This window comes from Chlorocebus sabaeus, chromosome 4 (assembly GCF_047675955.1).
Source record: "Chlorocebus sabaeus isolate Y175 chromosome 4, mChlSab1.0.hap1, whole genome shotgun sequence".
Lineage (NCBI taxonomy): Eukaryota > Metazoa > Chordata > Mammalia > Primates > Cercopithecidae > Chlorocebus > Chlorocebus sabaeus.
In genome coordinates this window covers 85,762,204-86,050,561 of record NC_132907.1, presented here as the reverse complement: position 1 = coordinate 86,050,561, position 288,358 = coordinate 85,762,204, and the positions used below count along the sequence as shown (strand labels likewise).

The following is a 288,358-nucleotide window of genomic DNA, read 5'->3' as shown; positions in this document are numbered from 1 at the left end:
AGGACCGCAGGAACCTCAGGTCGTATCGGAACAGCATAATGAGGTCGGTGAGCAGAGCAGTTTAGGTGGTCTGTGGGTTCCCTGAAGTGCCAAAGAGGCATAGTGATGTGAGAAAAGTGCTGAGGGCAGTCTTAAGAAGAAAAGAATTTACTGTAGTGCACAGATTGTGTTGGATATACCACAACTAAATACAATAAAACCTGTAAGAACAATTCACGATGCCTGTAAATATGTATTATAAATGGTTTAACCGCAATTATAATTCAATTATTTTAAATAATAAAATTTAACAAACAAATCTATGTGAACTACAAAGTACCTACTTATGTTCATTATGTATATCTTTCCAAAGATACTCAATGATTCATATTACACACAAAGATATATAGATGATGCTCATAATAGTGTTTTAATTACTGACTTGTCTTTACATACTAAAAACTCTTTACTATTGACTTATTAAATTACACCCATTAAAATGTAATAATACTTTTTCATATTTTAATGTGATTTTAATAACAAATTTCATTCATTGATATGGACAGCCATTAACACTAAGCAAATTATTTTTAGTTAAAATATTAATAGGTGATGATAGCACTCTGACTTTCCTAAAGAATGTGTTTTAAAACTGAGTCTGATACCAGGTTTACAGTGATATCTTTGGAAAGAAAACAGTAGTCAGATACAGGCAGTAAAAGAATACAAATCTTTGAAACAACCAGTCCAAATGGGCTTTCTGGAACCTAGTCATTGCTGTCAGTTGGTAACAGCTTTGGTTTCTGACCTGACATAGCCCACTTTATTTCTCACTATACTCAGAGCCCTGTACTGTTTATCTTGGCTTTCCTGTGGGCTTCATGAATCTCAGCCATAATCATGGTCATCTCATCCTGAAGTTTTGTCTAGAAGAAATACAAAAGCTTTCTGGAAAGGTCAACTCTGCCTGCAGGAGACAGTTTTCCAAGGAAGACAGCCTCAGCTATGTCAAGGGACGAAAAACAGGATACGGGGCACACAATGGGCTTATGTGAGCCCTTCACAAGTCAGAGACATGAAAGCACTCACCAGGAGTGGTGAACAGAAAAAGCTGTGCCCGTGAGCCAGAGAAGGAAAGAAGTATCACTGGTCATTTTATTCAGAGAAGAGCTCACATTTGAGGTATCCTATCTACTCTACTCTGTAATACAGGGGATTATAGGAACTTCTGAAGCTCAGCTTTCCACAGGTTCGTCTCCACAGCAATCAAGGATAACAATGAAGATACAGTCCCTTTTTAACCCCATTTTCTGTTTCTCTAAGGGAAACTTACCTGTTAAAGAGGATTTCATTGGCAGAATTAGAAAAAATACAAGAAGAGTCAACAGCTACTCCTGAGAAACCCACAAGGTGAGAGTATCGAGTTATGTATTTTGTAAATTCTTACATAAAGGTGTCTTACGTGCAAACAAACATTGCTGTATCAGCAAGACTTGATTGAATTCTGAAAGTCAAAAACAGGAAAATGCACAAATACCCCAACTGATGCATTTCTGCGCGTATTCAACTTCCATAAATGTAATGTTCATTACTCAGAAAAAAATGGTTTTCTATTTTTTTTTTTAGAAATCTCTGTACTCAATAACAACTGCATCTCACGTGGCAACTAGTAAACCTACATTAACAAAGAGAAACAAAATTTTTTTTCTTTTTTTTTTTTTTTTTTGAGACAGGGTCTCACTCTTTCACCTCAGGCTGAAGTGCAGTGGTGTGATTTCCAAAGTCACATGTTACCTTCCATATGTACAATTTACCATCATATTTTCTATCCTGTTTATTCTCTTGCATTTTATTCTATTATGTTATATTACATTATGTTTTAAAAGTTTCTTCCAACTCATTACATTAACGATTGATTATGAATGTCATCTCTTTTTCTGAAAATTACTGCATTAAAATATCTCTGCAATATAGAAATAATTTAGTTGAACTGTGTCATGTATGGATAAGACTTTAGAAATAACCTGCCATTCTGGGTCACTCTTCAGAGTCTGAACCTGCATCCACAGAATTTGGAGAATATCCCCACGAGCTCCCGTGAGGTAGTCAAGATGGTTGGACTTTAAGACTGGCTGCAGGCGTCTGCTTTCACTTTCCCTTGTTTATTTTGTGTGACTATTTGCTTCAATTACATAATAGCTTGGTAGAATCAAAAAGTGTTTTTATATGTGTTTTTGTGTTTAAATGTGTGGGTGAGTGTGTGCACGGGAGTGACTGACCAAAGGTAGGGGGAGAGGTGCTTTTGGAAGTGACAGTACAGGCTCTTTCCATAATATGTTGCAAATATATTTTCTTTATTTTTATGGAGCAAACCTAGCTTCAGTGTCAGGAACTTTATGAGTCCTTGTAAATCCCTGGGAGCATACCTAAACGATTTGTATTCATAATTCAGTATATTTTTTCATTAAGAAACTAACTGATACAATACCAAAGACATGATCCATGAAAATAAATAATCAACGAGTTGGACTTCATTAAAATTAAAGTGTCTGCTCTGCAAAAAAAAAAAAAAAAAAAAAGCACTGTCTAGGAAATGAGTTTCAAGGCACAGACTTATGGAGAAAATATTTGCGAAAGACACATTAATAAGCGACTGCTGACGAAAATATACAAAGGACATTTAAAATTCAACAATAAAAGAATAAACAACCTGATTAAAAAATGGGCAAAAGAACTGAACAGATACCTCACCAAAGAAAATACACAGATAGCAAATTAACATATGAAAAACTGCTTGACTTTGTATGTCACAAAGGAATTGTAAGTTAAAACAATAAAATACCATTATGCACCTATTAGAGTGGCCAAAATCCAAAGCACTGACCACACCAAAAATGAGAATGTGCAATAACAGAAATGCTCATCCTTTTCTGGTGGGAATGCAAAATGGTTCAGCCATTGGAAGACAGTTTGGTGATTTAAAAAAAATGTGTAAATTTAAGGGGTACACGTGCAATTTCCTTAGATGCGTCTATTGTGTAGTTATTAAGTCTTAGATTTTACTGTATCAGTTTCTCAAATAATGTAGATTTTACTCAGTAATTTCTCATCAGCCTTCCCATTTTGTTCCCCCACACTTCTTAGTTTTTAATGACTGTCTTTCCACAGTCTGTGTCCATGAGTACACATTATTTAGCTCCCACTTACAAGTAAGAACATCTGGTATTTGACTCTGCTTCTAATTTGTTTTACTTAAGACAACGGCCTCCATTTCCATCTATGTTGCTAAGATAGACATGATTTCTTTCCTTTCTACGGCTATAATATTCCATTGCATGTATATACTACTTTCTAAATCCAATCATCCTTTGATGGACACAAATTGATTCCATATATTTGCTATTGTGAATAACGCTGTGATAAGCATACAAGTTCAGGTATCTTTTTGACATAATGATTTATTTTCCTTGGCATAGGTACCCAGCAATGGGGTTGCTGGATCAAATTGTGTTTCTATTCCAAGCTCTGTGAAAAATATCCATACTGTTTTCCATAGGGGTTGTACTAATTTGTATTCCCACCAGCAGTGTGTAAGCATTCCCTTTTCTCTGCATCCTCACTAGTATCTGTGACCTTTTTGACTTTTTAAAAACAGCCCTTCTGAGTGGTGTTAGATGACATCTCATTGTAGTTTTAATTTGTGTTTCTCTGTTGATTGGTGATGTTGAACTATTTTCCATGTGCTTGTTGGCTATCATATGTGTTCTTTTAAAACGTTTGTTTTCATTTTCTTTGCCTACTTTTTATTGAGGTTATTCGTGTGTGTGTGTTTTGTTATTGTTGTTGTTGTTGTTGTTGTTGTTGAGTTCCTTGTAAATTCTGGGCATTAGTTCCCTGCAAATATTTTCTCGTATTCTGCAGGTCATCTATTCATGTTGTTGATTGCTTCCTTTGCTGTGCAGCATCACTTTAGTTAAAAATCCCATTTGCCCATTTTGGTTTTTTTTTTTTTTTTGGCTTGTGCTATTCTTTTTTTTTTTCTTTTTTTGAGACGGAGTTTTACTCTGTCCCCCAGGCTGGAATGCAGTGGTGCGAACTCTGCTCACTGTAACCTCTGCCTCCCGGGTTCAAGCGATTCTCCTGCCTCAGCCTCCTGAGTAGCTAGTATTACAGGCACGCACCATCACTCCTGGCTTATTTTTGTATTTTCAGTAGAGACGGGCTTTCACCATGTTGGCCAGGCTGTTCTCGAACTCCTGAGCTCAACTGATTCACCCACTTCAGCCTCTCAAAGTGCTGGGATGACAGGTGTGAGCCACTGTGCCTGGCCTGGCTTGTGCTTTTGAAGTCTTAATAATTAATTCTTTGCTTAGACCAATGACCAGAAGAGTTTTTCCTAGGTTTGCTTGTAATATATTTATAGTTTCAGGTTTTAAATTTAAGTTTTCATCTATCTGCAGTTGGTTTTGGTATATAGTGAGAGATAGGGGTCCCTTTTCATTCTTTTGCACATGGCAATTCAATTTTCTCAGCACCATTTGTTGAAAAGAGTGTCAATTCCCCATTATGTTTTTGCTGACTCTGTCAAAGATCAGTTACTTCTAGATATGTGACTTTATTTCTGGATTCTCTATTCTGTTTCATTTATTTTTGTTTATATATTTATAGCAGATACCATGCTGTTTTGATGACTATATCCTAATTTGAGGTCACATAATGTGATGCCTGCAGCTTTCTTTTTTTTGCTTAAGATTGCTATGGCATCTGGGCTTCCTTCGGTTTTCATAAATATTTTATGTTCTTCTAATTCTCTGGAAAATGATGGTATTTTGATAGGGATTGCACTGAATTTGTAGATTGCTTTGGGAGGTGTGACCATTTTAACAATATTAATTCTTCCAATCACTGAGCATGGGTTTTTTTTTTAATTTAATTGTGTCATTTACAGTTTCTTTCATTGGTGTTTTGTAGTTTTCCTTATGGATATCTTTCACTTCCTTGTTTAAACATACCCCTTAGTTAAATATCTAAAAAGATATTTTCTTTTCAGTTATTAAAAATAGGATTATCTTCTTGATTTAGTTTTCAGCTTAAGTTTTTGCTGTGTAGAATTGCTACTGATTTGTGTATGTTGATTTTGTTTCCCAGAACTTTACTGAACTCATCTATCAAATCTAAGAGTGTTTTACAGAGTCTTTAGAGTTTTCTAGATATAAGATTATATTATCAGCAAACAGATAATTTGACTTCCTCTTTTTCAATCAGGATGCCTTTTATTTCTTTCTCATGAATGATTGCTCTAGCTAGGACTTACAGCATTATGTTGAATAAGAAGTGGTGAAAGTAGGCATCCTTGTCTTGTTCCAGTTATTAGGAGAAATGTTTTCAACCTTTCTCCATTCAGTAGGATGTTGGCTGTGGGTTTTGCATATATGGCCTTTATTATTTTGAGGTATGTTCTTAGTTTGTTGAACTTTTTTTTATATATCATGAAGGGGTGCTGAATTTTATCAGATGCTTTTTTCTGTATCTATTGAGTTGATAATATGGTTTTTGTCTTTCCTTCTCTTTATGTGATAAATTAAATTTTTTGAGTTCTTTTCATGTTTGGTAGAAGTTGTCTGTGAATCCATCTGACTCTGGGATGGATTCAGTCTCATCATGACTCATTATTGGTCTGTTCAGAACTTTCATTTGTCTGTAATTCAATTTTCGGAGATTGTACGTTTCCAGGAATTTATCCATTTCCTCTAAGTTTTCTAGGTTGTGAGTATATATTCTTCATAGTAGTCTCTGATGATTTTTAGTATTTCTGTGATATCAGTTGTAATGTCTCCTTTTTCATTTCTGATTGTGTTTATTTGAATCTTCTCTCATCTTTTCTTGATTAGTCCAGCTAGTTTTTTATCAACTTTATCTTTTCAAAAAACTCACTTTTATTTCTTTGATGTTTTGTATCATTTTTGGTCTCTGTTTCATTTAGTTCTGCTCTGATTTTTTATTTTTTATTTTGATGTTTTATTTCTTTTCTTTTGCTAGCTGAGGATTTGGCTTGTCCTTGTTTCTCTAGTTCTTTGAAGAGGTGCAACATTAGGATATTAATTTGTGATCTTTCTAACTATTTTGATGTAGGCACTTAATGTTATGAACATCCCTCTTAACATGGCTTTAGCTGTATTCCAGAAATTTTGGTATGTTGTGTTTGTGTTTTCATTTGTTTCATTTTTTTAAATTTCTTTCTTAATTTTGAAATTGACTCAGAGCTCATTCAGAAGTATATTGTTTGATTTCCATGTATTTTTATAGTTTACAGGGTTCCTTTCTGTGCTGTTTCCTAGTGTTATTCCACTGTGGTCTAAAACACTTGATATGATTTTGACTTTTTCTATTTGAAATTATGAGACTTATTTTTTAGCCTAACATAAAACTGAATATCTTTTTACCATATAATTCAGCAAGCACATTCCTTGTTATATACCCAAATTAGTTGAAAACGTATGTCCACAGAAACACCTGCACACAAATGTTTACAGAGGCTATATTGATAAATTCCATAACTTGGAATCAACCAATATGTATTCTATAAGTAAATGGGTAAATATCCTGTATATATTCAGATAACGTAATAGTATTCAGTGCTAAAAAGACATGAGCTACCAAGCTGTGGAAAGACATGGAGGAACCTTAATTGCATAAGTTCTAAGTGAAAGACACCAATATGAAATTGCTGCATACTGTGGAACTGCAACTATATGACATTTTGGCAAAACCATGGAGATAATAAGTAGATTGCTGTTTGTGAGTGGTTAGAGGAGAAGACAGTATAAATAAGCGTAGCACAGAGGAATGTAGAGCAGTGAAACTACTCTGTATGATACTATAATGGTGAACACATGTCATTGTATATTTGTCTAAACCCTTAGAATGCACAACACCAAGAGTGAACCCTAAGGCAAACTATGGACTTTGAGTGACAATGATGTGTCAATGTAGGTTCATCAGTTACAAAAAATGTATCACTCAGGTAGGGAATGTTGATCATTGGGGAGGTTGTTCAGCTACAGAGGGCAGAGTTTATGGGGAAATATCTTTACCTTTCTTTCAATGCTGCTGTTTTGTTATGAATGTAAAACTTGTTCCAAAAAAGTAATGACTTAAAAAAATTATTAACAGGAGTTTTAGACTAGTAGATTACATTTGAATCTATTCCAGAATCTGACTTAAATAACGAATCTATTTGGAAATACATTTAACACTAAGTTAATCCCTTTAACTGAAATCCACAATACATATTAAGCACATGTTACATATGCCAAAATTTCACATTAAACTGTTGGCCCAATGAGAGCAGGGCCAGGCCTGCATCACCCTTTTCTGCACAGCCGGGGCCAGCTCAACACTTTACATGTATTGAGTTCAAGAAATACGTGATGAATACGTTAACGAAAGAAAGGCCGTAGTCTTCACAGGCTAAATCATAGCCAATAGGAGCAAAATTCAAAATATTGAGATTTCGAAAACATTATATTCATTTTGAAAGCAGACAATATGTCCTATAAACTGAATGCATGTAAAAATATCATTCTGAATGCTGTGTGTGATTCCTGCTGAATGACTAGTGTGTTTCTGGGCAAAGAAATATCTAGTAGGATCCTGAAACTTCTCTCTATTACAATGTGTGCTTTTTAGATCATGCAGATGCTATCTTTAGAAAATATATAATTAATGAAGGTGCCAACCTATTAACTCCACCCTTTAAAACTTTGTCCTTTCAGGCAATAATTGCTCTACATTTACCAATTTTTTATACTAATTTTCTTAAGGAGGTGTCAATTTTGTGGTCTAGATGAAATTATTAGAAGCTGACTGAAAAACATTGTCTACACACACTCACCTAAATGGAGGAAAAGTAACTTTTTAATATTCTCATTTTTTCTTCCAGGTTTATAAAGAAAAATTGCAATTCTATTACTTTCTAATTTGTATACAGTTTAAGGTTCTTCCCATTGTCTGTTTTATTCTCCCCCTAACTAGCTAATAAAACAAAATAAAGTAAGCACCTGAAGCCCAAAAGGGTTCAATCCATTTGCTGCTGTTTTATATCAACACATTTTTCAGTATGGGAGAGTTTCACCACCTCATAAAGATTTAGATACGTTATGAAATAACATAGTAGTGATATGAGGGGCACAGGGTTCATTTATTTATTCAACAAGTATTTATGGAGCCTATCTTAAGACAGCCACCATGCTGGAAGACTAATAGAACTTGGAAATGGATAAGCCTCAGCTATACAGAGCTCTTGTTCCCATGGGCTGAATAAAGCCTAAACGGATGAAAGTGCTCAGAACTCTAGTTTTTGTTTTACAATGGACTGAGAAGCTCTTAAAGTCCCCCTCCACTTGACCAACTCTAGACAGGCTTCTTTCTGAGTCTAGAACCTGACTTCCATTTTCTTTAGAAATCTTGCAACTAAAAATTCTTTCTCTACCCTTTGAGATGTAATGTTTTAAAAAGTCTTTTGCCAATTTTACAATTCAAAGATTAGAAGTAATCCTTTTGATATGTAATCATCAAGGAAGATAGTGCCCCTATCTCTGAGTCTCTGTGGGAGAATAGAAGCCTAATTTCAAAAGATACCAATTAGCAAATGTAGATGGCCTAATCACAAAGGAAAACACTTGCAAACTCAGGGAAAACTCAATGTGTTGGACACATTCCATAGATCATTAGCTCCCCGGATGTCCTCTCATGTCCTTTCCACCAGCTCATCACAGCTGTTATAAATGCCACCACTCTGTTTTGACAGAATTTAGTTCAGACTCAATTCTGCCCTCTCTCCTTTATTGCAATAGTCTTCAATAAAGTCTTCTTTGCCTGCTTCACGTTGTCCATTGCAGTTCTTGCTTTGACACAACTGATGATCCTTTGTACAAGTTGCTTATGCTCTCCAACTCAGATTCCACATCATTAAAATGTTGATCCTACAGCCTGACCTATTTATCTAATTTTACAAATTTTGATTGTAAATTTGATTAGTAAATTTGATTAGTAAACAGGATGAAAATCAAATATATGTGTAAGTATTTGAAAAGTGTAAAGCAGTAACTGTTGGGGAGCAGAGCATGATGGCAGAATAGAAGTTTCCACTGATTGTCCTCCCAAAAAGAACACTAATTTAACAACTATCTACACACACACACACACACAAACTGCACCTTTTTAAGAACTAAAAACTAGGTGAGCACTCACAGTACCTGGTTTTAACTTTATGTTGCTGAAAGAGGCACTGAAAGGTGGAAAACACAGTCTTGAATTGCTCATGCCATCCTTGCCCCGTCTCCTGGTAGCAGTAGCGTGGTACAGAGAGCATTTTTATGTTTTGGGGAGAGGAAGAACTCAGCAACCATGAGGCCTTAATTCAGTGCCTTCCTATTACAGCAGAAAGAAAAAGTGGACCAAACTCAGCTGATGCCCAGCCGTGGAGGGAGCATTGAAACCACCCCTAGCCAGAGGAGAATTGCCAATCTCAGCAGTCAGAATTTTAGTTTCTGCAAGCCTTGTCACCGTGGGCTAAAGAGCTCTTGAGTCTGAAATGAACTTGAAAGGCAGCCTAGGCCTCAAGAAAGGCAATCTTGACTTCTGGCCAAGGTGGAATAAAAAACTCAGTTACCTCCTTTTAGAAACGTCTACAAAACTGGGGAAAGTAGAAAAACCAAAATTGTCACGATATATGTATTATCATCACTGTTGCAGTAGTTGCATGAGTGCATGAGTGTAGACATATTTTAAAGCATATCAAATTGCACAATATAAACATGCATAGTTGCACATAGGTCAGTGTGGGCAAATGATCCCAGAGAAAAGAGAAAGAAATGAGATGAATCTTGTGATTGCATCAGCTTCCTGCCTGCAGACAGTCTGCAGGCTCTTGCTCTGGGAATTAGAACTCACACGGAGTCCTGTGGCTTCCCTTAGCTGCGGAGGCAGAAGTAGTAGTTCAGGCAGGTTATAATATGGCCAGAGTTCATAGGCAGAGTACCTGAAAGGAGAGCACAACAGAAAGAAGGAGCTCTGGACATATGAGGGTGCTCTTTGTTAAGTCTTCACTTGAGTACCAACCAGCACATGCAGATAAGGAAAATACCCAGGGCCAGGGAAAGAATGCTTTAATCCTTAAAGGGTTAGAGAAAACCATATTCAGGACTCATATAGGCCAGAAGATGTTATTATTCCTACCAGCCAAAATAATAATTTAGAAGTCATCAGGTAGAGGGATTCAGTCCAGTAATAGGAAAGTTTAGCCTTGGACTAAATAATGTTCTGGTCCAAATTCAAGATAAAAAGCAAGACCTTAAAGAATCAAACTACTTCTAAGTAACTATGCTGCAGTTCATGATAAATATGAAGATCATTTGTAAGAATACAAAAATATCCAGTGTCCAAAAACATAAAATATGCAATGTCTAGCATATACATTTATATATTATCTATATTTATTATCCAATAAACCCATATTTATTTTATAATAAATAATATTCCATATTTATTGCCCTGAAATAATAAAGTTTCAGGCTTTCAAAGAAGCAGGATACATGATTTAAAGAGAAAGTCAATAATTAAAGCTGACCTAAATAAGTTCTAGTGTTTCAATAGCACAGTAGAGTGACTGTGATTCAGAGTAATTTATTGTATGTTTCAAAATAGGTAGAAGACATATTTGAAATGCCCTCAATACAAAGAAATTATAAATGTTTGAGGTGATGGATATCTTAATTACCCTGATCTGATTATTATACTTTTAATACATGCATTGAAATATCACATGTACCCCAGAGATAAATGTAATCGTTATGTGCCAATGAACAGCTTAAAAAATTAAAAACTGATCTAGAAATGTCACACTGATTGCATTAGATGATCATGTCATTTAAAACATTATCATAATCTTAATTTATATGTTCAAAAAGCTAAAAAACAGATAAAGCACATTAGGTATAGATATGCAAAATATTAACCACACATTCACAAATCAAACTTCTAGAGATGAAGCTACAATAGCTGAAATGAAAAATACGCTTGATGAGAATAACAGCATATTAGACACTACAGTATAAGAGATCAGTGAACGTGACCACAGTAATAATGATTGTTCAAAATAAAGCTGGCAGAAGAAAAAAAGAGACTGAAAAATAATACAGAGTATCAGTGAGAAGTAGGGGAGAATTCAAAGCACTTATTTTTGTATGTATTGGTGTCAGCAAAGGAAAAATGGGCGTGAGATGTAAAGATGAAAACTTTTGAAAGAAATCAGAGCCAAAACTTTTCCTAAAACTTTTTCAAATTTATTGTGAACTATAGGCTCACAGATGTGGCAAGTTCAACAAATCCCAATCACAAGAAATATGAAAAAAAATTGCACCAAGGCACTTTATGATCAAATTGCACAAATCCAATAACATGGATCAAATCTTAAAAGCTGTAAGATAAAAAGGCATTTTATACATAGGAAAACAAAGATGAGAATAACAAAGTCAAAAGGCAGTGGAACAATATTTTTAAAGTACTGTAGAGGAAAGAAGGTCAATTTAGTATTCTATTCCCCCCCAAAAAATCTTTCTAAAATGTAGATGAATGAAGATATTTCAGAATATCTTTTCTTCCAAGAGAGTTTATCCCCACAGACCTGTATTATCAAAGAAAAAAAAATTAAATGGACATCTTGAAGAAGTAGGAAGATGAAACCCATCAGAAATCAAGATATATACAAAGAAATGGAAAGCACTAGAAATAGTAAGAATGTTGGTGAACATAAAATACATTTCTTATAAATTCAATATTTTAAGGATATTTTTACATGTTTAGAACAAAAGCAATGATAATAAATCCCGTGGTTTATAACAGAAAGATAAGTAAAATGAATGACAAAAATAGTACAAATACTGAGAATGTGGAAATGGAAGTATGCTGCCATAGGATTCAACACACAAAGTAGCTATGTTAATTAAGTTAGAACAGTTAAAAAGGAAGTCTATAAACCCTAAAGCAAGCATGAAAACACACACACACACACACACACACACACACACACACACACACACAGAGAGAGAGAGAGAGAGAGAGAGAATATGCCAAGAAATATTGTAAAATAAAATTATCTAAAATGATTAATCTAAAATCTGATAGAAAATTTAAGAAAAACATGAAATGAGAAAAAATGAGACAAATAGAAAACAAAATGTAAGATAATATATTTATACTCAACCAAGTCAAAAATTACATTAGCATAAATGGGTTAAAAAGCAATTAAAAAGACATAAACTGCAGGGTCATATTAACAAAAAAAAACCTAAATACAAGATGCTTACCAAAACAAGACACAAATTACTTAAAATAAAATGATGGGAAAAGATATATTAAGCTAACATGGATTAAAACATTGCTACAATGGCTCAATTAATACCAAAATACATTTCAAGGCAAAGACTATTAGCAGAAATTGAAAGGGTCATTTTATAACGATAAGAAGTCAATACATTGAGGACATAGCAATCCTAAACACTTATGCAATTAATTACAAAATTTTAAAATGCATGAGCCAAAACTGATAGAACTGCAAAGACAGACAAAAACACACTTATGGTCAAATGTTTTAACACCCTAATAAAATAATTTCACAGAGATATGTGTTACAATGTTAAAAAATACCAATAAAGTTACATAAAAAACTTAAAAAGCATTATCAACCAAATGTATCTAAATGAGATCTATAAAATCCTCCAACCTATGACTATAGAATACACATTATTTTCAAGTGCATATGATACCTTTACCAGGTTAGACCATTGGTTTGGCTTTGTGTCCCCACCCAAATCTCATCCTGAATTTTAATCCCCTGTGTTGAGGGAGGGACCTTATTTTATTCAGGGTTCTCTAGAGGGACAGAACTAATAGGACACATGTGTATATAAAGGGGAGTTTATTAAGGAGTATTGACTCACACAATCACAAGGTGAAGTTTCACAGTAGGCCTTCTGCAAGCTGGAGAGCAACGAAGTCAGTCCAATTTCCAAAATCTCAAAAGGAGGGAAACCGGCAGTGCAGTCTTCAGTCAGGGACCAACGACCCACGAACCCTGGTGGAAGTCCAAGAGTCCACAAGCTGAAGGACTTGGAGTCCAATGTTTGTGGGCAGGAAGCACTCAGCATGGGAGAAAGACGAAGGCCAGAAGACTCAGCCAGTCTCCTCTTTCCATCTTCTTCTGCCTGCTTTATTCTGGCTGACCGCCTAGATTGAGGGGAAGTCTGCCTCTCCCAATCCACTGACTCAAATGTTAATCTCCTTTGGCGACACCCTCACAGAAAAACTCAGAAACAATAGTTTGCATCCCTCAATCGAATCAGGTTGACACTCAATGCTAACCATTACAGACCTGGTGGGAGGAGATTAGATCATGGGGACAGTTTCCCTCATCCTGTTCTTGTGATAGAGAGTGAGTTCTCATGAGATCTGATGGCTTAAATGTGTAACACTTTCCCTTTTCCTCTCTCTCCTGCCATTAGGTAAGACATGTCTTGCTTCCCCTTCACCTTCTGCCATGATTATAAGTTTCCTGAGGCCTTAGAAGCCATGCAGAACTGTGAGTTAATGAAACCTCTTTTCTTTACAAATTACCCAGTCTCAGATAGTTCTTTACAGCCATGTGAAAATTGACTAATACAGAAAATTGGTACTGGGACAATGATGCAATGCTATAAAGATAACCTGAAAATGTGGAAGTGACTTTGGAACTAACAGGGCAATGGGCAGATGTTGAAATGGTTTGGCGGATTCAGAAGACAGGAAGATGTAGGAAAGTTTGGAAATTCCTAGAGACTTGTTGAATGGTTCTGATCAAAGTGCTGATATGGACAATGAAGTCCAGACTGGGGTGGTCTCAGATGGAGATGCAAAACTATTGGGAACTGGAGCAAAGGTCACTCTTTCTATGTTTTTGCAAAGAGACTGGTGGCATTTTTTCCTGCCCTGGAGATTTGTGGAACTTTGAACTTGTGAGAGATGGTTTAGGGTATCCGGCAGAAGAAATTTTTAAACAGCAAAGCATTCAAGAGGTGACCTGGCTTTTCCTGAAAGCATATAGTTATATGCACTCATAAACAGATAGTTTGAAATTGGAACTTATGTTTAAAGAGGAAGCAGAGCTTAACAGTTTGGAAAATTTGTAGCCTGACCATGTGGTAAAAATTTTTTTTAAATCCCATTTTCTGGGGAGAAACTCAAGCCTACTGCATAAGCAACAAGGAGGCAAATGGTAATATTCAAGACAATGGGAAAAATATTTCTGGGGCATTTCAGAAATCTTCAAGGCAGCCCCTCTCATCACAGGCCCTAAGACCAAGGAGGGGAAAATGGTTTCTTGGGCCAGGTCCAGGGCCAGATGCTCTGTGAAACCAGGGACATGGCACCCTGCATCCCTCCTGCTCCAACTCCAGCAGTGGCTGAAAAGGGCCAAGTTATAGCTCAAGTTCTGGCTTCAGTGGATGCAAGCCCCAAGCTTGGGTGGCTTCCACATGGTGTTGGGCCTATGGGTGCGCAAAAGACAAGAGTTGAGCTTTGGGAGCCTCCACCTAGATTTCAGAGGATGTATGGAAACACCTAGATGTCCAGGCAGAAGTCTGCTGCAGGGGTGAAGCCCTCATGAAGAATCCTTTACTAGAGCAATGCAGAGGGAATATGTGGGGTTGAGGCCACCATACAGAGTCCCTACTGTGGCACTGCCTAGCAGAGCTGTGAGAAGAGGGCCACCATCCTCCAGATCCCAGAATGGTATATGAATGGACAGCTTGCACGGTACACTTGAAAAAGCACTCAACACCAGTCCTTGAAAGGAGTCACAGGGGCTGTACCCTGCAAAGCAACAAGGGCAGAGCTGCCCAAGACCATGGGAGCCAACCTCTTACATCAGCATGACCTGGATGTGATACATGGAGTCAAAGGAGATCATTTTGGAGGTTTAAGATGTGACTGCCCTGCTGGATTTCAGACTTAAATGGGGCCTGTAGCCCCTTTGTTTTGACCAATTTCTCCCATTTGGAAAGGGAAGAGTTACCCAACACCTGTAACCCTATTGTATCTTGGAAGTTAACTAGTTTTTAATTTTGCAGGCTTATAGGTGGAAGGGACTTGCCTTGTCTCAGATGAGACTTAGACTTTGAACTTGAACATTTGAGTTAATGCTGGAAAGAGTTAAGAATTTGGGGGGCTGTTGGGAAAACGTAATTGTTTTTGAAATGTGAAAAAGTCCTAAGATTTGGGAGGGACCAGAAGTAGAATGATATGGTTTGGCTCTGTGTCCTCACCTCAATCTCATCTAATATTTTAAACCCTACATACTGAGGGAGGGACCTCGGAGGAAGTGACTGGGTCATGGGGACAGTTTCCCCCATGCTGTTCTCATGATAGTGAGTTCTCATGAGATCTAATGGTTTGAAGATGTTATACTTTCCCATTCACTTTCTCTTCTGCTGTCACACACATGTCTTGCTTCCCTTTGGCCTTTTGCTACAATTGTATGATTCTCAAGGCTTCTCCAGCCATGAGGAACTGTGAGTCAATTAAACCTCTTTTTTTCTTATAAAGTACCCTGTCTCAGGTAATTCTTTACAGCAGTGTGAAAACAGACTAATACAACTATATTCTAGGCCATTAAAAATTATCAATAAACTTTAAAAATTTCAAGTCACACAATGTATGTCCCCTGAGAACAAGGGAATGAATCAGAAAGATGTGGAAAATCACCACCAATTTGGAAATTAACACCTTTCCTAACAAACCACTTATCATACTAAGTGCTGGCAAGGATGAAGTGCAATTGAAATGCTCATACAATTCTAGTGTGAATTTTTTTAAAAAAAGGTACAGCCGTTTTGGAAAACTATATGGTAGTTCTGAAATTTTACAGATAGATGGACCATTTGACTCAAATGTTACACATCTAGGTATTTACTCAAGATTAATGAAAGCATATGTCCACATAAAATGTGTAGATGAATGTTTATATCAGGTTTATTTATTATAGCACAAAAATTGAAACAACCCAAATATTCATGAGTGTGTGACTGGATAAATTACAGTATAGTCATAAAATCAAATAACATTCAACATTAAAAATAAAAAATTATTAATAAATCAAAATATTGATAGAGAACAAAATACTTTGTTAGTGAAAAACATCAGAAAAAGAGGGTACATGTTACAAAATTTTGTTTATATAAAATGCAAACTGTCTAACGTGTCAGAAAGCTGACCAGTTGTTGCTTGGGAACAAGGGGAAGGGTTGATGAAGGAGAAGGAGGAAAGCATTACAACTGAGGATTTCAAACATAAATTAACATATTAATTGTTGCAATTGTATTGATGCTCTCAGTGTGTAAACATACCAAGACATAAAAGTGTCTACTTTTAAAACATGCAGTATATTGTAGGACTTTTATACCTTTATAAAACTGTTTAAAAAACATATTTAAAATGTACAAAACCAACTTACAATGTTTAAGGATGCACAATTACATAGCAAACTATGACGAAAAGTAAAGAAGTAAGGATGTTTGACCTATAATAATTCATAGTTACATGAGTTTTATGTAATTTTCTGTATCTCTATTATACTTCACAATAGAGTGTTAAAGCCATATTACAGCCCATTTTCTAATTCACTGTTTCCAAACAAGAAAATAGGTCTAGGAGGCAAAAACTTGACTTTTTAAACTGTCATATCCAGCCCAATGATTAAAACCTTTATATTTGTCATCATTAAGTAAACCAATTTATAATGTTTTTTATAAAATGTACTTATTTAGGCTGGGCGTAGTGGCTCACCCCCATAATCCCAGCACTTTGGGAGGCCAAGGCGGGTGGATCACAAGGTCTGGAGATCAAGACCATCCTGGCTAACACAGTGAAACCCCGTCTCTACTAAAAATACAAAAAATTAGCCTGGTGTGGTGGCAGGCACCTGTAGTCCCATTTACTCAGGAGCCTGAGGCAGGAAAATAGCATGAACCTGGGAGGCGGAGTTTGTAGTTAGCCAAGATCGCGCCACTGCACTCCAGCCTGGGTGACAGAGTGAGACTCCATCTCAAATATGTGTGTGTGTGTGTGTGTGTGTGTGTATCAAACAATACAGAAAAGTTCACAGAAGTAAACCAACAAAAAGAAAGAAAGAAAAGAAAGAAAAAAAGAAAGAAAGAAAGAAAGAAAGAAAGAAAGAAAGAAAGAAAGAAAGAAAGAAAGAAAGAAAGAAAGACAACACACACACACACAAAGCAAGTAATATCTCTAGAAGAGGGACAACTGCCCAAAGAAACCAGAACCATGCCATACACCATCACTAGACCAGACGTTGAACAAGTAAGAGGTTTCACTGATGTGCTTGCCCGTGATCTGAGAACCCTTCTGGGCACAGACCACTAGATTGTACGTCCAAACCATTCCTTATAATGGTTTTTGCTGGTGACCAATGAAGTCACGGAAGACCAGAAGTAAATGTGATGACAGGTAGAAGAAGTAGAGGTAAAATTAGATGACCATAATAAAAAGAGGCTGCCATTTCAAACTCAACAATCTGAGCCCTTAGAAAAATGACCGAAGGAAAAAGCCAAAGGGCATCCCTGAAAATGGCTTACAAAGGTAAAGTTTACACAATGTCACATAAAACAGTAGTAAATTCCAGTTTAAATGTGGTTTCTGGGGGAGAAATATTTACACAACACTCATCAAAAGACTGGAGTGTAACCGTATCAGGACAAGAAGAAATTCCCCTAAAGAATTCCAGCTACAAGAAATGACCTATAAAACACAGAATCTTGTTTTACTAAACTCTAACCCATAGAAAAATACGTTCATGTCCTGAAACAAATGAGTTCCTAAGCACACTACGGGTAGAGTAACTCAAAAGAAAAATGTGCTCTTCATCAGAAAATAAAAAAAGCATTTGGGGTTAAATGAAATGATGTTCTTAGGGCACAGTGCAGTCCTAAGTAAAACTGCCAAGGCAAATTTGTAATGTAGCATCTGGGAACAGAGCAGCCTGCATTTGGGACCTGTGGAAGCTGTATCAATGATTAAAATCCCCAAAACCTTCAAGTACTGGTGTGAGGAGGTGGGAACTGACAGGATTTACCTAGACCAGCACCATCCAGTGGAGATATTTCACAATCCACATAAGTAATTTTTGAATTTCCCAGTAGCCTCATTTATAAATATAAAAAAGAAACAGTTGAAATTTAATTATAAATTTTATATGACTGAATAAGTACAAAATATTAACATTTGAACATATAAACAATATTAAAAAATAATTAATGAGATAGGGTCAATTCATTGTTTTCATATTAAGTCTTTGAAATTTGATGAACTTTTGACTTACAGAGCAGCTCAGTTCAAACTAGTCACATTTCATGTATCCAGTAGCCTTGTGGTCTGTGGGTATGGTTTTGGGCAGCGGAGATCTAGACCTTGGTGCACAGAGGTGTCCCAGTGTTACCCTGAAAAGCCAACTATTCAGTCTCACACAAAAATGCAATATTCACAATCTACAAGTTTCATTAACTGCATGCCACATATTGAAATTTGTCATACAACTTCATTTGAATAAAGGGTTCCATCTCCACAAATATTTGAAAATCCCATAGCACGAACTCCATACAGAAACGTATGGGCCACTTTTAATTTCCTAATGTAACAAATACAGTCCACTTATTAAATCAAACAAGAAATATATGTGAAGGCAAATGAATGTCTTCATTTGGCGAAGGCTCTCTGCCAATAAGCTGCTTATCTGCAGTGCAATGCAACACCAGTGGAAGAGCCCTGGGCTCCACAGACAGTACTGTCTGCATGGAGACCCAGGCTGAGAGAAGAGGAAGCTGAGTTCTCATCACTGTCTACCTCTCAGCAAGCAGCATTGGAAGGGTTCTTTCTCTTCCTTCCCCTCTGAAAAATGATGACAGTTTTCAGAGAGTTTTGTGGATTCATTTGCAAAAGAGAAAGAGCCAAAAATCTGTCATGGTCAGAAGGCAGATGCCTAGAAATGCACATGATATGTCCATAGAATAGGATTCAAGTAAGGATGAAAGACTCAGTGAGGCCGACAAGAGGTCCATTGAATGAGCAGCTCCAGGATGACCAGCTGCTGACAAGAGGAGGAAAGGTGTGTGGTCTCTGACCAACATGAGAGGCAGCGCAACCCTTCCAAATGAGTGACACAGTTAGATGAGCTCCAGAATCAGGATTGGCTGGCTTTTAATCAAACTCCCAGATGCAAACCATCTCTGATCGCTACGTTTTCTAAATTGAAATTTCAACGAATCTCAAATCATTTCAGTTAGGAGAGTCCTAAAGCACATCAATACACACACTGTATTTTACTGACAAGGAAACAGAAATGGAGGAAGTTCAATACATGTTTCCGAGGATGTCTTAGTTGGCTACAACTTAGACCTTCTTCATTTCCAATCGAGTGCTGTTTCAGAAATCTCAAAGGTGTTTCTGTCTTGAAAGTCTGAAAGGATAACATGCAATCCCCTAAAAATGAATCAGTGATAGGATGACTTGTAAATTCCAAGAGGGTCACTGGGCTAATAAAACAGTTTATTGAGTTTTATTCAAAATAAGAATTAAGCAATCATTCATACACATGCAATTATCCCATCAGAGAATTCACTATACAGATAACCAGTATATGTCTGCAACTGACACCAGGATAGATCTGACTTCTTTATCAGGCTTTGGGGTCTTTCTTCTGTGAGATCAAAAAACAAACAAGAGAATAAACTAATAAATGAGTGCTTATTTCAGTTTTACTATAATAAGGCGAAGACCATTTATGAGGACACAAGATTGATTTAAGCAAAACTAAAAACTGAAAACTGAGATGATAAAAGACTCTGACATCCCCTTAGGCAAGTGATCATAGATGGGAAAATCAGTCACTAGTGGCTGGAATTGACTTCATTTTGGCTTTTAAAGGAGATAGCTGATATCTTTCTACTTTGTTATCTTTAACTTGCTTGCAGATATTTAATAACTTAAATAAAATTCCATTTTGCAATCTTCTTTTGCTTATTCAATTGAAATCAATGCAAGTATAAAAATTGTCCATTTGAGGGTGGAGTTGCTTTATATCAAGAGTAAGGAATATAAAGAATATGTTTTGTTACTGAGATATTTTGTTCAGACCAAGATAATGACTATAGTAGAAAGTAATTTGTTTTCTGTTTTATACCCTAACTATCATGCAACTTCTAAACAATGACAATTTAAATTGTCTGTTATATTTAATATTTTTTCTTTTCTGTGATTACAATATTAGATGAATCTTATTTAAATATCTATTATTTTAAAATACTTTAATATACCTTATTTAATTCTATATTTATATAATTCTGGTTTTTAAAATTGCAAGAATATTCATTTGAGGCATGTACTATTTTATGAAATTTATCCATTTTGGAAGAGATTATAAATTAATTCCTGTAGAGGCTGCTGCTGCTGACAACCTTTATGAAATGCCTCTGGTGCTCTTTGGGGGGTAAAATTAGAACTAAATAGGCACTGGAGAATGAGCTTTCCAGCATCAGAAGAAATGGTCTCTGATTAATTACAGTGAGTATTTGTTTCACAGACTCCTAAAATTTTCAGCCCCTGCAAAGTTTCGAGAGGGCATAAAAATAATTCTGTCAGAAAGTAAGAAATAAAAAAAAAAAAAGAGGAAAAAGAAATGTGGCTAGTTTCAACATTTACCATAGTTACAATTAAAAATAATTTTAAATGATAGTTTTAGACTTTTCATGATTATAGGTAACTGTGCAGCCTGTTATACACTTCCTTACACCTCCAACAATGAAATAGCTAATGTTTATGCAATATCTAAAGTGAAAATCACAACCTCCTGTGTGTGTTCTGGCTTAAATCCAGATAAACCCTAAAACCTTGGAAAAACAAAGAATTCCCAAGTTAAATTAATTATTCTAAATTACAGAAGTTAAAAGCATTTCCAGAAAACAGAAACAGTGCATATTTCCTCTAGGCTTCAAAACAAAATGCACAGGGTGGGGCTTGTAAACATTCACGTTCAGTGTATACAAAATTCATTGATTTATTTTTATCTATTCTCTTGTTTTTCTAATAGCTTAAAGAAACATTTGTACTTTTTTCTTACTTGTGCAGAAATTATATCTGCATATGAAATAAACGGCCCCATTGACAATGGTTACCTATGGCAAGGCATAGAAGTTCATTGTGGACGTTGAGGCTACTCACCCAGAAAGCTAAATTGCTTTATTTCAAATTGTGTAGAACCTAGATAGGTATTATTTTTGTTTCTATTTGACTCCTCACTGGTGTATCTCAGATACATTTCTAGTGTTTGTCTCATCAACCCAGAGTCACTGCAGAGTAAAAGAAAAGGTTTCGTATTTGTATCTGTTACAGTTCCAAGATTATCAGGGAGGTAATGATGAAACACCCGCTTTCACTCACGGGGAAGCTCGTCACCATGGCAACAGATCATTATATAAAGTTCATCAATTCAGCTGGTCGTTATCCCAAAGCAGCAGACAGCTAATATGTTAACGAAAGTTCTTTCTCTTAACTTGTAAATGAGAAAATGAATTAAATTGGTCTTGGCACTGGGAGTTCAGCATTACATTTATATAGCAAAGAGGAATTCAAAGAAGAAAATAGGTCTTTTCGGCTAGCATATGCTTGAAAAGGAGATTTTAATTAGCTCAGTTATCAGTTTTGACTAAAGCTTATTTTTCCCCAAAAATTATGCTAGCCATTTCAAACATTCTTCGTCATAAATTTCATACAGCATTCTTTCATGTCAAAGCATTATTCCAAACCACATTCCCCCATGCCGCATCTTTGACGTATAAGTTCCAGAGAATCAGGTGCTGGGCGACATAGAATGCCTTATTCGCTGTGACCTTACTGGCTTCCAGAACAGAGCCAGGCACACAGTAGGTTGTTAAGCAGAGCACCTGGTACAGTGTGTGGACCCTGGGACCCAAGAGCCCAAGTTCGACTCCTGGCTTCCACACTTACAGGCTGTGTGGCCAAGAGCAGGTCATTAACGTCTCTCTGTCTCCTTCTCCCCAGTGGCCAGTTCACAGGGTTGGGGGCCACTAAGTGAGTTTATCTGTGTGTTTGCTTGAATGGTGCCTAGCACACAGAACACATTGCATAAGAATTTTCTATTATTATTTTACTGCTACTGTTTAGCGTGCAGATGATAAGTCTTATTCAAGTTTTGTCTAAAATCAACAAGCTCCCTGCCTCTATGAATAGTCAACACATATAAACTAGGAGGGGAAGTGATATCTCGTTTACAGAGGCTCTTATAGCCTTACTGAAACACAAAACAAAATACTCCTTTAAGTACTCAAAATCTTAAGTTGATAGCGTAAAAGACATTTCACTACATTTCCTGTGAATGGAAACCCAATTGTATTTAAAACAAGAGTGCAATCAATAGTCCTCTGGGTATGCTTTCTAAAAGCTCTTCCAGCACCATAGCTTAAACTAACTTCAGCCAGACTGAACATCATTCTGTTAAGGAGGCAATTCAAGGTTCTAAAAGGAAATTACTTGCCTTAGATTTATTGTATCTAAATTACAAAGCAACCACCCCATTGGTGATATTGGCCACCCTTCTCTGACAGTCACCAGGCAGGCATCCAGAGTCTAAATTACCCTCTCACCCCCAGCGGTGAAATTTATACTGTGTCTGGTCCCATTAGTGTGGGTTGGGATGGTTGAGAAAAATCTACGCAAAGCACTTTTACACATCGTTAATGTGAAAGAAAAAAGAGAACTGTGTACTCTACGGAATAAGAAAGTTAATTTGTCATTTTTCTCAGTTGCTATATTATACCAATTGTAAACTCGAAATGATGACATTCCAAGCTATTTGGTAGCTAGAGTTTTCTCACGCTTTCTTCAGACATGATCTTATCTGTTTCTATGGCTTCAAAGACAACCCGAGGCTCCTATTACTGATCCAAACCTTCTCAGGTTTCAAAGGATTTCCAGGTGACTCTTAGACCTACCACATGCAATTGGAACTCAGTGTATCCAAAACGGAGATCAGTGTCTCCCTTTGCATCAAATCTGTCCATGCATCTAAAATCCTGAATTCGTTTGCTAGGATGAAATATTCAAACTGACTATCCTACCTTTCAGTTTCATCTTCTGTCTCTTCACCCACAACTGCAGGTCATTTCAATGTCTCCCCCTTTCCAGAACACCCCAGGACTTTCTAGAGCTGCATGCTTTGCATATTCTGTGCCCTCTCCGCCAGCCAGCCATCTCCCCATCCCCCAAGAGCCAGCTCCCAGGCCACTGCTCAGGGTGGAGGGGGAACATTTTCTCACCTCCCAGGCAAGCTCAGTGCTCCCAAAGTCTGTGTGCTCATGGGAGGTATTCTTCCTTCAATTAAGAGGTCAATCTGCAGGATAAATGTCTGTCTTTTGTGTGATGTAAGCTTTTCTTTGCATGACTTGCTGAGTCAAATCGTCATCCATGACACCTTCATACTCTACGGACACTCTAGGTTGTTGATCAAGCCTTAATGAATGAACACACAAGGATTTCACAATGTAGAGTCATGCTGGGAAAGTCAATCTTTGAGCTCAGGGTTGAAATTTATCTTTCAATTTTCCTGGTTATCACCAAGGAACAGCAGAATAATCGTGTTTAAGAATTCTACTGTGTATAGGTGTCCAGAGCAAACAGGTCACCCCTAACTTTCTATGCACCACTCTTGCTGTCCACTCCATGAAAGTTGCCCGAGAGGTGAGAAACTGAAGTGAGGTGGGGTGGGGTGGGGATGTGAAAAGGAAGGCATGACAGGAGAAGAACCCTAAATACAGCAGAGTGATTCCCAAGCTTTATGACTAGAGAAGCTACTCAGGGAGATGGCTGAGATGAACCTTTCAGGTGCAGCCCCAGAGACTGGGATTTGGGAGGTCTGCAGTGGGCCTGGGGACCATCATCAACAAGAATTCTGGGTAAATCTAACTCAAAGTTCTAGAACGATCCTTTGACCAACAATTAGGTGCTGTTGATTTTAGTCCACATCACCAAAGTTGCCAAGAGTGAGGTCCATGATGAAGGAGCTTTGAGTCTTGGTGACTATTCCTTAACTTCCTAAAGCCTTTATGTAAAGTCTGTAAAGTGCTTAGCACAGTGCCTAGGCAAGGGAAGCATTTTTGTGTCTTCATCATTGTTACCATGCTGGTGAGGAGGATGAGGATGCCATGGCCAAGAGCCCTTCCTTCATCCTGGAAGCTCTTCTTTCCATGCATTGAAAAGTCACCCCTAATAGGTCATAATCTTAAGTAGATGCAGTGGACCTTCTGCCTGGCTGCAGCTTAGACTCATCTTGGGGGCTATAAAACATTATAAATGCCTGGATCCTGTCTTCATGTGCAGAGACCCAAATTAATTGTTCCTGGGAGATGGTAGGAACAAGTGGTTGTTAAAAGTTCTTGAGATCAATGAAATATAAATATAATAGTTGAAAACTACTCATGTCTAAAGCATGAGAGGAAATTGAGAGAATTATAGGTGATTAGATAATTCATCTGATTTTCCCCATCATCTAATTCAGTCCCACATACTAAGCCAGATACTTTAGGAGATTGAAACTCTTACCCCAAACATTTAGGAGGAGATGTGAAGACATATTATACAGGCTCAACTTTGGCCAGCTACAGGGCCTCTAGTTAGCTGACAGCCTCCAGCTACTAACTCCTTAAGCCTTCTAACTGGGTCATATATTCTTGGGAGTGGCCCTCAACCTGAGGTGGTGATAGTTGCCAGGGAATGTTCTTATAGATACCCACAGCCAGTAGCTGGGCAAAATAGTTGGTCTAGCTCCTAGCCATGTTTTTGTTCAAATCTTCCAACAGAATCACTTTGCATAAAGTTCCACACAGGGCTGGGAGAACCTTTTGACAGATCTGTGCCACATTCTGATGGCTCCTTCTGCCCATTTCTGCTTCTTCCTTACCTTTTCCTTCCACAGGTATTATTCATCCAAAGTTTCTTGTGCTTCTAGATCCATCTCTGTCTTCTTCCTGGAGAACCCAACCTATAATGAGGACATCTGGATGAGCAGATCCACTGAAACACAGAAGAAATATAATGCACTTACAAATCAGAAAAAGCCAGTGGGGTAAGGGAGGGAAGATACTAGAACTCAAAATAGTGAGTGACAGGCCATGGAGATATATCTTCTCTTTTTATTCACATTGACAGTTTTGCAGAATAGATATTGTGAATTCTACTTGGTAGATACTAAACCTGGGAACTTCAGTGGTCTAGAAATGCACTGTGTCACATAACTTATCATAGGTGAGTAAGAACATGATCTCAGACATGTCCAAACTACGCTCATATTTTGCCCTCTACACTATACTGTTTCTAGGTCTTCCATTTCATAGCCATTTAATCCTTGTCTGAACTCCTACTGCAGTAACCATAATCTGAAGAGTTCCCTTTGAACAAATTTGCATCATCCTTAATGACTTCCTCTGGTCAGATATAAACACACCCTGGACTATAATTGTAAATACTTTAAAGTTAAGGACTACCCTTTACGTTTCTTGCGTAGCCTGAACTTAACCTAGTAAACAATGTGCCCTCTGTCCATGCTTATTAACCACATGAATAACTTATACAGAATGTGGATGGCCTTGTTTAGAGATTTGGATGATGTCAATGGCGTGCAAACATGCTGAATACACTGGGTAGCATCCTATTGTTTAGCATTCATTAATGGATTTTCCCTCCAGAAGCAAGAGTGTGTAGTATGCGTCGTATGCGAATGACATACCTGGCCAAGTTTGGCTTACTCACCTGACATCACTCTTCTGTTGTTTCTGGTCTTTCCCTGAACAAATAAAACCTTCATGTTATCAGAAGTCCCCCACCCTCCCCTCCCTTCAACACAGTAGAGCAGCTTTGATATGGCTTCTGATCAGGACTTATGTCCTCCTTCTTGTTTCCCCAAGCACAAAGACATGGCTGCCTCATGACAGGGCAGGGACCCACGAGCTGTTCAGGTCTGCAGGTGGACCACTCAGATGACCCTGTCCTTCTATTTATTTCTGACTCAGAACTGCCAACCAATTGCCCTTGGACACAAATACTAATTAGTTCATTTATTCATTTAGTGAAAATTGAGGGCATAATTTGGGTCATGTTCCTATTTAACTGCTGTTGCTGTGAAAATATCAGACTCAGGAGCTTTTTAATATTTGGGGCCGGACTCAATATCCACAAATTTCCTCTGATTTTAAAAAATGAGTTACCTGGAAGAATTTCTTTTCACCGGCCCATGTCTGTCTGGGATGTTGTTCACAGTAAGTGATGTGCTTCCATTTACACGTCCAGAATTACAAAAGTTCCATTCTTCTAGCCCAAGCATGAACAGGATCTGGGGCATTCTAAGTACTGAGGGGTTCTAAGTACTGAGCCATTCTGAGGGGTTCTAAGTACTTCAGTGTCCTGCCTCCCACCAGGATGTAACTTAGAAGGAAGAAAGGGAGGGTCACACAAACTACTTAGGAAAATGGGCTAGAGGCAGAGCTTCCAGGATCTGAAAATGCATAACCTGTCTCTGGGGAGATGATGGAGAGATAAAGCCTACACTTTTTATTTAACTTTCACTTTAGGTTCAGGGGTATATTTGAAAGTCTGTTACATAGGTAAACTCATGTTACTGGGTTTGTTTTTTTCATCACCTAGGAATTAAGTCCAATACCCGATAGTTATCTTTTCTGCTCTTCTCCCTCCTCCCACCCTCCAGTCTCAAGTCACCCCCAGTGTCTGTTGTTCCCTTCTTTGTGTTTATAAGTTCTCATCAGTTAACTCCCACTTAGAAGTGAGAACATGTGGTATTTGGTCTTCTGTTGCTGTGTTTGCTGAGATTAATAGCCTCTAGCTCCATCCATTTTCTCACAAAAGACATGATCTCATTCTTTTTTATAAGCCTACACTTTTCAACTGTACCTTGAAGAATAAGCAAGTATTTGCCAAGCAGAGAAGAAAATGAGGGCATGTGAGGGAGGGAGGTTGGCTTGACCAAAGTATTAGAGACCATGGCTTATGGACGCGTAGGGTTCAGTATCACTTAAAAGGGTGGTGCATTGCACTGGAGTCAGTGATTTATCCTATCTCTCCCAGCCTGCCTCTTCAATAGAGGCAGAAATGCTTTGCGGTGGGCAACTGCAAATGTTATATTTGGAATACAGAGAAGTGTTCTGCATACATGTTCTTTCATAATATAATTAATTGGTTCAAATGTAATTGAACTACTGAGGTCTGCAAAAAGAGTTTGGACACGATTTAGAAAGCTATAGCAGAGTTAAGACTCAGAACCCTGATGGACCAGTCTTTCCACACCTGGCGCTCCCCTGCTCAGCCCTTAGGTCCAGAAAGTGTTACAGGTACACCAAGATATTGATGCCTTCCGCCTTGGAGAAGGCTTCTACTTCTGCAGCCATCACAAAGAGTTTTATTTGTTTCCCAATGAACCATACAAACAATATTATTTCCTGTGATTGCCATGATTGAGAATCCCTGATTTAGGAAAATCCCTGCACCAGGAGACTTGGACAGAAATAGCCATAGCAGTACTGTTGGTGCTAGCAAAAATCTGGAAACACCACATATGGCAATCAATGGAATAACATGAAATTCAGGATTATAAAGGGACATTGAATAGTGGTGAAGACTAAGAAATCTTGGTTACCTGCATGACAAAATGAAAATGAAAAATAGCAAGTCACAGAAGAATGCATATCTTTCCATTTGCCTCCAGGTCGAACCACACAACGCTAAGTGACACTGCAACCATGTCTTTATGTGGCAAAATCATAAAAGAAAGGGGAGTGATAATCATTACCCAAAGCAGAGGACAATGGGTTGGAAGAGTGTTCAGAGTAGACATCAAAGATGCTGATAAGGTTGTGGGGTAAATTTGGGTGAGAGGTAACATAATGTTTTCATTTTACTACTTTACATTCAGTATGTATGTTTAATACCATATTATTTATGTATTTATTATTTATTAATAAAACGGATAACTTTTGTTGAACTCAAAAGACACAAACAAATACAAATAAGAGTAAATTATTGGCCTTTCTAGACTACATTTTAACATAGCTGGGTGGGTCACTTGGGCCATGTTGTGCATATGCACAGACACCTGCAGATACACACATACACAGTAACAAGGTAGGCTGCTATGTTTAGATGCTAATATGTTAAAATATGTGTTGGTAACAGGTGAGAAGATGAAGGGGACACACTGTGATTCACAGCAGAACTCAGGAAGTGTGCAGACTTTCTTGGGCAATGCCTGGAGCCAAATTTGAAATGGTACCTCTACAACCGGGGTTTGAACATTGGATTGGCGGTCAGACAAAAGAGGAGCCTCTGCATAAGACCAAGGAATAGTTTTGGTGCCTTCCTGGTATAGGGAACAGAAAGAGGGAAGAAAAGAGTGAGTGGGAGAGAATGGAGGCCAGGGAGGTGGCAGAAAGCTGCTGACTGCTCTGTAAACACTTCCCCGCCTCCATTGAACCTTCAATAGGAGCTTCCAAATTCATGTGATGCTTGATGTAACTTGTTTGTTTTTGTTTGTTTGTTTGTTTGAGTACAGGAAGAAGGGAAAAGACTGAGATTGCATTTGTTCTACAGTGAGAGAAGCACATCCCACCTCACGTAGAGAGAACTTGGGGAGTCTAACCCCAGGGATTGGTAAGAGAAATAATGGGGAGAGCTGTGGACATCCTAGGCATAAAAGAAATAAGGAGCCAAATATCTGGGAAGCAAGAAAGCCTTAACTGGCATCTGAAGGTCAGGCATGACATACGTTCTTAAACATTCATGCGGAGAAACAATAGGTTTAAGTTCTGACCCACTGCTGAGATGTGAAGCTGAAGAATCCACACTAATGGTATGAAGTCCAGGACCCTCATCTCTCTGGCTTCTGTTGACTTTCCTGTGTGACTCCCCAAATCTTTTCATGGGTGCAGATTTGTTTATGATCTATGAGGCATCCCAGCCCAGTTCATACTGGGCAGAAGGCAAATTATGAGTCTAATATGGTCTGGCTGTGTCCCCAGCCAAATCTCATCTTGAATTGTAGCTCCCATAATTCCAAGGTGCTTTGGGAGGGACCTGGTTGTATCATGGGGCTGGGTCTTTCCCGAGTTATTCTTGTGATAGTGAGTAAGTCTCATGAGATCCGATGGTTTTATAAATGGGAGTCCCCCTGCACAAGCTCTCTTGCCTGCCGCCATGTAAGACATGACTTTGCTTCTCATTCACCTTCCACCATGATTGTGAGGCCTCCCCAGCAATGTGAATTGTGACTCAATTAAACCTCTTTCCTTTATAAATTACCCAGTCTCAGCTATGTCTTCATTAGCAGTGTGAGAACAGACTAATACAGAGTCTTAACCAAATTCACCGCTTTCCCTAACTGGGATGTAGGTGGCTGAGGGGCAGCCCATTCTCAATACTGGTTATATATCCTTCAGCCAACCCCATAGACTGTCACCATGGGTCCCCAGTCAGAAAGCAGGAGGCAGAGGACCAGGGGAAAGAGAGGTCTGTACCTGAAGATGAGGCAGGAGGGAGTAGGCACCAACCACAGGGCACAGGAGTGGCTCTTATTCCTTAGATGGGGATGTGTCTTAGGACACAGGACAAAGCTCAGGCACTAGAGCAAAAGACTGATCACAAGAGAAGATGTCAAAGGCCAGGTCACTCAAATTGGGTGAGAGGTGAAGCAAGGAATGCCCCAGAATTGGAGGACCTAGAGGTGCGGGTGAAGGGGCTCCAACTCTGAGAGTTAGAAAGTCCCAAAGACAAGCTTCCAGGTGAACCACTGCAGGTCAGCAACTCAACAAATCCCAAGACAACTGGCTTGTATCCAACTCATGCAGAGAGAAATGGATGCTGCCCAGAGACATTGAAAAATGCCGACACTGTGTAATTAATATAATTTCTAATTGAAGAAAAAATTATAGTTTAACTCAAAGAGCAGCAGCTCATTATGAAAACTGCCTTTTAAAGACCCAATTTACCAAGGACAAGTGAAGGTCTCTGTGGTTGAAACTATTTTTCACTTTGAACCAGTGTTCTTTTGCCGAGGACAAAGTCAGATTTTAAAAATTAATTAAATGTTCATATTGAATCTTTAAATGAAACTCTAAATTCCACTAATTAAGCTTAGAGAACACTTACAATATGAAGGGTCGGATGTTTCCCCTAAAATTCCAGAAAGATGTTCAGGCATTCAAATAATTAACCACTGGAGGTTTTATTCCTAGCAAAAATACATGAAAAATACTGTCGATAAAAGCCTTTACATTAATTTGTGACAATTAAAATCAACTTCTACTGGGCTCAGACCTTTGTAACTTTACATGCCACCTGTTAATCGTAGACAACACTCAATGTTTTATCACTCCTGGTCCCTTCACAAGTGAACCCTGCAGCTCACCCATTCATTCACCCAACTTCCTTCATTTAGCAGGAGGTCTTATTCCCCTCTGCAGATGCCACTGCCAGAGCTGGATTCCTATAAAGGAGTCCAGGCTAAAGCCCCAGGGACTGTTGCAGAAGTGAGTCTGGCTGTAGTTGGAGAACAGAGTGATTGGACCCTTCGTATTTGTTTGTCCTGGGCTGATTGGTGGGTGATCTCGGCCGCATCCAACATGGGAGCAGAGAGAAACTGGCAGGCAGAGGGGGAACATGGTGAAAACTGGTGCTCACTTTTCCCATTCCTCCTAACACAGTTCTGCTATGTTAGAAGTGACAGGCAGTGGCCACAACTAGAAAACAATCTGCAGTGTGACTTAACTCGTGTCTGACATTCCAGCAGACCACCGAACCCGATAGTTGAAGCCAAGATCACTGCTCCACTTTGTGTTTACTACTGTGTGAAGTTGATTCCACTTCAGGTCTCTGCTTAAATTCCTGTCATTAAATGAAAATGTGTTTGGTTTTAAACTTAAAAAAAAAAAAAAAGACAATGCAGAAATGTTCACGCATATTTTCTAGTTCAGGAAAAACATCCTCTTCCTTATCCAAACTTTCCTTTCATCTTTCTCAACTTCATTTTAAGTATGAAAGGGTTGCACATTTAGTTACTTTTATTATATTTTTCTGGGGCTCAGTACCTGAACTAAAAGCAGGAAATGGGGTCTACAATGTCAACATTGGTTTAATCTCAAAATTGTTCTCAAATGTTAAACATATTTTAGGGCTTTGCTGGCTTCAGAAATCCAGAATGTGCATAGGATACACTAAAACATCAAGATTTTTGATACTTGGGTTTAGCTAACATAATGTCAATGAGGCTGATAATGATGAATGGATGGATAACAATCATATACCATGGACAAGTAGGATTCATCCTAGGAATACAGGAAAGGTTTAACCTCAAAATTAATTAATGCAATACACTTTCCCAGTAGAAAAAGATACTGGTTCATAGATGAACAAGCAGCTGCTTTCCATTCATTCCAACGATTTAGCACTTACTAACGTCAACCGAGATAGGAAAATGAAAAAAAAATTACTTTTCTGTTGTTCATATTGATTTTTATTTAGTCTCCAAGGATCAGTTTCTTCATAATTATAATTTCAGATATTCTTGTCTCAGGAAGTTAGTAAAGACTGCATTGATTCTTCATAAATGTCTCATTAGCAAAGCCTCGTGTCCTCAGCATCTCTGAGAAGGCATTTTCTTATCTAAAGGGTAAGGCAGAGAGAATCATAAGAACATTGCTTCTCATCATACAACTGCTATCAGAGATGTTAGCTCTACCCATCCTGAGCATTATTCCAATTTATTATCAATGTTCATGATTATTATGGTGTTACCTAAAAACATCCTTAGGAATGCCCCTTAGTAAAATAATTCCATTTAAAAATCATAAGAGAAATTGTAAGAAGTATATTTTGTCTAATTACATGTTTCAAAAAGGGAATGAAAATATTATAAACCAAGATAAAAATAATCTGATTAGTCTCTAATTGTGGGATTATGCAGCTGCTGCTTTTGGAAGGAAGGAAGGAAGGAAGGAAGGAAGGAAGGAAGGAAGGAAGGAAGGAAGGAAGGAAGGAAGGAGGGAAGGGAGGGAGGGAGGGAGATATGGAGGGAGGGAGGGAGGAAGGAAGGGAAAGTATAAAAAAGAGAAAAGGAAAGATGATAAGAAAACATATGACTTTCTATGCTGAAATACATTCAAGAGATAAACATTGTTTTCCATATGCCCAGGAAATGTTTATTTTTAGATTTGACTGGTGTTAATCACTGCAGCCTTATAAAGCTGTTTTTCCAATTTCCATCCTGGTGGAAAGGAGAATGGAAGTGTCCTAAGTAATGCATGATGATTTGGAAATAGTCCATTTACTATAATAGATTCAAAGTGGGAGCTACAATATTAACAGTTACACATCACTCTTTTATTTCTATGCCTGTCAAATCTCTTTGTTTTATTATTTAAGGGAACCATTAACTCCCTTCTTCCCTGTGAAAGTTTATTTTATAAGCAGTGATAGCTGATATCAAAACCAGACAAAGACATCCAAAGAAAACTAGAGACAAATATCTCTTTTGAATACAGACACTAAATCTTTAACAAAATACTAGTGAACCCAAAACAGCGACATATGAAAACATTCATATACCATGGACAAGTAGGATTCACCCTAGGAATACAGGGAAGGTTTAACATCAAAATTAATTAATGCAATACACTTTACCAATAGAAATAAAGACAAGAGAAACATGATCATATTAACCGATACATAAAAATTATTTGACAAAATCTGAGATCCCTTCATGATAAAAGCACTCAGCAAACAAGGAATAGAGGGAAGCTTCCTCAATTTCAGAGCATCTGTTTTTTAAAAATGTTAATATCAGACTTAAAGGTGAGAGCATCAGGCCTCTGAGCCCAAGCCAAGCCATTGCATCCCCTATGATTTGCACATATACGCCCAGATGGCCTGAAGTATCTGAAGAATCACGAAAGAAGTAAAAATGCCCTGCCCCGCCTTAACTGATGACATTCCACCACAAAAGAAGTGAAAATGGCCGGTCCTTGCCTTAAGTGATGACATTACCTTGTGAAAGTCCTTTTTCTGGCTCATCCTGGCTCAAAAATCTCCCCCACTGAGCACCTTGCGACCCTCACTTCTGTCCACCAGAGAACAAACCCCCCTTTGACTGTAATTTTCCTTTACCTCCCCAAATCCTATAAAACGGCCCCACCCTTATCTCCCTTTGCTGACTCTCTTTTTGGACTCAGCCCGCTGCCTGCAACCAGGTGATTAAAAAGCTTTATTGCTCGCACAAAGCCTGTTTGGTGGTCTCTTCACATGGACGCGCATGACAGAAAGATTGGAGGCTTTCTCCGTAAGATCAGCAACTAAACAAGGCTGTCCATGTTTATTACTTCTATTGAGCATTGTACTGGAGGTTTTAGCAGTGCAATTAGTCAAGAGAATAAAATTAAAGTTATCCAAATTATAAAGAAAGAAGTAAAGCTATCTCTATTTGCAAATATCAGGATTTTGTATATAAAAAAACCTTAAGGTATTCACCAAAAATCTATTAGAACTAATAAAAGAGGTTAGCATGGTCACTGGATGCAAGCTCAACATGTAAAAGTCAACTGTACTTCTAGACATTCGTAATGGACAATCTAAAAATGAAATTAAGAAGTAAATTCCATTTATAATAACATCAAAAAGAATAAAATTACCAGAAACAAATTTAACAAAATAAGCATAAAACTTATATTCTTATATTAGAAAAGATTTTTGAAAGAAAACAAAGAGTATCTAACTAAATGTAAAAACACCCCATGTTTATGGATCAGAAGACTTAATAATGTTAAGATGAAAACACTCTCCAAATTGGCATACATATTAAACACAAGCCCTGTCAAAATTCCAGCTGGCATTTTTGAATTGACAAAGTGATCTTGAAATTCATGTGGAAATACAAAGGACTTTGAATAAGCAAACAATCCTGAAAAAACAAAGTTGAAGGACTCATATTTCCCAATATAAAAATATAAAACAATAGAAATCTAGACAGCACGGTATTGACATAATAATAGACATATAGAGTAATGGATAAAATTGAGAGTCCAGAAAAAAACCCTCTCATATTTATAGTCAATTGATTTGTGACAAAGTTGCTGAGACAATTCAATGGGGAAAGAAAATTGTTTTTAACAAATAATGCTGGGACTACTGGCAATCCACATGCAAAAGAATGGAGTTGGATCATTACCTCACATCATATTCAATAATTAACTCAAATGGACCATCCACCTAAATGTGAGAGCAAAAACTATGAAACTCCCCCTAGTAGTCCTAAATAACTGGGAGTCAGAGATGCAGTGTCTTGTGTGGGAGAGATGCATTCACTTTGCCACCTGTAGGTGAATTCAGAAAGATTCCTTCTGAAGGATTCACCTAACAGGGTATGTGTTAAATCCCTAAGGACTGCAAACAGACATGGCAACGACCCTTATCTTTTACTTACTTATTTTTTAAGACAGAGTCTCACTCTGTGGGCCAGGCTGGAGTGCAGTGGTGCCATCTTGGCTCACTGCAGCCTTTTCCTCCCAGATTCAAGCAATTCTCCCACCTCAGCCTCCTGAGTAGCTGAAATTACATTGTGCACCACTATGCCTGGCTAATTTTTGTATTTTTAGTAGAGAGGAGAGTTTCACCACGTTGACCAGGCTAGTCTCAAACTGCTGACCTCAAGTGATCTGTCTGCCTCAGCCTCCCAACGTACTGGGATTACAGGCATGAGCCACTGCACCTGGCCTATGGCCCTTACATTTTTAATGTTGTCAAGTAGGGATAATGTTTGTTTATTTGTTTTCAGTTCATGGAGAGAATTACCTATTGAATACCATAAAATATGCAGCATTTTTCCTTTGCTCCCCTCTACTACGTTACTTTTTTTTCAGTACAGACATTTGCTTATGGAGCACTGGAGCAAATGGAAAATAAATTCAGGCAGGTCTGAATAACCAGACATAAAGCAAATAATCAATGCAATTACTTGTGCAGCTCAACCAGAGAAAAATATCCCCCTCCGCATTAACATGTAAACAGTCATAATGATTGCAGCAGTAGGAGATATATTTTATTTTTAAACCATTAACATTGAAACTTATTTTCAGAGTTTTGCAGGGGGGAGTATAAGTGTCAGGTTGAGGTCGGGGAGGGGCCTCCAATAGACCTTCAGGTGTTTTCATCTAAAACCTTGCTAAACTGAATGCCAGGTCCATGGCCCTCTTCTGAGGTTATCTTCCCTGCTCCTGTTGAAGAACCAAGTGCCTGATTTTGTTCTGTGTAACCTTACTCCTGTTCCCACAGTCAATGTTTGACCCCTTACCCAAGAATGGCCATAAGCTGACCAGCAGCTTTCCACCTGACCTCCACTGGAAGGCTCTGCAGAACTAGAATGACAGCGATGAGGTGGACCAATGAGATTCTCTTTCAGAAGAGGAAACTAAGAAACAGAGACAAGTAAGCATCAACTATGGGAGCAGAAACATATTTCTTTGCATTATGCCTAGTACTTTATGCAACCAAAGTAAGTGTCATTCTCTCACAACCGAACGAATATAATCAAAACTAAACAGATGATCAAGTAAAGGCTCTGGAAAGGATCTTGCTTAATTATTGGATGGGAAATGATTTCATTGACTGTTTCAGTGACAGTGAAATAAGTCACATAGCAGGAGTAATGTTTTGAAGTTGAATCATTAGACTACAATATTCAAACCATATAAACAGATATTCAGAAATATGAGGAGCTATAATTCTTTTTTCTTTTTTTTTTCATGGAGTCTCGTTCTGTCACGCAGGTTGCAGTGCAGTGTCACGATCTCAGCTCACTGCAAGCTCTGCCTCCCAGGTTCACACCATTCTCCTGCCTCAGCCTCCCAAGTAGCTGGGACTACAGGTGCCTGACACCACACCTGGCTAATTTTTTTTTTTTGTATTTATTTTTAGAGAGATGGGTTTTCACCGTGTTAGTCAGGATGGTCTCGATCTCCTGAGCTCGTGATCCGCCCGCTTCGGCCTTTCAAAGTGCTGGGATTATAGGCGTGAGCCACCGCGCCCCGCATGAGGAACTATAATTCTAAGAGACAGTTACAGAACTACCAAACTTCCTTTGGATTCTAGTTATTACATCCAAAGTGAATGAGAAATACAGGTTACAAAGGACAAAGTCAAAGAGCAAGAAAAGCAAGATGACTTAGCCAGTGAGTTTAAAATCTTCTACTTGGTATCAGTAAGTTGAAACTGTGGGAAAATGTGACAGATGACTTCCCAGCTTGCTCTAGGTCGTCACACGAGTTGAGTTTTCTTTCTGATATTCCTCGCCCGAACATTTGGAAGAGTCTTTTCTGAGAGACGTCGTGTCCTTGTGTTTTCACTCAGTTTGTATTTTCTGAAGTAGGTTTCTTGACTTGACCTTCACTGGTGACTAAGTGTTGCGGAGTTGTTGCACTTCGGTTTGGTAACCACAATGAGATCCAACAGCATTCCCAAGTGTAGAGGGTCCTGTCCCACACACGCTTATCTCCTGGTTCTTCATGTGGTTCATGGCACCCACCCTGCCTGTCCTCAGTCATTGACTCTTTAAGACAGGTAGCCCTGGGCCTACCTTTCTCCTTGGTTACTAAGGGTCATAAAAATTCTGATTTTTAACACTAACACAAGCACTTTATCAGGACAGATACACAGATACCAATCTTCTGGCAGATGGAATTTATTTGGTCACTGAATACATTCAAGTATAATAATTAGAATTTTAGTTCTAGCTTTAATATTGGTACGGATGCAGAAAAGTATGTTAAATTTGAGTTTATATGAAGGCAAAAGAGATAAGATTGAAAATCTCATATTGACATGACCAAAGTTTGTTTCTAATTTTACTGTATGAGTAAATGCATGACCATTATATATAAAAAATTGAGACATAGGCTCACCACCTAAATCCAAGCACTAGTGGTTACCAGAAGCTAGGAAGGGTAGAGGGAAGGGGGAGATCAAGAGAGACTGATTAATGGGTACCAAAATACAGTGAGAAGAAATTAGACCTAGTAGTTAATAAATCAATGGTAGCCTTTTCTCTCCTGAGTTTTATTTAAAAAATTATCATCCAACCTCATAATGTGTATTAGAAAATAGAATTACATTCAATTTTACAGTAGAATCTTACTACACCACCTCCTTCAGTGACACAAATAGAATTGGATAAAACTCCTTTGAAGACACACCCAGCATTTTCTATGGAAAAAAAATAACACACAAGCATTGTCAATAATTGTAAAGCGTGTCTAATCACAGTAAATGAAATGCAAGGAGATGGAGAACAGTTTATTTAATTAGACATCTTTATTACCAATGTATTGACTGAAAATATCCTTTTATAACACTTGCAAATTCATCTTCCAATTAGAAGATAAGTAGATCTTCTCATAAGTGAATGATCCTAGAAAAAAAAACAACTGCTGGAGATTCTTAAGTCTGTTTCTAAATTATTAATTTCAGCAAACACATACCTACATTAGACTTGCCTTATAAATGTTCTATGAGGAGCAAGATCCCACAGTTCTCCCATAAAAGTGAAAACTTTGATTTACACTTAGAGCTTTAGGAATATATTTGCGTAAACTCATTAAAATTTCTTTGGAAAACAACATCATTATCTAGAACAGAGACAATAATATACTGTTTTCTGTATAAGCAAGAAGTTGGTAGGTTTGATGAGAGGTATGCTTAAACTCCAGCAGCTTCCATTAAACCTAAAGGATTTATATGAGACCAGCAGGATTTATATACAAGATGAGACAGTTTTTTTTTTTTTTCTTTTTGGTCCGCAGACCACACTGCTTTAGTATCTGGGCAACTTTCAATCAATACTGATCATGACAGACACTAGAGAGTAAGGTTGGGAGTCTATAGATCTCAAATAAAGACAGGCAAAGAGGTAGAAAGCCGACCCAAACAGAAAACAATATGGTTGGTTACTCCATAAAGACAGAAACTGATTACATCCCCTTTAGAATGAATTAGGCTAATGACACACTTATAGAGTATAGCCTCATAGGTATTGTGGATTTGGAACTAGGCTTATACAGCTACTAAAATTATCAAGAAATCATATTTAAATACAAAGCATAATCAGCATAATCTAATTCAATAATTAATTGTTCTTATTTAATCAAACTACATAGTTATTTAATACAACTGAAGTAGTATGGCATATATAAGTTGTTTTTTAATAGCATGTTTTTAAAATTTTTGCCTGAAAAAAATAATAAAAAACTAACTTTACTCTTTAAATTCAGGTTACTTAGGAGTTCAGAGGAGGCAGAAGAAAGCCAGATTTTATTTTAAATTTGTCAATGAGATGATTTAAAGGCAGAAAAATTGTAACAAATTATTAAGAGTTGGCTCCATTGTTATTACTCACTGGAATTATTAACTGAAAATGTATTACATTATTAAACTAAAAATCAACTAAATTTTATATAACTTATAAAGTTCACTCTACCTTTTCCCTTTTCTTTTATGCATAACCCGTTACCTGTATGAAAACATTTAGAACAAGTTTTAAATTAAGTTTAGGTTTATAAATTCCCATGAAAGTAAATCATTTCAATACTATAAAGCATTTTAATGTGAGAATTTTCACAATTCACTGTTTGTTCATGACACTGGGGTAGTTGCAAATTGCATATAAATGTCGAGAAAGAGAATTGTTGGTAGTGAGATAAATCCATTACTTAATTTTCAGTGTCTGAAAGGACCTCATTGGGGTCTGCAAAATCCTATTATCCTCTCAAGTCTCATTCATCTTAGTCAAGGAAAATGCTACAGCCTGCTATGAGAAGAATTTGGGACTGTGACATTCCCCCCAAACTGGGAAGGAGCTGAGAGACCAAAGAATGACATGGACCAGCACAGCTTAGTGAGTAGCTGAGCTTATTAGGACTTACAGAGCACTCCTAGAGGGTAGCAGGACAGCTCGAGAAATCTGTGCCACCTTCCATCTTTGAACTGCTTTTAAGTGAATTTTCTGGTTCTTTGCCTACTGTGTTTGAACAATGAGATCGTGTTTCTTGGTAGGTTTTCAAATACTTTCCAGAATATTTGGTTTCTCACAGACACCTGCTCCTCAGCTGGGCACCATATCCTTGGCTCACCGCCTGGCCTTCCAGGTTCGGGCAGCAGACATACACGCTTAAGTAACCTGGTGGGTGACCTGTCACACTACACAGCCTGTCCCTCACTTAGCAGTCTAGTCTTCCTCTTTGAGAACTGGAGTTAAATGGCTTGAATCAGGAGCTGTAAGAAACTACACAGAGAGAAAAAGTAAGGAATGGGATTTCAGCATTTGTTGAGTTAGTTGTTGAGCCAGTTGTCAGTCTATACCAACATTTCTAGAGTATGTAGAACATTTTTATTACAAAATCATTGTGGAAGTCATACTGACTTCTGAATTAATAATGATTGGTAGTAAGTAACTATAAAACGGCCATGAGAACATGGGGAAGGTCCCTGGTCATGTTTCCTTCCTGGTGTTCATGAAAAGGTTAAGTGAAGATGATAGGTGTGGGGTCAGGGTCCCTGTCCACATCAGAGGGTCTCCTTTCTCTCCCTTGAGGTTACGTCAATTCCACCCGCTGTGTCCCTCAGAGCCTCCCCTACTTGGGGACACCTCTCTCTAGCTCACTCATTCTTTCTTCACAGTGAAACGATGCCCATCTGTAGTTGTAAACTTTATAAAAGCCAGATTCATAGGTCATGGAGTCTAATCTGTACTCAAAATAGTAACATTCCAAAAAGTCAAAGTTCTCTTTTTTTTTTCCTTTGAGACAGAGTCTCATTCTGTCGCCCAGGCTGGAGTGCAGTGGCATGATCTTGGCTCACTGCCACCTCCGCCTCCCAGGCTCAAGTAGTTCTCTGCCTCAGCCTACAAAGTAGCTGGGACTACAGGTGCGTGCCACCACTCCCAACTAATTTTTTTTTTTTTTTTTTGTATTTTTAGTAGAGACAGGGTTTTACCATGTTAGTCAGGATGGTCTTGATCTCCTGACCTCATAATCTGCCTGCCTCAGCCTCCCAAAGTGCTGGGATTACAGGCATGAGCCACTGCACCTGGCCAAAGTCAAAGTTCTTAAAAATGGAATTTCGTCTTCACCTTACGCCTCTTGAAACCCACTAGACACAATGGATCTCAGGTGTGGGCCTTGAAAACACTTCTGTCTGTCATTGCTTCTCTCACCTCTCTGGTGGTTGTTTCTTCTCAATTGACAGCCCCCTTGCACCCCATCAACAATGAGATGCTGTCACCGCCTTCTTCGCTAGCTTGCACCTTCTCTCCATTTCCTTTGGTACTTTATTCCAGGGACCAACTCAGCCCTTCAGCCAAGTCTTCCCCTTTGCCTCAGCCTCTTGGCCCAGGCTTTATGTCTGAATCTCAGAGGATCAGGGATGGGCTTGATAGAAACAGGGGCTCCTCCAAGACCCAGGGAGGAGTGTGATCCTGAGCAGATGAAGATGGAGGGTGAGGAGGGTTGAGGGAGGCTAGAAATTTCACAGGTGCATTTCCCTGTGGCAAATGCAAAAAAAAAAAAAAAAAAAAAAAATACAAGCTAAAGTCCACAGTAAGGTGTCCTTGCCGACCTTGCATCCTCATCTGTTCTGCTGCATCTCTCCCCAACTCCCGCCCCCACAGAGTTCATCATCTGGAAGGGGTTCCCCAGGTTGGTTACCATTTCCTGAGCTCAGTGCCTCCTCAACTCACTTCAGTCTGTCTCCACCCCAGACGTTCCATGAAAAATACCTTCCCTGGGTATTTTCCTCACAACATTCAAATTTACTGAAACCTCTACTGTCTTCCTCTTGCGTGAGTTTCTAACACTAAAGTCCTTGCCCTCCATTCTTTCTTTCTTTCTGCTTTATTTTTCCACATCTAACATTTCAATTAACTTTATTTTGTGTTATTTGTCTCTGTTTGAAATAAGCTCCATAAGGGCAGAGATTTTGTTTATTTTGTTCACTTCTGAATCCCAAGCACATCATAGGAGCTCAGTCAATTTCTTGGGAAGGTGCGTGTTGAGTGAATCTTTTCAGGGATACTGCTCTCTGTTTTCCTTGCCACCATATTGTCTTAAATTCCCCTCGACCTCACTGGTTGTTTAACTAGATTTCCTTTGCTGACTTGTCATTCTCAATAAAGTTATAAATGATGGTGTTGCTATGGGTTCAGTCCTTGGTTGCCTTCTTTCTCTACTTTCTTTCCCTAGTTTCATGACTTTGAACACTATTTAAAGCCATTGACTGTCTAAATTATATATCCTCCCCAAGGCAAAGATGCTTGTAAGAGGAAAGGAAATATAGCCCTTGCAATTTTACAATACTAATGCTAAGAATGGAGTATTTGGTGTATTAAGGTTGTAACCTTTAATACATGTGCTCAATCTAGAGATGACGATAATAATAATGCTACATTTTCTCCCAGACTCACTGTTATACCTCTGTTTGAAGTTACCAACCACGGTTCATTCTCTATTCCTTTCAACATCTAAGGGATGATCTATAAAAACAGGCTTTCTCTGATTCAAAGCACTTAGTCTTTTATTTTTTAATTCAATATCTGACAAAACTTGCTGCTTGGATACCAGCTACAGGCTGTGACGACAGTCATGGTCAGTGCCTACATGGCCCATTTCATAGGCAAATCGCCACTCTGTACTAGCTGAGTGGTTATGAGAAGGAACACTTATGTACCTATGGATTCCAGTTTTAGAAGCAGCAAGAGGTTTTTTAAAATTCATGAATCATTAGGTTTTTTCCTTCACTTCCTTGTTTCAACTGGAGAGCAGCTGACTTGCAGCACTAAGTGTGTGCATTGATACGTTGGCTGCCATTTGGCCAAATGTCTAGACACAGATTAAACAGATCAGAGGGCTCCTGGGTGCTGCTGCACTATCAAAACCCTGTGGACACCACAGTGTTGGTTGTAGAAACTCTGGGAGAAGCCAAATGGTTTCTAGGAAAGAAATCGTTGATGAGATCCTGTCATGGTTGACTGGCAAAACTCTGAGACTCAGATTAGCATGTATGTTATTTCTAAAACTGTTTCCCTTCTCAGAAAATGTTCATCAGGGTTCCCAACATGCAGAGTCAATAAATTAGGCTTTAAAGTACTCACACCATCTGAAAAGAAATTAAATGTGGAGAGAAATATTACCTAACAAGAAAACACGCAATAGTCAGTTAAATTTACGCATCTCATTTGAAAGTTGTCCACATCATTCATGAGTAAGTTTTCCATCTTCAGAACCGCCTTTGTGGTGTTTTCTAAATCATCAAAATAATGTTAAGAGGGCTCTTTCCAAAATCAAATAGATGGTACTCGGAGAAAATGAAATTTCAGAGTAGTTTGATAAAAGGGAAAATAATTTTCTTTTTTATGTCAGAGTTGTGTTGTTAGGACAATAACAGAGAAGATGATTAGGACAATTCAGATTGAAGAATAAGATAAGGAGTGATTCTTTCCTCCACCAAACTACCCTTCATCAACTACTTCTGAGCTTGGGAGAGAAGAGGGCGAGTGAAGAGAAGAGGCATCAGAAGCTTGGCATTTTGCACATACATCCAATTAGTCTTGCCTCCCTCTCCAAATTAAAGTTCAAGTAACCTCACCCTGCTGCTTTCCCCTGATTGCAGACATGTAGCACAAACAGTCAAGATAGGAGAGGAAGTCCTCGGCCACTGAGCAGTGGGAAGAGCGTCCCTTCTGTCCTCCGATAACAGGCATTGATAATGCCAGCTTGTCTTCCTCAGCAGCATCTCCGCTGGTTGTCATGACTGGCTCCCGATGCAGAGAAGTTGTCACAGAATGATCAAAGGAGCTGTGCCATCCACTGCCTGGCCGTGAGACTTGTCTCTGCCACTGACGGGCTGAGTGACATTTGCAGGTCACTTACTCCCTTCTGACCTCAGTGTCCTCATTGGTAAATTGGAGATTATAGTAGTGTCTAACCTGGAAGGTTGCTGAAAAACTACATGAGATACTGCATGTGTAGCTTCTGGTACAGTTAAAATGTCACCTATCATTTAATTGTCTTGTTTGTCACATCCATCAACAAACTCTACAACCTGGAGAAGAATAATATCCAAAATACAGACTACACTGACCACACTGGCCAGTGAGGTTCTTCCTTAATGAGTAAGGACCTCCCAGTCCATTTCTCTTCAGTGTCCAAGTCTCTGTTCAGAGGTAAGCTAGTGCTTTTCCTGAAGTGTTAAATAATATATTTGACTAATCTTTTAATACAATTACATATGAGAATTTACAAAACAATTGATCATATATATGTAAGTTAATATTTTTAATTTAAGAGGGAAAAGCACAACAATGTTCTTCTATTCCTGCGTCTGTGTCTGGGGTTCCCCAGATAACCCCTGGGTTAGGTGATTTGCTAAAGAGAACTCACAGGACTGAGCATATACTTGTGTCCTAAGACTTATTATAGTAAAGGGTACACTTATGTCCTTAATCCATTTTCAGGTGACGTTTGTACATAGTGTAAGATGTGAGTGCATTTTTATTCTTCTCCATGCGATGAGCCAGTTTTCCCAACACAATTTATTAGAGACTATTCTTGCCCAATTGTGTATTCTTGGTACCCTTGTCAAGACTTAGTTGACTCTATAACATTGTGTGTACTTCTGGGCTCTTTATTCTGTTCCACTGGTCTATGTGTCCATACTATATGGTTTTGTTTACTATAGGTTTGTAATATAATTTGAAATCAGGAAATATGATTCCTCCAACTTTGTTCTTCTATCTGAAGACTGCTTTGGCTGTTTTGGATCTTTTGTAGTTCCATAAATTTTAGAATTATCTTTTATTCTATTTCTGTAAAAAATGTCATTCAATTTTTAATAAATATTACATTGAGTTTGTAGATTGCTTCAGATGGTATGTATATTTTAATAATATTAATTATTTCCATTAATCAACATGGGATATCTTTTCATTTATTTGCATCTTCTTCAAATTCCATCATCAATGTTTTATAGTTTTCAGTATAGAGCTCTTTCATCTCCTTGGTTAAATTTATTGCTAAATATTTTTTGCTCTTTCTGATGCTATTTTAAGTGTAATTAATGTTTTTTATTTCTTTTTCAGAGAGATTGCTATGGCATAAAAATGCAAATGACTTTTGTGTGTTGATTTTTATATCCTTGAACTTACTGAATTCATTTATTAGTTCTAATATGTTTTTATTGGGTCTTTAGTGTTTTCTACATATAGAATCGTGTCATCTGCAAAAAAAAAAAAAAAAAATTACTGCTTCTCTTCAAATGTGGTTGCTTTTTATTTATTTTTCTTGTCTTATAGCTCTAGATAATACTTCCAGTACTATGTTGAATAAAAGTGGTTAGAGGGGCATCCTTACCCTGCAGTGGATCTTTGAGAAAAAGCTTTCAGCTTTTCACCATTGATTATGTTAACTGCAGGTTTTTCATAAATAGCCTTTATCATATTGAAAAAAATTTCCTTCTGTACCTATTTTATTGAGGGTTTTTGTTATGAAATAATGTTAAACTTCATCAAATGCTTTTTCTGCATCTATTGAAATGATCATGTGGTTTTTATCTTTTATTCTGTTAATGCAATGTATCATATTGATGGATTTGCAAATGCTTAGTTAACCTTGTATCCCAGGGATAAATCTCACTTTGTCATAGTGTGTAATCTTTTTGATAAGTTGTTGAATTTGATTTGCTAGTATTTTATTAAGAATTTTTGTGTCTATATTTATCAGAGACATTGGCTTATAGCTTTGTTTTTGGGGTGCCTTTTTCGGGTTTTGGTATCAGGGTGATGCTAACCTTATAGCATAAATTTGAAAATATTACCTCTACTTCAATTTTTTGGAAGACACTAAGAACTGGTATTAATTCTTCCTTGAATGTTTCGTATATTCAGCCAGGAAGCCATCTGGTTATGGGCTCTTTGTTGGGAGGCTTGTAATTAGTATTCAGTCTCTTCTATCCTTTCATTATCTCAACTGTGAAAAATCATTACTTTTGTATTTAATATCACAGAATCCCATTAAGTGTTTATCTTTCAAGTTATATTCTATTCCAAATTGTGTCAGCTATTTGCATACATTTAGTAAACAGAAGGGGCTATCTATATTTTTAAGGTCTGTGAAAAAATATAGATGTATAGTTATTAATATATCCAACTTTGACACTTTTTAACATTCCAAATTTAGTAATAAGCCATCCAAAATCATGGTGGGAGGGTTGGTAGGGGAAGTAAATCATGGAACACACTACAGTGAATAAACACTAATTTCATCTTTATTGAACAGTGAAGATATGCATTTCCTTAAGTTCTTTCCACAGATTTCTCCAATTCCTTAGATTTGAGTACTCCCAAAACCCATTTAATCTTAACACCACAAAGTTCTAAATAGAAGAGAGATTAATAAAATGACAAGGAACAACTGTGTTCTTATTTCCAAGAATTTCTAAGAGTCAGGCTTTGATGCTCATGGTCAACACGCACTTCCACTGAGGCACCTTATTTAAGCCATGAATGGATGCCACTCCCACCCCCACTTCATGGTCTTTTTTTTTATTGCTTTGTCTTATTTCCATATGCCATAATCAGCCTTCTGCATCAAATCATTGTTGATTAACACAATAGTGACTTCCTCTCAACAGTTAACACAAAACCTTTAAGGGTAGAGAACAGCCAGAGCTTACAAGTGCAGCACAACTTTATTTTAAATATTTATTTAATTTATAAATTATCCTGTAATGACACAGAAATCTGTATTCAGAGTCGCTGCATAACTGTGACCCTTTTTTTTCTAGATTATTTAAGCTCTCTGTCTGGAGTTCAAGAAAACTACATCTTAGGCTAAACTCTACTGCAGACTAAGTAGTATTAGAGCAATGAGCCCTCAGCCACAGTGTGCGATGATATAGTTAAGAAGCCTTATTCTGTTCTATATCAAGATGAAGAACTTAACGTATCAAAGTAAAATATAACTGCGTTGTTATTACCACTTTTTCACAAAGCAAAATCTACCATAATTCATATCCTTTTTGATTGGATGCAATTAAGATTTTAAAAAAGAAAAAAGACAAAAATGTCTGTCCCTTTACTGGAAGCCATCTATCACAGAACAATCACTTAATTGCATTTATATGGTTAGTACGGACGAGATGGCAACACACGGTGAGTGAGGATCAATGGCACTCACTATCACATATTGACAACTGGTCAACCAACAAAGCTGAAGTGGCTCTTTTGGTTTCCAGGCATTATCCTTCTACATTGACCTGACAAGCTCCCCATAACTCTCCATGGGCAGAGCCCAGAGAAACAGCAACATGTGAGGGGAAGGCAGTGGAAGTGGAGTCAGGAAAAGAATAATCACGGAGTCAGGAGAAGAGGCAGAAGAGACGGGGTTCTTTCTATAAGGCAAGTAAGGAAAAGATTCTCAGAATACACAAATGGCACATATAACTTTAATGTTATCTTTATAGAGAGGAACAGAGCCACCATTTGCATAGAAGACACTGTCACTTACAGGACTCCAGTCACCGACATTCCATTTGCCATTGTGCCTTCTTCTCTAAGAAGACCTTCCAATAAATTGCCAAAATATCTGCACAGTCAGGACCCAGATGATTTGCTTGGCCCTGGTTGGATTTCCAGCAAGAGAGACACATAGATGCAGCAAGAAAGCTGACCCAGAATGTGTCTGGGGAGGCTGTTGCCCAGCTAGGGGGTGGCAGCGGAGAAACGTCACAGGAGCAGCAAGATGCAGGTTAGCTGCACCAGCCACAGGGGTCTAGTTCACTTTAGAGTTTATATAACAGCGAAAAGTAATATAAACCAACTTTTTCCACGGCCATTGGCAAATTTTCTCCAATTTATGTTTGTTCAAGTCAAATCAAAGTGTGAGAAAGTACATATATTTCCAAACCTGGTTTCTTTTTGTAAATTCCAAGCCTGAGATTCCAAACTGATTCTTGCAAAAGATGACATCCAACTCAAAATTCATTAAGATGGCTATAATAGCTAAAATGGAAAAATCTAAAAATTAGTTAAAACATGAAACTTGTTTATAGAAGTGATGAAGTTAGAATTGTCAAACAGGTCTAAACAAACTTAAATGCTATCTCAGAATCCTGCTTCCCACAAAACTTTTTAGGGGTCTGTCCTGAGTTACCATATTGGCTTCCTGTAGGATTGTTCATATCCGTGGTTGTTTTCTGCAGGAAGGTAACTCTTCCCACTGCAAACTTCCCCTCCCTTTGAGTTAAGAAACAAACTGACTAGTGAGAAATGGAAACTGCAGTAGCATTCTATGTGGGGCATCTTCATCCATAATCCCAGCCTGATTTGAATCCCAGCCTGTGGTTTGAATTAGCAACATCTTGACATTGTGTGCTACATAATTTCAATTTGTAAACAGTTAAGGATTTAAAATTAACACACAAACAAGCTCTGGAAGAGTCCACTGCAACCCTGAGTATGATCAGACAGTCTGGAATGCTTCCTGCTGCTAAGGCCCGGGAGCTTCTCACTATAGTGCTCAGGAGGACAGCAGTCCAGTCATGAGACCATTCAAAATGAACTCTGTAACCAAGCTTCTAGATGGTTGCATTATATAAAAAGCAACTGATATTGACTCTAATTTTATGTAGAAGTATCTAATTTATGTAAGATCTTTTGTTTGACTACATTCACATTCTGTTCACATATATTGTTTGGAATAAGAATCTTCGCATATAGTACCACCTGTATAGGAATATTTTCAATAGTGTGAGAAAATAAGTGTATTGAAACAAGTGCTCTGTTCTTAGAAATAAATGCTCCATTCTTCATAAATAGAAAGAGTCAACTCTTCTAAAATTAATGAATTCCAATTTCATGAGAAATCATCAGAAACCTCCAAAACCAAGTCATTACAAACATCATGGACACGCACATCACCTTCTCATGGCCACTGTTATGGAAAGAGTCAGAAGCCTATGGATGTCAGAAATCTTACTGAGTTGAAGTTCTGCAGCGACTCATTCAGGCCTGCTCAGGAGCAGCCCCGACCCCCAACACCATCTCTCCTCACTCCCCAGCCTATTTAAGTATTGATGAAGACATCCACCGCCTCCTAGAATTATAAGGATATGGTTCTAATCTCTGTCGCATTAGCCTAAACATTTGTGATGACAAAATAGGAACACTTGTGGAAAGGTCTAGTTTATTCACTCTGCAAACCTGTTCCATGCCAGGCACTCTGGGGGACATTCAACATAAAAATGATAGAAAAGAGATAGAACTCCTGCCTGCAGAAGTGAGCAAGATAGACAAGGAAATGGTAATTCCTTTTCTCCTCTTAAAACAAACAAAAAGCAAACAAAAATTTCTTGCTCGACCTCCCACGCCCTCCAGATGTGGCATCCATCCTCCACATCCCTTACCTGAATCACTTCTGGAGGAGCTGCTCCTAACAGCTGTGTCCACCTGACTTTGACCCACGTCCCTCCTCCTCCTCCCACAGGCTGGCCCTGAGAGGCAGCTGTGGCCTCTATCTGCCCCATCCAGTGTTCACATCTGTCCTCCTCTTACTTGACTGCTCAATGGCACTGCCCTCAGCTGGCTAGTCCCACATCTAGTGTGTTGGCCACTTCCCTCATGGATGCAAGGCTGACCCCTCCTGCTCAGTCTGCACTCAGCTTAATCATCACCTCCTGGCAGAGACTGATGCTGATCAGTGAGTACAGAAGCTTGCCTGGTACCTGCAGCCACGTCTGTCTCTGCTTCCACTGTGTCTGTTCGTCATCGATTTTCTGGCATCTCACTGGCTGATCTGTTTATTATCTGCTGTCCCCACTAGAATGTAAGACCCAAGAGGCCAGGAGATGCCTGCATGCTCACCAGTTTACTCCCCAGTGCTTCAAATGAACTCCACAAATAGTAAAGTTTCAGTAGATAGCAGCAAGTTTATGAATAGAACAAACGAAGTAATAAATGTACACCTACAAAGTGAGTTTTTTCAAAGAAACATACTATTAGGATAAAAATGATTTTTTTTTTTTGTTTGCTGCAGAAAGAACTGGTGTGAATAGGGAGGGTATGGATGCAATCCCAGGCCAAGGGAGGCCCATGTGAGAGGACTGAAGATGGGAAGATGCTGGACAAGTGTGCAAAATTGAAAGGGCATCCCTGAAGCCGGTCTTTAGTATCCTCAGCATATGAGTAATTAACAAAGAAGAGGTGGAACTCCCCTGCCACACTTTGGAAATTGATCAGGTCTAAATGTCATAACTCGATGAGCCCTGTCCCCTAGATTTTCCATAAAACATTCTGTTATTTGTGCTTAAGGGATAAGTTGATTCCATGGACCATGTTACAAAAAAAATATTGTCTTTGAACCAATCAGAAATTGCCATGATGATTACAGGAATTTTTTTTTTTTTTTTTTTTTTTAACATCACAATATCATCCAACAAAGTGTTGTATTGTCTTAAATTACCTAAACTAAATGGTTTTGCTGGGAAATGGCTATTTTGAAAAGTTAAGAAACAACAGTGAAGGCACAAAGTATTGTCTTTCCAATCAACGTACGACCAAAGTATGAAAAAAGATAAAAATTCAAACTGGAAACAAGATGCATAGAAGACAACAAAGATGAGCGAGCATTATGGCTTTTGCTGGTTGCAAGGAGAGGTGGCAGATTAAAAGCTTGAAATTGAAGTTGCTCATTTAGAATCTAAAGCCCCAAGTCAAAAGACGGTAGAAAACTCCTCAGATGAGGGCAGAACTCCTACCTGTAGCCAAACAGATGGTGTGGACAAGCATGTCTCTGCTCTGCACAATATCAATGGCCAGATAGGAAAAGTGACCATTGTCTTTCATGAAGGAGGGCACTGTGGTCACTGGCTGCACCACCTCATGCATCAGAATGAACCTCTGAACATCCTGTAAGTCCCTCTTCATCAGATTAATGTCCAGGCTCTGGTCCATGGTGCTGCACTGCAAGGGAAGACAGGTCATGTTACTGGAACCGGATACCTGGACACCCACTGCTGACTGTGGCCACCCCTGCTAGAGGAGGGTGACTTGGAAACTGAATAAGCCACAATGTGTAATTGAAGTGTGCAAACATGTTTGCTTCTCCATTTTTCTTGAAGTTCCCATCCTAGCATTTCTCCCATTTTAGAGTTGACCTTATCTTTAAGGACTTTCTCAGCTCCATCATAAAGATAGATGATCAAAAGTGGAAAAAAAAAACCCCAAAAACATAGAGTGGATGTTATTGCTGACTTAGATTTAAACAGCATATGCATAGAGATTCCTCAACATATTGGGAACTATTTGTCTAAGTGCATATTATTATATCTTTTTGATAAATCAGGTACCCAAATTGAAAAATGCAGCTAGAACATAATACAGATTTATGACTTTCCTTGTTAAAGGAATGGCCCTATAAGGCCATGAAAAGAAAATTAATGCTTGTTTCCTCTAGAGTGCATATAATACTGTAATATCGTTCACATGGGCAATAAAGAGTCTATACTGGCTTCTTAGTCCATTTGTACTGTTATAACAGAATACCTTAGACTGAGTAATTTATAAAGAACAGAAATTTATTTCTCATAGTCCTGGAGGCTGAGAAGTCCAAGATCAATTTGCCAGCCCATTGAGTGCCTGGTGAAGGCTACTGTCTTCTTCCAAGATGGTGCCCTGTTGCTGCATCCTCCAGAGGGAACAAATGCAATGTCCTCACATGATAGAGGCAGGAAGGCAAGCCAGCCAATGGCTGTCTGAAATCTCTTTTATAAGGGCCTTTGTCCCAATCATGATGGAGGAGCCTTCATGGCCTAATTGCCTCTTAAATGCCCCACCTGTTAATTTCCTCACATTAGCAACACCTGAATTTTGGGGCAGGCACATTCAAACCATAACACTTGATGTATTGCCTTAATTTGTTATTTGTATATTAGAATACATAATACACCTAATTGAAGAATAAACTTCCTAGAAATCAGAGCAATATGATTCTAAATTTTGCACGGTAAGTATGAGGGAAGGAGAGACGAAAGGAGAAAAGAAGGAGAAAAAAGAGAAATAAAGAGAGAAAGATATTTAAGTAGAGCAAAAGCATGAATAAGAAAGTGGCATCTATAAAGAAAAGAAAACCTGACCACTGCCGAGAATCTAATTCAGAGCTACATTGCAGAGGCTGGCAGAATCGATGTATTCTGTCAAGGAAGAACCAAAAAATGCATAGGGAGAAAACAAAGGTTGAGCTTTCCTAGAGCAGAGAACGAATCAAGAAACCATAATCCTTTCAAAATTTATTTTCATTAACTTAAAATCCTGGTACAAGTAATGGCTGATTCTCATCAGAGTTTCTTATAAATTGGTTTGATAGAAATGAATTTTCTAGTTCATAACAATATGAAACTACAATTTATAATATGGCATTGTAATACTTGGTTGTATTATTTTGAAAAAAACACCATATTGAGCTATGACTGGCATTCAAAAAAGCTGTACAAATTTCACATGTACAAATTGATGAGTTTGGAGGTAAATACACTTCCATAAAACTGTGAATGGAAAATGTGTTGGACCCCCAAAATCACTAAGGAAAAATAAACCTGGAAACTGCTTAGGGCAAACCTGCTTCCCATTCTGTTCTACGTCATCCCTCTGCTCACTGAGATAGATGCACATCTAATTGCCTCCTTTGGAAAAGCTAATCAGAAACACAAAAGAATGCAACCATTTGTCTGTCACCTATCTGTGACCTGGAAGCTCCCTCCTGATTTAATCTTCCTGCCTTTGCTTCAAGTTGTCCTGCCTTTCCAGAATGAACCAATGTACTTTTTACATATATTTATTGATGTCTTATGTCTCCCTAAAGTATATAAAACCATGTTGTGACCTTGGGCGCATGTCTTCAGGACTCCCTGAGGCTGTGTCAGGGGCGCATCCTCAACCTTAGCAAAATAAACTTTCTAAATTAACTGAGACCTGTCTCAGATTTTCTGTGTTCACAAAACCATCACCATGATCTGTGTCAAACCTCTCCATTGCCACCAAAAGTTTTCTCTCACCTTCGTATTCATTATTATCATTACTATTTTTTGTGATAAGAGCACTTATCTTATCACAAGATCCACCCTCTTAGTACCCTCTTAGCCAGAACTGGGTACAGGATGGTACCTCATGAATCCTCCTTACCTGACCTGTGAGATGCCACGGTAAGGTTGTGACATCAAGTCAGGTATTGAACCAGGTATGTAAACTCTATTCAACTCCAACATTCTCTAATTCTTCAGATTTTTAAATGTCATTTTATAGCATGTGGAACATTTTTATCTCATGCTACACAAATACCATTTACTTTAAAAGAGTGTCAAGAGGAAATATAATTTATTTTGTCAATCCTCATAAATTTGTAATTGGGACAGACACCTACAACAAAAGACAGATTAAAAAGACAAAAACAAGCTAATTAATGTGTGCTAATTAATGTCGTGCATCAGAAACTTCAATTAAAGGTAACAGAAAACAATGGCTTAGTACTCAGGCTTATATAGCACCTTCAGCAAACAACAGTGAATTTGTAGAGAAATAACAGGACAAAGGAAAGCAATTTTAGACCTTCAAGCATGGCAAACTGTGCAAAGAGAATATAGGAATAAACTAAAAGCTAACCTATATTTGAAGACACCTCTGGGGTCTTCTCTGGGTTGATAAGTCTCTGGTGGTTAATGTTTGTTCTCCCTGGTAGAGATGGGGCAGAATAGTTTTTGTCTTTGCAAATTTATGTTCTACTTTTAGGCAAACAGAGGAAAGGAAAAGAGTTTTACTATATCTTTCTTCTTAATTGTCTTCAGCTCAACAATCCCTCATATTTTGAGGAGATATATTCTGGTCTCCTACAATATGTACTTCCAACCTGTTATAAAATCAAACATTTTTAAAGCATAGTACAGTTAAAAATATTTGGTTTTTATAATAGGTTTTATGAAATAATTTAAATCATAGTATATTAAAAATACTTGGCTTTATATCAAACTTCATAATAAAATTTTAAGTTATAGTATCAGGCCTCTGAGCCCAAGCTGTATGTATACATGCAGATGACCTGAGGCAACCAAAAAGTACAAAAGAATTGAAACAGCCAGCTCTCATCTTAACTGATTGACCAACCTTATGACATTCCATTATGACTTGTTCCTGCCCTGCCCCAACTGATTCATCGGTCGACCTCGTGATATTCTTCTTCTGTACAATGAGTCTTACGATCTCCCCACCATGCACCTTGTGACCCCCTCCTCTGCTGACAATAGATAACCACCTTTAACTATAACTTTCTACTGCTTACCCCAGTCCTATAAAACTGCCCCACCCCTACCTGCCTTTGCTGACTCTTTTTGGACTCAGCCCACTCGCACCCAAGTGAAATAAACAGCTTTGTTGCTCACACAAAGCCTGTTGATGGTTTCTTCACACAGACTTGCTTGACATTTGGTGCCATGACTTGGATCAGAGGACCTCCCTTGGGAGATCAATCCCCTGTCCTCTTGCTCTTTGCTCAATGAGATAATCCACTTATGACCTTGGGTCCTCAGACTGGCCCAAGAAACACCTCACCAATTTTAAATTAGGTAAGTGGCCTCTTTTTACTCTCTTCTCCAACCTCTCTCACTATCCCTCAACCTCTTTCTCCTTTCAATTTTGGTGCCACCCTTCAATCTCTCCCTTCCCTTAATTTCAGTTCCTTTCCTTTTCTAGTAGAGAGAGAGGAGATGAGTTTTATCTGTGAACCCAAAACTCTGGTGCTGGTCACAGACTCGAGAAGACAGTCTTCCGTTGGTGTTTAATCACTGCAGAGACGCCTGCCTTCATCCTCCACCTTGGTGGCAAGTACCACCTCCTTTGGGTGGCAAGCACCACCCCCCCCATGTCTCTACCCCTCTTTTCTCTAAACTTACCTTTTTACTATGGGCAACCTTCCGCCCTCCATTCCTCCTTCCACCCCCTTAGCCTGTGTTCTTAAAAACTTGAAACCTCTTCAACTCTCACCTGATCTAAAATCTAAGCATCTTATTTTCTTCTGCAACACTGCTTGGCCCTAATACCAACTTGATAATGGTTCTAAATGGCCAGAAAATGGCACTTTTGATTTCTCCATCCTACAAGATCTAGATAATTTTTGTCAAAAAAAAATGGGCAAATCATCTGAGGTGCTTGACATCCAGGCATTCTTTTACACATTGGTCTCTCCCTAGTCTTTGCTGCCAATGTGACTCACCCCAAATCTTCCTTCTTTCCATCCAACCCGTCCCTTCAGTCCCAACCCCAAGTGCCACTGAGTCTTCTGAATCCTCCTTTTCTGAAGGCCCCTCTGACTTCTCTCCCCCTCCCCAGGTCACTCCTCGGTAGGTTGAATCAAGTCCCAATTCTTCCTCAGGCTCTGCTCTCCTACCCTCTAACCCTTCTGTCACCTCCCCTCCCCACACCAGTCCAGCTTACAATTTTGTTCTGCAGCAAATACTCCCCAAACTGCCCAACAATTTCCTCTTCAAGAGGTGGCTGGAGCTGAGAGCATCATCAGAGTGCATGTACCATTTTCTCTATCAGACCTTTCCCAAATTAATCAACACTTAGGCCCCTTCTCATCAGACCCCACTAAATATATACAGAAATTCCAGTATTTAACCCAGTCCTACAATTTAACGTACAGTGACTTAAATGTCATCCTAACTTCTACCCTTTCCCCAGATGAGCAGGATAGAGTTTAACTACCCTAGCCCAATCTCACGCTCACACCCTCCAGCATCATGAGCCAGACCTTCAGCAAGGCATCAGGGGAGTTCCCTGAGAAGATCCCAGATAGGAATACCAGACAGGCTCCCCTGCTATAGTTAAGTGACATGACACAATTTCCTGCCTAGTTGAAGGGCTTAAAAAGGCAGCTTACAAAGCTGTTAATTATGACAAACTTAAAGAAACTTCCAAGGTAAAGACGAAAACCCAGCCCAGTTCATGGCTCATTTGGCAGCAAGCCTGAGACAATTTACCGCCCTAGACCCAGAAGGGCCAGAAGGCCGTCTTATTCTCAATATGCATTTTATTACCCAATCCGCAGCCAACATTACAAAAAGCTCCAAAAATTAGATTCTGGCCCTCAAACCCCACAACAGGAATTAATTAACCTTGCCTTCAAGGTGCATAATAATAGAGAAATGGCCGCCAAGTGGCAATATATTTCTGAGTTGCAGTTATGTGCCTCCACTTTGAAAGAAACCCCAGCCACATCTCCAGCACACAAGAACTTGAAAATGCCTAAACCACAGCAGCCAGGTGTTCCTCCAGGACCTCCTCCCCCAGGATCTTGCTTCAAGTGCTGGAAATCTGGCCACTGGACCAAGGAATGCCTGCAGCCTGGTATTCCTCCTAAGCCATGTCCCATCCGTGTGGATCCTACCAGAAATTGGACTATCCAAGTCACCCGGCAGCCACTCTCAGAGCCCCTGGAACCCTGTCCCAAGGCTCTCTGACTGACTTCTTCCCAGATCTTCTCAACTTAGTAGCTGAAGACTGATGCTGCCTGATTGCCTCAGAAACCACCTGGACCATCACAGATGCTTGGGGTAACTGTTACAGTGGAGGGTAAGTCCGTCCCCTTCTTAATCAATACAGAGGCTACCCACTCCACATTACCTTCTTTTCAAGGGCCTGTTTCCTTGCCTCCATACTGTTGTGGGTATTGACAGCCAGGCTTCTAAAGCCCTTAAACTTCCCAAAACTCAATTGTCAACTTGGACAATATTCTTTTATGCACTTCTTTTTAGTTATCCCCAGCTGCCCAGCTCCCTTATCAGGCTGAGACATTTTAACCAAATTATCTGCTTCTCTGACTATTCCTGGATTACAGCCACATCTCATTGCTGACCTTCTTCCCAACCCAAAGCCTCCTTCGCGTCTTCCTCTTGTGTCTCCCCACCTTAATCCACAAGTATAGGAAACCTTTACTCCCTCCCTGGCAACCAATCACAAAGTCCATTACTATCCCAGTAAATCCTAATCACCTTTACCCTGCTCAACACCAGTATCTCATCCCACAACAGGCTTTAATAGGATTAAAGCCTGTTACCACTTGCCTGCTACAGCATGGGCTTCTAAAGTCTACAACCTCTCCTTAAAATTCCCCCATTTTACCTGTCCAAAAACCAGACAAGTCTTACAGGTTAGCTCAGGATCTGCGCCTTATCAACCAAATTGTTTTGTCTATCCCCTCTGTGGTGCCCAACTTGTACACTCTTTTGTCTTCCATACCTCTCTCCACAACTCACTATTCCATTCTTGATCTTAAAGATGCTCTTTTTCACTATTTTCCTGCACCCCTCATCCCAGCCTCTCTTTGTTTTTACCTGGACTGACCCTGATACCCATCAGTCTCAGCAACTTACCTGGGCTGTACTGCTGCAAGGCTTCTGGGACAGTCCTCATTACTTCAGCCAAGCCCTTTCTCATGATTTACTTTCTTTCCATCCCTCTGCTTCCCACCTTATTCAATACATTAATGACCTCCTACTCTGTAGTCCCTCCTTTGAGTCTTCTTAAGATACCCTCCTGCTCCTTCAACATTTATTCTCCAAAGGATATCAGGTGTCCCCCTCCAAAGCTAAAATTTCTTCCCCATCTGCTACCTACCTCAGCATAATTTCTCAAGAAAACATGTGTGCTCTCCCTGCTGATCGTCTCTGGCTGATCTCTCAAACTCCAATCCCTTCTACAAAACAACAGCTCCTTTCCTTCCTGGGCATGGTTAGATACTTTCGCCTTTGAATACCTGGTTTTGTTGTCCTAACAAAACCATTATATAAACTTACAAAGGGAAACCTAGCTGACCCCATAGATCCTAAATCCTTTCCCCACCCCTCTTTCCATTCCTTGAAGACAGCTCCAGAGACTGCTTCCACACTTGCTCTCCCTGATTCATCCCAACCCTTTTCATTACACACAGCCAAAGTGCAGCGCTCTGCAGTTGGAATTCTTACACAAGGACTGGTACCGCACCCTGTAGCCTTTTTGTCCAAACAGCTTGACCTTACTGCTTTAGGCTGGCCATCATGTCTCCGTGAGGCAGCTGCCACTGCCCTAATACTTTTAGAGGCCCTCAAAATCACAAACTATGCTCAATTAACTCTCTACAGTTCTCAAAACTTACAAAATCTATTTTCTTCCTCATACCTGATGCATATGTATGTTCTGCTCCTCCACTCCTTCAGCTATACTCACTCTTTGTAGAGTCTCCCACAGTTACCATTGTTCCTGGCCTGGACTTCAATCCAGCCTCCCACATTATTCCAGATACCACACCTGACCCCCATAACTGTATCTCTCTGATCCACCTGACATTCACTCCATTTCCCCACATTTCCTTCTTTCCTGTTCCTCACCCTGATCACACTTGGTTTATTGATGGCAGCTCCACCAGGCCTAATTGCCACTCACCAGCAAAGGCAGGTTATGCTGTAGTATCTTCCACATATATCATTGAGACTACTGCTCTGCCCCCCTCCACTACCTCTCAGCAAGCCGAACTCATTGCCTTAACTCAGGTCCTCACTCTTGCAAAGAAACTATACATCAATATTTATATTGACTCTAAATATGCCTTCCATATCCTGCACCACCATGCTGTTATATGGGCAGAAAGAGGTTTCCTCACTATACATGGGCCCTCCATCATTAACACCTCTTTAATAAAAACTCTTCTCAAGACTACTTTTCTTCCAAAGGAAGCTGGAGTCATTCACTGCAAGGGCCGTTACAAGGCATCAGATCCCATTGCTCAGGGCAACGTTTATGCTGATAAGGTAGCTAAAGAAGCAGCTAGTGTTCCAACTTCTGTCCCTCATGGCCAGTTTTTCTCCTTCTCATCAATCACTCCAACCTACTCTCCCGCTGAAAATTCCACCTATCAGTCTCTTCCCACACAAGGCAAATGGTTCTTAGACCAAGGAAAATATCTCCTTCCAGCCTCACAGGCCCATTCTATTCTATCGTCATTTCATAACCTCTTCCATGTAGGTTACAAGTCGCTAGCCTGCCTCTTAGAATCTTTCATTTCCTTTCCGTCGTGGAAATCTATCCTCAGGGAAATAACATTTCAGTGTTCCATCTGCTATTCTACTACTCCTCAGGGGTTTCTCAGGCCCCCTTCCTTCCCTACACATCAAGCTCGAGGATTTGCTCCTGCCCAGGACTGGCAAATTGACTTTACCCACATGCCCCAAGTCAAAAAACTAAAATACCTCTTGGTTTGGGCAGACACTTTCACTAGATGGGTAGAGGCCTTTACTTCAGGGTCTCAGAAGGCCACCGCAGTCATCTTCTGTCAGATATAATTCCTCAGTTTGGCCTTCCTACCTCTATACAGTCTGACAACGGATGGCCTTCATTAGTCAAGTCACTCAGGCAGTCTCCCAGGCCCCCGGCATTCAATGGAAACTTCATGCTCCTTATCGCCCTCAATCCTCAGGAAAGGTAGAAAGAGCTAATGGTCTTTTAAAGACACACCTCACCAAACTCAGCCTCCAACTTAGAAAGGAATGGACAGTACTTTTACCACTTGCCCTTATCAGAATTCGGGCCTGTCCTCGGGATGCTACAGTGTATGGTCCATTTGAGCTCCTGTAAGGATGCTCCTTTTTTATTAGGCCCCAGGCTCATTCCAGACACCAGCCCTCTAGCTGATTATCTTCCAGTCCTCCAGCAAGCTAGACAGGAAATGTACTGAGCTGCTAATCTTTTTTTGCCTACCCCAGATTCCCAGCCATATGAAGACACTCTAGCTGGACAGTCAGTTCTTGTTAAGAATCTGACCCCTCAGACTCTACAACTTCGGTGGACCGGACTCCACTTAGTCATCTATAGTACCCCAATGGCTGTTTGTCTGCAGGATCCCCCCACCCCCCACCATTAGGTTCATTGTTCCAGAGTAAAGCTGTGCCCATCAAAACGGCCAGCCTGATTTCTCCTCTTCCTCCTGGAAGTCACAAGTACTCTCCCCTACTTCCCTTAAACTCACTCGCATTTCTGAAGAACAGTGATAACCCTTATGAGCCTAATACATCCCTTCATTCTATTAGGTCTATTCATCCTTACCCCACTTTTTGCAACAGGACTTTATGCAGTCACCCCTCAGTACTCGGACTGCACCATGAAAAGTTGTCTTCCCTACTATCTCCTGTATAGTCATACTCCTATTCACCGTTCTCAACAACTCATAAATGCCCTGCTCTTGTTTACACTGCTGGTTTACACTGTTTCTCCAAACCATCACAGCTGATATCTCCTGGTGCTCTCCTCAAACCACCATGCTTGACTCTTGGTGTGGATAGATGATCTTTGCTGGCAGGGCACCCTCCAATACTTTCACCCTGATGAAGTTCTATTCTTTACTTTTATACTTACTCTTATTCTCATTCCCATTCTCATGCCACCCTCTACCTCTCCCCAGCTATTTCCACCACAGTATCCATCACACTCACTCTCTCCGAGACATTTCTAATCCCTCCTTAGCGAACAATTGCTGGCTTTGCATTTCTGTTTCTTCCTGTGCTTACACAGTTGTCCCTGCCTTACACACAGATGGGGCAACATCTGTCTCCCGACACCTCCGAACTTCCTTTAACAGCCCTCACCTTTATCCTCCTGAAGAACTTCTTTACTTTCTAGACAGGTCCAGCAAGACCTCCCGAGACATTTCACATCAGCAAGCTGCTGCCTTCCTCCACACTTACTTAAAAAACCTTTCTCCTTATATCAACTCTACTTCCCCCATATTTGGACACCTCAACCCACAAACTACTATTCCTGTGGCCACTCCTTTATGCATCTCTCAGCAAAGACCCACTGGAATTCCCCTGGGTAACCTTTCACCTTCTCAATGTTCCTTCACTCTTCCTAACTACACACATCACTGAAACAATTGGGGCTTTCCAGCTCCATATTACAGATAAGCCCTCTATCAATACTGACAAACTTAAAAACATTTGCAGTTATTATTGCCTAGGAAAACATTTACCCTATATTTCACTCCATCCTTGGCTCCTTCTTCTTGTTTACTTGTACCCAGCCTGGTAAATAACACTGAAAAGCTGCTCGTAGACACTCAATGTTTTCTCATACACCATGAAAATCGAACCTCCCCCTCGACACAGTTACCCCGTCAGTCCCCATTACAACCTTCGACGGCTGCCGCCCTAGCTGAATCCCTAGGAGTCTGGGTACAAGACACCTCTTTTACTACTCCTTCTCGTCTTTTCACTTTGCATTTCCAGTTTTGCCTTGCACAAGGCCTCTTCTTCCTCTGTGGTTCCTCCACCTACATGTGTCTACCTGCTAATTGGACAAGTACATGTACACTAGTTTTTCTTATTCCCAAAATTCAATTTGCAAATGGGAAAACTTCCTGTCCCCTTCATGACACCAACCAGACAAAAAAGAGTTATTCCTCTAATCCCTCTACTTGTAGGGTTAGGACTTTCTGCTTCCTCTATGGCCCTTGGAGCTGGAATAGCAGGCATTTCAACTTCTGTCACAACCATCTGTAGCCTTTCTGATGACGTTTCTACCGACATTACAGATATATCACAAACTTTATCATCCCTTCAAGCCCAGGTTGATTCCTTAGCCACAGTTGTCCTCCAGAATCCCAGAGGCCTTGACTTACTCGCTGCTGAAAAAGGAGGACTCTGTATATTTTTAAATAAAGAGTGTCGTTTTTACCTACATCAATCTGGCCTGGTATATGACAACATAAAAAAAAAAACAAAAAAACTCAAGGATAGAGCCCCAAAACTCACCAACCAGGCAAATAATTACACTGAACCCACCTGGACACTTTCTAACTGGGTGTCTTGGTTCCTCCCTATTCTTAGTCCCCTGGTACCTGTTTTTCTCCTTCTCTTATTCGGGCTTTGTATCTTCTGTTTAGTTTCTCAATTCATACAAAACTGCATTCAGAGCATCACCGATCATTCTATACGACAAATGCCACTTTTGACAACCCCACGGTACCATCCTCTGCCCCAAGATGTCCCCACAGCCTAAATTCCTATTCTTTGTAACTCATTATAAAATTTTTTAAAGGTGCCCATGTAGCCCCTAACCCTGCTAGAAACAGCCCTGAGAAATATCACCCATTATCTCTCCATACCATCCCCCAACATTTTTTTGCTGCCCCAACACTTCTAGACTATTTTGTTTTATTTTTCTTATTAATATAAGAAGAAAGGAATGTCAGCCCTCTGAGCCCAAACCTGCACGTATACATCCAGATGGCCTGAGGCAACTGAAAAGTACAAAAGAATTGAAACATCCAGCTCCTGTCTTAACTGATTGACCAACCTTACGCCATTCCATTATGACTTGTTCTTGCCCTGCCCCAGCTAATCCATCGATTGACCTTGTGACATTCTCGTTTTGGACAATGAGTCTTATGATCTCCCCACCATGCACTTGTGACCCCCTCCTCTGCTGACAATAGATAACCACCTTTAACTATAACTTTCATCCCAGTTCTATAAAACTGCCCCCCGCCCCGCCCCCTGCCTTTGCTGACTCTCTTTTTGGACTCAGCCCACTTGCACCCAAGTGAAATAAACAGCCTTGTTGCTCACACAAAGCCTGTTGCTGGTCTCTTCACACAGACATGCTTGACACATAGCATACTTAAATACTTTGTTTTAAAATAGGTTAGGGATTTATTCTTTACAAAACTATAATGCTCTTTAAAAGTAGACAAGATAAGTGTAGCATTTGATAAAATATCCTGCATACTACCAAAAAACGGAAAGAAAAGGAGAATTAGAGAATGTTGACATTGGATGAATTTTACAGGCCAGGTTCAATACCTGATTTAGTGTCACAACCTTTCTATGGCATCCCACAGGCTAGATGAAGAAGCTTTATGAAGTCAGATGAGGGTCACCATCTTGCAGCCAGTCTGACTAATCATCAACCTATACTGCATAAACCAGGGCACGTCTCATGGCTCAGGGACCATGTCCTAAACAAGAGAGTGAAACATCCCCAATGACCGCTCCCATGTGGCTTAAAGTTATGACAGTTGATGAGATAACACCCCTTAAATTACTAGGTTGTGTGTCTAGTCTAGTATTCATCAAATAGGAGAATATTTGCATTTAGTTCAGTTCATATTTTCACCTACAGTAGATGGGTCCTGTTTCTAGCAATGGTAGATTTAGTGAAATCTAGGTTGCACTGAACCAGTCTATAATCACCCAACCCTATACTGCAGGATAAATAGATTTTAATCATGCCTCTTACTCACTTGCCTCCATTTTCCCTTCTATCTTACCTCAGTGGAAGAGAACAGAGCCCTCAGAAATAATACCACACATCTACAGCCATCTGATCTTTGACAAACCTGACAAAAACAAGAAATGGGGAAAGGATTCCCTATTTAATAAATGGTGCTGGGAAAATGGGCTAGCCATAAGTACAAAGCTGAAACTGGATCCTTTCCTTACTCCTTATATGAAAATTAATTCAAGATGGATTAGAGACTTAAATGTTAGACCTAAAACCATAAAAACCCTCGAAGGAAACCTAGGTAATACCATTCAGGACATGGCAAGGACTTCGTGTCTAAAACACCAAAAGCAACAGAAACAAAAGCTAAAATTGACGAATGGGATCTAATTGAACTAAAGAGCTTCTGCACAGCAAAAGAAACTACCATCAGAGTGAACAGGCAACCTACAAAATGGGAGAAAATTTTTGCAATCTACTCATCTGAAAAGGGCTAATATCCAGGACCTATAAAGAACTCAATCAAATTTACAAGAAAAAAACAAACAACCCCATCAAAAAGTGGGCAAAGGATATGAACAGACAGTTCTCAAAAGAAGACATTTATACAGCCAACAGACACATGAAAAAATGCTCATCATTACTGGCCATAAGAGAAATGCAAATCAAAACCACAATGAGATACCATCTCACACTAGTTAGAATGGCAATCATTAACAAATCAGGAAACAACAGGTGCTGGAGAGGATGTGGAGAAATAGGAACACTTTTACACTGTTGGTGGGACTGTAAACTAGTTCAACCATTGTGGAAAACAGTGTGGCGATTCTTCAAGGATCTAGAACTAAAAATACCATTTGACCCAGCCATCCCATTACTGGGGATATACCTAAAGGATTATAAGTCATGCTGCTATAAAGAAATATGCACCCATATGTTTATTGCTGCACTATTCACAATAGGAAAGACTTGGAATCAACCCAAATGTACATCAGTGACAGACTGGATTAAGAAAATGTGGCACATATACACCATGGAATACTATGCAGCCATAAAAAAAGATGAGTTTGTGTCCTTTGTAGGGACATGGATGCAGCTGGAAACCATCATTCTCAGCAAACTATCGCAAGAACAGAAAACCAAATACCGCAAGTTCTCACTCATAGTTGGGAGCTGAACAATGAGATCACTTGGACACAGGAAGGTAAACATCACACACTGGGGCCTATTGTGGGGAGGGGGGAGGGACAGCATTAGGAGATATACCTAATGTAAATGACGAGTTAATGGGTGCAGCACACCAACATGGCACATGTATACGTATGTAACAAACCTGCACGTTGTGCACATGTACCCTAGAACTTAAAGTATAATTGAAAAAAAAAAAAGAATGCTAAGGAAATGTCAGATTTCTTCATTTGGACCTCCAACAACAGTCTTCCCATCTGCTTGATCTCATTTCACAATTTTAACTCTATCAGTCAAGATTTCTGGTAATTAAAACTGCACAGAATATCCCACATGCAGAAATGGAGTAGCTGGGTCTGATTTTTTGTCTTAAAATGTTTGTTTGTGACTTTTTAAAAAATACATAAGCTCAGAATTTAAGTTACTATTGGGACAGTAGCATGAAATTGGGCACCGTTTTAAGATGCTGTCTACGGTAATTCCTTCTGTAACTGATACTCGCCGGGAATAGTTTGTGGTTTTTTAATTGAGATGTCTGCACTTACGTAATGAATAATGACAAGGTATCTCTCCTGATAATTTTTTAAAAATTGTACCTGAATCTCTTTTCTTTTTCTCTAATGAATTTGCCAATTCTAGTACATAAAGGTTGCATACTTTTCAAGAGCTGATAAACAGATGGCATCTGAAAAAAGCAAGAATAAGGAAAAGAAAAATTTAATCGTATATTAATGCTTATTATTGCTGAGAGGTAGTCAGATTTTCGAAGCACAGATGCCTAGGTTAAACGTCAGCACTGCTACAGACCAGTAAAGATGATGTCACGAGCGCACTTATGCTAGCATAACCAGCAAACACTGGTAAATCAAAAGAAAACATAACTTTCATGAATTTGGAGGTAAGTACATTTCCTTAAAACTGTGAAAGGAAAATGTCTTGGACCCACAAAATCACTAAGGAAAACTCAACCTGGAAACTGCTTAGGGCAAACCTGCCTCCCATTCTACTCAAAGTCATCCCTCTGCTCACTGAGATAGATGCACATGTAATTGCCTCCTTTGGAAAGGCTACTTAGAAACTCAAAAGAATGCAACCATTTGTCTCTCACCTATCTGTGACCTGGAAGCTTCACCATCAACACCCAAAGCTGAGATTCGAATTAAATTATTCTCTGTATTCTTTGCAGCATGCATTTAACTACTATGCAAGTATTGACCGTCAGCACTAATATATTAATACTTTTATGTACTTCGTGCATGACTACTAGTCCCCACGGATAATATATAGTATTATTACATAAACTTTCCCATCAATATTTAATACAATTCCTGCCATATACAAAAAGTTTGGTAATCTGTAAATCTTGTCTTCTGTCCAAGTGTGAAAGCTTAGATGAACAAGCCTCTTGCGTGAAACCGGTCCCAAGTTTCCGCACGAATTATTCATTGTATTGTGTGGTGTTACTTCCATCTTATCAACTCTAAGAGGCTGTGTGTTGTGACACTGATTTTACAAGGTGATTTCTTGTGAGCCTAAAAATGTAGACAGAAGGGGAGATTATCCAGTATAGACTCCCTAGATCTGGTAGGGAACGAAAAAGTTTATTGATCACTCAGTTTTACTGTGAAGAATTTTACAATAAAAACATCAATAATTTAAAAGCTCGCTATGGATGTCTGTTTTCAGCTTGGACATAGGAAAAGCTGATAAGAAGGTTACTTTAACACAGAAAGAAAAAAAAAAATCCGAACAAATTGCAAATCAATGACTTCCTGCACCTATTAGAAAGTTCAAGGCACAGGGCAAACAAGCACAAGCAACCTGAGATTTAGAGAAAGAGAGGAGCCTGCAGAGCGAAATAGACACGGAGCAGTTGCCTACCTGGACAAACATCATCAATTCCCACATACGCTGCAGAGAAAATTCAGCTACAAAGTTCCTAAATTGCTACAGGCTGAGCACGGGCTAGAATGGGACTGTGAAGCTCCTGAAGCTGGCAAGCTTCCCCTCCAGAAACCCCAACATGAGCTCACAGGAAGCTCAGAGGGAGTCCCAAGAGAGCGTCCTTCATGGTGCTGGGGAGGGGAGCAGAACAGCAAGAACAGGAGAAACTCTCCCAGCGTTATTTCCCCCATTTATTATAGGGTAACAAGCCTTGATCTGTAGAGGAAACAGCGACAAAAACTGTTTCCTTAAGGCACAGCGCAGTAGAAACCCATTGCTGCTGGAGAAGGAGAAAAGCAGCCACCATTTAAAGTTCATCCAGACCCACCCCTTCTATCTTCCGTAGGAAACATCAACAACCACAGCCTAATCTCCAAGGGAAAGAGCCACGAGACTGACCTGAGGTACTGATGGAAACCACTACAGCTGGGGAACAGAAAAGAAAATTTAAATCATAGTAATTAAAAATACCCTCTACCCCTGGCGCCGAGCACAACAGACGAAAAGGCAGGAGCCCCTCGTGTGAAGGCCACATTCCAGGAACCAGGTCCATAGTGTTTAATGAGAGTATCAGAGCTAGTCCTTCTCCACTGCGACCCACAATAACGCCTCAGTAAAAATAACAGAGGAACACAATGATGAGAGCTGCTGAAGACACACTATCTCTGTCAAGCAGCACAAAGGGAAAACGCATGAGCCCATGGAAGGACCAGCAGGAGTCACGAAGAAACCTCACTGGCAAAGGAACTGACACTTTAAACAGGGAAACTAGAGAAAAATCACTTAGGGTAACTTGAAGCCTAGGCTGCCCTGAGGGTAATAGTAGCAACAAAACCCTTCAAATCCAGTTTGACTCCTGATAACATTAGTACAAATCACCCTATTAATAATTTAATAGAAGGAAAGAGTGCTCAAGTTCAAGGACTAAGGAAGGTATTTCAGTATCCACTATCCTGTACAGCTTATCCAAATTGTGTGTGAATCTGTGTGTTTGCCTTATTAAAAAAAAAAAAAAAGGAACAACAAAAATACAGTCCACAGAAATTAAGCAATTATCAGAATCAGGTTCGGAGATAAAATAGATATTTTTTTTTTGAGACGGAGTCTCGCTCTGTCGCCCAGGCTGGAGTGCAGTGGCCAGATCTCAGCTCACTGCAAGCTCCGCCTCCCGGGTTCCCGCCATTCTCCTGCCTCAGCCTCCCGAGTAGCTGGGACTACAGGCGCCGCCACCTCGCCCGGTTAGTTTTTTGTATTTTTAGTAGAGACGGGGTTTCACTATGTTAGCCAGGATGGTCTCGATCTCCTGACCTCGTGATCCACCCGCCTCGGTCTCCCAAAGTGCTGGGATTACGGGCGTGAGCCACCGCGCCCGGCCCAGTTTGTGCCTTTTTATTGCCGAGTAGTATGCTTGGGATAAATGCCCAAGTATGCAGTTGCTGAGTTGTATGTCAGTTACATGTTTAGTCTTGTAAGAATCTGCCAAACTGTTTTTGGCTGTAGCATTTTACTTTCCCATCAGTAATGTATGTGTGATCCAGTTTCTCTGAATCCTTGTAAACATTTGCTGTTGTAAGTATTTTTATTTTAGCCATTCTAATAGTAGTGAAATCCCATTATGGCTTTAGCTTGCATTTCTCTACTGGTGAAAGATTTTGGACCTCTTTTCATGTGCTTATTTGACATGGGTATATCCTTTTTGGTGAAATATCTCTTCATGTCTTTTGTCCATTTGCTGGTAAGATTTCTTTTTTCTTTTTTGCTTTTGTGTGTTTTATTTTACTATTGCATATCGAGATTTCTTTATACATTCTAAATGCTATTTCTTTGTTGGATTCATGGTTCATAAATATTTTCTCCCAGCATATGGTTTTCTTTGGCATTAGCTTAACAGGATATTTTACATATCAATTTTATAAATTATATGATAGTTAAATTATCAGCTTTCCTTTTATGAATTATGTTTTTAATCTGAAATGTAAGATTTTTTTGCTTAACTCCAAATTCCTAATTTTTTTCTTATGCTTGTTATTTCTATAATTTCTATTGCTTTCTATTGATGTATATGATCCATTTCAAGTTAATTTTTGTGTAAAGCATGGCATCTAAGTCAAATTCAGTTAGGCAAATCAGGGCTTTTGATCTCTCCCACAGGGAGACAGCCTGCATATAGTCTAGGGAGACCCTTTTACTCCATCAGGCAGCACCAGCAGGGACTAGGATGGCTCAGGAGGCATTACGTAAACCAAGCAGATAAAGCGACACCTGCTGAAATAAAAAGTAAACTGTCACTGGAATCACAGCCTTCAAAAATATCACAGGTCCTGCATACTAGACCTGATCAGAGTGGCTGTCTACTAAAATAAAATAGTTACATTAGACGAGTCTTCTAACATGATGGGCAAAATGTCCAGGATACAACACAAATTTGCCCTTGTTGCCCAGGCTAGAGTGCAATCGTATGATCTCTGCTCACTGCAATCTCTGCCTCTCAGGTTTAAGTGATTTTCCTGCCTCAGCCTCCCAAGTAGCTGGGATTACAGGTGCCACCAGGCCTGGCTAATTTTTGTATTTTTAGCAGAGACAGGATTTCACCATGTTGGCCAGGCTGGTCTTGAACTCTGACCTCAGGTGATCCGCCCACCTTGGCCTCTCAAAGGACTGGAATTACAAGCATGAGCTACCATGCCCGGCCAAGAACTCCTCTCTATAAAACCATCAGATCTCATTTCTCCCTGTTTTCTTTACCAAATAAAACTCTAAACCCTGGGGATAGTGTAAGAAGCAACCAAGGGAGACTTCTGAAAGATGACAGGAAGGGGAACCGGTTTGGCACATCAGGATTGGAGAAAAGCACAGTGGCAGGATGTCATCCAGCCCCCCACCCCGCAGAAGGCAACCCAGGTCTGGTACTCCCTGACCTCTAATGTAGCAACAGAACGTCCATTCCTCCCCCCATATTAAATATTCCTCCCCCACTGACAACATCAGGCAATCTCAACATCACTAGCAATGGGGTGATAAGGACCCCCACCAATGCTAAGTAGACAGAGGAATCTCTCTTCTTTCCTGCAAGTGAGAGTCCACTCCTCTGTTGAGAAATACTGAAGTGCAGGTGGAACCAGAGAAGGGAACCCAACCCAGACAGTGAGCAACCTGGCCCAGGAAGACTCTTTGACTCCACTGAACTAAGACTCCACTCCCCCACCCCGAAACACTGGTGCAGCCAAGGGGTAACAGCACCTAGCTCAGGAAGTCCTCTACATCCTCAATGGCAGGAGGGATCTTGCCATAGCAAGTATCCATCCAGGGAATCCTCTATTGCCTGCAGGCCTAAGACTCCTCTCTCCCACAGAGAGACAGCTTGCATCTAGTCTAGGGAGATCCTTTTACTCCGTCAGGTAGCACCAGCAAGGACTAGGATGGCTCAGGTGGCATTGCGTAAACCAAGCGGATAAAGTGACACCTGCTGAAATAAAAAGTAAACTGTCATTGGAATCACAGCCTTCAAAAATATCACAGGTCCTGCATACTAGACCTGATCAGAGTGGCTGTCTACTAAAATAAAAGAGTTACATTAAACGAGTCTTCTAACATGATAGGCAAAATATCCAGGATACAACACAAATTTACCCATCATACTGAGAACCAATAACATTGCAACTTGAATGGAAAAAAAAATCAATTGATACCAACACTAAGATTAATAACATGTTGGAATTGTCTGACAGTGATTTTAACGCAGTCATCATAAAATGTATAGTGATGACTATACATTTTATGTATAGTCATCACTATACATTCTCTGGAGCCAATGAAAAGACAGAAAAATCTGAAAAAGCAAAAGAAGCTATAAAAAAAAGTCAGTGGAAGTTATAGAACTGAAAAATACAATGACAAATTAAAAAAACAAAAAGTAAGCAACTCACTGGATGAACTCAGTAAAGGAGTGGAAGTAACAGAGAATGAACTTGAGGACAGATGAATAGAATTCATCCCATGTGAACAATAGAGAGAAGATAGACTGGGAAAAACAAAAATGAGGGAACAGAGCCTCAAGGACCTGTGAGGCAACAACAAAAGACCCAACATATTTGTTATCATAAAAGATGAGAAATAAAGTGGAACTAAAATGGTATTTAAAGAAATAATGCCGGAAAACTTCATAAACCTGTTAAAAGACATACCACCACAGATTCAAGAAGTAGAGAAAATCCAAATTAAGCAAACACACAAAAAATCTACATCAAGACATATCATAATTTGCTCCTGAACAATAAGTCAAAAAATATTGAAAGCAGCCAGAGGAAAATAATACCTTGTCTACAGAGGTACACTTACTGGAATAGCAGTGGATTTTGTACATGAGCCCATGAGAGTCAGAAGGAACTGGGCAATATTCTTCAAGTACTGAAAGAAAAGTTCTCCTTTTCAGTCTGAGGGTGATTCCCGTATTCCTGAGTGTATTCATCCATTTTCACATTGCTGATAAAGACATACCCAAGACTGAGCAATTTACCAAAGAAAGAGGTTTTTTGAACTTACAGTTCCACATTGCTGGGAAAGCCTCACAATCATGGTGGAAGGCAAAGAGGAGCAAGTCACATCTTACATGGATGGCAGCAGGCAAACAGACAGAGAACTTGTTCAGGGGAACTCCTCTTTTTTTTTTTTTTTTTTTTTTTTTTTTTTTTTTTTTTTTTGGTGAGATGGAGTTTTGCCCTTGTTGCCCAGGCTGGAGTGCAATCTTATGATCTCTGCTCACTGCAATCTCTGCCTCTCAGGTTTAAGTGATTTTCCTGCCTCAGCCTCCCAAGTAGCTGGGATTACAGGTGCCTGCCACCAGACCTGGCTAATTTTTGTATTTTTAGTAGAGACAGGATTTCACCATGTTGGCCAGGCTGGTCTTGAACTCTGACTTCAGGTGATCCACCCACCTCGGCCTCCCAAAGGACTGGAATCAGAAGCACGAGCTACCATGCCTGGCCAAGAACTCCTCTTTATAAAACCATCAGATCTCATGAGACTTGTTCACTACCATGAGAATAGCATGGCAAAGACTTGCCCCCATGATTCAATTACCTCTCACTGGGTTCCTCCCACAACATGTGGGAATTCGAGATGTGATCTGAGTGTGGACATAGCCAAACCATATCACTGGGGTTCGAAATGAGCTCATTTTCTTCTTCTTTTTTTCAGAGTCCTCTTTTGCTTGTGTCCTGAATTATTTCCAGGGTTTACAGTTGTACTTTACAGGGAGGAGGAGGGAAAGAGACAAGAATATGCTATCTGTCCCACTGGAAATCTTATGACCTTTCTTTTAATGCTCTGTTTATTTCTTGTAAACTTGTGAGGAAGGGAAGTTCTAGGAACTTCCTTGATTATCCCAGAACGGAAGCTTAAAATTTGTTCTGTGGGCTTACTTGAAGTCATCTAAAAAAAATTTTAAAAAGAATAGATGTTCCAGTAGGAACATCTTTTTACTTCTTCATGAAAGTTGAGCAATAAAATAACCTTACATTTCTCTGTCCCCATAACTTCAACTTGTGTGACCTACACCACCATTTTTTAGAAAAAAAAATGTCTGTGCTGATAGAAAGCAGATTACTACTTGCCTTTTCAGTATTGATGATTAGAGGTAGGAGATTGATTACAAAGGTACATGGGAAATATGCTAGCTGAAGGATATGTACTGTATCTTGATTGGGTGGTAGTTACATACTTGTATACAATTGGTGAAACTTTATAAAGTACACAATTAAATTGGGAGAACTCTATTGTACATAATTTATAGCTTAAGAAGGCTAGGAAAAATAAAGTAGAGAAAAAAACAGTAAAAATGAAAATCTTTGTAATACTCTGTTTTGTCTTAAATGGTAAAAAGTTTTCTAAGAAGGTAATTTTTTTTTTTTTAGAGACGAAGTTTCACTCTTATTGCCCAGCTGGAGTGCAACCGCATGATCTCAGCTCACTGCAACTTCTGCTTCTTGAGTTCAAACAATTCTCCTGCCTCAGCCTCCCGAGTCGCTGAGATTACAGGCATGTGCCACCATGCCCAGCTAATTTTGGATTTTTATTAGAGATGGTGTTTCTCTATGTTGGTCAGGCTGGTCTCGAACACCCGACCTCAGGTAATCCGCCCACCTTGGCCTCCCAAAGTGCTGGGATTACAGGCGTGAGCCACTTAGACAACACTTGTTCTTAATATAGTGAATGAGGAAGGGGTCACTGTGAACAGCTTAATGATCACCCTTATATTAGTCTGCTCAGGAAATCATACCAAAAAACCATAGACTTGTAGCTTAAACAAGAGAAATTTATTTTCTCAAAGTTCTGGAGGCTGGAAGTCTGATATCCAGGTTCTAGCAGGGCTTGGCTCCTGGTGAAACTCCTCCTCTATGTGTTCTCATACATGCAGAGAGAGTGAGGTTGGGTGTCTTCCTCTTCGTATAAAGACACCAGCCCCATTGGATTAAGGCCCCACCCTTATTACCTCTTTTTGTTATGGGATCTTTGGAGTGTCACTTTTCTGGCCAGAAACCTCTGTGACCAGTGATGCCTCTGCTAGAGTTCTTGTCCTGTGTCCGGGAAGAATGAGGTATGCAGAAAGTGGAGCGTGAACAAGATGAAGAGGAGCTTTATTGAGTGTTACAACAGCTTAGAGGAAACCCACAGTGGGAAGTCCCTCTTTGTAGACAGGTTATCTGGAGTGTCCAGCTATCAGCAGAAAGGAGGCCCTGGAGAGGGTGGGTCCTCTCTGCACTTCCAGCAGGTTGTCCCCTTGTCTCCAGCTATCAGCGGAGACAGTATCTCCTCTCTGGAGCTGATAACCTATAGTCTCTGCAACCTCTGCCCTGCTCTGGTTGAACCCGGGGCTTTTATGGGACTCAGAGGGGGGAAGTACATACCGAATGGTCCATGGGCAGCTGTGGGCAGGCCCAGGAAGAAGCACCATGAGTTTCCTCTTCCTTCTGCAGGACTGGCAGGCCAGACCCAGGCTTCAGGTCTATGCTGGCCGGAAGGTGAGGCTTCACTGGGCACCTGCCCCCTTCTGCCCAGGAGCCTGTCTGTCCCCCGGGGCCATCCATGGCATCCAGGCTGCTGGCACCAAGGGGCACCTGCAGACCAGCACCCAGCCTCCCTCAGCCCCCACTCAGCTTCCTTTCCTGCACTCTTTCGTTCCCAAAGGCCAGAGTGGGGCAAAGCAGCAGGGCGCTAACATGTCAGGACTGCCCCAAGCCTGCACACACCCACCTGGTCTGTGACAGCCCCCGGGCTTGGCCCCAACACCGCTCAGAGGTGGGAGCTGGTGCTGGCGGTGAGGAGAGGCCAGGCAGCAGGAGCATGTACCTGTGAGCCTGCAAGGGTACTTCAGCCATGGTTTGGGCAGCTGCAGCTGTGCAAATGGGGGTGGGGGAATGGCGACCAGGCTGCTGCCTACTTCGTGGAGCGGGAGGCCAGGATCTGCAGTCACGCTTGGGTGGCTGCAGCCCCACCCAGGAGGGCAGGGCTGTGTGCCTACTCCTGGCTCCTGAGAGCACAGGGGTGCCAGGGTTGCAGTCTTGCCTTGGGCAGCCTGCTGCGCCACCTAGGGAGCTTCCATCCAGACAACTTAGAAGGGGCAGAGTTCCTGCTTGTCCATGGCTCGCCCGGCTCCATGGAGCAGCACACTCAGCTGTGCACCCTCACAGCCTGGGACAGTGTCTCCTTTTCTTTGCTGGGCCTGGGGCAGGAGCAACATTGCCCTGAGCTCCCGCTGTGGTCCCAGCACTCATGGGCGGCCGGAGCTTCCCCCTTGCCCAGTGGCACAATCTGGCCTGACCCCATCGCAGCGGCCCCGCTGGAGTGCGAGCTGTCTGCCTCCTCCCCGTGCCCTCCCCGAAGTGACCTGCATGATGGCAACAGTGCACCACCACTGTCATCAGTTTGACTTTATCTTTTTCTTTCAATTTAGTCACATTGTGAATTAAGGCTTCAACATATAGATTTGGTGGGTGGGGATGGGGACGACACAATTCCGCCCACAGTAACCCTACACAGAATATCGTGGCAGAACCCAGCTTCTGAATTATGGCACATTGGTGTGAATAAAACGCACCAGCAGACTGTGTTAATCCGGTTTCACATTAACCTGCGATTGCTAACATCAAAAATGATCAGCACAATTTGCTACACGTTTTAGAAAAATACACGTCTTTCCTTATTATGACCTGCAGAAATTCTTCACCACTGGTGGCATAAGGTCTTTGACAAATGAAAGAGCTTTTCTGTATGAAAACTTAGGCCTGAGGAGAAAAAAAAGATAAAATATTATATATCTTTATTCATGTTTGTTTTACGCAGGACGTGAAAACATTTTTGCCTTCAAACAGATATCTGAATATATTTTTAAATGATTGTAGTGCTTTTGAGGAGAACTTGGAGAAGGTTTTATTTTAGAAAATTGAAGTAAAATGCACTTTAGTGATTTTAGTGACCTAAATTTGCTTTAGCAATTACAGTGATTACAGTGCCTGGTGACTCTGTTAGCTTTGAGGACCAACTCTTACTCTCTTCTTTCTAGGTTGCTAGGGAAACCATTTAGGGAAGGCAAGTATGTCGAGAAGAGGCCACGGCTTTACAACGTTCTTGCCTCATAATTAACTTAAAAGCAGGAAGATACAGCTGACAAAATTCTGCAAAGCTGTTAACTTAATTAAGCAAGCTCAAGAGAAACTTGAGAATCACATAGACTTTCAATTATTTTGTTTTTACCAAGTAAGCAAAGCCAAGACCACCAGGAGCACATGTGTGGTTAGGCAAGTTAGGTGAGCACATACCATGGAGAATCATGGGTGTCTCAGGAGGAAAGTGATAAACTGAACCTACTGTAGGATTTGGATTTGGGTAGGTCCTTTGGGGAGGTTCTAAGAGGTTTGCTCTGGATTAGATGTTGTTAGAAAGCTGGAGGTCGATGAGGTAAAAAAAAAAATAACAATAGCAGTCACTCATTTAGCAGAGAGCAGGGAGTGTATACCGTTCTCGGGAGGCACAGTGACCTTGTTTTTGTCTCTGCTTCAACAGAATTATAAGGTGGCCTTGCTTTGTTTCACTCTGTCTTACTACAGTCTCAGAGTAACCTTGTCTGAAGTTGGTATTCTGATAATGTATTCTGATATTCTCCAATGGGAGAATAGCCTGTTCCAGCTGTGAGTGTTAGGCCAGCTTCTAGATGTCAGGAGATACTTTCCCCTCCTCCTCAAATGTTATTTTCACAACGTTCTGTTGGATGGTATAATGTATTGAACCTGTATATGACATTACCTACATAGTGGAACATCTCAATTTACTTGTTATTTATTTATTTATTTATTTATTTATTTATTTGAGATGGATTCTCACTGTTGCCAGGCTAGAGTGCAGTGGCAGGATCTTGGCTCACTGCAATCTCCGCCTCCTGGGTTCAAGCGATTCTCCTGCCTCAGCCTCCCAAGTAACTGGGATTACAGGCATGTGCCACCACACTCAGCTAATTTTTGTATTTTTAGTAAAGACGGGGTTTCACCATGTTCACCAGGATGGTCTCGATCTCCTGACCCCATGATCTGCCCGCCTTGGCATCCCAAAGTGCTGGGATTACAGGCATGAGTCATCGTGCTGGGCCTCAATTTATTTTTTAAAAGTCTAACAACTGGATTTGATTCTATTTTCTGTATTTCTACCTCCCATTTAATAAGCAAGTGTCAGAATCTTACAGGGCAATTAGAATAATTATAGCAACAATATTCAGTGTTCAAAATGAATGGAAATGTGTAGACAACAACTATACCTGTTAGAACACATTTTCAGGGACAACTAGGCATTTGTTGGGGCAATTGAGTTGGACATGTGCTTTAGTAGGTGAAGCTGAGTTCTACCAATGGACATATAATTAGTAGAATAATTAAAATGCATTATTTGACTATAAAAGGAGCCAGTAACATTGAGAATAATACACTCACATACACTCACCTAAAGACAGAAATAATGTACTGGACTTCAGAGTTTAGCACCACAGTCTGAACTTGTACCATCTGACCCAGGACCTCTACATCCAAAGTACACAAAAAAGCACAGTAAGTCAAGAACACATGAATTATCCAAACAATACTCAAGAACAGAATTAGGATTCCCCTCCAGTGGCTTTGGATCCCAAGTAGAGATGGAGTCCCTCACTGGCATGTGGAATGGTGAGCAAGTATTTATAGGGATTGGCTGAGGAAAGTTTTAGAGTAACTAAAGGAGAAGAAAAATGTCCAGAGGGAACTTCATCTCGCTACTCTAAGAGCTCTGAAGAACATCATAGAACAAGCAAGGGAGGAGGAAGGGGTGATCACTTAAAAGCTTGTTAAACAAGGTCACTGTTGGAGAGCATGTGATTTGGGTCCAGAGATGGTATTTGATGTACTGCCCACCATGACCTCAGTGTGCAGTGAGTACTTTAGTGTGTCTATGGCATGCCTGTTTTCCAATCCATGAAAGCTCCCCCCGTTCATATTTTTCATGTAGATTTGTCCCTACATCCTTCTCCTTCCATAGAAAAGTCCCTCTGATGTCTCCAAAGCACCCTGAGCTTGCCTTTCTCCAAAATTTATTTTTAGGGTGTTTTAACTAAGTGTGATTTTAATAAAAATAGTCAAACAAATGTTATCCGATGAAGTAGGTAAGAAATAACGTGTTTAAGTATATACAGCTTACTGTAGTCAAGAAACCAAATGACATTTGGGAGCACATTGGCCACCTGCAGCGTGGCCTTCCAAGACAATGCCTGGCCTCTGACTGTGGCCTTCAGTTGAATAAGGGAGCTCCATTTGTTAGACAGAAGAGACTTGAAACTAAGCTGGTAGCATCCTTAGCCTTTTCGAAAGACAGGAAGAAAAATAATCTTTAAAGTCATCACTGAACCATGGAACCTTCAGATAGAAAGTACCTCCCTGGGCCTGCATTTTACAGATACAGTCTGTGTGATTTTGGGGTAGAAGAGAGGCTTCAATGTCCCCAGAAAGAATAAAAAAGAATGCAAGTTGTTTTCTTTTATTTAAATATTTAAAAATCTGTTTCTTGCTAGTGTGCAATTTCCCACAAATCTAATTTGTGTCGATTCTGAGTTAATCAAAGAAATTATAAAGCAAGTATCACTTTATCTTAGTTTTAATTTATTTATTTTTTATTTTTATTTTTTCGAGATGGAGTCTCGTTCTGTCACCAGACTGGAGGGCGGTGGCATGATCTCAGCTCACCGCAAGCTCCACCTCCTGGGTTCAAGCGATTCTTCTGCCTCAGCCTCCTGAGTAGCTGGGACTACAGGCGCCCGCCACCACACCCAGCTAATTTTTGTATTTTTGGAGGAGACAGGGTTTCACCATGTTGGCCAAGATGGTCTCAATCTCTTGGCCTTGTGATCCACCCGCCTCGGCCTCCCACAGTGGCAGGGACCACTTTCTAATCAAGAATGAAAGTGAGTGAGAGATCTGAGGGTGCCTTTGTACATCATTCTTATGGATACACATAAGCAGAAGATGTGCTAACTAAGCAAGGCTGAAAATAGGCATGAGCATATGCCAGCCTGCGGAATGATTTCATGTGTGTGTGCCTGGACATATGTATGGAGACACAGCTTTCATCACACATGCTTGGATAGCATATTTACTTGTGAATTTCACAGTTTCTTATAAAAATTCATGTACAAAAAAGAAATTATACCTAATTTAAGAATTTTGTTTTACAACTTTGTTTCCAAAATGGTAATGTAAAATAGTCACTGTGATTATTCAGAAAAAAATCCAAGCTTTACAGAAGCATTTGGCATTGAGAAGATGAACAACACAAAGTTTGAAAAAGAAATTAGTGTTATTTGTTGCCTGGTGGTATATGTAAGTTTCTTTACAACATGCATTTAGGAGTAATTCATAAAATTATTTTATTTAGTATGGCCTATGCTTACTGATTATATTTTTTAATTAAAAATGAATGCTGCTTTTATTTTTTAAAATAATCTGAAAGATCATAAATAGCACTAAGAGTGTAGAAAATATGCAGTTGTAAAGATATGGAACACATCTAAGTCTCCATCGACCAACTAGTGGATAAAGAAAATGTGTATATATACACCATGGATTACTACTCGGTCATAAAAAGGAATGAAATAATGTCTTTTGCAGCAACTTATATAGAACTGGAGGCCATTATTCTAAGTAACTCAGGAACAGAAAACCAAATATCATATATTCTCACATATAAGTGGGAGCTAAGCTATGAGGATACAAAGCCATACGAATGATATAATGGGATTTGAGGGCTCAGCGATGAAGGTTGAGAAGAGGGTGAGGGATAGAAAATTACCCATTGGGTACAGTGTAAACTACTCACATTATGAGTGCATCAAAATCTCAGAAATCACCAATAAGGAACTTATCTATGTGTGTTAGCCTGTTTTCATGCTGCTGATAAAGACATATCTGAGACTGGAAAATTTATAAAGAAAAGAGGTTTAATGGACTCGCAGTTGCATGTGGTTGGGGAGGCCTCAGAATCGTGGCAGAATTTGAAAGGCACTCTTACATGGTGGCAGCAAGAGAGAATTTGTGCAGGGAAACTTCCCCTTATAAAACCATCATATCTCATGAGACTTATTATCATGAGAATGGCATAGTAGAGACCCACCCCCATGTTTCAATTACCTCCCACCAGGTCCCTCCTATGACACATGGGAATTGTGGGAGCTGCAATTCAAAATGAGATTTTGGTGGGGACACAGCCAAACCATATTACCATGTAAGCGAAAACCATCTGTACCCCTAAAACTATTGAAATAAAAGTAAAATTTTAAAAGGAGTATAGGAAATATTTATAAGGGAAAGGTTAAGGAAAATAATTTTGACAACATTAGCTTGAATTCAAGAATTCTGGAAATATTTTATACATACCAATATAGTTCAAAGGTTTAAATTTGTATTACAAAATAAGATTTAACAGAAGGAATATATTAAACTACAGCATTATTTTGTTCTTATCAAACGTCCTCTTCAATCTTCAGCTAGAGAATAATCCATTTCATTGCTTAAGCCTTGATGCCTACCTCTTTGGGGAAGGAATTGCTTCAGAGAAACTAAAGGATAGACGTGGACCAGGGTAAAGAAAAGGCAGAAGCACCTCGAAATAATTTGTTAAAGTACAGTGTTGAATGATTAATTGTGACATGACATTTACTGGAAAAAAATATTGCAGTCTTTTGGAGCAAATTTGCTGAAACACCTAGACCAGAGTATTTTATAAATAGAGTGACAATATAATTTATAATTCAAACTGGAATGCTTTTGAGTGGGAAACAGCCTTCTATATTTATGCCAGGACAATGAAAAGTGTAAAGCAGGACTTACTCCTCTTAGAATTAATCTTCAGACAATCAACACTTAACCATTTCCCTGATTTGATTTATCAATGATAACACAATTCTATGCAATACATTGAAGTTCTGTATAATGTATAATGAGGCATACCTTATTTGTGCAGCGTTCATGTGAATTTCATCTTTTAGGTGACAGATTTTCCTAGGTTTGAGGCTACACAAGTTTGCTTCTTTACTCTCATGATATTTTGCTAGGGGAAGGGAGACAGCCAACAAACAAGAAGGGCTCACTAATCCATGGTAATTTTAAATATGCAAATTTAACCTAAATATTTTTAATGAGTTACTAATGAAACATGAGTAGCCTACTCTTGGTCTTTGTTTTTCTTTTATCGTCCTTCTTTGTCTTTGTGTTAAAGTCTGAGGATCTCTTACACAAATATATCTTATTCCCAATCTCCATTTGTCTTTATTTCACTTGTTCTGTGACTGCCACTTGCATGTATGAATTATCTGCATGAGTAAATGTAATCAGACCAGAGAGTACCTAGGGCAGATGCTTCACATTTCCAGGGAACTCTTGTGTGGACCCTGCCAAACAGGCTCTGGGACAGAGCCCAACAAAGTCACCCAGCCTGGCTGTTACTTGGCTGGTGAGAGTCAGTGCCTACTCACAGGGAGAGGTGCCGACCTCCACAGAACACTTCTCTCCAAGGTAAGCAGAAATGATTTCTCCTTCAATTAAGCACAGAGAGAGGATTTTTATTTCTTCCAGGCAAATTATCTTTAATCACCAGGAAGTGAATGAGCGTTATTTTTTTAAACCACAAGAGAGTTTACTTCATGCTTAGCTCACATCTTCAAAGCATTTCAAGCCAGGAGAATTTAAGCCAATGTTTGAGTCTCCTTTATTTAAAAAATAGCTCACAAAACGATTTTGTTGCAGTAAGAATACTTTTAGATACATGGTAAGTGGATGTCAAGTTAGATTATTTCAATATGAGATTATGACCCTAAGAAGAGAAAAACAGTGAAGTTCGTTGTGACAACTGGGGACAGATTAATACTAGTTTATTCACAAACAGAAAATAAATTAGGATCATTTGGGGTAGACAATACTAACATCCATGTTGAGCTATTAAAAACTAGTGAAACAATTGTTCAATGTTCCCATTGATGAAGGGGTGTAGTTCCCTCTTTTGAAGGCGTACAGTTCAGTCTTTACTCAGGAGCTCAACTTTACATTCTAATTTGGAAATGTGATTCTTGTTTCTTCAATTTTTGTTTTATTGAAAGCAAGTTTTACAGCATCTCTATTTTAGGTGTCTCTATTTTAGGCATTAATCATTAAATATTTACTTCTTTATGGTAAACTCCCTTGTATAATTGTTTAAAAAGGGTTATTAACTGATTAACATTTTAAGGTAATAAAGCAGTATAGGTACATCCCTAAGCACGTACATTTGTTTTTAAGAGAGATTTTGGTACAGAGAAGGGATCTGACTTTGAAACTTAGATTTATTACCAAACACATTATTTGGGGTTCCTGTTTTCTTCAGTGATACACCTGGACAACCTACTTTCCTCAGTAAATAACTAATTAAAAACAATTGAAAATAGAGTTTACAAAGAATTATGAAAGTCAGATTGTCAGTTTTCTCATCTTCAATTCATTTAAAGCAGATTAATCTGTTGTTTTCTTTTGGATCATCAGTAATACAGTTTTTCCTTCTCTTCATTTAACAAATTTTTTCATCCTTCGGCTGCTTATCAAGAAAATTTGTCACATATTCATCCTAAAATTATTGATTGAGTATGGACTGTGTTTAGGTGTTTAATAAAGTGCTGGGCACACAAATGAAAAAGGTGTCACTCTACTCATTAAGGAGTTCATAAAGCAGTCATTAATTAATTTATTCAAAAAATAGTATTGCTTAGCACTGTTCTCAGCTTTCAGGATAGATTGATGAATAAAAGCCATAGAAATATAACTGGTTTGTGGAACTTGTTTCATAGTAATGGGAGACAATTACAATAATCATGAAAATTTGAAAATTATAGGGTATGTTACAAACCGATAAGTGTTATGGAAAAAATATAAGTTCAGGAATGCTAGATGGGGAGTAGCAATATTGAATATGTGGTCATTCAGAAAACGACATTTGAGCAAAGACTTAAAGGAGTTGAAGAATTTGACCAACTGGATACTGAACGGAAAACCTTTACACATGGAGGGGAAAACAAATACAAATGTCTGGCATTTTAGAAAAAGTGTCAGAAAGCCAGTAAGGCTACAGCTGAATGAATAGAATGAAGGGTAAGAGGGGAAAATATCAAAGAGAAATTGGGAAGCCCAAGGAAAAGTTTTCAGATTTTACCAAATTTGAAATAGGGAACTGGTTTAGTCCATTTTGTATTGTTATAACAGAATACCTGAGGCTGGGTAATTTATAAACAAAATAAGTTTATTTGGCTCATGATTCTGGAAGTTGGGAAGTCCAAGATTGGGCCGCCTATCTGGTGAGGGTCTCCTCCTGCTTCAACTCATGTTGGAAAATGGAAGGGGAACAGGTGCATGCAAAAAGACCACAAGGCAAAATAAGAGAGAAATTAAGAAAGATTCTTTTTAACATCCTACTTTCATTGGAACAATTTCATTCCTGTGAGAGGTAAAACTCACTCCTGAGGGAGGGCATTAATCTGTTTATGAGGCATCCACCCCAATGGCGTAAGAACACCTTCCCTAGGGCCAATCTCTCAACACTACTGCATTGGGAATCAAATTCCACTATGAGTTTGGTGGGCAAACCATATCCAAACCCTAGCAGGAGCTATAGGTTTTTAGCAAAGGATTGACTAAGAGTTCTAACACTGTAGCGGTAAGTACCATAATTTAGGATGCTGATAAAAGAGTAACAAAGACCTAATGAAGTCTGGGGAAAACTGAAAATTCAATGGAGAATTAAAGGAGGGCAGGAATTGCCCAAGAGGCACAAAACACTGAAGTCAGAATTAATGCCATTTGTATAGGAACAGAGGTAAGAGACCACAATACATTTGGGAAACCACACATTGTTCCTTTAAGGAGTGGTATACAAGTGAGGCAGTTGCAAGAGCTAAAGATGAAAAAGTATACAGACTTTAGAGTGAAGGGATCCATGAAGGGGAAGAAAAAAACAAAACTGAAAAAGCAAGAGTGAGCAGTGCCTGTGCCTGACATTGCTCATGCTCTCCTAGTCTTTGAGGATAGCGGACTGGTCTGTAGTGCATAGGTAGGTGCAACTATGCATGTGTGATGAAGAGTAGGTTATTATATGACCTATGGCCAATGTATCAAGGTGGCATGTATGGTGTAGTAAAGGATTATACCTGAACCTCAAATGTTAGATACGAGTAACCTGGCTTCCAAGAGGGATGTTTCTGCAGCCATGGAAAGATAATTACTTATGCTGGACTTTCAGGACAATGTGGGTGGATTATAAGAACCTTAGTAAAGTCTTACCCAAGACTTCCTGCAATTTGACAGGGCAGAATACCATCGCTGCCAACCAAGTGCATTTGTTATGGGGAACAAGGGAGTCTAGAGGACCTGAGATCAGTGAATGTCCCACAGACTAACGTAACTTATAAACATCTTCTGAATACACATTCTTTTTGCCTATGTTACTCACTAAAGCTTCTCTAAGACTATCACATGAGAGTGCTCTTTATGTAATTCTTCCAATCCCATATTTTAAGGGATTAAATCAGAATACCATTCCCACCAACCAAGTGCATTTTCCTTGAGAAACAACAAGAGACCCTACGGAGCAAGAAGAGATTCAAAGACAGCCCTCAAATTGAAGGAGGGACACCACATTCTCTAAGGCTATGGGGCAAAAGGAGAGGTACACGTGAACACAGTAAGCATTTCCAGGCATCGTCTGGCTGATTGATTGCACAAATGCTCCAATTCTCACTCTGTCCCTATTTTCATGTTCTTTGACACATCACATTGCAGAGCTCTACTACTCTGACTTTGATGGTGGAATTTGCGTTGGCCAACAGGATGACAGCAAACTTGACATAAGTCTTGGAAAAGTGCTTGTTTTTACATGCTCTCTCATGCTGCTGTCCTTACCAGGGGACATGCCCTAACCAGCTGCAGGGGAGAAAGTTGAGTCACCTCAGTCATCCCAACAAGACCACCCTGGATCAGCCAACTTGGAAGTGTTCAGAGATTCATGAGGAAACCTAGCCAGGATCAGCCAACCTACCACAGATGAACACCACAAACTCATGAACAAAACCAATCTTTGTTGATGAATTGCCTCTGAGGCTTGTGGTGGTTTGTTATGCAGTTGTTCATATGCTCCTAGGAAATGGATGTTTTCAGAAGAGTGATTGAATGTGTCTACACTTAGGGTCAACTTACTTTGTTGTTCAAACCAGAACATTTTGCCCAATGAAAGCGGTAGTAGTGTTAATAATTACACATAAACAAGAGTCTTTCAGGCAAAGTAGGATAGACGGTAATCCTGTAACAACTTGAGAGACTCTATTTCTCTTTGGGAAGAGGAGACAATGTCATATGATGAATGTAAGAATGATAAGACCAAGAAAATCTGAAAAGTTGACACTTCCTGCTCCAGAAAAATTAAGGGAACGATCAAGTAGTAAGACAATCACAGTTTAAGATTTTATAGTTATGGCACCAAGAATTGTGAAAGGAATGGTTGCTGAAATGGAACTTGGTGGATGGATGGATGGGTGGGTAGATGGATAGACGGATGGATGGATGAATTGATGAATCGCTGGCTGGCTGGCTGGCTGGCTGGGTTTTTGGATGAATAGTTAAATGACAGAAGGAAGATTGAAGGACTGAGTAGGTAAAGTGCCCAACAAGTTGCTGGTGCTGGGAATTTGGGGGTTGGGCTCATAACACCAGACAATGCCCAATACAAGAAATTCTGTTCCCCACAAATTTATGAATATCAGTGATGATGGTGAGTGACAGTCCCCTAGAGGCTTTTAGTCCAACTTAAGTCTAGACACCCATTCCATAAGGCTTTCCTTGTGGAAGGATTTATTAATACTTGGAAATAACCCAGGCAGGTCCAGAGGTACACACGTGGCAGTGGAGGGGAAGCTGTGGCATGAATAAGAAGCACACACAAAAAAACTTCTGAAGTGAGAAGAGTGGGAGAGGAGACCAGGCAGATGTGAATGGAATGTTCAGGAAACCAACATGCTTAGCTTACAGGTCTGGCAAAGGAAACGAGCCCCAAGCTGAGCAAGTGCAGAAATGTAGAAACCAAACCAATTATGACTGGTGCAGTGACGTTTTCTGAGTGAGAAGATCCTTCCTGACAAAAAGCATGGTCAGCGAAGCCAAACCCTTCCAAGAAGCCAGTTAAGACAATGACTTAAAATATTCCTCGAGTTTTGTAGTTAGACCTTGTTCATACAGTGAGGATAGTTTCCGTTAAGAGATAGAAATCAGAAGCCAAATTCAGAGGTACGGGCAGCAACCGGGATATTCAAAAGTTGTTAAAGGCACTAGTTAAGATTACACCTTCTCAAGAAACTTAGATGTGAAGAGAAGACAGGTGATAGGAGAGACTGTTTATTCCTTCTCCTGAGGATTTTATAGAAAAGAGACAATATTCCACTCAAAATGAGGGAAACAAGAAAGACTTAAATTTTCTTACTGCTTCTCATGGCACTTCCTGAACCCCTTTCTTTAAGCAGCTCTATAGGTAACAAATCTTACTTGATCTCCGTCTGCCAGACTCTTCTTCCTAGTTTCAGAGTTTGTTGAAACCTAACAAAGAGAATATGCCTTTTTTACTTTCTTCACAAGAACAGCAACAACAACAACAAAACAGGTGAATTGTTTTTAGCTTGTTAGTTGTATTGCTTAAAAATTAAAAGATTTGAGGATGGTTTTAAATTAATTAATAGGAAGTAGCCATGAGAGAAGTAGCTGCAGCAGCAAGAAGAGATAATCAAAGCAACACATTCCTTGAGAAGAGAACACACAGAAAGAAATCAGCCACGGGCCGATAAAAATGCTTCTTCCTCTGCACTGAGAGGTGAAAACATGCCTAGTCCACATATGATGGTGGGTTATTTTGTTGGCTTCTGGGAACCTGGAAGGTGTCAAATGTCTCCAAGTAGTACAAGACAAGAAAAGGCAGCTCATAATAAAAGGGACTAGAGAGGGGATAGGATTTCATTTCTTTCCCCATCCCCTTACCCTCATTATGTCCTACACATTCCCATGTGGGTAGCAAGTCCTTCCATAGTAGATCCTGGGAGCCACAATCATTCATTGCCTATGCCAAACATATTATTCCATTTTTTCTTGGGCCAAGGTAAATCCTCAATTTTCAGGTATCTAACTCTCCCTTATATAGCTCTGGGGTAAATTTAGGTTCAATTTAATTATGAGGATCCTGTCCCTTTTGACAATAACTTGTATAAGGGTAGATATGTAATGCCATGTCCAAGGAGATGTGAAGAATGGTCTGCTGAGGAGTTCTAGAAGTGAATTCACAGAAGAAAGATTTCCTCTTGATTTGATGAATGTGATACCTGAAACTGCACAATCACTTTGCATCCATGGGAAGCAATCATGGTGAAGGGGAAGCAGCCACCTTCTTCACAAGGTGGCAGGAGAGAGACAGATGAGTGAAGCCAGAAGAGCCCCTTATAAAACCATCAGATCTCATGAGAACTCACTCACTATCAAGAGAACAGCATGGAAGAAACCACTGCCATGATCCAATCACCTCCCTCCATTGATACGTGGCGATTACAAATCTCTCCCTTGACACATGGGGATTACAACTGGAGATGGGATTTCAGTAGGGACACAGAGCCAAACCATATCAGAGTTTAAAGAATAGAAAGAAAAACAGATCTTCAATTTATGATGAATTAACATTTAAGCTTAAACATATTATATTTTTAATGTCTTTATTTCCATGATGCTTTATATATATAATGTCTTTATTTCTATGATTTCTATAGTTTGAACACAAACTATACAGAGATATAGTTTGTATTCTTTATATGAAAAAGCCATGTGGTACCCTACCAGACATAATTTCTCAGGATTAAGTATGTATAATTTTGACTTGGGACCTCGTGTGACCTCATGTGATAAGTTAGAGTTAAAATGCAGATGCACAAAACAGTTTATTCAGCATCTCCAAGGGAAAAAAAGACACTTCCAGTCCCCTTCAGCTGCAATATCTCTTTTCTGAAAATGCCCATATCTCTCCACTTAAGCATGCCCACCAAAAGTAATTAAATGGCAAGTGTGCAGGACAGACGCACCACCAGCAGTTCCCTATGATATCCTATGTGGAACCAAGGTCTACACACATATCCTCCTGGGTATTTTTACTTATTTTCTGATCTGTGGTGTAAAGGTATTTTTAGAAATGTCAAAACAGCCTGTCAATATGTTACCCTATGGGTAACAGTGATATGAAAAAGAGGAAGCATTTGTATTTGTCTGTAGCATAGAATGTTAAGCTGTTGAAGAAACTGGGCAGCAGTGTAAATGTGAAACATCTTATGGAAGAATTCCGTGTTAGAATGACCGTTATATATGACCCTAAGAAACAGAAAGATAAACTATGGAAGTTCTCTGCTGAAAATAATCAACAGAAGTTAATTTAAAAAATAGGGAAACGCTTCATAGATCTAAAAATGAAGAAGATCTTAATCGTGTATTGAATAGAAAGAGTGGATCTATCAGTATTGCAGTAAACATGTAATACTCAATGGTATGTTGATCACAAAACAAGTGAATATTTATCATGATGAACTGAAAATTGAAGAAAATGTAAGTGTTCAATAGGCTGGTTACAGAAATTTAAGAAAAGATACAGCATTAAATTTTTAAATATTTGTGGTGATAAAGCATCTGCTAATCACAAAGCAGTGGAGAAATTCATGGATGACTTTCCCAAGGTCATCAGTGATGAAAATCTGATGCCAGAATAAGTCGTTAATGCTGATGAAACATCATTGTTCTGGTTTTAATGCCCCAGAAAGACACTGGCTACAGCTGATGAGAGAGCCCCTACAGGAATGATGGATGCCAAGGACAGAACAGCTATTCTGGGATGAGCTCACACTGCAGGCGTGCATACATGTAAACTTGTTGTGATAGGCAAAACTTGTATGCTTGCTGTTTTCAGGAGTGACTTTCTTACCAGTTCATTATTATGCTAATAAAAGGCATGGATCACCAGCGTCATCTTTTCTTACTTTTACAAACATTTTGTACCAGTGGCTCATGCTCACTGCAGGGAACCTGGACTGGATGACAATTGCAATATTTTGTGATTCCTTGACAATTGTACTGCTCTTTTTCCAGCTGAAATTCTGATGAAAAATATTTATGCCATGTACTTTCTCCCAAATGTGACTTCATTAATTCAACCATGTGACCAGGGTATCCTTTGTAAACCAAAACTATCTGAGACAGGTCTCAATGAATTTAGAATGTTTATTTTGCCAAGGTTAAATATGTGCACCGAGCAAGCATGTCTGTGCCTTTCTCCAAAGATTATTTTGAGGGCTTCAATATTTAAAGAGAAAGGCTGGATATTGGGGAAAAAGGAATAAATTTTTTAAAGTTGTGTGTAGGTAAGACACAAATTGTTGCATTCTTTTTTGTGTTTGATCAGCCTTTCACTGAATAGATAATTTGCATGATGGCAGGGACAGGGAGTCAGGGGGTAGAGGAATAATAGTCACTCATGCCTTTATGTAGCTCAGTGAATCGCATTTTTACATCGGAGGAAGCAATCAGATATGCATTTGTCTCAAGTGAGCAGAGGGATGACTTACAGTTGTGTCCTTTGTCCTGCAACTGTTTAGATAAGCTATCAATTTACTTTGTAAGGATAAAATTCAACAGAACCATTTTAGGGTAAAGATCTTGAGCCCATAAAGAATTTCCAAGTGGGCAAATTGTGAGAGAGGTATGTAGCTTGCTTTCTTCTTTCTTTTTTTCTTTTTCTTTCCTTCCTTCCTTCCTTCCTTCCTTCCTTCCTTCCTTCCTTCCTTCCTTTTCTTTTCTTCTTTCTCTTTCTTTCTTTCTTTCTTTCTTTCTTTCTTTCTTTCTTTCTTTCTTTCTTTCTTTCTTTCTTTCTTTCTTTCTTTCTTTCTTTCTCTTTCTTTCTTTCTTTCTCTCTTTCTTTCTTTCTTTCATCTTTGTAGCTATCTTATTTAGGAATAAAATGTGAGGCAAATTATCTGATGCAATTCCCACCTTGACTTTTTCATTTGACTTAGTGATTTGGGAGTCCTGAGATTTATTTTTCTTTCGCACCTTATATAGAAGAAGAATAAATATAAAAACACTTTCTTGAACAGCATGCTAGTAGCAGCGTACAGGGGCAGGAGTGTGGAAAGTTTTCAAAAAGAGTTTGGCAAGAAAGATGCCATATATACTGTTCCAACACTTGGAACACAATGACTAGAGACACAGTTGTGCCTGCCTGATGCAATATCTGACTTGCAAGTATGCTCAGTGATCATGATGAACAAGGTGGCGACCTTGAAGGATTCTGTATGTCAGTTGAAAAAAAATGTCTGACCTCCTGCCATATGTGATATATATACCTTTCTAATCTGTCAGTAGCCTGAAAGAAGTGGATATGGGAGAAGCTTTTACTACCCATGATGACACTTCAGTTGTTCATTCATTGACTAATAGTGAATGGGTCAAAATGATTCTGAATCAAGGTGAACATTGTAAGAGTGATGATGAAGATGATGTTTACACTGGAGAAAAAGCACCTATAGATGACATGGTGAAAATGTGTTAATGGGCTTATTGAAGGATTGGAGCATTGTGTATTCGTCACAGACCAAGAAGTCACATCAGTTTATAAAATAAAAGACAGACTTCTTCCACAAAACCGTTGTTAATGCGGCAGATGACTCTGGAAGAAACTTTAAGAACCACCCGGCAGAATGACTTTCACCTCTGGAGTTCCCACTTCCTGGTCCCTGAACTGCTTCTGATGTTCTCACCTAAAAATAAAGAAAATGCAGTGTACAGTGACATTTTAAACAAAATGCCACATCATAACTGGAAATCGAATGCCTGCTGCTTGTTGCTGCTGTTAACAGCTGATACAAGTGTTCTGGGGACGCTACTGTGCTGCTTACTTACCTTGAACACATTTATCTTTCACTGTACTAACAGTATGCCATGTTTTTTACTGTTAATTACTTATGTGTGAATAAATGTAAAGAAATGATTGCTTACTGATGGCACGTAAATTCAAAGCCAGGAATGATGGGGATGACAAACAACCACAGATGGCTGTTTTTTCAGCCAACCATGTGGATGGCTGAGATTGTGACACCGTTGCTTTCTGATGGTTCAGTGTGCACACATTTTATTTCATGCACAAAATTATTTAAAATATTTAAAATTACCTTCAGGCTAGGTATATAACATACCTACAAAACACAAATAGATTTTACCTGTAGACTTTGGTCCTATCCCTAATATACCTCAACATGCCTATGAAAATATTCCAATATCTGCCCCTGAAAATATCCAAAATCCTGGACATTTCTGGGTCCTAAGCATTTCAAATAAGGGATACTCAATCTAGAATGCTGAGGTTAGTTGAGTAATCAGGAAATTAACAAGTACATTTCTTCATTATATTTATTAAAGAAAAATCAACTGGTACTATTAAGTTACTTTGGTAGGGCTGTTACAACAAAGTACCACAAACTGGGTGACTTAAATCACAGAAATGTATTGTGTCATAGCTACGAATCCAAGTTTATGGTACCTTCAGAGTTGAAGGAGAATCTGGCCCAAGATTCTCCCTGGCTCCTGGTGGTTTGTTGGCAATGTTTTGTATTCCTTGGCTTTCTTGAAGAATCTTATCTCTGCTTTCATCTTTACATGGCATTCTGCCTACACTGGGGTTTGTCTCCAAATTTCTCATTTTATAAAGAAATAATCTCCAAATAAAGTTAAATTCTGAGGTACTAGGGTTTAGGACTTGATCATGTGAATTTTTAGGGGGACCCTATTCAACTCATAACCGTAAATTTGTGCATTTATATTTTTTGCTATGATAACAATACTGCCTTATTTTTCCAATACGTATATTCCATGTTAAATTTTATTTGTTTGTTTTCAAATTGATTTATGTACAGATGGGGTCTCACCATGTTGCCCAGGCTGGTCCTGAATTCCATGCCTCAAGCAATTCTCCCACCTCAGCCTCCCAAAGCGTTGAGATTACAGATGTGAACCAATGCATCTGGTTATTTTGTTTAATTTTAGATTTCTTATCCAATGCTTATCATCAATTTGGAGATGATATTTTCTTCCCTTTTATTTCAATATTTTTGCCATTTCAATAGTTATTTGTAGCCCTATAATAATATCAAATAGGGAAAAAATCTATTCATTTTAGAGTCAATTGATTCATTGGCAAATGGTTTGAAAATTGCTGGTAAAAACTGAATCTGGAGATCATGTTTAAACTCAATTATGCATGCCAATATTGTTCCCAACACTATAAATAATGCAGTTTTGATTATAAGTTATCAATGATTTATTCAAGTTCACAATTCTTTTAAAAAACTAAACAGCAACTTCTTTGTGTAAAAAAATGCTTTTAAACTTGATGTTTTAAAACAATGTTTGGTTTATTTTTGTACTAGTCAGTTATCTCCAGAGAAACAGACATGTGTATATAGAGAGATAAATTTTATTTTAAAGAATTGGCTTACACAATTTTGGAAGCTGACAAGCATAAAATCTGCAGGTTAAACTGGCAGGCTGAAAACCCAGGAAAGAATTGATGTTACATCCTCAAGCCTGAAAGCAGTCTGGACGCAAAATTCTTTCTTCCTTGGGGAACCTGAGTCATATATCTTAATGCCTTCAACTGGCAGGATGAGGCCTACTCACACTATGGTTTGTAATCTGCTTTACTCAAGGTCTACTGATTGAAATGTTAATATCATCTAAAAAAAAACAGTCTTCATAGCAACAATTTGAGCGGTGTTTGACCCACAACTGGCCAAACTGGGTACTATGTCCTACCTATGATGACATATAACACAACACATCACAATCCTGTTATTAAATCCTGTTAGGCCTCAAGGTGAAGGCCTACTCTGTGGTTCACACAGACAGAAGTGAAAGCATTTCACATGTTAATAACTGATCACCATTCACACAGACACACACACAAATCCATATCTAGTTTTAATATTCTTCCTGAAAAAAAAAAGAAAAAATATCTAATCAGAAAAATAAAAGAAAAAGAAAGTTGTTCAAATAGTTAAAACACTATTTGACCAGTTATATTATGGTTTGGGAAAAAGTAACTGAATTAAACTGTTGCAATGTGTCCTATGAATTTAATCAATGCAAAATAGGGAATCAATGTTCAATTAAAATCTCAATGTGTGTGTCCTATTTTGATGAGTGTAGGTACATTTCAACCAGCCTAAATTATCTTTATAAAATGCATACACAATTGTTGGGCTAGAGATTGTTTTTCAAACCATGCCAGAAAAAGTCAGATCTAGCCTCAGCTCAAGTATCTACCCCGCGTGCAATGCATCTCATATTCCAGTTATGGTAATCTATTCATCATTTGTCAATGTCGTATCTGGAATGCTGCCGGAAACGCTCTTCCATCACTCCCGTCACCTACTTTCCTTCAAAATTCAGCCCACAAATCACTCCATGTATCATTTTCTGACTTTCTTTAAGTCCTAAATTCTAGTATAATACCGTAGTATTTTGTATGAACTTCAGTGTGAGTGTGCACATCATATTAAACTGTGATCAACCATGCACCTATCTTTTGCTGGATTGTGCTGCATCAACTTGGCTAAAGTTATAAACTATATTTCCCAGTTCCTTGAGAAGCTCAAATATTTTTATTTTATTTATTTTTTAGAGATGGGTTCTCATTCTTTTGCACAGGCTGGAAGGCAGTACATATTCATAGCTCACTGCAGCCTCAAACTCCTCAGTTCAAGCAATCCTCCTGCTTCAGCCTCTCAAGCTGGGACCAGAGGCACACACCATCACAGTTGGCTAAAAATCAAGTTTACAGTTCAAAGAAACAATCTGAGAAAGATTTGGAAAATGGAAGCCTTTTAAATTATTTATTTGTATAATCAAACAGAAAGGTTTCATGTCTAGTAAACAAATTGATGTCTCACTTGAATCACCACAATAGAGTTTATAGCCCTATTCACAGGCCAAGAGCCTTTTGAATGAAATGGAAGCCTGATCTCTTTAGGGAAGGAACAATACTACACTGTCAGAAATTAAGAATTTAAATCTTCTTCTTATTCATTTCCAAAATACCTGAAACTCTTTACTAGGTCACTGTGCTTTGTGGAAGAGAAATAAATGCTCTTCATAGGCTCTAAACTAATACTTATTCTTAGGAACCCAAAGTATTGTTATGGTTCATTAGTCAAAGTAGGAGTTTACAGAATTGATTAATGTAGTTTTAGCACAGTTCTATCTCACATGGGGCCAGAAGGTCCCTAAATCTATTCTGTGGGTTTTTTTTCTCCAATTTCAAAATGCAAAGTTGGAATCAAAGTACTCAGCCCTGGAAATATTTCTATATGGGTTTCTTGATTTGTGGACTGAGGACTATTACAGAAGAAATATGAAGTTGAACTGTCTCTACTACCAAAGTAATAAAAGCAATACCACACTCACGGAAGAGATGTGAGATTAGAGCCTCCATCAGGAACCTACAGGATGCAGGGGCTGTGCAAGAGACTTGGATCTTGGAAAACAGCAATAGAATATCATAAACTTAATCATATGGCCACTCCAGTGGTAACTGTTGTTCAGTTGTGTGTGTGTGTTTATTTCATTGAAAAAAATGAATACAGTCAATTACCAGGTATAGGGCTATAAACCTGGTGAATGCTTTTATGGCTATATATTTTAATGAAGGGTACTGAAATAGTTTGCTTTCAGTTGGCAAAATTGTCTGACTTCTAGACTCTATCAACTCTCTAGTCCTATGTAATAATATAATCCATGAGAATCTTGGTGACCTCTGCATTCCACAGGACATGATGCTGGCTCTCTACAGTGCTGAGCAGACCTGGTGAGCACAAAGTCGCAAATATCCCAGACACCCTGACCAGAGACATACATGTATACCAGGGACAGGAATAAATACCTAAAAATGCAAGACGCTGCCACCTTCTTCGATGTCTTGGTGAGAGGTCCTGTGTTCAGAAGGCACACTGAGATACAAGGCGAAGGCCTCTTTGGATCTGTAGTGTGCTACCTCTTGAATGAGAAATCTTATAGGCTATCAGTATTGAATGGTGACCAGAGGAAAATACTGCTCTACATATAGGTCTGGGCTGTCATACAAACTGATCTGCTACTGGGGTCTCATGACCTAGCAGATTGAAAAGTTTTCGAGGTATTTGTGGCAGATGTGAATGCTGTTTAGAACCTTTGGGAGGTCGCTGTAGAAGCACAATGCAAAACTTCAGGATTTTGGAGCAAAGCTTTCTCATCATTTGCACACACAGTGTTCTCTTTTGATAGCTCCTGGTGTGCTACAGGAGCTATCAAAAGAAGAAGAAGTAGAGACAGAATGTGTGACTCTGAGCCACTAAGTAAACATTCAACCTCTTCTGCCCTTCAAGAACTAGGAAATGTCTGAAAAAACAAGCAATGAATCATGTAGATAGCAGCACTCCATTACAAGTTGTAGTTTCATAAATGAGACTGGTCTCAAGCAAGACTTAAAGGTAAAAGTAAGAGGCTCAGAGTTGCATGGCTCCTCCTCCTGCTGAATTAACCGTTGTCTCTCAATGCAAGCATATTGTAACATTTTGATGGAAGAGGAAAATACTGAGTCTTGCTTACGGATAATTCTATGTAACATGCTGGCATCACCTAAAAGTGGAGAACTGCAAGATTACTGCCCCATCCAAGAAAACCCTTCAGCAGTCCCATTCTTCAGGAACTGTGAAGGACTATGGCAAGGTTAACACTCTCTGTGGGTAGAACTCCAAAAAATGCCCCCAAGTCTTCTTTGTCCTGGAAGGAAATTATCAGGGTTGTATATCTATGTACATAAGCTAATAGATTGTGCAGATAATCCAAAATCTCAAAGGACCAGAATTGGAAAATGGGTAACAAAGAGGTATGGGGAAGAGATGTGTCACAGTATAAAGATATTTTGTCCTACCGTAAGTGCTATGAAAGAAATTCTGGGGTATAGAATGGGGTATATAGAAGGGATTAAATGAGTAATTACTAGGATTTAGAAGTGAAGTCACCATACTTTTAAAAACAATGTAATGTAGAGCTTGTCTCCAGAGAAAATACATGTATATGGTACATACTTTACATTCTGAAGGCTCATGAACCTTCTAACCAAAACGATGTCTACAAATATCTTAGACTAAAGGTTCAAAACATCATTTTCAATAGCACAGATCTGATAAGAATTGGAAATCCTTTTCAAATCTGATTTCAAAGTGAACAAAACATGCTTTAAAGCCTAGCCTCCAAGTAGACAGACTACTTAACTGGGTGCTTTAACATATTAGAATCTATCCAGTCTCTTTCCCATTCAGTCTGTTTTATTCTCTTTGCCTTCTTCACTCTCTAAAACACAAGAACTAGAACATTTTATGAATAATCTTAGAGATCAACTAACCTAACCCCCCTCTCCCTGAGTTTTACTGATGAATAAACAGACCCCAAAGGTAAAGTGAGGCACCAGCATAGTGTGACAAAATCAGACATAATCATTATAATTAATAGTTACAGTATACTTTCTTTGTGCTACCATGTTTGTTTTACACATACTAAATAACATGTGCTACCATGTTTGTGTTTTACATGTATTGAATAACTTAATTCTCACACAATTCTACTAGTATCATCTCCAAGGAAACTATGACTTGAGAATTAACTTGTCCCAAGTCACATGGTTGGCATATAATGAAAGTACCTGGTACGTGGCCTGACATGGGTGGACATTAAGGGAGAAAATAATAGCAGTTTTCTTTCCTTCTTCTTGTTCCTTCTTGATAGAACCATCTGACAATGAAAGGACCCAGACTCAATTTTCCCAACTTCAGAGCCTTTTCTACCCCGATCCCTCATTCCTACCTTTCTTGCCATTCCTATCCTGTGTCTTAACCCGACAATGAAAGATTTATATCGGATCAAATGAAACTCACATACTTTCTAAGATTTAAAGTCAGAAGTTTCCCTTGTCAATTTCCTTTGCCACCTCAAAGAAAAGCTTATCTACATTAAGTTCCTTTTTACTGATTTGTATTTTTATGTTCCCCCAAAATTTCACATTGATATACAAGAATCTTCTGTTGCTCATTTAAATAATTTTCTGCTTGACTCAATGATTATAAATATTTATCTCCAAAATAATATGATCTATTTTTCTTTATTTATCCTCACTGTATATTTCCTTTAACTGAGATCCAGCCATCTGACATATCTAGGTAGACTTGATTTGATATAAAATTATAAACTAACCCTCTTAAGAAAATGTCCAAAGTGACTAACATTGGTCAGGTCGGTAAATATCCTGCTCTTCTGGAAACTGCCTGCTTCTCTTTCCATAAAATGGTTACGTTTCTTTAACTATTTTCTTCTGGTTCAAATGCTTTACCACATGACTTCTATTTTAGATGATTATGGAAAAGAAAGTCAAAACATTGCTGAGTATAAAGCATTCCTGGACTCTGAAACATCAAAATTTCAAACATTAATTATTCTAGTCTAAGTTATAACCAGTTTATCTTGAAACTAATGAAAAAAAATGAGAGCTAAATGTGTTTAGCATGTCAGATAGATTATATTTAATCAGTGAACATGCATTAAGAGTTTAACAATATTATGCATGAAAAGAATAAAAATGAGGGAATAGCATATTTTCTAGTTTTCTAAACAAAATGCAGGTTTTCATGGCAAGTAATTGACTTTCCCAAGTGGTTTTATTAATTGAAAACCTGAGGGACTAAAAGTTTATTCAGTCATACTTATTTTATTGTACACTTTGCTTTATTGTGCTTCAGAGATACTATCTTTTATATACATATATATACACATAAATTGAATGGCTATGGCAGTCTTGCATTGAGCAAGTCTATCAGCGCCATTTTTCCAACAGCATGTGCTTAGTTCATGTATCTGTGTCAAATTTTGGTAATCCTCACAATATTTCAAACTTTTTCTTATTATTATATCTGTTATGATGATATGTGGTGAGTGATCTTTGATGTTACCATTATAATTGTTTGGGGGTGCCAAGAGCCACACCCATATAAGACTTTAAACTGAATTGGTAAATATGTGTGTTCTGACAGCACCACCAATCATCTGTTCCCCATCTCTCTCCCTCCCATTAAGTCTCCCTGTTCCCTGAGACACAATGTTAAAACTAGGCCAATGAATAACCCTACAGTGGCCTCTAGGCATTCAAGTGAAAGGGAGACTTGCAAGTCTCTCACTTTAAATCAAAAGCTTGCAATGATTAAGCTTCGCAAGGAAGGCACGTCAGAAGCTGGATAGGTTGAAAGCTAGGCCTCTTGTTCCAAAGGGTTAGCCAAGTTTTGAATGCAAAGGAAACGTTCTTGAAAAAAAATTAAAAGTGCAACCTCAGTGAATATAGGGATAAGAAGAATGTGAAACAGTCTTTTTGCTCATCTAGGGAAAGTTTTAGCAGTCTGGATAGGTCAAATCAGACATATCATTCCCTTAAGCCAATGTTTAATCCAGAACAAAGCCCCAGTTCTCTTCTTTTCTATGACGACTGAGAGACATAAGAAAGCTGCAGAAAAGTTTAAAGCGGGCAGACACTGGCTGATGAGGATTAAGGAAAGAAGCTGTCTCCATACATAAAACTGCAACGTGAAGCAGCAAGTGCCAATGTAGACACTGCCACAAGTTATCCAGAAGATCATTGATAAAGGTGGCTACACTGAACAACAGTTTTTCAGTGTAGACAAAATAGCCTTATGTGGAATGAGATGCTGTCTAGGACTTCATCTGACATGCTTTATTGTGATAATCACTTTATTGAGGTGGTCTGGAACTGAATCCCCAATATCTCTGACATATGCCTGTAATTTGCAAGGGGGGAAAACAACTTTCCGCTATTACATTCAAAATGGATTTTGAAGGAGTCAGTTTTCCTTTTTCTTCCTTTTTTTTTTTTTTTTTTTTTTGAGACGGAGTCTTGCTCTATCACTCAGGCTGGAGTATAATAGCACAATCTCTGCTCACTGCAACCTCTACCTCCTGGGCTCAAGCAATTCTGCTACCTCAGCCTCCCAAGTAGCTGGGACTATAGGTACATGTCACCGTGCCTGGCCAATTTTTGTATTTTAGTAGAGATGGATTTCACCATATTGGTCAGGCTGGTCTTGAACTCCTGATGTCGTGATCTGCGCACCTTGGCCTCCCAAAGTGCTGGGATTACAGGCGTGAGCCACTGCCCCTGGCCCAGGAATCAGTTTTCTATATCACTTGACTTTCTTTGCTCAGAAAGTTCAGCAACATGTTGCTCTAGGTCTTTGCTTAAAAAATGCTATCGTGCCCAAATTATTAGAAACTTTCTAAGACTTAGTATCTGTTTCTTTATTAGAACTAAGAAAAAGAGAGATCACAGGTAGTGTCTGATCAAAAACCACAAGTATGCTGCACACTTGGCCTATTTAGGATTCAAGTTAGAAACTGTTAACTGAGAGATGTTAATTATCTTCTTTTTAAAAGTTGCTTGTAGATCCCCTTTTTCAGCCCAGAATATTTCATAAAATGACACTGATACATTTTGAATATATGTCCCCACCAAATCTCACGCTGAATTTTAATCCCCAATGTTGGAGGCAGGGGCTGGTGGGAGGTGTTTGGGTCATGGAGGCAGATCCCTCAGGCTTGGTGCTGACTTCCTAATATGGAGTTCCTGCAAGATCTGGTTGTTGCAAATTGTGTCACCTCCCCACCGCTTTTCTCTCTTGCTCCTGCTGGCCTTCCACCATGAATAAAAGCTCCCTGAGGCCTCCCCCAGAAGCCTAACAGATGCCAGCACCATGCTGTACAGCCTGCAGAACTGTAAGCCAATTAAACCTGTTTTCTTTATAAACTACCCAGTCTCACGTGTTTCTTCATAGCAATACAAGAATGGACTAATACAGACATACTATTTTTTTTGTGTGTGGTAAATTCTTCCAATTTCTCACCTTGTATTCCCAGTGCTGCCCTAACCAGACCTGGGGAGTTTCATCATACTTCTTTCAATACAAAGATTGTGAATATCTATGAACTCTTTTAAGACAATTTGTATTCTGCCATCACGCTTTCTAAGCTACCTTGTTGATTCACATGCAACAGAATCAGAACTTTCAAAGCAGTCACCAAACATGTAATTGACAGCTTTTAAAAAACATTCAAAATGAGATTAACAAGCACCAAAGGTGTTATTCTCTTGTATTTCTTTTAGCAGCATTCCATCACTATCTGTTTCTTCCATTTCAGAAATCTGCAAAACTGCTGTAGAATATCAAGCAATTATTCTTGTAAAGTGATTTTTTTTTTTTTTTTTTTAGCTCACTGAAAAACATCTATTCACCCATGTTTTAGTCTTTTGTTCATTCTCTTCCAAGTATGTACTTGGGAAAACAACAGGACACCAACCAGACAAGCTCATTACCATTGTCTGCAGATAATCTTTTACAGTCGGTGTGAAAAATCTCACCCTGAACTATGGTGGCTATAGTGAAAAGACCCATGGACACAAGTATGATTTGTGAACATGATTCATAAAGCACCCAGAGCCCCAATGTGGCAACACCAGATGAATGAAAAAGGTTCTTCTACCAAGTTATCAAAATCATGTCATTCTCACTTTCCCTCAACAGTACCCAAATTTTAAAAAGAATATAAGTATAATGATGAAATACTACAAAAGTATCATGAGATCACACTGCACTCAATGAAAATTATCCATGTTTATGAAAATAAAGATCTGTATCCAAAAAAGATAGCGAAATGTCCACAATAAATTAGAAACACCAGAACATCAGGGACTTTGATCCCTATATCCCAAGGCTTAGAAAACTGCCCAGCACCTAATAACAATATTAACTTTTGAACATTTCACCACGTGCCAGGCACAGTTCTGATAGGCTCCATGTTTCAACTTAAGGCTTACAGGCCACCAGTGAGTCTATAAAGTTTCAGTTTATATATGAGAACCGAAGCACGGGGTTAGATAAACTTCTGAGACAACACAAGTTAGTAGCAGACGGGTTAAACTCAGGCCTCGCATGTCTAAAATATGCACACTTACATGCTTGTTGAAAAAAACTGTGTTGATTAGGATCAAACTAGTTTTAGAAAATAGAAGTTAAAAAAGGCAATAGACTTTGGCCAATTATTTGGGTAAAACGTCGAATGTCAGATATGTCGAGGCATGGGTAGCCTTCTAAGGGGCCATGGCTATGGAAGGAAAAAGTTTGACTTAACAAATAGGAAAGTGAGAGAAATAATGGAACAGTAAAATAACAGGATCGTGGTGGGGCAGAGGTGGCCTGCCCACACCTAAACGACTCCCGGGCGACGCAGGGACAACTCAGCAGGACAGAAGGGAGGGAAGCTCCAGACGCCAGGGCCCTCTTCCAGATGAAAGAACCTCCCATCCTAAGTGTCTGGCGTTCCAGGAACACCTTCGCTGGCTGAGCCGGCTCAGTGAGGCAGCGCAGCCAAGCCTTCAGCCCACCTCCCCTAGCCGCTGAAAAATTCAGGACCGCGCAACGCAGCAGCTCCGCGCACGCGTAACAGGAGGAGACACCGCCCACACGCTAGACGCGCTGTGATTGGCCCCAGCTACCCCCGGACGGAGATTCCTATTGGTCCCAGCTGCCGAGCATGCGCACTTTGGACGTGGGCGCGTGTGTGGAATGGAGGAGGTCGCGCCGTCCATGGGCGTCCCTGGCCTGCGCCGCCCGGGTGAGCGTTCCAGAGGCTACGATACCCGGGTCCCGAACGCCCGCCCGCCTAGCACTGGCCTGATGGGGAAGCGTCCTGGGACTGGAAGGGCAGCCGGGTTGCCCGCGTGGTTCCCACGCCCCTCGGGCTCGGGGGCTCGCTGCGGGTGCTGGCTGCGCGCTCGGTCGTAGGGGGGACCCCAGGAGCGCGTCCCTGGGCCTGGCGTCGGCCTCTGCGCAGGGAAGCCCCTGGGCGGTGTGAGGCCTCTCCGCCTGCCGCGCCTTTGGCTCCAGACGCTTCCCAGGCCCGGGGAAACCGCAGGCGTGGACGCGGCGAACGGGGGACGTGACGGGGAGGGGCGCGCCCCGGGGACCCCGGGAACTTCCGAGCGTCCACCTGGCCGGAAGCCCCGCCCGCCGTCGCGTAGTCCCTGGGCCTGCCTGGGCTGGGGCCTCCGCTGACAGGCGTGGGAAGGTGGTGCTGGGTTGTGGCTCTGTCGCAGGGATGAGGGGTTGATCTGGGAAGCCCTCAGGATGTATCTGGCTCCTGGAAGGTGACGCACGTAGTTAGCTTCAGTAAGGTTTTCAACACCATGTTTCCCCAGAACTTGGTTATAATAACTATATCGCCTTCCACGTAGTACTTTTGGGGAGTTACTCATTTTAACATACTACGTGTTGAATGCCCTCTTGTTTGCCAGGTGCAGTTCCCATCCCTAGGGGTGGAGACTGGAAGAAGATATCTTCCGTTATTTTCCTTTTTAATGTGTGAGCTAACAATGATTTTATCCTTTGCTACCTTTTTTTTCCTTTCAAATTTATTTATTTATTTATTTTTTATTATTATGCTTTTAAGTTCTAGGGTACATGTGCACAGCGTGCCGGTTTGTTACATATGTATAAATGTGCTGTGTTGGTGTGCTGCACCCATTAACTGGTCATTTACATTAGGTATATCTCCTAATGCTATCCCTCCCACTTCTCCCCACCCCACGACAGGCCCCGGTGTGTGATGTTCCCCACCCTGTGTCCAAATGTTCTCATTGTTCAATTTCCCACGTTTGAGTGAGAACATGCGGTGTTTGATTTTCTGTCTTTGCGATAGTTTGCTCGGAATGATGGTTTCCAGCTTCATCCATGTCCCTACAAAGGACTTGACCTCATCCTTTTTTATAGCTGCATAGTATTCCATGGTGTATATGTGCCACATTTTCTTAATCTAGTCTATCATTGACGGACATTTGGGTTGGTTCCAAGTCTTTGCTATTGTGAATAGTGCCGCAATAAACATACGTGTGCATGTGACTTTATAGCAGCATGATTTATAATCCTTTGAGTGTATGCCCAGTAATGGGATGGCTGGGTCAAATGGTATTTCTAGTTCTAAATCCTGGAGGAATTGCCACACTGTCTTCCACAATGGTTGAACTAGTTTACAGTCCCACCAACAGTGTAAAAGCATTCCTATTTCTCCACATCCTCTCCAGCAGCTGTTGTTTCCTGACTTTTTAATGATTGCCATTCTAACTGGTGTGAGATGGTATCTCATTGTGGTTTTGATTTGCATTTCTCTGATGGCCAGTAATAATGAGCATTTTTTCATGTGTCTGTTGGCCACATAAATGTCTTCTTTTGAGAAGTGTCTGTTCATATCCTTTGCCCACTTTTTGATGGAGTTGTTTGATTTTTTTTCTTGTAAATTTGTTTAAGTTCTTTGTAGATTCTGGATATTAGACCTTTGTCAGATGGATAGATTGTAAAAATGTTCTCCCATTCTGTAGGTTGCCTGTTCACTCTGATGATAGTTTCTTTTGCTGTGCACAAGCTCTTTAGTTTAATTAGATCCCATTTGTCAGTTTTGACTTTCGTTGCCATTGCTTTTGGTGTTTTAGTCATAAAGTCCTTGCCCATGCCTATGGCCTGAATGGTATTGCTTAGGTTTTCTTCTAGGGTTTTTATGGTTTTAGGTGTAACATTTAAGTATTTAATCCATCTTGAATTAATTTTTGTATAAGGTGTAAGGAAGGGATCCAGTTTCAGCTTTCTACATATGACTAGCCAGTTTTCCCAGCACCATTTATTAAATAGGGAATCCTTTCCCCATTTCTTGTTTTTGTCAGCTTTGTCAAAGATCAGGTGGTTGTAGATGTGTGGTATTATTTCTGGGGCCTCTGTTCTGTTCCAATGTTCTACATCTCTGTTTTGGTACCAGTACCATGCTGTTTTGGTTACTGTAGCCTTGTAGTACAATTTGAAGTCAGGTAGCATGATGTCTCCAGCTTTATTCTTTTAGCTTAGGATTGTCTTGGCAATGTGGGCTCTTTTTTGGTTCCATATGAACTTTAAAGTAGTTTTTTCCAAGTCTGTGAAGAAAGTCATTGGTAGCTTGATGGGGATGGCATTGAATCTATAAATTACCTTGGGCAGTATGGCCATTTTCACGATATTGATTCTTCCTGTCCATGAGCATGGAATGTTCTTCCATTTGTGTCCCATTTTATTTCATTGAGCAGTGGTTTGTAGTTCTCCTTGAAGAGGTCCTTTACATCCCTTGTAAGTTGGATTCCTAGGTATTTTATTCTCTTTGAAGCAATTGTGAATGGGAGTTCACTCCTGATTTGGCTCTCTGTTTGTCTGTTATTGTTGTATAGGAATGCTTGTGATTTTTGCACATTGATTTTGTATCCTGAGACTTTGCTGAAGTTGCTTATCAGTTTAAGGAGATTTTGGGCTGAAACGATGGGGTTTCCTAAATATTATAATGATGTCATCTGCAAACTGGGACGATTTGACTGCCTCTTTTCCTAATTGAATACCCTTTATTTCTTTCTCTTGCCTGATTGCCGTGGCCAGAACTTCCAACACTATGTTGAATAGGAGTGGTGAGAGAGGGCATCCCTGTCTTGTGCCAGTTTTCAAAGGGAATGCTTCCAGTTTTTGCCCCTTCAGTATGATATTGGCTGTGGGTTTGTCATACATAGCTCTTATTATTTTGAGATACATCCCATCAATACCTAGTTTGTTGAGAGTTTTCAGCCTTTGCCTTCTTAAAGGTTTAATTTCTCCTTAGGTGGACAGAGAAGCATAAAGTTAATTTTAACTACTAGTTGGTTGCAGTTCAAAAGCCTCATGTGTGGTTTGAGTTTCAGCTTAGATCTTTCCTTACATGTCTTTCCTGACAGCTCCTCAGATTTAGATAGTGTAAGGATCAAAACTGTATGAAGGTGCTTTACTCTTGATAATCTGTGAACATCAACTAGGATAATTTTGAGTGTATTTGAAATGTTTTTCGAACTCTTTGAGAGTCTAGGCAATTTCACTTGGGTTCTGTGATTAATTTGCTAAGTATTAGGATGAAATCAAGAAACCTGCAGTTTTAATTGAATTGCCTTTGATTTTGTTTCTCAAAAAATGGGACAACAAAAACACCCACTTAGGACTACTGTTTCAGGCACTGTCTAATTGCATTTATCAGATCTTCTTATATTCATTCCATGAGGAATCGAAGACCAGTTCAGTCAAGCAGCTGCCAAGGTTACATGTATAATAAAGGGCACATTCCCAGATCAAGCCCATGTAGACTGACTCTAGATTCTGATTTTGAACTGCTCTAGTTCTGAATTGGAGTTTAACTTCTCTGTTACCCCTAGATTAATGGTGAGTGTTTTCTCTCTCTCACCTGAGTTAATTCCATGAACTCTAATCAGAACCCTAATTTAGCATATTTCCAGTAGAGTTGTCCTACTCTAGAGTTTTTGTCTATGTCTTAACTGTCTTTTATAAATGAAGGGACATCTTCCTCTGTAACATATGGGTGTATTGTATAATCTTTGAACAGGCAGAGGCATTCCAGAGAAAAGATAGATGAATTTCATATATTTGTATTAAAGCAATTCATTTTATTAAAACATAGATAAATAGTGGATTATTTAGGCAAGTTGCAATCTATGTAGGTTAACCACTAAGCTATGCTTCCTCTCTTTGCATGCGTGTGTGTATACATGTGTTTTTCCTAAAGACGTATTGAGGCTTAGTACTTTCCGGATGAGTTTAGTCCTGCACTGTGCCTTGAAAGATGAAGGGAGGGAGTTAGAGACAAAGATAAATTAACTGGTTAGCAAGATCCAGGTCCAAGTCCTTAGATGCCTATTAAAGAGTTCAGGCTTCACCCTTGGGGGAAGTAGGAAGAGTTTTGAAAGACTGAGTACTGGAAGGACATGATCAGGTTTGCAACTTAGAATTATCACTGTGGCTGCAGACCTAAGAGTAGACGAGAAGAGTGGGTAGAAAGGATAGGAAACTACATTTTCCAAAGAAAAACATGGAAAGAACTGAAAGGGTGATCCTTGGAGTCAGAGCCAGGTAGAGAGTTTAGGGACTTAAGGAGGATTTGGTGAGAGATTTATTGTGAATCCTACATCCTAAATTTTTTTTTTCTTTTCTAGAGATGATAAATAGCCAAAGATGTCAGTGGCACTCATGGACGTAGTAAGCATAGTAGGAGCTGAAAAACTAGAAGCAATGAAAATGTCAACTATTTTGACCTTAAAGAAGCAGTGTCTTTGAAACATTTGATCATAAAACCAGAAATTAAAGGATGAGAAAAACATTTTTCTGAAGCTTATAGTTTCACATTTACTAGAGAACATATTTGTATGGATGGGGTTGGGTAAACACTCAACAAAAGTTTCTTTAAAAAGAAGAAAGCATCCTGGTTTGATGTTACATAATCACCAGTTACCCACTGTTCCCTTCCCTCCCCTAACTGCCCTGTTGCTTGCAGGCTCACCTGAGCTGAGAGGCAGCCCTCACTCCCCATTGGCACCTCACTGGGGCCTTCTTTACACCCTGGAGAACTTCACAGGGAATCTGTATCTGTAACACAAAGGCTTCCTGGTCCAGATGTAGATACTAGGTCTGACTGGATATTTAAGTCCTGCGGACTTACTCTGCCAAAATTATTTAATCATGTAAAAATAATTTATAATTCTTATAAAGTATCCCATTCATAAAATAATGAATGTTGGGGTTATTGCATTTACTTGCACATGTACAGTATACAAGATTATACATTAATAATAATGTTTTCAAATAGTTATTGTCAAAGCTATTTTTCTTTTTTTTTTTTAATTTATTTATTATTATTATACTTTAAGTTGTAGGGTACATGTGCATAACGTGCAGGTTTGTTACATATGTATACTTGTGCCATGTTGGTGTGCTGCACCCATCAACTCGTCATTTACATCAGGTATAACTCCCAATGCAATCCCTCCCCCCCTCCCCCCTCCCCATGATAGGCCCCGGTGTGTGATGTTCCCCTTCCCGAGTCCAAGTGATCTCATTGTTCAGTTCCCACCTATGAGTGAGAACATGCGGTGTTTGGTTTTCTGTTCTTGTGATAGTTTGCTAAGAATGATGGTTTCCAGCTGCATCCATGTCCCTACAAAGGACACAAACTCATCCTTTTTTATGGCTGCATAGTATTCCATGGTGTATATGTGCCACATTTTCTTAATCCAATCTGTCACTGATGGACATTTGGGTTGATTCCAAGTCTTTGCTATTGTGAATAGTGCTGCAATAAACATACGTGTGCATGTGTCTTTATAGCAGCATAATTTATAATCCTTTGGGTATATACCCAGTAATGGGATGGCTGGGTCATATGGTACATCTAGTTCTAGATCCTTGAGGAATCGCCATACTGTTTTCCATAATGGTTGAACTAGTTTACAATCCCACCAACAGTGTAAAAGTATTCCTATTTCTCCACATCCTCTCCAGCACCTGTTGTTTCCTGACTTTTGAATGATCGCCATTCTAGCTGGTGTGAGAATGTGGTTTCTCATTGTGGTTTTGATTTGCATTTCTCTGATGGCCAGTGATGATGAGCATTTTTCATGTGTCTGTTGGCTGTATGAATGTCTTCTTTTGAGAAATGTCTGTTCATATCCTTTGCCCACTTTTTGATGGGGTTGTTTGTTTTTTTCTTGTAAATTTGTTTGAGTTCTTTGTAGGTTCTGGATATTAGCCCTTTGTCAGATGAGTAGATTGCAAAAATTTCCTCCCATTCTGTAGGTTGCCTGTTCACTCTGATGATAGTTTCTTTTGCTGTGCAGAAGCTCTTTAGTTTAATGAGATCCCATTTGTCAATTTTGGCTTTTGCTGCTGTTGCTTTTGGTGTTTTAGACATGAAGTCTTTGCCCATGCCTATGTCCTGAATGGTACTACCTAGGTTTTCCTCTAGGATTTTTATGGTATTAGGTCTAACATTTAAGTCTCTAATCCATCTTGAATTAATTTTCGTATAAGGAGTAAGGAAAGGATCCAGTTTCAGCTTTCTACTTATGGCTAGCCAATTTTCCCAGCACCATTTATTAAATAGGGAATCCTTTCCCCATTTCTTGTTTCTCTCAGGTTTGTCAAAGATCAGATGGCTGTAGATGTGTGGTATTATTTCTGAGGACTCTGTTCTGTTCCATTGGTCTATATCTCTGTTTTGGTACCAGTACCATGCTGTTTTGGTTACTGTAGCCTTGTAGTATAGTTTGAAGTCAGGTAGCGTGATGCCTCCAGCTTTGTTCTTTTGACTTAGGATTGTCTTGGAGATGCTGGCTCTTTTTTGGTTCCATATGAACTTTAAAGCAGTTTTTTCCAGTTCTGTGAAGAAGCTCATTGGTAGCTTGATGGGGATGACATTGAATCTATAAATTACCTTGGGCAGTATGGCCATTTTCACGATATTGATTCTTCCTATCCATGAGCATGGTATGTTCTTCCATTTGTTTGTGTCCTCTTTTATTTCACTGAGCAGTGGTTTGTAGTTCTCCTTGAAGAGGTCCTTTACATCCCTTGTAAGTTGGATTCCTAGGTATTTTATTCTCTTTGAAGCAATTGTGAATGGAAGTTCATTCCTGATTTGGCTCTCTGTTTGTCTGTTATGAGTGTATAAGAATGCTTGTGATTTTTGCACATTAATTTTGTATCCTGAGACTTTGCTGAAGTTGCTTATCAGTTTAAGGAGATTTTGGGCTGAGACAATGGGGTTTTCTAAATATACAATCATGTCATCTGCAAACTGGTACAATTTGACTGCCTCTTTTCCTAACTGAATCCCCTTGATTTCTTTCTCTTGCCTGATTGCCCTAGCCAGAACTTCCAACACTATGTTGAATAGGAGTGGTGAGAGAGGGCATCCCTGTCTTGTGCCAGTTTTCAAAGGGAATGCTTCCAGTTTTTGCCCCTTCAGTATGATATTGGCTGTGGGTTTGTCATAAATAGCTCTTATTATTTTGAGGTACGTTCCATCAATACCGAATTTATTGAGCGTTTTTAGCATGAAGGGCTGTTGAATTTTGTCAAAAGCCTTTTCTGCATCTATTGAGATAATGATGTGGTTCTTGTCTTTGGTTCTGTTTATATGCTGGATTATGTTTATTGATTTGCGAATGTTGAACCAGCCTTGCATCCCAGGGATGAAGCCCACTTGATCATGTTGGATAAGCTTTTTGATGTGTTGCTGAATCCGGTTTCCAGTATTTTATTGAGGATTTTTGCATCGATGTTCATCAGGGATATTGGTCTAAAATTCTCTTTTTTTGTTGTGTCTCTGCCAGGCTTTGGTATCAGGATGATGTTGGCCTCATAAAATGAGTTAGGGAGGATTCCCTCTTTTTCTATTGATTGGAATAGTTTCAGAAGGAATGGTACCAACTCCTCCTTGTACCTCTGGTAGAATTCAGCTGTGAATCCATCTGGTCCTGGACTTTTTTTGGTTGGTAGGCTATTAATTATTGCCTCAATTTCAGAGCCTGCTATTGGTCTATTCAGGGATTCAACTTCTTCCTGGTTTAGTCTTGGAAGAGTTGTAAGTGTCCAGGAAATTATCCATTTCTTCTAGATTTTCCAGTTTATTTGCGTTGAGGTGTTTATAGTATTCTCTGATGGTAGTTTGTATTTCTGTGGCGTCGGTGGTGATACCCCCTTTATCATTTTTAATTGCGTCGATTTGATTCTTCTCTCTTTTCTTCTTTATTAGTCTTGCTAGTGGTCTGTCAATTTTGTTGATCTTTTCAAAAAACCAACTCCTGGATTCATTGATTTTTTGGAGGGTTTTTTGTGTCTCTATCTCCTTCAGTTCTGCTCTGATCTTAGTTATTTCTTGCCTTCTGCTAGCTTTCGAATGTGTTTGCTCTTGCTTCTCTAGTTCTTTTAATTGTGATGTTAGAGTGTCAATTTTAGATCTTTCCTGCTTTCTCTTGTGGGCATTTAGTGCTATAAATTTTCCTCTACACACTGCTTTAAATGTGTCCCAGAGATTCTGGTATGTTGTATCTTTGTTCTCATTGGTTTCAAAGAACATCTTTATTTCTGCCTTCATTTCGTTATGGACCCAGTAGTCATTCAGGAGCAGGTTGTTCAGTTTCCATGTAGTTGAGCGGTTTTGATTCGGTTTCTTAGTCCTGAGTTCTAGTTTGATTGCACTGTGGTCTGAGAGACAGTTTGTTATAATTTCTGTTCTTGTACATTTGCTGAGGAGTGCTTTACTTCCAATTACGTGGTCAATTTTGGAGTAAGTACGATGTGGTGCTGAGAAGAATGTATATTCTGTTGATTTGGGGTGGAGAGTTCTATAGATGTCTATTAGGTCTGCTTGCTGCAGAGATGAGTTCAATTCCTGGATATCCTTGTTAACTTTCTGTCTCGTTGATGTGTCTAATGTTGACAGTGGAGTGTTGAAGTCTCCCATTATTATTGTATGGGAGTCTAAGTCTCTTTGTAAGTCTCTAAGGACTTGCTTTATGAATCTGGGTGCTCCTGTATTGGGTGCATATATATTTAGGATAGTTAGCTCTTCCTGTTGAATTGATCCCTTTACCATTATGTAATGGCCTTCTTTGTCTCTTTTGATCTTTGATGGTTTAAAGTCTGTTTTATCAGAGACTAGTATTGCAACCCCCGCTTTTTTTTGTTCTCCATTTGCTTGGTAAATCTTCCTCCATCCCTTTATTTTGAGCCTATGTATGTCTCTACGTGTGAGATGGGTCTCCTGAATACAGCAGACTGATGGGTCTTGACTCTTTATCCAGTTTGCCAGTCTGTGTCTTTTAATTGGAGCATTTAGTCCATTTACATTTAAGGTTAAGATTGTTATGTGTGAACTTGATCCTGCCATTATGATATTAACTGGTTATTTTGCTTGTTAGTTGATGCAGTTTCTTCCTAGCCTCGATGGTCTTTACATTTTGGCATGTTTTTGCAATGGCTGGTACCGGTTGTTCCTTTCCATGTTTAGTGCTTCCTTCAGGGTCTCTTGTAAGGCAGGCCTAGTGGTGACAAAATCTCTAAGCATTTGCTTATCTGTAAAGGATTTTATTTCTCCTTCACTTATGAAAGTTAGTTTGGCTGGATATAAAATTCTGGATTTAAAATTCTTTTCTTTAAGAATGTTGAATATTGGCCCCCACTCTCTTCTGGCTTGAAAAGTTTCTGCCGAGAGATCTGCTGTTAGTCTGATGGGCTTCCCTTTGTGGGTAACCCGACCTTTCTCTCTGGCTGCCCTTAAGATTTTTTCCTTCATTTCAACTTTGGTGAATCTGGCAATTATGTGTCTTGGAGTTGCTCTTCTCGAGGAGTATCTTTGTGGCGTTCTCTGTATTTCCTGGATTTGAATGTTGGCCTGCCCTACTAGGTTGGGGAAGTTCTCCTGGATGATATCCTGAAGAGTGTTTTCCAACTTGGTTCCATTTTCCCCCTCACTTTCAGGCACCCCAATCAGACGTAGATTTGGTCTTTTTACATAATCCCATACTTCTTGCAGGCTTTGTTCATTTCTTTTTCTTCTTTTTTCTTTTGGTTTCTCTTCTCGCTTCATTTCATTCATTTGATCCTCCATCGCTGACATTCTTTCTTCCAGTTGATCGAGTCGGTTACTGAAGCTTGTGCATTTGTCACGTATTTCTCGTGTCATGGTTTTCATCTCTTTCATTTCGTTTATGACCTTCTCTGCATTAATTACTCTAGCCATCAATTCTTCCACTTTTTTTTCAAGATTTTTAGTTTCTTTGCGCTGGGTACGTAATTCCTCCTTTAGCTCTGAGAAATTTGATGGACTGAAGCCTTCTTCTCTCATCTCGTCGAAGTCATTCTCCATCCAGCTTTGATCCGTTGCTGGCGATGAGCTGCGCTCCTTTGCCGGGGGAGATGCGCTCTTATTTTTTGAATTTCCAGCTTTTCTGCCCTGCTTTTTCCCCATCTTTGTGGTTTTATCTGCCTCTGGTCTTTGATGATGGTGATGTACTGATGGGGTTTTGGTGTAGGTGTCCTTCCTGTTTGATAGTTTTCCTTCTAACAGTCAGGACCCTCAGCTGTAGGTCTGTTGGAGATTGCTTGAGGTCCACTCCAGACCCTGTTTGCCTGGGTATCAGCAGCAGAGGCTGCAGAAGATAGAATATTGCTGAACAGCAAGTGTACCTGTCTGATTCTTGCTTTGGAAGCTTCCTCTCAGGGGTGTACTCCACCCTGTGAGGTGTGGAGTGTCAGACTGCCCCTAGTGGGGGATGTCTCCCAGTTAGGCTACTCCGGGGTCAGGGACCCACTTGAGCAGGGAGTCTGTCCCTTCTCAGATCTCAACCTCCGTGTTGGGAGATCCACTGCTCTCTTCAAAGCTGTCAGAGTCGTTTGCGTCTGCAGAGCTTTCTGCTGCGTTTGTTATTGTTTACTGGGCCCTGTCCCCAGAGGTGGAGTCTACAGAGACAGGCAGGTTTCCTTGAGCTGCTGTGAGCTCCACCCAGTTCGAGCTTCCCAGCAGCTTTGTTTACCTACTTAAGCCTCTGCAATGGCGGGCGCCCCTCCCCCAGCCTCGGTGCTGCCTTGCAGGTAGATCACAGACTGCTGTGCTAGCAATGAGGGAGGCTCCGTGGGTGTGGGACCCTCCCGGCCAGGTGTGGGATATGATCTCCTGGTGTGCCTGTTTGCTTAAAGCGCAGTATTGGGGTGGGAGTTACCCGATTTTCCAGGTGTTGTGTGCCTCAGTTCCCCTGGCTAGGAAAAGGGATTCCCTTCCCCCTTGGGCTTCCCAGGTGAGGCAATGCCTCGCCCTGCTTCATCTCTCGCTGGTCGGGCTGCAGCAGCTGACCAGCACCGATCATCTGGCACTCCCCAGTGAGACGAACCCAGTACCTCAGTTGAAAATGCAGAAATCACCGGTCTTCTGTGTCGCTCGCGCTGGGAGTTGGAGACTGGAGCTGTTCCTATTCGGCCATCTTGCTCCGCCCCTGATTTTCATTTCTCTAATGATCAGTGATGTTGAGCTTTTTTAAACATGTTTGTTGGCCATGTGATGGTCTTCTTTTGACAAGGGTCTGTTCATATCCTTTGCCCACATTTTGATGGGGTGGTTAGCTATTTCTTGTAAATTAGTTTAAGTTCCTTATAGATTCTGGATACTAGACCTTTGTCAGATGGTTAGATTGCAAAATTTTTCTCCTATTCTGTAGGTTGACTGTTCACTCTGATGATAGTTTCTTTTGCTGCGCAGAAGCTCTTTAGTTTAACTAGATCCCATTTGTCAATTTTGGCTTTTGCTATAATTGCTTTTGGCATTTTAATCATGAACTCTTTGCCCATGCCTTTGTCCTGAATTATATTGGTTAGGTTTTCTTCTAGGGTTTTTATGGTTTTATGTCTTACATTTAGGTCTTTAATCCATCCTGAGTTAATTTTTGTGTAAGGTGTAAGGAAGGGGTCCAGTTTCAGTTTTCTTCATTTGGCTAGCCAGTTTTCCCAGTATCATTTATTAAATAAGGAATCCTTTCCCCATTCCTTGTTTCTGTCAGATTTGCTGAAGATCAGATGGTTGTAGATGTGTGGTGCTGTTTCTGAGGTCTCTGTTATGTTGCATTGGTCTATATATCCGTTTTGGTACCAGTACCATGCTGTTTTGGTTACTGTAGCCTTGTAGTACAATTTGAAGTCAGGTAGCATGATGCCTCCAGCTTTGCTCTTTTTGCTTAGGATTGTCTTGGCTATACGGGCTCTTTTTTGGTTCCATATGAAATTTAAAGTAGTTTTTTCTAATTCTGTGAAGAATGTCAATGGTAGTTTGATGGGAATAGTATTGAATATATAAATTGCTTTGGGCAGGTTGGCCATTTTCATGATATTGATTCTTCCTATCCATGAGAGTGGAATGCTTTTACCTTTATTTGTGTACTTCCTTATTTCCTTGAGCAGTGGTTTGCAGTTCTCCTTGAAGAGGTCTTTCATGTCCTTTGTAAGTTGTATTGCTTTGTATTTTGTTCTCTTTGTAGCAATTGTGAATGGGAGTTAATTCATGATTTGGCTCTCTGCTTGTCTTTTGTTGGCATATAGGAATGCTTGTGAGTTTTTCACACTGATTTTGTATCCTGAGACTTTGCTGAAGTTACTTATCAGCTTAAGAAGCTTTTGACCTGAGATGATGGGGTTTTCTAACTATAGAATCATGTCATCTGCAAACAGAGACAATTTGACTTCCTCTCTTCCTATTTGAATAACCCTTTATTTCTTTCTCTGGCCAGATTGCCCTAGCCAGAACTTCCAATACTAGTTCAATAGGAGTGATGAGAGAGGCCATCCTTTTCTTGTGCCAGTTTTCAAAGGGAAAGCTTCCAGCTTTTGCTCATTCAGTATGGTGTTGGCTGTGGGTTTGTCATAAATAGCTCTTTCATTTTGAGATATGTTCTGTCAATACCTAGTTTATTGATAATTTTTAACATGAAGGGATGTTGAATTTTATTGAAGGCCTGTTCTGCATATTGTCATTTATTTTTGCTGCCAATTGGCTTCACACTTGTCATGTAACCTTGGGCCTCTGAACAATTTTCTTTCCAGAATATGAAAGTGATATCAATTTTCTTAAATATGGGAATCAAATGAGGTAGCATGAAAAGTGTCTTGAAAATTATTAAGTTAAAAAGAAAACATTTATAATATCTGATTATATTTATAAATAAGCATAAGACATCTACTTTCTTGTTTTATCCTTTATTTTTCACATCTATCTCAGTGGTAAACTGGCTCCAGACTAGTAATTTTTTATAGGCTGCATTAATCAGCTTTCACATTGTTGTAAAGAACTACCTGAGATCTGGTAATTTGTTAAGAAAAGAGGTTTAATTGACTCATAATTTTGCAGTCTGTACAGGAAGCATGACTGCGGAGGCCTTAGGAAACTTACAATCATGGCAAAAGATGAAGAGGAAGAAGGCATGTCTCGCATGGCCAGAGCAGCAGGAAGAGAGCGAAGGGGGAAGTGTCACACAGTTTTAAACAACCAGATCTCATGAGAACTCACTGTCATGAGAACAGCAAGAGGGAAATCCATTCCCATGATCCAATCATCTCTCACCACACCCATCCTCTAACACTGGGAATTACAGTTTTACATGAGATTTGAGTGGGGACACAAATCCAAACCATATTGTAGGTTATGTCTTCCTCTAAAATACACAGACAAGAACTGCAGTCTAGAGTCATAGGTCCTTAAGAATAGGGACTCTTCTTCATTCTTATATTTTAAGTACTTTAAATAAAGATTAGTTTTATTTAAATAAATTATTTTCAAGTTAATGAATTAATTTTGTCTTTGTGTATTTAATATGACACCTCCCCAAAAATAGTGTCATAGTTCATCATATGAGAGAAACCAATGCTTTCAAGCAGTTGTCATTAGAATACACAAGGCTCATAAGACAGGTCCTCTGGAAAACTCTGTATGAAATTAATTTGTGTTAATAAATTAGTTTTATCTAGGATTCTGTTCTCACGTTATGTGCATTTTTCTTCCAGAATATAGCACTACTAATTATACCTCCTTCTTTTTATATACTTGAAAAAAACTTTTTGTTTTATTTTATTTTACTTTAAGTTCTGGGTTACATATCCAGAATGTGCAGGTTTGTTGCATATCAACACGTCATCTAGTTTTTAAGCCCTACATGCATTAGGTATTTGTCCTAATGCTCTCTATTCCCTTGCCCCAACACCCTATCAGGCCCCAGTGTGTGATGTTCCTCTCCCTGTGTCCTTGTGTTCTCAGTGTTCAACTCCCACTTACGAGTGAGAAAATGTGGTGTTTGGTTTTCTGTTCCCATGATAGTTTGCTGAGAATGGTGGCTTCCAGTTTCATCCATATCCCTGCAAAGGACATGAACCCATTCTTTTTTATGGCTGCATAGTATTCCATTGTGTATATGTGCCACGTTTTCTTTATCCAGTCTATCATTGATGGGCATTTAGGTTGGTTCCAAGTCTTTGTTCTTGTAAATAGTTCTGCAACACACATATGTGTGCATTTGTCTTTATCTTGTAAAACAAAAATACTCCTTGTATGCAACAATCTAGATTTGGTCTTTAGAAATGTGGCCACATTTTTATTTCATCAGACTGAAATAACTGAAATACAGTAGAACAAAATAACTTCAACCACATAAAGTTCATAAAATTAAATGGGCTCATCTTGTTCACATTCAGAGGAGAATCACTTGTGGGAATGGAGAAAGCAAAAAGACAGAATGAAATTCAGTTCAATATCCACTGTAAGCTGGCATGTCCAATTTTGATACTAACAACTAAATGTACAACCCACTGAAGTATATTTATACTTTTAGCAAAAATATTGCCATTTCTTTTAAGGAACGGCACATCCAATAGCAAAAGCACTGAAAATTCTCTCCTCATGGCCAGGAGACTTTATAGACAGGTGAAGCATTCTTCCTAGTCTGGCATTCAGGTGAAGGTGCTTACACTGCAGCCTGGAGCTGAGGCATCGTTGTGATCAGCTGGGATGAAGATGAGCAGTTGTTATTGGTGGTGGTGGTTGTGTTGCAGTGGTGGTGGTTGTTATTGTTGTTGTTGGTAGTGGTGATTGTGGGCTGTTATTTTTCACGGTGATGATGGTGTTAAGGAATATGATGGTGACAGTGGTGGTAGTTGTGGTGAAGGTGGTGGTGGTGTTACTTCAGTCTTATTCCTGGTATTTCCTACCTATGTCTACTAGATTGTTATAGTTGGAAGGAACTGGATCTCCCTTGGATTATCTAAGCTAAGGAAAGGGCTAGGAGATGTGAAGAGTGGAGCTAGTATTGTTGGTAGGTATTTGAAAAATGGAAGCAGAATCAAGAAACTTTGACTTCATGCCTAGACATCTTGGAAACCCACACAAAGTTGTATAAGTATTTTCTCTGAAACACAGGGCAGTTGTGCAGACAGGCCATGGAAAATTAAAGAATGTGGTTAAGTATGTCAGAATCACCAAAATCTCTTCCTAAAATTTACCAGGAACTCCCATTCCACCTAGAATGAAATGCATGTGCCTCTGCTGCTCTCCTTGGTCCCACATGGTCTGTGGTCATTCCATCATCTCTCAGGCTCATCTCAGTCCACTGACTCTCTTCTCACTCTGCTCCAGCTATGTGGACTTTCTCAAAATCAACCTCACCAGAGCTCAGCAAGGATCTTGCAGTGGCTGTTGTTTTCTACCTGGAAGGCTACTCCCCAAGTTGCCACTCTCCGGTCCCATGCTTAGTCCTTATTTCACAGATCTCCTCCTCAGTGTGTCCTCTCCTCATCAGTCTTGTTAAAGTCTCCTGCCTCAGGCACTCACCTCTATGCATCTTTTGTTCAGCACTGTTCTCATCTAAAATTATCAATGAGTTTTCTTTGTAATTCACCAGAGCCAGTGTAGTCTGCAAGTGCAGGTATTTCACAACCTGAATGAAAAAAACATTTGAAAAAAAGGCCAGCCCTGCTAATGCAAGAAAGTGACTGTAGCCAGCTCTTAAACAATTGGCTATACCATGACTATGAAACAAAATGGACATTTAGCTAACAGAGTAAGTAAAACTTGGTATGTGCATAGCAGCTGCTTTATGTGAAAGCTGTCTGGCTGGACCACAAAAGTGTAATGTGTAAAGTAAAAGATGTGACTAGATCTAATAATTATGCAGTGATTAAGAAAAAAAAAGCCATAACAACTATTGCATCCAGTGAAATCTGGATTTAATTAAAAAACTGCAAATGTACAGTAATAGATTTTATAGTTATACATTTATAGCTACTAAAAACATTATCAAGTGATTTCCCATAGAAAAAAACTTTGTTTCTATGAGTCTGAAATGCTCTCCAAACTCCCTTTTCCTCCATTAAAAAAATGAATCTTATAATTTTATTGTTATAACTTTTTATTTTGCTATAATTTCACATTTACAGAAAAATTTCAAGATTAGTACAAAGAACTTCTGTATACAGTTTACTCAAGATCAGAAATTGTTTATTTTGCCCCATTTACTTTTTCTTTCTCCCTCTCATATGTACATATATATATATATATTTATATGTATTATTTTGGAACCATTTTAAAGCAATTTTGAGACATAATGCCCCATTACCTCTAAATACTTCATTGTATGTTGCCTTACATAACCACAATGATCAAAATCAGAAAATTTTGTTTTGATAAAATATTATATGATTCAACTCATTCAAATTTGAACTCATTCAAATTTTCCAAGTGTCTTAGTAATAGCATTTATATATATTTTTTTCCCTGATCTAGGACGCAATTTGAATTGGATTAAGTGCTGCTAACATCATTCAATCTAGAAATGCCTTGGCCTTTCTTTGACTTTCTTAACCTTGTTATTTTTCAATAGTGCAGGCCAGTTATTTTGTTGCAGATTTCTTAAATTCAGTATGTCTGATGTTCACTTATGATTAGTTTCAGCACTGTTGACATACACCACTATAAAAATCAAGTCTAGCAAATAGAGTACACTATTTATTTACAATATCTTTAAGTAAAATTTATATATAATGAAACAAAGAAATTCTAAGCGTGCAATGTGATGAGTTTTGACAAATGCATGCACCTGTTTAAACTGTGCTGTTATCAATATATACAACATCTCCATCTCCACAAAAAGATTTCTTGAGCTATTTCCTAGTGAATTCCTCTGCTTCAGATGCAGTCTAAGTACTGATCCTTTTTTCTGCCATAGATTAATTTTTCCTGTTCAAAAATTTCCCATGAATGCTACTACGTAGTATGCACACTTTTGTATGGAGACTCTTTTGCTCAGCATGTCTGTGAGATTCATACACGTTGTTTTGTGCATCAAAAATGTGTTATTTCTACTATTTGATGAGCAGTTGTCCATGTGCAAATGGTACAACAATGCATTTATCCATTAGTTTTATGATGGCTTTTTGGGTTGTGTGCTAGTTTTGTATTGGTTGAGATTCATCCAAGGTAACAGAACCAGTAGGAGATGTATGAAGGGATTTGTTACAGAAAGGTGGCTTACAAAATTGTGGGGGCTGGTTCTGTAGATGTAGAGGTGCTGTCTCTTCCTCTGATGGCAAAGCTAGAAGTTCATAGGCTATTTAGTCAGAAAGTGAGGATCATGAGTATGCAGGACTCATAAGCATGAGCTGGAATCCCATGAGGATGAACTCAAAGTGGTGTTTGTCCTCGTTATCTGTGTCTGTGGTCTCACGCTGAGGTCCTGCAGAATCCAGAGCCTTTCTTCATAAAGCTAAATGCACGTAAACATCTGGTCCAGGGGTTGGAGAAGCTGTAGGAGGATCCAGGGGAATGCAGAGCAATTGCAGGTGAAGCTGCTGCTTCACATGAACAGGTAAGTCTGCAGATCAACAAAGCATGTGCGCTACAAATTGACCAGTGCCTTCTTCCCCTTCCAGCTCTCTCAAGAATCTTCCTGTGGTCTGTCATAACTGGAAACATACAAGAAAGTGAATTCTGAGAGATATAATCTAGTCTAAGTTAACATATTTTAAAGCCATCACAGCCCATCCCTTGTCAACTTGACACCCATACACTACTCCTTTAACCATACTTGCTCTCCAATTAAGGGCACCAATAAAGTCATACTTCTGTCTAACATATATCCCACCTGCAACCGAAAACATGCTCACCATTTCTCTAGAAAAGGTTGCAAAGTTTTGTGTTTCTTTTTTCTCCTTTGGGGTGATGTTTACTCTTCTCCTAGCTGATCCATACTACTTTGATGTTCTGTAACTAAAATACTGAGACATACACCTGCACCTGTTTAAAGTGTGCTGCTATCAAGATATACAATATCTCCATCTCCACAAAAAGATCTCTTGAGCTATTTCCTAGTGAATTCCTCTGCTCCAGATGTAGTCTAAGTACTGATCCTTTTTTCTGCCATAGATTAATTTTTCCTGTTCAAAAATTTCCCATGAATGCTACTATGTAGTATGCACACTTTTGTATGGAGACTCTTTTGCTCAGCATCAATATTATTAATATACATTTTGTTAGATAATAAAGATATGGGAAGAAAGAAACAAAATATTTTATTTATATACATGTAAGCATATTTATATCAAAATAAAGACATATTCATTACATAGTTACTATTTTTGGAATTGTTTATGTGGTCATAGCTGGTATTTATAAATACCTTTTTCTGCAACCTATTTTATAGTTTCTCCTCAAGTACCTCAGCTTGCCAGGATTGCCTTGCCTGATGGGGTTACCTAAATCTCATTTTGGAAGGGCCTGTGCCATTAGCAGTCCTGCTCAAATTGGATTGTTTTAATTTTCCATTGACTTTATTTATTTTTTATTTTTTATTTTTTGAGATGGAGTCTCGCTCTGTTGCTCAGGCTGGAGTGCAGTGGCACAAACTTGGCTGACTGCAACCCCCATCTTCTGGGTTCAAGCAATTCTCCCTGCCTTAGCCTCCTGAGTAGCTGGGATTACAGGTGCCCACCACCGTGCCCAGCTAATGTTTTGCATTTTTAGTAGAGACGAAGTTTTGCCATGTTGGTCAGGCTGGACTTGAACTCCTGACCTCAGGTTATCTGCCTGCCTTGGCCTCTCAAAGTGCTGGGATTACAGGTGTGAGCCACCTCGTTCGGCCAACTTTATAATCACAGCACATGAGAATACTAAAGGACATCGTGGATGATCCACATTTCAGACATACTCCTTACCTGCATTATGTAATAGCAACTCACTTTTCCCTTTGGAGCCAGGATCAACCAACCTAGCCAGTACCAAAACCTGCATCTTTACTTGTTGAATCAGAAGCACGAGGAGCTCAAACTGCCCAGCTGGCTGTCTCAACTTCCAGTTCAATGGAATAATTTATTTTTTTAATCCCCAGGTGAGACCATTCCTTCCTTTGGACTTAAGACTGCTAGACCAGCAGAATCTAAAGTCAAAGAAACAGGAAGCAAAAGTTTTCCCAGTGGATTAGAGGGGGTAATAGAGAAAGGAGTCCCTCTCATTCCACCCCTTGATTCCTGGAACAATTAATCTTGACTATAGGAGTGATATGGTTTGACTGTGCATCCCCACCCAAATCTCATCTTGTAGTTCCCATGATTCCCACGTGTTGCGGGAGGGATCTGGTGGGAGATGATTGTATCATGGGTGTGGGTCTTTCCTGTGCTGTCCTCGTGATAGTAACTAAGTCTCATGGTTTTAAAAATCGGAGTTTCCCTGCACAAACTCTCATTCTCTGCCTGCCACCATTCATGTAAGATTTGACTTTCTTCTCCTTGCTTTCTGCCATGATTGTGAGACTTCCCCAGCCACACGAAACTTTAAGTCTAATTAAATCTCTTTCTTTTATAAATTGCCCAGTCTTCGGTATGTCTTTATCATTAGCGTGAAATGTACTAATATAAAGAGAAATAGCACCATAAATTAAATACTGATTTTGAGCATATGTTACACTTTGGAGTTTATTTCCTCCACCCCACAAGGTGTTGACACCCAGCTGACACCTAATTGAGTTTTGAAAAGGTCCATTCTACCATTCCACCAAGGCAGCTACTCAGGATGTTGGGAAACATGGTGATACCAGTAAATAACATAAACATTAAACCAATGGCATGCATCATTTACTGGGGAATATGTTCTGTGGTCAGAAGTGGTCACTTGTAGAATACCATGATGATGGAGAAGGCATTCTGTTAGTCTGTGGGTGGTAGTCTTAGCAGATGCATCGCAAGAATGGAAGACAAACATACCTAGTGTCTATTCTACTACAAACAAGAAACTCTATCCTCTGTAATGGAAATAGTCTGATGTAATCAACCCACCACTGGGTAGGCTGGCCGACCCTTCTGAAGGGTTATGCTTTACCACAGGCCAAGAATTGCTGTAATTTTACTATCTATGTTTGTAACTCAATACATTGTTACTATTACTACTTTAAACAAATAGGTATCTTTTAGATCAATTAAGAACAAGGAAGATTAAAGTTTTATTTGACTTTCACTTGTTCCTTCTCTGATGCTTTTGCTTTGGTTTATATATACATATGAGCCATATATCACTTTATTTCCCCTGAAAAACTTCTTTTAACATTTCTGGCAGTGTCTATGTCTTCAGTCAGGCAGATCTGAGCTCTGAATGTTAAAATTCAACTGTCTATCCACACTGCAAAATGGCAGTTTGCTTTGCAACCTAAGTTTTGTAATAGGCTCTGGAAAAGTCATGTATTCTGTCTGTTCAGCCTCTTCTTGTTGTAGGGATAAGTGATGACTTCCAAAGTCTTTATATGTCAGAACTGTAAAAAAAATCAGCATTTTTATAATTTTAATTTTCCCTTCTATTTTGGCTTGATGGTTACAACTCTGTTTTGTTTCTCCCCAGCCTCAGATTCTTCACATGTATACATTACTTCATATCTAACTGAAGACGTGAGGGGGATCTTCTACATGCTTCTGGCCCTCTGTGTACCTCTGCCTTTCCCATTACTCTGCCTTGTGAATTACAAGCACCTCATTCTTTCCAGACTCTTGGTTCCATCCCTTAAACTCAGGAATCCACTGGACTCCACCCTCATTCCTACCCCTATGCCATGGCCTGTAGACTCTCCTAGGCTAAAAACTGGGGTAATCCTATGGATTGTCTTGCTGGTTTTCCACTTCTCAGAGGTCACTGTTGGTGTTGTTTTTTATTTTACCTGGTGTCCAGTGTTTTAAAAACCACTATTTGCATATTTTGTCCTGTGTTTTAGTTGTTCAAGGTGAATGATTACATCTGGGTTATGTTTTCTCATCTTACCTAGAAGGAGAACCCTATTTTAATGTATTTTAAAGTTAATTACAATAAGATATATTGAGACTGTTTTCTTTATTTGAAATATAATTTATTTATGTTATTTTTAAGTATTATAAATTAAAATTATACACTTGGATCACTTGAGGTCACGAGTTTGGGACCAGTCTGGCCAACATAGTGAGACCCGGTCTCTACTAAAAACACAAAAACTATCAAGGCTTGATGGTGGGTGCCTGTAATTCCAGCTACTGGGGAGGTAAAGGCATGAGAATTGCTTGAACCTGGGAGACGGAGGTTGCAGTGAGTCGAGATAACACCACTGCACTCCAGCCTGGGCGACAGAGCAAAACTCCATCTCAAAAAAGAAAAAACAAACAAAGAAACAAAAAAACAAGCATTCAACTATATCTCCACATTCTATCCAAGCAACTGTTTTAATTCTTTTGACTTTATTCCAATTTTTGTGAATTAAAATATGCATGCTTTCCATATTGGTGAGTCACAATATGAAAACTTCTAAAAGAAAATTCACAGTTATGCTTCCTTTGCCAACAGCTCCTCTTTTTCATATTTATTATCTCAATTGTCCATCTCAGGTGTCTGTTCCAACTGGTCAGAGATGTATTTTATCTGATAGAAAAAATAAGACCCAGTATTTGGTAGATCAGTAGGGTGACTACAGTAATTTACTTTATATTTGAAAATAGTCAGAAAAGAATAATAGAAATATTTCTAGCATAAATAAAAGATACATACTTAAGGTTATAGATAGCTCAATTACACTGAATTGATCCTTACAAATCATGTGATTGAATTAAATGAACACATATGCCCCCCTCTCCCAAAAAGAAAAGAAATAATAGAAGACTCTAGAAAAACAAAACTGAGACTTCATTAGTTACTTCCTTCAGGAATATTCAAATTTTAAAAGATGAATATAAGTCAGTGGACAAGCATGCGTGGCACCTCGGCTGTATGTGTGCCTATGTGTATTTAGAGTGGGTGGTATGTGTGGGAGACTAGTTCATTTAGGAAATCTGTCTCACTGCTAGTTACAGGGATACGACATGAAAAAGGTTGATTTCCTCTTGAGAAAAATAATTCTTGAGAGAGATGATCCAGGGCTGATTTGGCATCTCTGGGACCACTGGAGATCCAAACTACTTCTGTCATTTCACCTTTATACCCCATGTGCAAAGCCACCATTTTCTTAACCCAAAATGTCTACTGATCTCTAGCCATCTGTGTTCCAGATGTAGCAGGAGAAATGGAGGAAAGACTTTGCTGTTCATCCTTCTTGAGGAATGTTTATATGGTTCACCCAAAATTCCTGCTTGTAATTCATTAGCTAGAATTTAGTCTCAAGGATTGCTGGGCACCTTGCTGTCTTTCAGCTGGGCACACTGCTGCCCTAAACAAATCTGGATTCTCATTAACAAGGAGGAATGAGCAAAGGATACTGGATAGATAAGTACAGCTCTCTTGTGAAGGTCTTCCCAAAACTTCCAAGTTAACCCCACAGCTGTTCCCCCAGACTAGCGTAAGGGTGGCCTTGTCTCCCATTGTCTCATCCAGCACTAGAATGTCTCTGGGCTTCAATCAGGAAATAATGTATGACTCTCCTTCCACTTTGGCCTTTAGGATTTTCTTCTGATGTCTGTCGACAAAGAGGTATGTACTTGGACCTGCCTTAATCTTCCCTGCATTCCTGAAAACTAGGATGTCTCAGGTCACTCCATCATACCAGAATTGCTCTTTTCTGAAGTAAACCTAACTCTACCCAGTGTTTTTCTTTAGTCCCATGGATGAAACAAAATGTGTTTTGAGCCTGGAGAATTACTCAAGCTAAACCCATCTTGAATCACAAGTCGGAAAAGTAAACCAATGTCAAAGTCAAATTGAGGAGCACTTTTTACTATATAAGGTAAAGTAATGTATGTCAGGATATAGTGATGTATGATGGTGATGAAATTCTCAGAGCAGTGACCCAGGAAAAGGCAGCACTGAATTGCAAAAAGCTACATGTCATGCAATGATTAAAATTAGTGGCTGCCATTTCCAGATGGATAAATCAATACTAATGAATGTAAGGTTTGCCTTCCAGGGATGAAACAAATGGTTCAGGCCACTGCAGTGATGTCCTTGCAGAGGAGTGTATTGAACTGCAAAGGCCCTGTGTGGAGTCGATTGTATTATTTTCGATGTTTATGCCCCAGAGACAGTTTCTGGAGGTCTCAACAAACAAAGAAACCCAGTGAATAAGGTACAGGGCATTTAAAATAATTAGAGTTCTGTTTCTTCTAATTTTTTTTCTTATGGCCAGGGAAAGGCATGGACAACACTTTTTGTGCCTAAGATCACTGCAGGCTCTTGATCAGGAGGCAAATGAGGACTGTTTAGATCCCTGGCTATCCATTTTTAAAAATTTTATTTTTTATTTCAATAGGTTTTTAGGGAGCAAGTGGTGTTTGATTACGTAAATACGTTCTTTAGTGGTGATTTCTGAGATTGTGGTGCACCCATCACCCGAGCAGTGTATACTGTACCCAGTGTGTAGTCTTTTATCCCTCACTCCCCTCCCACCCTCTCCCTCAAGTCCCTAAAGTCCAATGTATCATTCTTATGCCTTTGCGTTCTCATAGTTTAACTGCCACGTATGCGTAAGAGCATACAATGTTTGGTTTTCCATTCCTGGGTTACTTCACTTAGAATAACAGTCTCTTCCAACCATGTTGCAGTCAACGCCAATTTTTTTTTTTTGTTTTTTGAGGCGGAGTCTCCCTCTGTCACCAGGCTGGAGTGCTGTGGCGCAATCTCACCTGACTGCAACCTCCGTGTCCCTGGTCCAAGTGATTCTCCTGCATCAGCCTCCCGAGTAGCTGGAACTACAGACGTGCGCCACAACGCCCAGATAATTTTCGTATTTTTAGTAGAGATGGGGCTTCACCATGTTGGCCAGGATGATCTTGGCCTCTTGACCTTGTGATCCGCCTGCCTCGGCCTCCCAAAGTGCTAGGATTACAGGCATGAGCCACCATTCCTGACCTATTTTGTTCCTTTTTATCGTTGAGTAGTATTTCATGGTATATGCCTACCACATTTTCTTTATCTACTCCTTGATAACTGGGCACTTGAGATGGTTCCATATTTTTGCAGTTGCAAATTGTGCTGCTGTAAACGTGTGTGTAAGTATCTTTTTTGTATAATGACTTCTTTTCCTCTGATAGATACCTAGTAGTGGGATTGCTGGATCAAATAGTAGAGCTGCGTTTAGTTCTTTAAGAAAGCTCCACGCTATTTTCCATAGTGGTTGAACTAGTTTACATTCCCACTACCATCCAGAATCCACAAGAAACTCAAACAAATTAGCAAAAAACAAACAAACAAACAATTCCATCAAAAAGTGGGCAAAGGTCATGAATAGACAGTTCTCAAAAGAAGATATACAAATGGCCAACAAGCATATGGAAAAATGCTCAACATCATTAATTATCAGGGAAATGGAAATCAAAACCACAATGTGATACCACCTTACTCCTGCAAGAATGGCCATAACAAAAATTTTATTTTTTTTTAAATACATGTTGTTGTGGATGTGGTGCTTCTAATTTTTAATCCTTCCATTCATTTTCATTTTCTCACAGAGACCTGTATGTTTCTGTTTACCAGAGGGAGTAGCCAAAAATGATTGAAAACATCAGTAATAACATGACGTTCTGAATTACAAAAGAATAAAGCTGTATTGCCGTACAAAAACAAAACACTGAGGAGTATGATAATGTGTATTTGTAGCCCTGAGAAAGGGAGGCAAAATTTGTGTGATTAAGAAAAGAGACCCAGAGATCTTGAAACCTGTTATTCTTTAAATTGAAGTTTTTATTGAGAAAAGTTTAGGTTTGCATGCAGTTATAAGAAATAATACAGATAGCCCATGAACCCTTAGCCCCGTTTCCCCCAAAGGTAACATCTTGTAAAATACCATAAAATATCACAACAAAGATTTTAACATTGATTTAATTCAGTGATTTCTTTTTTTTTTTTTTTTAATTTATTATTATTATACTTTAAGTTGTAGGGTACATGTGCATAACGTGCAGGTTTGTTACATATGTATACTTGTGCCATGTTGGTGTGCTGCACCCATCAACTCGTCATTTACATCAGGTATAACTCCCAATGCAATCCCTCCCCACTCCCCCCTCCCCATGATAGGCCCCGGTGTGTGATGTTCCCCTTCCCGAGTCCAAGTGATCTCATTGTTCAGTTCCCACCTATGAGTGAGAACATGCGGTGTTTGGTTTTCTGTTCTTGTGATAGTTTGCTAAGAATGATGGTTTCCAGCTGCATCCATGTCCCTACAAAGGACACAAACTCATCCTTTTTTATGGCTGCATAGTATTCCATGGTGTATATGTGCCACATTTTCTTAATCCAATCTGTCACTGATGGACATTTGGGTTGATTCCAAGTCTTTGCTATTGTGAATAGTGCTGCAATAAACATACGTGTGCATGTGTCTTTATAGCAGCATAATTTATAATCCTTTGGGTATATACCCAGTAATGGGATGGCTGGGTCATATGGTACATCTAGTTCTAGATCCTTGAGGAATCGCCATACTGTTTTCCATAATGGTTGAACTAGTTTACAATCCCACCAACAGTGTAAAAGTATTCCTATTTCTCCACATCCTCTCCAGCACCTGTTGTTTCCTGACTTTTGAATGATCGCCATTCTAGCTGGTGTGAGAATGTGGTTTCTCATTGTGGTTTTGATTTGCATTTCTCTGATGGCCAGTGATGATGAGCATTTTTCATGTGTCTGTTGGCTGTATGAATGTCTTCTTTTGAGAAATGTCTGTTCATATCCTTTGCCCACTTTTTGATGGGGTTGTTTGTTTTTTTCTTGTAAATTTGTTTGAGTTCTTTGTAGGTTCTGGATATTAGCCCTTTGTCAGATGAGTAGATTGCAAAAATTTCCTCCCATTCTGTAGGTTGCCTGTTCACTCTGATGGTAGTTTCTTTTGCTGTGCAGAAGCTCTTTAGTTTAATGAGATCCCATTTGTCAATTTTGGCTTTTGCTGCTGTTGCTTTTGGTGTTTTAGACATGAAGTCTTTGCCCATGCCTATGTCCTGAATGGTACTACCTAGGTTTTCCTCTAGGATTTTTATGGTATTAGGTCTAACATTTAAGTCTCTAATCCATCTTGAATTAATTTTCGTATAAGGAGTAAGGAAAGGATCCAGTTTCAGCTTTCTACTTATGGCTAGCCAATTTTCCCAGCACCATTTATTAAATAGGGAATCCTTTCCCCATTTCTTGTTTCTCTCAGGTTTGTCAAAGATCAGATGGCTGTAGATGTGTGGTATTATTTCTGAGGACTCTGTTCTGTTCCATTGGTCTATATCTCTGTTTTGGTACCAGTACCATGCTGTTTTGGTTACTGTAGCCTTGTAGTATAGTTTGAAGTCAGGTAGCGTGATGCCTCCAGCTTTGTTCTTTTGACTTAGGATTGTCTTGGAGATGCTGGCTCTTTTTTGGTTCCATATGAACTTTAAAGCAGTTTTTTCCAGTTCTGTGAAGAAGCTCATTGGTAGCTTGATGGGGATGACATTGAATCTATAAATTACCTTGGGCAGTATGGCCATTTTCACGATATTGATTCTTCCTATCCATGAGCATGGTATGTTCTTCCATTTGTTTGTGTCCTCTTTTATTTCACTGAGCAGTGGTTTGTAGTTCTCCTTGAAGAGGTCCTTTACATCCCTTGTAAGTTGGATTCCTAGGTATTTTATTCTCTTTGAAGCAATTGTGAATGGAAGTTCATTCCTAATTTGGCTCTCTGTTTGTCTGTTACTGGTGTATAAGAATGCTTGTGATTTTTGCACATTAATTTTGTATCCTGAGACTTTGCTGAAGTTGCTTATCAGCTTAAAGAGATTTTGGGCTGAGACAATGGGGTTTTCTAAATAAACAATCATGTCATCTGCAAACAGGGACAATTTGACTTCTTCTTTTCCTAACTGAATCCCCTTGATTTCTTTCTCTTGCCTGATTGCCCTAGCCAGAACTTCCAACACTATGTTGAATAGGAGTGGTGAGAGAGGGCATCCCTGTCTTGTGCCAGTTTTCAAAGGGAATTTTTCCAGTTTTTGCCCATTCAGTATGATATTGGCTGTGGGTTTGTCATAAATAGCTCTTATTATTTTGAGGTACGTTCCATCAATACCGAATTTATTGAGCGTTTTTAGCATGAAGGGCTGTTGAATTTTGTCAAAAGACTTTTCTGCATCTATTGAGATAATGTTGTGGTTCTTGTCTTTGGTTCTGTTTATATGCTGGATTATGTTTATTGATTTGCGAATGTTGAACCAGCCTTGCATCCCAGGGATGAAGCCCACTTGATCATGGTGGATAAGCTTTTTGATGTGTTGCTGAATCCGGTTTGCCAGTGTTTTATTGAGGATTTTTGCATCGATGTTCATCAGGGATATTGGTCTAAAATTCTCTTTTTTTGTTGTGTCTCTGCCAGGCTTTGGTATCAGGATGATGTTGGCCTCATAAAATGAGTTAGGGAGGATTCCCTCTTTTTCTATTGATTGGAATAGTTTCAGAAGGAATGGTACCAACTCCTCCTTGTACCTCTGGTAGAATTCAGCTGTGAATCCATCTGGTCCTGGACTTTTTTTGGTTGGTAGGCTATTAATTATTGCCTCAATTTCAGAGCCTGCTCTTGGTCTATTCAGGGATTCAACTTCTTCCTGGTTTAGTCTTGGAAGAGTTGTAAGTGTCCAGAAAATTATCCATTTCTTCTAGATTTTCCAGTTTATTTGCGTTGAGGTGTTTATAGTATTCTCTGATGGTAGTTTGTATTTCTGTGGCGTCGGTGGTGATACCCCCTTTATCATTTTTAATTGCGTCGATTTGATTCTTCTCTCTTTTCTTCTTTATTAGTCTTGCTAGTGGTCTGTCAATTTTGTTGATCTTTTCAAAAAACCAACTCCTGGATTCATTTATTTTTTGGAGGGTTTTTTGTGTCTCTATCTCCTTCAGTTCTGCTCTGATCTTAGTTATTTCTTGCCTTCTGCTAGCTTTCGAATGTGTTTGCTCTTGCTTCTCTAGCTCTTTTAATTGCGATGTTAGAGTGTCAATTTTAGATCTTTCCTGCTTTCTCTTGTGGGCATTTAGTGCTATAAATTTCCCTCTACACACTGCTTTAAATATGTCCCAGAGATTCTGGTATGTTGTATCTTTGTTCTCATTGGTTTCAAAGAACATCTTTATTTCTGCCTTCATTTCGTTATGGACCCAGTAGTCATTCAGGAGCAGGTTGTTCAGTTTCCATGTAGTTGAGCGGTTTTGATTCGGTTTCTTAGTCCTGAGTTCTAGTTTGATTGTACTGTGGTCTGAGAGACAGTTTGTTATAATTTCTGTTCTTGTACATTTGCTGAGGAGTGCTTTACTTCCAATTACGTGGTCAATTTTGGAGTAAGTACGATGTGGTGCTGAGAAGAATGTATATTCTGTTGATTTGGGGTGGAGAGTTCTATAGATGTCTATTAGGTCTGCTTGCTGCAGAGATGAGTTCAATTCCTGGATATCCTTGTTAACTTTCTGTCTCGTTGATGTGTCTAATGTTGACAGTGGAGTGTTGAAGTCTCCCATTATTATTGTATGGGAGTCTAAGTCTCTTTGTAAGTCTCTAAGGACTTGCTTTATGAATCTGGGTGCTCCTGTATTGGGTGCATATATATTTAGGATAGTTAGCTCTTCCTGTTGAATTGATCCCTTTACCATTATGTAATGGCCTTCTTTGTCTCTTTTGATCTTTGATGGTTTAAAGTCTGTTTTATCAGAGACTAGTATTGCAACCCCCGCTTTTTTTTGTTCTCCATTTGCTTGGTAAATCTTCCTCCATCCCTTTATTTTGAGCCTATGTATGTCTCTACGTGTGAGATGGGTCTCCTGAATACAGCAGACTGATGGGTCTTGACTCTTTATCCAGTTTGCCAGTCTGTGTCTTTTAATTGGAGCATTTAGTCCATTTACATTTAAGGTTAAGATTGTTATGTGTGAACTTGATCCTGCCATTATGATATTAACTGGTTATTTTGCTTGTTAGTTGATGCAGTTTCTTCCTAGCCTCGATGGTCTTTACATTTTGGCATGTTTTTGCAATGGCTGGTACCGGTTGTTCCTTTCCATGTTTAGTGCTTCCTTCAGGGTCTCTTGTAAGGTAGGCCTAGTGGTGACAAAATCTCTAAGCATTTGCTTATCTGTAAAGGATTTTATTTCTCCTTCACTTATGAAAGTTAGTTTGGCTGGATATAAAATTCTGGATTTAAAATTCTTTTCTTTAAGAATGTTGAATATTGGCCCCCACTCTCTTCTGGCTTGAAAAGTTTCTGCCGAGAGATCTGCTGTTAGTCTGATGGGCTTCCCTTTGTGGGTAACCCGACCTTTCTCTCTGGCTGCCCTTAAGATTTTTTCCTTCATTTCAACTTTGGTGAATCTGGCAATTATGTGTCTTGGAGTTGCTCTTCTCGAGGAGTATCTTTGTGGCGTTCTCTGTATTTCCTGGATTTGAATGTTGGCCTGCCCTACTAGGTTGGGGAAGTTCTCCTGGATGATATCCTGAAGAGTGTTTTCCAACTTGGTTCCATTTTCCCCCTCACTTTCAGGCACCCCAATCAGACGTAGATTTGGTCTTTTTACATAATCCCATACTTCTTGCAGGCTTTGTTCATTTCTTTTTCTTCTTTTTTCTTTTGGTTTCTCTTCTCGCTTCATTTCATTCATTTGATCCTCCATCGCTGACATTCTTTCTTCCAGTTGATCGAGTCGGTTACTGAAGCTTGTGCATTTGTCACGTATTTCTCGTGTCATGGTTTTCATCTCTTTCATTTCGTTTATGACCTTCTCTGCATTAATTACTCTAGCCATCAATTCTTCCACTTTTTTTTCAAGATTTTTAGTTTCTTTGCGCTGGGTACGTAATTCCTCCTTTAGCTCTGAGAAATTTGATGGACTGAAGCCTTCTTCTCTCATCTCGTCGAAGTCATTCTCCGTCCAGCTTTGATCCGTTGCTGGCGATGAGCTGCGCTCCTTTGCCGGGGGAGATGCGCTCTTATTTTTTGAATTTCCAGCTTTTCTGCCCTGCTTTTTCCCCATCTTTGTGGTTTTATCTGCCTCTGGTCTTTGATGATGGTGATGTACTGATGGGGTTTTGGTGTAGGTGTCCTTCCTGTTTGACAGTTTTCCTTCTAACAGTCAGGACCCTCAGCTGTAGGTCTGTTGGAGATTGCTTGAGGTCCACTCCAGACCCTGTTTGCCTGGTTATCAGCAGCAGAGGCTGCAGAAGATAGAATATTTCTGAACAGCGAGTGTACCTGTCTGATTCTTGCTTTGGAAGCTTCCTCTCAGGGGTGTACTCCACCCTGTGAGGTGTGGGGTGTCAGACTGCCCCTAGTGGGGGATGTCTCCCAGTTAGGCTACTCCGGGGTCAGGGACCCACTTGAGCAGGGAGTCTGTCCCTTCTCAGATCTCAACCTCCGTGTTGGGAGATCCACTGCTCTCTTCAAAGCTGTCAGACAGAGTCGTTTGCGTCTGCAGAGCTTTCTGCTGCGTTTGTTATTGTTTACTGTGCCCTGTCCCCAGAGGTGGAGTCTACAGAGACAGGCAGGTTTCCTTGAGCTGCTGTGAGCTCCACCCAGTTCGAGCTTCCCAGCAGCTTTGTTTACCTACTTAAGCCTCAGCAATGGCGGGCGCCCCTCCCCCAGCCTCGGTGCTGCCTTGCAGGTAGATCACAGACTGCTGTGCTAGCAATGAGGGAGGCTCCGTGGTTGTGGGACCCTCCCGGCCAAGTGTGGGATATGATCTCCTGGTGTGCCTGTTTGCTTAAAGCGCAGTATTGGGGTGGGAGTTACCCGATTTTCCAGGTGTTGTGTGTCTCAGTTCCCCTGGCTAGGAAAAGGGATTCCCTTCCCCCTTGTGCTTCCCAGGTGAGGCAATGCCTCGCCCTGCTTCAGCTCTCGCTGGTCGGGCTGCAGCAGCTGACCAGCACCGATCATCTGGCACTCCCCAGTGAGATGAACCCAGTACCTCAGTTGAAAATGCAGAAATCACCGGTCTTCTGTGTCGCTCGCGCTGGGAGTTGGAGACTGGAGCTGTTCCTATTCGGCCATCTTGCTCCGCCCCTCCTAATTCAGTGATTTCATTCAACTTTCTTCAGTGCATGCCTCGTGTGTGTGTGTGTGTGTGTAGGTATTTAGTTCTACACACTTTTATCATGTGTAGTTGTTAGTATCTATATCACAGTTAAGATTCTAAAAGTTTCATAATTATAAATCTCCTTTATATTGCCTTTAATAAATCCTCTTTGGCCAGGCACTGTGGCTCATGCCTGTAATGGCAACACTTTGGGAGGCCAGGGTGGGTGGATCACCTGAGATCAGGAGTTCGAGACCAGCCTGGCCAACATGGCAAAACCCCATCTCTACTAAAAACACAAAAAATTAGCCAGGCATGGTGGCAGGCAATTGTAATTCCAGCTACTCGGGAAGCTGAGGCAGGAGAATTGCTTAAACCCACGAGGTGGAGGTTGCAGTGAGCCGAGATTGCAGCATTGCCCTCCAGCCTGGGCGACAGAGTGAGACTCCATCTCAAATAAATAAATAAATAAATAAATAAATAAATAACTATCAATCAATAAATAAATCCTCCCCTCCATCATCCCCTAACCTGTGACAATCTGTGATTTAGTCTCCATTTGTAAAATGTTGCTATTTTAAAATGTTACATAAATGGAATCATGTGGTATGTAACATTTGGAGATTGGCATTTCTTGCTCAGCAAAATTCTGTGAGTATTCATCCAAGCTGTTGCACAGAGCAACAGCTTGTTCCTTTATACTGCTGAGTAGTATTCTCTCATATGTATATGAGACAGTTTGTTTAATGATATATCTGTTTAAGGGTGTCCGGGCTGACTATAGATTTCGGCTATTACAAATAAAGTTGTTAGGGACATTCACCTTTGAGTTTTTATGTAAGCATATATTTTAGCTTTTCTGAGATAAATTCCCCAAAGTGCAATGCATGGGTAGTTGCATGTCTACTTTTATTAGAAACTGCCAAATGGTTATTCAGAATAGCTGTAGTACTTTGCTTTTTTTTTTTTTTTTTTTTTTTTTTTTACCAGCAATCTCTGAGTGACCCAGTTTCTCTATATTCTTCCTTATATTAGGCCATTCTTGTATTTTTACAAAGAAATATCTGAGACTGGGTAATTTATAAAGAAAACGGGTGCAATAGTTCATGGTTCTGCAGGCTACACAGTATGGTGCTGGCATCTGCTCTGCTTCTGGGGAGGCCTTGGAGAGTTTTTACCTATGGCAAAAAAGCAAAGCCAGAGGAGGCATATGACATGGCCAGAGCCAGAACAAGAGAGAAAATGTGTGTGTGTGTGTGTGTGTGTGCAGGGGGAGAGCAGGGGTAAGGGGGTACTTGGGGGGGGTTGGGGGTGCATGCCACACTCTTTGAGACAAACGAATCTCTTGAGAATCACTCACTATCTTGAAGAGAGCACCAAATTATGAGGGATCCATCCCATGATCTAATTATCTCCCACTAGCCCCCATCTCCAATGTTGGGGGTTACATTTCAACATGAGATTTACAGAGGACACATATCCAAACCATATTATTCTCCAAATTGACTGTTGCCACTATTTTATATTGTAGCCATTCTGATATTATGTGTAGTGCTATCTCATTGTGATTTTATTTCTATAAAGGCTAATAATTTTGTGCATCATTGCATGTGCTTATTTTGCTTGTGTGTATCCCTTTTGGTGAAATATCTTGTTTTTAACCTGTTGTTCTTTCTCTAAATAGATTGTTTTTATAATTGCTGAGCGTTCTTTATATACTCTACATGCCAGTTCTTTGTTGTATATGTAATTTGCAGACCTTTCCCATTACATATAGCTTGTCTTTGTATGTTTTTAATAGCATCTTGAAAAAAAAAATTCTGTGATTAAAAAGCAAAGTTTTTAACATTGATGAAGTCCAATTTATCAACTATTTTTATGGATTTTGCAGACTGTACAGATTGTTCCTAAAGTATAAAATGTAGTAACTCTTGCCTCGCATCAGACCCTAAATATTTTCTATATTTTTCTAAAACTTTTGTAGTTTTATGTTTTACATGTAAGTTCATAACCCATTTTGAGTTAAATTTTTATTTATTTATTTTTTTGAGACCGAGTCTCCCCCTGTTCCCCCGGCTGGAGTGCAATGGTGCGATCTCTACTCACTGCAACCTCTACCTCCCGAGTTCAAGCCATTCTCCTGCCTCAGCCTCCCGAGTAGCTGGGATTATATGCACCCGCCACCACGCCCAGCTAATTTTTTGTATCTTTAGTACAGACGGGGTTTCACCGTGTTTGCCAGGCTGGCCTCAAACTCCTGATCTTGTGATCCGCCCGACTCGGCTTCCCAAAGTGCTGGGATTACAAGTGTGAGCCACCATGCCTGACCGAGTTAATTTTTACATAAGGTAAAAGGTTTGGGTCAAGATTTATTTGTTTTCTACCTGTGATGTACAGGTATTTCAGCACCATTTGTCAAAAAGTCTATCCTACCTCTATTGAATTGTTTTTGTGACTTATCAATAATCAGGCAATGTTAAATAAATACATACAAAAAACAAGTTCTGTATATCAAACAATACATTCAATAGGGTGAAAAGGTAACCTGTGAAATAGGAGAAAATATTTGCAATTATATATCTTATAAGCAATTAATATTCAGAATACATAAAGCAATCCTAACATTCAACAACTACAAAAATAATCTGATTACAAAATGGGTTTAGGGGTGAGTTTTTTGCCATAAAAATTAAATTGTTATCAGGTTAAAATAAATTATTGTAATGATAAGAATGTTTTTTGTAAGCCTCATGGTAACCACAAAACAAAAGCTTATAACAGATGCACAAAAACTAAAAAGCAAGGAATCAAAACATACTACTTGAGAAAATCCCTTAGCTGCAAAGGAAGATAGCAAAAAAAAGAAAAAACAAAGAATTTACAAAACAACTAGTAATCAATAATAAATGGCATTAGTAAATTCTTACCTATCAATAATTGCCTTGAATGTACATGAATTAAAATCTCCAATCCAAAGACTTAAAGTGACTGAATAAATATTTTTAAAAAGTTTTTTTTTTTTCCCAAGATGGCAGATTAGAGGATTCTAGTTTGCCTCAGTCGCTTGGAAATCGCACCTCAGTATATAAAGATAAACTCCATGAGCTTTTATTCAAGGAGAACGGAAATCCACTGGAATAGTGAAGGACACCTCAGATCTTGAGGAGGAGAACGTGGACAAACAGCTTCCTTGGCAGTGTCTGTCTGATAAAAGTGATGAAGCCCCAGCACATGAGAGAAGCAGAGAACCTCCCTCTGTGACATCCCTTTCCTCTGGGGATGAGTGACACAGGTCAAGGGAGAGCAGCTGTTTCTCCCAAGCCTGGGAGCTAACTTGGGGATAGGCTTGGAGATGCCCTAAGGGAGCGACACTGGGAAAAACTTCAGGGAGTTTCCTAGACCTGGAACCAAGAGCAGGATGCCATTTTATTTATTTATTTTTGAGACGGAGTCTCGCTCTGTCGCCCAGGCTGGAGTGCAGTGGCGCGATCTCGGCTCACTGCAAGCTCCACCTCCTGGGTTCAAGTCATTCTCCTGCCTCGGCCTTCTGAGTAGCTGGGACTACAGGTGCCTGCCGCCACACCCGGCTTTTTTTTTCTATTTTTAGTAGAGACGGGGGTTTCACCATGTTAGCCAGCATGGTCTCGATCTCCTGACCTTGTGATCCACCCGCCTCGGCCTCCCAAAGTCAGGATGCCATTTTTAACCTGAATGCATACTAAGTCAGCCATTCTTTGTCCACCTGGCAGCATGGCTGCACAGACATTCTAGTTTTGGACCAGAAAATGGAGGGGTTCCACAGTCTGAACTGTGGAAAACGCCTCAGCAATAGGTGCTGGAACTGTGCTCTCTCCCCCTCACAAACCTGAGTCAGGAGGAGAGCTGCTATAGATGAAGTTTGTCCTGGGTGATAAGACCCAGCCAAGACTACCTTGGCACCTGAAGCAGGTCTATACGTGTCATTGCTGGGTTCCCCAGGTTGCTCCCCTGAGACATGAGCAGAACTTCTCAAAAGAAGACATACAAGTGGCAAAAATAAATAAATAAATAAAAAGAAAGAAAAAATGCTCACCATCATTAATCATCAGAGATATACAAATCAAAACCACCGTGAGATACCATCTCATACCAGTCAAGGTGGCTATTACTATAAAATTAAAACAACAGATGCTGATGAGGCTGTGGAGAAAAGGGAATGCTTATGCATTGTGGGTGGGAATGTAAATTAGTTCAGTCACTGTGGAAAGCAATTTAATTTTCTCATATAACTTAGGACTACCATTTGACCCAGCATTCCTATTACTTGGTACGTTTCCAAAAGAAAATAAATTGTTCTACCAAAAATACACATGTGCTTGCATGTGCGTTGCGGCACTAGTCACAATAGCAAAGTCATGGAATCAACCTAAGTGTCAATCAAGGGTGAATTGGATAAAGAAAATGTCATACATGTGCATCGTAGATTACTACACAGCCTCTGCAGCCTCTTACGTCCTCTGCAGCAACATGGATGCAGCTGGAAGCCTTTTTCCTAAGTGAATGAACACAGGAACAGAAAAGAAAATACCACAAGTTCTCACTTATAGATGGGATCTAAACATTGTGTACTCATGACATAAAGATGGAAACAATAGACACTGTGGACTACTAGAGTGGGGAGGTAAGGAGAGACCAAGGATTGAAAAACTAACTATTGGGTATTATGCTGAGTACCTGAGTGATGTGATCAGTTTTAGCCCAAACTTCAGCATCACACAACAGACCTTGGCAACAAAACCATACATGTACAACCTGAATCTAAAAGCTGAAATATGTGAAATAAAGAAAACACAAAACACAATTATATGCTGCCTTCAAAAAAGTCACTTCACCTGTAAGGACACACATAGACTGAAATGAATAAATGGAAAATATGCTATGCAAATGTAAACCAAAGGAGGGCAATAAGACCTACACTTATTTCAGATAAAATAGACTTTAATCCAAAACTTCAGAAAGAGACAAAGAAGGTTATCATGTAATGACAAAGGAGTCAATTCATCAATAGAGTATAACAACTGTAAATATATATATGCACCCAACATCAAAGCACCCAAAAATATAAAGCAAATACTGATAGATCATAAGGGTGCAAGAGACTGCAGTATAGACGTAGTAGGGGAATTTTAGCAATGGAAGGATCATCCAGACAGAATCAATAAGGAAACATCGGACTTCCACTACACTCTGGGACAGGGTTCCCCAAACCCTGAGCCATGAACTGCTACCAGTCCATGGCCTGTTATGAATTGAACCTCACAGCAGGAGGTGAGCAGTGGGCAAGCAAGCATTACAGCCTGAGCTCTGCCTCAGATCAGATCAGGCACAACATTAAATTCTCAAAGGAGCATAAACGCTATGTGAATTGTGCATAAGTTGGGGATCTAGGTTATGCACTCCATATGAGAATCTAACTAATGCCTGTTGATCTGAGGTGGAACGGTTTCATCCTAATCTTCCCCATGGAAAAATTATCTTCAGTCCATGGAAAAATTATCTTCCGTAAAACGGGTGCCTGGTGCCAAAAAGGTTGGGGATCACTGCTCTAGAACAAATGGACTTCACAGACATAACATTCCTTTTTTTGTTGTTAGAATCTTGGGAGTTCTTTTATTTTATTTATTATTATTTTATTTTTCCATAAGTTATTGGGGTACAGGTGGTATTTGGTTACATGAATAAGTCCTTTAGTGGTAATTTGTGAGATTTTGGTGCACCCATTACCCAAGCAGTATACATTGCACCATATTTGTAGCCTTTTGTCCCTCGCCCCTCTCCCACTCTTCCCTCATGTCCCCAAAGTCCACTGTATCCTATTTATGCCTTTAAGTCCTCATAGCTTAGCTCCCACATATCCGTGAGAACATACAAAGTTTGATTTTTCCATTCCTGAGTTACTTCACTTAGAATAATAGTCTCCAATCTCATCCAGGTCGCTGCAAACACCATTAATTCATGTCTTCTTATGGCTGAGTAGTACTCTATCACATAAATATACCACAGTTTCTTTATCCACTCGTTGATTGATGGGCATTTGGGTTGGTTTCACGATTTTGCAATTGCAAATTGTGCTGCTAGAAACATGTGTGCGCAAGTATCTTTTTCGTAAAATGGCTTGTTTTCCCCTGGGTAGATACCCAGTAGTGGGATTGCTGGATCACATGGTAGTTCTACTTTTAGTTCTTTAGGGAATCTCCACACTGTTTTTCAAACACAAAACCACAATGCGATACCACCTTACTCCTGCAAGAATGGTCATAATCAAAAAAATCAAAAACCAGTAGATGTTGGCATGGATGTGGTGAAAAGTGAATACTTCTTCACTGCTGGTGGGAATGTAAACTAGGACATAATATTCCTTCTAACAGCTGCAGAATGCATATTCTTCTCCACAGAACATGGAACAATCTCCAGTATAGGTATATTAGGTTACAAAAAATGTCTTGACAAATTTAAGAACATTGAAATAATATCAAGTATCTTTTCTGATCACAATGGCACAAAACTATAAATAAATAGAAGGAGGAATGTTGGAAACTTCCCAAACACACATAAACTAACAGCATGCTCATGAACCACCAATGGATCAATGAAGAAATAAAAGAAAATAGAAACACAATATACTGAAGCCTGTGAAATATAGTAAAAGCAGGTCTAAGAGGGAAGGTAGCAACAATAAATGCCTACATCAAAAAAAGAAAAGAAAAATCTTAAATAAACAAGCAATTATGGCACCTCAAGTAACTAGAAAAACAAAAAGCTAAGCTCCAAGTTAGTAGAAGGAAGAAAATAATTAAAATCAGAGCAGAAATAAGTTAAATAGAGACTAGAAAAATAATAGAAAAATCAATGAATCTAAAAGGTGGGCTTTTGAAAAGATCAACAAAGTCAATAAACTTTAAGCTGACTAAGGAAAAAGACTTGAATAAAATCATAAATGTAAAAGGAAGGATTATAACTGATATAACAGAAATATAAAAAAATCATGAGGTTACTATGAATAATTATATGCCAACATAATGAATAACCTAGGAGAAATGACAAATGCCTTGATGCATAAAATCTAAAAAAATTGAATTGAGAATAAGCACAAAATCTTCACAGTTCAACAAGTAAGGAGATAAAATCAGTAATAAAGAGTATGTCATCAAAGTAAGGCCCTAGACCTAAAGGCTTCACTGCTGAAAAATATTGAAAAGAAGAGAATACTTTAAAACTCATTTTACAAGGCCAGCGTCTTCCTCATATCAAAGCCAGATAAAGACACTATAAAAATAGAAAACAACAGGACATTATCTCTGATGAATATAGATTCAAAAATCTTCAACAAGGTACTAACAAACCTAATTCAACAGCACATTTAAAGATCACCATAATCAAGTAGGATTCATCCCAGGAATGCAAGGACAGTTCAACACATGCAAATTAGTATATGTGATACACTATATTAACAAAATAAATAATATAAAATATATGATTGCTTCAATAAATGCAGAAATATTATTTGATAAAATTCTACATTCATCATAAAAATTCCCAAAAATTAGGTATAGGAGAAATGTACCCTAACAAAATAAGGGCTATATATGACAAACTCACAGCTAGCATCATACTCAGTGGGGAAAAGAGGAAAGTTTTTCCATTAAGATAAAGAATAAGGCAAGAATGGCCACTCTCAAGATTTCTATTCAATATAGAACTGAAGGTACTAACTAGAGCAATTAGACAAGAGAAAAAATTATAGGCATCCAAATTGGAAAGTAAGAAGTTAAATTGTCTCTGTTTACAGATGACTTAATTTGAAGTATAGAAAACCGTGCAGAACCAGTAAGAAAAAAATTTACAGCTAACAAAAAATTCAGCAAAGTTGCAGTATATAAAATTAACATTCAAAAATTAATAGCATTTCTGTATAGTAACCACAAACTGATAAAGAAATTTTTAAAAATCTCATTTATAATAGCTACAAAAATAAGATACTTAACAATAAACTTTACCAAAGAAGTGAAAGAACTGTACATTAAAAATTCTAAAACATTGTGAAAAGAAATTGGAGACAGCACAAATAAATGAGAAGATATTTCATATTCATGAAATTAAATAATATTGTTAAAATGTCAATACTATTCAAAGTGATCTAGAGAATCAATGTATTTGCTATCTAAATAATAATGACATTCTTCATCAAAGTAGAAAAAATATACTGAAATCAAGTAGACAGAGCCAAAAAAGATCCGGAATAGGCAAAGCAACCTTAAGCAAAATGAACAAACCTGGAGGCATCACACTGACTCAATTCAAAATATACTACAAAGCTATAGTAACCAAAACAGAATGGTGCTGGCATAAAAATAAACACATACCAGAACAGAATAGAGACTTCAGAAACAAATCCATGAATTTACAGCCAACTGATCTTCAGCAGTGTTCCCAAAAACACAAAACGAGAAAAGGATAGTCTCTTTGATAAATGGTGTTGAGAAAACAGGATATTTACATGCAGAAGAATGAAATTAGATTATTATCTCACACCATATTCAGAAATACACTCAAGATGAATTAAAGACTTAAATGTAAGAACCAAAACTATGAAACTTTAAATATGACCCTAAAAGCAAAACCAACAAAAACAAAAATAGACAAATAGGATTACATCAAACCAAACAGCTCTGCACAGCAAAGGAAATGAACAACAGAGTGAAAGGACAATCTACAGAATGGTAGAAAATATTTATGTATTATACATCAGATAAGGAATTAATAAATTAATATCCAAAATAGTATCCAACACTACTATTATTATTATTATTTGGAAATAACATTCAACACAAAAACAATTAAGCAGCAAAAAAAGATAGTTATATTATAAAATAGGCAAAGTCATTTCTCAAAAGAAGATATACGAATGGCCAAATATAAAACAAAGTTCAAAATTACTAATCATCAAGGAAATGCAAATTTTGACCACAATGAGATATTATATCACACCTGTTAGAATGGCTATTACAAAAAAGACAAAAGATGACATGTTGGTGAGGATGTGGAGAAAAAGTTACCCCTGCACACTATTGGTGGGAATGTAGGTTAGCAGAGCCATTATGAAAAATAATATGAACATTTCTCAAAAATTTTAAAGTAAAAATTCCAGATGATCCAGGATCCCACTACTGGGTATATATCCAAAGAAAATGAAGTCAGCATTTCAAAGAGATATCTGTGCTCCAATAATGATTGCAGCGTTATTCACAATAGCCAAAATCTGTAATCAACCTAAGTATTTGTCAATAGATAAATGGATAAAGAAAATTTAATGTATATACTCAGTGGAATATTATTCAGCCATAAAAAGAAAGTCCTGCCATTTGCAAGAACATGGATCAATCTGGAGGACACTATGTTAAGTGAAATAAGCCAGGCAAAGACAAATACTGCATGATCTTATATGTGGAATGGAAAAAGTTGATCTCATAGAAGTGGAGAGAATGATGAGTACCAGGAGCTGAAGTGGTTGGTACAGAGATGGGGAGTTCTGGAAATGTTGGTCAAAGGATACAAAATTTTAGTCAGGTAGAAGGAATAAATTCAAGAGATATATTGTGCAACATGCTGACTATAGTTAGTAACGTATTGTGTGAAAAACGCTAAGGGAACGGATGTAAATTGTTCTTACCACAAAACGATGACTATGCAAGGTAAAACACATGTTAATTATATAGATTTAGTCATTCCTCAATATACATATACTTCAAAACATTATTCTGTGCACAGTAAATATGTATAATTTTATCTGTCAGTTTAAAAATAAAGAATAAAAAACCTACAAAAGTGTATTCTACTTTATAAAAAAAATACAAAAAATGTATACAAAATACAAAAGGTGTATTCTTTTTTAAAAAAAATTGGCATAGGACTTGAATAAACATTTCTCCAAACATAATATATTATAATGGCCAAGCATATGAAAAAATGCTCATCATTAATCATTAAGAAAATGTAAATCAAATCCACAATAATATATTACCTCATACCAATTACAATAGTAACTATAAAAACACACACACACACACAGCAAATTAGAACCCTTGTGCACTGTTGGTAGCAATTTAAAATGGTAGAGTAGCTATGAAAAACAGTATGGAGGTTTCTCAAAAAACTAAAAATAGGATTACCATATGATCCAGCAATTTCACTTCTAAGTGTCTTGAAATTGAAATCAATTCAAAGCAGGATTTCATAGACATTTTCACACTCATGTTGATAATAGAGGTATTCAAATCTCTGTTAGGTGGGCAGTGCTAGATGTTGTATCAGATAATCCTCACATTTCAGCAACGTAAAACACTAAAATAGTATATTCTTGCTCATGCAATAGTCCACATAGTTGTTCCTGGTTGTTTGTAGGGCAGGATTTTGAAGGATTCAGGCTGACGAAGCTCTGCATCTTCCATATGTGGTTTTTAAGGTCCCACTGAGCATTGACATTCAGTTGACATGGGAGAAGAGGGTGTGGAGAAAACAGGTCCTTTCTTAATGATCCCAGCTTAAGCACATTTTATTGCTTTGGTGAAAGCTGCTTACATACTTCTTCCAACAGCAAAGAGGGCATCAAGATGGTGGATGAAGGTTGATGGGGTTATCGGAGTGAAGTAAAATAACACCATCCAATGTACCAAGGTGAAGAAGATGGGTAGGAGGTGAGCAGTCTGGATCACCATTTTCTCTGGGCATCTTCTTACTCTCAGGCATAGGACCTATAAACTCTCATTCATTCCCTATCATTGGGAATCAGTTTAGAGGTCAGTAGAATAGATTTCCTGTATTTGAGAGTTCGGAGAAAGTACACAACATGCATTACAGCACCATGAAATAATAATTGCTGGGCCTAAGGGTGGCTAGGAAGTTGTGCTAAAGATTATGGGGTTTTCTGCAGAATCATTGAAGCTATCTTTGATTGCAAAAGTATATTTGGAGTAAAAGTAAAGTAAAAATAACAATGTTTTTTCTTTTATCACATAGCTAGAAAATTGCTCTTATATTATCAAATTAGATATTGTTCCTTAATCAAATATAGGATGGCCACAAAAAGACACTTTTGAATGTTGAACCTGGATGAGATTTTTAACTGGCAAGCAGAAGGTGCATCTGGATGGGATTCTGATAAGTAAAATAATCACAGCAGACTCACCACAAATACCATGTTCTCTATAATCCACAGTTATTATATCCAGAGCCCTGACAATGCAGCACTGTGTATAAAACCTCAATTGAAACCACAGCCGCAAGACAAAACAGCTTAGAAGAGCATTCAGATATTTATAAACCCAATAAAGGTATCCAAAGAATATGGTCTTTACTAAATAGATCTGAAAATGTCAGTTCTGGTTTTCAATTTGCTTCATTTCCTGTCATTGCATGAAATCGCTACTCCCAACACACCCCTGAAGGCTAAGATTCTCCCCACCTCTCATATTACTTGGCACATAGACATTCATAAGTTTCTGTTGACTAAATTTTAAGGAATGAAATTCGATCTAGGGGTGGAATGTGTAGATTCTAGGATTTCTTGACATTCAGTAAATAACACAAAACCATTTTCTAAATCAATTGCATAAATTTACTTTATCATCAACAGTATATGAGAATTTTGATATTTACACATCATAATTAGCACATGGTTCTGTTTCCAGAACGTATTCATTTTCTCTGGGTTTTCTAGTTTGTGATTACCGATGTTCATGGTAGTCTCTGATGATCTTTTGTAATTTTGTGGTATCAGTTGTAATGTTGCTCCACTTTTTAAAAAATTTAAGTTCCAAGATACATGTGCAGAACATGCAGGTTTGTTACATAGGTATACATGTACCACAGTGGTTTGCTGCACCTATCAACCTGTCATTTAGGTTTTAAGCCCCACATGCGTGAGGTATTTGTCCTAGTGCTCTCTCCGTTTCCTTGCCCCACAACCTTCGACAGGCCCTGGTGTGTGATGTTTCCCTCCCTGTGTCCATGTGTTCCCATTGTTCAACTCCCACTTATGAATAAGAATATGCAGTGTTTGGTTTTCTGTTTCTGTGTTAGTTTGCTGAGAATAATGGTTTCCAGGTTCATCCATGTCCCTGCAAAGGACATGATCTTATTCCTTTTTATGGCTGCATAGTATTCCCTGGTGTATATGTGCCACACTTTCTTTATCCAATCTGTCATAGATGGGCATTTGTGTTGATTCCAAGTCTTTGGTATTGCGAATAGTCTTGCAATAAACATACTTGTGCATGTGTCTTTATAGTAGAATGATTTATAATCCATTGGGTGTATACTCAGTAATAGGATTGCTGGGTAAAATGGTATTTCTGGTTCCAGATCCTTGTGATCATTCATGATTTGATTCTCTACTTGCCTATTGTTGCTATATAGGAATACTTGTGATTTTTGCACATTGATTTTGTGTCCTGAGACTTTGCTGAAGTTGCTTATCAGCTTAAGGAGTTTTGGGGCTGAGATGATTGTGTTTTCTAAATATATAATCAAGTCATCTGCAAATAGACACAATTTGACTTCCTCTCTTCCTATTTGATTACACTTCATTTCTTTCTCTTGCCAGATTTCCTTGGCCAGAACTTCCAATACTATGTTGAATAGGAGTGGTGAGAAAGGGCATTCTTGTCTTGTGCTGGTTTTCAAAGGGAATGCTTCCAGCTTTTGCCATTCAGTATGGTATTGGCTATGAGTTTGTCATAAATTGCTCTTATTGTTTTGAGATATGTTCAATCAATACTTACTTTATTGAGAGTTTTTAACATGAAGGGATGTTGAATTTTATCAAACGCCTTTTCTGCATCTATTGAGGTAATCATGTGGTTCTCTTTATGATGGATTATGTTTATTGATTTGTGCATGTTGAACCAGTCTTGCATTTCAGGATGAAGCCAACTTGATCGTGATGGATAAGCTTTTTGATGTGCTCCTGGATTCGGTTTGACAGCATTTTATTGAGGATTTTCACATTGATGTTCATCAGGGGTATTGGCCTGAAGTTGTTTGTTGTTGTTGTGTCTCTGCCAGGTTTTGGTATCAAGATGATGCTGGCTTTATAAAATAAGTTAGGGAGGAGTCCCTCTTTTTCAGTTGTTTGGAATATTTTCAGAAGGAATGATACCAGCTCCTCTTTGTACCTCTGGTAGAATTTGGCAGTGAATCTGCCTGGTCTTGGGCTTTCTTTGATTGGTAAACTATTAATTACTGCCTCAGTTTCAGAGTTTGTTATTGGTCTATTCAGAGATTCAACTTCTTCCTGGTTTACTCTTAGGAGGGTGTGTGTGTCCAGGAATGTATCCATTTCTTCTAGATTTTCTAGTTTATTTGTGTAGACATGTTTATAGTATTCTCTGATGGTAGTTTGTATTTCTGTGGGATCAGCAGTGATATCCTCTTTATTATTTTTATTGTGTCTATTTGATTCTTCTCTCTTTTCTTCATTAGTCTAGCTAACATTCTATCTATTTTGTTAATTGTTTTCCAAAAAACCAGTTCCTGGATTCATTGTTTTATTCTGAAGGATTTTTCATGTCTCTGTCTCCTTCAGTTCTGCTCTGATATTAGTTATTTCTTGTCTTCTCCTAGGTTTTGAATTTGTTTGCTCTTGTTCTCTAGTTTTTTAAAAAATTGTGATGTTAGGTTGCCAATTTGAGATCTTTCCAGCTTTCTGATGTGGGCATTTAGTGCTATAAATTTCCCTCTTAACACTGCTTTAGCTGTGTCCAAGAGATTCTGAGACATTGTCTCTTTGTTCTCATTGGTTTCAAGGAAATTCTTGGTTTCTGCCTTAATTTCGTTATTTACCCAGCAGTCATTCAGGAGCAGATTGCTCAATTTCCATGTAGTTGTGCAGTTCTGAGTGAGCTTCTTAATCCTGAGTTCTAATTTGTTTGCACTGTGGTCTGCGAGACTGTTTGTTATGATTTATGTTCTTTTGTATTTGCTGAGGGGTGTTTTACTTCCAATTATGTGGTTGATTTTAGAATAAATACCATGTGGTGCTAAGAAGAATGTACATTCTGTTGATTTGGGTTGGAGAGTTTTGTAGATATCTCTTAGGTCCACTCGATCCAGAGCTGAGTTCAAGTCCTGAATATCTTTGTTAATTTTCTGTCTCATTGATCTGTCTAATATTGACAGTGGGGTGTTAAAGTCTCCCATTATTATTGTGTGGGAGTCTAAGACTCTTTGTATGTCTCTAAGAACTTGCTTTATGAATCTGGATGCCTCTGTATTGGGTGCATATATATTTAAGATAGCTAGCTTTTCTTGTTGCATTGATCCCGTTACCATTATCTGATGACTTTCTTTGTCTTTTTTGATCTTTATCAGTTTAAAATCTGTTTTATCAGAGACTAGGCTTGCAACCTCCACTTTTTTGCTTTCCATTTGCTTGGTAAATATTTCTCCAGCCCTTTATGTTGAGCCTATGTGTGTCTTCACACATGAAATGGGTCTCCGGAATACAGCACACCAATGGGTCTTGATTCTATCCAATTTGCCAGTCTGTGTCTTTTAATGGAGGCTTTTAGACCATTTACATTTAAGGTTAGTATTGTTATGTGTGAATTTGATCCTGTCATCATGATGCTAGCTGGTTATTTTGCACATTCGTTGATGCAGGTTCTTCATGGTGTCTTTGGTCTTTATATTTTGGTGTGTTTTTGCAGTGACTGGTACCAGTTTTTCCTTTCCATATTTAGTGCTTCCTTCAGAAGCCTTTGCAAAGCAGGCCTAGTCATGACAAAATCCCTCAGCATTTGGTTGTCTGGAAAGGAGTTTATTTCTCCTTCACTTATGAAGCTTAGTTTGGCTGGATATGAAATTCTGGGTTGAAAATTCTTTAAGAATGTTGAATATTGGTCCCCTCTCTCTTCTGGCTTGTAGGGTTTCTGCAGAAAGATCCACTGTTAGTCTGATGGGCTTCCTTTTGGAGGTCACCTGACATTTGTCCCTGGCTGCCCTTAACATTTCTTCCTTCATTTCAGTCTTGGAGAATCTGATGATCATGTGTCTTGGGGATGATCTTCTCATGGAGTATCTTAATGGTATTCTCTATATTTCCTGAATTTCAATGCTGTCCTGTCATGCTAGGTTGGGGAAGTTCTCCTGGATAATATGCTGAAGTGTGTTTTCCCACTTGGTCCCATTCTCCCCATCACTTTCAGGTACACCAATCAGATATAGGTGTGTTCTTTTCACATAATGCCATATTTCTTGGAGGCTTTGTTCATTCCTTTTAACTCTTTTATCTCTAATATTGTCTTCATGCCTTATTTCAGCCCGGTGGTCTTCAACCTCTGATATCCTTTCTTCCACTTGATTGATTCGGCTATTGATACTTGTGTATGCTTCATGAAGTTCTTGCGGTGTATTTTTCAGCTTCATCAGGTCATTTATGTTCCTCTCTAAACTGGTTATTCTAGTTAGCAGCTCCGGTAACCTTTTATCAAGTTTCTTAGCTTCCTTGCATTGGGTTAGAACATGTTCCTTTAGCTCAGAGGAGTTTGTTATTACACATCTTCCGAAGCCTACTTCTGTCAATTCGTCAATCTCATTCTCTGTCCAGTTTTGTGCCCTTCCTGGAGAGGTGTTGCGACCATTTGGAAGAGAAGAGGTATTCTGGCTTTTGGAATTTTCAGCGTTTTTGTGCTGGTTTTTCCTCATCTCTGTGGATTTATCTACCTTTGATCTTTGAGGCTGATAACCTTTGCATGGGGTTTTTGTGTGGCGGTCTTTTTTGTTAATGTTGTTGTTGTTGTTGTTGCTTTCTGCTTGTTTTTTTCTTCTAATAGTCAGGCTCCCCTTCTGCAGGTCTGCTGCAGTTTTCTGGAGGTCCACTCCAGACCCTGTTTGCCTGGGTATCACCAGTGGAGTCTGCAGAACAGCTTAGATTGCTTCCTGTTCCTTCCTCTGGAAGCTTCATTCCGGAGGGGCATCAGTCTGATGCCACTCAGAGCTCTCCTGTAGGAGATGTCTGTTAACCCCTCTTTGGAGGTCTCTGCCAGTCAGGAGACACAGGGGTCAAGGACCTACGTGAGGTCACAGTCTGTCCCTTAGCAGAGCTGGTGCGCTGTGCTAGGAGAATCCCCTTGTCAGGATCAGCTGCTCTCTTCAGAACAAGCAGTCAGAAAAGATTAAGTCCGCTCACGCTGCACCTGCAGCTACCCCTCCCCACAGTTGCTCTGCCCCAGGGAAATGAGAGTTTGGTCTGTAAGCCCCTGAATGGGGCTGCTGCATTTCCTTCAGAGATGCCCCGCCCAGTGAGGAGGAACCTAGAGAAGCAGTCTGGCTACAGCTGCTTTGCTGCGCTGTGGTGATTTCCCCCCAGACCAAACCTTCCATTCTCCTTAGCACTGTCAGCTGAAAACCGCCTACTAAAGCCTCAGTAATGGCGGATGCCCCTCCCCCCACCAAGCTCAATCGTCCCAGGTGGACTTCAGACTGCTGTCCTGGCAGTGAGGATTTCAAGCCAGTAGTTCTTAGCTTGCTGGGCTCCGTGGGAGTGGGACCCACTGGACGAGATCACTTGGCTCGCTGGCTTCATCCCCCTTTACAGAGAAGTGGATGGTTATCCTCTCTCTCTGGAGTTCTACTTACTGCTGGGGTATGAAAATACTAGCTCGGTGCCTGCCCAAACAGCCACTCAATTCCGTGCTTGAAACCCAGGGTCCTGGTGGTGTAGGATCATGAGGGAATCTCCTGATCTGTGGATTGCAAAAAACCCTGGCAAAAGTGTAGTACCGGGGTGGGTAGCACAGTCCCTCACCACTTCCCTTGGCTAGGGGAGGGAGGTCCTAGGGCTCCTGGCACTTCCCAGGTGAAGCGACGCCCCACCCTGCTTCTGCTTGCTCTGCATGGATTGCACCCAATGCCTAACCAGTCCCAATGATATGAACTTGGTACCTCAGTTGGAAATGCAGAAATCGCCTGCCTTCTGCGTTGGTCTCACTGAGAGCTGCAGACCAGAGAGCTGTTTTTATTAATCCATCATGGCCCTTCTCCAGTGACTCACACTTTCACATGGCTGGGAGGCCTCAGTAAACTTACACTTATGGCAGGAGGTAAAGGGGAAGCACTCACGTCTTACAGGGTGGCAGAAGAGAGAGTGAGGAAGTGCCACACTTTACAACCATCAGATCATGTGAGAACTCACTCACTATCAGGAGAGCAGCATGGGGGAGACTGCCCCCATGATCCAATTGCCCCCCACCAGGTCCCTCCCTCAACAGGCATTAAAATTTAAGATGAGATTTGGGTGGGGACACAAAGGCAAACTATGCCAATTATGTATACATTTTTATCTTAAGAGGCACTGTTAAACTATATTCCAAGAAGCTTGCATAAATGCTCACTTTTACTAAGTCTGCCTGAAAATGAGAATTACCCAATATTCTTACCTGTTACCCACTGAATATTATGAACCTTTTAATTTTCCACTATAGCAGGCAAAAATAGATAGCTTTTTAAGTTGCATTTTTATGATTATTATTGAGGTATGTATTCTTTGATCACCTCAAAAAATAGGCTGCTTGATTTTTTTCTGATTGAATTTTGAAATGAATTATTTAATTTTCTTATTAGTATATGATTTTTCATAGATAAATATTAATTATATGTGACAAATTATAAATATTTCTGTACTTTAGTCTTGTTTCTTAATTGTTTATATTTTGTGTGTGTGTGTGTAAGCTTTTGAATGTTGCAAAATAAATCAGTCATTTTTCCCCTTCATTCCTTCTGAACATTCTATTTTGAAAAATACTTCCTAATCCAAAGTGGAAATCCAAAGTGGAAATATTATTCTCTAATTTACTCTAGAAAATGTACTTCCTTTTTTTTTTTTTTTTTTTTTTTTGAGACGGAGTCTTACTCTGTTGCCCAGGCTGGAATGTGGTGGTGAGATCTCAGCTCACTGCAACCTCTGCCTCCTAGGTTCAAGTGATTCTCCTGCCTCAGCCTCCTGAGAAGCTGGGACTAGAGATGCACACCATCATGTCCAGCTAATTCTTGTATAGAAAATTTACTTCTTAACATTTAAATCTTTATTTCATATGGAATTAATTTTTTGATGCAAATATTTAGTTTCTTTCAAATCAATAGTTGATTATTCCAGAACCCATTTTTCAATATGTAATAACTTACCCATTGATTTTGAAACGCTACACTTATTATACACACTTGAATCATTTTGTACATGGATTATTTGTCCTGTGCCAGGAATCTGGAATGCAAAGATCTCCAACTCATATTTGGAATAAAAATTATTGGTTATTTTAATTAACAGATCAATGTAGATCTAATTTAGAATTAGTTTCTTCAGTTAAACACATTATTCATTTAGGTGATGACATTTTGTGAAAACTTGGGCATTCATAGAGGAAGAGCTGATGTCTGTGTGACACTGTGATACCCTTGGGGCATTTTTTATGACCTCTGAAATATGATCTTTTTTTTGTATATATCTGTGCTTATTTTGTTGCAAAATATTTGTTTCTAAGAATTTTATAGTTTTATTGTTATTGTGATTTGGAAATGTTTGTACATGTTGTAGATAAAGAAATCTATTTATATCTATTTCTAAATGGTTGTATATACCATATATAAAGAAGAGTTATTGCTTTTTCTGTGTTTTTCTTATATTCAATCACCTTATTAAAGGTGATATTATATTTTTCTATTTATTTCCCTTAGATTTACTTAAATATGATAGTTTTCCCCTTTTAAGCATTCATAGCTTTATAAATACTTGGTAAAAGTTTTATTAAATTTGACAGAATTCTTAAACAATACCATCCAATCCTCCTGCCATTCCATTCTAATTCTCTTCCTCTGGACCATGCTGCCTTCTGCAAGGGAGTGGAATGCTGGCCTTGTATTTTTCTTATTACTACAATCCATGCGGATTTGTTGCATGTAGAAATTATTTTACAGATATAATAGATTTTAATGTTTGAACAATGTTTTTCTGTTTATCTAGAGAAAGAATAGTAACTGTTGTTTACTTTAAATCCAATCAAACTGAGAAAGAGACAAAGAGAGCGAAGAAAGATTGATTTACTCGAACTCAGCATTAGAAACCTCTTACTCACCTCAGACCTACAGAATCAAATTCTCAAGGCTGGAGGCCCAGCATCTGCAGTTGTAACCAGATTTCCAGGTAATTCTGCCACACAGAGAAGCCAAAAACTCCTTCTCTAAAGCCATGAGAACAACCACAATTTTTAAAAGTTATATAATGATGTCAGGTTTTCAGTAAATATAAGAAGCAGGTGTGTTACCCATGATACTGTAAGGAATTGTATGTGACACTTGTAAAATTGTAAGATTCGCTTACAAAAATGGGCTCTAACAACTTCAAGAGACTATGATCCGAGAGTAGTGTGGAAAGGAAAATGAGATCAGGAAAGCTGAAAGAGAGAGCAAAGGCAAAAGCAGGAGTGAGGAGAGGCGGGGTGAGCAAAAGGACTGGTTAGAAAGAGAGAAGACATATGTTTGTAACACAGCTAACCTGTGCAAATGGAGTCCTGATCTTCTCTTGGATTTCCTTGTGTGAGCCACCTCAACAGGGGACAGACTGCAGACTTACTTGCATCTTTTTCTGTTTTCAAGCTCACAAAGCCTCTCCATCATAAGTTTCTCCACATTTTAAAATATTTTATTATAATCCAAAAATCATTGGCCTGATATGAACAGGAATGAGCATGTATTCTCCAGCATTAGTTTGTAGTTTATGCAGAAGTGCCTACTATATACAGTAGGGTCCCCCTTGTTCACAATTTCACTTCCTGAAGTTTCTGTTACCTGTGGTATGATATGGTATTTTGAGAGAGAGACCACATTAACATAACTTTTATTACAGAATATTGTTGTAATTGTTCTTTGTATTTTGTTTATTGTTGATAATCTCTCACTGTGCCTAATTTATACATTTAAACTTTATCATAGGTGTGTTTCGAGCTCGTTTCATAGTCTCTGCAAGCCTGTAACTAAGTCCTGAAACAGATGAAAAAATTCTGAAGAGAGAAGCATGATGCAGTTCATTATTTAACGAAGAGAAGATTCTCTTTCTCCATGTCTTTGGGGGGAAAAATGTAGTATATTTAGTTCAGTACTATTCGCAGCATCATGCTTTCACTGGGGAACTACTGCACATTAATAGGGTGCTATTATCTCCTTAAGCACAGAGAGCAGGCTCCTTAGAGTGCTGAGATCAATTGGCAAGCATTTGCTTTTGTAGCTGACTTTGCGCAAGTTCTACACTATGCCCTGTGACCCTGATAAAGAATCCTTTCTGTCTGTTGGAAGGGCCTGGTGAGCTGGATTGAGCGACTCAGAGCAAGTCCAACTGGAAAAATAGCAAAAAAAAAAACCCCAAAGAAACAAACAAAAAACCAGAGACAGACAGAATAATCATCAAGTTGACCAATAAAAAGAAAACGAAATGCTGTACTGATGAACACTGCAGAGAGAGATTTGTGGGAATCCAGGCTGTCCCCTTAATAAAACAGCAATAACATATGAGATAGTTGCAAAAAAAAAAGTTTTAAAATTTAATCTACTGTTTTGTTTTCTTTTTCAGTAATAGTAATAGAATAAGAATCATACAATCTCTAATGGTGATCTGGCAGTTTTATGGAAAGCTAAAGATAAAGCAATTCTAAAATAGAAGTAAGGAGCGGATCGATAAATTCAGTCTTCTTCCCAGCTGGAGATCCAGGATAAGGAGGAACTGGATTAGCAAGTAAATGACAACCTCATCATTAGAGCTCGTTTCATAGTCTGCAAGCCTGTAACTAAGCCCTAGAACAGATGAAAAAATTCTGAAGAGAGAAGCATGATACAGTTCATCATTTAATGAGAAGATTCTCTTTCTTCATGTCTTTGGGGAAAAAAGTGACATATAATTCAATGTCCTCCATTCCCTAAATCAGAGTTTCTAGTGTGTGGTCCCTAAATCAACATCAGCATCCCTTGGTAATTTCAAAATGTAAATCTCAGCTCTTCCCCAGGCCTATTGAACCAGAAACTCGGGGAAGTTTCAGCAATCTGTGCTAATAAGCCCTCCAGGTATTTCTGATGCATGGGAAAGTTTGAGACCTACTTCCCTAAAACGTGTATTTTCCATTTTAAAGCCTTTATCAAGAATGCGTGTGATGGAAGTTATCACAGAAGTGGACTTGATGCATTCGTGCTTCCATAGGCTTCGTTTCTTGGCTTATTTGGAACTATAAAGCTAAGAGATAGATGGACGCGTTCCTAATACAAGAATGTTGGTATTTGCACAATGAGGTCCCGGGAGACTTTTTAAGACATTAAAAAAATTGGTATGAGAAATAAGAGGGAGTTGCAGCATTAACTATTGTCTTGTTTTCCAGGATGAAGGAGATCTCCCAGGACTTTTCTCAGGGGATCATCTTCTACATTGAGAAGTGGCACAAGGAGAAGATCATCTTAATCCAACTCATAGCACAGTGAAATGAACTCAAAGACTGTTGCCTACTGGTTAACCTTGTGATTGGAAATTAGCTTATGAATTAATTTTTGCCATAGTGACATTATATATATTCATTTGTGTCTTTTAACTTTTAATTTTTTTCTTAATTTGCTGACTGTTAAAATTTGGTATTTCTGAGAGTTTCCTTCTCTTTCCTCCAACACCCCAATGATATCCAATAAATATTCCAGTTTATATAAAAAAGTAATTTTTGCACTTGGTGAGCGCAATTTAACTTAACATCCTTTTTAAATTGTGATAGATTCCATATACCATCAAGTTATCCTCCTAAAGTATATGAGTCAGTGGATTTTACTGTATTTACAAAGCTGTACAACCATCACCACTAATTCTAGACCTAGCAAATGCAGTAGTCCTCCCTGCTTCATGCCTCTGAAATGTGTTGCTTTTCTTTAGTGTCCTCATGAGGGAGCCTCAGAGAGTGGAGAAAGTTCAGGTGCATCATGATAGCACCTTGGCTATGAACTCACATGAACAGGTGAATAAATCTGAGAAGCACAAGAATATTGGCTAGATGATAGCTTGAGTTATATTTTCTTCTTAATTCCTGGGGTAGCTGAACATAGAAATTTCAGTTTAGTTACATAAACTGTAGCATGATTTTTTATTCCTCTTTTAATATCTGTTATCAAAGATTTAGAAAAATGGAAGAAATAATAATCTACGCTTCACAGAAACTAGGAAAAAAATTAAAAGGCCCTTATTTCCTTCTTTTTCCAGATGTTAGCTATCATAACCCTTAAGGAAATATTAAAAGGCTATGACCTAGGCTGACTAAATTTATAGAAGCAATAAAAAGAAGCCCAACATATGCATAAATACCAGCTTTGGTGGGTGGGAGTAAGACAGTGGGGGATAAGAGAGCCCTAGAATAGCAGATACTAAAATAACCATGGGCTATCAAGCAAAAGGGACACCAAGAAGCAAGGTGCCTTGGGAAGGGAAGTGTCCTGGGGCACAAGAATTGGGTCTGCATGATAAAGAAGGGAGCGCAGCTACCTCTCCCCTCTTCCTGCTGCCTGATTACCCCACATCTCTCTAGAAAGTAGTGCTGTGGATCCAGGCTTCCATCTGTTTGCATTCAGATCTGTGATCTTGCCAAGTCTAATCTGACCAAATTATTGGCAGCTTTGCATGCTACACAAGTGACTGGGGACCTTTTCTCTGAATCCAGATGAAGTGAGCCACTTGCAAGAATCCTGCAAAGATAGTAAAACTTCTGAGCATTTATTTCCCCAATCCTCTTGGAGGCTATTCAGCTAGATACTGTGCAATACATCCACCTGGGAGGCCGCAGCAGAGGAGAGATCCACATTGATAAAACACAGAGAAAGGGGATTTTGATGTCAATATAAGGGAACTTGGAGAGCTGTAAACCAGGGCAGACTGCACTGTTTAGCTTCTGAGGCATCAGTAAGAGCCATTACTTCAAGTTACTAGTTCAGTACGCTGAGCTACAGGGTCAACCCAGACTTCAGGAAGAGCCAGGACACTCAGCACCTAGACTCTTATTCTAAAACTAGGAACTCCAGCTGCTGCTGTGTAAGAGCTGCTTGAGAACTGTGTGTCATGTCCTGGGCTTTTCTCTTGCAGGGATTGCAAGGCCAGGACCCTCAGGTCATCCTCAGAGACCCTGAGGATGCTCCAGGGACCTGGGTCCTTCTTCCTGAAAACAGAAGAGAGTTTCAAATGAGATTGGACCATGACAACAGTGACTATCATTATCTGGATGACAGTAGGTTTAAAGAAAATATTCAAGTTTTCAAACTTGGTGAAAGAGAAAGCATGGTGAAAGAGACACTTGGTGAAAGCGAAAGCATGAATTACAAACTCAGTATTTAAAAATCAAAAGCATTATTCAGACTCAAGTATAAAAGCCAAATGCCACGAATTACTTCCAAATTCACATTTTTTTGAGATATGATTAATTAAAGTTATATTTGAGGATGCATTTTCCTAAGTGACTTTTGGTTTAGGAGTCTTCTTCATATAATCTTTTTCTAAGAACTAACTGAAAGGAATTTATTTGTTATCCAAGAATTGTCATAACTGTTTCTTCATTTCGGCACTATTTATTAATTCACAGGTGGCATGCTGTCTGACCTGTCCTGGTTGGTGGGAGGGATGGAGCCTGGCTTCCTGTGTAGGGTGCCCAAGGACTGGCTGTGGAGGCTGCTGGGCCTAAATGCTTTCCCCCAACTTCTTCCATGGACTGACTTCTGTGTCCCAAATGATTGACATATTTATTATTGACCATCTCTGACAAAAGACAAAGAATTATAGATCTACATTTTTCTCTCTCAATCTCAGGAGCCAATATATTCAGTGTGAAAGCTCAATTTTCATTTGGAAGAAAAGACAATTGACTCAAGAAAATTTTTTTCCATAAGTCTAAATTCTAAAACTTTGTTTCAACCCACAAGAAAGATGTGTTATCTATCTATCTATCTATCTATCTATCTATCTATCTATCTATCTATGTTTTTTGTCCTTAGCTCCTAGCTCATAACTCCCCTAGCTCTTGTTAAAATCCTTTGTTGTAATATTGGGTGTGTTAGTTCGCAGGAGCAGACCTCAGGACACTGAATCTCTCTACTGCCTTCTTTCTCCTACCCTAAGGCAGGACTCTAATCTTCTCTCACCTTTGTGATAATGGATCTTAAGAAATTTCCCTGAGAGGGCTCCATCCTGTACCCTATCCTGGGGGAAGGAATGCTGATGTCACAAAGCTTCCATGAAAACCCCAAAGGACTGGGTTAAGAGGGCTGTTGTATTGCTGGACATGTGGAGGCCGACAGGAAGGTGAAGAAGTCATCTGCGTGTTGTGAGGGTGGTGTACCCCAACTCCATGGGGACAGAAGGTCCTGCATTTAGGACCCTTCCAGACCTCACCTCATCCACATACTGTGAGAGTGGTGCACCCCAACTCCACCGGGACAGAAAGTCCTGCCTTTAGGACCCTTCCAGACCTCACGTCATCCACATACTGTGAGAGTGGTGCACCCCAACTCCACCGGGACAGAAAGTCCTGCCTTTAGGACCCTTCCAGACCTCACGTCATCCACATACTGTGAGAGTGGTGCACCCCAGCTCCACGGGGACAGAAGGTCCTGCATTTAGGACCCTTCCAGACCTCACACCTATATATCTCTTCATCTGGCTGATTACTTACATCCTTTCAAAGACCCTTCTTAGTAAACTGGTAAACGTTAAGTGTTTCTCTGAGTTCTGTGAGTCACTCTAGCAAATTAATCAAAGCCAAAGAGGGCGTCCTGGTGACCTCAACTTGAAGCCAGTTGGTCACAAGTTTCGGAGGCCCAAACTTACAACTGGGAGGAAAAAAGCAACAGTCTCGGGACCTGAGCCTTCCACTTGCGGGATGGACACTCTCTCTAGGTGGACAGTGTTGGAATTGAATTGGGGGACACCCAGCCACTTGGCGGTGGGGGAGAATCTGCACACATTTGGTCACAGCAGTCTCCTGGGGTGATTGTTGTGTTGTGAGAGTGGAGGAGAAACAGTTTGAGAGTTGTTTTTCTGATACAAAGTGAAAATATAATTTAAATACATTTGGAAAATAGATATGTCTTTATTAACCCCATTCTCAATTTGTCAAATTTCCAATGAAAGAAAGGTCTATTTTGTGAATTTAAGGATCTAAGCCCAGGCAATAATAGATTTAAATACAAAAGTGTAGAGGTGTCATTATTATACATTTTCTTCCTAAGTGAGTATGACGAACTTTATCAGTTGAAAGATCACTGCTGAGAGTCAATGGCACTGAGTTATATTTTAACCTTTAGAATATGACAGAATAAACCATTAGCTATAATCTTATTCATATTGTTTCTGTGGTTGTCAGAATCTGCCACAAAGTCCCAGCACCTTCCTTCGTCATTCCAAAACATCACATTTAGTCTTAATTTCTACGACCACTTCATCTGAGATAGGACTTTTTGGTCTGTGCTAACACTGACAGGTTTTCAAACTGTCTTTTTAAACATTAGACTTCATATTTATAAGGCCCCTTTCCACTGCTAGCGCCACTGGAATTGCACTTTGAAGTTTGCATATAATCCTTTAATAGTCTTAATACGTGAGGATCCTAACTATACACTAAAGCATAAAGAATTCCCTCCATTCAGACAATGTCCCCAATCCTACGAAGCAGGGAGTGAACCCGGACATGAAGCAGGGAGGAGGAAGTAGCTGGATGGTCAGATGGAGCCATTCCTCCATGATGTGTTCAAAATGATTTCTTATACCTCCAGTGAATTTATAGGAATCCTTGCTGATTGAAGTAATAAACTTTGTCAATGATATAAAAAAGAAATTTTGGAAAAGCAGGCTGAATGTCAGATATAGACACAATACCACCACTGATTATGATGTGAACTTATATGGGGTTGCCACACATGTCAAGGGACCACTGGTCTTCATCCACTGTTAAAAATCACCCTAATGGATAGTCTTTTTGGCATGCAAAGTGGTTCAGGATGTTTGTATTGGCTATTTGTCTTAGAACTAAGCAGATTTTCCACAAGCCTGGTCTAAGAGTTAGGATGTGTAGTATGAACCGTGTAGGAAAATTTATTGGATACTATTTTGCACTGTTTGGCTCCATACTGAATTTGTTATGTCAGAGGCTTTCATTCTGATTTTTTCCCCTAAGTTTTAAAATCCATAAAATGTGAGAAAAGAACAAAATCTTTTTGTAGTCTACAACTGCTAACAATCTCAGAAATCCCTATGAATACCAACGTAAATGTGACCTACATCAGTGTATGTGGACTCCGGTTCTGTTGAGCTCAGGGATGTACTGTGTTGGATACTGAATGGATATTGCATCTCTGTGAAACCTGCTCTGGCATCATGATGTTTTAACATTAATCACAAAAAAAGGTATTTTTATTTTCTGCTGAGCTTTTAATTTTACTGGCAATAGATGCATTGCAAAAGAAAGGAGCTCTTTGAAAAACTGAAAATTGAATAGGAAATTTTATTAAGTACATCATTTTGATTTGCAACCTTATTATAAAATTCGAAAAGTTCATATTCTACATTTGAATTGTCCATATGTTTCCTTAATAAGCTGCAATAAAAATAGAATATAAAAAGTCTGCAGTTTCTCATCACTTTTATCTTTAATTTAATTAAACTTCTCTGGCTTGGTAAATCATACAAAATCATTAATATTGATCCTAGTATGTGTGGTTTTTATCCTAGCTATTTGTTGAATTCTATTATTTTTAAAATATGCTTTCTTATTAATTATCAAAAACTACTTGCATGTCTCTTTTCATTCTAGTTTACTCATATTGTTTTGTAACAAGAAAAGAGATTAAATTTGCTGATATTAGGGGGAAGTTTTGTTTAGGTTAAACAGGGGGTAATTTGAATTGAAGATAAAATATATAACCATTCTAGATATGGAGTTCTGACCTCCGCTGATTAGTAATTGGGACTGAGGTGGAGTTGAGGTAGGGACTGTAATTCCACAGTTCTTTGGTGGACCTTGACCTCCAGTGGGTGAGATAAAGGAAATGCAGTATTCTTGCAGTGCAGGAAGCCTGACTCCTATTCATGTGCATAACCCCATCTAGAACAGAAGCAGTGTTGTTTATTTTGGATTCAGGTTTCTCAGTGTATTTTCTGAATAAATAATGCAATTAATTAGTTACAATTTTCAGAATTTTTCCATTTGCTTTAAAAATATTTGTGCATGTGTGTGTGTATATGTATATATGTATATATATGTGTATATATGTACATATATGCACACATATATGTATATGTATGTATATGTATATATACACACACAAAATTCTTTGGTTTAGGGAATTTATTTTCTTGTATACTTATATATAATATAAATTGGTCTTACTTTATATTTGGAAACTGCATAAATTCAGGTAGTTGCTTGTCACAAAAACTGTTCTTGTTTTCTTTAACCTGAACTGGAAATTCAAAAGCTTATTAAAATATTAAGGCAACTAGTGTTCTCAAAGTAATTTCTCCCTACTCAGATTTTAGTCAAACAACAACATGCCCGTAATGAGTTAAATTTGTGCTTTAAGAAAAAGAAAAGCAATCGTGCTGAGGAATCCTAGTTGGCCCAGGAGGTTAGAAAAGGCACGTTGATTCTCCCTCTACAAGTCATCAATTTGATTCGGTCCAGGTTGGCAGTTTCTCAGAACATCTGTCATCTGATTGCTCTTTAGTGGTCAGTAAACAAGAAGATCCAGATGTTCTTAGTTTAATAGAGATCCATCATCTAAAATGCCCCAAAGTCCTGTACACTTCTATGTGCCTAAAGGTCATATTGAAATGGACTAGGGATCGCTGAGAATCCTTTCTCCCGGGCATTACTTCTAAGTGGTGGGCATGCTGTCCTCGTGCCTCCCTCACATGGCCAGCGGAGGAGGACCTTGCCCTACCTCTCAGACTGCAGCCCTGAGCCACCTTGGAGGTGGGCAACACCACCCATGAGTGCAGCTCCCTGCAGTCCTGGGGAGCAGGGAGAAATAAATCTGCCTTCAGTCATACCGTTCTACCAATCTGAGCACACGTAAGTGTTTTTCTGGTTTCTCTTCTTCCAAGCAAATGCTTTCTCCTTAGAGTATTTTTTTTTCTTTAATGTAATCTCATCCAGAGGAGGAGATTGTTTTGTGATCACTCTGTGTAAGTCCTATCAGCCTCCCTCCCTAAAATGTGGTTCAGATGTCAAGATTGAAAATGCTACACATGCAATAAGAGAGGATGCAAAGATTTATTACAATATAGATGCTTTCTGGGGAGAGCATCATTTCGTAAAGGGATGACTTAGCCATGGTCGCTCATGCCAACATCTACGATACATAGTTACAAAGGTGTAAGTGTGATAGATCATGTTGACTTGGGGCTTGGCTTGTTGACATATTGATTTTATAGGAATATTTACATACAATGTTTTCAAAACTTAAATCTGTAAAAGCCAATTGTTCTTATCACTGCAGTACAGGTGTGTGTGACTGGGTGATATTCTGGAAAAGGATCTGGGAAAGGATGGTCATGTGGGATGACTGGGACAATTAACCAAGTATAGGAGGGGATACTTAACACTGATATTATTTTGCTATCAGTATTTTATCTACACACACTATACTTCTATTTATCAGAGTAACAGGGAGTTTGTTGGAGGCATTGACAAACACTGTGGGCATTTTTTCCATATGCAGTTCATGTTAGAGTTTGGGTGAAGTCTCTGGTTAAAGAAAAGAGGTACCAGGGAAGTTCGGCCTGTAAGTTGGAGTCGCAGCAGTAACTGGAAAATAAACGTCCATGTGGGTCACGGCTGTACCCTGTAGCCATGAAGGTGGAGGCTAAAGGTCCAGCTCAGGCCATTATAGCTAAAGAGGTATGCTCTAAATTTGCCCAAGAACCCCGACTTTCTCATAGACAGAACTGAAAGTACACCATAGGTTGACAGATCTTCGAGGGGAAGGTGTGTGTCTGAAATGCCAAGCTCGGATAGCAAAGAGACCTCCTGTGTTCTAGAGACAGCCCTGATCCTCCCCAGCCACGGTGTTCGGATGGGCAGACACAGGCTGCTCAGCGGTGTTCAGAGATGGCTTCAAACTTGCTGTCATTTATCTATGCTCTGATCAAGGGCATGGGTATAAAATTGTTGTAAAACCAGTCCAGTTGGGAAAGACATAGAATGCACCCTTCTCCCCATCTCAATGTTCCCCTGCCTGCCAGTGCCCAAGACTCTTGTGGAGCTGCTTTGCCCCTTTTCTTGCTGCGCTTTAGCCTTTATGGCACGCCACCAGGCATATCTATGTGTGTGCGCATGTGTGAGCATGCACCTGCAGGCTGGATCATTCTCATAATTTATTTTTAATTATTAAAATTTGTGCATACAATCATGACATATTTTTATTTTTACTTGTATTAATTTAAAATATATTCTAATATTTAAACTTCATTTTAAATTTTGTTTTGTTTTATGTATGTTTATTAAAATTCATTTTAAATATTAAAATATGCTAATATTTAAAATTATTATATTGCCCAACCTTTAAAGAGTTCAGAAATTCACCACAACATATACCTCATTCTTTCTCCCTAAAGGAAAATATATTCAACTTTTTTCATTGATTATTTTGGGGTTTATTTCCACATCATTAATAATTATGTTTATATTGTTGTTTCTTAATTTTTGAGTTTTAGCTGTAATCTGTTTACTCCCTACAATTAAAGGTGGGAATTTACCTCTCTCGTATGAATTGTTCTCCCCTGACCTCTTCTTTTTTCCAATACTCCTTTCTTTAATCTTCCAAATATACTTGCATCATAATTTTGTTTAGATCAATATTTAATATTTACATTACTATATACATGTTGTTCATACGTGTTTGTATAGTTTATTATAATGACTTTATCTTTCTTACATATGAGCTGGTATTCCTGTCACTGTTTCAGCACCAGCCTCTCCCTCCACTATGTAACTTTTGTCTCAGGATGCTCCATCGCACCCTCACGCTCACTACCCAGTGTGAATTCCTCCCAGCCTTCTGGCTGCTCTGAGCTGCCTGGAAGAATTTCTCCCTAGGCCCGCTGGCCGCCCCCCTTTCTCTGACCCCAGCTTCACTATCATCTTGGGAATCCTTGTATCTCTTTTAATGGTGGATGTCAAATTTCCTTATCTTTTATTTCTTTTTTTCTTGGATTATTCCTTGGATTTTGTTGGTCATGTTTTCTAGTAGCTTACTGAGATAGGGTGCACAGGTTGTAAAATTTTGGGGAACATATATATTTGAAATGTCTTTTTTTCTATCCTTGCATTTTATTATTTATTTATTTATTTATTTATTTATTATTATACTTTAAGTTCTAGGGTACATGTGCATAACGTGCAGGTTTGTTACATATGTATACTTGTGCCATGTTGGTGTGCTGCACCCTTCAACTCGTCAGCACCCATCAACTCGTCATTTACAGCAGGTATAACTCCCAATGCAATCCCCCCTCCCCCCTCCCCATGATAGGCCCCGGTGTGTGATGTTCTCCTTCCCGAGTCCAAGTGATCTCATTGTTCAGTTCCCACCTATGAGTGAGAACATGCAGTGTTTGGTTTTCTGTTCTTGTGATAGTTTGCTAAGAATGATGGTTTCCAGCTGCATCCATGTCCCTACAAAGGACACAAATTCATCCTTTTTTATGGCTGCATAGTATTCCATGGTGTATATGTGCCACATTTTCTTAATCCAGTCTGTCACTGATGGACATTTGGGTTGATTCCAAGTCTTTGCTATTGTGAATAGTGCTGCAATAAACATACGTGTGCATGTGTCTTTATAGCAGCATGATTTATAATCCTTTGGGTATATACCCAGTAATGGGATGGCTGGGTCATATGGTACATCTAGTTCTAGATCCTTGAGGAATCGCCATACTGTTTTCCATAATGGTTGAACTAGTTTACAATCCCACCAACAGTGTAAAAGTATTCCTATTTCTCCACATCCTCTCTAGCACCTGTTGTTTCCTGACTTTTTAATGATCGCCATTCTAACTGGTGTGAGATGGTATCTCATTGTGGTTTTGATTTGCATTTCTCTGATGGCCAGTGATGATGAGCATTTTTTCATGTGTCTGTTGGCTGTATGAATGTCTTCTTTTGAGAAATGTCTGTTCATATCCTTTGCCCACTTTTTGATGGGGTTGTTTTTTTCTTGTAAATTTGTTTGAGTTCTTTGTAGGTTCTGGATATTAGCCCTTTGTCAGATGAGTAGATTGCAAAAATTTCCTCCCATTCTGTAGGTTGCCTGTTCACTCTGATGGTAGTTTCTTTTGCTGTGCAGAAGCTCTTTAGTTTAATGAGATCCCATTTGTCAATTTTGGCTTTTTCTGCCATTGCTTTTGGTGTTTTAGACGTGAAGTCTTTGCCCATGCCTATGTCCTGAATGGTACTACCTAGGTTTTCCTCTAGGGTTTTTATGGTATTAGGTCTAACATTTAAGTCTCTAATCCATCTTGAATTAATTTTCGTATAAGGAGTAAGGAAAGGATCCAGTTTCAGCTTTCTACTTATGGCTAGCCAATTTTCCCAGCACCATTTATTAAATAGGGAATCCTTTCCCCATTTCTTGTTTCTCTCAGGTTTGTCAAAAAGATCAGATGGCTGTAGATGTGTGGTATTATTTCTGAGGACTCGGTTCTGTTCCATTGGTCTATATCTCTGTTTTGGTGCCAGTACCATGCTGTTTTGGTTACTGTAGCCTTGTAGTATAGTTTGAAGTCAGGTAGCGTGATGCCTCCAGCTTTGTTTTTTTGACTTAGGATTGTCTTGGAGATGCGGGCTCTTTTTTGGTTCCATATGAAGTTTAAAGCAGTTTTTTCCAATTCTGTGAAGAAACTCATTGGTAGCTTGATGGGGATGGCATTGAATCTATAAATAACCTTGGGCAGTATGGCCATTTTCACGATATTGATTCTTCCTATCCATGAGCATGGTATGTTCTTCCATTTGTTTGTGTCCTCTTTTATTTCACTGAGCAGTAGTTTGTAGTTCTCCTTGAAGAGGTCCTTTATATCCCTTGTAAGTTGGATTCCTAGGTATTTTATTCTCTTTGAAGCAATTGTGAATGGAAGTTCATTCATGATTTGGCTCTCTGTCTGTTACTGGTTGTAGTTTGACTTGCTTTAGAATTCTAAGGTGGAAATCATTTATTTATTTATTTTGCAGAATATGGAAAGCATTTTTAAAAATTTTTTTAAATTTTTTTAGAGACAGGGTCTCCCTCTGCTGCCAGACTGGAGTTCAGTGCTGAGATCACAGATCACTGGAGCCTGAAACTGCTGGGCTCAAGGGATGCTCCCACCTCAGGCTCCCAAGTAGCTTGGACTACAGTTATGAATCACCATGCTCCGCAGTTTTTGTAGAGACGGGGATCTCATTATGTTGCCTCAGCTGATCTTGAACTCTTGGCCTCAAGTAATCCTTCCACCTCGGCCTTCCACAGTGCTGAGCCACCACACGTGGCCTCAATCCTTTATATAAAAACTGTTTTCCTCTTAGGAAGCTTGCTGCAATTTCTGTTTGTTATATTCAGTGTTCCAAAAATTTGTGATGCCATCCCTTGATATGGCTCTATGTTTCATCCATTACGCTCAGCAATCAGTGATGCCTTTCAATCAGGAAACCCATATTTCCCAAGTCTAATCTTATTTTTTTAACTGAATTTTCTACTCTTGTTTTCTTTGTTCCTTCGGTCATCTTTAATTGAAAATCTGTAATCTTTGTATTATAATAAAATGTGTAGACCTTTTTTTATTAATACCTTTAGAACTACTTAATTTAACTACTGTATGATGTTATAATATATAAACAGATCTTTGTTGAATAATACATTAATAGACTTTTAGATCACTTTCCTTTTGAGATTTTATAAATAATACTTTAATGAACGTCTTTGTGAGTGTATTTTTGTGCATGTGTACAGAATTTATGTTATGTAGAAAATGGCCAGAGGAAAATGTACATTTAAACTTTATCAGACATTTTTACATGTTAAGTGGTGGCATCATTTACATTCCTAGTTATGATCACTGAAAAAACTTTCTCTGCATCCTCATCAATGCTTGATACAATTATACCTTTAAAATGTTGCCAACATGATGGATAAGGAATTGTTACTCAATTGAATTTGCAACTACAAAAGTTAGAGATACCTGCATTATATTAATTCAACATGAAAGTTTCCTCTTCTATGAATAGCTGATTCATATATTTGTCCATAAATTCTAAACTAAATTGAATTTCTAGATATGACAAAAAGCATACCTCAAAATATAAAAAAATGCAAAATCTGAATTACACAGAAAATACTTGAGTTTTGCTTAATAGGATTCCATAACTAATAGGAAAATATCTAAATTTGAAGGATCCATCTAAATGAAATTTATTCATAATTTTTATATCACTTTGTTATTTCATATAAAGAGTCCATTCCTTTTTATTTTATTTTTTTATTTTTTTTATTTTTTATTTTTTTTTGAGGCGGAGTTTCGCTCTGTCGCCCAGGCTGGAGTGCAGTGGCCAGATCTCAGCTCACTGCAAGCTTCGCCTCCCGGGTTCACGCCATTCTCCTGCCTCAGCCTCCCGAGTAGCTGGGACTACAGGCGCCCGCCACCTCGCCCGGCTAGATTTTTGTATTTTTTAGTAGAGACGGGGTTTCACCGGGTTAGCCAGGATGGTCTTGATCTCCTGACCTCGTGATCCGCCCGTCTCGGCCTCCCAAAGTGCTGGGATTACAGGCTTGAGCCACCGCGCCCGGCCGAGTCCATTCCTTTTTAAAAATTAAAATAGCAAATGAGTTATGAACACTGATTTGCTTTTTATATATTAATCTTGTTGGCTGTTTTCGTCATTTATGGACCATCGCTAATATGCCTTATTTGTAAGCTGATGCATTTTTTAAAGTTACAAACAAAAATATATATTAAATGTTTTTCTATGTCCAAAATAGAAGAAAAATTAACCATAATCCGGAAAATATATATAATCAATATTAATTTTTATATATATTTCTCTCCTCTTTTTATGCCTGTATAACAGTTATATAGTTTAAATGTGAATATTTTGTGCAATTCACATTTTTTTCAGTCAATATCACATGAGGAACATTTCCTTCTCCATTATCAAACATTATTTTACAACAGTATTTTAAATGGCTGCATAGAGTTCTGTTATATGGATATACAATAATTTATTAAAGCAGTTTCTCACTTTTCTATTGAAAAATTTAGCATGGTAATGTTAAATGTTCCTGGTGAATGCCCAGTATATATTTTTACTCCTACTTTTTCCCGTACCATTATATGAATATCATTATAATTTCTCATTCTAAAATTATTACAATAATTCTGTGCTTCATTTGTTAAAGATAGCATACATGTGTACTCACGTGCACACACACACAGGCACTCTCCATGTCTTTTGGCAGAGAGATTGATATCCTGGTAAATGAAATCAAGGTTGGTGCCATAGGAAATTAGAGACCTTGCGTGCTATGTTAGACCAGTTCTGCGATCCATCAGGAAAGTGTTAACCTAGCTTAGTTCCCTTGTGTGGTTATTATTAAATAAATTGATACTGATACTGATGTCCAGTTGCACGGGGTGGTGTCTTAATAAGTAATTCATTGAACTTATCAGAACATCACAGGAATTTCAGATTCACACCCCTGATTTACATGATTAAAAGTGCCACCATTAGCAGAGCAAGAAAATGAAACACTGTTGAGATGACCATGGAAATACCTGAGAACCATATTTCACTGAATCACAAATACGTATTTTCATCCAATTTTAACACGAAAAATGTGAATGACCTTACAGACAACTGTGCCTTAAAACGTAGTTGGTGGCAGTTTTGCTTTCTTAGTGGCATGCACATTATGGCACAGGTTGTACTTGGTGGCTTCTTCCATGCTTGGACCCACAGTCTACCAATGATGTGATAGATACGTTTGGCACGGCTCCCATCATCCCCACATTCTCGTGGTTAAACACTGAGCAGGCCCCTCCCCTTGAGCATGGGCTGGAGCCAGTGCACAGAGCACTGCCAAAGGGAGGGGATGCCATTCTGAAATTAGGTTATGAAAGACTGTGAGCTCTGTCTAGCTAGCAACCTCTCAGTGGCCCTTCTTTCACGCTTGTTCTGATGGGCAGGACCACCTGATAAGGGACTGAGGATGGCTTCTGACCTGGAGGCATCAAGGACCTGAAGGCAGTAACCATTTCAGAGGACAGCCACAGCTCTCAAATTACAAACATCTACAATGTCTATTAACTGTTAAATGGATATATAAATTCTGATGTTTTATACAATGGCATATCCTACGTTAATGAAGATGAGTGAATGACTTCTGCATAAAACAATATACATGCATCTAACCAACATGACCCTGAGTGAAAAGAGACATCCATAGAAGAGCACAGCTCACCATTCAGGAGGTGAGTAGGCCAAAAGAATCCGTGGTGTTAGAAGCTGAGACATTAACTCAAAGATAAGAAAAGTAATAATAAAAATTGGGAACTGGTGATGAGGGTTTTTTTTGGTTAGATAACCCTTCTGGTAATATTCTATTAGTTTTCATCTGAGTGATGGTTATCAAATTGTGTTTAATTTTTGATACTTTAGAAACTGGCAAACTTACGATTTGTGTAAATTGTCTATGCAGTTTTTATGTCACGACTTTTTTGTCACTGTGGCCAGGTGAGAGCTGGAGTGTCATGCATCAATTCTTTTTTTTTTTTTTTTTTTTTTCATTTTGCTTTAAGTTCTGGGATACATGTGCTGAAAGTGCAGGTTTGTTACACAGGTAAACATGTGCCATGGTGGTTTGCTGCACCCATCAACCTGTCATCTAGGTTTTAAGCCCCACATGCATTAGCTATTTGTCCAAATGCTCTCCCTCCCCTTGCTCCCCACTCCCCGACAGGCCCTGGTGTGTGATGTTCCTCTCCCTGTGTCCATGTGTTCTCTTTGTTCAACTCCCACTTATGGGCGAGAACATGTGGTGTTTGGTTTTCTGTTCCTGTGTTAGTTTGCTGAGGATGATGGTTTCCAGATTAATCCATGTCCCTGCAAAGGACATGAACTCATTCTCTTTTATGGCTGCATAGTATTCCATGGTGTATACGTCACGGACCAATTCTTAAATATTTTGAACCAAGAGAGATAAACTTCTATGTGCAGCCTTTTGGCCAGACAGTGCTAATCTTAAGTCTCTGGCTAACTGCATGAGGGCTAAGGATTGTGGACATGAGTGTGACCAAAATAGAAAACCAGATATAAGCAAAGTGTTGGAATGTCTATTATATTAAGCTTTTTCCTAAGGTCACATAGCTGTTAAGTGGAAGAGTCAGAACTGTAGCCTGAGAATTGAAATCTAGAATCTATTCAGCTAACACACAGTAGACTGCCTAAGAGAAAAAGTGGCTTGTTGAAAACTTATATAGTCATAGGTTATGGTACTCAAATTCAAGTACCCCTATCTTAATTTAGTGCTCCTTTAATTGTATTATGTAGTTTTCAATTTTTATTTGTCAGTTTATACACTAAACATTTTAAGAAACTGTTTTATATCAGGCAATGTATACTAATCTTGGAGATTGAAAATGTTTAGGAAAAAATCCTTCCCTCGGTGACTTCATGGTTAAGAAAAGTTCATGGATACAAAATCAAATTAACTTAAATTTGACAAATATTTACTAGGGCCATCAACTGGCAAAAGGTGATCTAAACAGTAGACATTCAAAGATGAGTAAGACAGGCCGGATGCGGTGGCTCACATCTATAATCCCAGCACTTTGGGAGGCTGAGGCGGGTGGATCATGAGGTCAGGAGATTGAGACCATCCTGGCTAACATGGTGAAACCTCGTCTCTACTAAAAATACAAAAGCAAAATTAGCTGGGCGTGGTGGCGGGCGTCTGTTGTCCCAGCTACTCAGGAGGCTGAGGCAGGAGAATGGCATGAACCCAGGTGGCAGAGCTTGCAGTGAGCTGAGATCGCACCACTGCACTCCAGCCTGAGCAACAGAGCAGACTCCGTCTCAAAGAAAAAAAAAAAAAAATGAGTAAGACCTAAAGCATGCTCACAACAACCTCACTGTTTAGTGGAAGAGATGGGAACATTTTGAAAACTAGCTGAGGTCAGTGAAATATAACATGAAACACATGTGAGGCTGAGAACCGGGTGAGCCCAGCTGGCCATGTAAGGCTTAGAGAGAGGGTGAGATTTTATCTGGGCTTGTAAATAGAAATGAACTTTGTCAGGAAGATATGGAAATATTTGAAGGAGAAAAAGCTTATTGTGGGAAATGTCTGGTGGCAAGGAATTGCCTGCCATGGCTTGGAAGTGAAGGAGTGGCCAGTGTGAGTGGTCTCAGCTTGCAGGAGACAGGGCTTTGCTAACAGCCTTGTGCCCAGCTAGAGAGCACTTAGTAGTCAGAGGGTAAGTGAAGTTACCATAAACTTGAGCTAGAAGGAAATGGTTCAAGAGAGAATTCAGAAACACATTCCATTGCTATAGTGAGAGAGAGGACTCAGGGATGACGCAAGGTTCAATGTTGAACAAGTGGGTACAGCTCACAGAGATAAAGAAGAAAACGACTGTAGAAATTGCTACTGCTTTGGATTATGATACGTTGGACCCATTCAGTCTAAGTTGCCTGTGAAATATTTTGGGAGAAGAGTCCAGTACATTTCAGCTAAGTAATATTTGTATATTCTTACATCTATACCTTTCTATATTATCAAATGCTCTTTGCTCTTTCACTACTTATACAGGGAAGAAATTCAAATGAAAATGTTATGAAAATATCCAAAGACTAAAAATCCACAGCTATCACTGAATCGAGGATGAATATTTTTTGGAGCTATCGATTTGTGAAAATTGTAAGAGAACTTATTTTATTAAAGATCATTTTTAAATCAAGGGTAAGACTTTTTGTGGGGCCAATTTCATCAATAAAGTTAGTAAAAAGTGATAAGCTAATTGATCTATCGGTGTTCTGTTTGTTTTTACCTTAGAATTGTAACAGTGTTATTGAGATATAATTAACATAGCACATAATTCACTCATTTAAAATACATAATTTGTTGATTTGTAATACACAAATTTGTGCAATTCTCACAAAAACTTATTTCAGAATATTTTCATTATCACTAAGGAAACTCTTTATTCATTAGCAGTCTACAAGGTTCTTTCCATAATTTAGTAAAACCATACTTAATACTCTAAGCAATTGCACTATTTCAAAAATATGTATTACAAGATATATAAAAGAAGATACTGCTTCACTATTTCAAACATAATTCTAGTATTATAGCTTCTAGATATACCAACTAAATCTAATTAAAAGTCAATGATGCAAACTAATCATAAAATAGTAGATCTGAATGCTAGCATATCAAGCACATAGATTGTCAGAATAAACTTAACAAATTAATAAACCAACTATATGCTATCTACAAGGAACTCACTTCCAATATAAAGATATATGTAAGTAAAAGGGGAAGAATAGAAAAATGTATGCCATGCAAACACAAACAAAAGCTGAAGTTATTATATTAATGTCAGATCAACTAGACTTCAGAGAAAAATATTCCAGAAAAAAATAACATGAAATAATAAGAGTGCTATTCACCAAGAAGACGGAACAATCCTACATGCATATGCACAAAATAACAGAGATACAGAATACATAAAGTAAGAACACTCTGCTTCTAGGAATTAAAAATTCATGGAATCAGAGAGTAGAATGATGGTTACCAGAGGCTGAGAGGTGAGGAGAAGAATGGAGAGATTTTGATCACAGGATACAAAATTGCAACTAGACAGGAAGAATAAATGGTAAGTATTTAAGATGAGGGATATGTTAATTAGCTTGATTCAAACATTCCACATGGTATACATATATCATTTTAACATCACTATGTATCCATAATTATATACGATTATAATTTGTCAAAAAAATAAACAAAATAAAATTAATAAATCTGAGAGATAGGTAAAACCACAATTATGATTGGGCACATCAATAACCCTCCTCTCAGTGATTAAAATAAACAATAGACAGAAAATCATAAAATATACAGAATAACTGAACAATAATGCCAATAAACAGAATCTGATTAATATTTATAGAACTCTTCAGTCAACCAAAGTAGAATATACATTCTTTTTAACTGCCCAAGGGGTACTCACCAATATAGACATTATCAGTTCATAAAACAAACTGAAATATGTTTAAAATTTTATAAATAATAAAAATATACTCTCTAACTATAATGTAAATAAATTAGAACTCAATAACAAAAAATGAGGTTCCAGTTATTCATAATTTTCCCATTTTTCAAGTATCCCATCAAATAATTGGAAATAAATTAGCATATGTCTAATAACACATGGATCAAAGAGGAAGTCTCAAAGGAAATATGCAAACATATTGAACTGATTGACGATGAAAGTGCAACATATCACAGTATATAGAATGCAAATAAGTTGTGCTGAAAAGGAAAGTCATAGCACTTAGAAATGAAGAATGGTCTGAAGTCAACACTTTAACTAACTAGAAAAGAAGAGTAAGAACAAAATAAAGCAAAATCAGGAAGAAGGAAGAAAATAAAAATATACAGCAAAAAATGATAAAAATTAAGGTAAGAAAATAGAGAAAGATTAATAGACTCAAAGTGGTCTTCAAAATGATCAATGAAATGGATAAACTTCTCGCAAGCCCGATAAATAAAAAAAAAGAGAACATCCGTATTACAGAAATCTGAAATGAAGAGGGGATATCACTACTATCACTATTATTTGATATCAAAGATAGTAAATAATCAGAGATACAAACAACTCTATGCACTTACATTTGACAACTTAGATAAAATGGACACTTGAACAACACAAACTACCAACACTGGTGCAAGATGGAGCAGATAATATGAATAGTCCAACTATAAAGAAAATTGAATGATTATTTTAAAACCTTCAAATCAATAAACTTCAGGCTTAGATGGTTTCACTGTTGGAGTCTACCAAACTTTAGAGAATAAATAACAACTCTATGAAGTCTCTGAAATAGAAGACATATTTCTAAAATTATTTTTGAGTTCACTATTTCCCTGATACAAAATCAGGAAAAGACATTACTTATAAAAAAGAAAGAAAATTATAGACCAATATTCCTCAAGAACATAAACACCAATATCCTGAACAAAATATTAACCAAAATATGTTTGTTAATATTATACACACACACACACACACACACACACACACTCACACACATATATATTTTTTCACCAAATGGGGATTTATTCCTGGGAATGAGATGCTCATCTGGTATTCAAAAAAAAAAATCAATATAATTTTCCATATTAATAGTGTAAAGAAGAAATGCCATACAATCATATCTATTGATGGAGAAAAAGTATTTGACAAAATGCAACACCTTTCATGATAGAAAATATCTCAGTAACTCAGGCCTCAAACTTCCTCACCCAGATAGAGACAATCTACATAAAACCTACAGCTATCATCATATCACATGCATGTCAAGAGGTACAGATGCCATGTAAAAGAGCTCTCAGTGGCCAAAGCTGAAACAATTTGAGCTATAACACGCATACATATATAAATGTCTACATAAAGTAACATAACAATTTTGTATAAAGCCAAATGCATCTTTCCTATGACCCGAAATTCCACTCCTAATTATTTACTCAAGAGAATTGAAAACAAGTTCACAAAAAGGTTTTTCCAAGAATGTTCATGGCAGGTCTATTTATAATAGTGAAAAACTGGAGAACATCCCAGGGATCTTCAATAATGAATGAACAAACAAATTGGAATATTCCCACAACGGAACACTACAATAAAAAAGTAACAAATGTTTGGTGAATGCAAGAACATGGCTGCATGACAAAAGCATGCTGAACAAAAAGCCTTTCACATGTGAGAACATACGGCTCCATTTCGTTTAAAACACAACACTTTAAACAGTCAAAACTGATCTCTATTGAAAAAACAAATCTGAACCATGGCTGCCAATCTGAGTGTAGTGGGGGGGTAGTACTGGAAGTGGCATAAAGAAACTTTCTGTGCTAAGTGTAATATTCTATATTTTGATAGGGGTTTAGGTTATGGTATATGTATTTGAAAAAAACTCAGTAAATCTATACTTACTACTTATGCATTTCATTGTGTATACATTTTAATAAAAATCTATAAAGAAATATTGAAATCATACTAATGTATGCAAACTTAAGCATTTGAAAAGTTATGTACTGATGTCTGCAATGTACTTGACAGCATTTCTAAAAATAGATTAAATGTTAAATGGATGTATAGATTTGATAAATCAAATATAATAAAATAGTGATAAAATCTAGGTGGTGGGTATTTTCAAACTCATTGTAAACTTCTTTCAGTTTGCAATGTGCTTGAAAACTTTCATTAGAAAATCCTGAAAAAATTAATGCTACCCAATTCTTTATACAGATGCCATTTTCCCACCAGATTAGAAGATAGGCTGATGCACAAATGCCTTTAAATCAACTAAATAAGGTCGCTGAATCCATTGTTTGACATTTTATATTTTTAGTTTTTAGATTCATAACTTTTCTTCTGTCTCTTTACTGCTTCAAGCCAACAATGAAATTATGTGCTCTTAAAGTTTCTGATATCCCAACAGACTTCAGACCTGCAAACCTAATTGTTTGAAAGGCTCTTATTGACCGACCTACATTTATGTGCACTGTGATTGCTGCCTGTGGGGTCAGGCATGCAAACATCAATAACCTTCCACCAGAAGGTACATTTAAATGACAGAGGTTAGGGAAGCAAAGGTTTACAGGGTTTGCTCCAGCAAGTTCCTTATTCATTTTAGGGTTTTCCCCAAGATTTGTGAACCCCAAATATAGCAGAGAGGCCACTTCCTCAATCAGTGCTGGAACTTGTTCATGTAGTAACATTATATCATCTTTTATCCACCTTCATTCATCTTTTGTAAATTAACACAGTATCCACATCCTTGGAATCACATTGAAAAAGCACCTAGTATACAAGCCCTTGGAATCAAATTGAAAAAGTTTGATAAAACTAGACAGAAAAGTGATTTTTGTGGAATACTCCTTGGAATTAAGCTGAGGAAGAATGTTGTAAAGAGGACGACCCAGGAGGACCCAGGGCAGCAGAAATGAGGCACGGGTATGATTAAAGAATACTATTTATGATTAAAGAATTCTATTTATGATTAAATAGAACCTGGAAACTGTCCCATCTCCAATTTCCTCATTAAGGCGTGTGTAACTGCAGCCACTGGCCTCTATCTCTGGGATCACATTCTTCTGCTCCCAGGCAGCACTGTCAGATTAGCAGGTTTCCTTTGAATTTCAGATGTTCTAGGCTCATTCCTGTGCTCCAACATAGCAGGCTTCATCCGAATTTTAGATGTTCTAGGCACTTTGTCAGAAGTGAATTTGTCAGCATGGAGAAGTAAAGCTTTCATTATTTCAAGGAAGGGGGATTCTACATGTAATAAAACACTTGCCACTCAGATGTGTCTGTGGGTACATAAGAATTGCGGCAATCATATCTCATTCCTGTGGAAAGAAGAGGGTGGTATGGAAACAGACACTGAGCAAAAACAAAAAAAAAAAAAAAAAAAAAAATCTATATTAGTCTGCTAGGGCCGCCACAACAAAATATCACAGACTAGGTAGCTTAAACTGGGTCTTCACCTGGTTTTCTCTCTATGCATGTCTGTGTCCCAATTTCCCCTTCTTCTAAGGTCACAAGTCATACTGAATTAGGACTTACACGGTTGACCTAATTTGAACCTGATTACCTTTCTAAAGACCCTGTTGCCAAATGCAGTCACTTTCTGGAGTACTGGGGGTCAAGACTTCAAATAGAAATGTTAGGGTGACATCATTTAGTCCATAGCACAATCCTTTTCCTTAAAATATTGTAAAACTTTTAAGATAAGAGTATATCACCTTGGGAGGCTGAGGCAGGCGAATCGCTTGAACCTGAGAGGTAGAGGTTGCAGTGAGCCAAGAGTGCACCACTGCACTCCAACCTGGGTGACAGAGCAAGACTCCATCTCAAAGAAAAAACGAGAGAGAGAGGGAGAGAAAGAGAGTATCACTTCAATAAACTGTAACATGCAGGGAAGGGAGTGATAGTTTTGTGCTTTGCCGCAGACATAGACTTTCATCATTTTTTTTTTTTTTCTTCGAGACAGAATCTTGTTCTGTTACCCAGGATGGAGTACACTGGCGCGATCTCGCCCCACTGCAACCTCCACCTCCCAGGTTCAAGCAATTCTGCTGCCTCAGCCTCCCAAGATTCTGGGATTATAGGTGCCTGCTACTGCGCCTGGCTAATTTTTGTATTTTTAGTAGAGACGGGGTTTCACCATGTTGAACAGGTTGGTCTCGAACTCCTGACCTCATGATCCGCCCATCTAGGCTTCCCAAAGTGCTGGGATTACAGGCGTGAGCCACCGCTCCCAGCCTCGTCATCTTTTAGTGACAGGAAGCAGGCTTGCTGTGCACCTGAGTCCACTATGCTTCCACAGGTAAGTGCACATCCGTGCTTGTCCTGCTGTGTTGGTTGCATGATTTTATCACAGGGGTCTGATTCCAGCCTGCTCTGTTCCCTTGTTACCTGGCTTCCCTTTCAGTCTGACCTATGAAAGGTACAGGCAGGAGACAGGAGGACAGAAGGGAAGAGTTGCCAAGGTATCTCCCTGTCTCTCTCCGGCTTGGCAAGTGTTTCCAGTAGCAGCCACATCTTCCTTGCTGCTCATGTTCCTAGAAAGCCCTGAGCTCCACGGTTCCAACTTTTACTAGGCAGTCCCCAGTATAATGCTAGCCCTGTCAAAATGCCTCTTGTATTTGGTTACTTGAAACCCTACTGCTTCCTACTGTTGGGACTGTAGTTCCTTCACATAGTTAAATTGCCACGCTAACCTGTCTGCCTTCTCATCTTCCCATCACCTATGTAACAGATCTTTATGTTAAATTCCCTGTATTTGGAAAAACTAGAGTAGTGTTTGCTTCACTACCTGGATCCTAGCTGATATGGCGGTGGTCTGCTGACCATTGGATTTGATTTATACACGCACACACACACACAGACACACGCATAGACGTAAACATACATCTCTCTTTTCCTTTGCTCTTCTCTTTCAAAACTTAAATACTTTTTATCACCTAATTCGAGCTCCAATTTGGAGTTTGTAGATGCTCAGATTTCTTCTGAAACATATTTCTTTGCAGAAAATAAAATTGAAGTCTTTATGAAAATCTAAAGATGCCATTCTAGTTTATTGCAGTAAGGAGTATGAAGGAGAAAAATAAGAGCTGTAACAAAATTGTAGAAGCAAAATAATGTTGTCAGATTTAATTAGGGGGTATATTATGGCAAGATGGGGTAGGAGAGAAAAAGAATCCATGCTAAAGTTGAGTAAAATATGGAAGGAACATTTGTATGCCTTGTCAAAATCATTACAGATTTATAGACAGTTTGAAAACAGAAGACATGTGAACAAGTAATTGTAGGGAGTGCGGCTCGCGATCTAATCTAAACCTTTGCAAATGCCATGAGAGACAGACAGAGAAGAGACTAAAGGGCTTGAGACATAAAGGAGATGGGATTCATTCTGGATCTTCAGGCATTATTAGGGTGTTGTAAGGAGTAGGGGATGGGTCCCCTGGGCAGCTGCAACAGGGTGTGCAAATTATCAAGGTGCCCCGAGCCTCAGTTGGTTAGGGCGTGGTGAAAACTGTGTGTGCTAGGAGCGTGGGGTACATGGGCTGGAGAGAACAGGAATGAGATTTGGGCTCACACATCCATCAGTCTCGAATAGGCAGGAGGCCTGACCACCCTGGGAAAGAAAAATGTGAGAATAACAAGGTTTGAAAAGTAGTCCTGGGGCTGACCACAGACTGCCGGAGTTCCAGTTTGGAATGGAGGGAAACGATCTGAGGAACTGAGTTTCCTTTCCTTTAAGGACGGGGCCACAAAGCTGGGGTGACCTTTCTTGTCATTCTGCAGGCTCCTCACCTCTCCTCTGAGATAATGAGAACCCAACTTTCACTTTAGGGGCACTTGAACAGAACATACTGTCAGTGGCCATGTCCAAGTTCATTCTGCCTGCATACAGTAAATCAATCACTGTGACATGGGCTTTGCAAAAGAGAATAGACGTATTCACAAGGTCACAGAGCAAGGAGGCAGGAGAACGGGTCTCAAATCCTCCTCCCTGAAGATAAGGCTTATGGATATTTATGAGTTAGGAAAGCAGGGTGTTCTAAGGTGAAAAATGAATAACAGGTTCATTCTGCATACGCGTAGTCAAGCTTCATGGAATTTCACAAGACGTATGTACAGAAAACAGCAGTGTCACCATAATCTGAGGAGGGAGCTTTTAGACCTCCAACATCAAAACGGCACTGGTAGTTTGGGGTAAAATATGGAAGGTCCAAGTGCTTGTAGGGCATTTGCACAACCTCAGCTGAAGGGTTCGTGGTCTCAATCAGTTTGAACTGGAGGGAAGCTGGGTTAAGTTTCTGAAAAACAACTGAAGCCACCATTACCATGGTGACCTTTGAATGTTATCTGTAAAGTGTCCAGTGAAGGTTAAGTTTCAGCGTTCAGAGGCGAATCCTTCTGCTACTGCAGCCTTGGGCTGTGTGGAAAAAGGAAAACAATAATAATGATAACACAAGGTAAGTGACCAAAAGCAATCAAGGCAGGCAGACCTGATCAGATTAACACCTCAGTTTCAGGACACAGAGACAGTGCCTTCAAATCCATAGTGCCTGGAAAGAAGAGAAAGCGGATAGAGTGACAACTAGCTGAACAAAGAAATAAGCACAAAAAGGCATGTCCACGTGCCTATGAGGTGGCAGCAGAAACAGGAGCATCCGTGCCAGCAGTGCCAGCGAGGGAGAGAAGAGAGGCCTGGGTGGGGACAAGGCTGGGACCTGCTGTGGGTGACCAGCTGGCCTGTCTCTCCTGGAGCCCCTGCCTGCGGCCTCCCCTAAGATAACATGCTCCACTCTGGGTGCTGTGTGGAAACTTCTGGACCTCTGGGAGCACATTTTTACAAAATCGTTGTAAACTGTTTTGGAAAAATAAATTATTTTATTCAGTACAGTTATTTCAAAATAAGAGCATACAGATAGACACTGTCATTAAAGCCTGTCAGGGAGGCACCAGAGATCTTCAGGGAGTTAGAGTCTCTTATTTGAAAAACTGCTGCAAAACTACAAATTAAATACCCACAGCCTTAGAAGTAGAAGTTATATTTAAAGATCGTCACATGCGATGGTAAAAAACACTGTATTCATATAAAGCTTTGGATGAACCCGTTATTAATGAGAAAGATAGTTTTAAAATTAATTACCTCCTTATCAAAGATCCAGTGATTGACTGCATGAAAAGGCCCTTTGAAATGAGGACCACTCATGAATCCACTCTGGGTTTCTAGTACTGCCTTCACAAGTTACAGGAACTGCCAGAGAAATCATTAAAATATAACTGTGTACATTTAAATTTAAGATTAAATTCAGACTCAAAGTTGATGTGTATGAAGAGTTAAGCCTTTTCAGATAATTGTTCCACAAGAATCATCATCTTTAGATGCACTGAAATTTATTTTTCAAAAGACCTCGTTAGGTATTTATCCTAATGTTGTCATAGCCAATTTAATACTCTTCAGGAACAGTAGGATCAGGATTTTTGAGTCTACTCAAAATTTAATATAATAAAAATGATTTGTGATCTTACATTTCCCAAGAGCAAGTGACATTGTTTTTAATTATATCAATAGAAAATAAAGTTGCTAAGTGCATATGTTTTAATGGCTTAGTAGAAGTATTTTCAGAAAAATTTAGCCATTGAAATCTTATGCTCTATCAAGGTATCACATTAATAAAGTATTATTACTTATTTATTATATACAATTATTATTTCAAAATATTATGTGTAATTTAAGATTGTGGTGTTATGTACAAAATTACTCTGAGTTTTATTAATGAAAACATTTTTAATCAGAGTAATTTTATATATTTAGGATTGTGGTGTTACTTATGTACAAATTACTCCAACTATTATTAATGAAAAATATTTTTATTAAAAAATTAGCTGGGCTTGCTGGTATGTGCCTGTAGTCCGAGCTACTAGGGAGGCTAAGGCAGGAGAATTGCTTGAACCCAGAGGCGGAGATTGGAGAGAGCCAAGATCACACACTGCACTCCAGCCTGGATGACAGAGTAAGACTCCATTTCAAAAAACAAAAAAAACAAAAAACTATTTTTCTATAAAAGGGTCTATATTTGAGCATCTGTAACTGACCTTATTTTTCTTACTTTTGAAGAGGAGGCCTCATGTTTGCATTTAAGAATATTTACTGAAGTTCTATATATTTAAGGTATGCAGCACAATGTTTTGAAATCCATGTGCATAGTGAACTCATGGCTGCTGTCAAGATAGTTAATGTGTGCATCTCCTCACAGAGTTACCAATTCTTTGAGTGTGATGAGAACACTTAATGTCTACCCTTTTAGTATATTTCATGTATATAATACAGTAGTATTAATTATAGTCTCCATGCTGCACATTAGAACTTATTCATTCCACATAAATTAAAACTGTAATAAGATATCACCTCCCATCTGTTAGGATGGCTATTACCATAAAGACAAAAGATCACATATTGGGAATGATGTAGAAAATCTTATCCACTATTGATGGGAATGTAAATTGGCACAGCCACTATGGAAAACAGTATTGAGATTCCTCAAAAAATTAAAAATAGAACTATCATATGATCCAACAGTCCCTTTTCTGGGTGTATATCCAAAGAAATGAAATTAGTGTGTTGAAGAGAGATACCTGCACTCTCATATCTATTGCAACAATACTGACAATAGACAAGAAATGGAATCAACCTAAGCACCCAACAATGAATACATGAATTAAGCAATAATGGGATATTAACAATGGAATATTACTCAGCCTTGAAAAAGGAAGAAAATCTTGACACTTGGGATAATGTGGATGAACCTGAAAAACATTCTAAATCAAATAAGCCAGATATGGAAGGAAAGATATAGCATGGTCTTATGTATATGTGGAATAATAATATAACAATAATAATAATAAACCGCAGTGCATTCCTAGGAACAGAGTAGAACGGTGGTTACCAGGGACTGGGGAGAGGGGCAGGGATGAATAGGGGTTGGTATTAGGGAAACTGAGAGTTGTTGGCCAAATGATACATTTTCATTTTTGCACTGGCTTCACAAATTGTGTGACTGGTTTTGCTTATAAGTGTGCTAATGCCATAGAATGTATTTGTTCATCTCATGTATATTTTCATTTCCTTTTGTTGGTATTTTTAAGCTTCTTAGCCATCTCAGCATTACTAATGTGTTTTAGCTAATATTATCTTTCAGATTAATTACTTGAATGAATTGCATTGCCTTATAGAGTAAACAAGTTTAATAATTCGTAAACTTCCTCCAGACTGCTGTGTGCTTTACTGTTTCTAATTGAATCTGTCACTTTTATTTATTTGTTCATGTTTGTAAACACTTCTCCTTCCCAGTGAGTCAAGGAGCTTTCAGTTCATCAACCTGAGCTGAGTGTCACCTAATTCCCAGTTATAAATATGAGCCTGTAGAAGGGTGATACAATTTGGGTGTGTCCCCACCCAAATCTTATCTTGGATTACAGTTGCCGTAATCCCCGTGTGTCATGGGAGGGACCCTGTGAGAGGTATTTGGATCATGGAGGCTGTTACTCTCATGCTGTTCTCATTACAGTGAGTGAGTTCTCACAAGATCTGGTGGTTTTATGAGAGGATTTTCTCCCTTTTGCTCATTCTTCTCTTTCCTGCCACCATGTGAAGAAGGACATATTTGCTTCCCCTTCTGCCATGACTGTAAGTTTCTCAAGACCTCCCCAGCCCTGTAGAACTGTGAGTCAATTGAATCTTTTTCCTTTATAAATTACCCAGTCTCAGGTGTGCCTTTATTAGCAGTATGAGAATGAACTAATACAAAAGTGACACTGGTTCTCCAGGTGCCATCCCCATAAGTGGTTATTGGGTACCCCAAAGAAGTTTACCTCTAAAGTCTGTGGGCCAGGATACTGAGGAGAACTTCCTTAAACGCCACTCAGATACTCATTTTCCTCTGCCTGCGGGAGATACAGTTACGTACCTACTAATGTCAACCAGGCCTCCATGGTTCTTAGGACCCAGCACCATTGTTCCTTCAAATTGTGCAAAGATGTGCCTCAGGCTGGGCCAGCAGCATGGCTCTTTCTGGGGAGCCATGGAAGAAGCACCTGGGGAAAGTTTAACAACCAACTTTCCGGTGTGCTAATAAAAATTCTGATTGATTAGTATTGCTATTATTTTAAGAGAAGGAGAGAGACGCTCTGGCATGTGGTGTAGGATTTTCTTGAATGGGAGGCAGTTTCTGAATCCAAGGTATAATGTTGGAGAGGAAAAGAGATGGCGCTAAGAATGGCTTGGTGGGATAGTCCTCCCATAATCTCATACTCACTTCCAACCCAATACATGCCTAATGAGCCTACAATATAAGAAAATCAAAAGCAAAGGATGTTTGCAGAAAAGCATCCCTGGCCCTTCCTTTTGTCTAGACTGACAAAACCTCCTATAAACCTCCAATTCTAGAGCCTCCCCTGAGGTAGAGGACTGATGGATGGAAGGGGTGGAGGTAGGTGGTGCGATTTCATGGAGAAGTACAGGCCCTGTTGCTCCATGCTGTGGAAGGTGTTGAGGCCAGGTACAGAGGAGGCAATTTGTTCACAGCATGGTGACCTGGTGGCTTTTTGGCAATCCAGCAGAGATGGAGGTGTCAACATGACCACACAATATTCACTCAGCATGAGGTTCATCTATCTCCCAGACATGATTTGGCAGTCTTCTCACTCTTTTCTGTATTCTTTCAAGAAAGAACTGCCACTCTATTGTCTGCATTGCATGATTAACGTCAGATTTTTAAATTAACAATTGCCAATGTCTTCCTTTGTTTGACTACATACCATGTACACATTCTTTTTAGCACATCTCTGGTATTATCCCTCATTAACTCTCTTAGCTTTAACTTATGACATATAACACATCATAGTAACTTCTACTCAGTGTTCTAAGCTGGTATGAAGTTTCTTCATTTAGCAATATGTTAAAGCTTGTGTGTGTGTGTGTGTGTGTGTGTGTGTGTGTGTGTGTTTTAAAAGAACATTAATTAGATGTGACCTACATGATGAGCCTGTGGTCACCTATATGATGGACCTGTGGTCACCTCTATAGCATTTTGCCTCCAGGTAGGGGACTGACTCCTCTAACTGGTCAATCTGGGGAGGGTAAGGGCTCATGGTCAGGTGGCCTCTGTCTTCTGTCTCTTCAGCAGGTCTGTCCAAGGAAAATATAAGTAGCCTTGGCTCTTCCACACTGCAAGTTTTACTATGCAGGCTTTCAGCTGCAGCAACCTCAGTCCAGTGCTGAGACTGGATAGGAGAGTTGATCTAATTCTGGAATTTAGTGAAATTTCACATTAGCTACATCCTGTGATTTAGCTGTTATCAATAGCACAGGTTATATTTTGACCACTTCTTTTCCTTTCTTTCCTTTTCTTTTTTCTTTCCTTTTTTTTCCTTTTCCTTTCTTTATCTTTTCTTGTCTTTTCCTTTCTTTTCTTTCTTTGCTCCTTCCTTCCTTCCTTCCTTGCTTCCTTTCTTCCTTCTCTTTTTTTTTTTGAGACGGAGTCTCGCTTTGTGGCCCAGGCTGGAGTGCAGTGGCCGGATCTCAGCTCACTGCAAGCTCCGCCTTCCGGGTTTATGCCATTCTCCTGCCTCAGCCTCCCGAGTAGCTGGGACTACAGGCGCCCGCCATCTCGCCTGGCTAGTTTTTTGTATTTTTTAGTAGAGACAGGGTTTCACCGTGTTAGCCAGGATGGTCTCGATCTCCTGACCTCGTGATCCGCCCATCTCGGCCTCCCAAAGTGTGCTGGGATTACAGGCTTGAGCCACCGTGCCTGGTCATCTTCTCTAACTTTTTCAGAGCTGTTGGCAAGGGCAAGTAGAAGGGTACTATTCATTGGGATACACATGGGATAATCCAGTGTTTGTTTTGGTTAATATAGTCAGTTGAACTCCCCAACTTCTTTATCACCGAACATTAAAATTGTCTCTATTGGATCAGATCAACTTTCAATCACTTAGCTTGTGTGTGTGTGTGTGTTTCAAGATTATTTAGGTGAGAAGTATAATTTACACGCATCCCAAAAAATCCCTGAGGATACTTCTCAGACTAGGAAATCTTTGAAGATGAAACATGGGATGCTGATCCTTTCTGTACAACTCAGTTATTAAAAAGGTATTCATCCCAATGTCTTGCCTGTGGGTCCTTCCTGCTTGAAAAGACTCTGGCAGAAATGTACAATGACGAACCTGCTATTTGTGGACTGGTAATTGCTAGGTTCAAGTGTACGCAGTGACCCACACATCATCCTTGCAGGGAGTTGCTCTGATACTTAGGGGTTGTCATTATTGCATTTTTTTCACCTCAGTATTTCAGAATCAATCCAAGATTCATCTAAATGCAAAATAGGTGATAATGTTGCAAATGGGCAGAATACTGAAAGGAAATAAAATACAATGACCTTAAGAAAGAATGGGTCCTGAGATAAGCTTTTGATGAATTATAGAGCAGTCTTGGCAGTAATGCCATGATCAATGAATTAATCATTTGTTGCTGCACAGTTACATTGTTTTTAATCTGATAATGGAGGGGATACATTTTCAGTATAATTTATCCTATGTTGAGCATAGATGGGACCTTCAAAAAGTGCTTCTAGGTGAAGAAAAATCACCTCTGAATTGGAAACACATAGAATCTACACTTGTTGAAAGAGAAACTTCAAGTATAAAAAACTTCTCCAAGAGGTAATTTCCACTTCTGCTGATGAAATCAGGGTGCTTTATAATTCAATCAAGAACAGAAGGTTTTCAAACAATGGCTGCAACATTCTTGTATTAGTTTCCCACTTATGTGCAACCAATTACTAGCAACTTATCTTGGCTTACCCAAATATTCTGTTTAGGATCTCTCCAGGATGTAACCCTGACGTCTGCTGGCTGCATACTCACCTGGAGGCTTGATTAGGGAGGGGTCCCGGTCAGTCTCACTCAGGTTGACAGAACTCATCTCCTTGGACAGTGTGACTGAGAATCCCGGCTCTCCCAGGTTGATGGCTGGAGACCGCCCTCAGGTCCTAGAAGACACTCCAGTTCTCTGCCACATGTGCGATCATGACACAGCAGTGTGCTTCTTCCAGATTGGGAACAAAACTCTTATTTACCCGTAAAAGTTCCCAGTTCTCTTTTGAGGACTTTCATCCAGTTTTAAGTAAGATCCAGTCAAGATAATGTCCCTTGTACTTGCCAAAAAAAAAAAAAAATATATATATAGCTTATCTACAGTCTTAGTTGCCTGAAAATCTTATCACTTTTGCCTTAACATGTACTTAATGAAAAAAAGTGAAATATGTGTTCATTTTGCTAAATAACATAACCCAATCAAAGGAGACTGATCCCATCTCGTTTTTCATATCCAGGTGCTTAGAAACAAGTCACAGATTCTGCCCCTCTCCAGAAGCAGAGATGATCCAAGGCTTTAAATCCTTGAGGGACACTTTAGAGTGTGTCTGCCACAACTTTTATTAGTTTATCATATTTGCTGTAATTTTCACATGACAATTTGAAGAGATCCTGGAAAAGGGGAATTAAAGATGAGAGATTAATTCAGTCCACTGCAGAAAAGTGGGAATTTGATTCTAGGAGCATTGTACTTATAACCTGGACAGCTAGATAGTCCTAGATTAGTGGAAATATCCCTCAAGACAGTAACTTCCCTCCATGCTTTCTCTTTCTGCTCACCAAACACCTTTGTACTTTACATTTTGGTCTCCCAAGTGAAATTGCCACCACAAAAGGGTGTTCTGAAAAAAACATACCACCAGTTTTAGCCCTACTTAAATGACTAGATTCTCATTCTGTATGAGTAGACATGGGACTGAGCAAAAAAAAAATAAAAATAAAAATAAATTATCATTCCTGTTTCTCTTCATCCTAAAAATTTTTTAGCAGAAATTTCTTCATTGATTTGCTGCTTGCCTGGAGCTTGTTTCTGTCCCTGTAATGTTGCTCACTGTCTGCAAGGAGATTGAGATCTGTTTTAGCTCCTATGATTCTTCTGCCCTGCAGCCAGGTCAGGGGTATCTTCTCCTAGGATGAATGTCTTCCTCCTTGCTGCCCGTAAGCCCACGACGTTTCTCTGCAGCCAGGAAGCCCTGGGAAGCATACCTGTTAGCTGCCGTGCTCACCCTGGAGCTCAGCCTTGGGCCTCTTTTGTTGACAACTCCACTCCTCCAAGGAGGCCAAAATCTAGTGGGGTCTGAGGACTCACCCTGAGCTGCTGGGATCACAGGAAAGACCCTGCAGCCTTTGCTATGTGATCTGGTCCAGGGACCCTTTGCAGACTCCAAAAAGATAGCCATCCTTCTTTGCCAACTGAGGAGAGCTAACTTTCATTCCATCGAGACATACACAAAATCTGTTCACTGGACAGCTCTGCCTAATGCAACCAGGGGATTTTCTTCTTCAACGTCTCTCTATCTGAAGTGCCACCCTTGTGCATGAGGATGATCATGGTTTTCCTGATAACACTGCTTCAGGACCCAGATTCTTCTGTGATGACAATGGTCCCTCAAAAGAGGCTTTTAGTGATGAAAACAGCTTCCAACACAGAACTATTTCTAGGCTGTGATTAAATGTGGGCATTTGATACAGAGCCAAACACCTGAGGAAGATGAAGTGTCTGGGTCTGGCTTTAGAACTACATGGTGTTAAGACTTAAGGAGAGTGTGTTTCTCTGTCTGGTGTTGGCTTCCCTTTTGGGAAGAAGAGCAGCAAGGTCAGTCTCCCTCCACTCTAGAGAAACTACCATGAGGGTCATGGCACTCTTGAATTGTGAGCTATGGAGATGGGGTGACTCTTCCACGTTGCTACTGAGCATCATGGTCCCCCTTGAGATTCACAAGCATGTCAGGTCCTGAAATCCTACGATGCTGGAGGGGATCCTTCTCCCTTTTGAAACACAAATTCCAAGTGACCAGTCCTCAAAGTAGGTTATGCTTGGGTATAGTTTTAATTTAATCTCATAACACTTAGCATGAGAATTGACATGCCGCATATCTCAAATAATCATCTGAATTCAGGTTTTGTCAAGAATGAAGGATGAAGAAGAAAAATCACCAGAGGATCTTTTGGCTTAAGCTTTTGGCTTAGCTTAGGGAAAAACTAATTGACTAGTAGGTAATTACATACATGACTTTCACTACCAAGACTACTTTTTGTGTGGCTAAAGATTATTTAATTCTCTTTTTCTTTTCTTTCTTTTTCCTTTTTTGAGACAGAATGTCACTCTGTTGCCCAGGCCACAGTGCAGTGGTGGGATCTTAGCTCACTGCAACCTCTGCCTCCCAGATTCAACCAATTCTCCTGACATAGCCTCTCGAGTAGCCGGGGTATGTATGCAATCACCTACAAGTCAATTATTTTTTCCCTAAGCTAAATGGGAATGGCTAACTTTTAACTTGTGGTCATGTTTTCTACCCTATCTTTTATGACACTTCCCCTGTTTGAAGTTAATTTTATATATATATATTTTCTAAAAAACTAGTATATAATGACTTTGGAGCCTGGTACTGAAAGCATTTTCTGGTATAGAAGTTTCTGAGGTTGTTTTCCTCTGACAGAGTCATGCATAATCAACCAAGCGATGTGCCACATTCAAGGAGGCCCAAGTGTCAACCCAGGATAGACAGAAGAATTTATTACATGGAATATAGAGTGAAGCTTAAGCCAAAAGAGCCTCTGGTGATTTTTCTTCTTCATCCTTCATTTTTGACAATTAATTAATCAATGAATGAATATGGATTGAACTGTCATTATTAAATATCTTTTATATTATTTACTTGTGTTGAAGGTTTCATATGCAACAGAAGATATACTGATGGGATATACATATTGATGATTGCAAAATAGTCTCAGAGATAGTGCAATAATGACCACTTCTGCAAATGATTTTTCTTTGATGTACTAGAAACTGTTAACTGTTCTAGATGCTTAGCAAAAATTATCTGAAATTCTCACTGGGGAAACTGAAATGTGGGTAAAGCTAGCCTACTTTAAAAATTAGAAAAGCAAGCCTCAGAGTAAACTTACCCAAATCTCTACATAAATAATGAATAAACAAGAAAGCATTACTATTATGATTATTATAATATTAAATATGAACAGTTAATTGACAAGAGTGTCTTATGTGGGTTGGATTATCTCAGAACGAGAAGAGTACTTGGATTATCTCAGAATGAGAAGAGTACTTGGTGAGTTGCAGTCACAATGGAGGCATAGGATTGAATTAAATGGTTCATTTTTTTTCTGGCTATGACTGATTATTTTACTCCTCAGAATTGAAAATTAGGCTGGCCACGCCTGTAATCCCAGCACTTTGGGAGGTCAAAGCGGATGGATTGCCTGAGGTCAGGAGTTCAAGACCAACCTGGCAAACATGGTGAAACCTTGTCTTTACTAAAAATACAAAAATTAGCCAGGCGTGGTGGTGGGCACAAGTAATCCCGGCTACTTGAGAGGCTGAGTCAGGAGAATTGGTTGAATCTGGGAGGCAGAGGTTGCAGTGAGCTAAGATCCTGCCACTGCACTGCAGCCTGGGCAACAGAGTGACATTGTGTTTCAAAAAAGAAAAAAGAAAGAAAAGAAAAAAGAGAATTAAATAATCTGTAGCCACACAAAAAATAGTCTTGGTAGTGAAAGTCGCGTATGTAATTACCTACAAGTCAATTATTTTTTCCCTAAGCTAAATGGGAATGGCTAACTTTTAACTTGTGGTCATGTTTTCTACCCTATCTTTTATGATACTTCCCCTGTTTGAAGTTAATTATATATATATATATTTTCTAAAAAACTAGTATATAATGAAGAACAGAACCCATTGTAGGTCATTTTCTAAGAGAATAGAGAGTAAATGAGGCAGCTATCCTTTCTAAGCTTCAATCTTCTCATCTGTAGAAAGGAGAAAATAATACTCTATTATTATTTGTAAAGTATTATTTATTAATTTTATTATTTTCTATTATTATTACTATGTAATATAATAACTTCCATGATTTTTGTGAAAATTGATAAAATAATAGTTGTAAAATGCCCAGTAACATTGAGGCACATAGAGAGATAATTAGTACCTATTGCCGTTGGATAGGAAAATTAGCTTTTGGCTAATTGCCATCAAAATCAGCCTTCAAACCAAAAGCCCTTGGGTAGTTTCTTAATTCATTTTCCTGGAGAGATGTACCCCTAAAATAATCCCAGAAATTTCTAAAAGAACCAGCTATACTATCCAGTGAGCCTTTCATCTAGTCCAAATTTCAGCATATTCAAAGTTCTTTGGGGATTTCCAGGTTTATAAACTATTGCTGGTATTGAAAAGTTTTGCTTTTGGTGGTGCTTTTTATAATCAACAAATTTAATGTTATTCACCCTTAGAAGTTCTTGACAAATAATATCCTAAACACACAGTTAAAACATAAGAAAGAACTAAAGCTTTTCATGAGCTCTAAAGACCTAACCAAAACTTAAACTTCCTTTATATTCTGACTCCCACAACATCTTTTCAGACTGTAAATAATTATCACCTCATTGAGGAAGAAAATAGAATAAAATCTTTGCATTCTAGCATCTCTTCCTACTTATACCTTAAGAATGAAATGTTGGATCCTGGTTATGACTTTAGGACAGAAAGCTTTGGTACTGACCCAGACTGATATGGTTCTCAATCAAATGCAATTTGTTTCCTGTACTACATCAAATTCATGCTGCCTACCTGTTCACTTTGGATTTAGAGAGCAAATTGAGAAAGTAAACAGTGTGTGGAATGTTTAAGACGTAAATTATTCTAAAGGATGAATCACAAAGATGCAAAATGGTACAATCAACTTAGAAGACAATTTTCCAGTTTCTTACAAAACTAGATGTGGTCATACTATATGATATAGAGATTATGCTTCTACATCTTTATATGACAGATTTGAAAATTTATATCCACACAAAAATGAACAAATGAATATTAACAGCAGCTTTATTCATAATTGCCCCCAAATTGGAAGTAATCAAGGTATTCTTCATTAGGTGAATAAAATGCAGTAGAACCAAACAATGGAACATTTTCCCGTGGTAAAATAATGAGCTGTCTATCTATGCAATGATGTGGATGTACTTTAAACACATATTGCAAGTGAAACACTGGCCAATTTGAAAAGGCTACTTACTAAATAATTCCATATATATGACATTCTAGAAAGGCAAAACTATAGATATGGTAAATAGATTAGTGGGTACCAGGAGTTTGAGGCTGAGCCAGAGTTGATGAGGTAAAGCCCACTGGATTTTTGATGCAGTGAAAGTTTGCATATATGGCAGTGAGTTAATAATGCTATGTTTGTATCATATATAGTACTTGATAGCACAAAGAGCAACCTTAATCTATGCAAGTTTTTAAAAAAATCATTTGGGAGGTCAGGGGATCCCAGGATGAAATGTAGATTGTGACAAAAGAATCTCTGTACACATGTATGGAACAACCTCACTGATTGGCATGGTGGGGAAAGTGTTGACCTAACCCACATTGGTAATTAGTGGAATCTATAAGATTAAAGGCAGTGGAAACTGCACGTAAGCTCTGTACTCTAGTTGATAAGGTTGATATGCACAGGTTAACAATTGTGAAACCACTGTACATACATACTGGAATGGAACAATTACAAAAATGGGTGCCAGATGGTAGGAACCGGTTTTCTAATGTTGAATTGGAAGTTTATAGAAAAGCAAAGAGAGAAGGCATGAATGATCCATGTGGTAATGAATTAGAGTTGGAGACATCAATATGAGCTCATGTTTAGCTATGTGTGTGTGCACATAGATGCATACATAGAAGGATATTTATAGATATATGAATATGCACAGTTTAGAATACACATATATTTCCGTATTCTATCAACTGAGAGGGTCTAGAAGCAATGACACTCCAGTAGCAAAAACCACACTTATCACCCAGATTTTGTTTTCTAATTCTATTATGAGATAAAAAGATGCAGCATAGTTGAAAAATTTGCTGGTTCTAAGAATGGTGCAGGGAACAGGCTAGATGATCCTGGAGCTTCATATAGTGCCATGAAGTGAAGAAATGTTTTTAAAAGTCCACAGTCATGAGGGTATGTCAAGGAGACACATGAGACAACTGAAAGAGCTCCAAATAGCTGAAGCTGAAGCAATTAAAGCAACAAAACTAATAAGGAAGTATTAAAACCCATAATATAAGTTAAGTATCCATGATTCCATACTGATATAAATTAATGACTGTATAAGAAAGCAGAATTGGAGAATACAAAAACTTTTTTGGAGAAAAATTCTGCATAATTTATGTAGACATTTCAGTCTCAGGGAGATAGAATATAACTCCACACTTCTTAAGTGTGGGATGTGCACAGGGCATTCTTTCCAAAGGGTACTGTACAGAAAGTAAGGAAGAGTAATTTTACAGTAGAGGAACCTAACACACACTATCTCAGGAAGATGATCAAGATGAACAACAGTGGTGAGTTGATTTGATTTGACCATGTCCCCACTCAAATCTTATCTCGAATTCCCACGTGTTGTGGGAAAGACCTGCTGGGAGGTAATTGAATCATGGGGGCAGGTCTTTCCCATGCTGTCCTCATGATAGTGAGTAAGTCTTACAGGATCTGATGGTTATTTCAAGGGGGAGTTCTCCTGTACAGGCTCTCCTTGCCTGCTGCCATCCATTAAGATGTGACTTGCTTTACTTTGCCTTCCACCATGATTGTGAGGCTTCCCCACCCACATAGAACTGCAAGTCCAAATAAACCTCTTTCTTTTGTAAACTACCCAGTCTCAGATATGTCTTTATCAGCAGCATGAAAATGGACTAATACATAAGTCATGGTCAGAGTACGTACTCTTGATGTGATGTGATGGAAATGGCTGAGCCACTGTCATTTTCAGGCACAGCAAAGAGGAGCCTAAAGAGAAATAGTGACTGAAGGCATGTGGTGTTCTGAATGGGATCATGGGTCAGAAAAAGAATAGTAGGTAAAAACCAAGGAAATCCAAATAATATATATACTTAGTTAATAAAAATTAATAAATTTTTAATCATATTAATTAAGTAAACAATATCAAGTAATTTTGACAATTGTACTTTACCAATATAAGATGTTAATAATAGGAGAGATTGGGTGCGTATGGAAACTCTGTGTACTATCCTCACATATTTTCTGTAAATTCAAATATATTTTTAAAAAAGTTCACTAACTTTTTTGCAAACTTGTATAAGGCATTGCTTTTTTAAAAAATAAAATTATAGGCCAGGTGTGGTGGCTTATGCCTATAATCCCAGCACTTTGGGAGGCCAAAGTGGGCAGATCACAAGGTCAGGAGATTAAGACCATCCTGGCTAACATGGTGAAACTCCATCTCTACTAAAAATACAAAAATTAGCCGGGCACGGTGGCAGGCATCTGTAGTCCCAGCTACTCGGGAGACTGAGGCAGGAGAATGGTGTGAACCCGCGAGGCTGAGCTTGCACTGAGCCAAGATTGCACCACTGCCCTCCAGCCTGGGCAACAAAGTGAGACTCCGTCTCAAAATAAAATAAAATAAAATAAATAAAATTATAATTATTCCTTGCTCAAAATCATTTGGATTTTTTATATTAGATTTGTGTTTTGTGACCTTGCTATATTTACTTATTAGTTCCAGAGATTGTTAAATATTTTTAGCTTCTTTGATATAGATTCTTTGAGATTTCCCCTGTAGATAATCAGGTCATCTTTGAATAAAAACAGCCGTATTTCTTCCTTTGCAATCTATACACCTTTTATTTCTTTTTTGTGTCTCGTTGCACTAGCAAGACTTCTCTTATTGGATAGCAGTAGTGATAGAGCACTTTGCTTTGTTTCCAATCTCAGGGAAAATGTCCAGTTTTTTACTATCAAGTATTATGTTACTTGATTTTTTGTAGGTTTTTAAAAATTTTTACTTATGCATTTATTTATTTATTTTTTAAATCAAGTTGTGAAAACTCCCGTGTTATGAAGTCAGCTGACAGTTTTATCACATGTGGGCACCGTATTTGTTATCTGCTTTTCCTGCATCAATTGATAGAGTCATTGTAAAATGTTCGTTAACCTACTTATAGATGGATTACATTGACTAATTTCTGAATGTTAAATTAGACTTGCATAACTGAAAAAAAAATCTCTCTTGGTTATGATATATAGTACTTTATATATATTGTTGGATAAAATGTGATAATATTTTTTGACAATTATTATGTCTACATTCACGAGAGATATTGGTCTGTAGTTTTCCTTTTCATTTTACAAGACATTTTTCTTTTAATGTCTTTATCTTATTTTGTTAGAGTAATGCTGGACTTTGTGAACTAGGAAATGTTTCTTCTGTTTTTATTTTTGGGTAGAAAGTGTGCAAAATGTGTATTATTTCACCTAGTCCAAAGGCAGAAGCAGCCATCTGAGGTACTTGAAACTTTTAATGAGATTCATTATATATTTTTAGTTATAACAGATTCTTTCATAATAGACAAGCGTTAGCCTCAGGTCTCATAGTTTTCTGAAAGGTTTTCAGATTGCTAAAATTAGAAAACCAGTGTCATTTCCCTGCAGGTTTTAGAAATATGTTTGTCACAGGGAAAAATTACTCAGGTTAATGTAATCTACATTCTGTAGTTTGGCACAGAAAGAATAAAGACAGGACCTCTGCCCAGCAAAGTCACAATAGAGTGAATTTTCCTCCTGATTTTCCCTGTAGAGTCTCATCCTCTATTGTCTAACCAGCTTTTCCAGTTTTGCATTTTTCCTAGATCTTTTATTTTTTAAGTAACATGATTAATCACTGCATGAAAACAAGCTATGATGCTTGAGTCAGCCTCCCATGCCCAGCATCCAGCTCCTTTCTAGTTTTTACCTGCCCATGTAAATAGACTTATATTTCTACAGTGATACTAAACATTTTCTAAATAAACAAGTCCTCTAAGTTTTGCTTGCTTTTTTGTTAAAAATCAATTGGAAATATTTAATCAAATATTAAATGAAAAGTAAATTAAAAGATAAGCTTTTAAACCTTTGAATGAGTTCCAGTACTCGCACACAGAAAGCATTTATCCCTACAAAAACATGGAGAAAACAAAGATATACAATAGGCATTCAAGTGCACATAGTGTTTAAATTAATAATTGCACTTTGGAATACCTCTTCTCATCAGAAGAATATTTTGGTGGAGTTTACTGTTTTAATTTGATATACTCAGTGCCACAACAGAGCAATACTGAGATACCTGTGAATTTTTGGCATCTAAACTTGGCAAAAGTTTTAGAAGCATCATAAAGATAAAGAAAAGTACTCTGGATAACTGAACGGTGCCAGTACATAAGAAATATTTACACATTTTATTTTAGAACTAATACACAAAATATTTTAGAACTGAGACTCTCTATTTAGCAGATTTTGCTCTCAGGTTAGCAGGTACTACAGCGCTTAGAGAAATAATATTTTCCCTATTAAAAGTATTATGATATATAGAAAAGGGTCAATCAAATTGTCAATAATTTCAAATACATTGACTATAACCTGCAATTTAGAAAATTAAAACTAATATGACCATATTTGCTTTATCTCTCTCTTTCTCTATCTCTGTTTCTCACCCTCTCCCTCATGTATCATAAAGAAGAACTGTTGATGTCAACCAAAAATGTTATTTGTTTGAAAGTATGTTTCTGTTTTGGTAGAGGTATTAGCAGACCAGTCCCAGTATCTGGTCCAGGAGGGTGGGTTAGGTACTGCTGTTGGGGCTGGGAAGAGAAACTATAGCTCTTCTCTTGGGTGCACTATCGTTTTGAGTCTGAAAATAGACAATACAGACTAAGAGAGAAGAAGATTATTTACTGCAAGATGGGGGATGTGATCAGATATTACATCCCTTCATGTGAGGTAAGCAGACCTTGTAGAAACAAATAACTTTATGATTTCATCAGCTACACAATCAGAAACAATATTGGTTAACTGAAGGGAGGTTCACACCCACTTCCTGTTTCTACCTGTTGTCACACAAATACATTCCTTTACCACCCTCTTCTCATCCTTACTTCTTTGAGAAGACAGAAGATGGGGGTCACACTTCTTTCAGGAGCACTACAATTTAGCAAGAGGATAAAACATGGTAACTAAAAATTTAGAAATACAGGCCTGGCACAGTGGCTCATGCCTGTATCCAGCACTTTGGGAGGCCAAGGTGAGCGGATCACTTGAATCCAGGAATTCCAGACCAGTCTGGCCAACATGGTGAAACCTTGCCACTACTAAAAGTACAAAAAATCAGCTGGATGTGGTGACGCACACCTGTAGTCCCAGCTACTCAGGAGGCTGTGGCAGGAGAATCACTTGAACTCAGGAGGCAGAGGTTGCAGTGAGCCGGGATTGCTCCACTGCACTCCAGTCTGGGCAACAAGGCAAGACTGTCACAAAAAAAAAAAAAAAAAAAAAAAAGAAAAAAGAAACAAAAAGAGACATTTACTCAAATAGAGGTGGCATTTAATAATTGTATTATACTACAAACTCCTTGAATATCTTCATTGCCTTCTGTCTACTCTCCAGAGTAAGTGGAGGCTGGGTGATGACAGCAATAGTAATGTTCTTTAAAATAAGCAAAATTGATAGTAATTATTAGAATAAAGCCTATTCCATCTCCTTATCTCACTAGTTAAGTATTTACTCCAAAGGATTTACTCCAAAAGGTAAATGGTATGAATATCCAACCACATTCTAATGCCAGATAATTCAGAATCACCCTTTACACACCCTTATTCTTGTTCTCTGCTGATTTTATTTTCTGACTACATCCTGAATGTGCTAACTTTTCTCCAACACTTCCAGCATCACACTAGTGCAAGCCACCATCAGCTCTCACCTAGACTAATGCAGTTCTTCCTGTCTCCATGAGTCTCTTCTCCAATGGCTGTATTGCAAATAACAATCAACATAGCATTTAAAAGCAAAACAACAGCAGCAAACAAATGGTAAGCAAACAATCCACCTAATCATTCCCTCTCTTAATTATTTTGAAGTGGCTTATTCAGAAAATAAAATCCAAATCAGTTGTATGATCTAACTGTCCTGTTAGTGGCATGTATCTACTGCTTCAGGCTTAGTGTCCACCACTCAGTCAGTTGCTCTGTATACACTGGGTTCCCCCTTTTTTCTATTTTCTGAAACTCCAACACCACCTCCCATTTCTCAGTACCTTCATACCTTCCCTCTATCTGGATTGTTCTCTGCCATGCTTCCTCTAGCTACCTCCTCCTCATCCTTCATGCATTAACTAACTGTCATTTCCCTCATTTTCCTACTCTTGAGTTTCCCCAGATCAGAACTGATTCTAGTAAAATTTCCTATTTCTCCCTTGCCAAAATTTGCTATTTCTCCTTTGCCAAATTTATTGTAATTTTAGTTAGATTCACTTTGTTATTCTGTGTTTCATATCTGTCTTGCCTCCAGACCATAATAAGCTGTATGGCAGCATGAGAGAGATTATGCAAGCTTTGGTGACTAAAAATCCCTGAACCAGATGAAATCATCAAGATTATCATTTGGAAAAGGAAAACCTGAGTGTTTCAAGTGTTGACAAAAGCCATGTCCACTCACATCCATGGGAGCCTCTTCTTTCTTATTGGTTTCATCACTTCCTATAATTCATCTCTCTCAGCTTCTCCAGAGCCTGACATAAGCTGATAGAGTCATGAATTTAATAAACTAGAATAATGTGACTCTGTAGCTTGCAAGAAAACCTACCATCCAGAAGATGAGGATTGTATTCCCAGTTTTGCTATTAATTTTCTCTATGAACCTAAGCAAAGCACAAAACATTTCCATGTACAACTTCATTGCTTCAGCAAAACACCGAATTGGTTCCTTAGAGAAATAAAACATTGCAATTCATCGTGTTTTTTAAAAAAATTAGATTGAAATGCTAAGCAATTACTTTCTTATGATGTAATATTGATCACAATGCAGCTATCTTATTGATTCAACAACATATTAATTATTGATGGAAATTGTCTGCCTGGTATTCTAATTCAATTAAATGTTACTGTCATCATCATCGTGGTAATGCTGCATTCATCATCAGAACTGTTCACTGCTAGGTAATTCGAATTCCTCCCCCGCTCCCCGCCCGCCCAGTGTTGCTCTGTGAGTGGATTGCTTCACATCTTAAAACAAACCAGGCTTGATTTTATTAAAGCCACACACTTCAATGCTTCACTAGATTTCTCCCAGAATGTGACATACAGAGTAACTATTAAGGTATCTTCTTCCAAACATATGAAGAAAAAACTTTACAAATTTTTTTTTTTTTTTTGGTCAAGATAAACATTCTACCTCCCCTAAGTTTCTACAGGCACACATCTCTTTGGGATTTAACAGAGCATCACCACTTAGCCAAGCAAACTGCATGCTAAATAGATGCAGCTGAATAAATTGGACCACTTGATTTTTTTTGGTTTGGTATTTTCTCATGTATCCAACTCTGTTAACAGAAAATACAGTGCTACAAAATCATTGCTATGATATAAGAAAGCAAAAAAATCCAATGACTGCATAGGTATATAACTAAATTTATGGTTAAAAAAATACTTTTTTTTGAGTTGAACTTTCTCATGCACCATTACAATGGACTTATTTAATGTACAGAAGATTAGGTTTATTCTTGTGGAGTTTGAAAACACTGGAACCTATTTACAAAAATTATAGAAAGCCACATATTGGTTTAATAAACAGAGGGTCTCTAATGACTGGGATGGTCCAAGAATGAGGTGGTCTGGCTTGTGTCCTAGTAAATTAGCGGTCAGTGAGAGTACTGGCCTGATGACCTCTGTCAGATAAAACTCCCAGATGAAGTAGAAGGTTGTACAGAGGACATCTGATAGCATCTCTACCTTCAAGGTTTCCAATGTTGGTCATAGTCATAAGTTCTCCCTTCAGACAACACTCACAGCCAAATTTCATCCTTGACTATTATTATGTTAGTCATCCACTGGAGAGTTCTGGTTCAGGGTCTCCTATGAGGTTATAGTCAGATGGTGCCTGGAGCTTCAGGCATCTGAAGGCTTAAATAAGGTGGTGGGTCCACTTAAATGGGGATTTCTTGGATGGCTAGCAAACTGGTGCTGGCTAATGGCCAGGAGACTCAGCTCCTCTCCCTGTGTGCTTCTTCACAGGAACACTTGAGTGTCCTTGTGGTCCTCATCCCTAAGGTGAATAATTCAAAATAGCAAGGCAGAAGCTACAAAGACTGTCTTTGTAACAGTCTTAGCCATGTATTGCCACTCGAATAGAAGTAGAAGGGAACTAAACAATGGCATGAATATTAGTGGGCAGGCGCACTGGAAGACATTGGAGACCAGCTATTATAGTCCACCTCCTTCCCCTGTCGTCTCATATGTATTTCATATGCAACGTATGCTTGTGCTTTGTTGGGAGACAATTCCTCATGAGTCTCATATTTCTCCATGTCTTGTAAGCAGAGAGTGCCTATTGTTTCACATTCTGTTTTCAAAGATGGTTGTATAATGAACAGCTCTGGAAGATTCAATTTCTCCCTCGAGAAGAGAAGACGGGTCTTATAGCCGTAAATAGAATATGTCCCTCAGTAGCAAAGCAGAAGCAAGCTTACTATGCAGTGCAATACAGGATAACATCTTTCTCCAGACTAAGGACAGGCAAGCTTGTTGTTGCAAAACACTTGGGGTTTCTCAGTTCAGTATTCCTTTCCTGTAATGCAATCCACTCTGTGTACAGGTATCTATCCAGGTCTCACTGCATTGTCCTCACGGTACTTGGGAGACAGGGGAACTGACATGTGATGTTCATACTGACTGCTATTCCCAGAGTAACAAAAAAATTCATTTTCTTCGACCAGGAGACATCATGTTTTCTACCAGCATTCTTGAAACTATGGCAAGCTAAGTAGTTACCAGGTAAATGTGGTAACACATCAGACCCTTCTCAGCTCTTGACACTGTCTTCCAAGAAGACGTCCATCCCCCACCCAAGTCTCACCCCATTGTAGCATCAGCTTGAAGCCTAGATCTTAACATTCCAATCAGGTCCATTTCAGAAAGTGGCTCTTCCCATGCAGCTCTGTGAGGATAGCGCCTTGAGTGTATCAGCTTTTTCAAATCTGAATGCCTGTAAACCAGAGAGGCAAGTTATCCACTTTCCATGTGCCTAACACATAGTGGTGAGACTTGTGTAGAATAACTGCTACAGCACTTTGGGAGGCCGAGGTGGGTGGATCACGAGGTCAGGAGTTTGAGACCAGCCTGGTCAATATGGCACAGGCCTGTAGTCCCAGCTACTGGGGATGCTGAGGCAGAAGAATTACTTGAACCCAGGAGGCGAAGGTTGCAGTGAGCCGAGATTGTGCCACTGTACTCTAGCCTGGGTGACAGAGTGAGATTCTGTCTCAAAGTAAATAAGTAAATAAATAAATAAAATAATAACTGCTACAGACCCTTCTATCCTCAAAGGGGGAATAGAAAGCACACTTAAGTCACTTCTCCATAGTAATTCTAAAATCCATTTGGACACATCAGGCCAGTTTCTTGAGGAGGGCTCAGCATCACTGCCTGAGATCTTGGCTCCAAACTTTGGGCTTTCGGTTCCGACTTCTGTGTCATTCTACCTTTCGGATAAAAAGGTGGCTCGTGTTTGCATCTAAGTAGTTTTCTTTTTCAGTTTGCTTTCTGCTCATAATAGTTGAGAAGCCCGAGGCCTCTTTGCATTTTTACTGACTCCTTCCCTTTTCATCCAGTTTGGTGGTGTTTCATCTATTACAATTATATAAAATGTGTGTCTTTTGTAAATTTTGCAAGGATTCACTCCATTGGAAATTAGACACACACAAATTTCATCAAGATCATCCTTTTACCTTTTGTTGCCCATGAGGCCTTTGAAGCACAATGCTCTTAAGGTTCTTAGGAGTAATTTTTTAATAATAAAATGTGTGGTGCATACCGGTTGCATCCTGGGAAGGGCACTGATCTGTTTGAGGCTCCGTCTTACATGCTTCTGATATCATCACAAACAGGCTTCACAGTCACACCTTTGACCTCAGCTGTGAACCAGTTTTGACTCACAGTGTTCTGAACTTGATCTTCATCTGGAAGCCTTGTCTTTAAGATCTTTTACTATTTAGAGGCCGGAAATGATAAACAGTTTTTAGTTTTGAACCCCAAAAAACCCTGGTTCCTTTATATAGAACAACTTTTTTTTAATAATGTTTCTCTTTGTCTCTCACATTTTGCTATGGGTGCCAGAGAACGCAAGACAGTGCCTTCAACACATTACCTAGAAACCTGTTTGATGGATCCTCTAGGTGATCAGGTACATTTTTTCCCTATATTTCATCTTACATAGGAAAGAGTGTTGTTCTACTCTATACCACTTCATAATTTTATAAAGGGGCCCTCTTTCCCCCATTTTCCTCAAATGAATGCTAAGCACTCACTGCAGCCTACGTGGAGGGCATCAGGCTTCTGCCAACACTCTCTTCAAGCGCTGTAGGATTTCACTAACACGCTTCCCAGGCCCTTCTCTAGCTTCTGCTCATGGCAGGGACCCAATGCCCATCCCATGTCTTTCAGAATTTCTGTTATTGCAGCAATCAGAGTTGGCCCTGTGTTATCAATTCCATTCTATGGAAGTGTGGCTATATCATAAAATGCATGGCAGCTTCCATCTTGTTTTCTTAAATCACTTTCCCCGCGGTAAATGAGACACTATTCCTTAAGGATACTCAAACGGCCTCCTGGACAGGTCACATGGAGAGCAATGGAGCTCCACAGGATGGTCCCCAGGATGGCTCACAGGATGGCCTTCATTTTTATGTACCAAAATCTGTACTAGTTCCCTATTTTTGTGTAACTAAATATCCCAAAATTCTTGTTTAGAATAACAATAATCATTCCTTATCTCTCATGTTTTCTGTGGGTCAATAATTTAGGAGCAGCCTGGTAGGAAAGTTCTGGCTCAAGGTCTTTCATGAAGCTGCACTCAGGTGCTGGCTGGGGCCAAAGTCGTGTGCAGGTTTGGCTGGTGCTGGGGGAACCTCCTCCAAGGCGTGTTCCTGACATTGCAGTAAAATAGGTATGGCGATTGAGCACGGACCTGCATTTCTCTCCGTGTGGGCCTCTCCACGAGGGTGTTTAAATACACTTACAGAACGGTGTCTAGTTTACCACACAGAAAGTGATTTAAGAAAACAAGATGGAAGCTGCCATGCTTTTAAAGATAGAGCCACAGGTCCATAGAATTTAATTGATAACACAGGGCTAACTCTGATTAAATGTGAAGATGGACTGCACGCAGGCATGCAGACTGCAAATGGCAGTGAGGGCCACTGGAGAGCTGCTTGCAAGCTTACCACCACTGTAGCCAGTTGTGAAAAGTTCTACATAATTAGTAAAGAAGCAAGAGGTCAGAAAAATCCATTGATGTACTGGGTGGTGTTACTCAGAGTAATATGGTCAGACTCCAGTGTTTGTGGGAGATTTAAGTGTGAAAACAAGGAATACTTCAAAATTGTGTTACTAAATTGGGATGTAGGTGTCTATGCATCTGTGTGTCTGTGTGTCTGTGTATCTATGCGTCTGTGTGTCTGTGTGTCTGTGTATCTATGTGTCTGTGTCTGTTTTTAGTTACTCTAAAATGTGAATTTTCCTGAACATTTTTAAAAATAAGCTTTATATTTTAGAATAATTTAAAATTTACAGAACAATTTTAAGGATAACACAGAAAGTTCCCATGTACCTTTCATCCAGTTTCTCTAATGTTAACATCTTATATAACTATAGTATATTTGTCAACACTAAAAATAAGCACTGGTGTATTACTATTAATTAAACTCCATACTTTATTTGGATTTTGCCAGTTTTTCATGGATGTTCTTTTCCTGTTCTGGGATCTGATCTGGGAAACCACACTATATTTAGTTAGTATAGTTGTTAACTATAATATCTCACTCAGGAATCACAGTCTTCCACATTCTCACCTCTTCTACTCCCTTTCTCCCACCAGAATCACTTCAGAGATCATTGAGATGACTAGTCCATGATCTCTTTCCTTACCCCCATCAGTCTCCTTCAGTTTTGACTCAACTTTCTCTTCATTTGGACCACACAGTTCGCAACATCGATAGTCATTCAAATGTTACTCTGTCAACTCTCTGCCTTCCATTGATTTTCACAGCCCTTCATCAAAAAACCTCATTTCTGTGTAAGTGAAATCTCCAAAGCTTCTCCCTCTATTCTCACATTGGTGATGGCTTACAGTTTAGAATCTCTAAAAGTTCATGGTGTCCAACCTCAGTTTTCTCAGGACCACCTGGCTATCCTACTGTGTATTCCTCATCACTCCCTGACCAGTCCCTATTTAAACCTGTTCTAAGACGTAATCGCTGGTTTATACTGTGTATACTATACTGTTACGCCTCCCCATTCAGAATACTACCTTCCCTTTCCCCACTTCACCATAGAAATACAGGAATCACGAAGGCCTTGCAATCTTCTTCCATAGCTGCCCCCGTCTCAATTAATGACACAATTTTTTGGCACCTGCCCTCGTCATTCCTTATCTGCTCAGTGGAGGAGGCTCTCCTGATCACGGACTGTCATCTGCCTTGTCCTGGCACTGCATACACCTTCCACTCCTTGGAGACCTCACCCCATTAATTACCCAAACTCTGCAGGTGTCTTTAATCTTTCCTCACTTGCTGCTGTTTCAGTTTATACATGGCTTCCTGTACATTTCCTGCCTTAGAAAAACTTTCCTCCAAACCTACTTCCCCCTTTTGCCTACTGTCCAAGGCCTTTTCTTCAGTTTTTAAGTGCTGTGATTCCCTTTGCATCACTCACTCCTCAACCTTGATAATAGAGCGTATGCCTCATTACTCCATGGAACTGGCCTTGCCAAGGATGCTAACAGCCACTCCCACGTTCAATGATACTGAATCTTATCACTTACTGTTCCTCATCTCACTGCAGGATTAGACTTGAATGACCTCATCTTCCCTCCAAAACTCTTTCGTGCCTTAATATCCAGATGACAAGTATTCTGTTCTCTCCTGCTTGTGTATGTTTTTTTTTTTTTTCCCTCTGAATGTTCTTTCTCAATATTCTTTGTAAGCTTCTTCTTTCCTATTTTTAATATTGGGATCTCATGAGGTTCCAGCCGGGTTTATGTTCTTTATTCTCTCTTCATGGTTAATGAAATGATCACATCAACCCTTCCTGCAAACTATCTCCTTCCTAGCTCTAGACTGAAATGTACCAGATTTAGGCGTTTTCACACCTGATTTATTCATAGAACATTGGCATTTTAATAATCTCTTATAACTTGTTTATTTATGAAACATGCTGAAGGTCAGTAATATTCAAAACTCCTTTGTTATATTTTACTTATCCTTTCTCAGAACTTATTAATTATAGTTTGATGTTATTTGAATGCTATTTTCTAAACTACAGATGGGGAAGAACTTTCAATACTCATCGCTTCTTTGTTCCATTTTCATTATTTCTTTATGGAAATGTAAGATATTTTTTCCTATTTATGTTCTTCCAAGTGTCGTTGCAGATTTTGAAAGTATCATTAAAGTCACGCCTGAGCCTTAAGTTTTACACGTATTTTCTATGCCAGAAAATTTAGCATTTGTATAATGCAATACTCTAAGCTTCTGACTGATTATATAAATTATATATAATATATAATATATATAATTTATATATAATATATACTTTATATATAATATATACTTATCTTAAATATATATTTAATATAAATATATATAGCATATAAATATTATATATACTATATAAAATATAAATATATATAATATATAAATATTATATATATAAAATATATATATATTTAAATCTCCTTTGGTTTGAAGTTACTCTAAATCAATAGTAAAGGCATATTTTAATTGATGGAGAAAAATGAGATGGAGGAAAAATACTGAAGTTCTTCATATCAACAGGGGGAAAAGAAAATAGAAAATGAGTGTTAGAATTGGGAAATTGTTTACACAAGTTATTTACTAAGAGTTTAATCAGAAGGTTTATTAAACGAATAGGCTTTTAACGTCTAAGAGGCAGTTCATGGTATTTGTGGTTTTACATATTCATTGGATCTCCTTCCTTTATGTAGCATGGTGGGTAATTCTTTTCCACAAAACAAGACGAGGGAAAGAAAAGAGAAAGGCTTCCCAGGGAATATCACCAGGGAGCCCAGTCGCCCCATGCGGCAGGACGGGCAGCAGGGACAGTGGTGTGATGTGGCTCCTGGCAGGGTTTTCTGTTGGTAAAGCAGGGGATGCCTGTGGCTCAAGAGACTGAAGAGGAGCATCCTACTCAGATTAAGAGCTCACGGACAGAATTTCATCCACAGGAAACTGTTCTGGGAGAGAGGAAAGGAGGCCACGAACTGCAAATCCAATCACTCCCCAGGCCCAGCAGAGGCCCTTCAGGTTCAGTGCGGTCACTGCCTGTAACCATATTCCTTCACCTGTGCTGCGTTTGCTTCTGCTTCCAACAGACTTTGAAACTATAAAGACAAATCCGCCAGTCTTCTGTCTTCTGGATTTAGCCACTTCCCATTATAAATGAAGGGATTTTCAGGTGGAATATAAGCCATGTTCCTCTCCTTATCTAAAGTTTTCTGCTCTGTGCTTGAGCCCCAGCAGGAGATCTATACAGGAAAATGGTCTTATAAAGCAGACAATCCAAGGAAGAACAAGGAACATAGGAACATTATCTTTATTTGCATAAATGAGCTATTACTATAGATGTAACCAGCAGGGAATATTGAAATGAGAGAAATAAAGGTAGGCTGAGTAAGAGATTCTGCACAGAGAAGAGGAGTTGCATAGGTCCTGAAGGACAAAGGAAAGTTCAGGTTATGGCAGGATCAGAGTTCCAGGAGGGCAGCAAAAGTATTGGGCTGTTCACTGCTCTATTGCTGTATCTGACACAATCTCAATAGGTTGTTTTTAAATAAAGGATAGATCCAAAGCACTGAGAATTTCCCAGTAGAAGCCTCAGGTTTAGGGTTCACTGAATTTTGCGAGACGAAATAATTCTGTTTCTGAATAAAATTTTGAGAGCAAGTATTAGATGGTTTGCCAAAAAGTACATTTTATCTTGATAAAATCTAGTGTTATAAAAGGGCAAAAAAAAAAAAAAAAAAAAAAAAGACCGTCATGACCATTTCCCAAGTAATCAATGTATACACAAAGATGGGTTGTTGAACTGGGAAATTACAAAATTTGGATATTAATGTTAAAAATGATACCTTTTTTTGACCAGTTATCATAAAATTGTAAGCACTTAATTTTAAAGGGGAAAAAGTTACTCTATGAGGACTTTGACATGGCTCAGGGACACTAAAAAATGACAGTTGTGGCCAGGTGTGGTGGCTTATGTCTGTAATTCCAGCACTTTGGGAAGCTGAGGCAGGTGGATCACTTGAGGCCAAGAGTTCAAGACCATCCTGACCAACGTGGTGAAACCCCAACTCTACTAAAAATACAAAAAAAAAAAAAAAAAATAGCTTGGGATGCTGGTGGATGCCTGCAATCCCAGTTACTCCAGAGGCTGAGGTGGGAGAATAATTTGAAGCCAGGAGGTGGAGGTTGCAGTGAGCTGAGATTGTGCCATTGCACTCCAGCCTGGACGACATGGTAAGACTACGCCTCAAAAAAAAAAAAAAAAAAAATTGACAGTTTTAAAAATATGCCAACAGGAAGTCACATACAACCTGTCACTAAAAACATACTTAATATATTAAAAATCAAGCCATATATTAGAGTTTAAATTAAAAAGGATTCGTGCATGCATTTAACCCTTCCCCTCAACTGACCCAGTAACACTGTCTGCAGGTAACCGTTTGGGACATGAGTTTGGGAGGAAACACATCCAAACCATCTCAGCAGCAGTGTCACAGCCTGGCTGTATTATTTTGTGGACTCTTCCATAGTCCTATGTAATGAATGGCGTGAACCCGGGAGGTGGAGCTTGCAGTGAGCTGAGATCCAGCCACTGCACTCCAGCCTGGGCGACAGAGCGAGACTCTGTCTCGGAAAAAAAAAAAAAAAGAAAAAAGAAATTTTAAGGAACAAACTTGGATCACCCAGTCTATAGAACTTCCTATAGTATTTTGAAAAGCTACTCAACTCCTCCCATCTACTTATCACAGCAAGACCACTATGTAGTGACATGGTGGAAATCAAAGAGGAGCACATCCTCCTGAGGCCAAGGGAATTGTGGGAAGTGAGGGAGAGGATACATTGGTTTGGCTTCTCCCACCCCTAGCAAAGACCAGGCAAGGAACCCCTTCTCCCAACACTCCAATGAGGTGTGAGTCAAATATCCTCCCTGAAACCAGGACTCCTGCCAAAGACAGAATTCGGGGATGGTCAGCTCTTGGAGAGACTGAGCAATTTCTGAGTGAATTCATTAAATCCTTGATAAAATGAAAATTTAAGTTGCTTTATCTCAAAAATGCTTTCCCATCCCCTAAAGGCTAAGGGCTCAAGCAGATAAAGAGTTCTGTTTTGACTGGAATCCAGGGCTCAGGAGCGTGGCAGGTTGTGTCCTCCATCACAGGGTCCTGCCAAGCTTGTGAACCCTCAGGCAGTGACAAGCACTTAAATGATCTACTGAGAGTCTGTGATTTGTGCACCCAAATGCTGAGCTGTATTCATTTTTATTTTATAACTTATTGACAACTGGACGGCCTCCCTAAAGTGAAAACAGCCTCCTTTGTCATCTTGTCATGGTTTGTTTCTTGTCCAATATTTTGTTTCATAGTTTTGTTTCAGACATGATCTGTTAGGAAGCAGCCAGCATACCACAGCAGTTCAGGGACACAAATTACTGGAAGGAAAACAGAAGATCCGCTAAGAAAGACGATGAAAGGAAGGGAGAAGTTGAGGCAGTTCTGATGGTGGTCGTTTTCTAATGAATAAATCATGGTGGGTTCTGAAATATTGTTGTAACTACTGTTCTCAATAGGAAGGAACTAGGAGGAGAAAGTTTAGGGACAGAAACCAGGGGAGATATTCTGACACAACAAGCACCCCACACTGGTGCTGCTGCAAGACCAGTTGAGAAAAAGTGCTGTGGGCTTATCACTCAAGGATTTCCTACTAAAGGTAGTGTGATGAAAGAAACATCCTTTCATTAAACAGATTAGACTGTGATTGCTCAATGGTTCTTAGGCAAAACTGTGGCCTCCCGGGTACAAGGATGGCAGTCAATCACTGGCTTATCACCAGGAAGATGTGATGTGGGCTGGGCACCCCCAAGCACAGGCAAAAGAGGATGGAAGCCTGGACAACTGAAGACTGTCACTGTCACCTCCCTCAATCACCTGCCCCTCCAGCCTGGCTCATTTTTCCCTTAAGGAAAATCTACAACTTAAATTAGCTCATATTTGGATCCAATATTCAGGGCAAAGGCAAGAAGCGCTTCATCGGCATAAATTAAACATCTTTATCTGTCTTTCCAGAATTTTTCATCGTTTTAGGAAGAAGAGCTGAATAAAATGAGCAGTGGTATTACTTTGGTCCGTGTTTCTGAGGCAGTGTGGAGTTTAGATTATACTATGCTAATTTTAACATGGATCTATTATGCGGCAAAAATCAGAATTGTCCTTTTTCATTATTTTCAGAGTTAAGTGATTACTGTCCCAGCATTTAAAGATAAACAGCGATTTTAAGAAAATAGTAATCCTTTTTCTCTTTCATACCATGTCTGTTTTCTCAGTGATAAGCTGTGGATATAACCACTTTCTGCAATGATGGTCGTAATGAATCAACAATGTTAACGTATGCAGAAGCATCCAGGGTGATGCTGGGCACCTGTCAACGCTTCCTTCCTGCTTCCATTTTTTCCTTTCCCTCTTTCTCTTCTCTTTCATTTCTTTCTCTTAGGAAAAATAGTAAATAATCAAATAGTTCAAATAGTTTATCACGGACGTTCTTCAAGATTTCCTAAATGAACAAAAACTCCACAGAAAGATGATTTTTTTCTTTCTTGGTGAATTTTGTGGGAACATTCTCTAAGATCAAACTACCCCTTTTCCTTGGCAGTGCTGGCTTACATATTTAAGAAATACAAATCTTCTCAGAGGCAGCAAAGTCTCTATGTAGCTTAATGACTGAGAGGAATAAAAACAGTGTGCAATGCAATCCATGAGTGATATAAATTAATATACATTTAGTAGGTGGTTTTAGCACTCAAATGTAGGACCTTAAGGTGCTTAAGATCCTTTGCAAGGCTAACGTCACAAGGTATGTGTATGTACCTGACTATGAACGAATATGTCGGAAAAGAAAAAAAAAAAACACATTTTTTTTCTTCTGTATCATTCAATTATTCTTGGTTAAATTCAGATCTGTTAAAAAGTGGTTTCCATGACTCCTGTAGAATTTCACATACATTCCACCTTCAGCACTTTCATTTCTTCCTTATGTGACATATGTGCAGTCGATGTTGCGTCATTTTGGTCACCTTGTCTGAAGAAGGGTCTAAAGGTACATAGGGAATACTTCATAATTTAAATCCAGCCACCGGTTCCCAAACACACTTGGTCCAGGTATGTTTGCTTATTTATCATGCACAGTCGTTTTGATTTCTTAATCCAGTAGTAAAAGCAGAGACAAATCTCTCAGAACATTTGGAGATCAAAACCAAAATATACCTTATAAATATGGACATTTGATTTTCTATTGCAAAAGTAATACCTATAAAATGGCTTTGAAAAGAAATTGTGTAAAGAACTCTTGGAACTCAGTAAAAAAAGGAAAATGACCCATGTATAAATAGGCAAATATGCAAATAGGTATTTTCCAGTGAAGATATACAATAACCAATATGCACATGAAAAGATGTATGACATCACTGGTCATCAGAGAAATGCAAGTCAAAATTGGAATGACGTACTAGGTAATTTCCATTAAGATAGTTTCAGAAAACCAAAGAATAACAAGCATTGACAAGCATGTGGAGAAATTGGAGCCTTCATCCACTGCTGGTGGGTTTAAACATAGAGAGTTACCATGAGACCCAGCAATTTCACTCCCTAGTATACACCTAGGATAAAGGAAATGTATGTCCACACAAAAGCTTGGACCTGCATATTCTCATTAGCATTATTCACAAGAGCTAAAAAGTGGAAAGCATTGAAATATCCATCAACTGAGGATAAATAAATGACAATAGATAATGAAATGTGGTATATACGTTCCACAGACTATTATTCTGCAATAAAAAGATATGAAATCCTGTGCATGATACCATGTGGATGGACTGTGGAAACATCCTACCGAGTGAAAGAGGCCAAAAGGCAAAAGACGTACTCCCTACACTATGGGCCTCATGCCTGTGGTGTAATGGCTGGTCAGGGGGAGATCTGCATTGTTTGTCAGTTTTTTACTTAACCATCATAATGAAGTGGAGAAGTTGGGATAGAGCATTAGAATGCATAAAGTCACAATGGAAATAAGAAGAAATAAGAGAAAGTCATTTTTATTTTAGGTCAATTGATCCTTTCTTAATTTTAAGACTTCCTACAGTTATATTTATTTCTTATTTTCCTGGATATTAAAAAAGTTTTTCTTCTTAATTTTTATCTTTGTACATAAAATTTCTAATGCTTGATTTTGATCCAAAAGCAATTAGGTTCATACATTTTCACGAAAATCATAATATAGCTGTAAAATGACCAACTTACAGATATTTATGGACCGTCTGTCAGACCAAGCATAAGCTGTCTTTGTTAACTTTAGATACTAAGGAAAGGAACTTTCTGCAAGTATAAAGGTTCACATTTACATGGATACATGTGTATATAAGACATTTATATGAATCAAATTGAATGAACGGCCTGAAATGTGTTCTTAATAGCAGAAACAGCGTGAATGTAATTACTTCTTTTGGATTTCCTGTAAAAAATTCATACAGAATGTGGTCAAGTCAGCTTTCTCATGGTTAACAAAAAATTAAAGGGCCACTCTCTGAAGTGTGGATCAAACTCAGGTGCACCAAAGAGTGAATTCTGGGCATCTCAGGACACAGCAATTCTGCGGGAAATCTACTGGATTCTCAAAAGCGTGTTGCATGATCTCCATTCTGCACTCAGCTTTTGCTTCCAAAGGTCTGCCACCTAGGACCTCAGTCCCTCCTTCTGATCAGTGGCATAGATTCCAGCATGGAATATGGCCTCTAACAGAATAAAGTATGCCCTGGCAGTTGTGTGCAGGGCCAGCTTCTACCCACCTGTGAGTTTTCAGGGATTTGTGAGCTGGTTGACATTATTGGTAGCTTGAAACCAGAGGCAGTGGGAGAAGAGCATACACCACGGAAATTGGAAAGGACAATTTCACATAGAAATTCCTTAGACAATGTTGAAGAAGCCTTTCCAGCTTGCTTCTGGGCCTCATGTATGCCCTTCTAAGAGGGAGACTTGTGAGTCATGACTTTTCATGCTTGCCTTTGATCCTCCGGACATGGCCTCTTTACAGATCTGGGGCCTCTGGAGGCTCCTGCCCGGCATGTCTTTGGCTTATTCAGGGGTGGCCTCTGGTCGGAGGCTGTGGAGTCCTTCCTATCACTTGTGCATAAATTTCCTTCCTTATGAAATATAAGAAGGCCATGGTGGCCACACATCAGCTAGGCTAGCATGAACAATGGTACAGGTGGTGTCCATAGCTCCTACTCCTGGATCTGTCTTCAGTTGGTGCCAAACTGAGAAGGGCAAGAAAACAGCCTCAAAGTCCCCCAAAGTTAACTCTCAACGTATTTTAAGTCTTTGTATATATCCCATTTTCTCTTCACAGGTTTGTTAATAAAATGGTAAACTTATGTTGTAATTAACATTCTCCCAAATCTACCAACTCCCCCACTAAACCTTCAAGTCGATAAACTCAATTTCCTTCTACTTCTTCTCCATTATAAATATCATTTTAAAAACATTCTTCAAAATCTCAAAGACCTTGCCTCCAGTTTTCTGAAATCTGTTGCTCACAACATGTAATTACTTTGTGTTACATTTTCAGGCATTTCCTTGGAGCTGAATCATCCATCAGCATTACTCCAAAATCACATCCTTTCCTTTCATTTTGTCTCGTACATTTTCCAGGTTCCACCTTTTGTATGGGAGCCAGATTGTGATGGTTAATTTTATGCATCAACTTGGCTTGACCAATGTGCCCACATACTTGGCCAAACATTATCTTGTAAAGGTGTTTTTTGTTTTGTTTTGTTTTTCTGAATGAGATTAACGTTTAAATCAGTGGACTCTGAGTAAAGCACATTACTCTCCATAATATGAGTGGGCCTCATCCAATCAGTTGAAGGCCTTTCCTAGAACAAAAACTGACCTCCCTGAGCTAGACGAAATTCAGCCAGCAGAAGCCTTGGAACTCTAGCAACTCTTCTCTGGGTCTCCAGCCTGGCTGCTCCCCAAGGTTTTGGGGAGCAAGCCTCCACAATCACATAAGCCAATTCTTGAAATCAATCAATCCTACATATCTATTTCTCTCTCCCTCCCTCTCTCTTTCCCTCGCTTTTCATCCTGTTGGTTCTGTGTCTCTGGAGAACCATGAGTAATACACATAGATGCTAGCTCTTCTTCCCCTTTTCTCCTTTCTCTGTCTCCCTCAATATCTTTGGGACCCTCACTGTACCACTTTCTCTCTGACCCCAGGAAGTAACATTTCCCAGTGGGGAAGGTTTTAGAGAACCAGCCCCACATTCTCTTTGCTAGCTCAGGAACCAGGTTCTCCCTGCAGCTCTTCCTCACACCTGCCTTCTTCTCACACCTGCCATATCCTCATACTGGCCCCCTCCTAGCACCTGTCCCCAGTACCTGACCCTCTCCTTCCTCCTGATCCATTCTAGTACCTTGCCCCCCTCCTCCCACCTGCCTCCCTCTTAACACTCGTCCCTCCTCAAACCTGTCCCCTCCTGGCACCTGCCCCATTCCGCCAACCCAGCCCCTCTAAGAACCTGCTCTCTCCTCACCCTTCTCCCCTCCTCAAACCTGTCCCCTCCTGGCACCTGCCCCATTCCTCCAACCCAGCCCCTCTAAGAACCTGCTCTCTCCTCACCCTTCTCCCCTCCTCATATCCGCCCCATTCCTTGCCCCTGCACCTCTGCTCGCGCCTGCCCCCTGCTCACACCTGGTGCTCAACTCTAACTCCTCTTCCTCTCCTTTTATTCCCCTTCCTTCCATCACTTGGAATTTATCCTCCTTATCTATCCCACTCCCCAGCTAATGTCCCTGCCATTTTGGGGCACATGCAGCTCAGCTGGCTTCATTTGGCTGCGAATGTGAGTCTACTTTCAACCCTGAAGCTGTGTAGTTGCTGGGAGTCCTTGGGATAGAGCAGCTCCCCTCCCTCTTCACAGGTAACTTGCTGGGCCCCTGTACTCCTCCCAGAGACAGGTGATGCTGCTCCTGGCTACACATGCCACGTGCACAGTTCCTTATTGTTTCTATAGCTTTCCTTGGCTATGCACTGCCATGGCTCCAACACATCTCTGTTTCTTCACAGAAAGCACAAGAAAGGTCACCTCCATCTGCCCCTTTACGGAGGTTATACTTCACACTTCCCAGGCCCCGCCCATTGTGACTGTGGAGTTGTTTGCTCTCCCCTGGTGTTTGTCTCTTCTGTAGTCACTATTTCCCATTGAGGGAGTAGGGGACATGGGCCCTAGATATGAAATCAGCACTAAGTTTTGGTCTTTAATGATCTTAAATTCCCTGCTTCCTATTGGCTTGTTGCAGAAGCAAATCTCAATTCAGATAGCTAGCTTCCAGGAATAAATCCTGCAGTAATTATGTTCTCAGGGATTAATTAATCAAACAGGTAATCTGGTCTTCCCTGCATATTATTTCTCAGAAGCCACCCCATGTTTCATCTAAAATCCCTCAGCTTCATCTCCCCCTGAAAGAGTTCCCTACTGCATGGCTCTCCCACCCATCCTGTTTCCCCTAGGCCGTGGGGGCCATGCACTCAGGGAAGGGATTGCTGTCTTCTATTGGCTTCCCTCCACTTCATTTTTTACCAGCCTGTCCACTCTCCTACTAAGCATTCTCATCTTCCAATGCTCCAATGAGCATTCTGATTTCTCTGGTCAAAGTAGGAGAAAGGGCTTTGCTGTGTGCATTTTCAGATTCATACACACTCTACAGTTAACATCCCTGCACAACCTACTCAGTAGCCTCTGCAATGGTCAGTTACATGTGCTACCATTCAGTGACCACTAGAGATTGCTCTGAAGAGAAGACACTGAGATGTGCTAGAAGATTCCAGGCTGGTTTCTCTGTGTGGGGATGGTTGTTGCAGGGGCAGTGACGGGCTGGAACTGGTCAGATGCAGCTCAGCACTGATTGTGAATGTTGAAGACTTTTACAAGGCATTGTTAAACCATCAGCAACTGCCTTGAAATTACCCAGGGTGGAAGTATTGACATAACAGAAATCACTAAACGTACAAATCTGTTTTTGGTTTTGCGCTATTGTTTTCTAGAAAGCTAGTCTGCCAGCACATGAGTGAGGGTGAGTGTTCTACCAGTTTCTCGTTCTTTTTGCAATAATGATGTTTCCTGGGTTCTCCATGTGAGGCAGAGAAAGAGATAGAGAGAGAGAAGTGAGGGGTAGAGGGAGAGAGAGAGAGGGAGGAAAAGAGAGAGAGGTCAGATAGAGGAAGAAGGATTGCTAGTTTCTTGGACATGTACTATAGCTCAGTAGTGACTGCACCCTCTTCCTCCCTTCCTAACTAGGGCTACTGATATGGTTAAGTTTTGTGTCCCCACCCAAATCTCATCTTGAATTGTAACCTCCACATATCCAAAAAGGGACCTGGTAGGAGGTGATTGGATAATGGGGGCAGTTTCCCCCATGCTGTTCTTGTGACTGTGAATTCTCATGAGATCTGACGGTTTTATAAGGGGTTCTTCCCTTTTCTCTTGGTGCTTCTCCTTCCTGCCACCTTTTAAAGATGGTGCCTTGCTTCCCTTTTGCTTTCCGCCATGATTGGAAGCTTTCTCAGGCCTCCATGGCCATGCTAAACTGCGACCCAATTAAACCTCTTTCTTGTATAAATTACCCAGTCTTGGGCAGTTCTTTATAGCAGTGTGGAAACAGACTAATACAGCTACTCTGCCTGGTCAACCTCCTCCCATCACCGGGACCACCTCTTCTCATCAAGGGTAACAGACCCACAGCCTGTCTACCCAAGCCTGAAATAGGGTCATCTCCCTGTTTAAGTCTTGGATATGCTATGGCAGCCATACCATAGCAGTGATACCATACCACTGTTTGCACATGCCCGTCATCACATGCCCCATGATGTGAAAACATGTTTACAGGTGTGTTTGCTTTAGTTGATTGTCACCACTTGACCAACTTGGAAGCAGAAACCTAATTTTATTTACTTTGAATATGTACAGCCTCACTCTGTGTCTAAAGACCACAGACTATCATTAGATTTTATTATTCATATGAAGAAACAAGAGAAGTAAAAAAGGAGAATCTCCAAAAAGGAATGAACATCTGGGGAATAATAAGAGACTGAGGAAATTCTTTAAGCCCAACAGGTCCAGAGCAGTGAGAACAACGACTACCTCAGCAGGAAAGTAGGAGCGGAACATGGGGCAGGTGGCAAGAAGCCAGCCTGTCTCTGGAACCAGGAAGGGGTAAAATTCACAGGCTACTTTAAGTTAGAAAATTTCCAGACTCCTTGTGTTAGAAGAAATTGTTGATCTAAGTTAAGTTCATCTCAATTTGTTTAAGGGATTACTTTTACATTGATTAGATATGTTTAATTTAAATGGGCAAGTGATCTTTAAATGGCTTACTATTCTGCAAGCAAAACTGTCATTAAGCAGTCCTGTCTTATAACAGTGTAACAGGTTGTAAAGGGATGGAGCCCTGCCAGCTGCCTGGACATTACTTTCATGCACAGAATGACACTAACTACACTGTATGGGGTGGACCTGCACAGTTACCTACAGCATGAATGTGTGGAGGCTGCATGGGAAACAGAGTAGGGTGGTGTCCTAGGTGTGTAACTGTTTCTTTCTCTTTCTCCCACAGGGTTCTCAGCTTGGCCTGCCCATGGCCCACTGTCTGCTGCTTGGGGATCCTGGTTCTACCACAGGCTTTTAACTTGCACAGACAACTCCCCTTCATTACGTAAACACACACACACACACACACACAAACACACACACACACAAACACACAGTGATAGTTGATACTCCTTTGATCAATGTTAATTCTAGAAAAATTGACATAATATTTCCCATTCAGTGGATGAGAAAACTGGGGTGAAGACTTACCTCAACTTCTATGACTAACCAGGGTCAGAATTGGAAATACCGTGTTCGTCCTCTTGCTCCCAGATGCACCTGTCTCAGAGCGCACCAAGGGTGTCTCCATCTGGGCCACTGAACTCCAGCCTCCCAGGGTGAAGTCCCTGTCTTGAGGCTGAGTGGGTAATAAGAGGATAATTCCCACTTCCAAGTCAGTGAACAAAACCTACTGCCCTGCATGACCCAATGCTCACGATTTAAGTGGATTAATTACAATTGTCTGTGTGTTTCTGGCATAAAATGAACAAAGACTGTAAACAGATTTTATGAGAAAAAAATTTAAAATTTAGATATATCAATATTTTTTCCCAATTTGGAAATGATTTCCAATGTAGTCTTTCTCCAGCTCCTATGGTTGTGTTTTTATTATTAACTGATGGTCTATTTGGAACTAAACTTGTTGAGGAATTAATTGGACTTATTATAATTTTAAATGAGTACATTTGAACAAAAATTAGTTTGTAATCAACTAAGTATGGAAATGTATAAAAGAGTGACATCCAACTGGGACCAGCCTAAGGTGCCCCAGTGGTGGAACCCATCTGCTTTTAAAAGTTGTATGTTTTCTGCAAATAAAAAGAAATGTGGAAGTATAGTTTAAAGGTAAAAATGCAAATTTACACTAATGCATAGATTTTAAGATAGAAAATCAAAGCCATCTGAATACAGAGTACATATACATGGTCATACACACAGTTACTTAGTCTTATGTATATAACTCTCTCTCTCTCTCACCAACACACACCCCCCACACCCACACCCCCACACACACGTACACATACACAGAGAAACACTCAGTTGGGCACATACATCCGTATGCACATGCACAAACCCCAAACACCATTCTCTTACTTTGTGGAGAAATACTAAATAAAATATTATGAAAAACTAAAAACAATTTTAAAAATCACAACTCTAACAATATAAACATAGCCTAACATTAATTCTGGTGCAACCTCTATGCCCTGATGTTGACACTGGTGGACAGGAACGTGAGCTAGGAGGCGCTGTCTTCGCCAAGGATGTTTTTACATTGCTGTATCTGTCAGCCTCTTTGAGGATCAAGCACAGTTATTTTTTTCTTTCCTTGTCCTTTTTATCTCAATTCTACATTTCACATTAGAAAATAATCCAACCTAATGTCTGCCCCAGGGAAATCTCTCTAGATTCATACATTTATTGATAGAGTAGGTCACATGGAAATTTAATCTAATATAGGTTTAAGTGGAAAGAATAAGAACAGGCACATTTATTATTTCTATATATCCCCAAACCAGCCAAGCTGATGTTATTTTGAGATCTCTGCAATGGAATTTTTTAAAAAAGAGTATTAAGTAAAACGGAGCCTGCATCATAATTTAATGATTCTGCTAATGTGCTTCTTGATTTTAATCTACTATAAATCCATTGCAATTATGCAGTGGAATTATTTAATGTGATTTTGCCTGTCTGAATCTATTATTTTTCCACAAGAAGCTGTCTGGAAAATACCAAAACGTATATCACCTGACAGGCAAATAGATTTCCATTCTCAGCAAAGTATAATATGTAATTTAAATTCATTATCTGAGGATGTGAGATCACATTAAATATATAGAAAATAATCTTTCTGGTCGGGGGCAGCTGAATTTTTACTATCAAAATATATCAGATTTCTATAATATTAACAGTTTCATTATCTTGAAAAAAGAAGAAAAGTGCTATTTTTATCAGCCCACTTGCATTGGTTGGATTCTAGTATGTATTTCAAATTTGTCCACAGCTGTTTAGCATTAAAACCAATGAGACTGATTACATTATAGAAGGTTCCCTCCTTCTATACCTTGGAACATATTGGCTGCAATGGTCTGAATGTTGATGTCCTCTCCCCCACATTCATATGTTGGAATCCAATGTGATCATATTAAGAGGTGGGGCCTTTGTGAAATGATTAAGTCATGAGCTCCATCCTCATAAATAGTCTCCTTCTCACCCTTAGGAAAGAGGCTCAGTGCCAGCGAGCTCCCTTGCCCTTGCCCCTTTGCTTTGTGAAGGCACCAGCAAGAAGGCGCCATCTTTGAAGCAGAGAATAAACTCTCACCCTACAACAAATTTATATTTTTTTCTCAATTCTGATGCACTATAAGAATATAAATACTCCTTGTGTGAGACATTAGAATTCTAATGAGGATTAGTAGGACATCCTTTTTTTCTTTTTTTTTTTTCCCTTGGGACCCCAGGATGTGCCACCCTCAGGCCGCAGACACTAGCCTTAGCTCAGGTCCCAGCCTCTAGGTGGGGTCCTGACACAAGCAGGCAGCCACCCCCAAGCCATGACTGTGGTTCTCACTTTGGAATTTCATCAAACTGCCAGAGATACAGAAAGTTGGGGTCAGGTCCAGCAGGGGCAGCTGCCCCTCCCACGGACAGTGTGTTGCTCCCACCCACCACCACCCAGGCCCGCTGTCTCCTCTGCCTCACTGACCCCCTGCCAAGTCTCCCCGTTCCTGAGCTAGCACCACATTCATCCGGCTGTCTTTTTAAAATTATTATTATACTTTAAGTTCTGGGATACGCATGCAGAATGTGCAGGTGTTTTACGTAAGTACACACGTGCCACGGTGGTTTGTTCCACCCATCAACCCATTATCTACATTAGGTATTTCTCCTAATGCTATCCCTTCGTTTGTCCCCCCACCCCCCAACAGGCCCCAGTGTGTGATGTTCCCCTCCCTGTGTCCATGTGTTCTTATTATTCAATTCCCACTTATGAGTGACAACATGTGGTATTTGGTTTTCTGTTCTTGTGTTAGTTTGCTGAGAATGATGGTTTCCAGCTTCATCCATGTCCCTGCAAAGGACATGAACTCATCCTTTCTTATGGCTGTTTAGTATTCGATGGTGTCTAATTAAACTAAAGAACTTCTGCACAGCAAAAGAAACTACCATCAGAGTGAACAGACAATCTACAGAATGGGAGAAAATTTTTGCAGTCTCTCTGTCTGACAAAGGGCTAATATCTAAAATCTACAAAGAACTTAAACAGATTTACACTTTAAAAAAAAAATCAAAAAGTGGGCAAAGGATATGAACAGACACTTCTCAAAAGAAGACATTTATGAAGTCAACAAACAGGAAAAAAGCTCATCATCACTGGTTGTTAGAGAAATGCAAATCAAAACCACAATGAGATACCATCTCATTCCAGTTAGAATGGTGACCATTAAAAAGTCAGGAAATGACAGATGCTGGAGAGGATGTGGAGAAACAGGAATGCTTTTGCACTGCTGGTGGGAGTATAAATTAGTTCAACTATTGCGGAAGATGGTGTGGCAATTCGTCAAGGATCTAGAACCAAAAATACCATTTGACCCAGCAATCCCATTCCTGGGTATATACCCAAAGGATTATATATCATTCTATTATAAAAACACATGCACACGTATGTTTATTGCGGCACTGTTCACAATAGCAAAGACTTGGAAATGACCCAAATGCCCATCAATAACAGACTGGATAAAGAAAATGTGGGACATACTTTTAACAACTCTAAAAAGTAACTTTAATTTTAAAAATATTTACAAGCATTATCAACCCTATTCTCTGCAGCAGGTTTATTGGAGGTGAAGCAGTGGAGGAACAAGACTTGGAGAGCTTTGGTTGTGTCTCTCTTACCCTCCAGAAGTATGAAAAAATAAATTTTCATTGTTCAGGCCACCAAGTTTGTGGCACTTTCTTACGGCAACAATAGCTCACTAATACACAAGCATGTTTTTATTGCAGAAAGAATTTTGTTTTATAAAATATCAGAATTATATTTGCATAGGTTGTGATTTAAAGAGCTATAATGTGTATTGAAATCTTCACCACATTCATAGAAAACACATGAGACTCAATGTAATCATTTTCTTAAACTATTTAGCAGGGTAGGAGACTTTTAATCTGAACTTGGCACTTTAAAATTCCTGGATTATATTGTTGCACTAGATAGAGATAGATAGATAGATAGATAGATAGATAGATAGATAGATAGATAGATTTAATTCATTTTGCATACAACTATCTAGTGGGATATATATAATGTAATAGGCAAAATATAGATAGTACACTATATAATTCATGCTATATAATAGATATATTATCATATATGTCTATTATATATCATGTTTGTATGTGTGCATTCCATAAAATATTAGTATTTTTAGACAAAATGAATAGGCTTGCCTAAAAGTTTATCTTTAAAATATCTTGGTTTTAATGTCAATAATTTGTTTGCATCATTCATCCCAAATTTAGCTTTAAGGAAGAGGAACAGGACTAGTCAATTTGTTCCAACTTTTTTTTGATAGTTTTTTTACTCTGAGAAATTTACTTAAACTTTATAAGCCTCAGTTTTCTTATTTATAAATTGCGATGGATAAAACCTAAGGTGTGAGTTTCCTTTTGTTGTGTGTCAAATGACCACAAACTTGGTGATTTAAGACAACTCACTCTTATTATCTCACCATTTCCATGAGTACAGTGTCTGGGCACAGCTTAACTGAGTCCGCTGTGCAGGGTCTCACCAGGCTACAGTCAAAGTGTTGACCAGGGTTGGCACCTCATCTGAGGTTCAAGATGGTCTTTTAAGCTCATGTGGTTGGTAGTGGAGTTCAGTTCCTTACAGTTGAAGGACTGAGGTGGTTGACTTCTAGAGACTTCTCCCCTCACCCCAATTTCCAGCCATGTGGCAGTCTCCACAAAATGGAACTTTCCTTTTCCATTTTGGTAAGAAGCCAATTCTTGCCTCTTACCACCACCACTTCATCTGAAAGGCTAAACTGATTAAGACAGGCCACCCAGAATAATCAACCTTTGATTAACTCAAAGTCAACTGATTAAGAACCATAATCACATCTGCAAAATGTCTTTACCTTTGCCATATAATGGCAGCAATATCCATCACACTCATTCTGCACACAGTCAAGGAGCTGGATTACAGGAAGTGAGAACATCAGGCGGTGGGAGTCTTGAGGGTCATCTTAGAATTCTGCCTACTGCACCTACCCAGAAGGGTTGATGATACGTGTCAGTGACTTACTGAGATAATATCCATAAAGATGCAGTACACCATCTCAGCAAACTGAATATACTTCTCAGGCTCTGACCAATTCTATGCCCTGAGAGATCTCTTTATGCAGCACCTTTCCTGTCTGACCACAGAAGGGCTATGTGGGTGCTGGGAGCGTGCAGGGCCTTTGCCAGAAGAACATTGAAGGCTCCCTTGTCTCTCTTGCTCTTCCGTGGCACAGACTTTGGATAGATTAAGTCCTGGTCACTCTTTTATCCTCATACACCATGATCAGGGTCTGATTTCAGCTTAGGTCATTTTTCTACTTGCCCAGAAACTACAACCTGGGTGTGACCTGGTTTCCTCCATAGGGCACTAGATGTACCCAGGAAGATCATTCAAGGTCCAGCGCCAACCAGGCCTGAAACGACACTCCAGAGAGGGGTGGAGTTGTGCCCTGGAGCTTTGCAGGACGTCAACCCAAGGGAAGGATGTCTGAGCTGCTGGGTTTTGAGAATTTCAACCCTTAGAATTACTGCAGCAGCTTACTGAGGTCATACAGCCTCTCAGTCTCTTTTTTCTATACTAAATATGTTTTTCTAGACATAAACGGTCTTCTTCAAAGAAATTTTAGCTGAGCCATTTCAGTCAATTTACGCCAGCTTTTCAAAAGTAAGAAAAATTCTTGAACATAAATCAAACTTGCAGAAGTGAAAAGGAACCAAGCACAGGAGTTTCAGTAGGGTTAAAACCTGCTGTGAACTATAAATACTTTCAAATTTTATTCCCTCCCCTAGTACAGAGAAGGTCTCCGCATACATCCACACATTTTATTTTTTCATCATGTAAGTGTTCAATAAACTTTGTGTCTTCCTTAACACTATGCTGTTCTGGTGGACTGAACTATTGACTAGCCATGTGGCAGGTTAAGTCAGAGCCTCCCTCTCTGCAAAGTCCTCTTCATTTCCGGTCTTATTTTTCCTCACACACCTGGGAGGAAAAAAAACTAAGTGCAGGTAGACCTCTGCCCAAACCAGCTCTTTCTAGTTCCAAGGCCTCCTGCAAATCCTTTAATCCTGCTTTCTAAACTTGCATAATAATATAACTACTTGAGGACATCACAACTATCTGATAGTGATGCAACCACATCCAAAACCTATTGCAATGTCCAGCACACAGCTGAGGCACTTGAGGCACTGAGAGAGGGAATGATCTGCCTAAGCCAGCCCTCGGCAGAGCTAGGACTGAATGCAAGTCCTCCTCCTCCAAAGCTGGGAGTTTCATAGGGGACTGTCATGGCTCCTTTCCTACACTAGTCAAATTGGGATCAGCCCAATTTATAGGATCAGCCCATTTATGTCTTATGTCCCCATTATATCTCATGGGTAACTTGCTTGTGGTAGTCCCTAGAACATTATTCATATTTTATGAAATGATGGTGACACATTTCATTGATTCTCTTGGAAGAGCAAGGTGTAAGGATGGAAAGATGAATTCTACTCAGACTGGCTGCCCCCAAAGAGACAAAGAAACAGACTTTAGGCCAGGGTCTTAGTTCTATCTTTTCTACACTCAAGCAGAGAAAGTTCTGTGCTGAAAGAAAGCCACAGCCACTTAGAACACAAGACCCACTAGCCAAGGATTTCCCATAATATAAATGAATAAATGCTCTTTGTTTTCACTCAGTGCAGGTGTGTTAGCAATCCATGCATATGAAATACACTTACAAATGTATTAGATCCTTTACACTAAAGAAATTTATGACTCTGCTTAATTATGTGGCCTTGCAAATGTTCCCACGCATTCTGGCTCTTGGCTTTTCTAAAATCCTTTGTCTTTGCTGTCATCCACACAATGTAACAGTGGGTTATCTTCTATTATTTTATAATTGGTTTCCATTGCCCTATAATTGATTTCTGTCTGAATCTTACCACTAAAATTATGTTGGAAATCACCCCAGCAACTTAAAGGAAAAAAAGAAAATCACCATCTTCAATTAGGTAACACTTATAAACAAACATTACCGACCTTGCCAACATCCTACTTTGGTTGCCCTGGAAAGGGGAAGAAGACATGGCTGGAGAAGGAATAAGACCAGGATGAATGGCCTTGGTTTTCCTTATTCTAATTCTTGTCCAGGGAATTCTTGGATTGAGACAGAGAGAGAGAGAGAGATTGTATGTTGATATTTTATATATTATATATGTGTATATGTGCATATAAATATATATTTGCTGTCTTTGTTGTCATTAGAAATGGTGCTTGCATTGTTATAAATGAGAAAGACAAACTAAAGTCTTCCCTTTAATTGATTAAAGTTAAATAACTTTAATAATAACTTCAGACAGAGAGATAAACTACCAATAATTTAGAGAATTAAAAGGTAGCTGATGATCAAGACAGTATTAAAATCTCCTTCCATTTGACTAAAATTTAGATAGGTCTTCCTAACACTAGGTCCCTGACCTCCCCCTCTTTTTAGAGCATTTATTAAGAAAAAAAAAAAAAAAAAAACCACACACTTCTAATTATAAACTCTTACTTTGTTCCTTAGAAATTTAATTTAATTTTTTATATGAAAGTTGCCAGAATCAAAATGGAATCACTAATGTTAAATAAAACTCTGACAAATAGAGCCAGGGAAACCATGAAGAGAAAGTTTTGTTTGCATGCCTGATAATGAAAAAGACTATAAAAAAGAAAGCCTTGCACAAAGGCCATCGCAACCTTGCACAAAAAAACACTTCTGCAAGGACATCTGCCCAGCAACTGCCTGTCCAGTCTTGCACTGGAGTCACCCTTTTATGGATCATTGTAGCCAAGGATAATTATGTCGTTCTTCTCATTTTTTTCTTTAAAAACCTTTGCCTTTCTTTACCTCCCAGAATAGGATACATACAAATACATTTATACAGCCCAAGTATTCTCATTGTAATGCTCTATTTCCAAACAAACATCTTTTTCTTTCAGGGAGACTCTGTGTTTGTAATTTAGATTGATGCTTAAAAAGCCCCTTGAGAGTTTCAAAATCTAGAAATGTCTTTCTCAAGGACCTGGGAGCCCTCCCTCTCACATGCAATCATCCAGGGAGATAAGGCCCCCCTCTCTGTCTTTGTGAAGGGTGGGAGCCTAAATTCAATGGGGCCCCTTACTCCAAGTTGTAAAGTTATCTCAGGTCATGAAGATGTAAGAAAGTTTACCTTTCATTTAGGTTTGGCCAACTGGCAAACACAGATGGCCTATGATTTTCCCTGATTCCAGCTGTTAACAATGCTAATGCCTCTTGCTTCAGCAGAGTTGAGTTCAGGCTATGATCTACTCCCTTATCGCAACAGCCTTGGATAAAGTCTTACTTACCTGTTTTTGTCTGGTGTAATTTTTGTACTAATAGTAGTAAAAAAATATTTCAAGCTTTCAGAAAATATTAAAATATAGGCCTGTAATCCCAGCACTTTGGGAGGCAGGCAGATCACAAGGTCAGTAGATCAAGACCATCCTGGCTAACATGGTGAAACCCCATCTCCACTAAAAATACAAAAAAAAAAAAAAAAAAAACTAGCCGGGCGAGGTGGTGGGCGCCTGTAGTCCCAGCTACTAGGGAGGCTGAGGTAGGAGAATGGCGTGAACCTGGGAGGCGGAGCTTGCAGTGAGCCGAGATCGCGCCACTGCACTCCAGCCTGGGTGACAGAGCGAGACTCCGTCTCTAAAAATAAAAAAATAAAAAAAAAAATGAAAAAATAATGAATAAATAATAAAATAAAATACAGGAAAGTAAAAGAATATTAGAGCCAACACCATGAAACCACCACAAATATTGAACAGATGTTGACATGTTGGTAAAGATCTTTGGAACCCTTCCCCACTCTCCTCCCCAGAAGCAGCAACCATCATGGACCTGGTGTGCGGTTGCTGATGCCACTGCGAAAGGGGAGAGACAGAGACTCAACCAACAGACCATGGCAATGGTGACCGGCTGAGAGCAATGTCTATGTCCCACTGGGTCAGAAGAGTAGGACTTACTGCCCTGGCAGAGGAGTGAGCTCTGGATGGTGATTCTGCACACTGGAACCCCCGCTTTTATCCGTCATTCCCCCAAGGACTTTTTGGAGAGAAGGAGTGGGGAGCTGGCCTTTCTGGGGCAGCTCCACTTAGAAACCAACTCCTAGGTTTGGGGACCTCAGAATTATTCTGGGGTTTAAGCAAGACCTAGCATTAGTTTGCAGCACAGGCCAGGTGTCTTGAGAACATAGTTCCTGTGGAGGTGGAGTTGGCTTTCTGCCGATTTGCATTTGGTCAACTCAGTTAATTAGAGATCAAAGCCAGAAAGAATGTTCCTGGGCTGAGGTCAAGTGTGGGATATTCTGTTTCTTATAAACAGCCCTAAATATGTGCCCACATCCACGAATTTCAGTTTAGTATGCATCTTTTTCTCTGCCTGAAGGCAATTCAAAACTACAGAGTCTGCACTTTGCCCAGAGGTAGAATCCTAGCGAAGGGCATGTGCAATTCTGTATTTATCAGACAGGGATGGGAGCCTGGGAGAACCAGACATAGCGCAGGTCCCCTGCTCTTCTTCAGCTGTATTTCCTGCCCCTAGGACTCAACTGGCACCAATTTTAGTTGAGGAGTGGGGGAGTCGGGTTTTCCCAACATTGAATACTGTGCTCACGATGACTATCTTAGATTTTTGATCCTAGGGAGAAAGCTCCTCTCTCAGTAAAGCTGCGTTCTTCTCCTTTGCTAATTTATTTTCCATGCATTAACATTTTCCTATCAAGTCCTGTGAAGTCCAGCCACCATAAGCACTTGATGTGAATCCCAAGACACAACAGAAAACAATTTAATAAAATCCTTCCACGTCATCGTTCCTCTGTTTCTGGAATAAGAGTGAAACGTAAAGAACTTTAACAACCTCTACTTATCCTGCCTCAGCTGATCCCATAGTTAGCACCTCTCACTTGTCTTGCTGAAATCCAGGTGCCATTTTCTGGACCAGTTAGAGATTTTGGGGTACAAGTGACATAGGCTCGCTGGTTAATTCCAGTGAAGAGGAGACTTGTTGAACTGAGTAAGGGTAGCTGAACAATCAGTCCTCAAAAGTATGAGGCCCACAGACGCTAGAGGCCCTGGGAAGTGAGACCCAATGGACAAGCCCTTCCGGGTGCAAAGTTTCAAATATTTCTGCTTTCCTGAAGAAGTGTGCACACTGTACACCATTGGGACGTTTGGCAGACTTGGTAGCAGATGGAGATCCTAAAGACAGCCTCTTTCCCTGCAATTGTAGCACACTTAAAATAACGTTTGAATTGTGAACCTCTTCCCAGGGTTCCAAGATATTTTAAAAAGATGTAGATTTAGAGTGATCAAACCTAACAAGAGACAGTTATCCACACTGTAGCTTTCAGGTCTTCTATTTATTAAGGAACCATTTCTATAGGCTAGAGGATTAAGAGTGAGAACAGTCAATCATTGCTTCTATATTTGCTACTTTGAAATCTTCTATATCTCTCTGAAAAAAAGAAATCTGTGTAGTCATCAGTCTGTATTTTGTTGGTAATTATTTATAAACATTGCACAACAGCTTCGTGAAATTGTAATGTTTTCTTTCATATGTGTGATGTGTTTGATCTTAGCAAAACACTAGTGGCAACTGGAAAATCCAGGATGTTTGCCTTTAAGATTATATTAAGGGCAAAAATCACTTCTTATCCTCTAAGGCTTCTATTTAATTTCAACCATTACTGTGTTTAATTGCAAAGAGAATTTGAAGATAAATCACATCATGTAAATCATGTAAAGCTTTAGAGAGTCTAGCTATATTGGCTTTAAATTATTGCATAGATTTTTTTTTTAACCTCACAACAGTGTTGACAGGTAGATCACAATGAATCAGTCTTCCTACTGTATGTTCTCATTATTTAATATTAACACCTGCCCCAGGGGCTTGTAAAGTGATCATAAAGTTTTCCTAATGGATATTACATATAAAAGAGACTTTAGCACACATTTCTCTCTTCATTTTATCCAAGTGCATTACATCTTTCCTGATATGGTTTGGGTCTATATCCGTACCAAATCTCTTACTGAATTGTAATCCCCACATGTTGAAGGAAGGGCCCAGTGGGAGGTGTTTGAGTCATGGGAGTAGACTTCCCCCTTGCTGTTTTTCTGATGAAGTTCTCATGAGATCTAGTTGATTAAAAGTGCGTAGCACTTCCCACTTCACCCTCTTTTCTGCTCTGCCATGGTAAGACGTGCTTGCTTCCCCTTTGTCTACTGCTATGATTGTAAGTTTCCCAAAGCCTTCCAGCCATGCTTTCTCTACAGCCTGCAGAACTGTGAGTGAATTAAATGTGTTTTCTTCATTACCCAGTCACAGGTAGTTCTTCATAGCAGTGTGAAAACAGACTAATACACTTCATTTCTTCCTTCCTTTGTTCCTTACACCAAATCTGGAAAACTTCAAAAAAAACTTATATACTATCTTCTTCTACTCCTTCCATAGAAAAGAGAATTATCAGGACCAAAAAAAATTAAAGTGACTTTCTTATAGTATAATGAAATTTAAGAATGTGATATTTAGTCTCTTATGGACCAATAATAGAAGAAAATTCATCCTGAGAACTCTGTGAGAAAAATGTGGATCGAGGAATAGTTTCGTATCTATAATTAAAGGTATACTGTTTTAAGAAAACAAACAGTGTTTAATATTGACCAGAGAATATCAAATTGGTGGTATCATTAGTCTCCTAAGCAAGAAGTCAACTTCTTGCTTAGGAGACAGGAAATCCTAGCAATTTTATAGACAGCTATTTAATACAGAGTCCCTGCACCAGAGTTGGGGAAGCTGTCAAGCCACCACACTTACCAAATGGGGTGATACAACTGCCCTTGTAATTCCATTGCAAAGCACAGTCTGCCATAAGCACATGAATTTGTGTGGTTAAGTTTTAGCTGGTTTGCTGTGATACTGGATGACTGTGGCCCACTGTGGCGATGATGTTGGCTGGGTCATTTAAATTCTCCCTTTTTTGATTCCTGATAAGGGAATTACAGGAATCTGTCACTTGTTGCCAACAGAGAAAATGCAGATAGTGGTCTGACTCCCTGCCAAGTCTGACTTCTAGAGAGCAGGCTGCCTCTCCGAGTTGGTTACTGTCAATAATGAGTTGGTGTCCTTTGCAGGTTGCTCTAGAATTTTGGTCTGATTTCTGTTTTTATATGGTCTGACTGTTGCCTGTATATTCAGACTCTCAGTGTGAAGACTATAGAGGCTCCACAAGGCACAGAAATGGGATCTGACATGAGTTACAATCACAGGTTTCATCACTCCCCCTGGTATGCATCGTGGTTGCTCCAAGCAAAGCCATGGAACTTTCCAGACTAAGAATTTAACATCTCAAAACTTCTCTTGACAGGTTGGAAAACATTGTTCTATACAAGTATTTCTCCTAAAAGATATCACTGTTAATCTTGGTTCTGTCTATGGAAATGGAAAAATAAAAATGCTGCATTTATTGAGATTAAAAAGATAGTAGACAAAAGTTTTCCTTTCCCTTTGAAACTTTGATGAATTTTGCTATAATCTTCAAAGTCAAAGCAACAATAAAATCTACACTTGGCAATGAAGATCAGACTTACTTCATTTCTAGCATAAGAAATAAAGCTGATGTATAGGTTCAGATGTACATAACCCTCACCTCCTGAATGTCTTAATCTCATTACGCATAGAATTAAGTGATTTTTTTCCCCTGACTACAGAAATAACAGGACGTTGATTAGTTGTCCAGTTGTCATATCAGCGTGCTTTGTCATTATAAATATAGTGAGGCTCACAAGTGTGGTGCTTTGATAAGATGTTTGACTCTGAATCCTTGTTTGCGCTCATTACTGGCTTGCTTCTGCCCGAGTTTCAGTGATTTGGATCTTAAGAGAACGCATCATGGGCAGTGGCTGAAGCTTTGCTAGGCTGTGCATGAGATCAGACGGGCCCCAGAGTTGACCTTCCTGAGCTGATATCCTGCCTTTAGGAATGTGAGCAAAGAGAACATCTCTGAGATATATGTTCCAGATTCCTCTTAAACACGGGATATAAGTTTGTGCATAATGCTCACAATCCTGACTCACCTCCTTGGTAATTTGAAAACTATGCCACTGTCTTTTCTGGGACAGTGTTTATAACTGCAATATGCATAGGTTGATATGGACACTTTGTGTTTTCTGATCCAAAGGAATGATCATGGTGCTTTGTGAGGCGGCTAAATGAGATTTATTGGTATTTTCCTTTGGGCAACTGCCCAAAGTCACATTTTGCTCTGAGATATAATGTTGGAAATTCATTTATCTGTGATTTGTACACTCAACTGGCAGTCTCTTTACAAGGACTTTCTCTTGATCAGAGTATCGATCTACGGAATAACTCTAGCAATAAAGCTGGTCTGAGAAAGGAGGTGGAGAGACACAAAACAACAGGATGAGAAACATCATGGAGGAGAAACATGGTTCTTATATGTAGAGAACTAGTGTATAGACGTAGGGGACAAGATCAACAAATGAAGTGAGGGCGGAGCTATTCAGCCTGAGGAAATACGCTGATAAAAACGCTTTATGAACAAAAAATCTTCAAGGCAAATTTGCAAGCCTCTGTATTCCATTTCTTTGACTCATTCAGAAAATATCTCAAGTAGCAACTGTGTATCAGGTCCAGGTGGGGGCACACCGAATGTGCAAGCCTTCACAGTGAGAGAGGAGAAACTTGGGTCCAAATACCTTCTCTAAAGGCAAAGTGATAAATTCTGGAGAATGGGTGCGATGCTCATTTTAGAATTCACAAGGACAAAAATTCAAGAGAATGCCCAGGAGAGATATTTGAGACAGGTCTTGAAGATAAAACAGATTTTAGTGGACAGAAAGGAGGGAACAGCCGGTATTCCAAAGAAAAGGAATGGAATGAGCAAATGCAAAGGTAGGTACAAATGTGTTGAGTTTGTTAAACTTCAGGTAATATGTAGGATAAGCAGGAAGGTAATTCCCACTTATCAAATATTTGAAGTGGCTTCAATATTAGAACATTTCACATATGGTATTACAGGTTCTGGTGGGCTTTCAGACCTACACTAAAGCAATGCTACTTTTTTGTCTCTCAACCCTCACAACTTGACTCTGATTTTTTATACTTCTTTTGTTGAGATAAAAATTTAATACATTGAAATGCACACATCTTTAAATCGAGTGGTTGTTTATCTTAACTGAGTGGTCAAAATTCTTTCAGTATTCTGGATACAAGTTCTTCATCTGGTATGTGCTTGGCAAATGGTTTTCGTCTAAACTCTGGCTTGTTTTTTTAGTGTTAAAATAATTTTTCAAAGATCAGAAGTGCTAAATTTTGATGAGCTTCAATTTATCTGAAATATATATATATATATTTGGTGCTTTTTATAGCTTTTATAAGAAAACTTTGCCTACTGCCACGTTGCAAAGACATTCTTCTATGCTTTCTTTAAAAAGGTTTCAATTTTTAGTTCTTACACTTAGCTTTCTGATCCACCTTGAATTGATTTGTATGTACGGTGTGAGTTAGAAGTTGAGGCAAATATTATCCGTATAGATAGCCATGTTTCTTGCACTATTTGTTAAAAAATCTTTTCTTCATTACATATCTTGGAAATCTCTGTTAAAAGCTAATTGTCAAAGTAATGTGAGTCTATTTTTGGACATTCTATTCTGTTTCTTTGACTTTTCTATACTTTCCTTGACTCTCACTTTAAATGTTTTATTCATCACAGTTACTCAAGACTGTATTCCCCTCAACAATTAATGCCTAAAATGTCTTTTGGGTCACTCTATTTATTTCTGATTGCCCCTCAGGTTCTCGACTTCTCAAAATGGACACAGGTGATAAACATGCTGATAAAAATGATTTATGAACAAGATCCAAATCATCCCAATGTGAAACTGAAGTTTAACTTCTGCATATTATGAAATTTACTATTTTTTTTTTGTTACCTATTATTTTGAATGGTATGTGACCATGTATTTCTTTTCATTTCCTTTCTCTAAGATTAAGCAGTTCCTTGACCACATATGTCTTACAGATTTCTCACAAAATTAATTGAGTTAAGTACATACACCTCAAGAAAATGTGCCTGGTGGCTGCAGTTGGTATGTGGGAGTCAGAGACAAAATTGTCCTTGGGATGAATGAGAGAAGGAGAGCATCCTTACAGACAATAGAAGGTGCCTGCCTGAGATTTGCGGGGACCTGTGGTGAAAACAACTCCAGATGTTAGGAATGACTTTTGGTCTTAAAAACCTGAAATGATTTTGCCTTATTATAATATTTCAAACGTGAAATCCTGTAGTCTCCCGATATCCTAACATTCATGTGACACTCCAAAGTGACTCTAAAAAATTATCACCTCCATGGTCCATCTGGACTTCAGGGCTGGCCAAAGATGCAATGCGATCCCTGCCCTTCTGCTGGCTGAAGCAGGTGCCCTGAAACTGCAGGGTCTGCCCAGCATGTCCAGGTCACCCTGCCACTGCTGATTCCTTGTAACAGCTTTTGACTGAGAGGTTTGGCTGGGGCTTATATTCAGAAGTGAAGTTACTTATTTGTTTTGCTTACTTTTTACACAAATTACACATAATTGTAAGACAATTGAAAGTATCAAATTTATCAGAGATCTCAGAATAATGACATAGCATTTGGAAACAATGTGTCAATAAGCCTCCTGGGGTGTTGGGGTGAGACTCGAAAGAGAATGTTCAGTGTGGCCTGTGTATTGCCTTAGGCAGGTGTGTCCCGTCAGTTGCCACCTATTTGGAATTTGAAGAAAAGTGACTTTCTGTGTATTAAAGATGTTGAGGCAAAACATCTGAACACTCCATGAGGTGAGAGGGTGACCACATAAGATGTGGGTGCCTAGGAAGAGGGTTTTGGAAGAATGTGATCAATACAGATATCAACACCAACCTCTGTGATGGTTGATTTTCCATGTCAACTTGGAGGGTGCTTTTAGATGACAGTGACATTTAAACTGGTAAACTTTGGGTAAAGCAAATTGCCTTTCATAATGTGGGTGGGCCTCATTCAATCAGTTGATGTCCTGAATATAACAAAGAAAAGACTGTCCTTCCTGGATTTTATCTGCACCATTGGTTCTGCTGGGTCTTCAGCCTGCAGACCCACCCTGCAGGTTTTGGACTTCCCAGACTCCATAATCACATAAGCCAATACCTTATAATACATCTTTTTATCTTTCCCTCTATGTCTATCACTCTGTGTATACACGTATCTATTGTCTATCTTTATTTCTGTCATGTTGGTTTTACTTCTTGGAGAATGCTGACTAATACAACCTCCTAGATCATCCTTTAAGCAAGCATTTGCTACTCAGCTACAAGGAGTGTGGATGGCAGAGTGTGGGAGCCAGTTCCTTCAGGCTATGCCTCAGCTGTGGAGATAAGCCTCGCCCCATGTCTACTTTTCTGGGGCAACCCCAGTGATTGAAGAAGACAGTTACATGGAGGTCCACCATTTAGGCCTGAAGGTACTACTTGTTTCAGAGTTCCTGGTTGGGTTGGCTAAGGCTTTGTCAATCTTCTACAGATCAACTTCTTCCCCTGCCCCATCCTGCTACTGCCCCATTCTTTCACAAGTTGGACTCCTAATTCCCATTTGTGCCCCAAACTCCAACTCAGCATCTGATTCTGAGAAACCAAATTGCAACAGGAAGATAAATTTGCTAGGTAAGGTTTTAAAATTGAACTTTTGATGAAAACCTTTTACTCCATCTGTCTTAGAACAACGTTGCTATCAGTTACCTCTCAATAATGCTTTGATCAAATGACCCATTCTTTTGGAGGGTTGTTCTCTCTCTCTCTGAAGCAGACAGGTGAACAGTATGTGCAGACATCAGAGCTAGTGGATGAGGGACCGGGTGACATCTGTGTTATCAGCTTTGACTCACTGTTCAGCACCGTGCCAGTCTCCCTCTGTGGTTCTTCCGTGAACTATTTTAGAGATGTGCACTACACTTGGAGTCTTTGCAATTCTTTCCCAATTTTATCTTAAAATGTATGTTTGCTAAGATTGTAGAAATTTTCTGAAGACGAATGACAAACAAGACTCCTGTTTTTCTGTCAATGATTCACTCTAGTATGCCAAAATGTCTCTTAGATGGTGACTGCCAGATAGTTACCTTCTCTATAATATTGCCTTTGTGTCAGTCTAGAGGTATTCCAAAGAGAAGGGAGAGAAAAGGCCATGAGTAATGTCAGCTTCGTCTTTCTTATGAGGATTGACCCAAAGTTCCACTCTCCGTGTGAGACAAGTATTCTCTATGTTATGGTAACTCTGCCATTATCTGTCCATCAGACCCCCAGCACTTCCAGTACTTGAGTTCAATAGACACTTGATGAGCCCCTCTCTGTGGGAAACGTCTCTTTCCCCACAGGGGTGCAGTCCAGTGATAAGATAAGCCTTGGTGGAAAATGGAATCAGAAACTTAACAAAGGGCTCTCATTAGAGCACAATGAGGATCAGAAATACATGCTGTGAAGACCTGAAAGAGGGAAATTTCAGGCCAACCAACCGGAGAATTAGATCTAAACAAGAGGATTTGTTTTTCCTCTTGGATTTGTTTTTATTTTGAGTTGTTTTATTTTTAATTCTCAAACCATTGACTAGAGAACACTGGAAGACTGCAGTTTTGGCATTTTGGTGACGGGTTCTAAACTTAAATTTAGATTAATTTTGGAAGACACCTTTTGAGGGGTGATGTGGAAGGAAGATAAAAAATGAATTCTTTGCCTTTGGCCATTTGAAGGGCATGGGACTCATTAGAGATATCTCTGGCGGATGACAGTGTAAACTCAAACATATGACTTTGCGGGTCTCAATAATGAATGTTCAGTGGTTATGGAAAGGACAAGTGTCAGTGTCAATCCAGATAGAAATGAAATATAGATAGATAAAGTGAGGGGCTGGTTTTCCTGGTCTGAATTCACTGCTTAAGTAATCTATCTTCTGAAAAAAAAAAAACAACAGAGATTAAATCTTTAAAGACTTTTAGGTAGTAAGGAAAATAAAAAATTAATCCCATTCTGATGGTCTAGAAAGTTTGAGAGGAGAAAGTATTTCTCAGTCTATAAACTTCTTTTCCCAATTCTCATATTTCCTTAAATGAATACTGAGTACTAGAAATCATGATTTATGTGTATTTGCACTTACTTTTTAGCATTGTATGGCGTAACAGTTGATATCTTTTACATTTTCACATGTAACTGATTATCTGCAAAATATTTAATGTTTTAGAAAAGTATACTTAATTATGCTACAATGCACAGTTAGTCCAAGCTGCTCTTGTTTGTAAATATTAATTACTCATATTGTGTTTTAGGTTTGCTACCACAGTCCAGAATATGGAAGGTGGGTTTTTTTGTAATTCAGGAATAGTGAATGCTGCTAGTAGGTGAGTGTGGGAGATGTCGCTTCCCTTCACAAGAATCTTGCTCATCTAAAGTGAGGCTGCATTAAGAAATGTGTCTGGGCCGGGCGCAGTGGCTCACGTCTGTAATCCCAGCACTTTGGGAGGCCGAGGCAGGCGGATCACGAAGTCAGGAGATGGAGACCATCCTGGCTAACACGGTGAAACCCCATCTCTACTAAAAATACAAAATAAATAAATAAATAAATAAAAAGGCTGGGCGTGGTGGCGGCGCCTGTAGTCCCAGCTACTTGGGAGGCTGAGGCAGGAAAATGGCGCGAACCCAGGAGGCGGAGCTTGCAGTGAGCTGAGATTGCGCCACTGCACTCCAGCCTGGGTGACTGCGCAAGACTGTCTCAAAAAATAAAAATAAAAAAAAAAATGAAGTGTGTCTGAAGTTTCACACAGGAGGCTGGCTGAAGACAAGGCGGAAGGCCATAGTGTAGTCCATTTTCACAGAACTTTAGCATTTCTCATATTGGGTTACAATCATTAGTTTCTAATTGCTCCATGTACAGTCCATGTTTTGGAAACACTAACTTGTATTTCTGGTATGCTTTCGTGAGTGTGACTAGAACTGCAGGCTGTGGCTTCCAGTCTGTATCCTTCATTGAACTAAGAAGGTATAAATAAGTGATATGATGCTGTGCTGATAAATAAGGATGAAAAGACAACATTGTTGGTGTCACCAATGCTACGAACATTTCAGAATCAAGTTCCATCTTTAAATACTTGCTATTATCCTTATGAAAGTTAGTGAGAACCATGCAGAGCCATATCAGAGCAGATTATGGTTCTGTTTGGATTTTTAAAAAATAACTTATCAAAAGATTGAATTCTATTTTCATCATATTCAAATTAGTGACTTTTTCATATTTCTATATAACCAACGACATATATAAAGGAAATAAAAGTAATAAGAAGAGTATAACAGTGGTTATCAAGAACAGAGATATGGGGGTGCGGCAGGGGGATGGAGCTCAATGGGTACAACGTTGCTGTAATGCAGGATAAGTCTTGATTTCTAATGTACACCATGGGGACTATGGTTAATAATCCGTACTGTGTAGTGGGAATTTGCTAAGGTAGTAGACCTTAGATGTTTATTCCTTACTAACAGAAATAAGGTCGCTATGGAGGCAATGGATGTGCTCATTTGACTATTGATCATTTTACTATGCATTATGTTGGTGCAAAAGTAATTGTGGTTTTTGCCATTAAAAGTAATGCAAAACAACAATTACTTCTGCACCAACCTAATGTATCAAAGCATCATATTTTACATCTTAAATATATACAAACTATAAAAGCAATTATAGAAATTATTATGTTACCATATATTATGGACTGAATTATGCCTCCCATTCATATATTGAAGACCTAACCCCCAATACTATAGAATGTGACTGTATTTAGAGCTAGAGTCTTTAAGAGGCAAATAGGTAAATGACATTATTAGGATGAGCCCTAATCCAATATGACTGGTATCCTTATAAGGAAAAGAGATTAGGAGGACACAGACACACAGAGAAGACCATACGAACACGCAGGAAACAGTAGGCACCTACAAGTCAAGCAGAGAGGCTTCAGGAGAACCAAACCCTTGATCTCTGACCTAGTCGCTAGCGCTATAAGAAAGTACACGTCTGCTGTTTATAGCCCTCAGTCTGTAATACTTTGGGATGACAGCTCTTACAAACTAATGCAATAGATCTGTCTCTTGGAAACCAGTAACACAGCTCCCAAAGCGAAGCAAAGAATGGAATACGTAGTCTCAACAACCACCAGTCCTTCTTGACAGTTTGCTAGGAAAATGAACAGGATTGACAATGATTTCACAACCTGCATATTGAATTGTGTCACACAAGATATTTTAGTGTGTTTATTTGTTCATATTTTAATGAATATATCTTTCAAACACATTTAGAACTAACTACAATTTAAAAGCATCACTACTATTTTTCTTTAATTCTTGTATTACGTCTTCCTAATCTGATCTCCTCTTTATTATCTAGGTTGCAAGTTTACATTTTTGTCAAACCCTTGGATTTCAGAAACGCTTAAGCAGGAATACACTGTAGAAACCACAGTCTCAACTAGTTGTACGTTTGCAAACATATAGCTTATAAAGTAAGCTTACATTCAAAGTAACAGAGATCAGGAGGGGTAGCAAGTTTATTTTGCCTTCAATTCTTTTCTAATATTGAGCATTAAAATTGGCCACAGGAAGGAAACTTTTGAATAAGAAAGGAATAAGTTGGAAAGAGGCAAAAGTAGAATGAGGAAAAGGCACTTTGGTACCTGTATTTTAAAACAAAGGCAATTTTGGACAATAATTTTCAGAATGACTTTCTTTATTCCTTCATTCTTTTTAGAATTCCTATAATATTTTTGTCATTGAGATATTTTTACATATTTGGAAATATTCTGTAAACATTTTTTCATTGTCTCCATAAAAACTGGTTTTTAACCATGTAAAAGCTTTTGCATTAAAAAAATAGAGGCAAGATGGATTTTTAAACAACATAAGCTACAAACATTAAATATATGGCTTACTGATTGTTAACTTGTAATTTGTGGATCATATGTTGATTTTTGCCTATGAGATTAGGAAAGTAGTAGGTAGCTCATACGCTATTGATTACTTTCTTCAAGTAGTTTTTATTTTTCAATTACTTCTGAGTTGTACACTTTTTTCTGACCTTCAGAGTAATTTATAATCAATACCTAGTTAGCAGTAAAAAAAAAAAAAAAAAAAAATCCCTGGATATTTAGTGTATAATAACTTCAGTGTTCAAAGTCAATTAACCATTATCACATGACCCAGGGCTAAATGAAGTGTTAGAAAAAAGGATGTTAGTCCAGTTTGTTAGGCCTGTTAACATGAGTAGTTTTCCCATTAAAATGGTTCTGTGAGCTTCTAAATTATGAAGCCTGCCGCATGCTGTTTCTTTTTCTGATAGCTGTGTTTTTTGACAAATAACAATTAATTCTGTAGTTTTATCTTGGTATTATAAAGGGCTACTATTACCACAGATAAACTGTATTGGACAAACCAGTTAAAACTTATAAATTTATGGGTCATTTCTAAAATGAAATAGATCGTATTTATATTTTTCTAGATTTCCATTGAGTAAAATAATATTCTATGTATATTTAATTGTAAAACATGATTTAGGGTATTATTAAAATTCTACATTTTTATTTAAAAAATGTCTTCTTGAATTTTGAGTAGAAATTTTATATTTATTTATATTCATTCATTCAGTAATTTGTTTTGAATGCCTACTACATAACAGGTTGTCTTTCAGCTTCTAACATTATCATTTAATTATATAAAATTCCATTAAAAACTATTTAAATTGAACTAAAATAAGTATTTGATCATTCATCTAAACATTAGACTTCCCAGATTATTACAATGGGTCCCTAATAAACCAGCTGATGTACCTCAGTTTTACCTCTGTCGCAGACATGTAATAGCTCCAATATTGATCACAGATTAATAAAGTGGATTACAGGACAAGGACCTGATTTAGTAAGGACATGGCAAAGTGGCTTAATCCATGCAAGCATGTGAAAAGATTTTTTTTCCTAGAAAACCATCAGCACTGAGGGAACAAAAGAGACTTACTAGTTCCAAATTTACGTATTTTAGGATCAGAAAATAGACCTGAAAAAATAATTTTTAAAACATGTATTATTTACAAAGAGAAAGGTACATAATCAGATTAGAAAAAACTGGGCAGAGAATATGGGAATGGGAAGAGGTGTCATCTCAGTTTTTAGAATAAAAATATTCACATTTTCAGGGTATAATACAGTACTGTTGACTACAGGTACGACATCATACAGCAGAGAGCTAGAACTTATTCGTCTTGTTTAACTGAAACTTTATGCCCTTTCATTAGTAACTCCCCTTTTCTCCCTACCTGTAGGCACTGGTGACCTTTATTCCACTTTTTAATTCTAATTTCATTACTTCAGTTACCTCATGTAAGTTGAATCAAGCAGTAGTTGTCTTTCTGTGACTGGTATTTTTTTACTTAGCATAAAGTACACAAGGTGCATCCATATTAGGACACATTACAGAATTTCTCTTTTTTAAGGCTGAATAATATTTCATTGTGTGTGTGTATCACACACATATGTAGTCTATTTTATACTGTATATATACAGTGTATTTATATATATATAACTATATATTTGTAGCTATATAGATATACATATATATATACACACCACATTTTCTTTATTCATTCATCTATTGATAGACATTTACATTGTTCTCACTGGTCAACGATTGTGAATAATGTTGCAATAAACATAGGAGTGCTGATATCTCTTCAAGATCCTGACTTTTATTCTTTTGGATAAATACTCAGAAGTGGGATTACTGCATTATGTGATAATTCTATTTTTAATTTTTTAAAGAATTCCTGTACTTTTTTATATAGTGGCTGCATCGTTTTGCGTTTTCACCAACAGTGTACAAGACTTCCAATTTCTTCACATACTTCTGAACTTTTAGTGTCTCTCTCTTTTTCTGTGACAGCCATTTTGGCAGGTGTGAGGTAATATCTTTGTGGTTTTAATTATAAGATCTGAAACTAACAGTCTAGAAGGAAACATAGGTGAACAGCTTTCTGAAATTGGTATTGGCAATGATTTCATGGATGTTACACAAAAAGCACAGGTAGCAAAAGCAAAAATGGACAAGTGGGACTACATCAAACCAAAAAGTTTCGCCACAGCAAAGGAAAAATATCAGCTGAGTGCACAGGTAATCCATGGAAGGGAGAAAATATTTGTAAACCATGCAATTGATAAAAGATTAATATTCAAAATGTATAAGAAACTCCTACAATTCAACAGCGAAAAAGAAACAAGTAATTTAAAAATAGGTTAAAGACTTGAATAGACATTTCTTTGAATAAAATATACAAATAGCCAACAGGTATATGAAAACAATGTTTGAGGTCACTAATCATCAAAGAAATGCATTTTAAAAATAGAAGTATTTCTACTGAATGTCTCATGTGAGTTAGACACAGTGACAGGGGCTGAGCACCCACATTAAGTGACACATGGCCCTGAAATTCAAGGAGTCTCCATGTATGTTTCTCACTTCATATTTTTAGAAAAATGAAATAAAATTGGATTGTAAAGAATATATTTCTCATATGGTATTTAATTCATTGCTAGTGTTATTTACTGAGGAAACTTTCTAAGATGACCCCAAGACGCAAGCTGTTCTGTTCTTAGATTCTAGCTCTGATTTCCTGAGGTGCAAAATTACTTTTCATACACAATTGCCACAAAACCTGTTGATTAAAAGGCAAAAATGCAGATATTAATAGGAATTTTAAAATACATATTAAATTTTGTGAAAATCAAATACAAATTGAAGAGAGAATTTATGTCTGAGTACCTCTCAGATCTACCCACGTGTACAGTGAGTGTTCTGTCCTGGGTACACCTATACCACACATGATCAGATGAAGCCATGGAAAAGTTGGGTGTACACTGTGGTTATTTACCAAAACTACATTATCTTATTTTATTGCAATTATTAAAAATAATAGTCCAGTAAAGAACAGCTCTGGAACACAGTAAGGTGGACTGAACCTGTGAAAGTAGGCATGAGAAGGACCTTGTGGACAGACTTGGGATCATGGTGTCCCTCAACATCCCTATGCAGTGATTGATGTTCCTGTTGGGAGTCTTGCCTTGTAGTCTGACCTTGAACTTGTGTGGACAGGCAGACAGGTGGTTTTGATTTTGAAAGTTTTGTGTGAGTAAATATTAGCAAATGTGATCTAAAATTGTGCTGTTTACATAAGTATAAGGCGAGAAGACTTTGGTCTCCTGGTTTCTTGAGCTGTGTGGTGACCATCTGTTTGTGCAGGGCTTGGCTACTCTTTCCAGGGAGACAGGGATGTGCATAATAGGACTTAAGCAAAAGCACACAGGCTGAACGCAGCTGATATGCGTAAAGAGGTGGAGTCAGAGGTTCTCTTCAAAGGCATGGTGGCCATGCAACCCTTAGCTGGTGACTGGAGTTCAGGAGTTGGGAGCAGAAGGCAGAGACAAATGCCAGACACTCAGGCAGCCTCAGCCAAGCAGTCTGTTTTGTTTCTTTCACCTGAGACAATCACAGTGAATGCAAACAGAAGATAAACACACACAAAAAAAACAAAAACAGACTCCAATCTACTCAGAGTTAGACTCAGAGGAAAGCATAAGACAGCCTTAATAAAAGAACTATTTTCCACCATGGAATAGAACATTTTCTCAGAAATACACTAGAAGAAAATTTCACAGATGTCCTGAATGAACTGAATCTACTGACTAAAGAACCCAACACACAAGAGGGGAGGCCCTCCTGGTTGGTAGGAAGAGATCAGCTGGTGACCTCTGAATTCCAAGCATGGTTAAAACACTATAAGAAAATAATTTCAAACTTTATGTTTATGATAATCCTGTTTCTTTTCAGTATGTATTTTTACTAAATTTAAGTAACTGCTTTGGAAGAAGATAGATAATGAAAGGAAAATATAAGCAAAGAAGGAAAAAATGAGGCCTGCTGTGAGAGCTAAGAGCAGTTCAGTTGGTCATGAAACTAAATGTTAGTAAGTCTCATTGGCATAGCCTGGCTTGTACAGTGGGCTGCAGAGAGATTGTGGAGGACTTTTAACGTTAGGTCCACAAGTTTTTTCTTGATTATGGGACTATCGAAAGTTTCAACTGGTACAATCTCACTCATTCAGTCATTTGTTAAATAACTTTTTGCTGAACCTTTTTTTTTTTTTTTTTTTTTTGCACAACATGAAGTGAGGACAAAGGGAAGAAACTCAAAGTCCCCACTCCCATGAAGCCCTGAGTCTAGAAAAGGATACAAAAAAGTGAACATATCGCGAAAGTTCATGTGTTCAGGATTAATGTGCAGACAAGAATAGGAGCAATGGGTGGGTGGGGATAAGCTCCCCAGAGACTCATCTGAATGACATGTGTCCTGTGCTTTCCAAAAGTAGCCCAGACCTGTGGCTTCAGGTATATTGACTCATTCAGCCTGCAGAGCGCCCTGTATTAGACAGAGTTCTCCAGAAAGACAGAACCAATAGAATGAATGGATGATTAGAGAGATAGATGATAGATAAATAGATAGATAGATAGATAGATAGATAGATAGACAGATAGATAGATAAAGTAGATAGATAGAGTGGGGGTTTATTAGGGTAACTGGCTCACACAAATATAGCTGGGAAGTTCATGGCAGGCCATCTGCAAGCTGGAGAACCAGGGACACCAACAGCATGGCCCAGTCTAAGTCTGAAAGCCTCAGAAACCAGGGAAGCCAATGACATAATGCTCATTCTGAGACTGAAGGCCTGATGATGCAGGGGGCCACTGGTGTAAATCCCAGAGTCCACAGGCTGTAAAACCTGGAGTCAAAGATAAGGAGAGTATCTCAGCTTCAGGAGAGAGACAGAGAATTCTTCTCTCATCTTCTGTTCTATTTGGGTTCCTCAGCTGATTGTGTGGTACCTGCCCACACTGAGAGTGTATCTTCCCCGCTTAGTCCACTGACTTAAGTGTCAATCTCCTCTGGAAACATGTCACACACACTACACACACACACATATACACATACACACACAAACACACACACATACACACACACAAGTCATGTTCTGCCAGTTCTGTAGGTATTCCTTAATCCAGTCAAGTTCACACCTAAAGTGAGCCAGCACAGGCCCCATGACCCAGCTGAGAGAATGTCACAGAAAGGTTGGGTGACTTGCTCAGGAGGGCTCAGCCAGTCAGCAGTGCAGATGGACTCTGAACATAGAATGTACACAGTAGACCCAAGTGCTTCTTGTGTTCATTCTGTTTCACATTGCATATTAAATGTCAGGTAACTGAAGAAATTTAATTCATGTTAATATAGAGAACTGTGATTGTAAAGTATAAGTTTTACAGGTGCCGGTAAAGATAAATTTGACAATTTTTGATGGTATATATGCTACAGTCAGAGGTCAACAACAACTTTTGAGGAAAATATTAAGGAAAATAAAATTATCAGAGTTGAATTTTTCCTTCAATATTTAATATCTCTTTTGTTTCCACCATTGTTTTGAAAGAATTGAAATTCAAAGCTATTTGTAAAGATGCAAATTGTTTTTAACAAAATACACTATTATTTATTTCTGTTGGATATATCTAAAGCTTTTTAAAGACTGCATATGTTTATGTATGAAAGAAGGAGATATGTGGATCCGAAATTGGTTACAGTTTTTTGAAAAACACTAACATGTCCACTGCTGAGACCCACAGTGAATCCAGACAGTGGGTGCTGAATCAGAGGAAAAGACATATGGCCTGAGGGTTCAGGGGGAGAAGTTGTTGGGTTTACAAAGTGCCTGTTCCCAAGTTATCCTATCTGCTTCTCTTGTCAGTCCTACAAAGTACAGGATTGAATTTCATTACCTCTACATGACAGATGTGGAACAGGAAATTCTGAAGGATAGAGTTTTTTTGTTGTTGTTTTGTTTTGTTTTTTCCCCAGATTGTGTAGCTCAGTAAGGGGCATGGAGACCAGGGACAGGGTTGTAGAGAGGAGCCCCCGAGAATGATGCCAGCCCATAGAACACACTGATGAGCTAAGTCTGGCCCAATGCATGCAGGCTGCATTGAAAATTCTACTGTGTGCTCATATGTTTATTATGGCACTACTCACAATAGCAAAGACTTGGAACCAACCCAAACATCCATCAATGATAGACTGGATTAAGAAAATGTGGCACATATACACGATGGAATACTATGCAGCCATAAAAAAGGATGAGTTCATGTCCTTTGTAGGGACATGGATGCAGCTAGAAACCATCATTCCCAGCAAACTATCACAAGGACAGAAAACCAAACACCGCATGTTCTCACTCATAGTGGGAATTGAACAATGAGATCACTTGGACACTGGGTGAGGAACATCACACACCGGGGCCTGTTGTGGGGTGGAGGGAGGGGGGAGGGATAGCATTAGGAGATATACCTAATGTAAACGAGGAGTTAATGGGTACAGCACACCAACATGGCACAGGTATACATATGTAACAAACCTGCACATTGTGCACATGTACCCTAGAACTTAAAGTATAATAAAAAAATAAAAAGAAAATTCTACCATGTGCTAAAGAACTTCTGGTTGAAAAAAGCACATTGCATTGTATTGTATTGTACATTTTATTTCTAAACTTTTATTTTAGTTTTGAGGGGTACATATGCAGGTTGGTTCTATAGAGAAACTGCATGTCATGGGAGTTTATTGGACACATTATTTCATCACCCAAGTAATAAACATAGTACCCAATAGGTAGTTTTTCAATCCTCACCCTCCTCCTACCCTCCACCCTCAATTAGGTCTGGTATCCATTGTTCCCTTCTTTGTGTCCATATGTACTCAATATTTAGCTCCCATTTACAAGTGAGCATAGGCAGTCTTTAGTTTTCTGTTCCTGCATTAGTCTGCTTAGGATAATGGCCTCCAGCTCACCCAAGTTGCTGCAAAACACATTATCTCATTTGTTTTACAGCTATGCTGTGTTCCTGGGTATATATATACCACATTTTCTTTATCTAGTTTACCACTGATGGGCATTTACAATGATTCCATGTTCTTTGCTATTGTGAATATTGCTGCTCGGCCACTGTGGAAAGTAGTTTGGTGATTTCTCAAGGAACTTAGAGCTACCATTTGGCCCAGCAGTCTTGTTATTGGGTATATACCAAAGGAATATAAATCATTATAGTATTTTAAAATACCAATTAGAATTTGTGATTATAAGACTTTGGTCAATCTTTTGGAAAAGAAGTTATGGATTAACACCATTCAAATATAATTTATTGTGTCCAAACTCCTGTGTAGCTAGGTTATACTATATTACAGGCTTAAGGAGAGTTTTTAATCTCAGCCATAGCAGAGAATGTGCTTTCTTGTTTCAGCTATAAACTGGACCCAAGCACAATGTTTAAAGGCCAGTGTATGTTTTTGTAACAACTTCACAAATATAAATTCTGCACGCTAGTGTGTCATACTGGCTTCAAGGGAAACAGTAGCATTCAATAACTGGGATACATTCTTTATAAAAATTGCTCTTCATTGTGAACATTTCTATTAATTTGGCCTCATGTTCATTACATCCAGGATATTTTTCTCAGACATTGGCTGCCTGGATGAATTTCGTTAGGCAGATGCAGAATCAAAATAGGCTAAACAATACTGAAGGGATTTATGCTACAGGAGATGTTTCTGTACGTAGTTACCCAGACTTCAGTCACGGCTCCTGTGGGCTCTAGTAATAAAAGTAAGAGTTTTACAAGTGAGCATCTGCTACATACCTCCAGGGTGGGAGTAACTCACACTGTCACAAGGAGTCACATTCGTGACCCTCACTGGCTGGATCTCATGGCATCCTTTGACATTACTGTAGTCTAGGTTGAGGAAATATTTGAGAATATATTTTGTCTGAATATTAAAACTATTTTGAAAATGGAGCTTTTTGTATTAAAGAATCATCCAATATTTTGTTGCATTAGATAGAAAATCATCAACAATAAAATATTCACTAAACTGGCACTTGAATTCCTACTTGAAACCTGGCACATGTTATTATCTAATCTATTATCCCGCGTAATTTCAATTGCAACATAAATACTAACAAATAACGATCGACCAGCAACTACCCCTAATCAGCACCCATAACTGTACAAGGCAGCCACATCCAGAGAATCTTCACGCAATAACCCTGCCCCCTCACCCTCAAAAGTCATCCAATTCTCTATGCTATTAAAATCAATCATGATCCCCACTCCATCGTGCTCAATTACTCACCGAACCAGCATCAACTCCATTAATAGTCCTAATAATAAAGCTCCTCAGATGTTAATACTTGACCCTCGTGTTTCAGGATGCTCCTCAGTAGCCATGGCCGTAGTATAGCCAAAAACAACCATCATATCCCCCCAATAAATCACAAAGACTATCTATCCCACAAAAGCTCCACCAAAATTCAACACAATACCACAACCCACAGCACCACTAATAATAAGCCCTAGACCTCGGTAAATAGGGAAAGGTTTCGAAAAGAAACCTACAAACCCTACACCAAAGAGACACTTAATAAAAATATAGTATACGCCATTATTCCCACATGGACTATAACTGTGACTAATGACATGAAAAGTCATTGTTGTATTTCAACGATAAGAACGCTAATGGCCAATATCCACAAAACATACCCACTAATAAAAAGTATTAATTACTCATTCATTGATCTTTCCACACCATCTAACATTTCTATATGACAAAACTTCAGCTCACTTAGTGCCTGCCTAACCCTCCAGATCATTACCGAACTGTTTCTGGCCATGCAGTACACATCAGACACCTCTCTTCTCTGCTTTCTCTTCAGTCACTCATATTAGCCGAGATGTAAACTATGGCTGAATGGTTCGCTATTTTCATGCTAATGGAGCTTCAATATTTTTCATCTGCCTCTTCTTACACACTGGCCGAGATTTATACTGTAGATCATTAACATTTCTAGAAACCTGAAATATCGGCATTATCGTCCTACTCACAACTATGGCAACAGCATTCGTAGGCTACGTGCTCCCAGGAGACCATGTGCTCCCATGAGGCCAGACATTCTGATGCTACAGTAATTACAAATCTACTATCAGCCATTCCATATAGTCGAACTGACCTTGTGCAATGAATGTGAGGTGGATTCTCAGTTGACAAAGTCACACTTACACGATTCTTTGCTTTCCATTTCATCTTACCCTTCATCATTACAGCCCTAGCAGCTGTTCAACTTTTATTCCTACATGAAACGGGATCTAATAACACTTCAGGGGTTTCGTCAGGCCCTGACAAAATTACAAAATTATCTTCCACCCCTACCATACAACCAAAGATATTTTAGGTTTAATTTTTCTCCTCCTCCTTCTAATAACTCTAGTACTATTTTGGCCTGACCTCCTGGGTGACCCAGATAACAACACTTTGGCCAACTCCCTCAACACCCAACCCCACATTAAGCCAGAGTGGTACTTTTTGTTTGCACAGGCAATCTTACAATCCATCCCTAACAAACTAGGAGGCGTACTGGCCCTTGAATTTTCCATTCTTATTCTAACAGTTATTCCCGTATTTCACAGGTCTAAACAACAAAGCATAATCCGACTGTTGAGTCAATGCCTATTCTGAATCTTAGCGGCCGAACTATTTACACTCACATGAATTGGAGGGCAGCCAGTCAAACACCCTTTTATTGCCATCAGGCGGATGGCATCTTTTATGTACTTCTCTACCATTGTCATCCTTATACCACTCACCAGCCTAATTGAAAATAAGCTACTTAAATGAAGATGCCCTTGTAGTATAATTTAATATCCGGTCTTGTAAACCAGAAATGGAGAATCCCCTCCCCAGGACAACTCAAGGAAAAAGCATCCCACTTCACCGTCAACACCCAAAGCTGAAATTCTAGTTAAACTATTTCCTGAATTCCTTCTCAGCACTTACTTTGACTACCATGTCACTACTAATCAATTAGCGCTATTACATTCGTGCATTTACGTACTTTGTGCATTACTGCTAGTCCCCACGAATAACATACAGGACTATAATTGCTAGATCGTACATAGTAATTCATACATAACAATACATTATAAATCTAGCCCACATACATATAAGCACGTATTAAGAATTTCTTAATCAACTGTCATAAATTGGGTATTATTGACTGTACAACCGAATCTAATCCACATGGATATTGACCCGTACTATAAACCCTTAATATTACATAGTACATACATTCATTCATCAGACATAGCACATTTTAGTCAAGACGTCCCTCATCAACATGGATATCTCCTGTCAGTTTTTGGTCTCTTAATCTACTAAACTCCGAGAAATCATCATCCTGCTAGAGAGTACTATCCTGCTCACTCCGGGCCCATGACACTTGGGGGTGACGGTACTGAAACGATACCTGGCATCTGGTTCTTACTTCAGGGCCATAAAACTAAGATTGCCTGCACATTCCCCTTAAAAAAGACATCTCGATGGACTAATGACTAACACCCTATTAACCAGTCACGGGACCACCGTCATGCATTTGGTATTTCTAACTTTGGGGGATGCTATCATAGCATGGTGATGGCCTGGTCCCTGACGAACCTGCTGTGGATGAACTCGGATTTGATTCCTGCCAAATCAATTGTAGAAGCTGAGCTTGTATTGAATACTTCAGGCTGGCGTAATAACCATAAAGGTGTTAATTAATTCATGCTTGAAAGACATAACAGTTAATCAATAGACGCTCACGCACGCACGCACGCTAAATTTCTAGAACTATTTCCAATTAATTCCGCAAACTCCCCTTCCCCCAATCTGTGACTTTACCATCAACCTAGGTAAACATACCCTTGCCAAACCCCAAAAATAAGAGACTAAAAAGTAACCCAGTCAGAGCTCAGAAATTATATTTTAACCATGAATACCCCAACAGCTCCCCTCAATTGATGTAATTTTCTAACAAATTTTAAGACCCTCCTACCAAATAAATCCTCCATTAGGTGTGATAAATATAACTAAATGTCTACCCTAATACCAATATAATACCTTGAGCATATTCCTTGAAAGCACTGCCCCAATATATCACACCCTAAATAAACCGTATTCTAATTATAAGAAATTCTCTCAGCAAACCTCTGCCAATTTGACTTTAAAGACCCTGAATTCCCAGAACTGTTAACAACCATACTTATTTCTTTCTTTCTTATGTTTTAATTTTCCATTTAAGAATTCTATGCAGTTCTTTGGGAGGCCAAGGCAGGCGGATCATGAGGTCAGGAGATCTAGACCATCCTGGCTAACACAGTGAAACCCCTTCTCTACTAAAAATACAAAAAAATTAGCCGATGTGGTGACAGGCGCCTGTAGTCCCAGCTACTCGGGAGGCTGAGACAGGAGAATGGCTGAACCCAGGAGGCGGAGCTTGCAGTGAGCCGAGATCAGGCCACTGCTGTCCAGCCTGGGTGACAGAGTGAGACTCCAACAGAAAAAAAAAAAAAAAAAGAATTACATGCAGTTAATGTAGCTTATTCATTCAAGGCAAGACCTTGAAAATGTATAGGTGGGTCTACCCAACCCTATAAACAAATAGGTTTGCTCCTGGCCTTTTTATTAATTACTTCTTAGTAGGATTACACATGCAAGCATCCCCACCCCAGTGAAAATGTCCTCTAGATCACCCAGATCAAAAGGAGCAGGTATCAAGCACGCACAAATGCAACTCAAAACACTTTGTTCAACCACACCCCCATGGCAAACAGCAGTGATAAATCTTTAGTAATAAACGAAAGTTTGGCTAAGCCATACTAATATTTAGGATTAATTTTGTGCCAGCCACCGCAGCCATATGGTTAACACAAGTAATAGAACTCAGGGTAAAGAGTGTTTAAGGTCTGCCCTCAATAAAGCTAAGTTCCATCTAAGTTGTAAAAAACTCCGGTTGAAATAAAATATACTACGAAAGTGGCTTTAATATCCTGAAGACACAATAGCTAAGACCCAAACTGGGATTAGATACCCCAGACTGAGATTCTTTGTGCAGATGCAACGAATTAAGTGAGATAAGCTGAAGTTTTAACTTTAAATTAAAATCTGAAATTAGCTAAATTTTTCCAAGTTGACTTTTTAGTGTTGAGCTATCACTAGCCCTATAATAATCAGAACGAGTTACTCACAAAGAATTGTCATAAATTATGTACAAGAAAAATAACCATAATTTTGATTAAAAACAGATATTTAAACCTTTATAAACAAAGCATATATTTTGTGGTACAGAAGCATATATTCTGTGGTACAGAAAGTCATAATATCTATTCAATATCTTGCTAATAGCTGAACTTAAAAAAATAATTTTTAAAAAATTTTTCCCTATGAAATTCTAACAGTGTCTCTGTAGATATAAAGTCTACTTTGGCTTCTTTTACGTTATAAAAATATTAAATGGCATTTTCTATTTTTCCAGAATTCAGATATTTTGCAACAATTTTGACAAAATGCTTTCCCAGCTAAGAAGAAAAGAAAGCAGGCATAGAGAAAAAAAAATTACTGAGATTTTTATCCTGATGGATAGAACTGAAGAAAAATATTGAGCTGTATGTTTTTCAGATTTTCAAAGTTTTTCAAAGGTGATAAGGTGATAGTACCTCTGCAAGCACGGGCAATGAACATTTCACCAGCCGTTGTTCAAAAGGTGAATGTAATGTACAATCATACAGAAAATGATCTCTTTTACTCTTCATCTGAGATCCATAAGGGAGATTGTATTAAAATAATTGAATGTATCTCATATTGAAAAAACGGCTGGTAAGAACCACTTCTGTAATGGCAAAGTAATGACCCTCCAATATCTACTCCTTCACATAAGCAATAAGAAAACTGGCAAAGATGATTACAATTGATATGTTCAAATTACTAAAATCAGAAATTAAAGAGGAAACATTATTACTGACTTTCAAATCTTTTTAAAGATTATAAGGCAATATTTTGAATAGTTGTATGCCAACAAACTTGATAATATAGATGAAATGAACAAATTCCTAGGAAGACACTATGTTACACAGATAATTGCGCCCAAAGATATGTCCATGTTCTAGTATCACCTTATATGGTAAAGTTTTTGCAGATATAATTAAGAGCTTTAAGATGAGGAGATCATCCTTAATTATCCCAATAAGTACTAAATGCCATGGAAAACATCTTTATGAAAGGGGGAAAGGGGTCGCGCACACATAGATTACCAAAGCAGGAGATGTGAAGACAGAAGCAGTGACTGGAGTGATGTGGCCATAAGCCAATGGATGCCAACAGCCACCAATAATTTGGCAAACACTCTGGTAACGCCACAGAAAGTTATACATACAGTTACAATATAACAGATCAATTTCACTCTCAGTTCTACGTATGTGATAATTGAAAACAGCCCATACAAAATCTTGTACACAGATTTTCATAGCATCATTCACAATAGTCTAAAAATAGAAACAACCCAAATTATAAACTGATAAATGGATAAGCAAAATATGATACATATATGCGATAAAACACTATTCGCCCATAAAAAGCTGGGATTAGATACCCCAGACTGAGATTCTACATGTAGAATCTCTATATATGCGACTACATGGATAAACCTTTAAAACATTCTGCTAAATAAAAGAAATCAGACACAATAGGTCACAGTTTGTATGATTTCAGTTATATAGAATGTCTAGAAAGGGCAATTCGGTCGAGAAAAAAGCACATTAGTGTTGAGCAGTGGGGGGAGGAGGGCCAAAGGAAGTCTGCTAATGGGTAAGCGGTTTCTTTAAGTGGTAACGAAAATATTCTGAAATTAATGGTGATGGGTGCAAAATCTTGTGAATATATAAACCAGTGATTTCTGGTTTTCACTTCAAAACATAAAGAGAAAATCTAAAAAGAGGACATCTGATTGGATGGTGATTTCACAATTGCAAATAGAATCCGTCCTTTTTAGCTCTTAGAAAAGAAAAAAATTATTCCACAACAAACTCAAGGCAGGACTTCTTTCTCTTTCTGAGAATCTAGAGTTCAGGTAATTATTCAGAGTTCAAGTATTATTCAGAGAACTGTTGTGAAGTGGGTTTGTTCTGTTCCCAAAACTTACAGCCCAGCAGAGAAGCTGGGCTGCTCTGGACAGGCCTCTTGGGATACAGAGATGATGCACCTGGCCGCCAACGCTTGTTAAAGTCCTACTGTAACAAGCAAAACAAACAAACAAAAGCATATAGTGTGCCTACTCACAAACTTACTTTAAAAATTCCCAAAGGAACATAAAACTCGATTCTACTCTCCAAATCATCTCCTGGAGTACCGAATTGCAGGAGCAGGCGAGGAATGTGGGGAGGAGCATTATTTTACCTGGAATTTGGGAGTCAGCCCCCAGCGGCCTGCGACACAGGGAGGAAGGCCCTCTCCAACTTCTTCTTCCTCGTATTTCTTCTGACGCCCGCACGATCCAGAAGACAGAGCGAAACACCTGAGGCCGGCAGCCCACCAAATAGGTCGCGGCTGCGCCCAGGCAATGAGAGGAGGGTTCGCGTTCTTTTTCCCTCCACCTGTGCGAGACTCCAGATGGGGAGGAGCCTTATCCAGCTTTACATCAGATGCAAATCCTGGATAGTGCATAAGACGTTCCCTTGCCAAATGGAGCCACAGCCCGGGGCCTGCAGTCCAGGCGCGCATCTCAGGCAGGGCCCTGTGTCCTGCGCGGACCTGTCCTGCGGCGGCTCCCCTGGGTTGAGCTAAGTGTCTTCCTCCCCAGGCACCTCTGCTGAGCCCTGGGACGGCAGCTCGGCTACACCCGCTGCGGCTCCCCGGAGAGGTCTGGGAGGCCCAGGACCAGGGCCAGAGGACGCCACCCCCCTCCCCAAATTCCGGCCCACGGAGCTCCCCCTGAAGCCAGAGGTGCGACGCGTGGAGGGCGGGGCAGGACCAGAGCCCAGGACACCCGGGTCCGTCCCTGAGGACAGCAAGGAGGGAGGCCAAGCGCGGTGCAGCCTGGGACGCGGCCCTTGCCGCATCTGAGGGGCTGGGCCCGCCCCTTCCTGGAGGCCTGCACTCGCCCTGGCCCTGGTCCCCTCCAAGGGCAGCCTGGACGCCACCCTCCGTGACCTGAGGCCGGGCGCAGGAATCCGGGGTCCCCTGCGCGGCGACTCCCTGGAGGTTTTATCCGGGGGTTCGGGGATCCTGTAAGTGGTGGTGGAGGAAAGTGGAGATGTCGGGCCTGGTCTGTGGAAGCATTGTCAGATGTGGAGGGAGAGCCAGCAAGAAAGAGGGGCTTTGACAGATCCCAGCCCAGGTCCTGTGGGTCTCCAGAAGGGGCACGGAGTCCTTGCGTGGCAATGGCCTTGTGCACAGCTGTGGGGCGCCGTTTCAAAGGCCCTGGGGAATGAGACTCACAAGGAACCCAAGAGGCCATTAGAACGCAGTAATGAGGCTCTCCAAAACAAGGAGGAGGAGAGTTACTTTTCTCCCTATAAAGGGGAATTATGTATAGTTACATGACTTGTATGTAACTATACATATGCAGTTGTGTATATACATATGCACAAGTCATAGTGGGTCCCTCTTACCATTCAATTCGCCCCTCTAACTGTCCATTCATGGTTGTCCACTATAAAAAGGCTAAGTCCTATTCTTTAGAGGAAGATGCAAGTAGATCCCAGATGACTAACACAGAATCTGCCCTTTTTTTGGTGAGTTGTTCACAGTAGGTAGGAAAACTTCTTAATGCATTTTTTCTGATTAGTAACAATACCTCTATCTCTAGAACATTCAGTAACTCACAGAACTCCCTGGCATTTAATGTCTTTAGTTATTAAGGTGACACAAGGCAAAGGTTTAATTACTGAGGTATCTAATACCAGTATCTCCTTCAGACATCATTATGTGGGTGCACAGCTCTCCAGGAAGATTTAGAACATAATCACATCATTTTTATTTAAAATATATTTCCGCTTAATCAATACCTAAATGTTTACCATAGATAATCCATTAGGTGACTCAGGTATTTTCTAGATATGTTTCTGTGACAGATAGCTATTTTATTTTCTTTCTTTTTTTTTTCCTAACTTTTATTTTAGGTACAGGGGTACATGTGAAGATTTGTTACATAGGCAAACACATATCACTGGGGTTTGTTGTACAGCTTATTTCATTACCCAGTATTAATCCCAATACCCAGTAATTATATTTTCTGCTCCTCTCTCCTCCCAACCTCCCCCATCAAATAGGCTCCAGTGATTTTTATTCCCTTCCTTGTATTCATACGCTGTCATCAGTTAGCTCTGACTTTTAAGTGAGAACATGCGGCTTTTAGTTTTCTGTTCCTGGACTAATTTTCTAAGGGTAATGGCCTCCAGCTTCATCCATGTTTCCACAAAAGACATGATCTTGTTCTTTTTTGTGGCTGCATAGTATTGCATGGTGTATATGTACCACATTTTCTTTATCCAATCTGTCATTGAGGGGCATTTAAGTTGATATTGCAAATCAAAACCACAATGAGATACAATCTTACACTAGTCATACTTTTAAAAAGTCAAAAAATAACATGCTGGTGAGGTTGCAGAGGAAAGGGAACACTTATACGCTGTTAGTGGGAGTGTAAATTAGTTCAACTGCGGAAAGCAGTATGGTGATTCCTCAAAGAGCAAATAGCAGAACTACCATTTGATACAGCAATTCCATTACTGTGTATATACCCACAGAAATATAAATCATTCCACCATAAAGACACATGCATGTGATTGTTTATTGTAGCACTATTTGCAATAGACAGCTATTTTCTTAGCTGTTTTTCTTCCAGAGGAAAATGATTGCTCAAACTTAATGTTTATTTCATGAATGTGTAAAGGAGAAAGGAACCCCAGTAATTAAATCCCAGATGACTCCTATGACTGGAGGCAGGAAATGTTTACTCCACAGCCTTTTCAGTGTCCCAGGTAGTTGCAGATAGCTACATGTAACACTCCTCTATGACACAGCCTTTCTTATCTCACTGTGTCATATTTTATTTTTTATTTAGATTCAGGGAGTATATGTGCATGTTTGTTATATGGGCATATTGCATAATGGTGGGGATTATTAGGCTTCTAGAGCACTCATCACCTTGGGTTCATGTTGAACGTTATACCCAATAAGTAATTTTCAACCCTCATCCTCCCCCAACCTTTCCTTTTTTTTTTTTTGGAGTTCCCATCCTCACATCCATGTGTATCCACTGTTTAGCTCCCACTTATAAATGAGGACATGCCATATTTGATTTTCTGCTTCTGAATTAGTCCACTTAGGATAATGGCCTCCAGTTAAAAATATACGATTTCACTCTTTTTTATGGATGAATAGTATATATGGCACAGTGTATATATACCACATTTTCTTTTCTTTTTTTTTTTTTTTTTTTTGAGATGGAGTCTTGCTCTGTCACCCAGGCTGGAGTGCAGTGGCGCAGCCTCCACTCACTGCAAGCTCCACCTCCCAGGTTCATGCCATTCTCCTCCCTCAGCCTCCCAAGTAGCTGGGACTATAGGTGCCCACCACCACGCCCGGCTAATTTTTTTTTGTATTTTTGGTAGAGATGGGGTTTTACTGTATTAGCCAGGATGATCTCGATCTCCTGACCTTGTGATCCGCCTGCCTCGGCCTCCCAAAGTGCTGGGATTATAGGTGTGAGCCACCGCGCCTGGCCTCCACATTTTCTTTACTCAGTTGACCATTAATGGACATATAGGTTGAGTCCATGACTTTGCTATTGTGAATAGTGCTGCAATAAACATAAAAATGAATATTTCTTTTTATATCATATTTTCCTTTGTTTAGATACCCAGTAGTGGAAATGTTGGATCCAATGGTAGTCCTATTTTTATCTGAGATATCTCCATGCTGCTTTCCATAGAGGTTGGACTAATTTACATTCCTACCAATAGAGTATGTTTTCTCTGCATTTATGCCAACATCTGTTGTTTTTTGATTTTTTAGTAATAGCCATTCTGTCTGATGTAAGATAATATTTCAGTGTTGTTTTAATTTGTATTTCTTTGATGATTACTGATAATGAGCATTTTTTCACATTTATTGACCACTTGCATTTCTTCTTTTGTGTTTCTATTCATGTCCTTTGACCAGTTTTTAATGGTGTTGTTTTCTTCTTGTTGAGTCATTTGAATTATTTTTAGATTCTGGATTTTAGTCCTTTGTCGGGGGCACAACTTGCAAATATTTTCTCCCACTCTGTAGGTTGCCTGTTTATTCTGTTTATTATTTATTTTGCTGTGCAGAAGATTTTATGTTTAATCAAATCTCGCTTATCTATTTTTGTTTTTGTAGCATTTGCTTTAGAGGTCTTTTATTATAAATTATGTGTTTAGGCTGATGTTCAGAACAATTTTTCCTAGGTTTCGTTATAGGATTTTTATAGTTTCAGGTCTTATGTTACAGTTGTTAATTCATCTAGAGTTCATTTCTGTAGATTGTGAAAGATAGTCCAGAGGCATCACATTGCCTGACTTCAAATTATACTATAAGGCCATGGTAACTGAAACAACATGGTACTTGTACAAAGATAGATAAATCAATGGAACAGAATAGAGAACCCCCAAATAAAGCCACATAACCACAATCAACTGATTTTCTGGAAAGCAAACAAAAATAAACAATGGGGAAAGGACACCCTGTTCAATGAAGGGTGCTGGGGATATTGGCTGGCTATATCCAGAAGGCTGACACTTCTTTAATTGAAGAAAACCTGTATTCTACATAGCCATGCCTCACAGTATAGAGTGAGCTGCCAGCTGGTACTGTGAAATTGTTGGAGTAAGAATTTCTTTTAACCTTATACATGTTCATAAGTAGCTCACATTTTATTTTTGGGATTTAACATTAAGTGTTGCTTTTTAAATGTTTTCTTTGGCATTTGAAATTTAATTTCCAAAGACAGAAATAAGGAAATTCACCTATACACAATGCATAACCATGGACTAGGTTAGTGCAGTGTCTGAATGGGTGGTATCTGTGGAGATCTTTATGGCTTAATCCAGCTCAGGCACTTCCCAGCTGTGTAACCTTGGGAGAAATCCTTTAACCTTTCAGGGATGGTTAACTGTATGTGTTGACTAGGCCAGGTGGCACAGTTGTTTGGTCAAATACCATTCTAGATGTTACTCTGAAGTTATTTTCGGATGTGATTCCTAGACTTTGAGAAAGCAGATTACCCTTTGCAATATGGATGGGCCTCATCCAATCAGTTGAAGGCCTTAAGAACAAAGGTTGCTGGAAGAAGAAATTATACCTCAAGACTGCAACATAGAAACTCTGCCTAATTTTCCAGACTGTTGGTCTGCAGATATTAGTCTCAAGACTGGAACATCAACTCTTTTCTGAATTTTCAGGCTGGGAGCGTGCCCTTTTCAGACATACCAGCCCCCATAAACATATAAGCCAATAACTTTAATTCTCTCTCTCCCTCTGGAGTGTGTGTGTGTATGTGTGTGTGCGCGCGCGCGCGCGCACGTAATTACTTGGAATAATGCCTAGGATATAGTTAACACTAAAAATAAATTAGGATGTAAGCATATCTTTTGGGAGGCCACTATTCAACGCACTACACTCTGAAATTTAATTCGTTGTTTTTGTGTGTGTGCATATGAGTCGAGTTCTCAGTAAAAATATTTTGATTTTTGTCAACTGAAGAGCATGTTTCTAACTTTAGTTTTTATCTACATATATTTTTTGTTGTTATTCATATTGTCTTAATTTCTCAGATTTAAAAATAATCTGTCTTCTTGGGTAGAGTAAAAATACATGAATACCTATAGGTTTGATACTCATTAATTTGTTAATACAAGGGCAACATTTTCTCATTTAGAAACCCATCCCCTTGACTCCTATTCTCTTCTTATAATAAACATATTTCTGACACTGGCAATTCTTCAATTCTCTTCCAAAGCTATTTGATTTTGTGGCTGAGTAAAGCATACAAAAGAGTTACAATAATTTGTTTATAAATTAGGGAATAAATTGGAAAGACAATATTATGAGTATCAACTGTTGTGTTCAAGGACACCAGGATGGGGCTCTATTTTTTCCTGTTAATGAGGATATCCTTTGGGGATCCCAGAAGATACCAATGTTAGCAAACCTTCTAAATGAAGTGCAGGAGTGGTGTCTGGAAGTTCTTCTTCAGTGAAGACTGAAACCCCGAGTCAAAAGCCCCCATGCTGCAGTGAGCTTGGAGGTTCCCAGGTATCCTCAAACCTTCCCCTGCTCCAACAGTTTCACTGCTAAATGCATCATGTATCCCTCGGGGCCTCCAAGGCCAGACAGAGCCGCCCTGCAATGTGGCATCTGCTTCTCCTCTCTGTGGCCACCTGATTTGAGACGACATTCTGTAATGCTTGACAATAAATTCACATGTAATCTGGGAAGAGGGAATCTCACTCACCCACTTTGCTTGTTTTAGTGTGATAGTCTCCTCAAGTTAAATACAAGCAGCCTGCGTATACTTTTATAAAAACACATCATACAAAAACAATAGCAGAACAAGCTCTAATTGTTTAATTTTAATACATTGATGATGTATTAGTCCGTTTTTACACTGCTATGAAGAAACACCAGAGACTGGTAATTTACAAAGGAAAGATGTTTTATTGACTCACAGTTCCTCATTGCAGGGGAGGCCTCAGGAAACTTACAATCATGATGAAAGGCAAGGGAGAAGCAGGCACCTTTTTCACAGGGTGGTAGGATGGAGTGAGTGCAGAGCGAAGGGGGAAGCCCCCTATAAAGCCATCAGATTTTGAGCTGGGTGCTGTGGCTCACACCTGTAATCCCAGGATTTTGGGAGGTCAAAGTGGGTGGATCACTTGAGGTCAGGAGTTCGAGACCAGACTGACCAACATGGTGAAACCCCGTCTCTAGTAAAAATACAAAATTAGCCAAGCATGGTGGTGCGTGCCTGTAATCCCAGCTACTCAGGAGGCTGAGGCAAGAGAATCGCTTGAACCTGGGAAGCAGAGGTTGCAGTGAGCCAATATCGTGCCATTGCACTCCAACCTGGGCAACAAGAACGAGACTCTATCTCAAAACAGAAACAAAACAAAACACACAAAAAAACCATCAGATCTTGAAAGAACTCACTCACTGTCACAAGAACAACACGGGAAAAACTGCCCCATGATTCAGTTATCTCCACCTGTTCTCTCCCTTGACATGTGGAGATTATGGGGATTACAATTCAAGATGGCATTTTGGGTGAGGATACAACAAAACCATATCAGATGAATATAATATTTTGGCAAAAATAAAGAGTATCTTCTATAGCTGTGAAAATAATAGCAGTTATTATTGCAGAAATGGTGCACCATATGAAAATTTTGAAAATTAAAGTGTATTCAAACAGTATCTTTCAAAAAGTGTGGACAATGCCATGCCAGCCAAGAACTTTATTAGAGCATGACATTTTTTGGGTAGATTCCTCATAGATATTAATAATATTCGGCAAAATGTTTCAAAAGTTTTCTATTAAATTCCATTGGCTGTTTTCAGCTAAGTGTGAGCACAAATATAAATTTTCTCACAGAACCTGTAAAGTACATGTATGTGCTTTGGTCAAAAAATAGGCTGAGGCGGATATCCAAGTCTTCAGAACTCAGCGAGTTTGGCGCACAGGTGCATGCCTCCACTTGTTATATAACCTATTTGTGTAAGTTCATACTTGGCTCTGAGCCATTACTGTCTGCAAAAGGTATAATTGCCCTGCTAATACTGTATAGGGGCTCTTGGTGCTCAGCTTGACTCAACATGGCTGGACATGGCTCTTGTGCAGGTGCTCTTGCCTCCAGAGAAAGAGAGAACACCAAATCTGTCCGTCTTTGCAGACAGACAGAGGGGAGCCAGGACACAGCTCAACTCGCTTGTGCCCAGTGAGAGTGAGTTAAGCTGCTGACTCTGAAGGTAAGGGAGAGCTGGCTGCGCAGCTGTGTGTGGGAGCTGGACTAAGCAGCTGAGACCCAGCAGTGTGATAAAGCTGTTGATGAGAGCTTCTGCTGAATAAAATCATCTTTCACCTGTCTACAGCCCCCCGAGTGTTCTTCCTGCTCACCCACCCACTCCCTTCGGACCTCAACATGACATTTGGCATAGTCGTGAAACTGACAGAACCTAAAACACATTTTTTTAAAAAATCAAATATAACATTTTATGTTGACGTTTTCAAAAATTGAATGTAATCAATGAGACAAATTCAAAATCTCTGTTAACATGTTTAAAATTTGATTTTAAATAGTGATGAAACTGAAACGTGAAATTTCTGCTGTAGGATCAAAACAGTAAAGAATACTTTGGAATGTAGACTGCCTGTCTAAAATATTGGGCACTGAACATCTATTATTTGTAGGAGGATTCTGTTAAATATTATGTTAAATTATGAAGCATACAAATCTCAACTCTTAGGGATAATTTGCATTCATGTGATCTCTTATGGATAGCTGATATGAATATAATTCAGCATAAATATATTTAAAGTGTATTTGAAATACACTGGCAATTTTCTGGATTTTCTATAGAAAGTTGAAAATTTATATACTCTATGATCCACCAATATATTCATAGAGGTATAGCTCATCTTTCTAGGAGTTAAGAATATTCAAGTGTCTGTTCATAAGAGCAAACTTGAGACAAATTCAGATATCAACAGGACAATGGATTCACACTGTAGAATATTAAATAGTCCCGAAAAGAAATTTGCTACAGCTGTAAGCAACAGTGTGAATTAAATGTTATACCAATATTGAGGAAAGAAAACACAAATATAGAAAGACTACATATAATAGTCTTGTAATAAAATTAATGATGATAAACTAAATGATATGCTTTGAGGCATACACCAGGTGATCAAACAATACACAGATTTAGTTTATTTTAATTTTAGACTGGGGGGGTTGGCGTGTTGGTGTGTTCTCACACTGCTATAAAGAAATACCTGAGAATGGGTACCTTAAAAGGAAGACAGGTTTAATTGGCTCAGTGTTCTCCAGGCTGTACAGAAAGCATGGCAGCATCTGGTCAGCTACTGGAGAGGCCTCTGGTAACTTTCAATCATAGTTGAAGGCAAAGGGGAAGCAGGCACATCTTACACGGTTGGAGCAGGAGGATGAAGGGGATGGAGGATACATGACACACGCTTTTAAACGACTAGATCTCATGAGAACTCACTCACTAAACAGTACCAAGGGGGGATGGTGCTAACCCATTCATGAGAACTCTGCCCCCATCATCCAATCACCTCCCACCAGGCCCCGCTTCCAACACTGGGGATTACAATTCCACTTGCGACTTGGGCAGGGACACACATCCAAATAATAAATTAGGGGGTATGTTTGCAGTTTTATTACAGAGTATATTGCAAGATGCTGAGAGTTAGGCTTCTGTTGATCATATCACCCAGATGGTGAACATAGTACTCAATAAGAAGGTTTTCAGCCCTCCCCCACTTCCTTCCCCTTCTTCCTCCTTTTGGAGTCCCCAGTGTCTATTGTTTCTGTCTTTGTGTCCCTGTATACCTATGGTTTAGCTCCCACTGGGACATGCAATATTTTGTTTGCAGTTTCTGTGTTAATTCACTTAGGATAATAGCCTCCAGATGTATCCATGTGGCTGAAAAGGGTAAGGGCATGATTTCATTCTTTTTAATGGCTGTGCAGTATTTCACGGTGTATATGTGCCATATTTTCTTTATCCAATCTACCATTGATGAGCACCTAGGTTGATTCCTTCTCTTTGCTATTGCAAATAGTGCTGCAATAAACGTATCCGTGCACTGGTCTTTTTGGTAGAACTAATTATTTTCTTTGAGCATATCCCCTGTAACAAGATTGCTGAGTCAAATGGTACTTCTATTTTTCCTTCTTGAGAAAGCTCCAAACTGCTTTCCACACTGGCTGAACTAATTTACATTCCTACCAACTGTGTATAAGCATTCCCTTTTCTTCACAGCCTCGCCAACATCTGTTATTTTTTAACTTTTAAACAAAAGCCATTCTGACTGGGGTGAGATGGTATCTCATTGTGGTTTTGATTTGCATTTCTCTGATGATTAATGATATTGAACATTTTTTCATACGCTTTTTGGGAACTTACAGGTCTTCTCAGAAGTGTCCGTTCCTGTTCTTTGTCCACTCTTTAATAGGGTGTTTTATTCTTGCTAATGTGTTTTAGTTCCTTGTCCATTCTGGAAATTAGACCTTTGTCAGATGCATAGTTTGCAAATATTATCTCCCATTCTGTAATCTGTCTGTTTATTCTGATGATAATTTCTTTACATACAGAGTGTTTGAAGTTTACTCCTGGAATAAGTAAAATGCTTCTAGTGCCCAAATAATAGCCTTTTCTTCCCCAGTGCAACTTTGGTTTAAACCGCATATATGAACTCAGACTCCTGTCATTTAAGAGCCAATAATGGTAGACCTTCTGTATGGTTTTCAATAGGTTCTCATGTAATCATGTCCCAGTGCCCTATAGCAGTGACTTTGATTATCTACCCATTAAGGCTCTCAGTCATGGCAGATTAGCAGCTGTGGAAGAGAAAGTGTCCTTTTGTAAAGGAATAGCCATGTAAACATGGTAAGGAGAAGATAACAGTCCTGCAAACAATAGCTACAGAAGAAACCTGCAAAATATCTAAAAGAAATGTTAGCAGGAAATGTTGACAGATTTTTATTGAAAAACTATTAAGCTATATAAAAGCTGCCTGCACCCTGAATACATGGGAGATTTATGGTCTTCCCATTCGGGCAGATGCAAGAGCAAAAAGAGAACAATCATTCCATAATTGAAATATAAAAACAAAATATTAAATTATAACTATAATATAATTTTTGCAAGCAATTTGAAAGAAATACTTTTATAGATCTTGCTAATTTAACTATAAACTTATCTGCAGAAAATTCTCAAGAATAATTGAAGACACGTGAAACGCAGTACAAAAAATTGTCTTACCAAATAGCAAGGCATATTATAAACCCAGAATAATTAGAATACCATGGCATTGATATTCTAAATAGGCAAGTCAGTCATGAAACACAATAGATGTATTCATATAGATATATAATTTCATATATATGCAGTTTATCATAAAGATGGTATTTCAAGTCAATGATGAATAAAAGAGAAAAATAAATTATAGAAACATCAAAATGGTAAAGATAAAACAAGGCAAATCTTTAAACATATCATAAGAAAATAAAAGAAATTCATTTAGAATATTGAGTTAGAAAAGACCCTTGTAAACAAATTACAAATGAAAGTTTTTCTCTTTATGGTAAAAATCATAAAGGAAACAAAAGTTAATTTGATATCAAGAAAACATGCTTGAATATGCCAAAGTCACTATAAAATTAAAATTTGTGTTAAAACTTTAAAAATATTTGATATTTGTATAAAATAAAGGATTAATATTTACAGTTTATTTTAAAACCTACAAATACTTATAACCACAAAAATCCAATACACCTAGGGGCCAAGTGTGGAGATAGCGAATTCAGAGGACAGGAAATCCAAACACTTCCAACACAGAGTCCAACCCACTCCCTGAGAGTTGGATGTTTGGAAACTACAACACAGGGATATCATTTTTTGCCCACAACATTTGCAAAATTGAAAAATATAAAAATGCACCATCGAATTTTGTTCACGATATAGGGAAACAGGCACTGTCATTTCTTGCGTGACAGATTGGTTCAGTCTTCAAAGGACAACTTGGCAGTATTTACTGACATGATCAATGCACTTCTCTTTTGGTCCATCATCTCCACTTCTCAGTGACAAATCTTAAGACACATTCACATGGAAAAAAACCCAAGATAGTCACATACTTTCTGTCGTATCTTTGTACTTAGAATTACAATATGGGAGAAAAGTACCTTGACATTCATGTTCAAGGGAATGGTGACACTACCCGACACCCCTGTTGTGATGTACGGTGCTGCATACTCCCCAGTGACCAGCTCCTCTTAAATTCCAGACCGCTCAAAGGTAACATGCTACAGTGTGGTGTATGCCTTTCCAGAATTTTAGGTACAGCATTTCCAGAGTTTTAGTTGGAAATTATACATACATACGCATATATCTATGTTTACTTATATGAAATTTTGTATATATAATATGTACATATGTGTATACATATTTACATATGGAAATGTATACATATAATACATAATTTTGCTTATATGTGTTTTTCTGAACATAAAATTTTACTAGATACATTGTTTTTTACTTTGTAGTTTTTCACGTTTAATAGGTTTTAGAGAGATCTGTATAATAACTCACAGAGCTTTCCCTAATTTTTATTAAGCTTGGTTTAAAAAATGTGAATTGATTATAAGGTATAGGAGAATGACCTAGGCATGTGTATGCACATGTGTCTGTGCATGCATGCATGTGTGCCCGTATGTGAATCTATGTAACTGTGTACATGTCCACGTGCATGTATGTGCATGAGTGTATGTGTGCTTATGTATATGTTGATTATTTTTAAATTATTAAACCAAACTTGAATTCCTCGGGTAAACTCAAATTGTCCATGTGCATTTTTACTTTTTGTTTGTCTGTTTTAACTTGCTGAGTTTGTTACTATTTGGTTTAAAATATTTTAATTCACACTCAAGAAAGAGATACTGGCCTGTGGCTTTCTTTTTAGCACTTTCCTTCCTGGTATTAGCAGGAATATTTCAAAAATCGTTTTTTAAAAGTATTTTCTACATGGTATAACAGAGGCTTTGCTATGTTTACTTACTATCTGATATGCTTATTTGATCATGCTGCTCATTTGAAAAATAACATTGGTATACTTTTTCATTACATTTTATTAATGATAACAATGGTCCTAGAACCTTTATTTTGTGGAGATATTATTTATTCATCTTCAACCCTAAGCACAAATTCTTTATTCTTGTGAATTCATTCATTCTGTGTGGCTTTAATAAGCTCTGTGTTAATGGAGTCTCATTGTGGAAACATGCACTGCTTTCAATGGTGAGGGGTAAAGGTGGAAAATAATTAGTATCTATTTTAGGTCTCAAGGTCTTTCAGTGACAGTAGGAAAAATGGGGAGCAAAACCAGAGTAATGAGGAGAGAACTTTGTCCAGAAGGGATGCTGACTTAATTAATTTACCCAAGCTCATCGGAAGAGTGGAAAATGGACTCAAGGGGCTTCTATTCCCACGCATATATTTTAATTGCTAAGTATTGTATTGGACATTTTGCTTTTTCCCTGTTAAGAACTAATCTCATTATTTTAAAAAAGATGCTCTATAAACCTGAAGTAAAAAAAAGAAACAGAATCATATAGTCAGCTTAATCCATCCATTCTTTTATTTAACTAAATGATAAACATTGGCAATAAAGGCGTAATACATGACATAAAATGAGAAGAAAAACTCGTAAATAGACATTGTTCCAACAACCAAAATATCACTGTGTTTTCCAGGCTCATAGTGATTTCTAATTAAGCGCATTTTTCATTAGTATTTTTGTAACTTTTTAAAGTAACAATATTTTCAATGTCATCACAGAGTATCATAACCAGAATATGGGCACTCATACAGCCAAATCCAGAAGAATTTCATAATCACGAGGGTCTTCCATGTTGCCCTTTTACTGACACACTCACTTCCTTCTTGCCACCAGCTCCTTCTTAACCCTGCCCACCATTAATCTGTTCTCCACTTCAATAATTTGGTTCCTTTAAGAATGTTATAGGCCGCGCGCGGTGCCTCAAGCCTGTAATCCCAGCACTTTGGGAGGCCGAGATGGGTGGATCACGAGGTCAGGAGATCGAGACCATCCTGGCTAACACGGTGAAACCCCATCTCTACTAAAAATACAAAAAAACTAGCCGGGCGAGGTGGTGGGCGCCTGTAGTCCCAGCTACTTGGGAGGCTGAGGCAGGAGAATGGCTGGAACTCGGGAGGCGGAGCTTGCAGTGAGCTGAGATCCCACCACTGCACTCCAGCCTGGGCGACAGAGCGAGACTCCGCCTCAAAAAAAAAAAAAAAAAAAAAAAAAAAAAAAAAAAAAAAGAATGTTATAGAACTGGAATCATACACTATGCAATCTTTTGGAAACGGCTTTTTTCTTTTTTTTTTTCGCATGGCATAATTCTTTAGAGATTCATCCAGGTAGTGGTCTGTATCAGTAGTAAATAACTTTTTATCACTGAGCAGTATCCTAGTCTACGGTTGTGCTATATTTTGTTTAATATTTACCCATCAAAGGACAGTCGGGGAAGAGGAATAACTATGCTACTTCTATCTTTACAGATAGAAGTATTTTCTTGCCCTTCCAAATGCCTTTTTTCTTATGAAAAAGTAACATTTTTCTGCTTTACTGTATTTCTAGTACTGCCTACTCTACTCTACCCATTTTATCAATTGCATGCATTCCGTTCCATTGTTTCCCTTGTTTATTTGCCAAGGAAAGGTAAGCGCGGTCCAGGATGGTCTGCCAGAGCTATTTCTGCCTTGTTCTCCCCCATCCATCTTTGAAACTTAATTTTTGCTATTCTGTATCCCTGTAACAATGCATAAATATTTCTCTAATTTATCATCTCTAATTAGTTTCAACCATCATACACAGTGACTCTTAAATCTGTGAAGGTTTTGGACAAGAATATTAGCACTCCTGCTTTCCCCGCTGCCTTTTCTCTCAAGCCACATTAAAACTTTGCTCACATCTGCCTTGATCAAGATTTCTAAGACTTCAATGTGGCTTGTAACCATAATCAAGTCTTCGCTTTTATTTCCTATAGATTAATTCTAGCATTTGAAAACAAAATTGCTTCTACATACTATGATGATGAAATGAGTAATGTTTACTGAATACCATTCTTTTCAGCTGTGATATCAAAAATCTCATTTTGACAGAATTTCCATGATTTGGTTCATATTCCTTGATGAAAATTAAGTCAAGTTTTGGTTTGTAAAATCTCAGGATGTTGGTCCTCTTGTACTCTGTGTATGGTGGGGAAGGGTGTTTTCCTGCCCTTCCAAATGCCTTTTTTCTTAGGAAAAAGTAACATTTTTCTTCTTTACTGTATCCCTAGTGCTGCCCACTCTACTGTACCCATTGTATCAACTGCACGCACTCTGTTACGTTTTTTCCCTTGGAGATTTCCTTCATGAACTCACTAATGTCTTGTTCTAATTTGGGTCAGTTGTTTTCTCGTCCAATCCAGAGTTGTCAATTTGAAGTTTTCTTTCTGATTGGGCATCTAGATTCTTACATTCTTCTAGAAGATTAACAAAATAGCCTATTTTTAAGTGTTTTCAGTCAGAAGACAGAGATTCAGATCCCAAGACTGAAAGTTACTTGCCCTGAATATATTCCATTGAAGACAATGCTTCAAGTACCTTATGAAGATTAGTTAATTCCATCTTTCAGCCAAGTCTTTGGAGTATGCACCGTTGTTATCACTATTTTACAAATGAGGATTGTGAGGACCTGAGGTTTAAGTCTATGCCCCAGGCCACATCATCATTAAATTTAAGAGCTGCATTTAAATGAGTTAGGCAGTTTAACTTCAAATATTACTCTCTTATTGACTATACTATAGCAAGTTCTAAATATTTTTGAGTCTCATTTCATTTGTAGAAAGCTATGATGATTATAATTATTGATACTAAGGTAGGGTGAAAAGCCACATGTCAGGAGTGACCAGGGAGCAGATGCCGAACGTACAAGAAACAGCTGAAAGGTATGTGTTAAACCATATGTGAGCCCCAAGACAGCTGCATTGAAATTGCCAGGCACAGGCACACCGGAATGGAAGCTTCTTGAAGGAAGGCAAGAAGGATGCTTTTCATGCTTGAGTCACCAGCACCATGAGCACTTGGCTTGATGCTGTGCACACAGTAGGTGCTCAGCGTGCAGTCTGTTCCATACACTTCTGTAGCCCATGTTCCTCGCTCTATTCTGCTACTCTATGCACAGCACTAGTCATATAATCCTGGTGTATTTAAGTAGGTATTTGATCTTTGTGGCAGGAAAATGATAGTTTCATTATAACTTAACAGTAGAAGTTCCTATATTAGAATGTGTAACTAGAGTAAAAACAGTGAAAATAAACATTCCTGGTAAGGCACATGGATAGGGCGGAACAAGTATAGACTTTGCTGTCAAAGAGTTGCTTGGTTAATACGATTACTCAAGTGCCTTCTATGTGCCAGCCTTTGCTCTAGATTCTAAAAACAAGACAGAAGATAGCAAGCAAGGCACATTCAGCCTTGCCTATCTTTTCTCTCTGATGATTGTTGGCTTGTTTTTAAAATTTTGGCTCTGTTAATAGCTGTGTACTTCCATATAAGGAATATTATTCTAAGCCTCAATTTTTGTGTAAAATAGAGATATAAAAATACTTATCTCAAAGGGTTTTTGTGAGCACTACAGAACTTATATATAGATCTATGGGAGAGAGAGAGTACTTGATGTGTAATAGATGTGATTTCTCTTCTTTCTCTTCTTTTTTTCTTTTTTCCTTCACAGCTCATGGACAGCTCATACTGATCTCTTTTGCCATCTGAGCCCTAGCTTTCTTTGAAGACCACTCTCTATTTAATAAATGGTGCTGGGATAACTGGTTAGCCATAGTCAGAAGAATAAAATTGGACCCCTACCTTTAACCATGTACACAAATAAGTTCAAAGAAGGATTAATGACATAATGTAGGGCCTTGAATTATAAAAATCCCAGAGAATGACTCTTCTCGATATTTGCCCTGGCAAATAATTTTTGGCTAAATCCCCAAAAGCAATTGCAACAAGAACAAAAAATGGCCAGTGGGACCTAATTAAACTAAAAGTCTTCTGCACAGGAAAAGAAACTATAAATAAACAGACAACTTACAGAACGGGAGAAAATATTAGCAAACTAGGCAGCTGACAAAGCTATTCAGAATCTATAAGGAACTGAAATCGGCAAGAATAAAACAAATAACCCAATTTTAAAAATGGGGTCAGAATTCAATGTGGGGGGGGGGGGCGGAGCAAGATGGCCGAATAGGAACAGCTCCAGTCTCCAACTCCCAGCGCGAGCGACACAGAAGACCGGTGATTTCTGCATTTTCAACTGAGGTACTGGGTTCATCTCACTGGGGAGTGCCAGATGATCGGTGCTGGTCAGCTGCTGCAGCCCGACCAGTGACAGCTGAAGCAGGGCGAGGCATTGCCTCACCTGGAAAGCGCAAGGGGGAAGGGAATCCCTTTTCCTAGCCAGGGGAACTGAGACACACAACACCTGGAAAATCGGGTAACTCCCACCCCAAAACTGCGCTTTAAGCAAACAGGCACACCAGGAGATCATATCCCACACCTGGCCGGGAGGGTCCCACACCCACGGAGCCTCCCTCATTGCTAGCACTGCAGTCTGTGATCTACCGGCAAGGCAGAAGCGAGGCTGGGGGAGGGGCGCCCGCCATTGCTGAGGCTTAAGTAGGTAAACAAAGCTGCTGGGAAGCTCGAACTGGGTGGAGCTCACAGCAGCTCAAGGAAACCTGCCTGTCTCTGTAGACTCCACCTCTGGGGACAGGGCACAGTAAACAATAACAAACGCAGCAGCACTGCAGACGCAAATGATTCTGTCTGACAGCTTTGAAGAGAGCACTGGATCTCCCAACACGGAGGTTGAGATCTGAGAAGGGACAGACTCCCTGCTCAAGTGGGTCCCTGACCCCTGAGTAGCCTAACTGGGAGACATCCCCCACTAGGGGCAGTCTGACACCCCACACCTCACAGGGTGGAGTACACCCCTGAGAGGAAGTTTCCAAAGCAAGAATCAGACAGGTACACTCGCTGTTCAGAAATATTCTATCTTCTGCAGCCTCTGCTGCTGATACCCAGGCAAACAGGGTCTGGAGTGGACCTCAAGCAATCTCCTACAGCTACAACCTACAGCTGAGGATCCTGACTGTTAGAAGGAAAGCTATCAAACAGGAAGGACACCTACACCAAAACCCCATCAGTACATCACCATCATCAAAGACCAGAGGCAGATAAAACCACAAAGATGGGGAAAAAGCAGGACAGAAAAGCTGGAAATTCAAAAAATAAGAGCGCATCTCCCCCGGCAAAGGAGCGCAGCTCATCGCCAGCAACGGATCAAAGCTGGACGGAGAATGACTTTGATGACATGAGAGAAGAAGGCTTCAGTCCATCAAATTTCTCAAAGCTAAAGGAGGAATTACGTACCCAGCGCAAAGAAACTAAAAATCTTGAACAAAAAGTGGAAGAATTGATGGCTAGAGTAATTAATGCAGAGAAGCTCACAAACGAAATGAAAGAGACGAAAACCATGGCACGAGAAATACGTGACAAATGCACAAGCTTCAGTAACCGACTCGATCAACTGGAAGAAAGAATGTCAGCGATGGAGGATCAAATGAATGAAATGAAGCGAGAAGAGAAACCAAAAGAAAAAAGAAGAAAAAGAAATGAACAAAGCCTGCAAGAAGTATGGGATTATGTAAAAAGACCAAATCTACGTCTGATTGGGGTGCCTGAAAGTGAGGGGGGAAATGGAACCAAGTTGGAAAACACTCTTCAGGATATCATCCAGGAGAACTTCCCCAACCTAGTAGGGCAGGCCAACATTCAAATCCAGGAAATACAGAGAACGCCACAAAGATACTCCTCGAGAAGAGCAACTCCAAGACACATAATTGCCAGATTCACCAAAGTTGAAATGAAGGAAAAAATCTTAAGGGCAGCCAGAGAGAAAGGTCGGGTTACCCACAAAGGGAAGCCCATCAGACTAACAGCAGATCTCTCGGCAGAAACTCTTCAAGCCAGAAAAGAGTGGGGGCCAATATTCAACATTCTTAAAGAAAAGAATTTTAAACCCAGAATTTTATATCCAGCCAAACTAAGTTTCATAAGTGAAGGAGAAATAAAATCCTTTACAGATAAGCAAATGCTCAGAGATTTTGTCACCACTAGGCCTGCCTTACAAGAGACCCTGAAGGAAGCACTAAACATGGAAAGGAACAACCGGTACCAGCCATAGCAAAAACATGCCAAAATGTAAAGACCATCAAGGCTAGGAAGAAACTGCATCAACTAACGAGCAAAATAACCAGTTAATATCATAATGGCAGGATCAAGTTCACACATAACAATCTTAACCTTAAATGTAAATGGACTAAATGCTCCAATTAAAAGACACAGACTGGCAAACTGGATAAAGAGTCAAGACCCATCAGTCTGCTGTATTCAGGAGACCCATCTCACACGCAGAGACATACATAGGCTCAAAATAAAGGGATGGAGGAAGATTTACCAAGCAAATGGAGAACAAAAAAAAGCAGGGGTTGCAATACTAGTCTCTGATAAAACAGACTTTAAACCATCAAAGATCAAAAGAGACAAAGAAGGCCATTACATAATGGTAAAGGGATCAATTGAACAGGAAGAGCTAACTATCCTAAATATATATGCACCCAATACAGGAGCACCCAGATTCATAAAGCAAGTCCTTAGAGACTTACAAAGAGACTTAGACTCCCATACAATAATAATGGGAGACTTCAACACTCCACTGTCAACATTAGACAGATCAACGAGACAGAAAGTTAACAAGGATATCCAGGAATTGAACTCATCTCTGCAGCAAGCAGACCTAATAGACATCTATAGAACTCTCCACCCCAAATCAACAGAATATACATTCTTCTCAGCACCACATCGTACTTACTCCAAAATTGACCACGTAATTGGAAGTAAAGCACACCTCAGCAAATGTACAAGAACAGAAATTATAACAAACTGTCTCTCAGACCACAGTGCAATCAAACTAGAACTCAGGACTAAGAAACTCAATCAAAACCACTCAACTACATGGAAACTGAACAACCTGCTCCTGAATGACTACTGGGTACATAACGAAATGAAGGCAGAAATAAAGATGTTCTTTGAAACCAATGAGAACAAAGATACAACATACCAGAATCTCTGGGACACATTTAAAGCAGTGTGTAGAGGGAAATTTATAGCACTAAATGCCCACAAGAGAAAGCAGGAAAGATCTAAAATTGACACTCTAACATCGCAATTAAAAGAACTAGAGAAGCAAGAGCAAACACATTCGAAAGCTAGCAGAAGGCAAGAAATAACTAAGATCAGAGCAGAACTGAAGGAGATAGAGACACAAAAAACCCTCCAAAAAATCAATGAATCCAGGAGTTGGTTTTTTGAAAAGATCAACAAAATTGACAGACCACTAGCAAGACTAATAAAGAAGAAAAGAGAGAAGAATCAAATCGACGCAATTAAAAATGATAAAGGGGATATCACCACCGACCCCACAGAAATACAAACTACCATCAGAGAATACTATAAACACCTCTACGCAAATAAACTGGAAAATCTAGAAGAAATGGATAATTTCCTGGACACTTACTCTCTTCCAAGACCAAACCAGGAAGAAGTTGATTCCCTGAATAGACCAATAGTAGGCTCTGAAATTGAGGCAATAATTAATAGCCTACCAACCAAAAAAAGTCCAGGACCAGATGGATTCACAGCTGAATTCTACCAGAGTTACAAGGAGGAGCTGGTACCATTCCTTCTGAAACTATTCCAATCAATAGAAAAAGAGGGAATCCTCCCTAACTCATTTTATGAGGCCAACATCATCCTGATACCAAAGCCTGGCAGAGACACAACAAAAAAAGAGAATTTTAGACCAATATCCCTGATGAACATCGATGCAAAAATCCTCAATAAAATACTGGCAAACCGGATTTAGCAGCACATCAAAAAGCTTATCCACCATGATCAAGTGGGCTTCATCCCTGGGATGCAAGGCTGGTTCAACATTCGCAAATCAATAAACATAATCCAGCATATAAACAGAACCAAAGACAAGAACCACATCATTATCTCAATAGATGCAGAAAAGGCTTCTGACAAAATTCAACAGCCCTTCATGCTAAAAACGCTCAATAAATTCGGTATTGATGGAACGTACCTCAAAATAATAAGAGCTATTTATGACAAACCCACAGCCAATATCATACTGAATGGGCAAAAACTGGAAAAATTCCCTTTGAAAACTGGCACAAGACAGGGATGCCCTCTCTCACCACTCCTATTCAACATAGTGTTGGAAGTTCTGGCTAGGGCAATCAGGCAAGAGAAAGAAATCAAGGGGATTCAGTTAGGAAAAGAAGAAGTCAAATTGTCCCTGTTTGCAGACGACATGATTGTATATTTAGAAAACCCCATTGTCTCAGCCCAAAGTCTCCTTAAGCTGATCAGCAACTTCAGCAAAGTCTCAGGATACAAAATTAATGTGCAAAAATCACAAGCATTCTTATACACCAGTGACAGTCAAACAGAGAGCCAAATCAGGAATGAACTTCCATTCACAATTGCTTCAAAGAGAATAAAATACCTAGGAATCCAACTTCCAAGGGATGTAAAGGACCTCTTCAAGGAGAACTACAAACCACTGCTCAGTGAAATAAAAGAGGACACAAACAAATGGAAGAACATACCATGCTCATGGATAGGAAGAATCAATATCGTGAAAATGGCCATACTGCCCAAGGTAATTTATAGATTCAATGCCATCCCCATCAAGCTACCAATGAGCTTCTTCACAGAATTGGAAAAAACTGCTTTAAAGTTCATATGGAACCAAAAAAGAGCCCGCATCTCCAAGACAATCCTAAGTCAAAAGAACAAAGCTGGAGGCATCACGCTACCTGACTTCAAACTATACTACAAGGCTACAGTAACCAAAACAGCATGGTACTGGTACCAAAACAGAGATATAGACCAATGGAACAGAACAGAGTCCTCAGAAATAATACCACACATCTACAGCCATCTGATCTTTGACAAACCTGAGAGAAACAAGAAATGGGGAAAGGATTCCCTATTTAATAAATGGTGCTGGGAAAATTGGCTAGCCATAAGTAGAAAGCTGAAACTGGATCCTTTCCTTACTCCTTATACGAAAATTAATTCAAGATAGATTAGAGACTTAAATGTTAGACCTAATACCATAAAAATCCTAGAGGAAAACCTAGGTAGTACCATTCAGGACATAGGCATGGGCAAAGACTTCATGTCTAAAACACCAAAAGCAATGGCAGCAAAAGCCAAAATTGACAAATGGGATCTCATTAAACTAAAGAGCTTCTGCACAGCAAAAGAAACTACCATCAGAGTGAACAGGCAACCTACAGAATGGGAGAACATTTTTGCAATCTACTCATCTGACAAAGGGCTAATATCCAGAACCTACAAAGAACTCAAACAAATTTACAAGAAAAAAACAAACAACCCCATCCAAAAGTGGGCAAAGGATATGAACAGACATTTCTCAAAAGAAGACATTCATACAGCCAACAGACACATGAAAAAATGCTCATCATCACTGGCCATCAGAGAAATGCAAATCAAAACCACAATGAGATACCATCTCACACCAGTTAGAATGGCGATCATTCAAAAGTCAGGAAACAACAGGTGCTGGAGAGGATGTGGAGAAATAGGAACACTTTTACACTGTTGGTGGGATTGTAAACTAGTTCAACCATTATGGAAAACAGTATGGCGATTCCTCAAGGATCTAGAACTAGATGTACCATATGACCCAGCCATCCCATTACTAGGTATATACCCAAAGGATTATAAATTATGCTGCTATAAAGACACATGCACACGTATGTTTATTGCAGCACTATTCACAATAGCAAAGACTTGGAATCAACCCAAATGTCCATCAGTGACAGATTGGATTAAGAAAATGTGGCACATATACACCATGGAATACTATGCAGCCATAAAAAAGGATGAGTTTGTGTCCTTTGTAGGGATATGGATGCAGCTGGAAACCATCATTCTCAGCAAACTATCACAAGAACAGAAAACCTAACACCGCATGTTCTCACTCATAGGTGGGAACTGAACAATGAGAGCACTTGGACTCGGGAAGGGGAACATCACACACCGGGGCCTATGATGGGGAGGGGGGAGGGGGGAGGGATTGCATTGGGAGTTATACCTTATGTAAATGACGAGTTGATGGGTGCAGCACACCAACATGGCACAAGTATACATATATAGCAAACCTGCACGTTGTGCACATGTACCCTACAACTTGAAGTTTAATAATAATAAATAAATTAAAAAAAAAAAATGGGCAAAGGACACATGCAAACACTTCATAAAAGAAGACATAGTTGGCCGGGTGCGGTGGCTCATGCCTGGAATCCCAGCACTTTGGGAGGCCAAGGCAGGCAGATCACTTGAGGTCAGGAGTTCGAAAAGAAGACATACAAGTGGCCCAAAAATATGAAAAAAAAATGTTCATTATTAATCACAGAGAAATGCAAATCAAAACCGTAATGAAATACCATCTCACACCAGTCAGAATGGATATTACTAAAAAGTCAAAAACCAAAGATGCTTGTGAGGCTGCAGAGAAAAAGGAATGCTTATACGCTGTTGGAGGGAATGTAAATTAGTTCAGCCAATGTGGAAAGCAGTTTGGAGATTTTTCAAAGAACTTAAAATAGAGCTACCATTTGACCCAGCAATCCCATTACTGGGTATCCACTCAAAGGAACATCACCCATTATAACAAATTGACACATGCACTCATCTGTTCACCGTGGTACTATTCACAATAGCAAAGACATGGAATCAACCTAGGTGCCCATCAACTTGGGACTGAATTAAGAAAATGTGGTACATCTACACCACAAAATACTATGCAGCCATAAAAGAGAATGAAGTAGTGTCCTTTGCAGCAACATAAATGGACCTAGAGGCTAAAATTCTAAAGGAACTATGGCAGAAACAGAAAACCAAATACTGCATGTTCTCACTTCTAAGCGAGGCATGAATGGACATAAAAATGGGTACAATAGACATCAGGGACTACTGGAGGAGGGAGGGGGGATACTATGATAGGGGGTGTTCTAGGCTCATTACTTAGGGGCAGTATATCCATGTAAAAAATCTGCACTTGTACCTCCATATCTAAAATCCAAGTTGAAATAAAAAAAATAAAGATCACTCAATGTACAGCATCAATTCTTGGACCACGATGTGGCCATCTGTGTTCCTAAAGACCTGTAAATAACTTCTAAGCTTTCTGATCATCTTCATTGCTAGTAATCTCCTAGCCCTGCAGGGGAGTACCTGGTGTCACATTCAAGGCTCAATGCCCACTGGGTTCACCCAAGAGTGATTTATGTGTTAGTTTCTCCCTACTTCCTTGGGCCATTCTGGATAGCTTCTTCAGATGGTAATTATTTTCCGCTCCAGCCAAGGCCCGATTAAAGACAGAACGCTGGAGATGAAAAGCTCCGGATCACACTGGCAGACTCTACTTCAGACATAAACTCTGGAACTTGACAGCTATGATGGGTCTCTTCATGTTGCTTCCACAGACTTAATGATGTCTTTAACATCTCCTACCTGAAGGCATCACCTATCATGCCACTGAGATGCACGGCCATATTTCAGTTAATTTAGCTAATTTGCTAGTTTGTAAAGAAACACAGTACATACAATAAGTTGTGCATCTCTTATTTTTTGGCAGGTCAGTTTTGAAATGATAACTGTTGTGATTGATGTGCTCTAAATAACAAGAGAAAAACAGTTCATGTTGAAACAGCCATATGCTGAGGTGATAAGCATATGTTCCAATTTGGAGCCAAAAGAAAAGCAAAAAAACACAGTTTGAGCAAATCTTAGCTCTTGATAAACACTCACAGGGTATTTCAGTGAAGAAATATGCATGTAGCTCAGGGAATTAAGAAATTGTCTAGCTCAGGGTGGAAATGACACCTTTATAATCAGAGTTTCATGACTACAGTGAGTTCATTCCTTCTGTGACGAGGGTTGAGTCTTCGACTTTCCCATCAGTAGACTGATGCTGCTTATCCACGTAGGCGAGCACTACGAGGACAGAATGGGCTTCCTCACTACATCACACTAGAGCCACCATCTGGAGGTGGTCACATGGGAGAATTTGCTTCAGTAAGTGGAGTGTAATGGAACAGGGCTGTTGATTGCCATCTGTCTTGTTAATAGGAAGCGTGGGCTCAAAAGTAGAAGAGGAGGTTGGCCGCCATGCTGCTTGACTTATTTTACATCCATCATTCATTAACCGTGGCCACATTATGGGCAATGTATTTTGTTTCTTAGCACATCTGTTATTATTATTATTTATTCCTAATCATAGGTACACAATACTTATTGTTTCATGAAGATAAGCTTGGCTTTGCCCTGCAATTTATAGCAATTATGTTTTTGTCAGGCTCGTCCAATGACTGAGTCAGTCTCTGTGTCTTTAAAGTCTTCAGGTGATTCCTGTGCTCAGCAGAGTTGAGAATCATTGGAGAATGGGGAGGAGGCCGCATGGTCACCGCCCCCAGTGTCATCTGTTGCCCAGAAGATGAGACCTCCAGAGGCTGCCACTTTGCAGAGGGGCATGGGGACATCCTCTTTCTGTCATGCTCTGCTTCAGCCGCAGCTGGCCTCTGCTTCAGGTGTGGCCTTGGCACCTGCTGGTCATTCTGGAGTCACAGTTCATCCACATGCAGCCACCTTCCTGCCATGCTGGCTTTCCTCCCCTCTGAGGCTGCCTCTGTCCTTCCCACTGTGAGGGCCAGGCACACTCTGCCACTCTCTTCTAAGGCTTACACCCTCTGAGACCTCAGGGATTTTATGAAGCCTCCTTGTCTTATCTGCAGCTGCCAGGGGACCCGTGTCAGAGACTTGCCTTCCTAGACCTCTTGCAGGCTGTGTTCTCTACTTCTAGTCCTGGATTTTAAATAACCACTTCCTGGTCCTGGATCTTAAGCCTCCAGAACGTCTTCCCTGGGAGCTTAGGCATAACAGACATAGCCCCCCAAGCAAGCATAGATCTAGCTGGCCTCTTCCCAAACTTCTTTGTTTCCAACCTGTAATTCTGTTCAGGTTGGAGAAGTCTGATTCTGTTGTCCTGGGTCCCCTCTCAGGTCTCCCACACCCCTGAGTAGATGCTAACTGGAGCTGGTCCCCCACCTGAGCCTGCCTGCAGTGTATGTCGGTTCCCGCCTCTCACCTGCATTCAGGAGGTCACAGGGGAGAAGTAACAGGCATGGACGTTATTCTCTCAAACGTGGCTTCCTCTATGCAAATGAGACCAGCTGCCTGCAGGGCCTGCCACACACGGGGCTCACTCTGCCAAGTGTGGTGTGTGAACTGTCGCTGAAATCAGTCCAGTGCATCTTGGGTTTTTAAGTGGTCCTGGATGTGGGGATGTGTAGCAGGTGGGAGGAACGACAGAGACAAGATCAGAGGGCAGTGGCTTCTGCCAAGGACTGCATCTGCTTGATTCTTTCCTGGGTGCATGGCGCTTGGACCGCCTGCTTTGAAGACACTGCCATCATAACAACAGCATGGATGAAGCCAACCTCATTCACGTATCCACTGCGTCACATCTTCATGAATAACTGCCTAAGCTGGGAAAGCAAAGGAGTTATTTTACAGAGAGACTGCCGCCTAAAAGGTCTTTGATACTCCGTTAAGTTTGCAGTCCTTCAAGTGAATAGTGGCCTATTAGCAGACTTTGCAGACAGGGTTCATTTCTGACATGGCACTGGACACCTGCTATCTCAGAGTCCAGGTACGAGTGTGCAGGTGTGTGAGTGCCTGTACCCCTGGGGGAGATTGTGTGTGCACTGGAACAGATGCTGGACACAGGGGATCCCCCTTATGGTTGGGACAAGCCTGGAAACCTTATTTTAAAGCAGCACAAACCATCTACTTCCTTAGAGCAGGGAGCTTTCTTTAAGCTGCCATGACTTGACCAAACTGCCTCAGGTGCTGCCTTGGGACCTGCTGGGCTCCCAAGACCCAGGGCCAGGAAGCGGTCATGTAAAATCCAGGACTAGGAGTACAGAAAGTCGCCCACAGGAGGTCCAGGAAAGCAAAAATCTCTCTCCACATCTTCTAACCCCACAAAGTTATGGCTTCCATTTAAAAATCGCAGTGGGGGGGGCCAGGTGTGGTGGCTCACACCTGTAATCCCAGAACTTTGGGAGGCCAAGGCAGGCAGATCATGAGGTCAGGAGATCAAGACCTTCCTGGCCAATATGGTGAAAACCTGTCTCTACTAAAAATACAAAAAATTAGCTGGGTGCGGTGGCACGTGCCTGTAATTCCAGCTACTGGGGAGGCCGAGGCAGGAGAATCGCTTGAACCAGGGAGTGGGAGGTTGCAGTGAGCCAAGATCACACCTGGTTACAGAGCGAGACTCTGTCTAAATAAAAAATGATAATAAAAGAAACGTCACAGTGAAGGCTGGGCACAGTGGCTCATGCCCAGTATTTTGGGAGACTGAGGCAGGAGAATCACTTGACCCTGGGATGCAGAGCTTTCAGTGAGCTGAAATCATACCCCTGCACTCCAGCCTGGGTGACAGAGTGAGACTTTGTCTTAAAAAAAGAAAAAAAAAAATCACAGTGTGGTATGCCAATCATATTCTAACTACTAATGTAACTAAACTTTTTAACTATATCAGGCATGCGATTTCACCCCCATAACATTCCATAGACATATTTTCTTGCATAACATTCAGCATGGAGTCTGACTCCTCATCTTTGGTGACAGGTGGAAATGTAATGTTTCCTCTCAACCACAAATAGAACTGGATAAACTGATCCTCTGCAGCGGCCCCAGGCAGTGTCCTTGAGGACAGTCTCTCTGAAGACCCTCTGCTCCCTGCCCCGCCCCCGGTGTGCTTTGTCTTTCTTCTGTCTTTACATAGCTGCCTTCACTTGTCTCCTGCCTTTGCTGTACATCTGCTTTGTGCAGCACAGCTAAATTATTTATTGCTGTCTTCTGAGTAAAGTTTGCATAAACCAAATTGGCTAGAATGACCTTCCGGTCTACCACCTGGCCCTCCAGATCACGCCTCCCCAGTTTAAAGGCCTGGACAAGCTTCCTAGAGAACTCTAACACAATTCTCCAGGTATGCTCCCTGAAAAAAATGAGTGAAAAAAAAATACCTCTATGGGAAATTGGTATTTAAAGAGAATTAGATGCACAGTTGTGTTTCTCATCCCATCCCCAGAAATAAAACTGACTCTGGTGATCTGTCACGTTTGTTTCATGGGCAGGAGAACTGTTCCCATAGTGGCAAAGTCCTCAGAGGATCATGAGGGCATAAGTGCTTCCTGGTCTCTAAATGAGCTACTGCTGAAAAGAATTTGTGCATTTGAAAATAACAAGAGTTGATGGTTAACCAGCATCCTTGGAGTTTTTATCATTATCCCAGTAAAACCAATCTTTGTGAAACTGAGCCTCAAAGATTGCTTTTCAACTATGAAAAAAGCTGTCACCTCTTAGACTGCGGCAAGAGCAAAGCTTGTAGAAAAACATTTTTGTTCGTAAAAAAGACTGGAAATTCTGCATGTAAAAAATGAATTTCAACTTCTCATGTTGTATTTCAAATACATTCCCACCTTGCTTCATGCTACCTAAAGTGTAAAAGAGACTTTGTATATGTATTTCTGTATTTCTTACATTTAATATAGGTGAGGGTTCTAAAAAGGAAACTCTAATAAAGACAGTTTTGTGGAGTTTTTATATGCCAGTATAGGACAGACAAATCTATATACCTAAACGGCTTTCCTTTAGGGCTGTGTCTTAATTTCAGCTATTTCATAGGATGTTTTTAAGGCAGCAAAATATATTGATATTTTTATTTGGTTGTAGGATTATTGTCTCCAAGTTACATTCGTAAATTACCTTGGTTTCAGAATGGTTCCCTTGTCATGTATTAAAATGGTAATATTAATAGTCTCAACAGAACAATAGTCCTAATAGAAACTGGTAATTGAGAAGTAGAAATGAACTGCAATGCAATTCATCTGGGGTTGAAGTTTGTACAGGTGATTATAATAGCAGGTCCATGGAGGGAGCTGGAAACCATCATTCTGAGCAAACTATCCCAAGAACAGAAAACTAAACATCGCATGTTCTCACTCACAGGTGGGAACTGAACAATGAGAACACTTGGACACAGGGTGGGGAACATCACACACACCCTTGTTGTGGGGTAGGGGGATGGGGGAGGGACAGCATTAGCAGATATACCTAATGTAAATGATGAGTTAATGGGTGCAGCACACCAACATGGCACATGTATACAGATGTAACAAACCTGCATGTTGTGCACACGTACCCTAGAATGTAAGTACAATTAAAAAAAAAAGAAAGACAAAAAAATAATAGCAGGTTCTGTGAAAGAAGTAAAAGCATCAGGGAAAAATTTTTACATCCCATTGGCAGTAATAAATCAATGAAATTAATTCATTTAATAAAATATATTTGGGTTTCAGCTCTGCCTTAGATCCTGTGCTCACTGCTGGGGGTTAAACTTTGGAGGCCACAATCTGCGTTAGCAAGGAACACTTAGTACAGTACAGAGTTACTCTAACTCAGCATCATTGGTATTTTGGCCTAGAAAAATATTTGTTATAATGGAGAGCTGCCTGTGCACTGAGGAGTGATTAGCTGCATCCCTGGCCTCTGCCCACTGCATACCCCCAGAATCTCCTCTCTGGTTGTTACAATCAGTCATGTCTCCAAAGTTTTCCAAATGTCCCCTGAAAGACAAAATCACAGTTGAGAAGTCCTGACCTAACAGGACAGGGAGACTGTTGGAGTCAATGAGGTAAGGTGAGTGCTGAGATGCTCAGGGCATCTGAGGAAAGCTGTGAACAGAGAAATTCTGTGTCACGGCCAGGAGAAGCCGAGAGGCTGAAATGTCTTGTTTCAACATTAGTTCATTCAGTTGAAATAGGCTAAAAATTTTTAACTTAATCTAGTAGAAAATGAGATACCTCTAATGCAACCTTCCCAGTGAATAAACAACGTTTTCATTATCAACCAATTACTATGTTTTGGAATTTGCAACTTGTTTATGATTTTACGATGGGGAAGTTGTCCTTAAAATACTGTCCTATATTTTTCCACAAGAGTTTTATAGTTTTGCCTTTTATGTTCCTGAACTATAATCTATCTAGAAGATTTTCTAACACGTTTAAACTGAGGTAGTGATCTAATTGTATTTTTTCTATATGGTGAGCAAGTTTTTCCAACCTGGTGGTTTAGATTCATAGTCCAGGTTCTAAACAGCTGTGCTTTGCAATCTAGACTCCTTCTATTCTTTCACATTGGTCCATTTATCTATATCTTTAAGAGTGTCTGCCTGTGGCCATGTAATATTATCATCTATATGGTAGATTATCTCCTCCTGTTCTTTGTCAGAATTGGTTTACAAATCTCAAGAGTTTTGTAGTGTCATATAAATTTTGCAAAATTGTCCCATTGCCCCAAATCTTTTAGTTTTCTATTTGAATCACATTAAATATTTTGTTTAATTTGGGAGGGACGGTTATATTAACGATATTTAGTTTGTGTGCCATTTATTTACTATTTTATTTGACTTAATTGGCTTTTAAAATTCACTCTCTAAAGAACTAATATTCCTAAGGTAATTCCTGAATATGTGATAGTCTAATGTTTATGCAAATGGTATTTTATTGCATTTTCTAATGACATTTTCTGAATTACAATAGATTTGTGTTTATATCTTTACAGCTGCTTTGTACTCACATTTTATCACTAGTCTTTGTTGATTCTTCTGTTTTATATGAATATCTATATGAATATCCCCTGCAGAAAAAGACAATGTTTGCTTTTTTCTCATAATCCTTATGCTGCTTCATTATTTTTTCTTTTTGGAATGATATTGAGAAAAATGCCTAAAATGGAAATCTTTATAGATTTAGCTACATTATAATTGAAAAAAAAAATACTAGAAACAAGAGACAAGTGATCAACCAGGAATTTATACTTGCTTGTATATTGTTACCAGTGACTATTATCTGAAATATCCTAGTAAGTCCTAAAATCAACATGGATAAAGCAACATGATCCAGTAGATAAATTGTCAATGAACCTGAAAAGGCAGCTCATAGTCAAAAAATCTAAATGTCCAGTGTGTTTGAGCATCCCTTCATATGCTTATTAATAATGAAAAGATAGTATATTGAAAATTGAAATGCCACTCTGTGTTCTCCTATTACTAAAGATTAGAAAGTTAGATACAAAATTCATTGTCAAGGTATTTGGAAAAAGAAAATTTTGGTGGGAGCTTGGACCAATGTAGTAATTTTGAAGACAAAGTCCAGTCTTTAATAAATTGGACTATATGTTTAACTTCAAACCCAGCGATTCCATTCCTAAGGAATACATCCAAAAGGAGTCTCAGTGAGCAATTAATCATAGATAGTGGAATATGAAAAGGTGCTAAAAATAATATCTGATTTACAGTAGGCATAAGCCATGACTGCCCCCACTGAGACCTGAATATCTTGTCACCATCAAATGGAAATCTTATGCAAGTTCAAAATGACATCTAAAGAATACTCATTTCATTATTGTTTGAAATAATGAAAAATCAAAGAGCCTAGATCTATCAATAAAATAATGAGATATCACAGAACAATCCAAAATAGTACATACTGTCTACATATTAACATAGATTCCCCTCAAAAACAAATTTGAAATGAAAAAATAATATTTAATATATGGATTTATATATGCATATGAAATATATGATTTAAAAATTAAAAAAAAAAAGTTTGCCCACTATTTTTTCTTAAATAGACACAGGGTCTTAGTCTGCTCCAGCTGCCTTAACAAAATATCATGGACTGGCTGGCTTAAACAACAGAAATTTGTTTCTCACAGTTCTGAAACTTGAAAGTTTAAGGTCATTGTGGGCTCTGGAGAGAACTTTCTTCTTGGCTTTTGGACAGTCATATTCTCACTGTGCCCTTACGTGGCCATGCCTTGGTATGTATGCATAGAGAGCGAGATCTCTGTATCTTTCTTTTCTTATAAAGCCACCAATCCTATTGAATTAGGACCCCGAGTTTATGACCTTACTTAACCTTAATTGTCTCCTAAAAGCCCTGCCTACAAATAAGGACACATTGGGAGTCAGGGCTTTAATATATGAATTGTAGGGGAGCACAGGTCAGTCCGCAGCACAGAGATTTATGTTCATTTATTATTAGTTTAGTTTAAAAGCAGTTTTATGTAAACATTTATTTATTTATATAAACACTAGTTGTCTACATATATGCTTTTAGCAGTTGGGAGCCAGGTTAGGATTAATTGCATCCATGTGGAAAGTATTATAAAATAAAGATTCAGACAAAAAGGAAAAATATAAGATTGTTCATGCACTGATGGATGAAAACATATTTCATCATGAAAAATATAATTGATGGTAAAAACTAAATTCTGTACCAGTGTGGACAAGCAGATTATACTATGTCAATTTAAATATCTCAGTATGAAAAATGAATTGTATTTGAATATAGGTAGAGGGAACCCAAATAAGAGCAAGGATAAAATGAAGCTATTATAATTAATTAGCAAGATTGAATCTAATGAGAACCTAAAATTTCACTCAACAAAAATAAGATCATATTTTAGATGTTAAGCAATAGAAGTAATATCTTGTGACGGCTAAGACAGATGCAAGATGCTGGCCCATGTAGATGGGGCAAATCCAGTATTTGTGAATTTTGTAGCAATTAATTACTAGATGAAATATTGGTAGATAAATGAAGCACCCCAGTTTAGATGTGGTGTGTTTGATGCCATTTATGAAATGTTATGAAATAACATTTTCACTTATAAGATCACCAGAGGCACATGCTTTTTTTCAAACTAGGACAACTCTGGTCACATTTCAAATGATCTCTATATTGTCAAATCCAGTGGTTACTTCCCTGTCCTCGTCTTATCTTTTTTGTTTTGTTTTGTTTTGTTTTGAGACTGAGTCTTGCTCTGTCGCCCAGACTGGAGTGCAGTGGCCAGATCTCAGCTCACTGCAAGCTCCGCCTCCCAGGTTCACGCCATTCTCCTCCCTCAGCCTCCCGAGTAGCTGGGACTACAGGGGCCCGCCACCACGCCCGGCTAATTTTTAGTATTTTTAGTAGAGATGGAGTTTCACCGCGTTAGCCAGGATGGTCTCGATCTCCTGACCTCGTCGTGATCCGCCCGCCTCGGCTTCCCAAAGTGCTGGGATTACAGGCGTGAGCCACCGCGCCCGGCTAGATCTTTTTCTTGAAATAAATTTCCTCTCTTGGGTTTCATTCACCACATGACACTCTCCTGTTTTCTTTTTATCTCCTTCACTCTTTCTTTAATCTCACTTACTGGCGCTTTTTTTTCCCCCTTAAATCTGCCTGGGACATCTGTTATTCATGTTTTTTTCCCCCCTTCTCCACTGGCATACTTTCTCCAGGTGAGGTATTCAGTGCCATGGTTTAAATCCATTACATGCTGACGACTCACAAATCTGTATCTATAGTCCTCGCTTTCTCCGGAGCTCTGGCCTTCTACAAATCACTTCATACCTGATATCTCCCCCTTGGATGTCAGATAAGTGTATCGCATCCAATATATCCCATATGTAACTTGAAGTCATCTCTCAACTTATTCCTGTGATTTCTTCATTTTAAGAAATAGCACTAGAATCTACTATTTTCAAAACCCCAAACTTGCCACACCTAAACTCTCAGCATGCCAATGGGTTAGGCCCTGAATTACTCATCTCCCTGCCTCCTCATTACTCTCTGTGTATCTGTGGTCTCTTACCCAGACCTCTGCCTGGGAATGGCCCCTGCTGTCATTCTTGTCTCCCCTGTAGTGTCTTCCCCACACGGTAGCCAGAATAACCTTTGGTAAATGTGAATCAGACTACATTATTCTGCAGTTGAAAAGCCTCTATTGGCTTCTGATCTTACTGGAATTAACCACGATCTCCTTACCACGGCGATTGTGAATCGATATTAGTTGATCACTGTCTGGTGTTCTCCCCTTGTCTGCTTTGCTCTGTGCTGACTCCATCATGTTTCAGGCACAAGGGCATTCTTCATGCATTTGAATGCACTGCTGTGTGGCACTTACGGCTTCAGTTCCTTCTGCCTGGAATTCTTTTCCCTTGGAGCTACACACAGCTGATTCTTTCCTGCTGATTCAGTGCTCAGGCCAAATGTTGCCTTGAAGAGAGAGAGATGTTTCTAAATAATCCGATCTCAGGTAGACCTTCATTGCCCCATTTTCCAAATCTAGGTTGCTCTCATGTGACCTATGTTGTTTTCCTTTTTTTTTTTTTTTTTTCGAATAATTATCTTGGTTATTTTTTCAAGTTGTAATCTTTTATCCACTAGTTACATTTCATGGAGGCAAAGTCTCCATCTCTTTTGTTTACTAAATACATTTCTATTGCCTAGAATGGGTCCTGGTACATAGAGAAATGGAAGAGCTGGTATTTTTGAATGCTTTATTATGAATCAGAGATGGCTCAAAGACTGCTATGTTAAATCACTTACTGTTCCAAACTAGTCTGCACAGTAGATACAATTGTTTTTCTGTTTTAAAGAGGAAGGATCTGAAAGCAGACAGGTCAACTGGCTTGCCTAGGTTGTATTGCTTGCAACAGGCAAAGGTAGAATTTAAACCCAGCACATCATCTCTGTCCGGAACCCACAATAAAAAATAAATAAAAAAAATTTTTAAAAAAACATGGTTACTGTAATTCAGCACAATTACTTATGTTGAAAGAAAGATCAAACAGAAAACATGGATTTGTGTTGTCATATATTGTGCCATTTTTTATTCTAAGGCTCAGTGAAGATTACCTAGTATTTTCAATGTTGGAATTTCAATGTAGGTCAAATGTTAGAAATATTGGAGATGGAAACAGTAAAAATTACATAAACAAAGCAACTCAAACCACAAAACTCACTGATGAAGTGCTGTGAACACTAATTTCCTCCTGAATAACTGGAAACACTGGGGGCAATGCTGGATAGCCACTGCCTCTGAACTTCTCAGCTGTAATATGAGGGGCCTGAGAGCGCTTGCTGCATCCTCTTCCTTTAGAAACATTGTGTTGAAAGTAGATTTTCCTTACAGGTAATTATTCTGTCTCTTATGGAGATAAATCTTCCATGCTCGTCTTCAGAGTTTCAGTGGGTCACTGTGCCCGGGCTAGGCGGTGAATCCAGCTGTAGCTTATTCTTATTTCCACAGTAGTCCAGTGTCCACAGTGTGAAACTTGTTTACTCTAATCATTGCCCCGTGTAACCCACCTGCCATTACTGTTAATAGTCATTAACGAAAAATATCAATAGAAGGATCCATGAATATAAACCTGTATCTTGCAGTTCATGATTTATGCCTTTTATATTAAAATACATACTATGTGGATCACCTGTTCAAATTCTACTTTCTTTCATGACTATGTTTGAATATTTGCATAAGGGCAAGAATATCAGACAAAACAGCATCTCTGCTAACTACCAAACTGTGCTAAGCTCCTGGGTAGAAGAGTTCGTTAGTAGTCAGTTTATAGTATATTACATCATGGTAAGACACCTTTACAGAACCTAGATGTAAAGGCATAAGGCTTCACCTTTAGCTACTGAGGTAAAATTTTTCATTGTAAAATTTCTAGGAATAATGAAGTATGAAAGCTAAATGTAAAAAGTTTTTATATGATTATACAGACAAGGGATTCTTTTGTTGTTTGTGTTTTTCCTTTTTAAAAAGTTCAACTTTTATTTTAGTTACAGGGTACATGTGAAGGTTTGTTACATACGAATATTACTGAGGTTTTTGGCATGGAAAAAGGATTCTAATGGGAATAAATCTGTCTCTACAGATGCATTTGCTTTTACTGAGTCTTGTCTTATTTCAGAGTATGTATTAATCCTTATAACAGAATCTATGGTTCCTTTGCTATGGTGGACTATTTATGAAGGATGTCTCTAAATTTAGATAAAGCTGATGAGAAAAAATATCATCTATAACAGTTGAACTAGGGAAGGGACATAATCTGATGTCAATAATATTATATGTAAATATATATGACATATATTACACATAAAATATACATAAAACTTATGTTTTATATATAAAGTATATATAAAATATTATATACGTGTGTGTGTGTGTGTGTGTGGCCCAGGGGTGCAGAGAAATTCTAGAGGCAAGAGATAGCTACAATATGGCTTTTTCCTAACCTGAGCCCCATCTGTGTCACAGGCATGCTCTTTGAGATGATTAAATACCAGTAGTGATCACTAATACGTTAGGTTCACAAATAATCAAACTGAAGCTTCATACTTCACCTTTTCCTCTTCTGAATGGGGACAAATGGGTAAAATTAAAGAAAGTGGACAAGAAGGCTGCTTCTCTCTGCATTATTTGAGACTCCACAGGTCCATGATTAATTGAAAAATGACCTGAAACATTAGGGTGTTGCCCATTGGAAAATCCACACAGACATGCACACCACACACTCACTCATAAACATAGTACAGTATATGATAATGACCCTGATTTAGACTATTGAACAAACTTAAAGAAGAGGACAGAGGTAAAGTGACCTAAATAAAGAGGATACGACCTCAGTAGGGCTCCCTGGGGTCCAGTACCCCGGTCATTCCCTCAGGCTATATAAAAGTGCACTGCCGTACTAGAGTGAAAATCAACTTTTACCCAAAAGGATGGGAAAAGAGTCAAGAAATTAGCTTAAATCAAGAGAACTAATAGGAGTACTGCCCATATTTCAGTGTCATGACCAAGATGGAATGCCGAGTACACACACGTAGGACAGGGGGAAAAGTAGGCATCATAGGTGAAAGGAGACAACAGAACCAACTATACAGAACTATACAACGTCCTCATAGTATAGATTTTACTATTATGTAGCAGCAATATTTATAAAGTTTCAAGTGTGTTAATTAAAAGCACTTTTCATAGGCAAATCAGAAATATCTCAGGAAAGTTACTCTAGAAGCACTTGGAGGAAAAAAATGACTTAATTAAATTCTTCTACTTAGGGATGAAAAATAATAAATATTTTGGAGATTGAGAAAAGAAAATTTTGAGTAATAAATTCATTTAGAAATGGCATTGAAATATTTCATGTAATATCTAAAAGCCAGACAAATAAAATTATAATTAATACTATATTTTTATAACATTTAAAAAGCTAGAGAAATTATACCTATGGAATATTCTATAAAGTCTGTAGATCATTTCAACAATTGATTAAATTAAATAAAGAAAAATTATTTCTATATGTTTGGATTATAGGTTTTTAGACTTTTATTTATTCTTTTTAATTTCTAAGAATAAAAATGTAGAAATAATTTGGTCGGGGGGTAGGTAACTTTTTCATTATTAAAAAACTAGTGTTAAGTAAGAACCTTAGTAGGCCAGTGTAAAAGGTTAATGAATGTACAGAATTTCTCACTTATAGTAGAAAAAAATAACTGGTGGAATGGCTAATGATGATTTCGCAGAAATTGAAAATCACAAATATCTAAGTTATAGGGATAAGTGACCTTAAATATAATCTTTTCTCTCTTCATGCAGATATTAATAATATGGTTCTATGCAGAATATGATGGAGAAGCCAAGTGTTTATCAAATTTGTCACTAGCCAGGTCAATTTGCCCGACTGGTCTGGGGTGGGCATTGGATCTTTATCTTGTTACATACTATTGAGTTCTTATGTCTTATTTGCCAGGGTTGTCCCAATGCCTTGAAGGATTTGAAAATAATATACAGGGTCCTGGTTTTCCCCAAATGACTTTATTATGTAGCCAAACACTCCTACTCTCAGGTTCACCTGTTGCCTGGGCAATCATGGAAGTGACAATATTTCCAGGAGCCCACAATAAATACCATTTTTCATGGATCATTACATATTAGCCTGCATTCATTATTTTATTAATAGGGCTACATTTGTAATTCTGTTGAAATATGAAACTTGTTTTACAATGTTGGTGCCTCAAGAAGAGAACTCAAAACCAAATTGATGGGCCTACAATAGAATCGGCCTCCATTAAGAGCCAGCACCTGGCTGCAAAGTCATCAGTGTCTGCCCAGTCCTCCTGTGGGCAAAAGTGGAGGATCATTCCACAATCATCCCCAACACTACTGCTCTCCTCTGTACATTTAGAATTAACTAGTTTTAGTTTTGTTCGAGGTATTTATGTTTCAGTCTTTTGGAAAAACACACACACACACACACACACACACATCATTAAAATAAAAAAAAAGAGTGCTTTGTTTCCCTTCTGAATTGCACATGAAAAGTGATTATGGAAATGGAGAGTTGAGGACTTGTAGGGTTGTTTTCTATTTTCTACCACTTTGAAAGAGCCTTTACACAGCTGCCTTTCTTAAAATATTGTTGGAAGTACTCAATATAAACACACCCAAGTTATTTCGAGTAACCGTATTTCCTGTTCTACTATTTCATTTCTAGCTCCCTCCAAGAATCATGTACCCACGCTCCAGGCCAAGGTTGGGACCCCCTTTTGGCCTTTGCTTCAGCTACTATGGCACCCCGTGTACCATAATACATGAAAATGTCCTGGCCACTCTTAGAAATTTCAGTCTAACATTAAAAATGGAAGTTTATTCTCCCCCACCAACCTTTATTTTTGTTCCAGCCTCAATCATCTCCCTGTTTTATGGATTTCTAGAACATTTATAGTCATCCCAAAGTAACCTACCCTTCGAGTTACATACTATTTTTTAGGTTCTACTGTTTCTAGTGAGTCACCTATGCCTTATGTGCCTGAGGAGCTGAAACATAGCTGGGAAGAGGGCAGAGCTAGAGTGTTTGTGCCTCTTGGGTACCTACATCCCTGAACACAGATGTGGAGACCCTCTGTGAACTAGCCTGTCTTCACTGCACAATATCATTGCCAGAGAATTTTGAGCAAAAATCTTCCATCTAGTAGGAGAGCCTAAAAAGGCTCTTATCAGAATTTATGAAATAA

General features: G+C 39.0%; 1 protein-coding gene across 1 annotated transcript; it reads right to left on the bottom strand.

Annotated features, from left to right (window-relative positions):
• Positions 1-117,730: 117,730 nt before the first annotated feature.
• LOC140711553 (uncharacterized) lies at positions 117,731-251,016 on the bottom strand. The gene is made up of 5 exons (XM_073014901.1): positions 250,985-251,016; positions 250,636-250,885; positions 249,771-250,568; positions 183,710-184,330; positions 117,731-117,827 (listed from the first exon to the last, which is right to left on the bottom strand). Exons 1-4 carry the CDS (start codon positions 251,014-251,016, stop codon positions 184,256-184,258), a joined length of 1,155 nt encoding a protein of 384 aa, XP_072871002.1. The 3' UTR covers positions 117,731-117,827; positions 183,710-184,255.
• Between the last annotated feature and the right edge of the window lie 37,342 nt (positions 251,017-288,358).

Excerpts from the sequence above, each read along its gene's own strand:
- LOC140711553 (XM_073014901.1), bottom strand. The coding sequence starts at position 251,016 with ATGAATGGACAGTTAGAGGGGCGAATTGAATG. Across the intron at positions 250,569-250,635 it reads ACAATGCTTCCACAGACCAG|GGAGTCGCCGCGCAGGGGAC; the intron begins GCCCGACATCTC and ends TAAAACCTCCAG. Across the intron at positions 184,331-249,770 it reads GGCTGACTCCCAAATTCCAG|GATCTCTTCAAATTGTCATG; the intron begins GTAAAATAATGC and ends CCCCTTTTCCAG.